Source organism: Engystomops pustulosus, chromosome 1 (assembly GCF_040894005.1).
Source record: "Engystomops pustulosus chromosome 1, aEngPut4.maternal, whole genome shotgun sequence".
In the NCBI taxonomy this organism is placed as follows: Eukaryota; Metazoa; Chordata; class Amphibia; order Anura; family Leptodactylidae; genus Engystomops; species Engystomops pustulosus.
Genome location: NC_092411.1, coordinates 145368675 through 145657032, shown reverse-complemented (window position 1 = coordinate 145657032; position 288358 = coordinate 145368675). Strand labels below are relative to the sequence as shown.

The window sequence follows — 288358 nt, the reverse complement described above, 5'->3', positions numbered from 1 at the left end:
GCAGAAGGGTAAGGTGGAGGGCTCTGCACTTTCAACAGAGGTTGAGCATGGCAAAGATAATCCCATGGAAGTTGAGGCACTGTATGCCATGTAATTGACCAATGCATGGCCTATTGGGGCCTACAAGTATATACTTTACACCCTGGTGCCTGCTTACACCAGAAGAAGTTTAAGCAGGCAGAGAAGGAACACATCCACTACCAGCACCTGGTCGATCACCACCAGCAGCAGCTCCACATCCATGTTCTTGTCCCTTAATTCCTGCTTTCCTCATTTGAAAGCACCTGTAGTACCATATGAGGATTCAGGTAAAATTACTAATAACAATGGGACTACAATGTAGTACTGTATAAGCATATAAATGATAATAGTACTATGACTAACGCTGTAATAAAGTATGATACAAAAAGTACAAAGTACATACTGTAAGGCAGTGGTGGCGAACCTATGGCACGGGTGCCAAAGGCGGCACTCAGAGGCCTTTCTGGGGGCACCCAGGCCATCACCCCAGCACACAAGACAGGACTCAAAGAATCTTCCTCCAGTTCTAAGAAACTTAAAATATGCTGCTTTCAGTCATATTTTGATACTGACTTTGCTACTTGGGACTGTAGGAAGAGGGAGAATGAGTAGACGAGGCCGAATTATCTTTAGAGGACCTCCTGCTGGCCCCACGATTCTCTGTGTACAGAGGGACACTGGAAAGAAGCTAAAATTATGAAAATTTTCCATCTTTCTACTGTGTTGCTGTCCTCAGGAGGCAAATATGGAGTCGTTGAACATGGAGCAATAAGTTACTGCTTTAATGTTTGGTTGGCACCTCGCTACAAATAAGGGGGGGGGGGTTTGGGTTCAGTTTGGGCACTCAGCCACTAAAAGGTTCGCCATCACTGCTGTAAGGCATTACTATATGATGCAAATGGCTCTAACACTGGTACTGTAAAATATTACTGTATGATTCTGTAAATATAAATAGTACTAGGACTGGCACGATAATGGAGCACTGTATGATGCAAATAGTACTAAGACTGGTACTGTAATGGAACTCTTTATGATGCTGTAAATTCAAATAGTTGTACGAGTGTTCTTGCAAGGTATTACTGTATGATGCTGTAAATGAAAATACTACCAAGACTGCCCCCCCACTAAAGCAACCAGTGAGTTGCAAAATACAGTTCTGCAGAGTGCCCTAAAAAGGGCAATTATTTCAGACTTCCTCCTATCCCTTAACAAAGATACCTTCTCTCTCAACCCAACTGCGCTGAAAAGGGCAATCAACCTAACTGCACTAAAAAGTCCCCTCCTGTCTGACTGACCCTATCTCTTATAAAGCAGGGTGACATGCCCCACTTGGCCAAACATGGCATGGCTGTGGTTGCTAAGGAGCTAAAAGCTGGTTGATTGGCTGCTATATCTGGTAGCAAATTTGCGGCCAGATATACGTCCCCCATACGTTCTTGTGAATGTACCCTTATACAGACATGTTTATACAATTACCCACATTTATATACATATACACACACATAAAGTTCTACACTCGTATACTTGCACCCATATATACACACAAGTATACACTTATACACACACATTTATGCACTCACATACATTTATAAACTAAGCGGGGGAGCTGGAGGTGGTGTTGAGCGGGGAGCGAGCGGAGCGGGGGGCGGGGAGCCGGAGGCGGTGTTGAGCCAGGAGTGAGCGGAGCAGGGAGCGAGTGGGGTTGCTTGTTTAGGCGGAGTGGCGGCTCCCCATGCAGCAGGATGAGTGGGCGGGCAGTTTATATAGGGGCTGGATCGCCGGGGAGGCGCTCACCTATGGAGGCGGCGGGCGGCGTTCGGCACATGAGGGGGGGCACGGGAGGTGTGATCCCTAGGGGGGCAAGCTCGAGCCCCGGGAGCCCCGCCTATAATCCGGCCCTGGCTCTTAAAGGAAATCTAGCATCAAAATCAAGTATGATAATACAGGAAGTGCAGGAGCACTTTCCCCTCTCACTATGTGCTGAAACTTCATCTGCTGCAGTGAGATTACATCAGGAACAGTGGAACAGCCTATGAATCTGGAAAATGGAGGGGCTTGTAATATTATAATTACATATATTTTTAGCTTCCGAGCGGTTATTCTGCTGTCCTTCATACTTTGTATTTCTGAAGAATGCATTAGAGTTAATTGTCTCACTTATATCTATTCTCTTCCATTACTGAAGAGGATCAATGTCATTTTTAAGCAGTACAAAAAGAAGCACATTTCCTTAGAGAATCTATTAGTGACTTCATTAAATATGTATGTAATTGTGTGGGATCCTTTTTATCGCACATAGTTCATGGTACTGGGAATCACTATGTGATATATATATAATATGTATGTGTGTATATATATATATATATTATAATTATAATTCATATCTTCACATTGTTGTGCAAGTCTTTCATAAGACTCATTCCCATTCTCATAAGTTCCCAGCACTCTATTAATTTCTGGTTGGTAAGGAACAATGACAGGACCGCCACTGATTCTGAGATTGATTTAGTGCTGCATCCATTTTGAAAGTGGTCCTTATATAACAGTGGTTCTCAACCTTTCTAATGCTGTGACCCCGCAATACAGTTCCTTATGTTGCGGTGACCCCAAACCATGTAAAAGACTATAACGACTATAATATTGCCCCATATGTACAGGAATATAATACTATAATGGTACAAAAAAGAAGGTTCCATCGGCACCAGGCAAAAGGTAAGTAAAAATGCAAAAATTTATTTAAACAGAAAACATGTTAAAATGTGATCACAGGAAGAAAAAAACGGTAACGCGTTTCAGACCCCCACATGGGTCCTTAGTCATACCGCGGTCCTGTCTCCAGTTTTGCCCCTTCTCCTGCCCCCAGTTTTGGTGCCCCCCCCTCCTGTCTCCAGTTTTGCCCCTTCTCCTTCCCCCAGTTCTGGTGATTCCCCTCCTGCTGCTTCAGGTTCTATTCACTGTGAGCAGAGCAGTCTGTTCCGCGGGAGTCTGTATAGAGGAGGAGCCAGAGGACCATATGATGATGACATCACCACAGGTCCTCAAGCTTCCCCTGTATACAGCAGGAAGGTCCTCAAGCAGTGAGTTATCACACGTTATACTCCGTTTTTGCCGCGAATCGCGGCAAAAAACGTAATAGGATCGCGACCCCTGTGTTTTGGTCGTTCGACCCCCTCTGGGGTCGCGACCCACAGGTTGAGAAACACTGTTATATAACATCACTCTTGGATTAGTAGCAGTACCAGAAGTTCCACCTCAATTATATGAAAATTGTGGCAGGGCCAAGAAATATGTTATAACTCTTCATAGGAATAACTTTTTTAAATGGTTCCCTGGTCAGTAAGCATTCCCAGGCCTCTGAATATTATATATTGTGAAATCCGTCACTCAACCCAGGACTACTGTAGTGTTTTGGCAAGTTCTGTTAGGCTATGTTCACATCATGATTTTCCTCCATTGTAAGAGGAATCCTGATGTACACGGAGGACTGCAATGTATGCCATTTTATGCTTCCACAGTGGGATCTGTCCGCTGGATCAGCTCAGTGTGAACCTGCTCTCATTGGTGTTGAATCTTCATCTGCATCTGTTACAGTCTGTCAGAGGCAAGAAGAAATAGATGAACATATATAATGGATGAGAGACCCCCTAAAGTTCAAACACCATGGGCAGCCTGAAAAAAATTAAATAAACTGAAGAAAATGTAAGTAAGGTAAACAAATATTGAAAAGAATAATGAGTAAAATCATTCCCCTTTCCATAAAGTGCATATATAAACAAATTAAATAAAAGAAATCATAAAAATGTTAGTTACCACCACATAACAATATGACCAATTTATCAAAATATAAAAATAATCATCCCATGCAGTAACAGACAAAAGTAGCTTTGTTACCATTTTGCCACCCATACAAATCTTAATCATAAGTAATCAAAAGGATGCAAAGTTAAATACCTTTTTTTTGAAAGGTAATCTAGAAATAAAATTATGAATTTGTTATATCCATGATAGTAGTGACCCAAAGAATAAAGAGGTGTCATTTGGATCACACAGTGACAGCAGTAAAAATTAAGTATGTCAGCACATTGCACAATTCCAACCCAATTACTGTAATATGTAATCTACTAGGAACTCCACCTGGATTATTTTTCCCAGCTTTCTGGTAGATTGCATACAACAGTAATTGGGTCCTCTAAAAAGTACCAATTGTCCTGCAGAAAGAAGTATTTATATGTTTCTGTAATTGGAAAAATAAAAAGCTATGACTTTTGAAAGAAATGCTAATGGAAAATGGAAGAATACTTTAAGGGTTAATTTCCAATTGGTTTATTTTTGATGTTGAACCACAAATGGACTGCAATATACTAACACAAAGTTTTATTCTCATTTACCTTGATCTTTTTTAAAGAAACTTTTTAAGCAATGTGTTTTGTCAGGCTGTGTTTCATGTTGTGATTATGCAACTTGTTAATTTTTATGATGATTGGAAACAATTCTGAGTGTTTACTTTAGGTTTCCCTTGAAACATTGATAGGTTTGACATTAGGAGGCCATATATTACTATGCTGACAACTAAAAAGGGCTGCTGTTTACTACCTGATTATCTTAATAGTTCCATTCTGACAACACAAATATTTAGAATGTCAGATTGATTTCAGAGATGGCAGAGATTATCCTCAATTAAAAATTATAACTCTGGGTCATTTACACGTAGCAATTATTGTAAGAGAATGTTGAAATTAATCAAATTACAAGTAAAAATACCAACCTGCAATGCAGTCTTTACTTCATAAAGTCTCTTGAAAAAAATCTCATAACAAACTTATAAGCTTACATTCATAGTTAAAGAGACTTTACAGACAGCACAAAGGGAAGCATCAGAGATTATGAATCAGTTGCTGAACATTCAGGGATTATTATTAAGGCAGTAAAGGCACAGAAACAATTTATGTAAAAGAGTTTCCAACCCCTTTAACTATTGTTTTTTCTAAAGAAAAAAACTATTTAACTTCATTTAAAATATAACCACATTACATGATTCACATGATAATGATTAATAATTATAACTGAGGGGGCGTAGTCTGGACGAGATTGTGAGTGGACGTGCGGTGCAGAGCTCCCGCTAACACATTTTGATTATCTTATCCTGAGCGGCAGTACGCTGCATTTTCAGCCCACAGTGTGTCCTCTGGGTGTGTTATACCTACCCCGGTGGTTCGTATGGTGTGTCGAGGACGTAATAAGAGCTGGGGCCCGAAGGAGGAGGAGCCAACAGACACCGCAGGTTCCAGCACTACAGCGCAGCCGACCTGAAGTGGCACCTCCGCAGACATCCCGGCGCGGGTCCTTTGCCAGAACAATGGCAACGGAGGATGCTGCACCAGAACAGGCTGCTGGACCAGACCGGGCTAAATGGGGAGGTATGGATGGGGAACCAGAGGAATGGCCGGCCTCCCAGGCTGCAGCCTCTATGGAGCTATGTGGAGACCTTGTGGAACCCCTCCCCCAAAGCGCATCTGTTGCTGCAGGGCCTGCTACCATTCCTGCTGCTCTGCCACCTAAATCTACGCTGGCAGATGTATTTAAAGCTGTACAGAGTTGCAGCTCTGCTTTTTTTATCCTCACAATTAGAGGAGGGCGAATCGATTCGAACTAAGTGGAATTCGATACGAATTTAACGGAAAATTAGATTTGTCACGAATCCGAAGTTTACGCTGATTTGTGGGAACAAAGGTTCCCCCCCCCCCACGCTTTTTTAGCTAAATGGTCACGAGCACAACGTGTTACATGAGGCAGAGAACTCTGGGAAGGAGAAAGGAACACCCTTGATGACATCTGCAGACATGTAAGCCAATCATTGACCGGCAGGCTCATGTGATCTCACACAGCCCTATAAAAACTGTCAGCCATTTGCAATCTTGGCATTTCACACTGCATGTGCTATCTGTAGCGTCCAGCTGCTTCTTCTGTACTGTGCTGTAGCGATTTCTGCTCCAATCCCAGGGTGTGCATTTAGGGGGATCTGTATACCCCAAATAGCAGTTCTTTTTTGTTACTGAAGCCACTAGGAAGGAATCTGTTTCATATCCACACATTTGCTGTAGGGATTTCTGCCCCTCTCCCAGGGTGTGCTTTTAGGGGGATCTGTATACCCCAAATACCCCATGGCTTTCCATGTTGCTGCCTCCTCCACACTGTCATCGTGCCACTCTGCGGCCTACTCATGCTGCTGCCAACTCACCGCTGTCTCCCTGGAACACCGCATGTGATTTCCATAATGCTGTTTTCACCCTCCACCGCTCTATGACGTTGCCACTATGTTTAGTTTTCCCCTTCATTTCATCTGTCAAAAGGAATAAATAGCCTCAGGATTGAAAGCCAAATGCAGGAGTGGATACAGAAAACAGAGGAAATGCAAATATCCCATTTACTGGTCATCACTATTTTGTATCCACTCCTGTTTGTTTTTGGCTTTAGCAATACTGATTATTGACCGATTGAATGTGAATACTGACAGATAAAATGAAGGACAAAATGATCAGAATGCAGAATTAATGCCGACACCCTCTGCACTCTTTTGGGGGGGTTTCTACATGTATGCACGTTTAACAGAAGAGGTTCTGTCATAAACTATGGAATCATCTGATGTCAGTGTAAAAAGAGTGCACTCTTTGATGTTATAGTGGGATCTTGGCCCTCAGCTATGTCCTTTCAAGCTGGCACAGATGTTACCTTGTGAGGCTGCGTTCCCGCTTTGCTTATTTGGTTAAGTTGGCCTTGGTAAGTGCACATGGAATTGAAGAGTGAATCGATTCTAAGAGCGGCGGCTGTCATGTGCGTGTCATACTAAAACACAGCATTGTTTGAAGACCAAACCACGCTCCCTATGCATATTTAAGCATGGCACAATGTTCTACAATACCCTACAGGCTCTCTGCAGCCAGGAAATATGTGTTTTTTTAACGTGATTCGTCATGATTACATTCGGGTCTAATCAAATGTTTTCAAAAGATTCAGCGAATCAGACATGACATATCATCAGACATGACATAAGAAAGGTCTCAGAGCAGGTGGGTACCCTGGAGGGCGATAGGAGACCCAGAAGACCAGTTTACTCTAGTCCAACGAAATATCTCTAAGCTGTAGGAGGATGTCACTGCTCTGAAAAGGCAGACGATATGAAGAACAGATTACACAGAAACAACTTGCGTCTGATTGGGGTGCCAGAGAGGGCAGAAGGCAAAAACCTGTGGCAATTTTTTGAAGAGTGGCTCCTACAGGCGTTTGGGAAAGAGACATTTACACCTTTATTTGCTATTGAGAGAGCACGTCGGGTTCCTACTAGGCCTCTCCCTCCTAGAAATGCACCTAGACCGGTTATCCTTAGAATCCTGCATTATAAGGCCAAGACATAATATTGCGCAAGGCGATAAAGAGAATCTCATTATTGGAAACAGTAAGATTTCTATATTCCCAGACTTTTCAGCTGAAGTATAGTGTAAAAGAGCGCAGTTTATAGCGGTCAAGAGAAGGCTCGGGGCCCTTGATCTACCATACTTTATGTTTTATCCAGCAAGGCTACGGGTGGTGGCCATGAACAGAACGAACTTCTTCAAGACATCGGAATCCGTGATGCACTGGTTGGATGCGAATGAAGGTCGGCTGCGTCGAGGAGATAGCTGATTCGGAAGTGGGGAATTTCCCCGCTTTATAGATTGGCTGTTGGAGCGAGGCTGCTCAGCAATTTCTGTTGCCTCACAGCATTAAGGGCTGTTCTTTAAGTTGTATCCTTCTATAGAATTCTCCTTGTTTCTCTTACAGGTTATTATGGCTGAGAGGACTGTGATTTGTGTGCTAACATGGTTTACAAACCTTCTGTGCAATATATATATATATATATATACCGTATATTCCGGCGTATAAGACAACTTTTGAAGACAGAAAAATCCCAGTCTTCTCTGGGGTCGTCTTATACGCCGGTAATCCCGACCGTCTGCCGTGTATTCACGGCGGCGGTTGAGTCGCGCTGCATGGAGAGTGCTCACGGTAAGCCGGTAGCCAGTAAGCCGGTAACACCCGCGATCGGTGCTAGCACTGATCGCGGGTGTATTCACAGCGTGGGCTGCCGGCAAAGGTGCCGGCAGCCTCAAAAAGATAGCGGCGCATGGGATCCATCTCCATGGTAGCCTCGGGTCTTCCGAAGAGCCGAGACTATTTGTTTTAACCCCTTCATTACAATGTGCTGATAGCACATTGTAATGCATGAGGAAAATCCCCGTATACTGCCATACTGTAGTATGGCCGTATATGGTAGGATCGATCAGACAACCTATGGTTAAAGTACCCTAAGGAGTCTGAAAAATAGTATAAATAAAAATTTAAAAGAGTAAAAAAAAAAATTATAATAAAAAAACCTAAAATTTCAAATCACCCCCCTTTCCCTAGAACTGACATAAATATAAATAAACAGTAAAAATCATAAACACATCAGGTATTGACGCGTCCGAAAATGCCTGATCTATCAAAATATGATAACGGTTTTTCAATGTGTTTAACCCCATAACGGAAAATAGCGCCCAAAGTCAAAAATGGCACTTTTTTGTTATTTTGAAAAACATAAAAAAATCTATAAAAAGTGATCAAAAGGTCGTACAGTCCTAAAAATGATATAATTGAAAATATTATCAAATTTCGCATAAAATGACACCACCCACAGCTCCGTACACCAAAGTATAAAAAAGTTATTAGCGCCAGAAGTTGGCAAAATCAAAAAAATAATTTTTGTACAGGAGGTTTTCATTTTTGTAAATGTATGAAAACATTATAAAACCTATACAAATTTGGTATCCCCTTAATCGTACCGACCCAAAGAATAAAGTAGACATGTCATTTGGGGCGCTCAGTGAAAGACGTAATATCCAAGCCCACAAGAAAATGGCGCAAATGCGTTTTTCACCATTTTAATTGCATTTGGTATTTTTTTCCCGCTTCTGAGTACATGGCATGGAATATTTAATAAAATAAAAATTTAAGGTACAATATGGTAACATTTACAGTAAAATGGACGATGGTAATGTTGTTGTTGTATGCCTTATGTTTATGAGTTTACAGTTTTCCTGCTATATACCTGCATGTCATAAGAATTTAAATTAAAAAAAGGACCATGTTAAATTCAAATCTGTTTTTTTTAAAATTTTTACCGGTGTTTTGTATGTGTTGGAAAAGGGGTAGTCTTATACGGCGAATATATCTTAAACTCTATATTTTAAACAGGAAAGTAGGGGGGTCGTCTTATACACCAGGTCGTCTTATACGCCAGAATATACGGTATATACTGTATATATATATATATATATATATATATATATATATGTTATAAGTTATATATCTAATATTATATAGACGTCAGTGGATGCATGAAGTTATTCTCCTGGAGCTAAGCGGGAGGTACAATGTCTGTTTGGGGAATGCGTTTATATTGTTTTGGGAGGGATCGTACAACACATTGGCAGAGAAAGAGTCAAGATCAAGAGGACATGGAGAGGTACATTAGTAAAAGCTGGGGTCCTGTACGATCACGTCAATATCTTATTAATCACTGGCCATGGCGACTCACTGGCACATAATAGCGTTATGCTGTTTTTAATGTCATTCAGCAATACCAACCCGCAGTTGTATGCTTGGTGGAGACCCATCTGGTTGCAGACTTCTTGCAGGGGCTTAGGAGAGTGTGGATTGGAGCTAAGTATTCAACAGATTCTAGGGGGGTCAGTGTACTTATCAACAGGCAGATTCTGTTTGAGTGTCTTGACACCCACATAGATACAGAGGGGCGGTATATATGCCTACACTGTCGGCTTCATGGTCAGGAACTTATGATGGCAGCAATATATATACCCCCGCCGTACTCAGGGGTGGTGCTAAAGAAGATTTTAAGTATTATTGCAGCTGCTCCTGGGCTCCCAGTCTTATAATGGGGGATTTCAACCAATGCCTTATTCCCAGCTTAGACAGGTTCTCACCAGGGAGCGGGACAACTGGGGGGACATCTACTGTGCTAGCACGACTCTTGCAGAAGGTAGGTTTATCTGATATGTAGAGGCTTCGATATCCGGATACCCAGCAATATTCCTGCACGTCCACCTCTTATAATTCCCTTTCTAGAATTGTTATGGCTATAGGTAATAACCTGGCAATACAGCAAGTTAGGGATGTGTTGGTTACGCTGGTTAGGGCTGCAGACATGGGGGGCATCTGTGGCGTCTCAACCCCTTCTCGTTACAAATACTTGATCTAACAGGTGAATTTGAGGAGGTTGTCAACGATTTCGTGAGGGACAACCAGGACACTGTAAATGCTCATTGGCTATGGGGTGCCTTAAAATCCTCCATCAGAGGATTATTCCATTGCAAAATTTGTGGACATAAAGCTAGGAAGCGGGACTACCTTGTAGCCCTGCAACAGAGAGTCATAGATGCAGAAAAAAGGTATGTGCTAGGTTTGACAGATATAAATATGGAGGAATGGATGGCAGCACAAGATCTCCCTAAGTCCCACTGCCAACAGACGGTGGAGGCCAAATGGTTCTTTACCCAACAAAAATATTTTATTGATGGAGAAGGTACAGGCTATCTGTTAGCAACGATTATAAGGACACAAAAAGGGTCAAAGCATATTGCAGCACTTCAGGACCAGGACCGTACAATAATCAATACGGATGAAGGGGTGGTAAGAGTAATGCAGCAATACTATATTGAAGATCCACGAGGTACTGTCCCGTTCTGGTAGGCACTGCTGCACTCAGTGAATGGGCATTGTTGGTGCACACCCGTGGATCCCCACATCAACGCACCCCATAACCTTGGAAGAACTTGAGCAGCCATTGAAGAGTTTTCAAAATGAGAAAGCCCCAGTAGTAGATGGTCTCCCCGCAGAGCTGTTTAAAAAGTATCAAGGGGTGCTATTGCCTAAACTTCTTGGGATGGCAGCTACTATTCATGACACGGGCAACCTCCCTGCTTCCATGCAGGAAGCCATTATAGTACTGATCACTTAACCCAACAAAAATCTGTTGCAACCGGAGTCCTACTGGCCCATATCGCTCCTATGTTCTGGACCTGGTGCATGGAGATCAAACTGGCTTCATGCAGGGTAAATCTACCGCTATTAATATTCGCGGTCTATTTATGCATTTGCAGATGTCCCCGGAGAATGCAACCTGCAGGGCTGTCCTCTTGCCCAATGGTGCCAAAGCTTTTGATACCGTCAAATGGGAATTTTTATGGGCTGTCATGCGGAGGATAGGATTTGGGCCATATTATCTGTGTTGGGTACAACTTTTATACTCAGAGCCAAAAGCCAGACTCGGTAAATGGAATCCTGACAAATCCATTTAAGTTGGGTAGGGGAACTCGACAGGGCTGCCCCTTATCTCCATTCCTGTTTGCCGTGGCGGTGAGGCCACTGACATGCATGGTTAGGGCCTCAAAGGAAATAGGAGGGTTCAAGTATGGACCACTAGAAGAACGCATAGCATTATATGCGAAACACATGTTATTATTTCTTGTTAATGTACAGAATTCCATATCTTTGTTCATGAACCTCATTCCTGATTATGGCGGGTATTCTGGTATTCAGATAAATTGGGGCAAATCGATGCTCCCCTTGGACTCCTTTAAATATCTTGGGGTGTGGGTGTCGTCTGACCCAAAGGACTATGTGGCCATGAACCTCCAGCCAATGATTATTAAGGCCCTAGACAAGGTAGATGTGTGGTGCAAGCTCCCCCTATCTGTGATTGGAAGGGCAAATTTGACTAAAATGGTATTGATGTCGCAGTTCCTTTACTTATTTCATAACTCACCAGTATGAATTCCAATGTCATATTTTTATCGTATACAAGGTATATCTCTGATCTGGCGGAAAAAGGTGCCCCGGTTTGTTTGGAGACATTACAAAGAGCAAAGGACAAAGGAAGGTTGGCAATCCGTATTTGCACTTCCTGGCAGCCCAATTACAGCAGTTAAAGGGATGGGGACAACCCAATAGCCCCTTAGTAGTGGAACGCCTCCTGTCATGTTGTAACGGAGGAAAGTCCCCTCTCTATCTTCTGGAGATAGGTGCCCAGATCCAACCTCCAGGTGCACTCCCTACGGTGAGATGCTGGGATTGGAAGGTTGCACAAAATTCACTCCATTATGAGGGAACTCAACACTTCCCGAGGTAGCCAAATTGCAGGAGGGCAGCTTATGGGTGGCCAAAGGGATTCACAGAGTCGCACAAATGGTGTCAGATGGTGCTGTAAAGAGCTTTGAGTAGTTGTGTGAGGAGTTTCAGTTGCCACATAACATGTTTTATCGTTACTTGCAACTAAGGCATGCTTTGAATGCACAGAGTCAGGACTTCCCATTGTCCATCAAACATGGAGAATATCATAAAAATTTCCCATTAACAGTTCTTTCTAGGTGGGAAGCAGATTTGGGACCCCTGACAGATGAACAATGGACATCTACTAGCTTGGACACCTGAATTGTCTCCTAGTGAGAAGCAGAGGCTTTCCAAATTATTCTTATGTCACAGAACTTATAGGACCCCTGTGTGGTTGCATAAGGTTGGAACAAGGAGTGATGACAATTGCCCTCGGTGTGGCTGTGAGGGGGAACATTTTCTACACATGATATAGAAATGTCCCCATCTGGAAACCTTTTGGAGGGAGGTGATGGAGCTGGTAAGGACAGTGTATTATGTGCAACTTCCTGCTACTCATAATATATGCGTTTTTGGACTGGTGGAGGAGGTGGTGTATGAGAGGGGAGCGAAGCTAGGGACAGCCTGGATGCTGTACCAGGCACGGAAATTAATTGCATATCACTGGATCCAGGCTACCTCTCCTAATATGCGGGAGTTAATCAATAAAATGAACAAGATAATAAGCCTAGAGAAGGGAGTATATCTAAAGAGGAAGGCAGAGAGACAGTTTGAGAAAATCGGTGGATAGTGGTTGGATCCACCTGGTTTACCGTCTGCATGTTTACGCAGAAACCCATTCCCCACACTGTAGGGGTATTAGATGCTTTTACGTTGTATCCACGGTGGTCACTCAGTAATTGCTTATGTATTATGCTTAGTGTACATCCTTGAGCAATGCCTACTGTACATTCACATCACAAATGGGGTGTTATATATTATCCTCTATATACCCTTGCGTAAATATGTTGTTGACTCAACATATGTTGTTGACTCTCTTGACTAATATATGTCATTTGCCATAATATCCAGATGTAAATGCCTATTTAAGCTGTACGACTCTCTGGTGAAGGGGGGGGGGGGGATTGTTTTGTTTTTGTTGTGTGATTGTAAAATTGAAAAATGTTCAGTAAAAAAGATTGGATTTAAAAAAATAATGTTAACTGAGACCCTATAATCCCAATACATAAAGCTGTAGCCAGGAGTGCACCATCTACTTTTAGGCAAAGTGTTTCTACTTTTAGGCAAATTCAGTAAAGGTAGACAAAATACACATAAACAGGTCTCACAAGGAAGGAAGGTACATAAAACAATAAACGCATTCAATCTGTGGGTGGGGGGTTGTTATGAAACTTGAGGGAAATAATAACATAACAAATGGTTGATGGCTCATAGTAAAGACACTAGTCTGTAAACCATGCTGTAGCTGCCAAAGGTATGGGAAGAAGGCTTCAGATGACAATAATCCAACAATATTTCAGAGCAGTGATGTAGCATAGATAACAAAATAATGAGACTGTCATGGAAAAATGTATATTAACCCCTTAATGACCGCCCTATCGGCTTTTTACGGCGGTCATTAAGGGTACTTCTTCTGACGCGTACGCCTTTCTATGGCGGCGCGTCAGAAGAAGTTTTCGGGACACCGGGTTATTATAGTGCCGGTGTCGGGCTGTGATATCACAGCCCAGACCCGGCACTAACACCCGGGATCGGAAAAACTCCGGGGAATCTGATCCCTCCTGCCTCAGCCCCGGGTTCCGACGAGTGACCCGGGGCTGTCGGCTCCTCTCTGTCCTGGGTTCCGCCTCCTGGCAGGACCCGGCTGTGTGTAACTGAGCATGCTCAGCATGCTCAGTTACTTACACTATACACTGCAATACAAGTGTATTGCAGTGTAAAGGCTTGAATAAGCGATCGGATGATCGCTTATTCAAGCCAAGAAGTAGAAAATGTAAAAAAAGTAAAAAAAAAAAATTAAATCTTTTTATAATATAAATAAATAAATAAATAAAATAAAAGTCCCATAATCTCCCCAGTAACACATAAAATGCAAATAAAGTAAATAAAACACAAAAACACGTACATATTTGGTATCACCGCGTCCGTATTAATCTGTACAATAAATCTAAATCAATATTGAACCCGTTCGTTGATCTACGTAAAAAAAAAACTCGAAAAACTTCCCATAATATACAATTTTCCATCAAACACCATCACAAAAAATGTTCTAAAAAGTGATCAAAAAAAGTTACGTAACCTAATATGATACGACTGAAAAGAACAACTGTTTTCGCAAAAAATAAGCCCTCAACCAGATCTGACAACAGAAAAATATAGAAGTTATGGCCCTGAAAAGTTGTCAATAGTAAAAACAATGCGATTTTCTCCAATATTGGTTTTGCTCAGGAAAATTAAGCAAAAATAAGAAAAACTATATAAATGAGGTAACACCGCAATCGTAGTGAACCAGAGAATAAAGATAAAATATTATTTTTACGTTACGGTGAGCGGGGGAAAAAAATGCTAACAATCCAAAATAAAAATTGATGATTTTGTTTGTGTCCCGCTTGAAATAGTTACTAAAATGTCATTAATAAGCTTTAGACTCCCAAAATAAATTATCTATACATTGTATCTCATCCCGTACATAATGAGCCCTCATATGTTCGCATTACCAAAAAAAAAATTATAGGTCGTACAATGTGACAATACAAATCTGCTGTGAATGGCGCCTCCATTCATTCAATACTCGGCCGTGCGCCCGTACAGCAGTTTACCACCACAACTCGGGAGGAATTGGGCATCAAGCGTTGCAGTGCGTTTCATCATTTAATTTATTCTGAAAATGTCAGTTTTGGCCTAAATGAATGTATTTTCCAAAAAAATTCTATAGTTTCTAAATTGCAGGTCCATATTTTTTTACCCATGTGAAACACTTAAAGGGTTAATAGACTTAATAGAAGTTGTTTTACATATGTTGAGGGGTGAACTTTCTATAGTGGGGTAATTTATGGGGTTTTACTATTATTTAGGCCTCTCAAAGTCACTTGAAAGCTGAGTTGTCCCTCAAAATGTGAGTTTTGGCAATTTTCATGAAAATAAGAAAAATCGCACCTAAAATTCTGCGCCTCATAACATCCTAGAAAAATTACCGGAAGCATAAAATATCACCCCAACATAAAGCAGATATTCTGTAAATGTTAATTATCAAACTTTTTGGGTAGTTTTACATCTTGTCTGGAAACCAGAACATTTCAAACTTGGAAAATGAAGAATTTTTACAAACTTTTGCCAAATTTTCACTTTTTTTCAGAACGAAACGCAAAACTTATCACTTAAATTTTATAACTAACATGAAGTACAATGTGTCACGAGAAAACATTCTCAAAATCACCAGGATATGTTAAAGCGTTCCGAAGTTATAACCAATTATCGTGAGACATGTCAGATTTGAAAAATCGAGTCTGGTCATTGAGCTGAAAACTAGTGTCGGTGATAAGGGGTTAAAGGGGTGTTCCCATTTCAGAAAATGAATATTATTGTTTGTATTATAAAAAGTAATATTATTTTCCAATATACTTTCAGTATCAATTCCTCGCAGTTTTCTAGATCTCTGCTTGCTGTCATTCTATAGAAAGCTTCTATGTTTACTACCAGTGGACAGAAATCTGACCATGGTCACACAGGTGCACGGCTCATTAGTATCACAGAGAGTAATCAGAGCTGTGTGTTGTAACAAGCCGTGCACCTGTGGAACCATGGTCAGATTTCTGTTCACAGCAAGACTGACAGCAAGCAGAGATCTAGAAAACCGTGAGGAATTGATACAGAAAGTATATTGGAAAATTGTATAACTTTTTATAATACAAACAATAACATTAATTTGCTGAAATGGGAACACCCCTTTTGTGTAGAATTGTTGAACTATGTGACAATTGGCATCTTTTGAAGTGTCCAGGCAGTTTTTTTTAATTTATTACAACTCTGATCTGAAGACTAGTCTTTGCAGACCTAAAAACACTTGGTCACCTTCCTCTCCTCCCCTCTCCTGCATCAGGACTTGGAAACAAACTGTTTAAATATTCCCCTTCATTAACACTTTGTCCAATCCTGAGAAACAATTTTAACTAATTAATCAATGGGAGGTTCTGAAACCTGAACAGGTGTAAGTTTCTGTTATTTTCTCCCTTTTTATTTTATAACTGTTTTGCCGTGTTGTGTGTCATTTTATTTTGTAATTCTTTTGTTTTAACATCTTTTGGAAGCACTGAACAAACTTTTTTATAATTAAAGCTTTTACTTTAATTTTAGACCCTGCATGCGCTGCCAACTCATAGCCTTGTAAAGTGTGTTTAGCTGTGTGGAGTGAGTGCTGACCATGCATATCTAGTGGTGTGACAAGGTATCTGCTCGAGAGCTGAGTGTGCATGTCTAGTGGTGTGACAAGGTGACTGCTTGAGAGGCAAGATTAGATGTAGAGTGGGATACTTATTGGTCCCAGTATAAATTCAAACCCTAATTGGAGTGCGGGACCTGAATGAGATGTGATTAGAGATGAGCGAGCACTAAAATGCTCGGGTACTCGTTATTCGAGACGAACTTTTCCCGATGCTCGAGTGCTCGTTTCGAGTAACGAGCCCCATTGAAGTCAATGGGAGACTCGAGCATTTTTCAAGGGGACCAAGGCTCTGCACAGGGAAGCTTGGCCAAACACCTGGGAACCTCAGAAAAGGATGGAAACACCACGGAAATGGACAGGAAACAGCAGGGGCAGCATGCATGGATGCCTCTGAGGCTGCTTAAATGCACCATTATGCCAAAATTATGGGCAACAGCATGGCCATGACAGAGTGACAGAATGAAGCTAGATAGCATCTAAAACATCCAATAATTGACCCTGACACTATAGGGGACGGCATGCAGAGGCAGCGGCAGCAGCGGAAGGCTAGAGAGTGGCATGGCGACATACCCTAAATGGACTCAGGCTTCAAACCAATGGGTAGCAGAGAGGAACCAAAGGAGGTGAGCAAGAAGCGCTCAAATAATATTGGTACATGATAAAAGTTTGCCAGTATATTTTGTGGATTACACAGCAGGGTGGCGACAAAGTTAACATGGAAGCCATGAAAACAATCCAAAATTCTGCCTGACACAGCTCGTTTGATAAGGGGACGATGTATGGAGGCAGTGAACTAGTAGTAGATTAAAGGTGCTGCAGTTAAAACTATGTTAGTTGGTTCTTGGCATGGAGCTGGCGCTCCGCTGCCAGGCGAGCTTTCGCCAATCCAAGCCCCTGTCTCTAGGCTACTCCCCAAACAGCACTTCTAAAAACCTTTCGGATAAGATCAAGTGTAGTAGCGTTCTTATAAGTTTGGGATATGGCGGGTGAGGGGAATGTAAACATCTGCGCAAGAAGCGCTGAAATAATATCCGTAAATGAAAAAAGTTTTCCAGTATATTTTGTGGCTTACACAGCAGGGTGGCGACAAAGTTAACAAGTTTGATGTGGAATGCCCTGCAATAGCTCTTGGGCGGTGTGCCTTTTATCACCTAGGCTCAGCAGTTTGAGCACCGCCTGCTGTCGCTTAGCAACGGCACTGCTGCTGTGCCTAGAGCTACCGACTGATGGCGCCATGCCCACGGATGGTAATTCGGAAGAGGAGGAGGTGGAGGAGGGGTGGGAGGATTTGTAGGTATAGTAGGCCTTTGAGACCTGGACCGAGGTAGGCCCCGCAATCCTCTGCGTCGGCAGTATATGACCAGCCCCAGGGTCAGACTCGGTCCCAGCCTGCACCAAGTTAAGTGTAGTAGCGTTCTTATAAGTTTGGGATATGGCGGGTGAGGGGAATGTAAACAGATGCGCAAGAAGCGCATGATGCGCATGGAGCTGGCGCTCCGCTGCTAGGCGAGCTTTCGTCAATCCAAGCCCCTGTCTCTAGGCTACTCCCCAAACAGCACTTCTAAGAACCTTTTGTATAAGATCAAGTGTAGTAGCGTTCTTATAAGTTTAGGATATGGCGGGTGAGGGGAATGTAAACAGATGCGCAAGAAGCGCATGATGCGCATGGAGCTGGCGCTCCGCTGCTAGGCGAGCTTTCGCCAATCCAAGCCCCTGTCTCTAGGCTACTCCCCAAACAGCACTTCTAAGAACCTTTTGTATAAGATCAAGTGTAGTAGCGTTCTTATAAGTTTAGGATATGGAGGGTGAGGGGAATGTAAACAGATGCGCAAGAAGCGCTGAAATAATATCCGTAAATGGTAAAAGTTTGCCAGTGTATTTTGTGGATAACACAGCAGGGTGGCGACAAAGTTAACAACTTTGATGTGGAATCCATGAAAACAACCCAAATTTTGGCCTGACAAACCTCGTTTGATAAAGGGACGATGTATGGAGGCAGCTATATGGACGACTTTTGGAGGTAGCAATGGAGACAACGTGTGGAGGCTGCTATGGAGACAATTCAATTTGGATAGTGCCTGTATGTGGCAGTCCAAAAAATTTTTCAAACCAGAGGAGCAGGTAGGTGGCCCTCCAGAAAAATGGAATAGATTGAGTGCCTGTATGTGGCAGTCCAAAAAATTTTTCAAACCAGAGGAGCAGGTAGGTGGCCCTCCAGAAAAATGGAATAGATTGAGTGCCTGTATGTGGCAGTCCAAAAAAGTTTTTAAACCAGAGGAGCAGGTAGGTGGCCCTCCAGAAAAATGGAATAGATTGAGTGCCTGTATGTGGCAGTCCAAAAAATTTTTCAAACCAGAGGAGCAGGTAGGTGGCCCTCCAGAAAAATGGAATAGATTGAGTGCCTGTATGTGGCAGTCCCAAAAAATTGTTTAAAACAGAGGACCGGAAAGGTGGCCCTCCAGAAAAATTGAATAGATTGAGTGCCTGTATGTGGCACTCCCAAAAATTGTTTAAAACAGAGGACCGTGTCGGTGGCCCTCCAGAAAAATTAAATGCATAAAGTACTATACCTAGAGCCAGTGGGCCCTGTCAAAAAACAGCCAGTTTCCTCTGCTTTACTGTAGAAAGAGGAGGAGAAGGAGGAAAATGAGGAGGAGGAGGAGTGGATAAATTATTCAGGTTGAGCTTCCTTCACCTGCTGGAGATTTGAAATTAGGAGAAATCCATGCTTTATTCATCTTGATAAGCGTCAGCCTGTCAGCGCTGTCAGTCGACAGGCGTGTACGCTTATCGGTGATGATGCCACCAGCTGCACTGAAAACCCGCTCTGACAAGACGCTAGCGGCAGGGCAGGCAAGAACCTCCAAGGCGTAGAGCGCCAGTTCGTGCCACATGTCCAGCTTTGAAACCCAGTAGTTGTAGGGAGCTGTGTGATCATTTAGGACGATGGTATGGTCAGCTACGTACTCCCTCACCATCTTTCTGTAAAGATCAGCCCTACTCTGCCGAGACTGGGGACAGGTGACAGTGTCTTGCTGGGGTGACATAAAGCTGGCAAAAGCCTTGTAAAGCGTACCCTTGCCAGTGCTGGACAAGCTGCCTGCTCGCCTACTCTCCCTCGCTACTTGTCCCGCAGAACTACGCACTCTGCCGCTAGCGCTGTCAGAAGGGAAATACTGTTTCAGCTTGTGCACCAGGGCCTGCTGGTATTCATGCATTCTCACACTCCTTTCCTCTCCAGGGATGAGAGTGGAAAGATTTTGCTTGTACCGTGGGTCCAGGAGAGTGAACACCCAGTAATCGGTGCTGGAATAAATTCTTTGAACGCGAGGGTCACGGGATAGGCAGCCTAGCATGAAATCTGCCATATGCGCCAGAGTACCAACGCGTAAGAATTCACTCCCCTCACTGGCCTGACTGTCCATTTCCTCCTCCTCCAACTCCTCCAACTCCTCTTCTTCTGCCCATACACGCTCAACAGTGTAGGACTCAACAATGGTCCCCTCTTGTGTCTCGCCAACATTCTCCTCCTCTTCCTCCTCATCCTCCTCCACCTCCACCTCCTCCGATATGCGCTGAGAAACAGACCTAAGGGTGCTTTGGCTATCAACAAGGGAATCTTCTTCCCCTGTCTCTTGTGAGGAGCGCAAAGCTTCCGACTTCATGCTGACCAGAGAGTTTTTCAACAGGCCAAGCAGCGGGATGGTGAGGCTGATGATGGCGGCATCGCCACTGACCATCTGTGTTGACTCCTCAAAGTTACTCAGCACCTGACAGATATCAGACATCCACGTCCACTCCTCATTGTAGACTTGAGGAAGCTGACTGACCTGACTACCAGTTCTGGTGGAAGTTGACATCTGGCAGTCTACAATCGCTCGGCACTGCTGGTAAACTCTGGATAACATGGTCAGTGTTGAATTCCACCTCGTGGGCACGTCGCACAACAGTCGGTGAGCGGGCAGTTGGAGGCGGCGCTGCGCTGCCCTGAGAGTGGCAGCATCTGTGCTGGACTTCCTGAAATGCGCACAGATGCGGCGCACCTTCGTGAGCAAATCAGACAGAATGGGGTATGTCTTGAGGAAACGCTGAACTATCAGATTTAACACATGGGCCAGGCATGGCACATGTGTCAGTCTGCCGAGTTGCAGAGCCGCCACCAGGTTACGGCCGTTGTCACACACAACCATGCCTGGCTTCAGGTTCAGCGGTGCCAGCCACAGATCAGTCTGCGCCGTGATGCCCTGTAATAGTTCTTGGGCGGTGTGCCTTTTATCGCCTAGGCTCAGCAGTTTGAGCACCGCCTGCTGTCGCTTAGCGACGGCACTGCTGCTGTGCCTAGAGCTACCGACTGATGGCGCCATGCCCACGGATGGTCGTTCGGAGGAGGAGGTGGAGGAGGGGTGGGAGGAGGAGGAGGCATAGTAGGCCTCAAACACCTGGACCGAGGTAGGCCCCGCAATCCTCGGCGTCGGCAGTATATGACCAGCCGCAGGGTCACACTCGGTCCCAGCCTCCACCAAGTTAACCCAATGTGCCGTCAGAGATATATAGTGGCCCTGCCCGGCAGCACTCGTCCACGTGTCCGTGGTCAGGTGGACCTTGTCAGAAACGGCGTTGGTCAGGGCACGGATTATGTTGTCTGACACGTGCTGGTGCAGGGCTGGGACGGCACATCGGGAAAAGTAGTGGCGGCTGGGGACCGAATACCGAGGGGCGGCCGCCGCCATGAGGCTGCGAAAGGCCTCGGTCTCTACTAGCCTATAGGGCAGCATCTCCAGGCTTAGCAATCTGGAAATGTGCACATTAAGGGCTTGGGCGTGCGGGTGGGTTGCACTATATTTGCGTTTCCGCTCCAGCGTCTGGGGTATGGAGAGCTGAACGCTGGTGGATGCTGTGGAGGATCGTGGAGGTGACGATGGGGTTTTTGTGGCAGGGTCCTGGGCAGGGGGCTGACTATCAGCTGACACAGGGGAAGGAGCAGTGGTGTGCACGGCCGGAGGTGAACGCGCTTGTTGCCACTGAGTGGGGTGTTTAGCATTCATATGCCTGCGCATACTGGTGGTAGTTAAGCTAGTAGTGGTGGAACCCCTGCTGATCCTGGTTTGGCAAATGTGGCACACCACAGTCCGTCGGTCATCCGGTGTTTCCTTAAAGAACCTCCAGACTTCTGAAAATCTAGCCCTCGCCGCAGGAGCCCTCGCCACGGGAGCTTCACTAGTTGACACATTTGGCGCTGATGCACCAGCTCTGGCCCTGCCTCTCCGTCTGGCCCCACCACTGCCTCTTCCAACCTGTTCTGGTCGAGGACTCTCCTCCGTCTCAGAAGCACTGTGTTCACCCGGCCTCTCAACCCAGCTTGGGTCTGTCACCTCATCATCCTCCGATCCCTCAGTCTGCTCCCCCCTCGGACTTCCTGCCCTGACAACAACTTCCCCACTGTCTGACAACCGTGTCTCCTCATCGTCGGACACCTCTTTACACACTTCTTCCACTACGTCAACAAGGTCATCATCACCCACAGACTGCGACTGGTGGAAAACCTGGGCATCGGAAAATTGCTCATCAGCAACCGGACAAGTGGTTTGTGACTGTGGGAAGGGTCCAGAAAACAGTTCCTCAGAGTATGCCGGTTCAAATGGCAAATTTTGCTGGGAGGGGGCAGACTGGGGGGGAGGAGGCTGAGGTGCAGGAGCTGGAGGAGTGCCGATTTCGGTGACATGGGTGGACTGCGTGGAAGACTGACTGGTGGACAAATTGCTCGAAGCATTGTCGGCAATCCACGACATCACCTGTTCGCACTGTTCTGGCCTCAACAGTGCTCTACCACGAGTCCCAGTAACTTCAGACATGAACCTAGGGAGTGTAGCTCTGCGGCGTTCCCCTGCTCCCTCATAAGCAGGTGGTGTCTCACCCCGCCCAGGACCACGGCCTCTGACCCCTGCAGTAGTTGGACGCCCACGTCCCCGCCCTCGTCCTCTACCCCTAGCCCTCGGGTTAAACATTTTGAAAATGAGAGTTATAACTTGTATTTTTTTTTTTACTTTTTTTTGTTTTTTTGTGTTTTTTAGTTTTTAAAACCAAACGATGCTATCCTATTGCTATGGCTATTTTCTAGCCAAGTATTACAGCACACTACTATGCCAGATGAGATGACGCTGAGTTATGAAAAAAATAAACGTAAAATAAAAAAGGAAATGGCAGACTGTGCCTAGTTGAAATACAACCCCGGGCCCTAATAAATTTTCCCACTTCGGTCTTTGCGATGGATATGTGCGTCACTAAAACACAGTGGTCGCAAGTCTGACTCCAAATTGCTCCCAATTTGATAGTAGATGCACTGCAGCAAGTACAGCCACCAGCAGATCAACCAGAAATCAAATATATCTAACGCTACTGTAGGCGTAATTAAGACGTTTGTATTCTCCTATGGCTATTTTCTAGCCAAGTATTACAGCACACTACTATGCCAGATGAGATGACGCTGAGTTATGAAAAAAATAAACGTAAAATAAAAAGAAACTGGCAGACTCTGCCTAATTGAAATACAACCCCGGGCCCTAATAAATTTTCCCACTTCGGTCTTTGCGATGGATATGTGCGTCACTAAAACACAGTGGTCGCAAGTCTGACTCCAAATTGCTCCCAATTTGATAGTAGATGCACTGCAGCAAGTACAGCCACCAGCAGATCAACCAGAAATCAAATATATCTAACGCTACTGTAGGCGTAATTAAGACGTTTGTATTCTCCTATGGCTATTTTCTAGCCAAGTATTACAGCACACTACTATGCCAGATGAGATGACGCTGAGTTATGAAAAAAATAAACGTAAAGTAAAAAGAAACTGGCAGACTGTGCCTAATTGAAATACAACCCCGGGCCCTAATAAATTTTCCCACTTCGGTCTTTGCGATGGATATGTGCGTCACTAAAACACAGTGGTCGCAAGTCTGACTCCAAATTGCTCCCAATTTGATAGTAGATGCACTGCAGCAAGTACAGCCACCAGCAGATCAACCAGAAATCAAATATATCTAACGCTACTGTAGGCGTAATTAAGACGTTTGTATTCTCCTATGGCTATTTTCTAGCCAAGTATTACAGCACACTACTATGCCAGATGAGATGACGCTGAGTTATGAAAAAAATAAACGTAAAATAAAAAGAAACTGGCAGACTCTGCCTAATTGAAATACAACCCCGGGCCCTAATAAATTTTCCCACTTCGGTCTTTGCGATGGATATGTGCGTCACTAAAACACAGTGGTCGCAAGTCTGACTCCAAATTGCTCCCAATTTGATAGTAGATGCACTGCAGCAAGTACAGCCACCAGCAGATCAACCAGAAATCAAATATATCTAACGCTACTGTAGGCGTAATTAAGACGTTTGTATTCTCCTATGGCTATTTTCTAGCCAAGTATTACAGCACACTACTATGCCAGATGAGATGACGCTGAGTTATGAAAAAAATAAACGTAAAATAAAAAGAAACTGGCAGACTCTGCCTAATTGAAATACAACCCCGGGCCCTAATAAATTTTCCCACTTCGGTCTTTGCGATGGATATGTGCGTCACTAAAACACAGTGGTCGCAAGTCTGACTCCAAATTGCTCCCAATTTGATAGTAGATGCACTGCAGCAAGTACAGCCACCAGCAGATCAACCAGAAATCAAATATATATAACGCTACTGTAGGCGTAATTAAGACGTTTGTATTCTCCTATGGCTATTTTCTAGCCAAGTATTACAGCACACTACTATGCCAGATGAGATGACGCTGAGTTATGAAAAAAATAAACGTAAAATAAAAAGAAACTGGCAGACTGTGCCTAATTGAAATACAACCCCGGGCCCTAATAAATTTTCCCACTTCGGTCTTTGCGATGGATATGTGCGTCACTAAAACACAGTGGTCGCAAGTCTGACTCCAAATTGCTCCCAATTTGATAGTAGATGCACTGCAGCAAGTACAGCCACCAGCAGATCAACCAGAAATCAAATATATATAACGCTACTGTAGGCGTAATTAAGACGTTTGTATTCTCCTATGGCTATTTTCTAGCCAAGTATTACAGCACACTACTATGCCAGATGAGATGACGCTGAGTTATGAAAAAAATAAACGTAAAATAAAAAGAAACTGGCAGACTGTGCCTAATTGAAATACAACCCCGGGCCCTAATAAATTTTCCCACTTCGGTCTTTGCGATGGATATGTGCGTCACTAAAACACAGTGGTCGCAAGTCTGACTCCAAATTGCTCCCAATTTGATAGTAGATGCACTGCAGCAAGTACAGCCACCAGCAGATCAACCAGAAATCAAATATATCTAACGCTACTGTAGGCGTAATTAAGACGTTTGTATTCTCCTATGGCTATTTTCTAGCCAAGTATTACAGCACACTACTATGCCAGATGAGATGACGCTGAGTTATGAAAAAAATAAACGTAAAATTAAAAGAAACTGGCAGACTCTGCCTAATTCTACTCAAACCCCTAATAAATTTTCCCACTTTGGTGTTTGAGGTGGATATGTGTGTCACTAAGAGCTAAACACAACGGTAGCAAGTCCCCCTGCTAATTCCTCACAATATGGTACTAGCTGCAAATAAAAAAAAAAAAAAGTATAACGTTATTGTAGCCCTAAGAAGGGCTGTTGGGTTCTTTAAGAATCACTCCTGCCTAACAGTAAGCTAATAGAACACCCTAACGCTTTCCCTGAGCAGCAGCAGCTCTCTCCCTAGCGGCATCCAGACAGAGAATGATCCGAGCAGCGCGGGCAGCGGCTAGTCTATCCCAGGGTCACCTGATCTGGCCAGCCAACCACTGCTATCTACGTGTAAGGGTACCACGTCATGCTGGGTGGAGTGCAGAGTCTCCTGGCTTGTGATTGGCTCTGTTTCTGGCCGCCAAAAAGCAAAACGGCGGGAGCTTCCATTTTCTCGAGCGGGCGAAATACTCGTCCGAGCAACGAGCAGTTATGAGTACGCTAATGCTCGATCGAGCATCAAGCTCGGACGAGTATGTTCGCTCATCTCTAGATGTGATTTATCCTCAATTTGTGTCCTCAGTGAAAGGTGAGCGCAAGTTTGAGTGGGTCGAATTAACACATGCAGTTGCACGACAAGTCACGTAACAAGGTAGCACATCATTGTCGTGACTGAGACTCAAATGTAACAAATGAAAGACACCAAAAAAGTGGGAAATAAACAAAAGGATAACAAACGAGGAACAGGGGAAATGCTAATAGGGACTGGGAATCTAGAAGACATGGCTGTCAAATTACAAAACGAGGATCATCTGGACAAAATAAGGTACCAAAATCATCTTTTGTCTATCGCAATGAGCTACTTCATTCCATGCCTAGATTGCGGAGTTCCTAAAACAGGTTTAAACGATATAGGAGTTAAGAGTAGAGGCTAAAGATAAGGACCATTATCCATTGTTTGGGCGATTCATGAGCAGATGGGGGATCCCGGACACCAACTGGACCCACAATTTTGGGGTTAAATTATGAAGATCCAACACACATGTGCTAACCACTATTTTATGATATAACTGAAAGTCTGGAAGACTGATACTCCCCCTTTAACTTGTGACGGTTAATAAATAGTAACTAATCCAGGGGCCCCTCCAAATGAATTGGATGCGTGAGCTTGCAAGGCAAATAGGCAGGGCTTGTAGTACATAGAGTATTTTGGAGGGTATCCATTTTAATGGTTATCATGCGCCTTAACCAAGACAGAAATAAAGGGTTTTATTCCAAAAACTCCCCTATCAAGGATGTCATAATTGGAAGAATACAGGTCGTCTGCATCAGCAGTCAAGTTAAACCCTAAATATTTAACAGACCCACCACAGTTTATAACACTGGTCTCCTTACTTGGGGAAGAGACAACTTATAGGCCTCCTATGGCTCCTAGGCCTAGATGTGTTGAAACCTTTTGTACTCCCTCATATGATGACTAGCCTAATTTATTGTCATAGGATGTTGATCTTTGACAGACCAAGGAATTAGAGATCTACAAGAAAGCCTGAAACTGTGTATTACTAAAGGGTCATATTTTTGTGTACTTGCTGCTTGGTGAGAGTAGTAATTCTGTCATTTCATAGCAATAATGTGGACATAAGCAATTCTTTGAAAGGGGACAAATACAAAGATTTAATTGTATTTTATGTTGTCAATTCATGGAGCTATTTTTCATGGAGGAAAGGTGAGAACTGATTTTATCATTGATGTTGGTATATAAACAATACTAATAAACAGCTAATCTGATTTTTTTAAATGTTGATGATTTATCATTGTCATAACATTGGTCTATAAAAGTTTTATAAATTCTTAAAATCCTTAGGATTAGGCTGGAACTGCATGAACATTTTAGGGGTTATTTAACAGAACTTCTACGCCAAAAAACTGGGGTAGAAGCCCTGGATTAATTGGAAATGCCTGGCGATCCACTTGCAATTATTTCCCTCTATATGCCAAATCCCCTTCAAGGGGACGTGTAGGAGCGTGAAGGGGGGGGGGGGGGCAATCCGGTGAGTGAGCTTTCGGACAAGCTCCCGCAAACTTTTAATAGTGAAATTTTGGATGCTGCAGAATATTCCTACGCCAAGTAGGACCTGACGTAGAAATACGCGCTGCAAAGAATAGGGTACAACAGAACCAGACACTGGCTCAAGAGTTTCTTTGTATGCCATATAACTTCCTTTCTGTTGTATGCAAACCTATTTATTTTATTGTACAAGTGCAAGTAAATTAAAGATAAAATCCCCTGCTGTTATACCTACCTTTGCAACTCCATGGCAACCAACAACAACCCAAGCCTATGTAGTCTGATCTAGCAGTCACACTCCCTTCCGTCTATACCTTACTTTTTCCCACCATGCATTTGTTAAGTTAAAATGATGTGAAGAATAGATGAGATGGGACACTTTTTGGAAAATGCAGCCAGATACTGTAACTATCATATTATGCTAAATGTTCTACTTGCAGATAGTAAGGGAACAGCTGCCTCAACAGAGATCTTTGAGAGAGAGGGATAAAACAATCCAAAAGAAAATGCTATCCGTAACCATTTTATCACCATGGTAACCAGCTTTGAAGTATTTTTTACTGTACTTAGATCTGCAGTAAAACTTATAAGTACCTTTAAAGAGGAGTATCCTCAGCTAAAAGTATATATTACATTTTTAATAAGAATTGAATTATTAATGACTTGTAAGTGAAGAACATTGGCACTCGTCAGAGACACACTATTGATCACATCTCTCTGAATTGAACAGCATTCAAAATGGACTGGGTTATACATCCTGGTTCTCAGATGAAATCCATTACTGCAATGGCAGCATTCTTCATTTTGCACAATGTGTCTTTGGAACCATCTTCCAAGAAGAGCTTAAAAATAAAGAAATGAAAACAATGCCATATCATAGGATGAATAAAACTATTTCAGCTTAGTAAATAATTCTGCTATACCCTACTATACTTTTCAAAAATACACTTGAAAAAATAAAAGCAATGCTTAAACAACACAATGTAACTCCAGGTAAACCACACTTCTGAGAATTCGACCTGTCCAGTTATGAATCACCACTAATTGTGAATCAAATTCTCCTGCTGTTGTGCAAATGGAACAGACGACAGGTAGAGATGATTGGAACTTAGCAAGACAAACCCTATAAAGGAGTGGTTCTGTATGTGGAGATCACAGACCATTTCTCTGTTCTCATCAATTTTTTTATGTTTTTTCAGTCAATTTTGCATTGTAATTTTTCTCAATGCTAGAGGTAGCATGAGGTGGTGTCTACAACCCACAGAAATTGTTCAGGTAGTGCAGCTCATCTAGGATGACAGATCAATGCGAGCTGTGGCAACACAATTAGCTATTTCTTTCAGTACAGTGTCCTGGGCATGGAGCAGCTACCCAGGAGATAGGCCAATACACCAATAGATGTGGAAGGCTGTGGGAGGGCATCTACATCCTCCTTTGTGCAAGGAGAAACGGAAGGAGAGCCCTGCAAAATGACCTCTAGCAGGCCACTAATATCCATGTGTCTGCTTAAACTGTCCGAAACAGACTCCGTGAGATTAGTATGAGAGATTTAAATTATAGAAAGTTAGTGTTGTGCTTACAGCCCAATAGTGTACACACAATTAATATTAATAATAATTCCTTTATTTATATTTTATTTATATAGCGCAGACAGATTACGCAGCACTGCACAGAGCTCGCCAAATCGATCCTTGTCCCCAATGGGCCTCACAATCTAATCAGCCTACCAGTATCTTTTGGAGCGTAGGAGGAAACCAGAGAACCTGGAGGAAACCCACGCAAACACAGAGAGAACATACAAACTCATTGCAGATGTTGACCCTGGGACTTGAACCCAGGTCCCCAGTGCTGCAAGGCTGTAATGCTAACCACTAAGCCAATGTGCTGCCCTTATTTATTTGCCAGAGAACCCCAAGATTGGCAGATTCAACATGAGCGCATGGTTGAGATCTGGTTTACAATGAGGACATTTGACATATGTTACCAGTGGCAAAACAAGACAACAGTGGGCCTCAGTGCAAACTTTGGATCAGGGCCCCATATATATATATATATACCTTATATATTGTAGCAGCAGTCCCTTATTAATTTACTATCAAGCAGCCTTCCCTCACTAATGAAATATCCAGCAGCCTTCCCTCATTAATGAAATATCCAGCATCATCCCCTGATTCAAGAAACGGCCAACAGCCTCTTTTTTTTAATGTAATGTCCAGCATCCCCACCATTAATCGAATGCCTAGCAGCCTTCTCCCGCTAATTAAATGCCCAGCAGCCTCCTCTCACTAATGAAATGTCCAGAAGCCTCCCCTCATTCATGAAATATGCCACAGCCTCCCCTTACTAATTAATTTTCCAGCAGCCTCCCCTCACTAATTAATACACAACTGGGCTACACGCGCACACATAATATACATGTTAGACACATGCGCACACACAGGCACACACACATACATTTAGCCATATGAACACACAGATACATGCAGCCATATGTAGCCATACGTATGAACATATACATGCTGGACATGTACATGCACAGTTACACACAGACATACATGCACCCATATGCATGCACATATACATGCAGCCATATGTAGCCATATGCATGCACATATACATGCCAGACACATACAAGCACATGCATGCATGCACAGACAACATGTCACAGCCATTCAGACAAATGCCAACACTTAATGTAAATTTATTCACACATTACTTACATTTCTCAGTAAGGTCGCATCTCCTGCAAACGTGATTGTCATGCCCATGGACATTAGAGAGTCACTGTGGAGAATGTACTGCTGCTTGCAACAACCTCCAGAATAACTGATTTATTTGGCAGTGGGCAAGTAATAGTGTGGGAAGGCATTTATTTGGGGATCTGACAGCACTCCATGTACTAGCCACCAAGCTAAGAACCATTGTAAAACCTTATACAGGTGCAGTGGGCCCTAGATTCCTTTTGACGCAATACAATGTTAGGTCTCATATGTCTGTAGTGTGTCAGCAGTTCCTGCATGACGAAGGCTTAAATGTTATGGACTGGGCCTGCCCGTTCGCCAAACCAAATTCAATCAAGCAATCTGGGACTTCATTTCTTATTCCATCCACCAACACTATGTTGCACCACACACTGTCCAGCCTGTTGTAGCATGTGGGAAGCCAGGCTCGGATGAGCCACTACATGCTCCTATGCCTGTGAAATGAACGCTCAGTTGCCTGCAATATCAACAGTGGCAATTACTGCATACCCATCCTGCTGAATCACCACTGTAAAGATAACATTACATCCTTGATTATACCACTACAGTGTGATAGAAAATGAAAGAATACAGGTGCACCTGGTGGAGGTATTGCTGACAGACATTTAGGGCTCAGTGGCAGCACTAAGCCAAGGAGAAGGATGAAGTCACTAGAGTAATAGGGGTAACAGCATCATATGGGAAGTTAGGGTTAACGTGGCCACAATGTGGATCATCGTGTTCAATTCTCCGCAACATCCAACAGTGCCACCATCGAATATGGCCTATAGTACCAGGAGACAGACTGTGAGTCACCTGTCAACTCACCTGTCATTCTAAGCTGAATATGACTCACATGTCATATCTAATGATCTCCTTGTAATGGGTTGCCTTCCCATTAAATTTTTAGGTTGATAAACTGGACGCATGGCCAGAGCTTGCCCTATATGATATGCTGGCCTACTCTGTGGAAAGTATCCTATCATAACCTGTGTTCAGCTCTACCAGGGGTTTCATAAACAACAGGAGGATCTGCCTTTACACAGCCAATGTGGGCATTCTTACATTCATTTAGATGAACCAGATCCTCCTCCTCTTGCTTATACACCGCTACATCAACCTCCAACTCCTCCTCCTCTCCCTGGATCTCTGAAGCTTGTATAAAATAATTATTTTTATTATTTATGTTTCACATTTTTCTTTTTTATTATATAAATTATTATTTTAAGAAGGACCTCTAATTTCTCATTGGCCTACATTTATCAAAAACAGTGCAGAGTACACTAGGTGTAGTTTGCCTGGGAAATGTGCAGGGTGTGCCAGATTCATGAACTGCGTCACACGTACCGCTTTAGAAGCAGAATCAAAACATACGGGGGCATGCTACGGCCACATTACATATGCATTTCTGTAGAAATGCATGCAATCACTAACCAGCACCCGGTGTCTTATATTGTTTAAATGCAAGACACTGGGTGCTTGTTACCGATCGTTACCAAAGAAACTCATATGTGATTGGGCCATTGCACGCCCCTGTGCACTTTGTGTCCGTTTTTAAATGGAGTCAAAGGTGTGAGTGTGACTGCACCCATAGCATTGTGTCCCAACACACTCTGACGGTGTCTAAATAGTGCTGTCAGTGTTAGGACCCAAATGGGGAATAGTTAGGTTCAGTCGTCAAGTAACAATAACTGCTGAAAAGAATTTTACATTTTTTATAGTGATATTTTATAATCTTATACTGAACATCTACAATATTTAAATATTATGAGGCAGTCATCTCAATATCAACATTGGTGTAAGAGTATGAGATTTCAATCAAATCATGGTGGAGGGGTTCTGGCAGGAGAAAATGTATTAACAAAATCATCACATTACATGTAACCAATCCTGTAGCATAACAGGATAATATCTATTCCTCTTCTCTTGCTTTGTGTGGGTGTCCACCTACATTTAATAAAAAAATACACTTAGATTAATTGGCCTCCTTTGCAAAACCTTCTTGGATGTATCCCTAAGAAAGGAAAATAGTGAGCTCCACTGTGAACAGGGAACATTGAGAGTGATTACTATCTGTGTACACTGCCGAAGGTGACACTATAAAAAATGATAAGATAAATAAAGTAATTCATAATGGCAACTGTTAACCATCTGAAGCTCATTGTTTTTCATTCAGTATTTATGAAGATACAAGTCTCAGGAATTAGAGTAGTTGTATTGTTAAAGCATTTATTTTCTACTTTGTATATTTCATCAGTAATGTACGACTGCAGAGTAGAGGATGGCTAATGCCCAAATACTGAAATGCTAGTGTAGACAGCACCATGGAGATGCTTATATGTAGGAGGATTCTTTATTCAATATCAGCAGATGAACAGGAAAAAATATGCCTGGACAATTGTCAAAATGATAATGCAGCCCTGTTATTATTTTCAACAATTTTGTAAATACTGGCATTTCAACTTCACTTCACTTGTTCTTTGCCCTTTTCTTCATATAGTTGTTTGCATGATATATAGTGGAAACAAGATGCTGAGGGTGGACTAAAGAGTCTGTGATCAGAACCTAGTGCCCTAAGCCATAGAGCCAGATGCATTTAGTGTATGATTTGCAAAAATACGATGGCTTATCAAGTTACTTCTGATACCTTAATGACAATAATAACTTCTCCTGCCCATGGTTTATCACTGCTGATACTGCTGCCAGATGTCTTCCGCTCCATACTGTGCCCCTTAAAATACCAAAGTCACTTTGAGTGTAATGTCACCTGGATAACAATGTCCCACACACATTGAGCTTTAACATTGGTAATAATTATTAACAAAGCAAAACACGTTACTTATTAAAAACCTAATATGTGTTTGCAATGTGTAGTCTTATTAATATATTGCATCCTCTAATTATTCTCCCCCCCCTTTTATTATTGAGCATCTCTCTACTGCATCTATCTGTTATCTGGCAAACGGCAGATACCAAGCTCCAGGCTTCTCTGCAGTCCCAGTATCTTGGGCTTTGTTTATAAGATGGCAGCTGATAACTGGTTCAAGTAGCAACATTTTTATTTATTAAATTATTTTTTCTATTATCTTATAAAGAATGACTGGCCCATTATACAAGCTCTTAAACCTTTTGTGTCACCCCCTCATCCTCATAAACTGTAAAATCGTGTGTCCCCTTCATCCTCATGGCTGAGACAGCACTGGATCCATACATAGGGGGTATCTGCTGCATCATGGAGCAAAGTCCAATGGTAACCACTGCGATTGGTGCTGGCACCGCTCCCAGTTGTTAAACATTTAAGTGCCATGGGCAAAGCCACCTGCGGCACTTATATGCAGGCTGCTATATTTGCTTGGATTGTTGCTCCCCATGGCCTCATCAGGGAAGATGTGATCCATTTATTTGACAGTTGGGAGACTCTTCAAGAATCCCAGGCCTTTCTTAGAGAAATGCCTTAAAATCTCAATATACTGCAGCTTCTAAATAAGTTAAAAAAAATTTACTTAAAAAAAATGTAAAACATGAAAGTTATTTTTCCAAGCACTATGTATGGGATATTAAATACTGACACTATGAAATACAATTTGTTACTCAGAAAATAAGCCCTCATATTGCTATATAAACTGATAAATAAAAAATTATCGTTTTTGAAAGGGGGAAAGCAAAAGGCAGTAATAGGAAAAAGGGCAGCAGAAAAAGGTTAAATTAAAACAGGTGGTCTCCTACTTAAGAAAACCCAACTTACAGACGACCCCTAGTTACAAACGGACCTCTGGATGTTGGTAATTTACTGTACTTTAGCCCTAGGCTACAATATACAGCTATACCAGTTATCAAAGGTGTCTGTAATGAAGCTTTATTGTTAATCCTGTTTCTTATGACAACTCAACATGTTTAAAATCCAGTTGTCACAGAGACCAAAAAATTTGGAGTTACAATTATAAAATAGAACAACAGAACAAACCTACAGAACTATCTTGTACGTAACCCGGGGACTGTCTGAATGTCCAAAAGAACCCATTGCCAATAAAGATACTTTTCACCCTGCTGAAAGTACTGACTTTGAAATCTGGAATTTTTTTTAAAAAAGGGAACAGAAATATAAGTAACTAACATGTACTGAATGTCTTATTTATGTTGGCTTCCCTTTTTAGGCATCCTCTAATTTTTCAGGATGTTAGGTGACATAACTTTATGAGTGGTTTTTCACATTTTAATGAAAATCGCAGAATCTTGCATTTTGAGGGACAAGCTCTGCTTTCAAGTGACTTTCACAGGCTTAAATAATAGAAAAACCTCCTACAAATGGTACCCTTCCATGTTTGTAAAACAACTTAAAGGAAGTTTGTCCATCCTTTAAATGTTTCATCATATTGTTTACCTAATTTTTTACCAAAAAATTACAGATTTACAATGGATTAAATGACAAATGGCACTGCAATGTTTGATACCCAATTTCTCCTTGTGACAATACCCTATATGTGGTAGTAAACTACTGTATGGGCGGCTGACAGGGCATCGATTGCACATGACAGCACCATTTCAGATTTACATTGTTACATTATACTGGTTATACCTTTATTATTTTGTTGGCAATATGGACATATTAGGTTTTTTTTCCACTTTTCAGGTGCATCATTTTGAGGAGTTTCGCTTATTGATGAGATTTTAGTAGCTCTTTCTGGGAGGAGGAAAAGAAAATAATCAATTTTTCTTTTTGATTACGAGCATTTTTTCCTTTTTTTCCAACAGTACCAAATATGTGTGTTTTTTTGTTTTTATATATATATATATATATATATATATATATATATATATATATATATATATGTGTGTGTGTAATGGTGTTGTTTTGGGGACTTTCTCTTTATTTATTTATATATTTTAATTAAAAACCCTTTTTTCATTTTTTTCACTTTTGAATTTTTTTTTACAGTTCAACTAAAACAATACTAATGTACACCGTAAGCGTGATGTACAATTTTACCAGGCATGGGCATTAAGTGGCTCAGGGGCTCTGATCAAGCAGGAGGAGGAGCAGGAAACCGCTTGACTGCAGTGTGTAAGGGGCTGATACTGATAGACATTGGTGGTCAGTTATCCTAATCAACCTATACACAATTCCACAATATATGGGTATTGTGTCATCAGGGGCCACTGACCACCAATGTCTATCAGTATCCGTTTTAGTACTGTTACTCGGCATAGTGCTATGACCTAAAATAAGATGAGAGTGTAGCACGTCAGTGAATGTATACTAGCACATTAGTTCAGCAATGTATGGGGTGAAATAAAAGAGAGTTCATTCTCTGTAAACCCTAGAGATGGTTGTGCGTGAAAATCCCAGTAGATCAGCAGTTTCTGATATACTCAGACCAGCCCTTCTGGCACCAACAACCATGCCACGTTCAAAGGCACTCAAATCACCTTTCTTCCCCATACTGATGCTAGGTTTGAACTGTAGGAGATTGTCTTGACCATGTCTACATGCCTAAATGCACTGAGTTGCCGCCATGTGATTGGCTGATTAGAAATTAAGTGTTAACGAGCAGTTGGACAGGTGTACCTAATAAAGTGGCCGGTGAGTGTATATACCATATCAAACATACAGTACATACATTATATATATAAACATATATACACATGTATACTATAAACACACTATATACACACATACATACAGTATATACACATACAAAAACATATATACCATACACCATATGCACACAAATACAGTATATGCACACACATATAGAGAATATAAATATGACATATACACACAGAGCATATACAGGTGATCCCCTACTTAAGGACACCAGACTTCCAGACAACCCATAGTTACAGAGAGACCCCTCTGACCTCTGGTGAAGCTCTCTGAATGCTTTACTATAGTCCCAGGCTGCAATAATTAGTTGTAAGGTGTCTGTAATGAAGCTTTATTGATAATCCTTGGTCCCATTACAGCAAAAAATGTTTAAACTCCAATTGTCACTGGGGCCAAAATTTATTTTGTCTCGATCTACAATTATAAAATATACAGTTTCAACTTACATACAAATTCAACTTAAGAACAAACCTCCGGACCCTATCTTGTACGTAACCTGGGGACTTCCTGTACACATCACATATACACATATACACATATAGAACATATACACATCCATACCTTTATACACATATATGTATGCTGCTGACCATGTGTGGGTAGTCCTGCCATTCTGCTGTCCACTCACCTGACATTTTTTTTTATCTGAGCTGCCATCTCAGATGTTTACTGTAGAAGATGTGCACTGTTATAAATATAATGTAGTACAATGTGCAGCATACTATGTATATAATGGTGCACATGCTCCATTCTTCGGTGTGTTAGGTCAGATGGCCAGACCCCCTGACAATCTGAGCCCCGTAGCAGCTGCTATGGCTGCTACCCCTGTAATTATTCCCCTGTGCTTAATTCACACTTGAAATTGTCCAATTCAGCGGGATTTATAATTGAAATGGTCAAATACCACAGAAGCAGGATTAACAAAGGAAGATGTAGCAGGCACAGATGTAACACTTGGACTCCATGCAGCACCAGCTCCATCCACAACAGCACCATGGCCACATTCCTGTCCCTTATTTGCTGCTTTCATTTTAACATACTAACAGTTCTTGTCACTGCGCTATAAGATGGAGAAGATTTTTCACAGGAAACTTGCCCTCTTATTTCCCCCATTTTGCAGCCATCTACTCCTTAAAGGGGTTTTCCCACAAAATAAACTTCTCACATTTCAGTCCCCTAGTGATGTTAGCACAATAAATAATTTTAACCCCTTACTTTACATTTATACTCAGTTTTATTGCTGTTTTAGCTCCTATCACTCCCAGTGCTAAATTCCAGGGTGTGGGTGTAGCCTCTCTTAGCAGACACTTCATGAGCCATCTTTTACATTGTTACACTGTGAGCTCTGCGACATCTCAAAGCTATGTGCCTGCATCCCCCTTCGCCCGGATCACTTATCTCCTTGTAGCTTGTAGTTTGCCTGGCAGAAAGTGATTAGTGAGAGTCTCTAAATTCCGTGCAGGGGGCTTGGCTACAACCAGACAGCAGAGACAGACAGAAATCTCATTTGCACGATCTCACACAGAAATCCAAGATAGCGGCCCAACCCTAAGTCAGGTCATGTCTACGGGCAACTGAAATTGTGTACACCATGACTGATAGAGATAGATATCTGCGAAATGCTGTATTTTTTGTTAATAACAGTGAAGTAGAGAATGTGTTATTTTGTTATCCTGAATACATTTGAGAAACTTGTCTTCGTGGGAATACCCCTTTAATAGTCTCATTTTACAGCCATCTTTAGGTCACAAAGTTTAGGTCTTTATTGATTTCAAAGGGGTTTAAGTCCCTCCCCAAATTGGACTTTTTTTTTTCAAAGTTCGTCTGAACTTTTACAGATCCGCTCACCACTTGTAATAAAATATTCAATTGTTGTACACATTAGAGAAGGTCACATTGGGGCTCATTTACTAACCCGGTCGCTGGAGTTCACATAAAGTGCATTGTTCGACTATGATCGTGTCCTGCATGTGTTGCTTCCCCGCTCAGGTCCGGCTATCTTTCCTCTTTTAAGCGGCCCATGTAAGTACATTAGCTTGCAACACAATTTGAAAGCCCCATTAAATTAACCTGTAAAGGTTAAAGTGCATTTTAGTTTCATCCCCAAAGTTCACCTGCAAACTTAATATGAGAGTATTGAGTAGTTTATATCTAATGTGAATAAATACACTATTAACAGGAAAATATTGTGATTAATAGCTAATAGGTCAAACCTAGGGATTTTTCACATTGGTGTTGTTTTTCATGTCCTCGGGTCAGTGATTTCCACAGATGCCTCACAAAGGCAATGATTTCTATGGATGTTTTCACATTGGTTTGTAGTTTCACTGATCTGTTGTCTGTGCAAAAAATTATGTTTCTTTTTATTATTATTAATTTCCACAGCTGCGGATCACGGAAAGCAATAGAAGTCTATGGGATTGCAAAAAACTGATGAAAGGCTAAAAAAACTGGTGTGATGTTTTCAATGTAATGTTAAACCTTCATGTTAAACAAAACAGAAGAAAAACGGAGACACAATGGAGACAAAACGCAACTGATGCACAACTGAAGCTGAACATCAACACTAATGTGAAAGAGCCCTAAGACATGGCAGAGACTGTGGATGTTGTATATCTCGACGTTTCCAGATGCATTTGTTTCTGTACCACATCAAAGGTTAAGGTCAAGGCAGAATGTAATAGAGCAGCAGAAAATAAACATATTTGTATATAGTTTTGCGGAAAAAGTTATAATAAAAATTGGTCATTTATTCAATGTCTTTGTTTATTTGTATATGTTTATGCAGAGATATCTATCCATGAAGGTAGTTCTTTTAACATGTGACACACTTATCAATATGCAGACTCATACTATCTGGAGGGCTATTACTTATCAATGTTAAAAATGTGAATCTTTATACCTATTCTCATGGAACTGCTTTCCATAACCTATCCTATCCACAATTCTTCTAATGAGTATACTTAATGAGCCAGTTCATGGATATCTGAATCAACCTGTTGTTTACATAATTGGACTAAATAAAAAAAATCTGGTCTTTAGTAGCTGTTAAAGGGCACCTGTCATCAGGTCTCTGTCACTATTTCTGTCACCTCTACCTGTTGGAGCAGCTCACAAGGATCCCATCCCAGCCTTTATCTAGTCAATTCATATATTAATCATTGTAAAATCATCTTTTTATTATGTAAATGTGGCTGGTGTTATGGTCAGAGGCAGTGATGTCACCCCTGTTACCCCCCCCCCCTCTTCTCCACCTGCTCATGTCTGTGTGTAATGTTTAGTAAAGCATTGCTGGTGTCTGTGCTTTATCTGCTGACATGCTCTCCCTCCTAATACACATGTGTGAGACACAGACATCAGCTACACATGTACCTGACATGTTCTGCAATAACAGGCTGCAGGGGGCACCAGCACCAGGAAGCACATGGAGGAGCCATTACACCATTATACCTCACACCATTACACAGGCTGTCAGTCAAGCACTGGGTGGTGTGGCTGTGCCTCCCACTCATGAATAAGCTGGACAGCTTGACTATGATAATGACTAGAGATGAGCGAACATACTCGTCCGAGCTTGATGCTCGTTCGAGCATTAGCGTACTCGAAACTGCTCGTTGCTCGGACGAATACTTCGCCCGCTCGAGAAAATGGCATCTCCCGCCATTTTGCTTTTTGTCGGCCAGAAACAGAGCCAATCACAAGCCAGGAGACTCTGCACTCCACCCAGCATGACGTGGTACCCTTACACGTCGATAGCAGTGGTTGGCTGGCCAGATCAGGTGACCCTGGAATAGACTAGCCCCTGCCTGCGCTGCTCGGATCATTCTGTGTCTGGATGTCGCTAGGGAGAGAGCTGCTGCTGGTCAGGGAAAGCGTTAGGGTGTTCTATTAGAATAGTGTTAGGCAGGAGTGATTCTACAAGAACCCAACAGCCCTTCTTAGGGCTACAATAACGTTATACTTTTTTTTTTTTTATTTGCAGCTAGTACCATATTGTGAGGAATTTGCAGGGGGACTTGCTACCGTTGTGTTTAGCTCTTAGTGACACACATATCCACCTCAAACACCAAAGTGGGAAAATTTATTAGGGGTTTGATTTCAATTAGGCACAGTCTGCCATTTACTTTTTATTTTACGTTTATTTTTTCATAACTCAGCGTCATCTCATCTGGCATAGCAGTGTGCTTTCATACTTGGCTAGAAAATAGCCATAGGAGAATCCAAACGGCTTACTTACGCCTACAATAGCGTTATATATTTTATTTCTGGTTGATCTGCTGGTGGCTGTCCTTGCTGCAGTGCATCTACTACCATATTGTGAGGAATTTGTAGTGAGACTTGCGACCGTTGTGTTTAGCGCTTAGTGACGCACATATCCATCGCAAAGACCGAAGTGGGAACATTTATTAGGGGTTGGATTTCAATTAGGCACAGTCTGCCATTTCCTTTTTATTTTACGTTTATTTTTTCATAACTCAGCGTCATCTCATCTGGCATAGCAGTGTGCTTTCATACTTGGCTAGAAAATAGCCATAGGAGAATCCAAACGGCTTACTTACGCCTACAATAGCGTTATATATATTTTATTTCTGGTTGATCTGCTGGTGGCTGTCCTTGCTGCAGTGCATCTACTACCAAATTGTGAGGAATTTGTAGTGAGACTTGCGACCTTTGTGTTTAGCGCTTAGTGACGCACATATCCATCGCAAAGACCGAAGTGGGAAAATTTATTAGGGGTTTGATTTCAATTAGGCACAGTCTGCCAGTTTCTTTTTATTTTACGTTTATTTTTTTAATAACTCAGCGTCATCTCATGTGGCATAGCAGTGTGCTTTCATACTTGGCTAGAAAATAGCCATAGGAGAATCCAAACGGCTTACTTACGCCTACAATAGCGTTATATATATTTTATTTCTGGTTGATCTGCTGGTGGCTGTCCTTGCTGCAGTGCATCTACTACCAAATTGTGAGGAATTTGTAGTGAGACTTGCGACCTTTGTGTTTAGCGCTTAGTGACGCACATATCCATCGCAAAGACCGAAGTGGGAAAATTTATTAGGGGTTTGATTTCAATTAGGCACAGTCTGCCATTTCCTTTTTATTTTACGTTTATTTTTTCATAACTCAGCGTCATCTCATCTGGCATAGCAGTGTGCTTTCATACTTGGCTAGAAAATAGCCATAGCAATAGGATAGCATCGTTTGGTTTTAAAAACTAAAAAACACAAAAAAAAAAAAAAAACACAAAAAAACACAAAAAAAAGTTAAAAAAAAATTAAAGTTATAACTTTCATTTTCAAAATGTTTAACCCGAGGGCTAGGGGTAGAGGACGAGGGCGGGGACGTGGGTGTCCAACTACTGCAGGGGTCAGAGGCCGTGGTCCTGGGCGGGGTGAGACACCACCTGCTGATGAGGGAGCAGGGGAACGCCGCAGAGCTACACTCCCTAGGTTCATGTCTGAAGTTACTGGGACTCGTGGTAGAGCACTGTTGAGGCCAGAACAGTGCGAACAGGTGATGTCGTGGATTGCCGACAATGCTTCGAGCAATTTGTCCACCAGTCAGTCTTCCACGCAGTCCACCCATGTCACCAAAATCGGCACTCCTCCAGCTCCTGCACCTCAGCCTCCTCCCCCCCAGTCTGCCTCCTCCCAGGAAAATTTGGCATTTGAACCGGCATACTCTGAGGAACTGTTTTCTGGACCCTTCCCACAGTCACAAACCACTTGTCCGGTTGCTGCTGAGCAATTTTCCGATGCCCAGGTTTTCCACCAGTCGCAGTCTGTGGGTGATGATGACCTTCTTGACGTAGTGGAAGAAGTGTGTAAAGAGGTGTCCGACGATGAGGAGACACGGTTGTCAGACAGTGGTGAAGTTGTTGTCAGGGCAGGAAGTCCGAGGGGGGAGCAGACTGAGGGATCGGAGGATGATGAGGTGACAGACCCTAGCTGGGTTGAGAGGCCGGGTGAACACAGTGCTTCTGAGACGGAGGAGAGTCCTCGACCAGAACAGGTTGGAAGAGGCAGTGGTGGGGCCAGACGGAGAGGCAGGGCCAGAGCAGGTGCATCAGCGCCAAATGTTGCCCGTAGTCAAGCTCCCGTGGCGAGGGCTAGATTTTCAGAAGTCTGGAGGTTCTTTAAAGAAACACCGGATGACCGACGGACTGTGGTGTGCAACCTTTGCCAAACCAGGATCAGCAGGGGTTCCACCACTACTAGCTTAACTACTACCAGTATGCGCAGGCATATGAATGCTAAACACCCCACTCAGTGGCACCAAGCCCGTTCACCTCCGGCCGTGCACACCACTGCTCCTTCCCCTGTGTCAGCTGATAGTCAGCCCCCTGCCCAGGACCCTGGCACAAAAACCCCATCGTCGCCTCCACGATCCTCCACAGCATCCACCAGCGTTCAGCTCTCCATACCCCAGATGCTGGAGCGGAAACGGAAATATAGTGCAACCCACCCGCACGCCCAAGCCCTTAATGTCCACATCTCCAGATTGCTTAGCCTGGAGATGCTGCCCTATAGGCTAGTAGAGACCGAGGCCTTTCGCAACCTCATGGCGGCGGCCGCCCCTCGGTATTCGGTCCCCAGCCGCCACTACTTTTCCCGATGTGCCCTCCCAGCCCTGCACCAGCACGTGTCAGACAACATCATCCGTGCCCTGACCAACGCCGTTTCTGACAAGGTCCACCTGACCACGGACACGTGAACGAGTGCTGCCGGGCAGGGCCACTATATATCCCTGACGGCACATTGGGTTAACTTGGTGGAGGCTGGGACCGAGTCTGACCCTGCGGCTGGTCATATACTGCCGACGCCGAGGATTGCGGGGCCTACCTCGGTCCAGGTCTTTCAGGCATACTATGCCTCCTCCTCCTCCCACCCCTCCTCCACCTCCTCCTCCGAACTACCATCCGTGGGCATGGCGCCATCAGTCGCTAGCTCTAGGCACAGCAGCAGTGCCGTCGCTAAGCGACAGCAGGCGGTGCTCAAACTGCTGAGCCTAGGCGATAAAAGGCACACCGCCCAAGAGCTATTACAGGGCATTCCACATCAAACTTGTTAACTTTGTCGCCACCCTGCTGTGTAATCCACAAAATATACTGGCAAACTTTTATCATTTACCGATATTATTTCAGCGCTTCTTGCGCATCTGTTTACATTCCCCTCACCCGCCGTATCCCAAACTTATAAGAACGCTACTACACTTGATCTTATACAAAAGGTTCTTAGAAGTGCTGTTTGGGGAGTAGCCTAGAGACAGGGGCTTGGATTGGCGAAAGCTCGCCTGGCAGCGGAGCGCCAGCTCCATGCCAAGATCCAACTAACATAGTTTTAACTGCAGCACCTTTAATCTACTACTAGTTCACTGCCTCCATAATAATAATAATAATAATCTTTATTTATATAGCGCCATCATATTCCGTAGCGCTTTACAAATCATAGGAAACAAATACAAATGTAATATAACAGAGCACAACATTTGTATGGAACAACAGGAGTGAGGTCCCTGCTCGCCAGAGCTTACGGTTTATGAAGATGATGGGGTAACACGAGGTAAAAGAATATTTAATGGTCAAGCCATTCTTCTTAGGGAATAGAACAAAATATAATAAATGGAATTGCTGTCGCTTGAACCACTCAGCCGTCATCTTATATACCAGGTCCACGGTGAATGGGACTGCAGAGAAGTCTGGTGCCTGTTGGTTGCTGGATAACAGATGGGAGGACGACACAGGACGGGTTAGTAGAAGAGTTAAAACTTCATGCAGTTAATGAGTGTTATAGGCTTGCCTAAAGAAATGGGTTTTAAGAGCACGTTTGAAACTTTGGAGGTTAGGTATTAGTCTGATAGTCCGGGGCAGAGCATTCCATAGAATTGGTGCAGCTCTAGAGAAGTCTTGGAGACGCGAGTGGGAGGTCCGCACTAGGGTAGAGGTTAATCTAAGATCACTGGCGGATCTAAGAGAACGGGTTGGGCGATAGACTGAGATAAGAGAGGAGAGGTAGGGGGGTGCAGCATTATACAGAGCTTTATGGATGAGGGTTATTATTTTAAACTGTATTCGAAAGGAGACTGGCAGCCAGTGCAGCGACTGGCATGAACTGTAGGCATACATGGTCCCCTTATCAAACGAGCTGTGTCAGGCAGAATTTTGGGTTGTTTTCATGGCTTCCACAACAAACTTGTTAACTTTGTCGCCACCCTGCTGTGTAATCCACAAAATATACTGGCAAACTTTTATCATTTACCAATATTATTTCAGCGCTTCTTGCGCATCTGTTTACATTCCCCTCACCCGCCATATCCTAAACTTATAAGAACGCTACTACACTTGATCTTATACAAAAGGTTCTTAGAAGTGCTGTTTGGGGAGTAGCCTAGAGACAGGGGCTTGGATTGGCGAAAGCTCGCCTGGCAGCGGAGCGCCAGCTCCATGCCAAGATCCAACTAACATAGTTTTAACTGCAGCACCTTTAATCTACTACTAGTTCACTGCCTCCATACATGGTCCCCTTATCAAACGAGCTGTGTCAGGCAGAATTTTGGGTTGTTTTCATGGCTTCCATGCTAACTTTGTCGCCACCCTGCTGTGTAATCCACAAAATATACTGGCAAACTTTTATCATGTACCGATATTATTTGAGCGCTTCTTGCTCACCTCCTTTGGTTCCTCTCTGCCACCCATTGGTTTGAAGCCTGAGTCCATTTAGGGTATGTCGCCATGCCACTCTCTAGCCTGCCGCTGCTGCCGCTGCCTCTGCATGCCGTCCCCTATAGTGTCAGGGTCAATTATTGGATGTTTTAGATGCTATCTAGCTTCATTCTGTCACTCTGTCATGGCCATGCTGTTGCCCATAATTTTGGCATAATGGTGCATTTAAGCAGCCTCAGAGGCATCCATGCATGCTGCCCCTGCTGTTTCCTGTCCATTTCCGTGGTGTTTCCATCCTTTTCTGAGGTTCCCAGGTGTTTGGCCAAGCTTCCCTGTGCAGAGCCTTGGTCCCCTTGAAAAATGCTCGAGTCTCCCATTGACTTCAATGGGGCTCGTTATTCGAGACGAGCACTCGAGCATCGGAAAAAGTTCGTCGCGAATAACGAGTACCCGAGCATTTTAGTGCTCGCTCATCTCTAATAATGACTCATTGGACATCTCACAGGTAATTTGTTTACAGGCATGTAGAGGGACAATGAAGGGATAGAGGCAATGCATTCTGATGGCAGTTTATGAAAATATATTTAGTTTAGGGGGTTAATTTGCCTGATGGGTTCTCTTTAAATAGTAAGGTAAGTAGGGTAAATATAAGAGATGCCATTATTTCTACCAAAACTAAGCCAAATGGAAAAGCTTCAAGTGGCAAATGTCGAAGAAGAAGGAATATATCACAAACTGAACTTGTGCTTTTTGTACTATATATTAAGGGAAACAACTGGACATACAAGAACACACTTTTCCCATTTTTCTTGGCTAACAATAGTAAAGATTTATAGTGCACAATGTGTAAGATCCTATGTAACTGGTTCTTTTGTGTTTTCTGTTAATTCTTTGTATCCTGAAATGAAAGCATCAAATGGAAGCCTGCTGTGTGATAGAAAGATACTGGTAAGTTTATGTGCCAAGAACTGGGCTAAAAATACAAGTAAAGCAGCATAAAAATCAATTCGCTGACAGAGAAATAGCTTACATTACCCACCACACATAATATAATGGAGGAACTAGAAGTAGAGGATTGATTTACTAAAGGACGGTGGATTCGTACAGGGCACAATATGGAAGACAACTTTTTACATGGTGACCAAATTTCTTTATAAAAACTCCATATTGACATTATACATTAAATGTTTGAACTTCATTAGGTGAGTTTATTAAATGCCAAGGAGTAACAGATAAAACATTCTCATTATAGTACTTGAGAGGGAGCTTGTGGATTTTGTGGTCCCTTCATTCTAGTGATTGGTGGAGGTCCTGGAGGCCTCTGGTCACTCTTTAGTGGCAGATCCTAAATTAAAAGAAAATTATTGATAACTTATACACACTGTATAAATATATAAATATAGTATTTACAGCATATGCTCAAATCCCATTTTGCACAGTAAAATTTGTGTCAAGGCTTAGAATATTCACACTGCATTATGAAGTGTAATATATAGTAATCAAATCAAATATTTGTTTACCAAAACCAAGAGTCGGTGATACAGAGATATGGTATGTAATTGAAAGATTTTTACATCTTTTGTGTTTTGGACCTACCGTATTTTTGGGACTATAAGACGCTTCTTACTATAGGATGCACCCCAGATTTAGGCTTCCAAAAATAGGAAAAATATATTTTACACCAATTAACAGCCCCACATCATCCATCCACATACACACTCAGCTGTGCATCATCCATCCACATACACACTCAGCTCTGCATCATCCATCCACATACACACTCAACCCTGCATCATCCATCCACATACACACTCAGCTCTGCATCATCCATCCACATACACACTCATCCCTGCATCATCCATCCACATACACACTCAGCCCTGCATCATCCATCCACATACACACTCAGCTCTGCATCATCCATCCACATACACAATCAGCCCTGCATCATCCATCTACATACACACTCAGCCCTGCATCATCCATCCAATACACACACAACTCAGCTATACACACTCAGCCCTATACACACACACACACTTCCCCCATTCCCCTTTTTCTTACCCTGTCCCAGGGCAGCATGGCAGTATCAGACCTGTGGTGATGTAAGAAGCATGTGATCAGTCACATGATTCTGACATCACCGCAGGTCCCGTACCTGTAGGACATTGGGGAGAGGGAGAGCAGTGCGGAGGCTCCTCTCTGGGAGATTGGGTGCAGATGTATATCAGGGCATCACCCGATCTCCCTTACAGTGGTTAGGAGGGTCTGCTAGTGCTGGACCCTCCTGACCTTCGGTCTATAAGACGCAGGGACTTTTTAGCAAGATTTTTTCTTGCTAAAAAAGTGCATCTTATAGTCCAGAAAATATGCTACTCCTGGTTTTGACTTCTAAATACTATTGCAAAATTCTGACCATAACATTGCTGGCTGAAATTGTCCTTAACCTCTTAACCCTTTAATGACCCGTGACGTAATAGAATTCGGCTGCGGGTGCATGGAGAGGACTCACAGGCTGAGCCCTCTTCATAGCCGGTAAGTCTTTGTGGCGGCTTTAAAAAAATGGTGCTTCCATTTGCTCCCTGTGACATCATCGGGGAGTGGCGGTCCGTCGACATGACTGCCTCGGGTCTTCCAAAGACTCAAGGCTGTCTTGCTTTAACCCGTTTATTACAAAGTGCGATCAGCACATTGTAATGAATGAGGAGGAAAATCCCCATATACTTCCATACTGTAGTACGGCAGTATATATGATACAATAAACAAATTAGGTATCGCCGCATCCGAAAATGCCCAATCTATCAAAATATAATAACGTTTTTTTCAATGTGTTTAACCATGTAACGGAAAATAGCGCCCACATTTGAATGCCACTTTTTTGCCATTTTGTAAAATATAAAAAATTCTATAAAAAGTGATCACAATGTCGTACATACGTAAAAATGGTAGCAATGAAAACTTCATCAAAAGTCGCAAAAATGACACCACCCAAAGCTCCTACACCAAAGTATGAAAAAGTTATTAGTGCCAGAAGATGTCAAAATCTAAAAAAAAATTTTTGTACATGTTTTAATTTTTGTAAATGTATGAAAACATAATAAAACCTATACAAATTTGTTATCCCCGTGATTGCAGCGACCAAAAGAATAAAGTAGACATGTAATTTGTGGCGCACAGTGAAAAATGTAAAATCCAGGCCCACAAGAAAACGGCGCAAATGCATTTTTTCACCAATTTCACTTTGGAATTTTTTTCCCACTTCCCAGTACATGGCATGGAATAATAAATGCCATCTCTATGAAGTGCAGTTTTTTTATGCAGAAAACAAGCCATCACAGACCTATTTACGTGTAAAAATAAAGAGTTATAGATTTTTGATTGTGGGGAGTGAAAAATGGAAATGAAAAAACAAAAAAAAGGCCAGGTCTTTAAATGGTTAATCTCCTTCCGTGCCCAACCTTGTTGAGATTACCACTCCCCGTGATGCCATCGGGGAGCAGTGATCAGTTGGTTGCCATGACAACCTCAGGTCTATGTAAGACCCAAAGCTATATGGCTTCATCAGATATGTTATAATGTGGCACTTTGGCACATTGTTATAAATCCTATGTAGAAATACCATATACTGCAATACAGTAGTATTACAGTATATGTTAGGAACGATAAGACAATCTAGGGTTGAAGGTCCCTAGAGGGTCTAAAAAAATAGTAAAAAAAAATTAGTACAAAAAGTAATAAAAAATAAACATCACCCCCCTTTCCCTAGAACTATCATCATAACAAAAAGATTTTTTGCTACTGTCACCTAAAATGAAATGTATATTCCCAGATTCCTTTAGTATATAACATAAAATTACATATACTTTCTGGTGTGGGGAATATCTGTTAATTTATAGAAAATTAGATGTTTACAGGCTGATTACAATACCTTTTTTTCTATGCCCCATATTTTCAGGCTACTTTTCTGTATACTGATGTTGGCTAACAGAGTCATTTAAAGCTTTTGTTTGAATAATGATACAGTTGTTAGAGAAGGTTTACAGTATTACAGCTCAGAGAATAATGAGATAAACTTTGTTTTCCCCAACATCCCCTTAGTATAATGAGAAAGACAAAAAACCTTGAAATGTTGGCAGAAACCATTTCTTGTTCTGCCTCTTGTCTTTGTTTATGGACGGTAGTAGCTGGGACTGCCAAAATAAGGGTGGAATCAAAACTTTTTCAGATTGTATTGGAAAATGTACAAAAGAACACTGTATTTAGCTTTATTAGATAGCAAATGCACTCTTATGTCATGCTGGCCCAAACAGTTGCAGCAAACAAAATTTTTTATAGATTCAAATGAAAATGTGTCTGTCTTTTAACCCCTTACCCGCGTGTGATCTATCTGTACATCACATGTCAGCTTCGGGTGTATGGAGAAGGCTCATGGGCTCAGTCCTCTCCACACAAGCTATCTTTACTAGCACCATACCATAGCATGGTAGTATATGCTAGGATCAATCAGACAACCTTGGGTTAAAGTAACGTTAAATAAACTTTATGTACCCTCTGTACATGGAGGTACTTATTATGAAAACTGTTGGCTGGCTGTTGACATTGAAGGTGGTTTCTAGTAATGACTTTTAACAAGCAGACTGCAATGAGTCATTCACTCCTGGAAAATTTATTAATAGCAGCACAATATATATCTATACCTACAATTCCCAGCTGGAAGGTGTGTGTCTCATAAACAGTAATCTTCAATTATTACCATCAAAATCTAAGATGGACCCAAGGCTATTTAGTTCATAGAACACGCTCAGGGTCCTTACATAATCATCCTCATGAACTTCTTCCAGTATTCCAATTCCCCAAGGCTAGTTTCAGCTCAAGCTTGTCTTTCCTTCTCCTATATCAGTGATGGCGAACCTTTTAGACAAAGAGTGCCCAAACTATAACCAAAACCTACTTTTATGTCGCAAAGTGCCAAGGTGACAATTTAAGCAGTAACCTATTGATCTCAACTGTATCATAAGTCTTAATCGTATTGGCGTTCTGAGGACACCAATACAATAGAAAGAAAATTTGGATTGGGCTCTGAGTGCCACCTAGGTTCCCCACCACTGTCCTATATCATTACCCTAAGATGAAAGGTTTGCACTCAATACCCTCAACTGCACATCTAAGATCTCCTTCCAATGGTTTGTCACCTGTACTCAGCTCTTCAGGTCTTACCTACTGAACGTAAACCCTAGAGAAAATAGTTTCTATATATACTTGAGTATAAGCCGACCCGAATATAAGCTGAGGGACCTTATTCTAACACAAAAAACTGGGAAAGCCTATTAACTCCGTTATAAGCTTAGGATGGGTAAATACATTGGTCACAGCCTTCTGACACTAATGAAATGCCCAGAGCTTCCCCCTCTAATAGAATGCTCAGCAGCCTCCCTCACGAATGAAATGCCCAGCAACAGCCACCCCTCTCTAATGAAGTTCCCAACATCCTCCGCTCACTAATGAAATGCCCAACAACTAAGTAAATACCCAGCAGCCTCCCCTCATTAATGAAATGACCAACAGCTTCCCTCACTAATAAAATGCTCCGCAGCCTCCTCTCACTAATGCAATGCCCGGCAAAAGCCTCCCCTCATTAATGAAATGCTCAGCAGTCTCCCATGACTATTGAAACGTCCAACAGCTAATGAAATGCCTAGCAGCCTCCCCTTACTAATGAAATGCCCAGCAGCAGCCTATCCTCACTAATGAAATGCCAACCATCAGCATATGCTCACTAATGAAAAGCCCAGCAGCAGCCTTCCCTCCCTAATGAAATTCCCTTTTTATTAATTTTATTTCATTCTATTAATTTCATTGTATTCATAGGTCCACCACTTTGGTGGGTCCCAGTGGCTGTATCCCCTGTGATCAGACATTTATAATTAATTTATTTGAACATAAATCCACTGTGAAAGTGAAGCATGCCTTTAGACATTTATAATGCTGTGATAATGTCCTGTTGGTGGCCCTGAAGCCCATCCAAAGTAATGGAGAGGAGATAATTTTTTCACTTGATATTAACTTGAGAAACTGTACAGACAGGCAGGGAAATAACCTCTGAAGGTAGATTTTATGTAACAATATAATGTGGTTTGGAAGCTACATTAAGCATGCTTGTTACGCAAGAAATGATGCAAATGTAGGTCACTTATTAGAGAATTAGTCAGGCATTGTGAGCTGAGTGCCACAAAGAAATATTTTGCTACATCTGACAAAAATGGGGAGATATACTGGTATTATGCTGGTTCTAAGAAGAAACTATTGACCTTTGATGTAAACTGTTATCCTATATTGCCTTTCACTCTTTGGACTTAGTGACTCATGATTAATTTCAATTTTCCCTTTTCATTTTCTTCACAGATTACATTAATAGATAAACTTGATTGTTATACCAGTTTTGTGGACTACTTCCTGCTTCTTTTACAATCTCCAATATCCATTAGTTATTAAGGAAAACAAGGAGGAGCCTGTGGGGGTTCTTTCCAGATGCACAGAGAATACAATATAAACTAAGTTTATCTCTGTCTATAATTAGATGTGTATATGGCTCTTCTATGGCCATAGATTATTTCCATATTGCACATTTTTTGCTCCAGTCCTTTCAAAATTCCTAACATTATTTAGATGTTTTGAAGGATTGTTTTATGCATAACAAAGTGTACATCTATATAACTTTCTCTGTACACTCTAAATGACCTCTCCCCTTTATTCTCTGGGTTAGTATGATCACAGAGATACCACATAATAAAGTGGTAATTTGGAATTTTTACAAAAAATGGAATCATAGAATAAGCAGGGGGTCACACAAAGGCAGTCAATAGAGGCAACATTATAGAGTGGGAATAGTATAGCTAGGAACCTTTGCTCAGGCGTGGGGAGCAGGGCATGCTGGGCTTTATGGCTGGATGTGATATACACTGATAGGCTGGAACAACATTGCTGGAATACACCCCGTTCCTTTATGAGGGAGAAAGAGACACTGAGCGCAACCCTAAGAAAGCTGGGATTCCTGACTGGACAAGGCGGCTGAAAATAAGCTTGACAGAGAACATGAGCAGGAGCTGAACCTGTCAATAGCGTTACAGTACCTCCCCATTACACCCCCTCTTCTTGGGAGAAGAACTAGATAGAAACCTCTTTGATAAGGGCCGGAGCATCAGGTTCCCACAACTTTTCTTCAGGACCAAATGCTTTCTTGTCCACAAAATAAACAGTTCTCCTTCCAATTTTCTTGCAGTCCAGAATCCCATCATTGTCACCACCAGGAGAGGAAGCAAAAATGGAATTTTTACAGTAGCAATTGAGAATCAGTAGTTTGAGAAGAGAAACATGTAAGCAGTTATGTACCCTGAGAATCCGAGGCAGACTGAGCTTGTTAGTCACAATTTGTTGAAGAACCTCAAATGGCCCAAGGAATATAGCAAACTTTTAGTTTAATGTTAACGAGAAAAACTGACCATTCTCAATTGAGAGCTGTAGGCAGAACAAAGGAATATTGAGTGGAGTTAAAGGGGGTGTCCATGTTTTATTTTTTTTTTAAATATATGGCTGGGGGGGGGGGCCTGAAAAATAATAACATGCATATACTTACCTCTCTCATGACTCCCATTCAGCTTCAATGCCAATGTCGTCACTGCCGGTCTCTGTTTGTTTACAGAGACCTGAAAGTGCAGGCCCAACCACTGTCACACTGGCGCTTCTGGCGCTAAGAACTTTTTCATATTTTGGTGTATGGAGCTGTGTGTGGTGTCATTTTTTTACTTTAACTTTAAATGACGTTTTCAATGCTACCACTTTGCAGCCTTTTTATTGAATTTTTAATATTTTGCAAAAAGGCAAAAAAGTGACATTTTCGTCTTTGGGCGCGGTTTCCGTTACGGGGTTAAACTCATGCAAATAGAAACTTATGCTTGACAAGAAATAAAGTTGGATGAAAAAGAAAGAGAATTAGTTCTCTCACCGTTGTAGATTTATGCCTCTTATTTGAATGAATGCAAAGCTAGAATTTATATATTTAATGAGTCTCTTGTGATTTCATGTCCCATGATTCTGTCGTCAGTATGTCATCAGAGGAACTAGCCAGTTCTATCAATAGTTCCATTTTGATGGCATCTTTTCTCACATTTGCCAGGTGGCTGCCAGCTTCCTGGATAATAACGATAATAAAATCTTATGACACCCTATTTTAATTAATAACAGGTATTAATAAGTCTCTTTCTTCTTTCTCCAACTTTATTTCTCGTAAGGCATAAGGTTTTATTTGCATGTTTAACGTAAAGGACTACAGTATCTTCCTATTGCTTAGATATATCTTTCTGTGTCATGGAAGCTTATTCCCATTTTAGGCATTTATGGTATAACAATAGGTATGGAAAGAGGTGTGCATGTCTGGATGTAGATAAAGTGGGATATGAAAAACTACAGCCACCCCTGACCCCTGATCTTCTGATTTGTGAGGTGTCTAAAGGTGGCCTCTTAAACAGTGGCTTACACAGCTTGATAAATGTGGTTTCTGGAGTAGATTTGTGACAAATCACAGGAGCCACTGGGGGACTTCAGTGAATGTGAGGCTAAATTTGTGACTTATAAATCATACACTTCATACATCTGTCATCACATCTGGATTTACATGATAAATTTGAATTAAGTTGCTTCAAGTGAAAAGTGAAGAGGAATAAAGCTGAATCAACCCATTCAATCCAGACTTTTGAAAACATTTCAAATTTAGGGGCAAATTCAATGGATCAGGAAAAACTTTGGAACTAATTCCAACTTTTTTTGCAATCAAATTTGCAAAGGAACTACGGTATTTTCTGGACTATAAGACGCACTTTTTAGCAAGAAACTACAGTATTTTCTGGACTATGAGACACACTTTTTAGCAAGAAAAAATCTTGCTTAAAAGTGCCTATATCTTATAGACCGGAGGTCAGGAGGATCCACCACTGCCAGACCCTCCTAACCGCTGTAATGGAGATTGGGTGATGCCCTCATATAGAGCTGCACCCGATCTCCCAGAGAGGAGAGCCTCCACACTGCTCTCCCCTCCGCCTACAGGTACAGGACCTGCGGTGATGTCAGAATCATGTGACTGATCACATGCTTCTTACATCACCACAGGTCTGATACTGCCATGCTGGGACAGGGTGAGAAGAAGGGGAATGGGGAAAGTATGTGTGTATGTGTGTGTGTGTGTGTTGGGGGGTGTTCTGTGTGTATAGTAGAGCTGAGTGTGTATCTGGATTGATCATACAGAGCTGAATGTGTATCTGGGTGGATGATGCAGGGCTGTGTGTGTAACTATATGGATGATGCAGGACTGTGTGTGTATCTGGATGGATGATGCAGTGCTGAGTGTGTATCTGGATGGATGATGCAGAGCTGAGTGTGTATCTGGATGGATGATGCAGAGCTGAGTGTGCATCTAGATCAGTGATGGGCAACCTTTTGAGCTTGGTGTGTCAAAATTTGCCAAAAAAAACGAGCATAACTCGGGTGGTGTGTCACCTAGACAAAAAAACATAATTTTATGATATTTATAGTTTAAATAACAAATATGTATAATTATTTAACTTCTAGGGTACTTTAACTGTAGGTTGTCTGATTGATCCAACCATGTACTGCCATACTATATTATGGGAGTATTCGGGATTTTCCACATCATCTGTTATTATATGCAATTTGCACATTGTAATAGATCGGTTACAATCAGACAGGTGTGGAAAAGATTAGTAACCTGCAAACTTTCAGTCATGAAAAATCACAGATTATAGTGAGGGTGCAGGCGCCGCTGTTCGCATCTCTCTCATGCCCTCTTGGCATGGAGAAGGCGTGAGGAGCAAAATAATCGCAATGTCTGGTGATTTGCAAGGCGTTGTGATTATTTCAGGGCTTGTACGTCACAAAACTGACACACAAGCCTTGATGACTGTCTTCTATCATACAGTCACTGACATTACTCACTGTATGATGGGAGTGGTTGTCCTCCCTGGTCCCTGTTGTGGAGCTGGTCAGTGTAGAGGTCCCTGCTGTGGAGCTGGTCAGTGTAGAGGTGGCAGAGGTACACTGACCTTACTTACTGTATGATGGGAGTGGTTGTCCTCCCTGGTCCCTGCTGTGGAGATGGTCATTGCAGAGGAGTCTCCCTGGTTTACGGCCGGGTCACCTCTCTTGCTGTGCCCCGTGCTGATACCTGTGCTGACTGGAGACACACATAGCTCACACATGGGGAGGGGCCGGCCCAGGGGAGGAGGAGTAGGGGGGAGTGCTGGGAGCTCAGTGCAATCTCTCAGCCTCCTGGCTACTGCACCTGGTCATTTAGCATGAAACTTAACTCTCAGGCAGCCGCGTGTCAGTGAAAATGGCTACGCGTGTCAGCAGTGACACACGTGTCATAGGTTAGCCATCACTGATCTAGAGGGATGATGCAGAGCTGAGTGTGCATCTAGATGGATGGTGCAGAGCTGAGTGTGCATCTGGATGGCTGATGCAGCGCTGTGTGTGTAACTGCATGGATGATGCAGAGCTGAGTGTGTAACTGGATGGATGATGCAGAGATGAGTGTGTATCTGGATGGATGATGCAGAGCTGAGTGTGTATCTGGATGGATGATGCAGAGATGAGTGTGTATCTGGATGGATGATGCAGAGCTGAGTGTGTATCTGGATGGATGATGCAGAGCTGAGTATGTAACCATGGATGATGCAGAGCTGAGTGTGTAACTATGGATGATGCAGAGCTGTCTGTGTAAATGTATGTCTGTGTGTGCTTTGCTTTAGTCCGACCAACAGGGATATTTTAATTGGTGTAAAATATATTTTTTTTGGAAGCCTAAATCTGTGGTGCATCCTATCGTAAGAAGCATCTTATAGTCCAAAAAATACGGTATCTAAGCCACTATAAGCCACGAATAGAGCTCCAAAGACACCCTAAAGTAATGATAACCAGTAATGGTAAATGTGCCCCAATGTATTTAATAGCTCTAGAGGTAAACTCTCCCGCAGATCCCCTATAAACATCTCAATTTCATTGAACATATTGACCTATGTTCCATCTCCTGGTAACAGGAAGTATCAGACTATTTGAAGCTCAGTGGCAAGAGTTGGAATTAGAGCATTTTTATCATTTTTAATATAAACATGAATTTTAAATGCACTATACAAAATTAACAGAATCATCAAGACAGCAAAATACTATCACCCGTGGAGGGACATCATTAAGAGGGTGTGGCTGCATATTGAAGGAGGACAGGGTTGGAATGGGGTACCTGGGGCTCACCAGTGAAATTAATTTTGGGGTCCCACCAACTACTACAAAGAAACATTCCAGGATAAGGGAATTTCTAAGCACTAGTGGGGGCCGTGAAACAAAGGATAAACTAATTCCCTTTTCCTTCACTCTCCACTAGTGCACATTTCTTGGTGAGTGTACAGGGGCTGCAGGGGTGACGTTATTGTTAGGTATTGATGTTAGGAATGATATAAGAGTTAACCCCGGTTTCCCAGGCTTTCTGCTGTTGACTGGGCTGTGGTTTGGGATGTAAGTGTTAGCACTCCACACCTACCTACCAATAAGAAAATTTTGAAAACCTTTACGAGAACTAATGACAATAAAGCCACACCCAGTCGTCCCCGCACCACGTAGATAAGTCACCTTTGACTCTCTGACCCTATAGATATCACAGCTGATATTAGAAATAAGCTGAGGACTATCTCACACTAGAAGGTTAGTCAATGAATACAATACTGATCTAACATAGGAAGAAGTAGGATCTAGTACCTCACAGGTGATATATCTTCGCCTTTGGGTCCAGAATCATCATAAAATCTGTTTTCAAAATTTTCCGCAGATGTGTTCACCACCCTCCCCCACTGCACCCCTAAAAATAACATAATCACCTACAGTATAATGTCACCTGGATAACACAATGTCCTACACTGTGCTTCTAAAGCATCTACATAACAAAACTACTGTGTCCCCAGCATATATCAAAAATTACATTGTTACCTCCAAATATATTACTTTACTACATTCCCTGAATAAATAATACTGTACCACTAAAAAAATCATGTGTGCCCCCCCCCCACATTAATTACATAATATATGGTTTCCCTGTTAATTATTTTATACATGGCACCCATTGATGTATTCATTTATTAATTTACCTATTTAATTTCCTTTCTAATTATTTCTATACACTGCCCCTACTTAAGAATGTGTTTACATACAGTGCTGCCTAATCAATAATTTTATACAAAATGTACTAATACATTCGTATACCATGTCCTATTTAATATTATACATATAATCATCTCCAAATTATTAATATGTGTATAACATTACTTAAATTATACATTTATTAATTTACACATAATTTCCGCATAACTACTTGCCACAGTTAAGCTCAGCGCCCCCCTCCATTGTGATCAATGTCTCTACTTGTATAATGTCCTGTATTTCTGTAGTGTTTGCATCTGCCCGGATTTCCTGATGATTCCGGCCTGTGGGGTGTCTGCTGGTTCCCGGGTGCCACTGCATGTTATGCATTCTAGTTGCAGTGTGTGAACCGTGCATGGGTACACACCAAAAAAATAGAGAAGTCAGTCACAATGGAGCGGGCACTGAGACTGACTTTGGCGTTCAGCTCCCTAACTATGTGATGCTCCTTAACTTTAATTTTTAATTTTAATTTTTTCAATAACGCAACAGTAAAAGTGGATCACACACTGCACACGGCACTGGTTACTGGGAAACTCCTTGCTTACACAGTTCCTATATGCTTTATCCATATAGAGAACATTGCACACACCTGAATACATTTTTATGATTTTAGTTCAGTGAATATTTCACATAGCAAAGCCTTCACTGTAGTATATAAACACAAGATATATGTTATAAAGAACAAAAATAGTTTACAACGTTTCCGTCATCTTGATCTTTGTCAAGTAATATCTGGCCTGAAAATAGAAGGCTATAGAGTCAAGATCAGGCTAAGAACAAGCACAAAATGAAAAAATACAATACTATTTACAGAAACTGTCTAGGTACATTGTGCATAAATTGTTAATATGGCTTATTGTGACAGTCACCTAATGGGAAAAGGGGGGACTGACAATATAGAAGTGTGCAGAACCAAAAACATATAGGGGCAGATTTATCAAGTGTCTGAAAGTCAGAATATTTCCAGTTGCCCATGGCAACCAATCACAGCTCAGCTTTCATTTCACCAGTGCTCATGAATATTTTAAAGGGGAGCTGTGATTGGTTGCCATGGGCAGTTAGAAATATTCAGACACTTGATAAATTTGCCCCATAGTCATGAATTACAGTATCCCACCTAGTAGTACCCATGAGTTGCATAAGTTAGAAAAGGCAAAAATAATGGAGCATATGGGAGAGATAAAGGTTAAATTATGTTAGGGCATAATTTGTATAAAGAATATAGTGTATAGGGGTGAACAGGGCTGATATACTCACTTTGAGAGAAATGTAGGGATATGGTGAGCAGCGTTTATCAGTAGCTGGGACCCGGCTTTAAATGGAGTCAGTGCATCCATGGCATGCACATGATGGTTTGCACATGACTGGAAGTTAGGTACAATAGTAGCTATGGATACATGACGCTACTGGGAGCCGCTAATACATGTATATGTATAGTGGTAGTATGCGTCCGGGACATATATAGCCTGTCAGCCCCTGCTCCAATATGTAGCCTGTCATCCCCTTCCCCAATATGTAGCCTGTCAGCCCCTGCCCAAGTATTTAGCCACCAGCCCCTTTGCCCTCTTAAAGAGCCGGATCCCTGGCCGGTTATGGAGCCGGATCCCCGGCCTGTTATGGAGCTGGATCCCCGGCCCGTTATGGAGCCGGATCCCCGGCCCGTTATGGAGCCGGATCCCTGGCCGGTTATGGAGATGGATCTCCGGCCCGTTATGGAGCCGGATTCCCGGCCCGTTATGGAGCTGGATCCCCGGCCCGTTATAGAGCCAGATCCCGGGACAGTTGATTAAAAAAAATTAAAAATCTAAACTCACCTTTCCGGCGGCCCGCACGAGTCTTCTATGCGATCCCTCTGGCTGCGGCGCCAGGTCCGTGCGGTGTGCAGCTCTGACGTCAGCCGCAGCCGCTGACATCACAGTCTAAAGAAGACTCGCGCGGCCGCCGGAAAGGTGAGTTTAGATTTTTTTTTTTAGTAAGCTTTTTGACTCGAGTATAAGCCGAGTTTGTGTTTTCAGCACATTTTTTGTGCTGAAAAACTGGGCTTATACTCGAGTTTATACGGTATGTAAATGTGGTGAAAAACATGAAGTAATAGCATGATATCGATGGTAAGAATAATAAATTGCAATGAAATAAAAAGTAGTGAATACATGAAAGGAAGGAAGAATAAGGATATATGAGAGGAAGGGAAGGTATTAGGAGAGGGAATATGAGGGATAAACCAGAGGCAGAGAATCGGTAGTGAAAATTGCATGACATATATTACTATGTTTAATTTTTACCATCATTTAAAATTGCATGACATATATCACTATGTGCAATTTTACCATCCCAAGAAGTATATGAAGTGAACACGATTCTGGTTCTATGATGTTATTTTTTTTTAAAGAGAAGGAAACAATGAAAGTTGAAATAAGGCATAACACAAGACATTATAAAACACAAGAATACACAATTAGGTGAAAGTCCAATCACAAGCTCTGTTGAGTCCAAGGGGTTCAATGGTGTGCAAAGTGTAAATCCAATATGACTCACAATTGCGTAGTAACACTATCCTGTTGCCACCTCTGTGGGGGGTTTCCACCTGTTCAATGACTTGGTAACGCTGTTGTGAAGGATGAGGATGATGACTAATAAAATGTGCCAGGACTGGTAGTAACGTTTTGTTTGTCCGTATCGTGAACTTGTGTTTACTTATTCTGTCTTTCACAGGGGAGTCATAGTTTCTCCCACGTATAAGAGTCCACAACGGCATTTCAAGAAATATACAACAAATTGGGAGTTACAGGTGAAGTATCCCTGGATTGGGTTTCTAGTTTACATTAGTTACAAATGACTTGTATGCACAGAAGAGTTTCTACTGTCATACCTAATAGTGTCATACTAAAATATACAAAGTTTAGTGTGAAATTATCATTTCACTAAAATCAATTGTGAATATTTCTTTTATTAAAAATCTTTCTGTGCCACCTAGGTTTATTAGTATATTTCTAAAGCAGTCATCTTTTCAAAAAACATTTGGGGTAATTTATATGTAAATCTGCATGATACCTTGGACATGAATAATGATCAACATATTTTGATACAATCAATACTTTTATTATTGAAATCACATGCAGTGTTGTGGGCAGCAATATGGTATATAATGCCAACTGATACAACTATTAACATAATAATGTAAAGCAATACCAGTTGTCCAGCAATATAGTATCATACCTGTTACCATGTTATAATAGTCTAGTTGTGTCACTTGTAAGTACAAAGATTCAAAAGTAAGATTCACTAGTAAGATACCAACAATAATTGTGCTAAATGCGTATTAAATCTACCGACCCGACATCACATCCTATGACCAGTCTCACATCTATCTCTGCCACTCCGTTGTGCATTTCGCATTGATGACTTCTGGAGCTGTGGCAATGGGGGTGGCAAGTGCCCCATCATACACTAATTTATGCCAATTTAGGTCACTGAATGAATCTTGAGCTATCCCTTCTAAACTTTTTACTACACTAGCCGGTGAGTGGAGATTCTTTTTAATGGGAGTTTATCAGAATATGCTATATATATACATAATACTATACTAAAACTAGCCTCAGCTTTACCCACACTTTCTCCTATTCACCTCCAGGTCACAGGCAGCGTGATGACATCATCAACCAGCCTGTGTCAAAGAGACAGCAAATCGCAGGGAAGGAATCCATGGTGCTCTCATAATAGTATCTGCAACTTAAAGATAAGGATGATATTGATTTTAGAATATATACCTAACTGTCTCACATTGCTTCAAATCTGAAATTGTCTAATGCATTCTTGTAAACAGTTGTCAGTAAATTATTTCAATTACTTACAATTTTATTTGACTTTGTTTGGGTAACATCTACTGTATAGAGCTTAATCTTACAGGTCACAAAAAGCTTAATTGGCAAAAATGAATTTATACCAGAATAACCTATTTATCACTTTCATCAATAAATTATAGATCTGATGGTAGGTTCCCACTTGCATTCTACAACCTAATCTAACTTTAGTTAATCCTAGACTCCTTTCTACACTAACCTACAGTTTATCTAACTAATATTCTAATTTCTCGAGAGGCTGAAGGGGAGTGGAGTAGCTTCTTCGGGCAGTGGGAGCAAAGGTTACTTACTCCACGTCCAGTAGTTTCTGCTGTGCCTGCCTACTTGCTCGTCCCCGGACCCTGCCTCCCTGATTCCAAGTCCTTGTCATTTTCAGTCACTGTTATGCGCGTGTGCTCTGCATAGATTCATATCTATGCAGAGCGCATGCACAGTCGCCCCATCTTTAGAGCTGACAGGGCACCTTTATGCCTGCAGGAGCCAAGGAGGCGGTATCAGGAAGGCAGTACCCGGGGGACCAGCAGGTAAGCAGGGACAGCAGAGGCTACTGAGGCATGGATGGAGTTGCCTTTGACCCTACTGTCCAGAAAGGTTACTCCACGTCCCAGTAGCCTCTGCCAGAAATTAGCATACTATTTAGATAAACTGTAGTTTAGTGTAGATAGTATTCTAGGATTGGCTTAAGGTAGATTAGGGTTTAAAATGTAAGTGGGAACCTACCATCAGATATACTTTAATAGGCACATTTCTGATGTTAGGTTTCATTTAAAATGTTACATAAAAATCTAGTGCGAAGTTACTTGCAGAGTTTACAGAATGTCAATTTATGCTGCAGATTTGGCAGGCAACTCTGTAGTGGAAAATGCTACAGTATGTCTTCGTTGACATTATGCAGAAGTTTGCTACAAGTGACCCTGGCTGCAGAATCCTGAAATCGATTTATCATTACTTACAGATTGTTGTTCCTGAAAACCTCTGACACATGTTTCTGAATGATGTGCCATGCATCTCAAAAATAGTTTGTGTAGCGTGATGCATTGTTCAGAAATCTCTGTTACAGTGCTGGTTCTGTTGTTCAGCCACTAACATATTTCTCTATGATATATGGACTCCCAAACACTGCACTGTGCTCGGTCTGTGGAATCTGACCAGCATATTGGTCAGTGTCTATGGACCAAGTACAATTATCAGCAGCCGGCCATAGATTGGGTCGATTCTAGCCTTTTTGTTGCCTGAAGCAAAAAAGTAAATGACACCCCTCCCCCTTTTCCCTGATCCTCTGCTTTATTTAGCCCACTGAATTAACTGATTACTATTCAGAACATGCTGATAATATCAACACATGGCCCCATTGGCTTACTGATGCCCTGTGACTGACACTACACAGAGTGATGCTGTCTCACACACTAGTAGTCAGTTAGTGACACAAACATTAGTGGCAACTAGTACCTTACAGGATACTATCATCAGGAAGAGGAGTTAATTACAACTTCTCCAGGCCATGACTTATCACTGTTGCATTCATTGCCAGTTGTATTTAGCTCTGTACAGCATCTCCACACTGCACCCACAAAATACCACAGTCACTTACAGTATAATGTCACTAGGATAACAACATTGTGCTTCTAAGTAATATATACCCCTAGCCTGTCCCCACAAATAAACCATTCTAAATATAATATATAGTCCCCTGAATAATGATAGTACATAAAGAACCCCCAGTTTATTAAATAAACCGGGCCCCTCTGAGCTGATTTCATATAGAAGTCCCAAATTAATAAAGAGCCACACAAAGGCTCGGTTCATATGATGCTTTTGTATTGTGTTTTGAAACCCAGTGCAAACGCATCACGAAAAGCATATACGTAAGGCATTTATATAATTAAAAACACATGTTTTGTCCTTTAACATTAATAATTTATAAACAATTTAAAACACATTTTTACTTACTAAACACGAATGCATTTGGTGATTGGCTTTCCTTCATGCGTTTGCAATGTATTTAAATTGAAAATGCAATGCATCATGTGAGCGCAGGGTCCTATAATTATTTTACACCACATGTTATTATTTACATACAGCACTTTCCTAATTGGAAACCACAACCATGATTTTATACACATCTCCTCTAATTTATTCATTTATCTACTGCCCTCTCTAATTTACATATTTACCACCCCTTTTAATTTATCTACAGCCCTCGACTAATCTATTTTTGAAAAGCCTGAAAATGCAGTCTTCTGTACACATAATCCCCATTAAATGATATAAAATACACTATATACCTCCATGTTTAAGTATAAAAAGCCCCCTATATTTAAAGTATATTCAGCCCCCGAAAAATGTGTTGTTTTACAGACCCCCCTTAGTTTTATTATATATAGCCCCTTATAGTGTTATTATATCTGGTGCCTCATATTTTTATTATGTATAATTTGATTATATGTTGTTTTATATAGTTTAAGGAGCAATAACTCCCCCATAATTAAGCCTCCCATTGTTTTATTATTATTCAACCTGCCATACTATTATTATACATTACCTTCATTTTAATAGATATAGCCTCCCAAAGTTTAATTATATTGAGTCCCCCTTATATATTAATATAAAACATGTGGCCAGTGAATAAATAATAAAACTTATATTCACCTCCGTTCAACCTTACAGAGACACAGTCCTGTGTCATAAGGAGAGACAGAGCCGAGCAGATGAACGTGTCTGCGCTGCTCTGCATGTCAGTTGCATCAGTGTCTACAAGACACCGAGGCAACTGATTTTCCAGCGTTTAGCAAGCCCGTACTTCAGGAAATCTGCCGCCCCTCTCTGGGGTTCGTCATCTACCGCCTGCGGCCGGAACTCCATCCCGCCTCATGGCAGATGCAGCCCTGTGTAAGGAAATACCCTTGTGACAAAGAGAACTGTAACACAGTTCACAATGTACTCACATATTTCTAAGAGGCATAACTGGGGAACAGCAAAGCTCTAAGAAAAGATGCTTGAGAACTGTTATTCCTTGCAAATATTTACCACAAAAAGCTTTCAAAATGTACAAGTCCCGGATATCTGTCCCCCAATGTGTGTAAGAATACTGTATACAGATTTAGTGTATACATACATTAACACTGACCAGTATGAGGAGTACATAATGCTTAAATAAATTTCTCCATACTTCAAGTGTTCCAGTCTATAAGAAGCACAAAAGAAGGAGAAACAATAATGCTCAGTACATTAAGAAGTGAAATAGACTATGAGGGATGGAGAATGCTAATGCAGCATAAAACCATCAGGGTAGAGTCCCTTGAGGTCCTGTGAATAGCTTCCAATACAGCTACAAAAGCACTCAACTCTAAAGTCATCTCCGAGTTTGTGTTTGAAATTATGAATAACTCTAATTCAATTCAGCTGTATTCCCCGTGCGTACAAAGGACTTATTAACCTGCCACAAAGGTTTATTGTCTCTAACACCTGTACTAGGAGCTTTGATCAAATATTAAGACCTTATGTAGCTGTGTTATCTTTGTATATGAGAGATTCTTGGGATCATTTAACAATGAATGTATAGACAATACACTGGCATTTAGAAAATATGAAATAAATAGAACAGAGAGATTAAATGTAAAAGATCAGGTTGTTTAAGGTTACAGGATTAAAATTAAAAAACGCAGAGTTCCTTTTTATCAGCCTTGCTAGTTTTTAATGTTGAACTGGCCATGTCACAAGCATTTTATGCAGCATTAAAGATGAAAATGCTGAATTTGCAGGTAAGATTTTTCTCTTTTGTTCTATGCTCCTTAAGAGAACATATGGACTTAAACTTATTATGCGCTGAAAAACACAGTGCTTGTCTTAATTGAAGTTGTTTTCCATAAAAAGTCATCTATGAATTGCTAAAGATTCTGAATTTCTTTATTTTCCATTCATACATGAAATTGCTTGTGTCAGATGCACCAAAAAGCACAGTAAAGATATATGCACCTGCTCTGGTATTCTTTAGCACCCGCTTTGGGGGTTTTGAGATGTTAAAACAAAACAAATATTTGAAGTTTTTTTTAATATATGAAGAACCTTCTTTTTCTTATTTTAATTATGTTATAGTTTTGAAATAATTTTTTTATTTAATTTTATTTGTACAATATTTAGCCTGCAATGTAATGTGTGTAATGAAGCCACAATGCTACTTTCTTTTGTCCCATTCTTTCATTGTGATGTCACAATCATTTATTTGCCATGGCTGGACCATTATACAAGCTCTTTTACCCCCTTCATCCTCATAGACTGTAAGCTCTTGTGAGCAGGGCCCTCACTCCTATTGTGTAGGAGTGAGGCCCCTGCATGACTGCCTTGTATGGCTGTTTGTACTCTGTAATGTAGTATTTTATTTGTCCCCTATGATTTATAAAGCCCTACAGAAAAATGATACATTAAAATTTTGAGTTTAAATTGCATTTGCGTTTTCTTCGCGTTTGTGTCTACATTGTATTAACCTCTTAAGGACGCAGCCATTTTACAGCTTGAGGGTGAAGACACACATGGCGTTTTTGGGCCGTTTTTGGGCCGTTTTTACTAAGTGCGTTTTCAGATCGTTAAAAATGCATGCGTTAAAAAACGCATCCGTTTTTTTAAAAACACATGCGTTTTTGTCCGTTTTTCATTGTGCAATTTCGGAAAAACGGACAAAAACGCATGCATTTTCAAAAAACGCATGCATTTTCAAAAAACGCATGCGTTTTTAAAAAACTAATGCGTTTTTTAACGCATGCGTTTTTAAGGATCTGAAAACGCACTTAGTAAAAACGGCCCAAAAACGGCCCAAAAACGCCATGTGTGTCTTCACCCTAAGGCTCAGTCCCATTTTTTAGATTCTGACCTGCGTCTCTTTATATGGTTATAACTTTTGAACACTGTTACTTATCAAAGCGATTCTGAGATTGTTTTTTCCCCACATGTTGTACTTCATTTTAGTGGTAAATTTTGGCTGATAAGTTTTGCGTTTATTTACAAAAAAAAGAAAAAAATGATGAATTTTTAGAATAATTTGCCATTTTCGAAATTCAAAATCCCCATGTTTTCAGGCAGATCGATTTACCACCTAAATAACTTGCAGAATAACATTTCCCATTTGTCTACTTTACATTTTCATAATTTTTGAAATGTCTGGATAATTTATTTTGATGTCACGCGGCTTACAAATCGAATAGCGATTTTCTGTATTTTCAGAATTGACTATTTTGGGGATAAATACTGTTTGAAATCAAATTTTACATATTTAGCAACAAAAACCCCCTATATAACCAACCCATTTTCAAATCTGCACCCCTCAAACTATCAGAAACAGCATTTACAATGATTGTTAACCCCTTGAGATCTTCATAGTAATTGAATCAAAATCGCGGTGAAATTTAGAATGGTCAAATTTTGTCGGTTATACGTTCATTTAGCCCTAAAATTTACACATTTCCAAAAGATAAAAAGAGAAAACTCACCATAGAATTTGTTCTACAATTTCTCCTGAGTGCAGCGACCCCCCACATGTGGCCGTTACTTGTGTTATGGGGGCACAGCGAGGCGCAGAAGGGAAGGAGCACCCTGCAGCTGCCAGGATTTTAGTTTTCTCGTTGCCCCCTTTTGAAGGCTATAAAATTTTTGCTTTTCTGTTATTTGGGCCATGTGACGGCATTTTTTTTGCGGGACGAGATGCTTTTTCCAGTGTTACCATTTTGGGGTTGGTATCACCTATTGTTGAAAATTTAGGAACTTTTTTTGAGGTCATGAGTAGAAAAGCATCAATTCTGTACTGGATTTTTTACTTTTTTTTTTTCCGTGTTCACCGTATAGCCTAATAATCATGTTATCTTTATTCTATGGGTCAATACGATTACGGGGATACCAGACATGAATATTTTTTCTTATGTTTTACTAAATTTGCCAAATAAAACCCTAATGTGGGGAAAAATCTATCATTTTTGCATCGCCGTCTTCCAAGTGGCATAACATTGTTACGTTTTTGGCTACAGAGCTGGTTGATGGCTTGTTTTTTGCGGGACATGTTGTTTTTTGCAAAGGTATCATTCTGGAGTACATATGTTTTGTTGATCACTTTTTATTGCATTTTTAGTGGGATATAATAGGTAAAAATCATAATTTTTGGCGGGTTTTTAACGTTTTGTTTTTACAGCGTTCATCATATGGGTTCAATAGTTATTTAGTTTTATTCTATGGATTGTTACGGACGCGGTGATACTATATATGTGGGGTATGTGTTATGATTTAGACTTTTTTGAGTGTTATATGTCTCTTTATATGTTTTGGGGCTTATGGGCATTTTTAGTGATTTATAAAGTAATTTTTTATTGAAAAACATTTTTTTTTTTACATTTTTTTACATGATCCACCATGGGATATGAACAAGCAATCATCTGATTGCTTGTTCTTGATAATACTCTGCAATACTAATGTATTGCAGGGTATTAGCAGTGCCAGCCTATGCAGATGCATAGGCTGACACTTTGCCTTTAAGATGACGTCACAGACGCCATCTTAAAGGCAATCCCTCCAGGCTTCTCTGAGGTCCCGATCGGCTAACGATGAAATCCCGCGGCTAACGATGCCGATTCGGCTGCTATACAGCGCTGAACCGGCATCGTCTCTGCGCAGTAGCTGTACTGTGCTGAGCGCTATTCGCGGGACTCAGCGCAGTACAGCTACGGCGCAGAGCGCTAAGGGGTTAATGTGACATTTGTGGAAACATCGCGGTTGCATGCCCTATGTTGACGGTGCGTCACAAAAAAGTTGGTGAACTCTGTTGGGCCAGTGCAGGTAAGCTCCTCATGATTTCTGGCTCACGTTTTTAATTAATCTGGCGCACCGAACAATATACACAGGCAGAGCACTTTTAGTGCAGTTTCTTACATTCTTAGTAAATTGGCCTCTTTGTTTATATGAACAAATTTTTTTACAGAAAATTAGCTGAATCGTAACGCAGTATGTGATTGCAGCATCTAGTTGAGCAAAGAGAGACTCCACAGTTTTGTATATACTGGATGCATGTATACATATCCTGTATATCTGTGTGTATGTTGTATATACTGAATGCATGTGTATATATGCAGTATATCTGTGTATGTTGTACATACTGGATGTGTGTGTATATATGCAGCATATCTGTGTGTATGTTGTGTACAGAGAGGAAATAGGTTGAAAAGCAGCTCACCTTCGCCTTCAGTTGTGCTCAAGGAGTACGTCTGGACCCCAACGTTCCATTGCAAAATGTAAGCTTTCAATCAATTTTTATTTACGATCGTGCCATGATTAAGGGTGCATGTAGCACCTGAAACGCGTAGGCCTTTGTCCGGCAATATGTAACAACTGGTGCTGCCATTGGGTCGTCATGCTTCGTGTTTTATTATTTAGAAGAAAATAAAGATTGAAAAATTTTAAACAAGCCACGTCGGTGCCGGAGTGATTCTGCTTACATTTTGTATGTTGTATATACTGGATGTGTGTGTATATATGTTGTATATACTGGATGTGTGTGTATATATGCTGTATATCTGTGTGTATGTTGTATGTACTGGATGTGTGTGTATATATGTTGTATATACTGGATGTGTGTGTATATATGCTGTATATCTGTGTGTATGTTGTATGTACTGGATGTGTGTGTATATATGTTGTATATACTGGATGTGTGTGTATATATGCTGTATATCTGTGTGTATGTTGTATATACTGGATGTGTGTGTATATATGTTGTATATACTGGATGTGTGTGTATATATGCTGTATATCTGTGTGTATGTTGTATGTACTGGATGCATGTGTATTGTGACAGGACCAGGGGAAAAATGTTAAATGGTGTGTATGTTTCCCCTAGGTTTCTGTCCCACACTTTCTTGGAAGCCAAAACCTGGTCTGGAAGACCTGGCTGCTGCAGTTTGGAGTGTAGGGCTTGGTCCCTACTCTGCTCAGCCACTCCAGGTGTTTGAGGTGATTGGGGCTAATCACCAGCAGCTCTGAGATGTTGCTTTAAAAGCCAGAAGCTGCACAAGAGGACCCACTCTCTCTGCTCCTGGGATAACCTTATATGTGAGTTGCCAATTGCTGTATGCTGTGGTTGGGAAGCTGTACAGTGGGTACAGTTTCTTGGTAGTGAGGAAACTACTGTATTGTATAGTTAGAGGACAGAAGGCCTAGGATTTTATTTCTGTATTGTTTTGCCATTTTTCCAGCTTCAAAGAAGTTAATAAAACTGGTTGCGGCCAGTTGCACCCAACTTGTCTGGAGTGGACTGTGACTGTGATGTGCCAAAAAGTGCTCGTATATCCCAGGAGACGGCGATCCCAGAACTAATCCCGTTATAGTATAAATGTTGTATATACTAGATGCACGTGTATATATTCTGTATATATGTTTGTATGCTATGTATTCTACATGTGTGTATTTAAGCTGTATATCTGTGTGTATGTTGTATATACTGGATGCAGGTGTATATATGCTGTATATCTGTGTATATGTTGTATATACTGGACATGTGTGCATAGGAGGACAGGAGGCCACAATATCAAGGGGGTTGGAGGACAGGAGGCCACAATATCAAGGGGGTTGGAGGACAGGAGGCCACAATTTCAAGGGGGTTGGAGGACAGGAGGCCACAATTTCAAGGGGGGTGGAGGACAGGAGGCCACAATTTCAAGGGGGGTGGAGGACAGGAGGCCACAATTTCAAGGGGAGTGGAGGACAGGAGGCCACAATTTCAAGGGGGGTGGAGGACAGGAGGCCACAATTTCAAGGGGGGTGGAGGACAGGAGGCCACAATTTCAAGGGGGGTGGAGGACAGGAGGCCACAATATGAGAAGAATGGAGGACAGGAGGCCACAATTTCAAGCGGGGTGGAGGACAGGAGGCCACAATTTCAAGGGGGGTGGAGGACAGGAGGTCACAATATGAGAAGAATGTAGGACAGGAGGTCACAATATGAGAGGAATGGAGGACAGGAGGCCACAATATGAGGAAGATGCAGGACAGGGGCCACAAAGTGAAGAATGAAGCCACAATATGGGAGGAATGGAGGACAGGAGGCCACAATATGGGAGGAATGGAGGACAGGGGCCATAATATGGAGAGGGATGGAGGACAGAAGACCACAATGTGTCGCATGAAGACTAGTGCAGCTAGGGTTGCGTGCCACACTTATATACCGGAACCAGGACGTGGGTGAGTTTCTCTGACTGGGTCCTCAACAATGCAATATTATTTCACAAAAAAGGCCTGGAGGTGGCCTCACAAAAGACCCATTGGTCAAGAGGTAGAGGGGGAATTCATTTGCCCCATTAAAACTTCAATCTTTATTTCATTTTATTAAAAGGGGATTGGTGACGATCACAAATAAAGATTAAAAATCTACAGACTATAGGGTTGATGTCTATAAGTATTATTAGGGAAGGAGTTGTGGCTACACGATTGTGTATTTTGTGTGACTGGCTAATGTTGGCTTAAGGCATCTGGGCTTACATACAAATTTGTCGTAGAGGGAATGCGTTCCCTCTTCGGCTGTCATTCAGACTAATGAGCCCTTACTTGTGCCTTATAATGCCATTATTATTAGTTGGGTGAAATGCCAATACAGGCAGTCCCCGGGTTACATACAAGATAGGGTCTGTAGGTTGAATTTGTATGTAAGTCAGAACTGTATATTTTATCATTGTAATCCCAGCCAGAACTTTTTTGGTCTCTGTGACAATTGGAACCAGGATTAACAATAAAGGTTCACTACAGACACCTGTGATAACTGTTATAGCTATTTATTGTAGCCTGGGGCTAAAGTACAATAAATTACTAATATCCAGTGGTCCGTTTGTAACTATGGGTCGTATGTAAGTCGAGTGTTCTTAAGTAGGGGACCGCCTGTATTGGTGTTTTCTTCAAAGGAACCACAGGGGTCCCTATTGTTGGGAAAACAGTGGGGGGCCAGTAGTGTCGCGTGCTACCAGACACTAGGTGTCACTATTGAGCAGTAAGGTTCTTACTTTAGATTAGTCAATGCTACTAAGTTGCAGCGTTATTAATTGACCTTAGTATTTATTATCGTCTATTGAATTCTGTCGCTTTGTGACTCCACTGTTTGTCTTGATCTTTCACAGTGCCGTTAGCACCAATATGCACACATATAGTATACCCACTCGTGCTACTATTTGTCACTCGTTCCATCTCATTCACACGTTTTTTTCTGCCACTGAACTAAATCTATCTCCAATTAATGTAATCAGCCCTTAGTCCGCTAAATAAAACTAACTAGACGTAGTAGTATCCGTGGCGTCCTCAGGGGTGCCGGGGCTAAGTGTGTGGTCAAACGGTCTGGAACTGCCATATAAGACCTTTGTTTGCGACATAATAGATGACGTCTTCCAGGCCATTACTTCAGGTGGATGCGGACCTCACTGAAGTAATGGGTAGTAGACCATCTATTACCTTCAGACGAGGTAAAAAGATACGAGAAAGACTGGTACACAGCCACTTTCGAATTAAGCCCCCAGAAGAAAAAAAGACCTGGCTTTCCACCCCAATATTGGGATCATACCCATGCGGTGATTGCAGTTTCTGCAGATATATGCTACGAATAAAACAATTCGAAATAAATGGAAAGGTTTTCTCCATTCAGAAATTTCTCAACTGCAGGAGCACTTGTGTCATTTACATAGCCCAATGCTCTTGCCCCAAAATATATGTTGGGAAAACCATTTAAGAATTTAGGAGATGGGTATCTTCCCATTTGAGCACGATCCGTACAGACAAGGAGACCTCATTGGCAAAACATGTAAAATTGTGCCATGAGGGTCGGATGGATCATTTAAGATTCTGGGCAATAGACTAGATAAAACCAGGACCCCGAAAGGAGAATATTGATAAAAAATTGTTGCAACTAGAAGCCCGCTGGATAGAGAGACTTGAATGCCTCAGCCCAAAAGGGCTAAACGAAGGTTTTACCTATGCTGCCTTTCTATAAATATGACCATTCTAAGACAATTCCCTCCCCTCCAACTATCCCTTCTTTCGGGGGTTCAGAAGAGATTGTTTGAAATATATAAAAATCCTTTTTTACCACGATACTAATTTCACTATAGAATACAGAAAAATATGACACCACGTTTACATATAGGTCTAACCTATTGGCTGTCCTATTCCGGACAGCCAATATAAATTAATAAATGCCATACAAAGAGGATACATTGTATAAGACTTAACTTCCATAAACTTCTTAAAGAATTACCATCTTTGGATGAAGGTAACCAATTTCAGCATAATAATGCGCTCAAAGTGAGATGACAACAATAGCACACCTAATCGGGACATAGGGATGATAGATAATTTAAATCCAAGCGCACGCGCAGGTCATCCTGACCGCCAATCAATATAAGAAATACACAAAGTTCTGGCGCATGCGCAACAGACCCCGCTCCCGAGACGGCTCCTTCTTTAACGATCGCCACGGACATACTTACCAGTAATAATTGTAAGTTCTTCCGCATGCGCGGACTCAGCTGACAGGGGCGACAACCAATAGGTAACATTCACTGGTAGTCATCCATTACATTGGACATCATCCATTACATTGCAAACAGAGGTCCTATATGGCAGTTCCGGACCGTTTGACCACACACTTAGCCCCGGCACCCCTGAGGACGCCACGGATATGGCGAAACATGTCGGGGGGGCTTTAGTGTCTAGTTAGTTTTATTTAGCAGACTAAGGGCTGATTACATTAATTGGAGATAGATTTAGTTCAGTGGCAGAAAAAAACGTGTGAATGAGATGGAACGAGTGACAAATAGTAGCACGAGTGGGTATACCATATGTGTGCATATTGGTGCTAACGGCACTGTGAAAGATCAAGACAAACACTGGAGTCACAAAGCGACAGAATTCAATAGACGATAATAAATACTAAGGTCAATTAATAACGCTGCAACTTAGTAGCATTGACTAATCTAAAGTAAGAACCTTACTGCTCAATAGTGACACCTAGTGTCTGGTAGCACGTCGACACTACATCTACCTGTAACACGGACACTGGCCCCCCACTGTTTTCCCAACAATAGGGACCCATGTGGTTCCTTTGAAGAAAACACCAATATTGGCATTTCACCCAACTAATAATAATGGCATTATAAGGCACAAGTAAGGGCTCATTAGTCTGAATGACAGCCGAAGAGGGAACGCATTCCCTCTACGACAAATTTGTATGTAAGCCCAGATGCCTTAAGCCAACATTAGCCAGTCACACAAAATACACAATCGTGTAGCCACAACTCCTTCCCTAATAATACTTATAGACATCAACCCTATAGTCTGTAGATTTTTAATCTTTATTTGTGTCACCAATCCCCTTTTAATAAAATGAAATAAAGATTGAAGTTTTAATGGGGCAAATGAATTCCCCCTCTACCTCTTGACCAATGGGTCTTTTGTGAGGCCACCTCAGGCCTTTTTAGTGAAATAACACTTATATACCTGTGCAAGCAGTATGCACCTAAAAGATCATGCAAAGTCTGACAGAAAATTGGCGCACACACCTTATGAAATGTGTCCCAATGTTTTTATAAGAATTCTTACTTGAGCAAAAATTTTGTTACCTGAACATGGATAGTAAAAGATGACTAAACCTGTCAACATCGATGCAATGATTTCATAGGAGTTATTCCTAAGGTTTCAAGAGAGCAGAGGTTAAATCAACCCCCTAATGTTGTTCCATTTTCTGTCAAGGCCTATTGTACCTACCATTGTGGTGTGGTAAAAATGGCTAAGCCACCAAAGTCAGGGCTTTGCCCTTCGTCTTATGTGCTGTGGCTAAGAAAATTGTTGAAAAATGTTTTGAATTCTTTTCCTAAGCTCTTGAGTCGTTTGCCTTACATAGACTAGTTCCCAGGGGCATAGACCATGTTTTGGGCTTTGCAATTCACATAATGGTTCAAATGATGGATATTACCACTTGAGCGCTGCACAAACTGCTCATCATCCAGCAAAAAGGGGCAAACGTTCCAATTACCACACAAATAAATTTCTTTAAGTTTAACACTGCAACTGATGTTGTATACCGATCTTTGGAAATGGCTTCTCACCAATTTATCCCTCGCAGTGGGTGCTTGTCTTGATATTTAGTGAGAATTGTCTTCAATGTGTCATTTAATCGGTGTTCATTTTGCAAAATCTACCAATGTGAATTCATAATTTTGTACAGGTCCAACCACTGATTATTATATCTAGTTATCAATCTTGAATTTATTATCCAGCTTTCTTTGTTTGGGTTTTAAAATATCATCCCGATTGGATTTCTTTGCATGTTCAAGACCCCGAGCTAAGGTTCCATTGTGATGGCACCATGTTCCAATGTGATGTCAGTGTTTCATTGCCTTTTCTTAAAGTTCCATTGTTATGTCATATTGTTTCATTGTGTGTTGCAATGCCCCATTTTGATGTCATAAAGTTCCATTGTGTTTTTATATTGTGTCATTTTGATGTCAGAGTGTTCTATATAAGGTTCAATTGGGATTTCACAACGTTTCATTATGATGTCACCATGTTCCATGGTGATGTCATACCATTCCAGTGTGATGTAACAATCTTTAAATCGTAAGGTTGCATTGTGATTGCATAAGGTTGCATGGTGATGTCACAATGTTCCAAACTGAGGTCATTCCACTTGAGGTTACATTGGAATGTCACAATGTTCCAATGTGGAGTTGCACAATTCCATTGTGATGTCACAAATTTTCATTATGTCATAATGTTCCAAAATGAAGGCATAAGGACCCATTGTGAGGTGATAAGGTCCCATTTAGATTTCACAAGGTTCCATTATTACGGCATAAGGTTCCATTTTGATGACACATTGTTCTGTTGCCTTTGCACACAAATAGCCTATATTATGTTATAATTGGCATTGCAATATTATAATAACGCATCGCCAGGGGTGTCCCCCTGCAGATTGCCTGCTAGGCAGCCAATCCGGCAATATGTTTGGGACAGGAGAAATATGCCCAAATACCGAACCTACACTTTGAGTCCACTAATTGTGATTTTATTAAAGGACATTGTGATATCACAATTGGGCTTTGTGATGTTGTAATGGGCATTGTGATATTACAGTGGGGCCTTGTCATTTCATATATGGTCATGTGATGGCATTAAGTGGATTTTTATATCATAATTATGATGTAATAATAGTGATACAATAAAGAACCATTGTTTTGAGTGGGCATTGTGATGTCATAATGGACATGCTGATATAAATGTGTATTGTGATGTCATATTAGGCACTGTGAGGTCATATTGGGACATTATGATGTCATACTAGGCATTGTGATGTCACCAGAATCAGACTGGCATGATAGGCCCACCCTCCATCAATATATTCCCCATATATTATCAGTAAGATTGAGTAAGTCATAATATTTTAAGTCAACCTAGAAGCAATAGACCACCGTGTCAAGTGATTGCTCTATTCACTTCTAAATGGGTTTGTCTTCTGATGGATCTTTAGGGATCATTGAGATCCTGAACCCACTCAGGGATTCTTTAGTATTCAGTCCATCTCAGATATAAAGATTTTGTATACCTTTTAAAAAAAAAATATATATATATATTTAGGATGTGTGTACCATAAATGTTTGAAGTCGGCCACTAGATGGCAAGAGTGAGCTCCATCACGCTGAAGGCTAATCACATGGAAAGATGAATAAAGTCACATTAATGCTGTTCACATGAAACTAAAAGGTGAGGTAATAAAAATAAAGCTCAGAGCAATGTCGTTTGTGTGCAGCTTCATTAAAATTTTATACAGTATCCTAATAAAATGTTTTTAATTATAATAGCTTGGCATGTGTACAAAATCAAAATCTTGATGCCTTCTTTACAACTTTGCCCGATAGAGAACTGAGTTCGTTGAGAGACGTGTGTGTGTGTGTATATATGTTATATATAACAGTGTAGTGTACAGAAAGATTTTTGTGCATTAATATACACTGACAGAGAAAAACCCAGAAATGTACATGTTTTTGCTAATTTGCTAAAATGTATTTATTAATTATTTATTTGCTAAAAGCTGAAATATCACATGATCATAAGTATCCAAACCCTTTGCTCAGTATTGAGTAGAAGCACCTTTTGAGCTAGTACAGGCAGTCTTCTGGCTTCTTGTAAATGTTGCAAGAAGTTTTTCACACCTGGATTTGGGGATCCTCTGCCATTCTTCATGCTCTTCAGTTCTGCCAGGTTGGATGTTGAACATGGCAGACAGCTATCTGGTTTCATCAGATCATAGAATCATATTTCTCATATCCTGGAGTCTTTCATGCGTTTTATTGTAAACTGACTTTTATATATCTTGCACTGAGGAGAGGCTTCCGTCTGCACACTCTGCCATAAAGCCCTGACTAGTTGGGGGCTTCAGTGATAGTTGACTCAGTGATCTTGGGGTTCTTATTTACCTCTCTGATCAAGGCACTTCTCCCATGATAGCTTAGTTTAGCTGGACGGCCAGGCCAAGGAAGAGTTGCACTCATCCCATCTTCCATTTAAGGATTATGGAGGCAACTATGCTCTTAGGAACCTTGAGTGCTGCAGAAATTCTTTTGTAACCTTTTCCAGATGTGTTCCTTGAAACAATGCTGTCTCTGAGCTCCTTGGGCAGTCCCTTAGACCTCATGATTCTCATGTGCTCTAACTTGCACTGTGAGCTGTGAGGTCTTATAAAGACAGGTATGTGCCTTTCCTAATCAAGTCCAATCAGTTTAATTAAACACAGGAAGGAGTAAAACCACCTAAAGGAGGTTCAGAAAGAAATGGACAACATGTGGGTTAAATTGTCACAGCAAAGGGTCTGAATTTCTAAGACCGTGTGATATTTCAGGTTTTCTTGTTCAATGAATACATTTCTTTTTTGTGACAATATGGAGAGCAGAGTGTACATTAATGAGCAAAAAAAATAACATAGCTAAATAAAATCCAGTAGTCCAGCAGTGTAGCCCCATGTAAAATGCTGCAAAACAGTAAAATAGAAACTGGTAAAGGCTAAATGCATGACAGACGTATTACTGCACACAGTTTGTATAGCTATGTAACCATTATAACACAAAGGGCAAGAGCAGAATAAGGAAACATGGTTATTTTCTTCTAGGAAAACAGCACTGCGTTTCAATATGTGTGTCTTTTATTAAAGATATACATGTAGACCACAGCACACACATTTTGATTTACAGTTGTGCATTAACATTTCTGGTGATATCCATCTTAAAAATAGTCATTAAGTATTTGAAAAACAGATCAATTTATCCGATGTTTTGGTCCATCTGTCAACCTTTTTCAAGCCAGATCTGTATAAAATAAGAACACAATAAGGAAATGTCTTGAAGGAGAATAAAAGAGAGAGAGCTTTGATGAGAGAGGAAGATAAGGTATGAGGCCGTCTGCAAACAAACATAATTGGTCCATGGAATTGGACCCTATGCTGTTCAGTAATCGCCCGAGCAAAGTGCAGTGGATAGAAGTCCAAATATGATGCAAGGACTCAACTGCAGTACCTGCACTGTAAGTTGTTATAGTGCCAGCACTGAGGCTCAAGGAGGGAGTCTTTGGCTTGGTCTCAGTCTAAGGCTACATTCAGATGATGTATGCCCCCGTACCATAGTACGGCGGGCATACATCGGTGCTGCGGCGAGGAGCAGGGGATGAGTGCAGCACATGTCCTATCTTTCTACAGGCTACGAAGTGCTACGGTGCCCCACGTGTGCAGCACCGTACCGCTCCCGTACAGGGTCGTGAGCCCATAGAAGTGTATGGGGGGCGTATATCGGCCGTATATACGTCGACCCTACGTCCCCCATACATGTGTGTGAATGTAACCTAAATGGAAGAAAATCATTTGGTTTTACATTTTCATCTTTTCAGAGGCATAACTTTTGTATTTTCTGGTTGAGGGCTCTGATTTTTCCACTTTTCAGTAGTACCATTTTGGGGCACATACCTTTTTTCAATCACTTTGTAGAACATTTTCTGCATGTGCAAACAGTTAGTCCAGCAGGATATGACATATGCTAGTATCAGGAAGCCCAGAGACCTTAACTGGATTTTACAAATGACAACACCCACTGAGTATGGTGCGGGCTTTAGGACGTCACTTCCTGCAGTTCACTATTATGTCCATATGCAAGGGTAACTAAACCTCTGAAGCAATTTTTTAGAAATGATTGGAGCAGGTGGCAGCTACTTGTATCTGCCTTCTTTCTGCTCTTTTTCCTGCACTTTCTCTTACCAAATTACTGGGAATGTGGTGAAATTGGTAGAAAAAACGCAGTTGTTTTTATAAGCTTTCTATTGATGGTAGATATTTCTTAATTAGAAGTCCTTAGGACTTCTTTTATTCCAATATGATTGTGGAAATATAGAGTTATAAAAGTGATGCAAATTACCATGGGGTGCTCAGGCTACGCCACACAAGGTAGGGCCCTTTTGGACCATCAGGCTCTAGATCATTAATTTAACATCATGGGTGCAACCTTCATAAATTGCACACATGATGCTAAAAATATCCAGCCTCCTCTGTCCCCTTACAGCTGGCCATATCCTCTCCAAAGCCTGCCTAAAGGTTCAAAAAATGTGATAACTGAAAAACTAAAAAAAAGCAGCACTCTTTCCCCCTGGCTTTAGGTCAAATGTTGTGATCCAGTGAAGAATGAATGACATCTGTCATTTCTGGACCACATTGCTGATGCAAGGAAAATCAATGGGCTTAAATATGGATTGAAGAATATATCTGCTTACCTTTAAACCATGTGATATCCCAGAACTCCTGACAGTCTGCCACGCGTCGGGAGGCGGGCCGTCAGACAAACCAACGGATTCAGACTACGCGCGGGATTTAACAAAGCAATTTGTGTCGCAAGCCATGCACTTACATTCACCCGGAGGAAGATGGTGAACTCCAGCAGACCTCATCGGGGAAGCGACACATGTAGGAACTCAGGTGCACGATCTTCATAAATCGCGGCAGATGTGGATTCCGGCGGACAACGCACCTCAGGGATCGCGCAGGGACCAGGTAAGTAAATGTGCCGCATGATGTTAAAAATATCCAGCCTCCTCCGTTCCCTTACAGCTGGACATATCCTTTCCAAAGAATATATCTGCCTACCTTTAAACCATGTGGTGTTCCAGAACTCCTGACAGTCTGCCACTGGTTCATCCAGAGCGCCCGAAGCCTTATCCCACGATCCAGTGGTTGCACAAAATGCCAGGATCCTCCGTGTCCATAAAAGGCCTGTCTTCCTTGGCAACCAAAGAGTCTTGCCAATTTTTTTTTCTAACAGATATGAACCGTTCCTTGAGAGCAAGGAAGTGGTATGCAATGCTAATACAAAAAGTCTCTGACCATGACACAAATGGTCACAAGAAGTAAAAATTTTGGACCATCATGCTTTAGATCATTAATTTAACATCATGTGTGCAAACTTCATAAATTGTGCACGTAGGGGCACATTTACTTACCTGGTTCCTGTGCGATCCCCGATCCGGACTGTCCGACGAGGATGAACTCTGCCGCAATTCATGAAGATCGTGTGCCCGATATCCTGCATGTGTCTCTTCCCTGATCAGGTCCGCCGGAGTTCACCTTCTTCTTCCTGGTGTATGTAAGTGCATGGCTTGCGACACAATTTTTAAGTTAAATCTCGCGGTTTATCCGAATCTGTCGGATCGTCCGACGGCCGTCCCCCCATTTGTGCTGCATGAAAGCCTGCGCAACTGCACCAAAATCCGATTGCGGGCGACAAAAACTCCTTTTAAATCCCTGCCCCAGTAGCGCAAAAAGGAAATCGTCGGGATGTCCGACGAAAGCGCAGTCTGTGGGGCCCTTAGTAAATGAGCCCCATGATGTTAAAAATATCCAGCCCCTTCCGTCCCCTTACAGCTGGACACATCCTCTCCAAAGCCTGCTTATTGGTTCAAAAAATTAGACAATTGAAAAACAAAAATAAAAAGCAGCACTCTTTCCCCCTGGCATCAGGTCAAATATTGTGATCCAGTCAAGAATAAATTACATCTGTCTTCCATTTCTGGACCACAATGCTGATGCAAGGGCAAACCAATGGGCTTAAAAATGGATTAAAGAATATATCTGCCTACCTTTAAACCATGTGATGTCCCAGAACTCCTGACAGTCTGCCACTGGTTCATCCAGAGCGCCCAAAGCCTCATTCCATGATCCAACGGTTGCACAAAACGCCAGGATCCTCCTTGTCCATAAAATGCTTCTTTCTTGGCAACCAAAGAGTCTTACCAATTTTCTATTTCCTAACAGATATGACCTGTTCCTTGTTCAAAGCGACAGCAAGAAATGATGTGCAACGCCTATACGAAAGTCTCTGTGGCCGTGACACAAAGGGTCACTAGTAGAAAATATTTTGGACCATCAGGCTTTAAGATCATTACCGTATATAATCGAGTATAAGCCGACCCGGGTATAAGCCGAGACCCCTAATTTTACCACAGAAAACTGGGAAAACCTATTGACTCGAGTATAAGCCGAGGGTGTAGTATACAGCCAGCCCCCATGTAGTATACAGTCTGCCCCCTTGCAGTATACAGCCTGCCCCCGTATAGAATACAGCCTGCCCCCTTGCAGCATACAGCCTGCCCCCTTGCAGCATACAGCCTGCCCCCGTGTAGCATACAGCCTGCCCCCGTGTAGCATACAGCCTTCCCCCTTGTAGCATACAGCCTGCCCCCGTGTAACATACAAAAAAAAAAAAAACTTAATACTCACCCTCCAGTGTCCCCGGAGACCCTAATTTTACCACAGAAAACTGGGAAAACCTATTGACTCCAGTATAAGCCGAGGGTGTAGTATACAGCCAGCCCCATGTAGCATACAGCCAGCCAGCACCCATGTAATATACAGCCTGCCCCCTTCCAGTATGCAGCCTGCCCCCTTGCAGAATACAACCTGCCACCTTGCAGTATACAGCCTGCCCCTGTGTAGCATACAGCCTGCCCCTTGTATCATACAGCCTGCCCCCATGTAGCATACAGCCTGCCCCCTTGCAGTATACAGCCTGCCCCCTTGCAGTATACAGCCTGCCCCCTTGCAGTATACAGCCTGCCCCCGTGTAGAATACAACCTGCCCCCTTGTAGAATACAGCCTGCCCCTGTGTAGAATACAACCTGCACCCGTGTAGCATACCGCCTGCCCCCGTGTAGCATACCGCCTGCCCCGTGTAGAGTACAGCCAGCCCCCGTGTAGAATACAGCCTGCCCCCGTGTAACATACAGATAAAAAAAATAAACTTAATACTCACCCTCCGGTGTCCCCGATGTTCGTTGCGGCTCCCGATCCCCGTCGCGGCTCCCGGCGGCTTCTTCACTCTTCTATCTTCTCTAGCCGGAAGAGTCGCGTCCATGCGATCTGCCGGCCGTTGCACACTGTGATGCACTTGCCCCTAGTCCCTGGTTGTGACTCCTTACTGTATTGTTCAGCACTTCCCCCAGTCCCTGGTTGTGACTCCTCACTGTAGTCTTCAGCACTTGCCCCCAGTCCCTGGTTGTGACTCCTCACTGTAGTGTTCAGCACTTGCCCCTAGTCACTGATTGTGACTCCTCACTGTAGTGTTCAGCACTTGCCCCTAGTCCCTGGTTGTGACTCCTTACTGTATTGTTCAGCACTTCCCCCAGTCCCTGGTTGTGACTACTCGCTGTAGTAATCAGCACTTGCCCCCAGTCCCTGGTTGTGACTCCTCGCTGTAGTGATCAGCACTTGCCCCCAGTCCCTGGTTGTGACTCCTCGCAGTAGTGATCAGCACTTGCCCCCAGTCCCTGGTTGTGACTCCTCGCTGTAGTGATCAGCACTTGCCCCCAGTCCCTGGTTGTGACTCCTCGCTGTAGTGATCAGCACTTGCCCCCAGTCCCTGGTTGTGACTTCTCGCTGTAGTGATCAGCACTTGCCCCCAGTCCCTGGTTGTGACTCCTCGCTGTAGTGATCAGCACTTGCCCCCAGTCCCTGGTTGTGACTCCTCGCTGTAGTGATCAGCACTTGCCCCCAGTCCCTGGTTGTGACTCCTCGCTGTAGTGATCAGCACTTGCCCCCAGTCCCTGGTTGTGACTCCTCGCTGTAGTGATCAGCACTTGCCCCCAGTCCCTGGTTGTGACTCCTCGCTGTAGTGATCAGCACTTGCCCCCAGTCCCTGGTTGTGACTCCTCGCTGTAGTGATCAGCACTTGCCCCCAGTCCCTGGTTGTGACTCCTCGCTGTAGTGATCAGCACTTGCCCCCAGTCCCTGGTTGTGACTCCTCGCTGTAGTGATCAGCACTTGCCCCCAGTCCCTGGTTGTGACTCCTCGCTGTAGTGATCAGCACTTGCCCCCAGTCCCTGGTTGTGACTCCTCGCTGTAGTGATCAGCACTTGCCCCCAGTCCCTGGTTGTGACTCCTCGCTGTAGTGATCAGCACTTGCCCCCAGTCCCTGGTTGTGACTCCTCGCTGTAGTGATCAGCACTTGCCCCCAGTCCCTGGTTGTGACTCCTCGCTGTAGTGATCAGCACTTGCCCCCAGTCCCTGGTTGTGACTCCTCGCTGTAGTGATCAGCACTTGCCCCCAGTCCCTGGTTGTGACTCCTCGCTGTAGTGTTCAGACAGTATGTCCCCAGTCCCCTGTCTGACCTAATGTGGTCACAATTATCTCCGGGACAGCTCCTTCCTTCTGGCTAGCTCTGGCAGCTTGTGCACCAGCAGCAGTTCTGCAGAGTGATAGCGCCTTAATTGCTCCCCAGGTACAGGGAAAAGTATATGCATCTGTAGACGCATCCGGCTTATTTGAAGAAGTAAAACTGCTGACATAGACAATAGTACAGGTGTTATTGGGATGTCTGACGGGATGCCAGTATAAGTTCTGCTTGTATTCCACTTTAAAACACAATGCAACAGGAGCGTTAAGGGGCTTGTGCTGATCGCATCTGCAATTCCACTGAAATACATAATGCATAATTAGCAAAACGTGTGGTGCATGCTTCCCATCATGAGCTTTTTAGTGGAAACATAGATATACACTCACCGGCCACTTTATTAGGTACACCTGTCCAACTGCTCGTTAACACTTAATTTCTAATCAGCCAATCACATGGCGGCAACTCAGTGCATTTAGGCATGTAGACATGGTCAAGACAATCCCCTGCAGTTCAAACCGAGCATCAGTATGGGGAAGAAAGGTGATTTGAGTGCCTTTGAACGTGGCATGGTTGTTGGTGCCAGAAGGGCTGGTCTGAGTATTTCAGAAACTGCTGACCTACTGGGATTTTCACGCACAACCATCTCGAGGGTTTACAGAGAATGGTCCGAAAAAGAAAAAACATCCAGTGAGCGGCAGTTCTGTGGACGGAAATGCCTTGTTGATGCCAGAGGTCAGAGGAGAATGGGCAGACTGGTTCGAGCTGATAGAAAGGCAACAGTCACTGAAATTGCCACCCGTTACAACCAAGGTAGGCAGAAGAGCATCTCTGAACGCACAGTACGTCGAACTTTGAGGCAGATGGGCTACAGCAGCAGAAGACCACACCGGGTGCCACTCCTTTCAGCTAAGAACAGGAAACTGAGGCTACAATTTGCACAAGCTCATCGAAATTGGACAGTAGAAGATTGGAAAAACGTTGCCTGGTCTAATGAGTCTCGATTTCTGCTGCGACATTCGGATGGTAGGGTCAGAATTTGGCGTCAACAACATGAAAGCATGGATCCATCCTGCCTTGTATCAACGGTTCAGGCTGGTGGTGTCATGGTGTAGGGAATATTTTCTTGGCACTCTTTGGGCCCCTTGGTACCAATTGAGCATCGTTGCAACGCCACAGCCTACCTGAGTATTGTTGCTGACCATGTCCATCCCTTTATGACCACAATGTACCCAACATCTGATGGCTACTTTCAGCAGGATAATGCGCCATGTCATAAAGCTGGAATCATCTCAGACTGGTTTCTTGAACATGACAATGAGTTCACTGTACTCAAATGGCCTCCACAGTCACCAGATCTCAATCCAATAGAGCATCTTTGGGATGTGGTGGAACGGGAGATTCGCATCATGGATGTGCAGCCGACAAATCTGCAGCAACTGTGTGATGCCATCATGTCAATCTCTGAGGAATGCTTCCAGCACCTTGTTGAATCTATGCCACGAAGAATTGAGGCAGTTCTGAAGGCAAAAGGGGGTCCAACCCGTTATTAGCATGGTGTACTTAATAAAGTGGCCGGTGAGTCACCCAACGGTAGGATGAATGTAGCCTAACTCAGTAAATGCACCCCACTTGCAAAGAACAATCGGGTGCAGAGCCTGTAGCAGGCAGTTCACACACCGCCTACAACGACAGCAGCGTAGAAGATTAAAGTGTTAAGCCACAACTAAAAATGCAATATCACGATAGTAATATGAAGTTAAATAGCCTCTCTAATGGGAAGTGTGCACGCTTAGACCTGCAGTGCGCAACATTGTTTCACTTGTCTCTGACCACACTAAGAACAGTAAACAGAGCTTTTAATTGCTTAAAATTAGTTTTCAACACATATTGTAAAAATAAAAAAAAAGTGGAAAGCATACCCTCCTACATCCCTTCAATTTATGGTAATACAAACAGAACACCTGCATGTAGGAGGATTATACTCCCAGCCTTTGTCCTATAAGTTTATAGATACATTTTATCATTTTGTGTACAATTTTTACCAATAATAACTATTAAAGTTATATTTTACTGCCATCTTGTTCCTTCTACTACCCCCCCCCTTCTTTCCCTATATAAAAGATTATGCCCATAGCAACCAATCACTGTGCCTCTTTAATACTACAAGTGAAAAATTCTAAGTTAGAACTAAACAAAATCATCAATCATCAATCGCATTGTTTTTACTATTGACAACTTTTCAGGGTCATAACTTCTGTATTTTTCTGTTGTCAGACCTCGTTGAGGGCTTATTTTTTGAGAAAACAGTTGTTCTTTTCAGTCGTATCATATTAGGGAACGTAACTTTTTTTGATCACTTTTTAGAACATTTTTTGTGATGGTGTTTGATGGAAAATTGAATATTATGGGAAGTTTTTCGAGTTTTTTTTTTACGTAGTTCACCGAGAGGTTTCAATATTGATTTAGATTTATTGTACAGATTAATACGGACGCGGTGATACCAAATATGTACGTGTTTTTGCGTTTTATTTACTTTATTTGCATTTTATGTGTTACTGGGGAGATTATGGGACTTTTATTTTATTTATTTATTTAATTATATTATAAAAAGATTAAATTTATTTTTTTAACTTTTTTTACACTTTCTACTTCTTGGCTTGGATAAGCGATCATCCGATCGCTTATTCAAGCCTTTACACTGCAATACACTTGTATTGCAGTGTATACAGTAAGTAACTGAGCAGGCGGAACCCGGCACAGAGAGGAGCTGACAGCCCCGGGTCACTCGTCGGAACCCGGGGCTGAGGCAGGAGGGATCGGATCCCCCGGTAAGCACATCGGGGGGGTCCGATCCACGGGGGACACACTTGTAAAGGGTTAAACACCCGGGATCGGAGGTTTTTCCGATCCCGGGTGTTAGTGCCGGGTCTGGGCTGTGATATCACAGCCCGACACCGGCACCAGCGAGACTCGGTGTCCCGAAAACTTCTTCTGACGCGCCGCCGTAGAAAGGCGTACGCGTCAGAAGAAGTACCCTTAATGACCGCCGTAAAAAGCCGATGGTTGCTAGGGGCAACAAAGACACATTTTTAAGTAGGTCCAAAAGAAAAAGTGTGTGTTGCCCATAGCAACCAGTGACTGCTTTCAATTAACCCCTTAATGACCGCCCTATCGGCTTTTTACGGCGGTCATTAAGGGTACTTCTTCTGACGCGTACGCCTTTCTACGGCGGCGCGTCAGAAGAAGTTTTCGGGACACCGAGTCTCGCTGGTGCCGGTGTCGGGCTGTGATATCACAGCCCAGACCCGGCACTAACACCCGGGATCGGAAAAACCTCCGATCCCGGGTGTTTAACCCTTTACAAGTGTGTCCCCCGTGGATCGGACCCCCCCGATGTGCTTACCGGGGGATCCGATCCCTCCTGCCTCAGCCCCGGGTTCCGACGAGTGACCCGGGGCTGTCAGCTCCTCTCTGTGCCGGGTTCCGCCTGCTCAGTTACTTACTGTATACACTGCAATACAAGTGTATTGCAGTGTAAAGGCTTGAATAAGCGATCGGATGATCGCTTATCCAAGCCAAGAAGTAGAAAGTGTAAAAAAAGTTAAAAAAAAAAATTAAATCTTTTTATAATATAATTAAATAAATAAATAAAATAAAAGTCCCATAATCTCCCCAGTAACACATAAAATGCAAATAAAGTAAATAAAACGCAAAAACACGTACATATTTGGTATCACCGCGTCCGTATTAATCTGTACAATAAATCTAAATCAATATTGAAACCTCTCGGTGAACTACGTAAAAAAAAAACTCGAAAAACTTCCCATAATATTCAATTTTCCATCAAACACCATCACAAAAAATGTTCTAAAAAGTGATCAAAAAAAGTTACGTTCCCTAATATGATACGACTGAAAAGAACAACTGTTTTCTCAAAAAATAAGCCCTCAACGAGGTCTGACAACAGAAAAATACAGAAGTTATGACCCTGAAAAGTTGTCAATAGTAAAAACAATGCGATTTTCTCCAATATTGGTTTTGCTCAGGAAAATTGAGCAAAGATAAGAAAAACTATATAAATGAGGTATCACCGCAATCGTAGTGAACCAGAGAATAAAGATAAAATATTATTTTTACGTTATGGTGAAGTTGTTTTACATATGTTGAGGGGTGAACTTTCTATAGTGGGGTCATTTATGGGGTTTTACTATTATTTAGGCCTCTCAAAGTCACTTGGAAGCTGAGTTGTCCCTCAAAATGTGAGTTTTGGCAATTTTCATGAAAATAAGAAAAATCGCACCTAAAGTTCTGCACCTCATAACATCCTAGAAAAATGACCGGAAACATGAAATATCATCCCAACATAAAGCAGATATTCTGTAAATGTTAATTATCAAACTTTTTGGGTAGTTTTACATCTTGTCTGGAAACCAGAACATTTCAAACTTGGAAAATGAAGAATTTTTACAAACTTTTGCCAAATTTTCACTTTTTTTCAGAACGAAACGCAAAACTTATCACTTAAATTTTATAACTAACATAAAGTACAATGTGTCACGAGAAAACATTCTCAAAATCACCTGGATATGTTAAAGCGTTCCGAAGTTATAACCAATTATCGTGAGACATGTCAGATTTGAAAAATCGAGTCTGGTCATTGAGCTGAAAACTAGTGTCGGTGATAAGGGGTTAAAGAGTTAAATTGTATGTTTACATCGCCCCTGTCAGATATTTGGGTTGGGATTTATTTACAAACTAAACATAATTCTGGCAAACATATTACAGCTGTGGGGGGAGCAGATAAATTCCTCAGCATACGGCTTCTTCAGCATACTACCTGATACAAGATCTTATTAACACCTCAATCACCGGGAGTCCTACACAACCATTGGAGAAGCCATAAAACTAGCAACCACTAGATGGAGCCTGCGCCTAAAAATATAATCTTCATACCTGCATTAGGAGTTTCTCTATTGTCGTGGCTGTCGAGTCCTCTCCTCCCGGCTGTAGCTGCTCCTCCGCGGTGGTTGGACCTCCCCTCCCCGCTGTAGCTCCTCCTCTTCTGCAACAAGACCTCGCCTCCCGGCTGTAACTCCTCCAGAGGAGGAGGAGGAGGATTGTCTGCAGTGGTTATCTTTTTGACAATAGCTCCTCTATAGGATTTGTTGCTGGTCGCTCACCTTGGTTTTTGGCCGTAGCTCCTCTTCAAATAATGGCTGCACATCTGTACATTCCGTTGGAGATGTCACAATGTACAGCGTGTGGGCGGGGTATCTGCATGGCGCCACGCGAGTGGCTAGAAACAACAACAGCTTATAGGCACCTGTGTATTGGCTGTAACAATACTGTATATATGCAGGGCAGGTGTTTGTGCCCAGGGGGCCCCATGGCCATCTGAGGTATGGGACTTAAGTCACTGGTTTGAAATGTGTGCTCTGCCACTACACTGCATGTTTTATTTATTCGTTTTTATTAGTTTTATTGCATTCTGTGTACATGTTACTGATCTACAAGGACTGTTATAGATCAGGCCACATGACAAGCCAGTCCTACAAGTCTGTGAGACGCCAGCCTCGTGACAACTAATCGGTGCGCTCTGATAATGGCAATGGGGGAAGAGGGGTTTGGAGAAGTTAACTAAACTTTCCAAGTAATTTTAGTTTTTAAAGTATGAGTCCTAATAATAAATGTAAATGTACTTTTAATAATAAATTCTTTTATTTATATAGCGCACACAGATTACACAGCGCTGCACAGAGCTTGTCAGATCAGTTCCTGTCCCCAATGGGATTCACAATCTAATCAACCTACCAGTATGTTTTGGAGTGTGGGAGGATACAGGAGGACCCAGAGGAAACTCATGCAAACATGAGGGAACATACAAACTCTTACTTTTATAATTTATTTTGTATTTTTCTGTTTTATGAAAGTATGTTTGATAAAAGTGCCTTTTCTGTCAATTTATTACTTGGCTGGTTTCTGTGGTTTTTAGGGTTCCTTTCACACAATGTATGCCAAGCCTGGGCCAGGATTGGAGAAGGGGTGGAGTGCAGCTCAGCCTTATGTATGGGAATCATAGAGCAAGCGCTATCTTTTTGACATCTAGGGTATGGTACAATGGGCATTAGGTCCATTTATATGAATGGACGTATTGCCAATTGGAATGAATGTGGCTCTGTGCTACCTGTACCGAAATGGTGCTTTACACCTTAAAAAATAATGCTGCATCAAAGCGGCCTAACCTAGATAGAGTACGGACAATGCTAACACTTGGGTGTGCACCTTGCTCCGACATCAAGCAAGGAGCAGGGCATTCTATCCCCTGCAAAGGATGATGGAGTGATTGTCACTATGGCGCACACTGGTAGTCAAAAGTGATTCGGAGAGTACTTCACAACAAATCTGTTTATTGGTGTCTCGGTAACACAACGTGTTTCGGAATCAGCGGCGATTCCTTTTTCAAGTGAGGAGAGACTAGAAGCTCAGGTCTTAAGTGTCTTCCCAGAGTTGCGAGCTTCTAGTCTCTCCTCACTTGAAAAAGGAATTGCCACTGATTCCGAAACGCGTTGTGTTACCCCATCATCCCATGCATCTGATCCAGACCGGTGTGGCTACTGCGCTCTGATGATCCCGTCAACAGGCAGCGCTTTTTGGTCTCTCCCGGTTCCCCTCTCCTATCCCCTGCAAAGGACAGGTCCCAGCCGGGACAAGAGAGAGACTCCTAATGCAGGTATGAAGATTATATTTTTAGGCGCAGGCTCCATCCAGTGGTTGCTAGTTTTATGGCTTCTCCAGCGGTTGTGTAGGGCTCCCGGGGATTGAGGTGTTAATAAGATCTTGTATCAGGTAGTATGCTGCAGAAGCCGTATGCTGAGGGATTATTCTGCTCCCCCCACAGCTGTAATATGTTTGCCAGAACTATGTTTAGTTTGTAAATAAATCCCAACACAAATATTTGACAGGGGAAGACTGTGCAGTAGCTGTGTGCAGGGGGAATTCTCCCTGAGGAGATGTGGGGCAGAGGAATGGGAGGGAATAGATGTGTCAGGCTCCCTGCTGAGCAGGACCCATGTCATGGGGAAAGTTAGTCGCCTGTCCATATCTCGTATTTCTACATCTCTAAAAGGGCTTTCTTTTTTATGTGTTGGGCAATCTGGGGGCTGGCTGGCTATATACGAAAGGGGGCAGGCTGACTGTAAACTACAGGGGGCTGGCTATATACTAAAGGGGACTGTCTGGCTGTATACTAAAGGGGGCTGGCTGACTGTATACTACAGGGGGCTGGCTATATACTAAAGGGGGCTGGCTTACTGAATACTAAAGGGGGCTGGCTGACTGAATACAAAAGGGGACTGGCTGGCTGTATACTAATGAGGGCTGGCTGTACACTAAAGGGGGCTTGCTGGCTATATACTAAAGGGGGCATTTAGGCCATATACTAAAGGGGGCTGGCTGTATACTAAAGGGGGCTGGCTGTATACTAAAGGGACTGTCTTTATACGAAAGGGGACTGACTGGCTTTATACGAAAGGGGGCTGGCTGTATGCTCCTGTGCTCAGTCAGAATCAGTTGGATCGTCCATTGGCATGCCCCCCAATTTGTGTCGCATAGAGGCCTGCGCAGCTATGCAAAAAAACATTCACGTGCGCCAAAATCCCAGTGCAGACACCTGTTAAATACCTGTCTCAGTTGTGTAATCCCCGAAAAGGTGCAAAGTCTGACGAAAGTGAGCAGGGCAACCCTTAGTAAATGAGCCCCAATGTTCTATCTTTTTAAGGGGTAGGGAGTGGTACATGTGCGGCACCGTACCCCTCCCGTTGGGCACCGTGCGCCCATTGCCGTCTATGGGGGACAAATATTGGCTGTATATACGTCGGCCGTACATATACGTCCCCCATACGGCAGTGTGAATGTAACCTTAGTCAGATTTGTTAGAGAACATCTGTAAGCAGCTAAATTTTACAATAAAATGTACACATACATATTTAAAAATCATTTCAAATGTGTTAAACCTAATGCCAGTACATCCTTAACCCCTTAGCGCTCTGCGCCGTAGCTGTACTGCGCTGAGTCCCGCGAATAGCGCTCAGCGCAGTACAGCTACTGCGCAGAGACGATGCCGGTTCAGTGCTGTATAGCAGCCGAACCGGCATCGTTAGCCGCGGGATTTCAACGGTAATCTACCGTTGACATCCCCGGCTAACACCCGCGGTAGGAGTGGGCTCCGATAGCGGGTGTTTAACCCGTTAAATGCCGCGGTCAATCGCTGTTTTGGCACCTCTGGGGTCTGATCGGGACCCCAGAGAAGCCTGGAGGGTTTACCTTTAAGATGGCGTCTGTGACGTCATCTTAAAGGCAAAGTGTCAGCCTATGCATCTGCATAGGCTGGCACTGATAATACCCTGCAATACATTAGTATTGCAGAGAATTATCAAGAACAAGCAATCAGATGATTGCTTGTTCATATCCCATGGTGGATCATGTAAAAAAAAAATGTTTTTCAATAAAAAATTACTTTATAAATCACTAAAAATGCCCATAAGCCCCAAAACATATAAAGAGACATATAACACTCAAAAAAGTCTAAATCATAACACAAACCCCACATATATAGTATCACCGTGTCCGTAACAATCCATAGAATAAAACTAAATAACTATTGAACCCATATGATGAACGCCGTAAAAAAAAAACGTTAAAAACCCGCCAAAAATTATGATTTTTACCTATTATATCCCACTAAAAATACAATAAAAAGTGATCAACAAAACATATGTACTCCAGAATGATATTGTTGCAAAGAACAACATGTCCCGCAAAAAACAAGCCATCAACCAGCTCTGTAGCCAAAAACGTAACAATGTTATGCCACTTGGAAGACAATGATGCAAAAATTATTTTTCCGCACATTAGGGTTTTATTTGGCAAATTTAGTAAAACATAAGAAAAAATATTCATGTCTGGTATCCCCGTAATCGTATCGACCCATAGAATAAAGATAACAGGATTATTAGGCTTTACGGTGAACACAAAAAAAAAAAAGTAAAAAATCCAGTACAGAATTGATGCTTTTCTACTCATGACCTCAAAAAAAGTTCCTAAATTTTCAACAATAGGTGATACCAACCCCAAAATGGTAACACTGGAAAAAGCATCTCGTCCCGCAAAAAAAATGCCATCACATGGCCCAAATAACGGAAAAGCGAAAATGTTATAGCCTTCAAAAGGGGGCAACCAGAAAACTAAAATCCTGGCAGCTGCAGGGTGCTCCTTCCCTTCTGCACCTCGCTGTGCCCCCATAACACAAGTAATGTCCACATGTGGGGGGTCTCTGCACTCAGGAGAAATTGTAGAACAAATTTTATGGTGAGTTTTCTCTTTTTATCTTTTGGAAATGTGTAAATTTTAGGGCTAAATGAACGTATAACCGACAAAATTTGACCATTCTAAATTTCACCGCCATTTTGATTCAATTACTATGAAGATCTCAAGGGGTTAACAATTTTTGTAAATGCTGTTTCTGATAGTTTGAGGGGTGCAGATTTGAAAATGGGTTGGTTATATAGGCGGTTTTGTTGCTAAATATGTAAAATTTGATTTCAAACAGTATTTATCCCCAAAATAGTCAATTCCGAAAATACGGAAAATCGCTATTCGATTTGTAGACCGCGTGACGTCAAAATAAATTATCCAAACATTTCAAAAATTATGAAAATGTAAAGTAGACAAATGGGAAATGTTATTCTGCAAGTTATTTAGGTGGTAAATTTATCTGCCTGAAAACGCGGTGATTTTGAATTTCGAAAATGGCAAATTTTTCTAAAAATTCATCATTTTTTTCTTTTTTTTGTAAATAAACGCAAAACTTATCAGCCAAAATTTACCACTAAAATGAAGTACAACATGTGGGGAAAAAACAATCTCAGAATCGCTTTGATAAGTAATAGTGTTCAAAAGTTATAACCATATAAAGAGACGCAGGTCAAATTAAAAAAAAAAGTTGCGAGCCTTAACCTGCAAACAGGCTGCGTCCTTAAGGGGTTAAAGGGGTATACCAATAATAACAATTGTCACCTATTCATTGGTGATAACTTCTAGATGATTAAGGTCCTGAACAATTGTACTCCCAGCAATCACCATAAGAGAGGCCAACAAGGGTCTCCAAGCCACAACAGGGCAAACAGGAGGAGTTAGATGAAGTAACAAAATTAATTTCAATCATTGTATATAGGAATGACAGGGGTTGCAAAGGACAGTTCTCACATATTTTTATCAGTGCCAATGCGTTTTACAGCAGCAGGGCACATGTACAACAAATGTTCCCTTCATCATTTGCTGAATTCATTTTTGAAACTTGAGAAAACAAGAACACAGGAACTCTGCTGGTAAGGCCCCTTACATAATAGCGAGTGTGATGTGTCCAACTCACATCGTACTTGGCTGTAACGACCCGAACGCTCACAACCTGAAATGAATTACATGCAGAGTTCAGTTCCGCTCAGCAGTTGGGCCGGATGTTCCAGTCAGCACACACTGCAAGTCACACTCTCTAGTGTGTAAGGGTCCTAACGGTGGATTCACATTGGCATATGTATGCTGTGTCTGTTATGCAACCATTGGGTTTTGTCTCGTATTTGCTTCCGTTTTGTCTTCGAGTCAAATAAAAACTGAAGGTTAAACATTGGATAGAACACACAATGCCTGGTTTCCCAATTTCACCAGTGAAAAAAAAAACAGGCTTGTCATTTTTTTTTTTTTTTTTGGCAGAACCACGTACTTTTATTGCCTTCCGTGATCCACATCAGTGAAAAAAAACTGACCCTTGAAAAAAAAAAGCCAATGTGAAAGCTCCCATTAAACACATTGGCATCCGTGAAAATCACTGAACCAAGGATGTGAGAAACGATGCTAGTTTTAACCCCTAGGGGACACAGCCTATTTTGGCCTTAAGGACGCGGTCCCATTTTTCAAATCTGACCTGTATCACTATAAGTGGTTATAGCTTTGGAACGCTATGAGATATCCAGGGGATTTTGAGATTGTTTTCTCGTGACACATTGTACTTCAAATTAGTTTAAAAATTTGGATGAAATCTTTTGCGTTTAGTTATGGAAAAAAACAAAATTTGGCAAAAATTTTGAAAAATTCTTTATTTTCAACGTTCTAAATTCTCTACTTTTGATGCAGACAGTCATAGCACCCAAATAAATTCATAACTTACATTTCCCAAATGTCTGCTTTATGTTGGCATGGTTTTTTAAGATTCCACATATTTTACTAGAATGTTATGAGGCTCAGAATTTGGGTGCCATTTTTCACATTTTTTGTAAAATCGCCAAAACCCGTACTTAGATGGACCTGATCAACTTCTAATTGACACTGAGAGGCCTAAATAATAGCAAGACTCGTAAATTACCCCATTGTGGAAACTACACACCTCAACGTATGAAAAACCACTTTTAAGAAGTTTGTTAACCCTTTACGTGTTTTATAGGGGTTAAAACAAAATGGAGGTGCAGTCTGCAAATTGTAATATTTTTTCACAATACACCCATTTTGGGTGGAAAATTAAACATTTAAAATGGATTAAATTAAAAAAGGTTCCACAAAGTTTGATACCCAATTTCTCCCGAGTACACGGATACCCTATATGTGGTGGTAACCTGCTGTATGGGCGCACGGCTGGGCATAGAAGGGAAGGAGGCGCCATGCAGATCAGATTTGCTATGTCACATTGTACAGGCTATAATTTTTTTCTTTTTTTTAATGTGGACCTATAGGGGCTTATTTCTTTTGCCACATGAGATGCACTTTTCTGGTATGTAATTTTGGGGCATCTATAGCTAATTGGTGAGATTTAATTAACTCTTTGTTGGTGGAGGAAATGAAAATCATCAATTTTTAGGAAAATTTTTATGTGTTTTTTATTTGGCCGTTAACCATACCATAAAAATAGTATATTATTTTTATTCTATGGGTCGCCACGATTATGAAAATACTTCATTTATATATATTTTTTATTTTTTACCATTTTTACTGAATAAAAAGTAATTTGGCAAAATTGTTGTTAATTTTAGCATCACCGTCTTTCATATGTATAACTTTTTTATTTTTCACCTCACAAATCTGTTTAAGGGCTTATTTTTTGCGAGAATGATTGCTCTTTTTAGTGGTCTTATTTTAGATTGCGTAACTTTTTAAAATCACTTTTTTTAGAGCATTTTTAAAGGGCATTAATAAAAAATCATCTTTTTCAGAGAGAGTTTTTTTAGGTTGTTTTTTACGGGGTTCACTTTGCGGATCTAATAACAATTCTGTTTTATTAGGCAGATTGTTACGGACGCAGGGATACCAAATATGTGGGGGTTTTGTGTATTTTATTCAATTGTACTGAATAAAAACTAATTTGGAGAAAATCTTATTCATTTTAGCATCACCATCTTTTCATATGCATAACTTTTTTATTTTTTGGCTGACAAATCTGGTTAGGGGCTTATTTTTTGCGAGAACAGTTGTTCTTTTTAGTGGGCTTATTTTAGAGTGCATAAAATTTTTAAAATCACTTTTTAGAGCATTTTTTATAGGGTATTAATTAAAAATTATCTTTTTTCGGAACGTTTTTTGCGTTTTTTTCCTCCGGCGTTTACCGTGCGGGTCCAGTAACAATTCTGTTTTATTATGCAGATTGTTACGGACGCGGCAATACCAAATATGCAGGTTTTTTTTGTGTTTTTATGTTTTTTATACTTTATTAAGTTTTTTATGGGAAAGTGACATTTTAGGGGCTTATATTTTATGTATTTATTTTTTATTTATTATAATGTGTAGTGTTAACTGTTTATGCATTTTTTTTTACTTATACATACTTGAACTTAAACCAGGGATGCTCTGATCACTGGTTTAAGTTCAATACACTGCTCTACAATACTATTTTATTGTAGAGCAGTGTAAACTGGCTGAGCAAGCTTGCGCATGCTCAGACAGTTTACAGCCAGACCCGGAAGGGGTCTGGCTGCCATGGAGACCGGGCAGCTCCGGGGCACATGCCAGTCCTCGGAGCTGCCCGGAAGAGGATCGGATCCCCCGGTAAGCGGCACGGGGGATCCGATCCACAGCAGGAACACCCTTACACGACGCGGTCATGCTTGACCGCGGCGTGTAAGGGGTTAACAGCCGGCTCCGATCGCGGGTGTTACAGCGCGGTGTCAGCTGTGATAGACAGCTGACAGCCGCTGCTTCTGGTACCGGCTCCGTTCGTGAGCCGGTCCCAGAAGCTAGACGTTATACTACGTCCCGGTGCGCTAAGCATCTAGCCCCGGGGACGTAGTATAACGTCGTGGTGCGCCTAGGGGTTAAAGAGCCCTGAGAGTTCTAGAAGTCAGACTTTTCCTGTACAATATTTAAGTTAAAGGAAACCTACCACTTGAAGTGGCAGGTTTCAGATGGAAATACCGAGCACCAGCTCAGGGTGAGCTGGTGCTGGAGCTTATTTTTGTTAGTGTTTTAAACCGCAGTATCGCAGTTTAAAACACTTTTTAAACTTTATAGCCAGCGCAGGGAGGTACGCGCTCGGCGCTTACCATGCGCGCGGCTCTCCTTCACTTCCTATGTAGCCGCGTGCACGGTCGCGCGCATGGTAAGCGCCGATCGTGTACCTCCCTGCACCGATTATAAAGTTTAAAAAGTGTTTTAAACCGCGATACCGCGGTTTAAAACACTAACAAGAATAAGCTCCGGCACCAGCTCTCCCTGAGCTGGTGCTCTGTATTTCCATCTGAAACCTGCCACTTCAAGTGGTAGGTTTCCTTTAACAACAGGTATCTAGAGGATTACTTAATATTATCATTAGTATTTACCTATAGATTATATTGTGTATGTTCTTCTGCTTACTGAATAATGATCAGTTGAACCGTAGGATATTCTTCGAATAGTAGGATCTAATACTGGCATAATATTGCACAGCATGAACTTCTATAGTCAATAGCACACCCCATGATCTGTTCAATTACTGTGCAAATATCTCAGGTAGGACGAGTGGCAACAAATGTATGTGCTAATAGATGATCAATTTACTTTAGACTAAGTAGATGGCCTTTTTAACACATCTTTAACAGGTTCATTATAAGGCAATCATTACCTTTTGTAAGGTTAAATGGAGAAGCTATTGAGAAGAGGAAATAACTTAATTAAATCATCTACTTACACGGATTTATACACCTCAACTTATTTCCTTCCACTTGGAATTGACGTTTTCCCAACTTTACAAGTGTAAGAGTTTAACTGAAAGTGTTGAGCATCACTGCTTCTCTAAGTGTAGACGTGATGTGGTTTGTAGCTCTTGTGTAAGAATGTTGTACAGGGCAGAATGATGTACACAATAAAAGTGCTAAAGGCAAACATTTTCAAATGATGTTCAAAATTAGAGAACAAACTATTTCCTAAATGTCAAGGTCATTGTGACTATATCCTAACATGAGTGAAACAGCAGTATTTAAGTTTATTTCATAAATTGTATATTTTGTAAAGAACAATAAAAATGTAAATGAGATAATTGCAAAAGAACACTGGTCAAAATTAGAGAACACTTTCAGATACCTGCAAGTTAATGGTGTTAATCTGGCACCTGGTTCTACTTTCCTTATTTATCTGGCAAACCCTATTTAATTGACAACCTAACTTTCCAGTTTTCAGTGACTTTGCAAAAATAGTGTGCCGTACCAAAGTGACCGAAACCCACTGGCATCAGGTTGTCCAGATGAAGTCCAAAGGGGTCACCCTATCAGCCATAAAAAAATGTTGGTTGTTCCAAGTCTGTGATTTCCAGAATATTGTATCTTTTACTACATCAGAAACTTATTCAGGTCCCCCATGAAGGCTGTCACCCTCAAAAGAAAAATGCAAGACAGGACAGGATAAAGCAGCAAATCTTCATGGGTATTGGTTTCAAACTAGAGCTGAAATTGCTAGCCAGTTTAACACTGAACAGGGTAAGGATCTGTCTCGTCATACAGTGTCTCGATGTTTGAAAGCATTTGGACTGAAAGCCCACTCTGCAATGACAAAACCTCTCTTTAGCATAAAGAATGAAAAGGCTAAACTCACTTTTACTGAGCAGCATGATGTGTGGATAGATAAGAAATGGTCCACAGTAAATTTTAGTGATGAAAACAAGTTTAATTTATTTGCATCTGTTGGGAAGGAAGAATTGTGATGGTTTAAAGAATGTTTTTTGAAACAGGAGTTAATCATAATTAATAATTCTTTATTTATATAGCGCACACAGATTATGCAGCGCTGCACAGAGCTTGCCAAATTGGTCCCTGTCCCCATGGGGCTCACAATCTAATCAACCTACCAGTATGTTTTGGAGTGTGGGACGAAACCATAGGACCCGGAGGAAACATAAGCATACATGGAGAGAACATACAAACTCTTTGTAGATGTTGGCCCTGGGACTTGTACCTCTACATGGCAAAATTAATGCAATTGTGTATCAGAACTTTCTTCAACAACATGTGATTCCTTTACTCAATCAGCAAGTCATTTTCATGCAGGACAATGCCCCTATCACATAGCAAAATGGGTAAAGCAGTTCCATGAAACAGAAACATTGAAACAATGGGACTTAAACCCAACAGAAAACTTCTGGAAAATCCTTGGTGACAAAGTTATGGCCAAGGAACCCACAACAGTCACAGAACGGTGGAAGAGACTGGAAGAAGAGTGGACCAAATCTCACCAGAAAAGTGTGAGAGACTAGTGATGTCCCATGGCCACAGATGTGCTGAATTCATGCAGAGCAAAGGCCTGTGCACTTCATACTGATTGGTGATTGTTGTAACATTCAGAAAATGTCATTATAATCTTTCTCTGTGCTACAGGCATTGCTGTTCTCTAATTGTGTACATAACATTTTTTGCAAAATAAAGGTTGATACACTTTGGTAATTTTGTAAAACACTGTTCTAGTGGCATGATAAAAAATGTTGATCAATTTCTGAAAAAATCAAGTGATCATACATTGTTCTTTAATTTTGATCTCCAGTGTATAAATATGCATATTGGTCATGATTTTTTTAAGCAAATAATGGGGGTTGATTTAAAGATTAATAAAATGATCAGGCTCTTAGGCTATGGCGGAATAGCAGGACATTAAAATCAATATGGCGGGAGCAGAGCTCCAGCAACTTGCAGTGCTATTTTTCTTTGCATGGGAGAATACATGTTTGGTGGGTATAATATTAGAGCACTCACAGCTTTTACAGGTTAAAAGTATATGAGAATTCTGTCCATTTTCTGTGATATGTATAGATGCCTTTTGTCTATTCAGTAGAAACCGCACTTTGTCATATTAAATTAGGAAAACACTTTCTTCTTTTGCTTCTCAGCTCTTATCAGGCACAGTCAATGGACACCTGTTTAGAATTGCCTACAATAACACAATAACCCCACTGCTGTGCTTCCTCACCTAGTGATTCCATCTTTCCTCCTTCCCTCTTATATAGATTGTAAGCTCTCACAGACAGGGGGCTCCTTCAGCTCGTGCCAGTTCAGTCAACCCCTTTTTCGAATGTATAGCACAATGAAATTAATGGTGCTCTATACTGTGAATACATAAATATTAAGAAACAAAGGAAAGTAAACCTACAGGGGTTGATGCATAAATACAGCCCAATGCACTTTGAAATGTACCTAAAAATTAGGTTAAAGGAACTGTCCAACTCTATGGCCTCTTCCTTATAGTGCGTATAGGGTGGTGTCGGAAATACTCATTGGTAGACAGGTATATCAAACCTATATCGAAGTATATAGCCTCCTTTAACTTAACCTGTAATTTGCATACCAAACAAATAAATTATTTTATCTAAAATAATTACTAATACCCCCTTTTAGTTTAGTTTTAGTTTAATGAATTCTTCATTTTGTAAAGAGCATTCCTGAAACTTGCCAATTGTCTACTTATGGAAAAGATCACATTACCCACGTATCTCCTTAGTGTTAACATCTATGATTTTTCTCTTCAGCACTTTTCATGAACATCAGTTTCAATACACTTCCTGCTGTTTAGCTATAATTTTCCATTTGTAGTCCATCTGGAATACTGAAGCTCCCACAAGCTGTAAACCTAGATATATATATATATTATGCCTACAGCAAATAATACTGAATAATAAATAACACAGTATCATCACTAGAGACAGACTATAAGAGCCTGGGGCCTAAAACTGTCCCTAGTGGTGTTAGTATGTATTTACAGGAGATTAAATCTGGTGCAAGGCCATCAAAGGTCAAAACACCTGGGGCACCAATCTGGGTGATCCTTTAAGGCATGTTTCTTAACTTCATGCCGTCTGAAGTAGCAGGACAGTCTATTCCTGTCTGGGAAGAGGATAAATCAACTATCGCAAAGTTTGTGGAAACATGAAAATGCAGTATGATAAAAATGTCCATGGCTTCTTCATCGTCCCACTGCATGAATTTCTGGCAATATTCCTAAAAATATTTCAGTTTTCACAACAAAGAAACAATGTCATTTTTTGAAGATCAATATTCATATACATTTTTTTTTGAATGTTGTATAAAGGGGCACATAAAATCAAAAATGTGCGAAAAACTCTTTGCTCCTTTAACATAATTAGTCTAAGAATCCGAATAAGAAACAAGAAAAATAAAAAGTCACAAAGAAAATGCAAACAATAATTTGAGATGCCACTTTAGCTCATAACACCCCTTCCCTGAACTGCTTATTTCTTATCCTCCTCGACCAGTTTAAGAAGTGGGGCCCTCTGCACTCAACTACCTCGTCTGAAGGACTTATTAATCCCGTCTCTGACCATCATCAGTCTCCTACACCGCGTTGCATAATAAAAAAAACATGTTCTATCCATCAGGCAGGACTGCAAATGGATCAAAAGATTCAAGAAATAGAACAGATCAACAAACACAAAGCATAAATACAAAGGTGTGTGATCTTTTTATTTTCTGCCTTCATAAGTCAGGATTTAGCCTAATCAGTTATCGAAATATATGAATACATCAGTGAATATATTGCACATGGCATATGAGACTTTATTAAAGTCTTTTCATCTGAATTCTACTGGAATATCTGACAGCAGTAGGATACCCTTCAGCTACTTCAACATACTTAAAGTTAGGTGTCTTATCTTTCCCTTGTAGCTAGTGGTAAGGTTTTAGGAAGAGAAAGGCATACGATGCAGGGTCGCTACTAGATTCCAAGGTGCTCCTTGTTCAGGCACACAATAAAGTCTTAGTAGATCACAAGCATGGGGTTAGAGACTTAAGGGGGGAGGAGAAGTACTCCTGAGGAGGGGACAATTGTATGAAAGCAAATTCAACAGAGGGGAGGACTAGGAGTGTTGTGCACCTCCCACAACTTTCTATTTCACACTGAGCTTGTGAATGTCCTTCCCCACACTTCTCCAAATATCAGTGCAGGATGGATGTGAGTGACACTTGATCAGATTATTATAATCATTGCACAATAAACAAATCTGTCTAGAGGTGGTAAACAAACCAGCATGGCACAAGTGGCAGGAACTGTTCTCATTGCCTCACATATTGAAGGCATCAACCACAGCTTCTTCAGCTTCTGTCCACTTTGAAGACTGGATGATGTTGGATTTTCTCCCCCACCTATGTATTTATTACGCACTTTGTCACTCACTGTTGCACGTCACTGCTAGGAAGGTTGCGTTTACCCACTGCTATTTTGGAGCACTGAAGCTATGATGGTAATCATTTGGAATGTATTTTTACAAGCATTTTTACTGGCACTGGTCAAAGCAAACCAGAGGAGCTCCAGGGACCCTGCCAACTGCAAGCTCAACAAGAAAGTAAGTAAAAAGTGCTCAGCACTCTGGGGGGAGACAAAGTATATTTATTGTTCTACGCAGTTTGAGGGGCTACATGTGTTATTGCAAGTACTATTTGGGATTCCATGTTTGTAGATATTAATTTTTGGGTTTCTCATATTACTATTATTATCTATCTATAGCTATTGTGTTATATTCTTATCACTCTTACGTTTATCATGTTAGCTTATTTTCACAAGTTTTAGACCTTGCTTACACTATTATGGATCTACTCTCGCAGCCCAGTTGAGTACAGTAGGCTGTGAGGAGTATAAGGGATCTGGCTTATCATATTTAGTATGTACCATTGCAGACAAAGTTTTGTATGGCAACTTGGCTGTGAATGACAGAAGCTCACGCCACAGGTTATATTCATCCCTTATTTCTAGTTAACTTTGTGGAAAATACCCAAAATACACTGAAATCCGCAATATTGTGTATGCCATTTCCCTAATACAGACAGTCCCCTATGACCTGACTTACAGACAACCCCTAGTTACAGATGGACCCCTCTGCCCACTGTGACCTCTGGTGAAGCACTCTGGATGTTACTATAGTCCCAGACTGCAATGATCATCTGTAAAGTGCCTGTAATGAAGCTTTATTGATAATCCTTGGTCCCAATACAGCGAAAAAATTTATACAATCCAATTGTCACTGGGAAATTTTTTGTCTGGAACTACAATTATTAAATATGCAGTTCCAACTTACATACAAATTCAACTTAAGTACAAACCCAAGGAACCTATCTTGTATGTAACCCGAGGACTGCCTGTATATACATTTTAGCAGAATTGTTATACTGTAAGCAGAGGTATTCTGGGTAGGAATTTTCCTTGATTCTCCCTTCTTATAAAGCTTTGCATCAGCCAGCTATATCAAAAGCAGAAGAGTTTTCCATGTCCACCACTATGCGAGCATATAATTATGAAAACGTATTATTTTCATTTGCTATATCAAGTGCTAGAGACAAATATGTAAAGTCAAAACTAAGTAAAACTTCATGGCACTTCTAGCAGTGACAAATCACATTTGGCTATTTATTTCACTGGACAATATAGGTGCAGGACAATCGCTGATAAATTAGAACTATATACACATTGGTAGACATTTGTGTGAGTCTGTTACATTGAAAATGTAAATACATGGTACACATGGTCATTTGCCACCCATAATCTTGCATCTTTTATGCAGAATATGAAGTAGCGCTATATATATTGGTATATATTTTTGTTTCTGTCTACTACATTGAAAATGTAACTACAAGGTGGAGGAATCATTGCCCCCTACAATGGTATTGATTATGGAAACGCCACTAATAATCTTGCATCTCTTATGTGGAATAAAAGATGCCATTGACCAAAGAAGGACCTCTTACTCAATTGTCAGCAGCACAAAATGGTTACAGCCAAATGGCAGCAACTGGTAGCAGCCAAACTCTTGACCCATTCAAGGCTCCTAATGACCATATGAATTTGCAGACCAAGCCCTCTTGCACATAATAGTGTTTTTGCCATGTGGTAGCTGTTTTTTTATGGCAACCACTTGGCCACAGTGTATTATATAGTATAATCCTCATGGCCAGTGTTTTCGCAGCCATGAGGATGAGCTGATTTTGCCATCAAAGGGTATGTAAATCATTGTATGCATTGTAAGTCCTTAGTCCTTAAGCAACAATATAAACATATAAATAACGATTAATGATGGTTAGAACTATCTATGATAGAAAATTAATATTTATGTGAAATTTAATTGTCACAATGAGTCAAAAATGTTTACTTTTCATGATGGGCTTAATGACTGTCATTACTGATCATCTTTACAGTTAGATTGTTCCACAGCCTATCCTAATGGAAGAAAGGTGAGTTCCACCAAAACACAAATTACTTTTTGCTGGCAGTATTTCCAGTTTGGTAATCGGTTTTAGTTTTGTGCATTGTAGTAAACAAAATTAGAAAATAGTTTTATGACGGCTGTTGACCATTGAGCTTTCATGCTAATGCACTATTGTAAGAGCCTTTCTCACAGTTTGATACCATATCTCTTCAGCAACTAAGACACAAAACTCCCTGCTGACAACTGTAAACATGATAGTGAAAAGCCATAAAGTACACAACTCCATAAGAAGGGATGACTACAGTGTAAATGAGCCAGGAATGGCAACAAGTATAAAGCAGTGCAGCTGTATCTCACACTCACCATGAAACTCTAGAGGAGGACCTGATATACTTAATTCTATAGGCACCCAAGGCGGTATTTCCAGTTGGTGCAGCCCAAGGCAGTGTGTGGAGAAACACCTCAAATTAACAATTGTGTCGACAACATGCTCATTCCACATCACCCAAAACTAGGTAATTAAAAGATAATAAACCGATAAATGAATAATAATATCATATATTTTATGGTAAATAGAACCCTATAGGTAACCCCTGCTAATCTTTAAATTCACATTACAATGTGTACCATGTGCGTTAAGACATACATTATTTTAGATTCTTTCCCCACACTATTTTTTGGTTTGGGGTGTTTATAAAGTGTGCTTGGTGCCTTACAAATTCTCAGAGTTGTTCAAAGATAGCATTGCATATTATCTAAAGGTCCAGAAAAGTTGGCCTAACTTTCCAATGTTGGTGGGACTAACCAACTAGATTATATGTTCAGGTATTTCTTAAGTGTAACTTTTCAAACTTTTCCTAATCCTTTCATTTTCCTTGGAAAACACATACATGCTTTGCATCATGAGCTTTTCTGTGCTTGAGGAGTGATGAGGAATAGTTGATGGATGAACAAGCAATTGGAGATGAGTAAACAGGGACACTTCAGCCATTGCTTACTTTAATTTAATAGTTTTTTTTACATATGCAATAGTGTAAATGACGAGCAATAATGCAGAATTCCTAAATCTATCCATTATATTTACTTACATTGGGATAAAATATAATAATTGTTCTTTCCCATACTGTTCAGTTTTGTCAGCCGTATATGCCATGCGGCATTTGTATGAGTAACATAAACCTTTACTATACAAGAAGTTATCAGCCTTAACAAAACTGTGTAAAATAATGAAACCATCACTTCCTCTCCTGATGTTGTCACATGGAAATTCAGTTTCTACTGATGAATGGAAGAAGTACACATACTGGTGAAACTCAATCTCCAGGCTGATTTAATGTTAGACAATGTTTACACGGTATAGTATGCACTGAGCTTCTTGGTCGCATTTGCACTTTTATACAGCAGTGTTGCACATGAAAAAGAATTCAGATGTTATGCTATGATTTGTGGCCAGGATGGCAAGATTTACACTATTCCAGCATAGATTGCAAGGGGGGCTGCCTCTCCTCACCTTTTTTTAAACCCTACTTTACTGTCCCCAGGGGCATTCAGGTCCATGACAGAAAGGGGTTTAAAGAAAATATATCCTCTCTCTCTAAGGCCACTTCCTCACTCATGTGTGAAAACAGCCATACATAACATGTACTGTTGCGGTACAAGTTGCATACGTTGTTGCGTTTTTCAATGGGCAATACGTCCATCCATTTTGATGGACATATTGCCCACCATGCGAGAAAAATAGAGCAGGCTCTGTCTCTCCACATAAGTACGGGCATGCCACACTTCTCTCTATGGAGAGGGGAGGGGTGAGCGGCACTCACAGCAATCCTCTCCATCGTGTTGCAGTGTGCTCACATCAGTGTGAAAGTAGCCTTAAAGGGAACCTGTCACTACATTTGCACATATACAGCCAGTGACGGGTTTCTATAGAGCTCTATTAACTGAATGACACCCTTCTTTTAGCCAAAAATTTTTCACTTACATACACATAAATCACCTTTTATCTTATATCACCTGGCATCAGAGGGGGGGGGTGTCCTTCTTGGCCGGCCCCACCCTTCTAATCCTCCCCATGCCTTCTGCCTCCTTACGGGTCTTAGTTGATGTCATGTGACCAGAGTGACATCATCTCAGGTCCTTTAGCTTCTTAACAATAGCAAACTGTACCCCATGCATGTATCTGACCACATGAAGTCACAGCAGCCTCCATGGACTTCTACTCTCCTCTATCATCCATAGAGACTTCTGTGATTTCATGTAATCACATACATGGTGTACAGTTTGCTATTCTTAGAAGGCTGAGAGACCATTCGATGATGTCACTGGTCACATGTCATGAATGTAACAGAAGGCACCATGTAAAAAGATTGACACAATATTTCCCATCTGTACATAGAGCTTTATATGTCTGTAGTTGAATATTAGCAGATGGTCCCTAAGTACAAGGAGGCAGAGCAGTGATTTGAAGAGACACAGAGCTGTCAGTTACAATAATGGGATGTGGTTCACTGCCAGCCTGAGAGAGAGAAGAGTCACAAACATCAGAAATGAGTCACAAAAGCTAATTTGCATATCAGAAAAATAGCTGTAATTAAGATACAGTGCCTCACTGGAAGCTAATTTCGGGTCATGTAGGGAGGACTTGTAACCCATTATCAGCAGGCATTGTTAGTCGGGGGGGGGGGTCAAAATCTGGTGACAGGTCCTCTTTAAGTATGTACTTTGAATCCTTACAAACTAGCTTAAGGTCACCCTCTTCAGAGCCAAACAGATATCCCCAGCTTAGTCATTTAGTACACCCCATTCTCAGGAACATCAACTTACCACACATCATCACACTTTGGGAAATATACTGTTAATTACCACATGCCAAGGGTCTTGTTTAATATATTTACTGGGGCCTGGTTCACTTTGCTTTCATATTTATCTTTTGTCCCAAAATGGAAAACAGACTGTTATTTTAAAGTTTTAATGCAGTCCTTATCAGGATAGCACATGTGGGGCAGGCTTCGCTGGGGCAGGTGACATGTTGGGGTTACAAGCTGTTTCCCCCTACCTCACAACAGGTCATTAACTTCTTTTTCTGGCTGCAAAACAGGCTATTGTTGATTCCTAGAGTAGGGTGGCATTGATTTTTCTGAAATTCAAAGGAACCTGTCACCAGGCTTTACCCTATTAAACTACTAGCACCCTCAGGTAGGGTATGAAATGTCCCTTGTCAGAATTCCCTCTTTTTACATATTAAAAAAAATCCCTTAAAGTTAGACAAATATGACTCTTCTCAACTCCAAATGAGATGAGTCAGGTTAAGAGATTGTAGGGATAGTGTAACTTCAGAAGCCCTTTTCTACCGTTCTATAGAACCTAGAAGCATGCTTATGGCTTTGTGAGTTTCCAGAGATAAAGACAGATGAAGGAATACTTACAAATGCCTATATGTCCAGGTCTGGAATTCACAGAACATTTGATAGATGAAATTCTTATCTTTAATATGAAGTAGCATGTTTCTTGCTACTATAGAACCAAAGATACAGGCTTCTGAAGAGACGCTAACCCTGCAACCAATAAACTTGACTCGTCTCACATAAAAATGTATGACACTTCTCATTAACTCTGACACTTCACATTTCATACTGAAGGAATTAGTAGTTTAGTGGGGTAAAACCTGATGGCAGATTCCCTTTAAAGGGGTATTCCCACAAAGACAAGTTTCTCAAATATACTCAGGATAACAAAATAACATATTAACAAAAATTGAGGATTTCACAGATATGATTTCAACCTGTCTCTATCAGTCCAGATAAGTTCTTTATCCAGGGAGAAGGAGGGAGGCACATCACATCTAACAGTGTTTGTGGCAGAACATATATGTAGCAGGGCTGAGCTGTAATATGCATGTCATGGATCTCATCATCTCTGAGCTGTCTCATCTCTCTGTGTGTCAGATATTAGTACAATTTTCAGAAGATAAATGAAAGTCTATATAAACCTTGTACCTGAAAATCTAACCCCACTGTCAGCTCACAGAACTAGATCGATCATGTTGTGTCTGTTTAGAGAGTCCCTGCCCACACTCTGTAATCTTACACTGACCATCACTGAGCAATAAAAGCTAAAACAGCAATAAAAACTAAGTAAAATTGTAAAGAAAGGGGTTTAAAATTATCTTTACTGTGTAAGCATCACTAGGGTTGGAAGTATTTGAGTATTTTCTTTTGTACAGCCTCTCTTTTCTCTCTCTCTCTCTAGGTATTATCGTCTGGCTCATGTGCATGGGAATACCTCTCTTCTTCCCTCTCTCTATTCTCTCCCACCTTTCTGCATTTTACTTATTTTTCTCTGTGGTTTGGCTATTATGGCAGCCTTTTATCCTGATTACTTTCTGACATTTTAATGATGCTTGTTTGTACCATAGTTTATATTGCTTATTGCATTCACTGTGGAGCTTTAAAGGGAACCTGTCACCAGGGACCTAATTTTCACTAAAGACAGGTTGCAGAAGCCCATTATAACTTCATTGCAAATAGGTCTTACAGTTTTCTCTAAGCATTTGCATTACAATATCATTTTGCGTTATAACTTACCTTGCACCTTGACAGAATTCATTATTTAGTCCTAGGGATTTGTTTTGGTTTGGATGCATTTCAAAAAATAACATGTGATTTGCATGTGCTGCAGACTGATAAGCCCTTGGCCCGCACCTTTGTTCTCCAGTACAGCTCCTCCCTCTTCCACTGATGTCAGCTCCCCAGGCTGTGCGCTCTGTGAAGGAGCAGGAGGGGGGGAGCTGTACAGGAGCACAGAGGTGGGGGCCAAGAGCTGAGCAGTCTGCAGCACTGACAAGGCACATGTTGTTTTTTGCGTCTCGTGCATGGTATCTTTACTGTACCACTGGTCCCTTATAAGTAGGCTTAGGTAGAATTATTATCAACCTAACAGAAGAAATCACAAAAAGGGCTCATGCACACAAATGCCACAAACTGGGCAGATCATAAGGACTGCACACTAAGCAGGACAGAAGTCCCTGCATTGTTCCTCTGCCAGCCAAACAACTGCTCCATTACTGTATTACCATATATACTCGAGTATAAGCCGAGTTTTCAGCACAAAAAATGTGCTGTAAAAAAAACTCTAACTTGGCTTATGCTTCAGTCAACCTTTACGATGCCCCTGCAGGTTATCTTCTGTCTTCATCACCTGGCTCCCAGCACAGCACAGTCCTGTCGCACACACCATGACGTCAGCCGCTTCCCGACATCTTAGTGTGCGCACCGCCATCGGCACTGGCTATATACTGTGGGCATGTGCTGGCAGGCTATATACTAGGCTTATACTCGAGTAAATAGGTTTCCCCAGTTTTTGTGGTAAAATTAAGTACCTCGGCTTATACTTGGGTCGGCTTATACTCGAATATACATGGTAACTATTACATTGCTGGTCAGCCTGCAGATGGCACGTTCTTGCATTATATTTCTATATAATGAAGGGACACTTGTCCACTGTACTGTGCACAGTGCCGGTGATTAGGCCCACACACGGGCCAGTTTCCACAGGCTTCACACATTTGTGTGCATGAGCTCAGATATTTATTTTATTTAGGGGTAATTCTCTCTGTATTCTGCACAAATGAGTTTCAGAAATCTGTCAAATGATGGCATTCATTCAAGCGATTAGTATAAGTAGAATTGGCATGATGTTATTTGCGATGTGTGGGAAGAGGACGGTTAATGAGATCCTGTGGGTGAGATAAAGTTATGTGGTATGTTTGCCTAGTCTCTTCCTCTTTACTAGGAACTGTTTATTTTAGTCAATTCTCATCTCCCCGCCAAGCACTTCATTCACTGGAACCTGAACCTCTTCCTCTGCAACCAATGATCAGAGGAGGCTGGAGTCTCTAGACATAACCATTACTGCTTCATTAGCTCCCTTTATTCCATCTCCTGTTCCCATTATGGCACTTTCCATTTGCATTTTAATGAACTGAGATTCACACTGTTAGCTCTACCTTTCTTATACAAATCACACAATTAAGGTTAAAGTTTATTCTTTAACATGCAGCACCTTTTACGTTGTATGTAAATTGTGAATAACTCCACTCTCACTGCTTGTATTACTACAATTGGGTGTCTCTTACAGTAGATTCAGTTTTCTATTCTTTTTTTTTTTTTACTTATTCAGACGTTTAGGAAACAGACATAAAAAATTTCTTTATTGTCCTTGTAAACCAATCTCAACACATTTTTCATTTTTCTAAAACACAATATGAAATTTAAGTTGTGCTTCAGGTGAACATGAAAACAAAACCACAGACTGAACGCAGTGCACAGGATGGGAGTCCTTGTATCATACAAAAATATGATGCCATGACTCACTGATCGAACTGTAGTCCTGCCGTTACAACCACCTGCTGGACTCATACATGCAAGACACTCGTGTGAAAAAGCCCTAATAAATATCTCATCCACGTGCTGAAAAAAAATGCAAAGGAAATTTAAAGGGATATTCTCATCTGGACATTCACATTTAATTTAATTCATCTACCATACATATACAATTCTTCAATTGGATGTTATTTTATGAAGATAATATCCCATAAATGTAGCCATATGGTCCCTTAGAAATGGTGAACAACTGTCCTTTGATACAACCACTGCTGCTATAGGAATTGTGAAAAAGCATATGAAATACTGGCAATTTACTGCATGTCCCACAACTGTACTGTGGGACATGCAATTGAAGAAATGTATATATGTGGCAGATTAATTTAATAATATAATATGAATGTCCAGGTGAGAATACTTTATTAAATCAGCTGCAGGTTAAGAATCTATAGGTTACTAATCATTGCTGCATGTTGCATTCAACCTTTCTAGTGTTGAGCTACACCCCTGCTGCAGCAAAGTTTTGGCTGACATTCCATAGCAATCGCCGCTCATTTGTCCCAGACTATAAGCAATTTTATAAATCTTCCCAATTATGCCCAAAAACATAATACATGCGTGACAATATAATTTTCTATGTGCTATGCATAGTTATTTAGAAATGCAGCAATTTGCCTTTCTTTTTACCTAAGGGGCTCTGTTAATGCTGGAGAATTGTCTTTCTTTCTTGTTTTGAGTTAACTTGTTTGGGGGTTTAAATCATAAAACTAGACAATTAAAGGGAGATATCGGGAATTAATATGTGGGGGATAAGTAAATCCAAAAAATTATTAGAACCCTAATGCAAACTGACATTAGTTTATGCATAAGTCATGATTAAACGAGGATAAATGTTCAGCAAAAATGACGAAAAAATTGTAATGAGATGTTTAAAGGGAACCCGTCACCACTATTTTCACAAATACAGGTAGTGACAGGTTCCTATAGAGCTCTAGTAACTATCTGACACCTTGCTTGTAGCTAAAAAATATTCCCCTGAGATTCCCATATATTCAACTTTATAGTTTTATCTGATAACTAAGCATGGCTACAGCGTGTCCAGGTGGGCGTGGCCTCCTCAGGCTAAATCCAGCAGCTCCTCCCCATCCTATCTCTCTATGCTGCTATAATGTCATGTGACCAGGGTGACATCATCACAGGTCCTATAGCTTTTGTTACATTAGGAACTGTACACTAAGCATATATGTCATGAAATCACAGCATATTTTATCACATGAAATCACAGCAGCCTGCATGGAGAGGAGTAGAAGTCCATGGAGGCTGCGGTGATTGTTTTATGTGGTCAGATATGTACATGGGGTATAGTTTTCATATTAAGTAGCTCAAGGACCTTTGATGATGTCACCCTGGTCACATGACATTAGGCCACGCCCCAGTGGACTCGCTCCAAAGCTGCATAGATACCCGGCAAGATTATAACTCTGATTTTATGGGGATCTGAGGGAAACTACTTTTAGCTACAAGCAGCGTGTCAGATAGTTACTAGAGCTCTATAGGAACCTGCCACTACCTGTATTTGTGAAAATAGTGGTGACGGGTTCCCTTTAAACCACCAACAATCTATCAATGCTTTCTGATATTTATCCTTCTGAGATTCTGAAGATTATAGTTCAGTTCTTAAAGCTGATGTGTTGGAAGATGAAAATATGAACAAACATAAGTGACTCAGTGACTTTGAACAATGTGTATCATAGTATCATAGTATGTAATTCTGGAAAAAGACATAGGTCCATCAAGTCCAATAAAAACAAATGTTTTATCCCCATAACCTGTGATAATTTTGCTCTCCAGAAAGGCTTCCAGGCCTCTCTTGAACATGTACATAGAGTCCGCCATAACAACCTCCTGCGGCAGAGAGTTCCATAGTCTCACTGCTCTTACAGTAAATAATCCCTGTCTATGGTGATGGTAGAATCGCCTCTCCTCTAGGCGTAGAGGATGCCCCCTTGTCCTGGCCACAGGCCTAGGTATAAAAAGATCTTTGGAGAGATCCTTGTACTGCCTGTTCAGGTATTTGTACATTGTAATGAGGTCTCCCCTCAGTCGTCTTTTTTCTAAGCTGAATAACCCCAAGCTATGTTGGCTAGATGACTATCCCTTCAATATGGTGCACACGTATGTGTTCAGCTTCAGTAAGCTACTCTGACTAATAAATGAAAAATCATGGCTGGATGGTGATCATACTGATTTTGTAAATTGCAAATTAACTGTTTTGTTCAAGATATTAATGTAACCAAAATTAATTATAAACATAGGAATTGATGAAATTTTTGTGATATGTTTTTTCTTTTGCTTGTACATTGCTCAAATACCATTACTACCCACTGCAAAATTTATTGGGCACAGATGGATACTGTGTCATATGTACCTTGCAGCAATATAAAAACCTACTTCTACGACAATTACAAAGAAAGATGGGAATAGCCCTCTTACTGTAACAGTGTAGCTGGCTTTTCACATGCATGGGATTATGTACTGTAGATGTGTATGGTGTGAAGGAAGTGCTGGCTTGTTCTGCTGTGTTTCCTAATTGGTTTGTTTGCATGCCAATAGACCACTGCTGTGCCTAGGGGCTGTGAACATAATGCAATCCAAGATGCTAAATTTCCTTTACTAAATCTGAATGTTTTCTATCTTTTCTGTGGGCAAAAATAACTCGAGAAGTTATATATTTTCTGTTAAGCGCGTAGAACTGATTTATTACTATCTAGGTTCTCCCATATACCATGTACATTTTGAATATAGCAACCCTAAATAATAATAATAATTTTATATATATATATATATATATATATACATATATATTTATATATATATAGATAGATATATTCTGCAGCTCTTTACAGATCATGAAGTACATATATAGGCAGTCCCGGGTTACAAAGAAGATAGGTTCCATGGGTTTGTTCTTAAGTTTTATAATTGTAGATCCAGACAAAAAATGTTACTACAATTGTAGTTTCCAAATTTTATGCTGTAATGGGACCAAGGATTATCAATAAAGCTTCATTACAGACAATTGACAGCTGATCATTGCAGTCTGGGACCATAGTAATGCATCCAGAGAGCTTCACCAGAGGTCACAGTGGGCAGAGGGGTCCGTCTTTAACTAGGGGTCATCTGTAAGTCAGGTGTGCATATATAACATATAGAGTAATATAACATAGTCAAATGAAACAATAGGAATGAGAGCCCCACTCATAAGACAACATGTAATTTTGGCTTTGTCAGACAACAGAGCCCACATCTTATATGAACAACACACAAACCACTACTATTCTCTATTTTATAAATTCTGTACTTCAAAGATTTTTATTTTTGATATTTGGGTTTATTTTGAGTTTACCTGTCTTGATGCGCTGATGGGGCGCTGTTGATATAAAACAAGTATTTGTTGATTTGTAACCATAGTGAGGTATAAATGCCCAAAGTGTCAATGACTTCAAATGTCAGTTTGGAATCTTTTTCATTGTTTGGCTACCTGAATTACCTGTACATGTGTATAAACATCTGCTAGGTTACAGCATTTGGATCCAATTATCCATGAGCGTTCACAGCTAATCCCTGCAGCTATTGTTGCGGAGATTACATATTTTCATAAAATTACTTTCAGCTTCCACTCTAAAACCTGTTTTTGCTCATTTCTCTAGTTGAACCTTGACCTGTACCCAGCCTGGATGGTGGAAAAGTTTATCTATGGCCTATTTAAGATAAACATGATTCTGATGCTAAAAATCCTGCAGGGTGAACTTTTTCTTTTGTGATTTTTTTTTGTCAGAATCTAAAATTCAAAAACATAGTCCACAACAGATTGTAAATGTGGTTGTGCATGTCACATTCTTGGTCCTTGATTTGAAGAAATTCACATTGGCTTTGGAGACTATTCAACTGATAAACTCCAATGGACCCCACTCTAACTCAATTGGATTCATCTGGCAACAATGGTATTGTACATTATGAATGGAAGACATTGGCTCACATTTATCAAAAACATTGCAAACTGCTCTATGTGTAGTTTGCCTGTGGAGTGTGCAGAGTGCGCCTGATTCATGAATTGTGGCGCACATTCTTCATGAATCTGGCACCTTCTGCACTGCTCTGGAAGTGTGCACCATTTTTTTTTCGGTGCACTTTGTTCATGCTGCAGAATTGTGGCGCAGACAGAATTGTGGCGCACATCGGACAGAGTTGTGGCGCGCAGTCTCACTGAGCAGTAACACACCCCTTTCGGTGCAAATTTTCTCTGTCTTGTCAGACACAGTGAAGCGCCAACACAAAATTGGCGCAGACACTTTATAAATACATGTGCAAGCATGTCACACAGGAAACTGGCACAAACACTTTAATAAATGTAATGTTAATGCAGAAAGAAGGAAGGAAGGAAGCCATGGATAACAAATATAAGAAGAAGTCTCAGGGCCTGGATCTATGAACAAGTGTCCCTGGTTTAACCATGTCAAATTTTGAAGGCAGATTTCCTTTAACAACTCTGAAGTGTAAATTGTCTCCACTGACAAACATATGAGTGGAAATGAAGGACCTTGTTATATAAAGCAGTTTGAGCCTTCTTTGAAATCTGAACTTTCATCTGACCCCTGCCACCACATTGTGAGTTGTCAGATTTGTATTTGGAATAAATTAAATTGAACTTGAGTTCAAAGACTTTAAAAGACAGAACATTTCAGACAAAGGCAATTAAGTTAATATAATCAGGGATTTCAGTTCTCACACAATAGCCACATGTTCATCATGGAAACCTGCATTTTTTAATCATCATACCGATTCTATTGATCTTTGATCTTCTTCATTAAGATAATTTAAAGCTACTATGTGATTTGTGCTGGCGATTAGGAGTTTTTGCCATGAAAAAATGGCCACACTCATGTTATCATTATAATGATTGAGGAGAAAGGCTGAAGCTTTGTAATGCTCTTTTTTTATTTTTCAGCAAAGCCATCTGAACTCCTTTCTCTGGACCATCAAACGAGATCCTCCTTCATACTTCTTTGGCACCATTCATGTCCCATACACAAGGGTGTGGGATTTTATCCCAGAAAACTCTAAGAAAGCTTTCCAGCAGAGCAATATTGTGTATTTTGAGTTGGATTTGACAGATCCCTACACAATCTCTGCACTCACCAGTTGCCAGATGCTGCCTCAGGGTGAGAATCTACAAAGTGTTCTTCCTAGGGATATTTATCGCAGACTCAAACGTCATTTGGAATATGTTAAACTCATGATGCCCTCTTGGATGACTCCAGATCAAAGAGGAAAAGGTCTTTATGCCGATTATTTATTCAATGCCATTGCTGGAAACTGGGAACGAAAAAGACCTGTATGGGTGATGCTCATGGTGAATTCCCTCACAGAGATTGACATTAAATCAAGGGGGGTCCCAGTATTGGATTTGTATCTTGCTCAGGAAGCGGAGCGTCTCAAAAAGAGAACTGGGGCAGTTGAGAAAGTAGAAGAACAATGTCACCCGCTTAATGGGTTGAATTTTTCACAGGTAAGGCTATTATTTCCATATTAAGAAATATTAACTATGCATAAATCTGCATGTAATTATTCAAAGTGCATCCTTCCTGGACATCTGCTCTGCATAGCTATGACAATTGCCACAAAAAATAAGAGATTATATTTTATTATTTTTGCCATGATCATTGATTATTTGATTATACAAAACAGAATTTACATGATTTACCTGATGACAGGTGGCCTCATTAGTGCAGAATCAGTTAATGGCAGGCGGCACAATAGTTTTCCCTGTACTGCCACTATTAGCTTAGTATACCCTCATAGTCTTTGTAATAAGGCTTTGTCCAGTGCAGTCATTATTGCTTTCCAAACATTCTTTGACTTTTATTAACATTTCTGAAAGTATGAGAGTTGCTGTTAATGCTTTCATGTATCATTAAGTAATATTGCATAGAATATGGAATAAAGAGATGTTCATACACAGAAACAGCTATGGCTATTTTAGAAAATGCACAACAATATAGTTTTGCTTATATTGTTCTATTGTCACTTCCAGTACAATATGGCGAACATTTGGATATGTTCCTTCAACAAGGTGCCATTACTGCAGAGGTGGTGGTGCAGCTTACCTCTAATATCCAAAAATGTTCCTTTTATTGTTAAAAGTTGATTGACATCTCTTATTGCTGGTATCTGACACCCTCCTACATTTTAAGACTGGACTGCAAATGAATGTTGTCCAACCCCCTACTTTTGTTTGATCAATTGGGTATGGAGATTGAGTAAAATAGATGAACATGTTGGATTTTAACATGTTCTCTTCACAGCTAAAACATTGGTGCCCTGTTCTTTGGAGGTACTGATATAAGGTTCCAGTTATGGCTTCAAGTTCTGGTAGCGTATGCTATATTTTCTTTTTTAATTTCATCTATGACCAAATAACTAAGCAGAAAAATTTTAGGCACTATATTCTCCAACATCTCTACCCATAATTCCAGTTAAATTTTAAATAAATAGAATAGTTATTCCGATTGCCTCTTTAATCCTTCATGAAGTTACTCCATTTGGAGCCAAAAGTGATTAATAAAACACTCTTATCACTTAAAGATGGAATTAGAATTACCAAGACTTTGTACACAATTTTATCTACAAAAGAAGGGCTAGCATTCACAGCCTTCTCACCTTCAACTCCTGAAGTTATCAGTGAGTTGAAATCACCAGAAGGTATCTTGTGAAAGGTGACAGCTGTAAAAATATTTAACTGTGAAAAGCCCATCCATTGAAACAGATAGGAGTCTATGAAGAGGAGGAAATGGGTGACAGAGGTAACAATAACATAGAACAGAAGGTGGATGATTGAGAAGACAATGGTCACATACTATCTAGGGAAAATGTTCATTCATAATAACATTAGTGTTAAGGAGAACTCCAGTTTCGGTGTTTTTCAAACTTCTTTTGTTGATTGCTTTGTGAATTTTAAGCTATTCTTCTAGTGTTTTAGGAAAATTCTGGTATTACCATGTTAGCCAAAATTACTCTTTTTCAGTGTTAAATACAAAATGTTTAAGGATTGATATCTGGCTAATATTGGCTAATCAGAAAAATTGACCTCTATTTCAGCAGTACCATGGCTGACTTGGGCATTATTGGCCATAAATTAAAGATAAACATAAGTAGGTTGGACATTTTTAGTTGAGGAGTTTTGTACAAATGACATGAACAATCAAGTATATTAAAACCTTTTTTGAGGACCAACTATCTCTGAAAGATATTTAGTTCTAATATTTATTATACCTACTACTAGAGATGGTAAATTATCTTAGATTCGATTCGTAGAAGCTCTGTTAAATTTTTCAAAAGATTTGGTTTGGGTCTGAATCAAATTGGTCTGAACTGATGTTGCTCCTTTTCTCCTTTAAATTGCTATATTACCCCATTAGCCCATTACCCCTATTATATTTAATAATATTAATTGTGCATTGGTTTTCATTTTCACCATACCCGTATTTGCAAACGTTCACACTATAAGTTCAGTGAAACTTGTAAAATTGACCAAGGATTGTCCAACTCCAAACACATTGCTGCCAAATTTCTAATGTGTTTGAGTAAATAAACAAAAAGCTTGACTTACCAGTCCATTCCCCCACAAGTCCATCCATAATCATTGCTGCAGCTCTGTTGGGTCTGTTGTCCTTTAAGGTGCCATCTGCGAGCGGGTCATCACTACATCAATCACTGACCTCAGTAGTGACATGGCACCTGATGTGACAACAGAACCATTAAAGTTGTATCGGCAATTACTAAGAGACCTTCAAGGGAACAGATAGGTGAGTAACACTATTTTTATTAACGCAAACACTTTGTTGCATTCAAGCAGCAGTGTGCTTAAAGGGAACCTGCCGGTAGTAACTGAGCTTATAAACCACAACCAGTATTTTGTGAAGCAGCTTAACAACTTCCAGATAATGTAGCTTTCATGGAGCCGCATGATGGAATCATCCAGATAATCAACTTTGAAGTAAGAAGTAAATTGATTGTATAAAGAATGTCAGAGAGTTTAGCATCGAAGTTAAGGTCTCCTCGCATCAGACCCCCCTCTGCGGTGATTGACATAATTCACCAGACTTTGAGAGAGCAAGTTATTATGTTCCTGGACTCAAGACCATCAATTATTGAGAAGGGGGATTTCGAGTCAAGAAAAACTTTCACTTCAAAGTTGATTTTATGGATGATGCCACCACATTGGGCCATGAAAGAAACATGATCTGGAAGCTGTTGATCTATCTAAAAACATACTTGTAGTGGTTTATTAGGCAAATTTCTGCCAACAGGTTCCCTTCAAGTTTAACATATAAAGACCAGTTTAGGACAGCCACAATGTAGCCACCATGGGAGCGCCTATGGTTCTACTGAATTGAACAGAAGGTATAAGCAAGGTCTTGACATTGTGGTATAGTTGCATTCGATGCACTGAAAGTGACCATAGAGATATCTATATTGTATCTTCTACTTTTCCATAAGAATCCAAACAGCATATTATGATTATATGGCACAGACCTAACATTACCATAAAGAATCAGCAATTTTATACTATATATTAATGCTGAATTCCTCAGTTGACTCCTCAGATACTCCCTATTGTATTTTGTAGTAAAGATATCCTTAGTCATTTATGGATGAATTGGTCTAATACACTTAAACAAGGTCAAATGGGCAATGCAGGGAAAATCTGCAAGTCATGATCTAATGGGTTACTGGATGACTGAGCTTTTAAAATCAATGCTACTCGAAATGTGGAGGAGCTGATGATAATTTAATGATTCCTGAATTGCAGTATAGGGATATCTACTGTAAAAGAGCACCATGCAAATGAATGCTTTTATGGCTAATCTACTCTATGAAGATAAACAAGCAATTAAGGCAGTAAGAAGTTTCTTTTATTGTGAAGATAGGTTAGATAAGATAAACTTGTGTTAACTGTATAATCCCATTTACTATGTTAAGTGAAGATGATCTTGTATATTTTGAAAAACATTCTTCAGTACCACAATATAGGTTTTTCTCTTGAAATCTACTTCTTTTATGGTGTTTTCATTAGTATTTTTGTAATTGTGTTATGTAAATGATTGGTACAATGGGCATGTCAGAGTATTAAAAGAGTTTTCCTGGAACAACCATACACCTTAGATAGCTAACACTAAAATGTTAACCATTGAAAAACATACTCAGTTGAGTATTTAACATTTGGAAGAGACATCACCATAAACATTTATGATCAGATAGGCCAAATTAAATTGGCAAATTTGACTGATTGTATTGTAATGCCACTGGCCGCTTTAAGATGTTGATGAGCAACTATTCAAGTATAAGTACCTTTTATACTGACTATTCAGGTTTCATACGGGTTGGATCGTAATAAAGATGAATAATGTTTTCTGGAAAACATCGTAAGGATGAGCAATTGAAATATATTTAAAAAACTACATGTTTCAGTTTAGTTTTTTTAAGACAATATATTCTGGAAACAATATAACTAAATACTCATTATTTTACTCATACAGTCCTAGGTTTTGCTTTAAAAAAACATAAAAATGTGCACATTATAAATTAGACCTATGATTTTTCAAAGAGAAAGAATCTTCCCTTTATTTTACAACTCTGGAACATGTTTTTAACCTCCCAAACCGGAGGACTCAATTGTTATCTTTTAGTATACAAAGAGTGGCTAACACTTCACAAAGAATCTTTTTCAAACGGAAAAGTAACTCTGTAACACAGTGATGGCAAACCTTTTGGAGACAGAGTGCCCAAACTACAACCAAAATCCACTTATCTACCGTGAAGTGCCAACATGGCATTTGAAGCAGTAACTTATTGCTACCTATTCTTCCACATCTTTCAATCGTATCGGCCCCCTGAGGCAAATTCAGACTATCATTGTAGCTTCTCTGCAGAGTCTCTCAGCACTTTTCCTGCAGTTCCAAACAGACAATGAAGTGTTGCTTTAAAATAGTGCTGAGAGCAGCATCTCTTCCTGGGACTGCAGAAAGTTTTGGTGGATTTGGTTCTATTTGGTGAACTCTGTCCTGGGCAATGGTCTGAGTGCTCACAGAAATTGCTCCCGTGCCATAGGTTCGCCACCACTGCTGTAACATCTTAAAAGACCACTGCAGATTTTATACTATAAATGTCACCACTAGAGGCCACTTTACCTGCTCCATTAGAGCGCGCTTTCAACAATTGTTCCCAGTATTTTGCTCTTCAACAGCTACATAAAGCTGAAATATGGTGAATTATTTAGCAAAGTTCCTACATTGAAGAACTGGTGGTAAAAAGAACTGGCTTTAGAATAGAAGTCACATGACTTTGATGGCTCTCAACATTTGACAGGAAGCATATACTGAAACACATTGCCATTCATCAAGAGCGGAGAATTGTCACAACAGTAGGGTAAAGGCTGTAAAAAGAGGGATGAACCACTGGAAAAATATCCTATGTGGCTGACAACACAGGTAGAACACCCTTAAAACTGAAGGTGGTTTTTAATAAGCTTGAGCCCATTTTTTGCAGGACCGAATAGAATAAAGCAGCTTCTGTGTAGAGCATATGAGACTTTCTATTCTACATCTCTCTTGTAGGGGCGTAACTACAGGGGTAGCAGCTATACTAGCTGCTGTGGGGCCCAGTGTGTCAGAGGGCCCTGGCATCTGGGGTATTGGATGTGAATATGCTGGATTTGTGATGTGTGTATGCTCTAAATATGTGTGCATGTCATGTGTATATGCTGTATGTCTATGTATGTGATGCACGGATGTATATGGTACTGTATGCATGTGGGTATATGCTGTATGTATGTATGTATATTTGGTGTATATATACTATTTGACCATGGTATAAGCTCTGTCATATCTTACTTTGTTTGTATATATACCATACGAGCTGTAGAATATGATGATGCTATATAAGGATTTATTATTTATTATGTACATTTCACGTTGTGTAATTTGGTGTGCCTGTTGTAATCCAAGTACAATCATCTATACCTGAATACAACATGTGACAACTATCTCCAGGATAAATATGACATGGTGATGAATAGACCCTGATGTCGTACCCTGGATGGCATAGTTCTGTTTCAGCTCTTATTTGCCTTCACTCTTTATGCATTATTGTTTTTTTTAAAGATTGTTGTAAGCAATAATTCTTCATGTTCACTGATCTCAAGGAATGTTGTCTCGAGCCTGCTTGTGCTTGTTTGTAATGTGTGCCTCAGAGGTTACACTCATTTTTTCTTGTCTGATATATGATAACATTAGACTCCAGGAAAAAAGGTCCTAGCAATTTCCTAGAGGCATTTGTCATTAAGTTAGTGGAGCAGCTGTGAGCTGTTGTCTGATGCAGCTATTATTAAGGAGCTAACCTGTTATACTCCTGTACACTTGTTGTATTCAATTGACATTTAATAAATTAGCAAAAGTCAATTATAAAAATGATAAGCTGCGCAGACCCGCATAGATAATCATTAGTCACATAGCTATTTCTCCTGACTCCCACATGCACACGCTGCATGTACATAACTAATAAATGGAAAGAGCAGTTAAATTGCCCTTATCCTTATCTCCAGGGAGGTGCGTAACATTAAATGTTTGGCTGAAATCGGCAAATTTAGATGATATTGGTTGCCGCTACTAACACTTGGTATTATTGATTCATGCTTTACGTTCAGATAGTTCAGTGTTTACTATAAGAAACATTCAAAATTTATAACTGCTTCTTCTTTAACATCCTTAACTATTATATTAACATTTAACACTCACTACTGGACTTCAGTACAGGCAGTCCCCAGGTTACATACAAGATAGGTTCTGTAGGTTTTTTCTTAAGTTGAATTTGTATGTAAGTCAGAACTGTATATTTTATCACTGTAATCCCCAACCAGAATTTTTTTGGGTCTCTGTAACAATTGGATTTTAAAAATGTTGGATTGTCATAAGAACCAGGATTAATAATAAAGCTTAATTACAGACACCTGTGATAACTGTTATAGCTGTTTATTGTAGCCCAGGGATCAAGTACAGTAATTTAACAATATCCAGAGGTCTGTTTGTAACTAGGGGACGTTTGTAAGTCGGATTGTCTTAAGTAGGGGACCGTCTGTACTGGATAGAAAGTTGAGTATTCTTAGTTTCTATGGCTGGTATCAGTCAACTCTGTGAAATGTGCATCAAGATATGGTTATAGAGATTTTAAAGGAAACCTACCACTTGTAGTGGCAGGTTTCCGATAGCAATACCGGGCACCAGCTCAGGGTGAGCTGGTGCCGGAGCTTATTTTAGTTAGTGTTTTAAACCGCGGTATCGCGGTTTAAAACACTTTTTAAACGTTATAGCCGGCGCAGGCAGGTACGCGCTCGGCGCTTACCGTGCACGCGGCTCTCATTCACTTCCTATGTAGCCGCGCGCACGGTAAGCGCCGAGCGCGTACCTGCCTGTGCCGGCTATAACGTTTAAAAAGTGTTTTAAACCGCGATACCGCGGTTTAAAACACTAACTAAAATAAGCTCCGGTACCAGCTCACCCTGAGCTGGTGCCCGGTATTTCCATCGGAAACCTGCCACTACAAGTGGTAGGTTTCCTTTAAGGAGCATTTCCATGGGCCTCTCTGTAACAAAGCAAGGGTACATTAACATTTAATAAAATGTATGAATAAATTAAGATTATAAACAAGCCAAAAAAACAACACATCCAAAAGAGCAAACGGAAAGAAAATCTTTTCAATATAAATTGTGAAGTGAAAAATGCAGCCTATAGCATGAAACTTTTACGCTCAAAATGTTGGCTTTATCTAAGGCTTATTTCACACTACAATTCCTTCCCTCCATTCCTTACCTCGATTAAAAAAGAAAAGAATGGAGGTTTAACGGAGGTTTAACGTATCACTTAAAAATACTTTTGACATCAATGTAAATTTTAACTCATCCTTTATTAAGGATCCATTATCCATGCATTTTTTGGACAGAAAAAGTTATGGAGGCTGCAGTACTTGCTTCCGTTTGGACAAAGCATCCATGCCAAACAGACTAAAACTGATGACATCAAATTTACATTGATGTCAATGGGATTTTTAACTAATATGTTAAACCTCTGTTCAACTTCCATTGTTCACTTTTTTAACGGAGGAAAGGATTGGTACGGTAAATTCAGCCTACCCTTTGGTCCTTAGCTCTGCTAAAAAAGTAAAGACCAGAGGTTTAACATATCAGTTATAAATCCCATTGACATCCCACAGTCATCTTTTATACATTTGTTTTTTTACAGAAAAAAATGACAGTGGCTGCAGTGCTTTTTTTCCGTATGAAAAAAACACATGCATAATAGATCTAATAATTTTTACACTGAAGTCAAAGGGAGGCTGATAGTTTTAGAAAGTGTCAGTTTTTCTATTAGTTATTTCATCAGTTTTTGTTAAATAGACAGAGGTAATCTATACATATATATATATATAGATAAATAGATGATAGACAGATGTGGGATAGATAGATAAATAGATGATAGACAGATGTGGGATAGATAGATAGATAGATAGATAGATAGATAGATAGATAGATAGTAGAGACCTAATCTCTAAGAAGAAGACTTTGTGTGAAGACTGCAGGCTACTCTTGCAGAACACTGATCAAATCTGTAGTATGTGAAGAAATATATACATAGTTATTTTGCCCTTTTTACAATGCAGCCATTTGGTTCCGTCTGTTCAGTTATGCTTATATTTTAACCCCTTTAGGATGCAGCCAGTCTGTACGTTGAAGGGATTGTCCCACGAAGCAAGTTAACTTGCTGATCAGTGTGGGTCTCTGTGATGGGAACCTCAAGGATTACAAGAATGGGTGTCCGATGTACCCCTATTGCACCCCGGGAAGACCAAAACAGCTGATCACACATCCATGGGCTAATACAGTGCTTGGCAATTTCCATCAGCTCCATAGAGATGAATGGGGCAGCCCACGAATGCGCGACCGGTGCTTCGGCCATCTTGAGGTGAGACGGGGGTACATCTGACCCCCATTCTCTTGATCCATGGGGGTCCCATCACTGAGAACCCCATTCATCAGCAAGTGGGACAACCTGCCAAATCCTCAGCCCTTTTTTAAAAAATGAAAGTGTCTTTTCCTGTGTTAATAACTTTTCAACACTTTAACTTATCCCCGTGATTTTGAAACTGTTTTCTCATAACACATTGTAGTTTATGTTACTTGTATAATTTTGCTGATCGCTTAGGTTTTTTGTGGTAAAAATTATGAAGAACGCACATTTCATTTTATTGCAGAAAACTTTTACTATTGGTCTTCTTTTTACTTCCATTTTTTTACAGATGTTACAAGGTCTTTAGTTTTAGTAGCAAGTTCTCAGATTTTCAAGAGATTTGAAAAAAAGCTATATTTTTGGTGACCAATTTACTTTGGAAGTGCCTTTTAAAGGCTTATGTACTATAAACCCCCTGAAAAAAAAACATTTTATGAACATAACATCTGAAACTATTCAAATCAATATTTGGGAAGTCTGATAACCCTTTAATTGTATCTCGGGAATCAAACAAAAATGAAGTGGAAAATTTTACATTGTAATTATTTTATAAGAATTTTCTCATTTAGCCCTAAAATGTACACATTCAGAGGGTATTAGAGGTTAAAAAAAATACACCCCAAAATGTTTGGGCTGTTTCATCTGAGTACAGCAATACCTCACATGTGGATGTCATCTGCTTTTTCAGTGCACAGCGATGTGCAGAAGGGAATTAGTGCTATTGGGTTTTTGTCAGGCCGATTTGGATACAAATGTTTCACAGGCTGGCAGGGATTAGAAGGGAAGAACTGGTATGTGGACCACAGACATTTTACATATTTTTTGGCAACATGAAGCATTTGTAGATGCCCTTTGAGACCAGTGCAGTAGAGACCCCTGAGGACCGACCCTATTTTGGAAACTACACTACTATGCTATGCTGCGATGGCATCTTGTGCCCATCTTAGTGATATTCATGGCCAACTTCTTGTACCAAACACTCGATTTCCGCCTGGCATCATATGGCTGAAGCACCTGGTCCTGCAAGTTGCTGCCTAGTGGCTCTCATGCCTTCTAAGTTTTGGTCAAGAGACGACTTCAGGAGACCTCTTTGATTTTATCTTACAGTGCCTTATGCCGCAGTATTTCTGGAAGCAAGGCACTTGCATGATGGAGTGGGTACACCAAATCCTAAACTACTTTTCCAGCAATTCCAGGAAAGGGCATTCAGGGGGGCTCTATTCTGGAGTCCTTCCCTTCATATACCCTGAAGTTGTATCTATACCCTGATGTACTCTTGTGCAGTGTGTCCTATGCCTTGCCCTCTTATCTGGCAGATACTGATAGAAATTAAGTCTCCCTCTAAAATGTACCACGGATTCCTCAATAGATAGGTACTTCTAGGTGGTATATGATGGTCTATGATTCGCTTGACCTTATATAAACGATTATCTGGGGTAATCTCTGGGTGGGCACTGTGTGCTATCAACATAATGTAAAATTTTATGGATGGCTTAAAAAGCGCATCCTTCTCTTCACCGTGCAGGACATCGCTATGTGGTACAAAATATCTGCTCCAATAGTCCCTGCTTGTGGGCTTTTTTACCAGTCCCAAAAGCAGTACTATGCCCCAATATTTCTCCATCTCTCCTGTAGTGAGAAGGTCCACCTGTGGGGTTGTGCATAAAAAGAAATAGGGTTTGGGGCAATATGTTGTGCAGCATAGAGATTTGTCTGGTATACTATCATACCAATTAATTCCTCACTAAAAAAATCTTTAAAAAGTCCACTGATCTGACCCCTGCCCTGTCTATGTGTATCTCAGCGACCTGAGGGGCATAGTTACTGGGGGTCACTCATGTGGGGTCAGAATTCCCAGGCACTTCTTCAGCAGAAATCATAAGGAGCCTGCTCAGGGGTTCTTCTGGGTCTCTAAGGGATGACAGGGATGACAAAAAAATGGATATTCATCCCCACTGGCAGATTCTGTATAGGAGGCAAGAAAACTGTATACCTCCAATGTATATGTTTTGTGGGACAGCATAACTCCTCTCTCCTCTTAACCCGGCGTGCACTACTCCCTTCTCCAAATACGGCGTGCACTTGTCCTACTCCTGCTCTCCTACTACAACTACCACTCCTACTCCTATAATCACAGAGTACTACTTACACGGCGCACTTAAAAGTGTGTCAAATGCAAGATAGTACTAAAACAGCGCACTTTAAAGTGCAGTTTGGGGAAAGGAAAAAACGGATGAATGGGGTGATAATAAACAAGATGATTGTGAACACACACATACATTGTGGGAATAAACAGAGAAGGGATAGTGGTGTTTTGTGATACAGTACATCACAGATCACAAAGTATCCTGCACTCCAACTCCAATAGCAGAATAGAGGCATTGTAGAGCGGTAGAATACTTACAGACATAGATCTCTGTTAATGGTTAGTCTGAATTCACCGGGCAATGACAGTGCCTTCACAGGACCATTCAGATCAGTCGTGTGATGTCAGAGGAGGGATGTCCCCTATCGATACCGACTGTGACATGACATGAAGTCATTTATGGGACCCTCGCCATTGACGGATATATCCGCTGCTGAGCGATAATTTACAGATCACAGCGGCAGATATATCCGTTGGTGAGCAGCAATGAGTTAAAAACTAAAAAAATTATTTTCTTCCTTTCTCTTCCATGAAATGTTTCCAAACAAAGGAATTCTTTTACCGTGACAGGCCTTTATAACTCGTGGCTTTAAAGGTTGCTAAATGAGGAATGTTTTAGGTGGCCTCAAGTATAGGAGGGCACAGCCAGCTGTCAGTTTCAATAGTATCACAGGACCTAAATCAAGGAAAGTGCATGTTATTCTTTGTCTTAAAGGCATTTATGGGGTGTATTAGCATGTCAAAGTAAGATTATTGACTTACATATCTATTGAGCACAAAGTTTAATCATCAGCATAGATGTTTCAGGTAGCAAATGGAAATCAGATATGTGTTCCTGTAAGCTGACCAATGTGACAGGGAGATTGTGAAATCAAATATGCAAGATCCCTGAGGGTTTTGTTCTGCACTGAGCCATTTACATGAGGTTCGCAATGTTTCCGAAATTATAAATAAAGAAGTTAAATGGCTTTAAACCCTTTTAGAAGAGAGAGCAGAGAAACAGAATATAGGGGCAAGAGTGTGAACAGATGTGAGAGTTTAGCTTTGCAGACTTCAATGTGGACAGGGTGGCGATTGGTTAATTTGAGTTGCTTAATACTATAAGCCTTTCATATGTAAAGTGCAGCTTTGATCCAAGTTGGATGAAAGTTCTGAAAAGTGGAGATGATGGCAGTGGCACTTTTGTCTTTGACAAAAAAAAGGCATCTGCTGTACTCTAAACTCTTTTTATCCCAGCCCCCCTCTATAGGTTAAGCACCCAACAATAAGTGCACAAAAAAGGGACCAACATATCCTTACAGCAAAAGAAAAGTGAAAGGCCTTGTACATGTATTAAAAGACATGGTACATTCACTTGAAAAACATTTTATTTACAAGATATTAGCTGAAGCCTCATTTTGTTCCCTAAATTCAATTATAACTGTTATATGCAGATGAATTTATGAGCAATTTATCACACTGTGTGCTACAGTATTCTTTCATGGAATGTCTCAAATGCTTTGCATTAAAGGGTTTTAGACAGTTTTTATATACTTTTCCTGCTGAACTAGAATTTAGGGTAGCCTCAAGCTTGCCTTGGTGCATGTAGTGCTGATCGATGGTGTTTGATAGATCTATGACATGCCTTTAACCCCTTAAGGACCTAGCCCTTTTTCGTTTTTTTGCATCTTTATTTTTCACCCCCCACCTTCAAAAATGTAAAACTTTTTTATTTTTTCATGTAAATAACTGTGTATGGGCTTGTTTTCGGCATATATTGATGGTATTTAATATTCTATGCCATATACTGGAAAGTGGAAAAAAAAATTCAGAATGCAGTGAAAACACATTTGCGCCATTTCTTGTGGGCTTGGATTTTACGGCTTTCATTGTGAGCCCAAAATGACATGTCTACTTCATTCATTGGGCCAGTACGATCATGGGGATACCAAATTTGTATAGGTTTTATAATGTTTTCATACATTTGCAAAAATGAAAACCTCCTGTACAAAAAAAATTCTTCATTTTGCCGTCTTCTGGCACTAAAAACTTTTTCATACTTTGGTGTACTAGCTGTAGGTGGTGTAATTTTTGATGAAGTTTTCAATGCTTCCATTTTTTTAGGACTATATGACCTTTTGATCACTTTTTATGGAATTTTTAATATTTTTCAAAATGGCAAAAAATACCTTTTTGGACTATTTTCCGTTACTGGGTTAAATGTAGTGAAAAAAAGTTATCGGGCACTCTCGGACGCGGCGATCCTTAATATGTTTATAATTTTTACTGTTTATTTATATTTATATGACTTCTAGGGAAAGGGGAGGTGATTTGAATTAGATAATGATAGTCTCAGATCTTTGTGTGACCCGAGGCTGTCATGGCAAAGGATCGCCGCTCCCCGATGACATCATGGCTCGTTAATGGCGCCGGCAGCTTTGCCGGCGACGATCAAAAGGTTAACACCTTTGACACCTTAACACCAAAGGGCTAGCACCAATCGTGGGTGTTAGCTACGGGCGTTGGCTTCATTTTGAAGCAAACGCCCAGTGAGTATGAAGAGGGTTCAGCCAGTGATCTGGTATAATTTTTTTAAAGAAACTTTTCATATGGATGAAAGATCTTTTGAGTGACTGTTGGAAGAAAATTTCAAACACGGCTTACTTTTTCTGATGATGATGTTGTGTTAAAACATTTATTTTGGTTAAATTTGCACCTTAACCCGTGATGTAAAAGCATGTGACGGGTCGGCTACGGGTGCATGGAGAAGGCTCACAGGATGAGCCCTCTCCATAGCCTGTAAGTGTTTGCCATAACACCTGCGTGGGCGCCGCCATCTTGTTGGAGATTGACGCTCCCCCGTGACGTCATCGGTGAGCGGCGATCGGTTGCCATGACAGCCTTGGGTCTTCCGAAGATGTATGTAATGTATGAGGATGAAAATCCCCATATACTGCCATACTGTAGTATGGCAGTATATGATTGGATCAAACAGACAACCTAGGGTTAAAGTACCCTAGGGATTCAGAAAAATAGAAAAAGTAAAAATAAAAAAAAAGTTAAAAAAAATATAATAAAAAACCATAAAAATTCAAATCATCCCCCCTTTCCCTAGAACTGATATAAATATAAATAAACAGTAAAAATCATAAACAGATTAGGTTTTGCCGCATCCAAAAATGACCTGATCTATCAAAATAAAATAATGGTTTTTCACTGCGTTTAACCCTGTAACGGAAAATAGCGCCCTAATTTAAAAATGACACTTTTTTGCCATTTTGAATGATATAAAAAATTCAATACAAAGTGATCAAAATGTCATACAGTCATAAAAATGCTAGCCTTGAAAACTTCATCAGAAGTTGCAAAAAATGATACCAGCCACAGCTCCTACAACAAAATATGAAAAAGTTATTAGTGCCAAAAATTTTGTACAGGAGGCTTTAATTTTTGTAAATGTATGAAAACTTTATAAAACCTATACAAATTTGCTAACCCCGTTCATTTGGGGAGCACAGTGAAAGCCGTTAAATCCAAGCCCACAAGAATACTGCACAAATGTGTTTTTTCACCAATTTCACTGCATTTGGAATTTTTTTTTTCGCTTCCGAGTACAAGGCATGGAAAAATAAATACCATCACTTTGAAGTGCAGTTTGTTACGCAGAAAACAAGCCGTCACACAGCTCTTTATGTGTAAAAAAAAAAAGTTATAGATTTTTTATTGTGGGGAGTGAAAAATAGAAATGAAAAAACAAAAAAGGGCCAGGTCCTTAAAGGGTTAATGGTAAAACTTTAGCAATTAAAGGGGTTCGCGCATGCGCTGGCTGTTCTATTTATCTCTATGGTGCTGATGGAGATTGCTGAGTATGGAGCTCAGCTATCTCCCTCACTGCCATGAAGATGTATGGAACAGCCGTTGCATGCATGACCGACTGCTTTTTTCATATTGGGGTACAGCGGGGATACAACGGACTCCTGTTCTCCTGTGGATAGGGCCTAATTTTCTTTGTCACTGGAGAACCCCTTTAAAGTTCTTTGAGCCATCTTATGTAGTGAAAGTGAAGTCCAAGCGATAGTATAAAATCCAAGCTAACACAACAGGTTATAATGTATCATGTAAGCCTTGACCTCTAGTACCTCTAGAGGCATATAGGCCTTAAAAGTCCTGGGAAACCAGACAGAACTCATGTAAATTTGAAGCAGCTAAAATACCCACAACTTCTCTGTTCTTTCACAGATGATTGTGTAGAATAATTCTCAGCCTACCTCCTTCTTCACCTTCTTAATGCCATATTTTTACTTGCATTGCTTTTATATACGGGGACAAATTGCACTTGTCAAAAATGACATTTACATCTGTTTTTTCTCATGCTGTAGTACACTACATTGATGCCGGTGGTAATACAAATGGCCAGTAATCACAGAATACTGTACATTTTCCTTGCAGAAAGAGAAATGTTATAGACATCTGTGACAGGTAAAGTGAATTTCATTATCTGCAAGGCTTTAGAAATCTTTTTAAAATGTTCAACTGTGCAGATATAAGAAAAGAACAATGACTAAGCACAAAATGGTTTACCACAAATGGTCTCTACTGATTATTTTTTAGGGAGGCTATCGGCTCAAAAATCCCCACACAAGTAAAACAACATTATGTAGGGGACATTTCAAGTTTTCTGGAAATACCTTTCCTATTTTGCAGCAACCTGTTATTTACAAGACATGTTATTTTTATGGCAATGAGATTCTTAGCGCAAAGGGGGAGGTTCTGTTTCTGCCAGTGCACCTGTTTTCTTCTATCTGTGCTGCCCTTTGCTTTACAGCACTGCTAATTACATGAGCATCTCTCATAGAAATAAGGTGTGAGAAATGCAAGTGCACAAGCAGACACAGGTCCCCCCTGGTTCACGGAAAGCTATTTTATATAAAAATTTTCTGTAAATTATAGCTTTGCCTGTAAAGCTTCCAAAGTACCAAATGCAATAATAAGAGGTAGGTTTGAAAGTTTGTAGACTGCTTGGGCATATTTTACTTCAGCACATAGGAGGACAAAACTGACCACAATGATCTGCAAATTAGTGCACTATCTGCAACAGATTGGGGCATTCCATTGGACATAGGGAACCAATCACAACACTGTTTTAATTTCCCATGCACAACATAAAAAAGCTTTGCAGTGATTGAATACCATGGACAATAAAGACATAAATCTATCCCCATTGTTTTTGTCTACAAAACAATCATGGTGCAGCAAAAAAAATGCAGAGAAGTTCAGTAAAAATGTATAAGTGTGGGGGTGGGATATTAGGTAACTTATTGGGGGTCATTTACTAAGGGCGGTTTCCCGACGTGTTACCCGAATATTTCAGTTTTTCCCTGTATTGACCCGGGTTTTTGGCGCACGCGATCGGATTGAGGCGCATCGGCGCCTGCATGCACGCAACAGAAATCGTGGGGCGTGGCCGAACAATAACCCGACGGATTCGGAGAAACCGCCGCATTTAAAAAAAAAAAAAGTGTTGCGGGACTTGCACTTGCTTTCACCAAGTATAGCATGGTGCGGACCTCGGGGAACTTCAGCGCAGCAGCGACATGTGGTGGACGTTGAAGGAACTGCCTTAGTGAATCGCCGGAAGACCCGAATCCACCACACAGAACGCGCCGCTGGATCGCAAATGGGCCAGGGAAGTAAATCTCCCCCATTATGTAAGAGCATTGCTGCTTCATCTCAAAGTGTATATAAAGTAAAAGAAAAAAAGCTAAAAAAGACAAACATTTTAAAATAAATAAATTAATTAATTAACCCCTAGGCCGGGGACTCAGCCTCTTTTGGCCTAAAGGACGTGGCCCCATTTTTCAAATCTGGCCTGTGTCACTATAAGTGGTTATAGCTTTGGAATGCTATGAGATATCCAGGGGATTTTGAGATTGTTTTCTCGTGACACATTGTACTTCAAATTAGTTTAAAAATATGGATGAAATCTTTTGGCAAAAATTTTGAAAAATTCTTTATTTTCAACGTTCTAAATTCTCTACTTTTGTTGCAGATAGTCATAGCACCCAAATAAATGCAGAACTTACATTTCCCAAATGTCTGCTTTATGTTGGATGGTTTTTTAAGATTCCACATATTTTACTAGAATGTTATGAGGCTCAGAATTTAGGTATCATTTTTCCAATTTTTTGTAAAATCACCAGAACCCGTATTTAGATGGACGTGCTCAACTTCTAATTGACACTGAGAGGCCTAAATAATAGCGAGACTGATAAATTACCCCATTGTGGAAACTACGCCCCTCAACGTATGAAAAAACACTTTTAAGAAGTTTGTTAACCCTTTACGTCTTTTAAAGGGGTTAAAACAAAATGGAGGTGCAGTCTGCAAATTGTAATATTTTTTCACAATACACTCATTTTGGGGTGGAAAATTAAACATTTACAATGGATTAAATGAAAAAAGGCTCCACAAAGTTTGATACCCAAATTCTCCCGAGTACACTGATACTCTATATGTGGTGGTGACCTGCTATATGGGCACACGGATGGGCATAGAAGGGAAGGAGGTGCCATCCAAATCAGATTTGCTATGTCACATTGTACAGGCAATAATTTTTTTCTTTTTTTTATTGAGGACCTATAGGGGCTTATTTCTTTTGCCACATGAGATGCACTTTTCTGGTACATAATTTTGGGGCATCTATAGCTAATTGGTGAGATTTAATTAACTCTTTGTTGGTGGAGGAAATGAAAATCATAAATTTTTAGGGAAATTTTTATGTGTTTTTATTTTGGCCATTAACCATACAATAATAATAGTTTATTATTTTTATTCTATGAGTCGCCACGATTACGAAAATACTTCATTTATATATTTTTTTTATTTTTTCCCATTTTTACTGAATAAAAAGTAATTTGGCAAAATTGTTGTTCATTTTAGCATCACCGTCTTTCATATGCATAACTTTTTTATTTTTCACCTCACAAATCTGTTTAAGGGTTTATTTTTTGCAAGAATGATTGTTCTTTTTAGTGGTCTTATTTTAGATTGCATCACTTTTTAAAATCACTTTTTAGAGCATTTTTTTAATAAAAAATCATCTTTTTTTCAGAGAGAGTTTTTTGAGGTTGTTTTTTACGAGGTTCACTTTGCGGATCTAATGACGATTCTGTTTTATTATGCAGATTGTTACGGACGCAGGGATACCAAATATGTGGGGGTTTTGTGTATTTTATTCAATTGTACTGAATAAAAACTAATTTGGAGAAAATCTTATTCATTTTAGCTTCACCATCTTTTCATATGCATAACTTTGTTATTTTTTTGGCTGACAAATCTGGTTAGGGGCTTATTTTTTGCGAGAACATTTGTTCTTTTTAGTGGGCTTATTTTAGAGTGCATAAAATTTTTTAAATCACTTTGTAGAGCATTTTTTATAGGGTATTAATTAAAAATTATCTTTTTTCGGAACGTTTTTTGCGATTTTTTCCTCCGGTGTTTACCGTGCGGGTCCACTGTTTTATTCTGCAGATTGTTACGGAAGCGGCAATACCAAATATGCAGGTTTTTTTTGTGTTTTTTATACTTTATTAAGTGTCTTTATGGGAAAGTGACTTTTTAGGGGCTTATATTTTTATGTATTTATTTTTTGTTTATTATAATGTGTAGTGTTAAGTGTTTTTGCATGTTTTTACTTATACATACTTGATCGCTTATACATACAATGCTCTGATCGCTGGTTCAAGTTCAATACACTGCTCTACAATACTATTTTATTGTAGAGCAGTGTAATCTGTCTGGCATGCTTGCGCATGCTCAGACAGTTTACAGTCAGACCCGAGAGGGGTCTGACTGGCAGGGAGAGCGGGCAGCTCCGGGGCACATGCCAGTCCTCGGAGTTGCCCAGAAGAGGATCGGATCCCCCGGTAAGACCCTTAGGTAAGGGAGTCGGCTCCGATCGCGGGTGTTACAGCGCGGTGTCAGCTGTACTAGACAGCTGACAGCCGCTGCTTCTGGGACCGGCTCCATTCGTGAGCCGGTGCCAGAAGCAGGACGTTATAGTGCGTCCTGGTGCGTTAAGTATCTAGCCACTGGGAGGTACTATAACGTCCTGGTGCGCCTAGGGGTTAATAAATAGCACATTCCTATTAAAAAAATAAATTATAAAAAACCCACAAATACACAAAAATGCCCCCACATATTTGGTATTGCTGAGTCTGTAACAATCTGTACAATAAAACTGATAAAACTCATAATTATTGGAAACATACAGTGAACAAAAATCTGACATTTTTTTCGAAAAAGATGATTTGTCAACAATACCCTTCACAAAAAATGTTACAAAAAGTGATCAAAAAATGTAAGCCTTTAACCAGTTTTTTCAACCGAAAAAGAGATAAGTTATTCCTCTGAAAAGATGGCGATTCTAGAATATACAAGATAAGCCAAAAAAAGCTAAAAGTCATAAACAAGAATTTATGATTTTCTTTTCCTACACCAAGAAAGAGTTACGAAAATCTCATCACTTAGCTATAGATTCCCCTAAATGTATAGCCTGGCACCATGCAAATCTACTCGGGATGGCAATCCTTCCATTCTTTACTCTGTTGTGTGCCCATGCAGCAGTTTACCGCCACATATGGGATATCGGGAGACATTGGGTATTAAAATTTTCATTCAATTGTAATAGTTTGCCATTTCTAAATCGCATCTCCACTTTATTTTAACCCCTGTGTAACATCTAAGCGGTTGACAAACTTCTTAAAAAGTGTTTTTTCATATGTTGAGGTATGTAATTTCTATAATAAATAAAAAATCTAAGCTTCCTAACATCCAAAAAAAATGAGAGGATGCTTAAAACCCATGCATATATAAAGAAGACATTTAAGAAATGTTAGTTATGGAGTTGTTTGGGTGTAAAAAATTGGTATGTGCCAACACTGGCAGGATGCAAATGAGGGGTCCCATGCATAGGTGTTAATTTCTTAAAAACAAGGGCAGAGAAAGCTTAAAGAAGAGCAGATCCTGCCAGATGGGCACACACCAGTATGTCAGTGTGCTTGTCTTACAATCCTTCATCCTGGAGGAAGATACCCTTCAAGGCCAAAACTGGCTACAGAGGCAAGTTTAATAGATGTATACAGGCAGTCCATGGGTTACGTACAAGATAGGTTCTTTAGATTTGTACTAAAGTTGAATTTGTATGTAATTCAGAACTGTATGTTTTATAATTGTGGCTCCAGACAAAAAAATTTTTGGCCCAGTGATAATTGGATTTTCAACATTTTTTGCTGTAATGGGACTATGGAGTATCAATAAAACTTCATTACAGAAGTTTTCAACTAGGGGTCTGTAAGTCTGGTGTCCTTAATGAGGGGACCGTTTGTATTGGTAAATAACCTAATTTCCTGCCCCCAACACTTACACACACATTAGAAGTGGGAATTAAATTCCAAATCCTGTGAAAAAGTGTTTCAGATCTCCTTTGTTCTTTGGGTAGGTACGATCATGAGGATACCAAGTTTTTCATACTTCAGTGTAAGGAGCTTTGTGATGTGTCAATTTTTTTGTGACTAGCTGCCGTTTTCTTTGCTACCATTTTGGCGACTTTTATGACTTTTTGATCACTTGTTATCACATTTTTTATATGTTGCAAAGTGGCATTTCGGACATTTGGGTGCTATTTTGCTTACGGGATTCAACATTGGGAAAAACCATTATTATAAATCAGTTCTAGGGAAAAGGGGGTGTTTTGAGCTTTTAGGTTTTTTAATTTTTTTTAACTTTTATTTTTCAGACCCCCTAGGGTACTTTAACCCGGGGTTGTCTGATCATACCATATACTGCCATACTACAGTACGGCAGTATATGGAGATTTTACACCTCATCTGTTACAATGTGTTTAATATTTCATGCACTGGGAAGCTGGAAACAAGTTCTAGAAGTGGTGCAATTGATAAAAAAAAATAGTGCCATGTTCTTATATGCCTTTATTCTTTGATCAGTGAAATACCAAATTGATATAGTTTTTATTATATTTTAACACCTTTTAAATGTATCTATATTCCCATAGTCTAACCGCCTTCTTATAATTCAGTGTACGTAGCTATGAAAGGTTTTTGCAGGATGAGATGATATTTTCATTGATACCATTTTTGGAACTCTACACCTCTTGATCACTTTTTAGGAAAATTCATGGGTGGGGAAATGGCAAAAAAACACCAAAGAGTATTTTGGATTTGGCGCTGGTGTATGGGATTTTATATCGAGAGTACTAATAGGTGATGTCGCTGGTAACAATAGATGGTGACCTGCACCCAATCTACAATATGGATCACTTATGGCAAAAAAACATTGATTTGGATTTCTTTTCCATTTGAAATACAGGACAATTATATGTATTTTTATTTTTTGATGGACTTGGCATTTATGATGAGAATTTTATGTGCATTCTAGTGTACTTTGATTCGAATTTTCAGATTTTTATATATTTCTTTTAACTTTCCATAAGCATTTGAACCCTAGGATCGGATCACTCATACTATATACTACAATACAATTACATTTACATTATACAGTAGAAACTAAAACATGACAAAAAAGTTTGCAGCCTTCTCAGAACTGCCCTGAGGTGTACATAACCCGCTAGTCTTAGGTACATTGGCTCAAACTCAGTTTAACATTTTTTTAATAACTTTGAAGCAGGGTGCACGCTGAGGGTAGAGAGCTGGATGAGCTGTTTGGAACACGTATTTGCATTGAGATCCAAATGCCAGAGATCGTTAACACTGATGAATATGCAATTAATCAACCAAGAAAAGTACCAAAGTACTATATATAATCCTTCATTCCACAAAAGCCTGATTTAGCTCTTCAACATAAAAAAAATTAAACCAATGCATTACACATAGCAGCATAGCAAAAAGCATGGACTGTCATGAATAGAACGGGACACTTTACTTTCTTATTAATGTGTCATCTTATTTTAATTCAGTAAAAACTATTTTTGAAGCCAAACTAAAATGGGGGTGATAATGTCAATGTCAGTGTCAATAATAATAGAGAAACAAGTGTATTCCTGGAATACTCCTTTAATTTTTCTATACCAGTTTGTCCCCTTGAATACAAACCATTATTATTCCAATAGCTTTAATGAGAAATGTGCATAATTGCTCATATAAGGTGTATTTTACACCACTTAAAAAAGATGTGGCCTGGAACTTCTAAGAGCATTCTCTGTACATTTCACATATTCTTGATTGTTACTTGGTATGTATTTTGCATGTATTTAAATAGAGACATAAGCCCGCTCTTTTGGAGCGCCACAATTCATGAATCTGGTGCACTCTGCACAGTTTTTAATAAATGTGGGCCATAGTATAGATTATCATAAAATCCTTTAAGAGCCATAGCTTGAAGCTGCTGGATCCCAATAAAAAATTTGCCCCAGACCATCGTCTACTACCAGTACTGGTCACTTTTCATGGGAAAGAAATACCTTACAAGTCCTCAAGACTCCTTGGCCCAGATATGGCTGTACTACTCTACACCCTCCCCCAAGTTTCACTGGTAGATCCTATGTTGTTCTAAATAACTAGTAAGGTTGCATTCACAGTACCGTATGGGGACGTATGTATGACCGCAAACTTGGTTTCCCAGTTTTTTGTGTTAAAATTAGGTGCCTCGGCTTATACTTGTATACGGTAATTTAAGCATGTAGAACCTTGCATTGAAAAAAAAAACTTTCATCGCCATATTCTGACACTCATTAAGTTTTCATATTTCAGTGTATGGAGATGTGGTTTGTGGATGGGATTACAGTTTATTGATACCATTTCTAAAACCTTTCAATCGTTTTTTATGAAAATTTTAATTTCAGGCAAAATGGCGAAAAAGTGGCAATTTGGACATCCAGGCATTTAAATTTAGATTTTAATAAACCGGATGTTTTGGGATGCACCAATATCTAATATGGTTATGATTTTACTTGCTTCTTTATCTTTTGTTCTAGGGAAAAGGGTGGGGGGTTATGTTGTTTTAGAGAAAGGGACGGGTTGAATTTATTTTTCTTTCCGTATTTTTAAAAACTTTTTTGGTCTGATCACTAATATATAGAACTGTATTGCATTATATTTTAAAGATACTGCTTCTAAATTACGCACTGTATTACACAGAAAGTAATATAAAAATCATAATGACAGCTGTGGGAGCTTTTAAAAGGTCACATGTCACTTCAATGATAAGCGCCCTCCGATGATGTCATGGTGGCCTCTTAGGTGTCGTGGTCGGGTGCAAACACGACACCTAACAGGTTATCTGCCACGATCAGTGACCATGCTGACAGGGTCACTGAAACTCAGCATGTCAGTTCATGTACTCATCACACCCTGAAGTGTGTAAGGGCCCTTACTCTGCTCTCATTTGCTATTTATTTGTACACCTGTGATTCCAAACAGATCTGAGAAACATACAGAGCACTTCTTGTCAACACACGTCATGGGAGATAGAAGCAGAATTCACACAATGGGTATTAAACACATTTCCACCGAGTAATGTGTGTAATCAATGCAAAAGATTTCAAAATGCATCTGTTTCAGAGGAAACGCATATGTGTTTTGGCCAAGCCCATCCCAGTTGCCTTTTTGCTGTGTTTTTAATCCACATGTGAACGCAGTCTTAGGCTACATGTAAACGAATGTGTGCTTTTCATGTGGTCCATTGTTTGTAGCTTGTGTCATGGGTGGGTAAGCTCCACTCATGTCTTGATGACAATAGAAGAGGACTCCCAGAGCTGCAAACATGGCTAATAATGACAGTTATAGGAGCTTTTAAAAGGCTCCCAGCTGTCAATGAAATGATCAATGCCCTCAAATTACATCATGGTGGGCGACAACTGGCATTTAAAGATGGCGGCGTCAAGCAGCAGAGGTTAACTGCCGTGATTGGTGCCAGAAATTACATAGAAATCATGAAACTATGCAGATTTTACCAATTCTCAACATTTTTCTTTATTTGGTCTTAAATCCAGTGCCAAGTCTAATTTTGATTTGAATGTCCGTGAGCCCTCTCCATACACAACTTCCTGACTGGCGATGTAAAGAGTCGTGATAGAGTAATGCCCCTTCCACACTTGCGTTGCAGATCACGTCAGAGTTTGATCAGTGTGCGATCAGGGTTTGGTCAGTGAAAAACGCACATTTTGCATCAGAGTGCAATCAGTTTTCAGTCAGAGTTTGTTCAGTGTTTTTCACGCGCGTTTTCAATGCAATTTCAATGCGTTTTTTACGGGCAGATAACGCGCGTGAAATGGACTCAGGGCTGAGCTCTATCTTTTCTATGGCAATTGATGTGTGAAAAACGCATTGCACTTGCATTGCACTTGCGTGTGTCTCAGAGTGCGATGCGTTTTTGATGCATCTCCATAGACTTGTATGGTGCGTTTTTCACACGCGTGACTTGCAAAAGTAAAGCATGTCGAGATTTAAACGCGCGTTAAAAGAAAACGTGCGTGAAAAACGCAAGTGTGAAAGGGACCTTAGAGTCAGCAGAATTTATGGGCCAACTATGATCAGCTTTGTTGCTTGGCCTTTAACTGTATCAAACACCTTTTCACTACTGAATATTTTGGGGGAAAAGTTTTTACCTCTATTCTGAGTGCAATACTGATATATTTCTCACTTACTCTAAGTGTACTGTGAAGGTAATCCGATGTGTATGAAGTGGTTCCTAGACCATTAACCATTATGACTTTTATACAATACCAGTTTGGTTAGTGCAGATTCATTCTTCAGTAACCTAATCTAATCCCAATAACCAATGAAGTTATATGGACATTAATCAAATTATTATCAAAGTCATTTGTACAAATATAAAATGCACTTAAATAAAATACTTTCTATTTCATGTGTGATTAAAAAGTCTTTTTTTTCAAGTTCATACAGATAACAATTCTTTATTTATATAGCCCCTACAGATTACACAGCACTGCACAAAGCATACCAAATTGGTCCACATATAGTTATATAGCAACAATGTAGCAGCAGAATAACTTTGGCAAGTAGGACATCGACCACCAGGATTGTAATCCAAACGCACTGATATACTGGTGTGTGCTCCATCTTTCAAAATTATGCATACAAGACTGAGGGGCTCCGGGCTCCACAGGTGTTAATGGAGCCTGAAGCCCCTCATACTCATTTGCATACTTTCTAAGGTTTTTTTTTTTTCTTAAAAACAACGGCATAAGAATCTTAAAGAAAAACAGATCAGAGGGTGCACACACCAATATGTAGATGGCTTGGATTATACTGTGGATATATGTGTGGATTTTTTAGGGGGCGTAGTGCTTATCTACCTTGCAGCGCTGGGGACCAGGGTTCTAGTCCCAGGTCAACATTGGCAAAGAGTTTGTATGTTCTCTCCGGTCCTCCGGTTTCCTCCCACACTCCAAATACATTGTTGTTTAGATTATGAGCCCCATTGGGGACAGGGACTGATTTGGCAAAACTCTGTGTAGCGCTGCGTAATCTGTGTGCGCTATATAAATAGGAATTATTATTAATTATATGGTGGATATATGTCCTCTTGAAGTACTTACCACAGCTATTCCACTGCTACTGTATGAACTTAAAAAAAAGGAAAAAAAAGACTTTTTGATGACACATGAAATAGAAAGTTCTTTTATTGATGTGCATTTTAAATTTGTACCAATGATTTTTTAGAATTTTGTGTTGAAAATAAATTTGAATTTTACTTTAGTTACCATTAACCATTTTGCAATGTGCCAGTGCTTGCCCAGTTGTAATCTGTTCAGAACATAATCTGAATTATAAAAAGTCTTAAAATGAGGCAAATACAATTTCAGATGAACAATTAAACAATAGGCCTGGTACTCTAGGTACACCCTCCCTGCATAGGAATAAAAAAGGTAGCTAGTAGCCATGTGCTGTTGATCAAATGCTCTTGATATACTGATCATCAGCAAGTGTGACCACCTTGATAAATACAGAAGCTTTTGTAGTTTGCTGATCTGGAGTATTGTGTATCGATACAATTTAAAAGCACCAAGAACAAATACTTCATACCAATTGTCAAGCATGGTAGCGATGGCATGATGGTTTGAACTTCTTTTGCAGCCGAGGGACTAGAGCACTTTGTAGCCACAGAGTCAACCATAAACCCCTCAATACACCAATGTATTCTGAAGTTAAATTTGAAGCCATGACGCTAACAGCTAAAGCTTGGTCAAACCAAGTCATGCAATAGAACAATGACCCCTAGCAGATCAGCATATCTTCAAAAAACATGAGAGAGAAAAAGTACTTAATTGAGGTGTTGCAAATGCTCGGTCCACACTTGAACCTAACAGAAATGCTGTGTTGGTACCTTAAGAGAGCTTTGCATAAACAAATCTCTACTAAACTCAATAGCCTGAAGCAATGTTGTAAAGAACATAGGGCCAACATTCTAACAAAATAATGTCAGAGGGGAGACTGATAAGTCATATAGTTCAAATGAGGTTGTATTCAACTAATATTAAACCTTAGGACAATAAGTTCTTTTTTATAGGGGCCTGATATAAAAATCTATCTAGGGTGTGTCACGGGTGCTCCTGCGACCCATATCCCGGGTCACACCCCTGTACCTCCGCGTGCCCCAATGTGACAATCACTTGCCCAGGCTCCAGCAGCGTTTGCCTTATGTTTCTGTACTACCCCTTGGCCATCACTGCGGAAAAAGTCGCGCCTGTGGAACGACCTGGTGATATCACGCCGCAACAAATACATCCTGCTTTGCGATGGGCTCTGGTGAAAACTGGATGCCACTTAGACTCGGTCCCAGTTGTCGGCTTACGTCATCGTCCTTGGTGGTACAGAGGATCCATTAAAAATAGTGCAACTAGGTAATCTGAGCTACATTGTCCACCGTCCTCCATTTATATATTACGTTAGCCATTGGAGCTTTTAGTTTTTTCTGATGTTTTGGGGTCCAGATATGACCAAAGTCTCTGCACCAACACTAGCTAGTCACACCCATTGGATGTCTCCACGAAATAATAGAGTTGGGTCTTTTCAGTACATTAAAGACTCAATCATTGGAAGTAAGAAAAAGAATGATCTAATCAGATAAAAGACATGGGTTACATTTTACTGGATATTACTCCTCGGACCAAGATTGTCAAGTATTGGCTTTTTGGCACTGCATTAGAATTACTCTTTTGTGTATCTGCAGAATTTCCTTGGACACATCTCTCCAGTTTTGAGACTATTAATTATTTGGCAAACAAATGAAATTATATGTAAATGTCAGCCAAATAAACACAGAAAGCTGGCACGGTGTTGTCTTGGACGATGCAACCTGATGAAAGCAATAAAATGATGCTAAATAACAAATTAAAGTGGGAGCTTTTATGCGTGAGATTTCAGGGACATCAACTTCATAAAATGGGAAACTTGCCTGTTTAAATATTACTCTATTTAGCATAGAAAAAAGAGGCTAGCTTACAAGTTGTTACACCGACTGAAATAAATAATAGATGATACAACACTTTGCAGCTCCATTCTGTCTGATACCATGCTGCACAAGAAAAACAAAAATAAAAATGGTAAAAAAAAAGTAAAACGAGCTTCACTACTGCAGTTTTGGACAGACCTGAAGTGGAGAGAACAGGAGTCACAATGTTTGAATTGAAATGTGTAAAGTTATATCTGGAAAAAGATAAGAAATTTGATTTTATGGAGAAGAATAGGACCAACGGGTAATTGATAAATGTTTGTCCAGGCCATGGAAGGCCAAGAAAAGCAAGGTTCCTTGACAGGATGTATTATACACCTGCTATGTAGCAGGGAAGAAGGGACTCCTTGCATCATGTATGACTATGAGTCATTTTTCTGCACTGTGGACGGTCTGTGAAGCCTAACCCCTCTGATTCTTTATTTTCCTTGGAGATAAGTGTTAAAATTAAAAGTCAACCAGCTCTTCCCAGTATCCCGTAGAAACACCTGTCCTCTTTCTCTTTTACTTTGGAATAGAATTATAAAGAAGAGAATAGAAGATAATATGAATATTAATTAAGTTTCTTTTAATATAAATACTGAGCATTATTTTATGGTAGCAATATGGTTGCATGCAATTTGTGACTTTTGTCAAAATATACAAACAGATTTAGACCTCAAGACAAACAAAATTGCATTCTCTGGCTGTATTTCTGCAGCTGTCACGTTCCTTCTGCAAAGACAGTTAGTGAACCTATATTAGCTCAAGAGGGTGGGAGAGGAACAGGGGTCCATCAGACATTTGATTCTTTTTTTAAGACAAAAGACCCCCTGCCTTGCCCTTTTATCCACATAGGATCAAAGAGTCCATCTGCATATGAAAGGCTTATGGTATTATGCAACTTAAATGAGCCAATCGCCACCCCGCCAGCTCTGAGACCCTCACAACAAAAACGCTCACATCTGTTCAATCAATTGCCCTATCTTCTCTGTTTGTCCATTCTCAACTTTGCTTGTCAAGTCAATCAGTTTATTAGATTATGCTTCAGAAAACCATGCTCACAGCTTTAGTTCTAAAACCAGGGTCATCACAAAAGAAAAATCTAATAATACATTGTTTAAACTTTGAAGAGTCTGCCGTCTTGCTGATTCTATTTAAGAACAGGCCCTGCCACGTCTGGTCTTGCAAAACTCTCTTCTGCTTCATAATATTAAAAATAATAAATTTTTTATAAGATATAAGATATAGAACTATGTATGACTGTTCCAAAAACAGTAAGTTCCACCTACACCTTCCATTAACATTGCAGTTCTAATGTTTTCAATGGTGCTGTTTAACCATCTGTTGTGTCTGGGGGTGTCCTGTGTTTCCCATAAGCAATTAGGCCTCATGCACACAACTGTTTTTTTTACCATGTAAAAACGGCCACTGTAATGTTATTTATACCTCCTAAAAATGTCCCAATTTATTTTAATGGGAAATATGGCGACCAATGTAAAATCATAGAAAGTGTTTTATGGTTTAAGTTTTATGTTTTTACTGTCCAATGGGGCTCATTTAATAATGGTTGCGCTGCTCAGTTTAGTTGGTCTGTGCATCTTTTTTGGGGAATACACAACTTGCACAGGTATTTAACTAGTGTCTGCCCTTGGATTTTGGCGCACGCTATCCTTTTTTGCACAGCTGAATTGGCTTCCATGCAACACAAAATGGGGGGGAGGCGTCAGACAATCCGCCTGATTCGGACTGAACGCGGGATTTGACTTTCAAATTGTGTCACAAGCCCAAGCACTTACATGCAACACTAAAAAGATGATGAACTATGTCAGACCTGAGTGGGGAAGCGACACGTGCAGGATATCGGACGCACGTGAATTGCGGCACAGTGCATTATTGTCGGACAATGCACTTTTAGTGAACTCCAGCGGATGGCTAAGTAAATGTGCCCCATTGTCTCTATAGAAGTCTATGGGACTGTAAAAAAAAATATATGGGCTGTATACGTGCCTTTTTTCAGTGGAGTTGTCCAGGAGACCCTCACTTATGGGATGAACTTTTTGGCAGGGGTTTGCAAATGTTTTCGCACATGTCAGTCCAGGAGCAGATCGTGAGCAGGATTGTATGCCATTGCAAGAGCAGGTATAAGCAAGAATCCACAGCAAGAAACAGCAATGGAGTCTAACCACACTCTCAGTAAAGAGAAAAGGGATTCTGGGCCAGTCAAGGGGCAATATTTGTGGTTGGACCAAGCTAGTAACATAATTTGCCAGCCCACTGTTTTTTTAAGGGATATGGCTCGCTTACGGTAACATAGGGTGAAATACGGGAAACTTCCATAAAAACTGGACAGAAAAATGCATACGGTCAGGTGTATGAGACCTTAAGAATCAGACATGTTATATACCTTATACTTTTAATAATTTTAATAAGCCAAATCACATTCATCTGACAATTTTATATTAACCTCTCCTTTTGGAAAATGTAAAAAATACCGTAGCCATTGACGGTGTATGGGCACATATATGTTGTATAAGCATGTTTCCTGTAGAAAAAAAAAATACTTATATGTCACAGATCATAATGACTTGCCTATGATTTATATTTTTGCAGGTAATATTTGCTTTAAATCAAACCCTTTTGCAGCAGGAAAGCCTACGTGCTGGAAGTCTCCAAGCTCCATACTCAACGGAGGACCTCATTAAACATTACAACTGTGGAGACCTGAACTCCATAATATTTAACCATGATTCTTCTCAAGTAAGTCTACAGATCTTCTTATTAACATTATCCATGTAGGAAATTGCAGTGCTCAAGAGGAGATAATATACTTATCTGCACTTTGCATCATAATTAGAACTTAGAACTATTGCTACACAACAAAGAAAAATCTGAAGCATTAGGTTTAGTACTAACTCCTACTACTAATTTGTAGAAAACTAAACCTAGCAGCTTTGGCAAATAAATGTGATGTTACAGTGATGTGACCTCAATATAACCCTGCATGCTACATTACTATTCTTTTTAAATGCAATTTGAGGTTCACAAGAGACAGAGCATGCAAGCTGCACAGATCTCAACAAATGGGTTGTGTGTGGCCACTTAAGCATATGCCAAAATCTACTTATGAATAATTCTGTATGTTGAACAGCATTGATATTTCATGGCAATAGACAACATTTTTGTATATATATATATATGATCCTTAGTAAAAGAGGCAGCACTCCATATAACGTGAAGTGGGGTGAATCTTTATTGCAATGTTTGAAAAAGGTGTGTGTTCACACAGAAACGTTGCACTGATGGAATAAAGATTCACCCCGCTTCACGTTATACGGGGTAGAGTGCTGCCTCTTTCCTAAGGATTATATTATGTGACCCTGGCCAAGGGATCTTTTGCACCCACTGTGGGTTGTGCTGCTCTGGATTTTTCAATTTTTATTTTTTGTATATATATATATACATACATACATTTCTAAAAGTTTTTTGTGGGATTATCCATTTTGCAGGAAATAGAATACGTTGGGCAGTATGTTTACACCTGTAAAGCCTAAATAGCTCAGGGAAGCAAAGATCTGAGGAAATAGGACAGCAGAACATTCAGGAGTCAATAGATAGGTGCCGGTAAAGCGAATGGAGGCTCACCTCGTTCAATCTTAAATGGGGCATATGTGTAATAGAGTCGCCTAGGAGTGCATAGAACAAAACACCATGATTAGTATCTGTGTGAACACGGAGGAAGAGATGCAGGTGAAGTAAACCCTCCCATGGACATAGCGCTGCTAAGAACGTTGTTTTATTCAATAAAATATGCACAATGCGTTTCGGATACTTACAGAAGCCTTCATCATGTGCAATGATTGGCACCGGAGGAAGGCTTCTCTATTAAGCAGAAACATGTTGGGGATATTTTAGTAAATGAAACAACATTCTCAGCAGCGGCATGTCCATCAGTCTTTTCTTCTCCTGCATCTCTTCCTTTTGCAGTAGAGGTAATTCTGATAATAATTGCATAATTTACAATCCCCAATATGAACTTACATCCCTCAACAATCATGATATAAAGGAATACTGGTAGTGAATACAATGGAGGCACTACATGTCTTGCCTTTTTCCTGGACCAGAAGTATCCCGAATTGAGTGGAACAAGTTGCCTAGCTATGATGGCCTTTTATACTACCACAGACCACAGTAATGTAAGGCTGACCCTGTTTATAAGCTATTCTGTGGCTGCCTCTATTTACACAATTGTATTATCTGTTTCAGGTGCCTAATTTTATAAATGCCACACTACCGCCACAGGAACAAATAACTGCACAAGAGATTGATCATTATTTTCGGCAAGAGTTAATTTACAAAAGAAACGAACGTATGGGGAAGAGAGTGAAGGATCTCCTGGAAGAGTTTCCAGAAAAGAGCTTTTTCTTTGCTTTTGGTGCAGGTAAGATACTACTACATTTACCCATGAACCCAAAGCAGGCAGTAACAGTGGCAGGATAAAAAAGGAAAATATGTACAATCTTTCATCAGATAGCATGGAGTGTAGGATAACTTATTATCCAAGTTCTACTGCAACCCAACGATGACCATTCTACCTAGGGCTGCATATGGAAATCAGTCTTTTTTGCCCAATGGGAAAGCCAGCCATAATTAAGGGTCATACTCTCTTCAGAGGATAATGCTATTACCCTTTAGTTTGCCCATACAAAGATTCTGTCTTAGAGTTCCATCAAGTTCTTACTACTAAGTCGAAAATTTGCATCTAGTGTGGTTTTAGGGGTGTTTTGTGATTAGTAGCATACTGTGGAAGGTATTTAACATTGATAGATGAGACAGAGAGAAAAAAAAAAGAGACATGAGATACATGAGATAGATGGATGAATGGACAAAGTGCTTTAATCCTCCAAGATGTCATCCTGCATTCTGCTGCAGCCTTTGTGCTATTACATTGATAGACAAATACATAGCCACTGGTTAGCAAGCCTTGTGTGAGAGCCACAAGATTCTGTTTACTTCTAGTGCCTAAGAAAGAAACTACGTAACACATTGCATGGAGCATCTAAGCAGGTTTTCGGCAGCTGCTCAGTCATTCAAGTGACAGGTGGAAGAGAAAAAAACTGACTTCATGAATTTTTATGGAACGGTTTCTAGAGCTGTCACAATTGAAAGTACATGTCAAAAATTGCCATTCAAAGATTCAAAACCACATTAAAAAAATCATGCAAAACAGTTATGTTTATCAATGCAGTGTGTAACTGGACTGGTGACCTTCTTGGGCTCTTTCAGACGGGCATGATCGCTGCACAAAAAAATAAAATATTCTGTGTCCATTGACTTCTATGGCCATCTATGGTTTGCATGTGAGAAAAAAATAGCCCATGCTGAAAAATTTTTTCGCACTGTCTGGAAACCCGTGAAAAAATGGACATGTGAACAGACCCAAAGGAATCAATGCGTCCATATGCAATCCATAAAACAATGGATAGCATACAGACTTCCAAAATGCCCGTCTTAATGAGCTCTTATCGAGGGCCCTGGTGGTTGTATTCTTGAAGTAGGTATATATCCTGGCACCTTTGGCATTTAGGGTTTATCTTCATGGGGATGTTTTGTATGGATACATATTTCTGCAGTTTTATATGCCAGCCATTCAAATAAACATTTATGAGAGCCAGTTCACCAGTGCAGAAGGCACATTTGGCACTCTGCTTTGGCTCTTAAATATCTTTTAGTAGATCCATAGGCTTTATGGGTAGTGGAGTAGCCTCTGTAAACTCCTGGAGTTAAGGCTAATCCATGCCCTGAGAAGCCCTGAAGAACCGCCTCCTTCTGCATCCATTCCGCTTGTGAATGCCTAAGGGCTACTGGTATGTCTCAGTTAAGTGAAATTGGCATAAGCAGAACTCCCCTCTTGCAAGGCTAGTAGGACCGTGGAGTAGCCTTAGCCACACGAGCTCACAGAGGCTACTCCACGCCTTGAGTAGCATCTGCAGACAATTTGCATATAAATAAAATAATGTTTAGAAACTTAAAGGCAGCTTCTGAAGTAATAGTAAAACATGTACTAGGATCAGGCAGACCTCAAGAATCTATCTCTGCGTCTACTGAGAAAAGTAGACTTCAGAAGGTAAATTTCCTTAATAGGTGAGGTCCTAAATTCAATATAGACAGGCACTGTGTTCATGAAACAGTTTTAAGTGACCAAATATATTAGCACAGAAACATTCCAAGATGCTGTATACAGCTCTGTAGCTAAACTTACAAAATACTTGGCAAAAAGATGTTGTGCAGATAACATTCATTACAATAGGGCCAAAGAGAAAAATACCCATGCTAAATTTTGTTGCCAAAGGATGACATAAAGCTCATCTGAGAGCTCCATAGAAAAGAGAGAGGAAGGATATCTCAAAAACTGATACATTGGGGCAAATTTATCATCTGTCAGATTGTGAAGTGTACAGGGTAAGCTAAATTAAGGAATTGTGGTACCAATTCCGCATGAATCTGACGCCCCCTGCACTGCACCCTAAACATTTGGAATGTGACACACTTATGATGGAATCTCCTTGTTAAATGTGGTGAGTGCTCCGACTATGCATTGGAACGCCCCTTTCAGTGCCGAAATTTTGGGTGCGTTGGGCATAGTGCAGCTGCGACACAAATGATTCGCGTGTCACACATATGTGTCACTGACACTTTTTAAGTACATGTGCAGCAGTTTGCACATAAAAGAATGTGCAAAGTCCGACAGAAAACTGGCACAAGGTCCTTAGGAAATGTGCCCCATTGAGTCCATTATTGAATTAACAATCACAAAGTCAAAAAATGAATGATTTGCATGGTTCCACTGATTATCAGAAATGAGGAATAACTTAAACAACGTGAGTCTATTTGATTGTCATTGATGTACAAGAAACCAGCAAAAATCTCAACTTTGTAAAATACAAAGCCAAGGGCACTGATTAATTCACCTATGACCTGCATCACTGCATTTATATTCATTCAACTCAAAACAATCCTGGGAACATATGGTTCCAATTTAACAATAGTTTCTCTGTATTAAGGTGAACAAACAACAGAAGGATAAACGGTGAAAACTAGGTCGGATTAGAAAAAAAAATTGAGCATATCACATGTCAGAACAAAGGTGTCTGTGAACTCCCATTCCATATGATGCTCAGCTAATTTACACTGCAAGTGATACCAAATATTTTTATTTAAAAAACACTTTGGAAGGAAACATTAACTTTTTACTTGGTATTATCCCGACATATAGCACTATATCTGATCAAAGTATTATATTTTTGTGTATACGTAATGTAATACACTATACCAGGTATTAAAGGACACCAAAACTGCAAACCAACTTTAAAGGGGTTTTCCCATAAAAGAAAATTCTCACATCTCAATCCCCTAGTGATGTTAACACAATAAAGATCATTTTAACCCCTTACATTACAATTTATTCAGTTTTATTGCTGTTTTAGCTCCTATCTCTCCCTCAGCTGCTAAGTGCAAAATTACAGGGTGTGGGTGGGGCCTCACTAAGCAAACATATTACTCTATTATCCATCTGGTTCTGTGGGATGACAATGTGGTTAGATTATCAGGGTGCAGGTGTTTATGCACTTTCATCTGGCTTCTGTACTAACACACTGACACAAAGAGAGAGAGATGAGACAGATCAGAGATACATGAGATGATTACACAGAGGCTGATAGACCATTACACTGTTACACTGTGAGCTGTTCTACATCTCACAGATATGTGCCTGCCTGCCCCTTCCCCCGAATCACCAGCCTCTATCTCTGCTCACCATGTGCAGGCAGATGTAGTCATTGAGTGTCTCTAAGCTCTGGGAAGAGGGAACGGGCTACAGCCACACAGCGTAGACAGAAATCCCATCTCTCACAAAAATCCAAGATGACCACCATCCGACCCTAAGTCAGTAGTTCTGTGTCGTGTCAAGGGGCAACTGTAATTGTGTACAGCAGGACTGATAGAGACAGGTTGTACTTATATCTCTAAAATTCTGCATTGTTGTTAATAACAGTGAATTAGAGAATGTGTTATTTTGTTATCGTGAGTCCATTTAAGAAACTAGTCTTCGTGGGTACACCTCTTTAATTTCTTTGGAAATTAACAGACTAATGAAACAAACATGCTGTCTGATACGAATCCAGTATGGAAACCAAACCAAAATGAAGGAGGATAAATGAAATGCATTCTTTTAACCATGTTGAAATTCATATTATTCTGATCTCTGTGCAGGCCATTTCATGGGAAATAATACTGTCATTGATGTTTTAAAACGATACGGCTATGATGTGCATCACACCCCTGCTGGAAAGTCAATTATGAGGTAGGTCATCAAGTTGTAGCACAGTATGTAAATTAAAGCCAGGTACACACTTGAGCTGTGTTAAAAGCTCTTTTGGCCAACATTCTGATTTTTCATGTACTTGAAAAGTAATTGTGTTAAAGCATAACTTAACCTTTAAAGCTATTTATTTTTTATTTCAGAAATGAACAATACAGTAACAATAGTAACATTTCAAACTTAATTTGAAGGAAATCTACCATTAAAATTAAGGATGATAAACCAGGAAGACTTACTCATAGATCCAGGCACTATGACTCTGGTAATCTACTTATATTTGTTATCCATGGGTTCCTTCCTTCTAAAATCAAATTTAAAATTGATTCTAATGAGCCAGAAGGGCTCTGGGGGTCATTGCCACAGCCTTTCCAGGATAAGAACTCCCCCTCCCTCTGCCTGCTGTAATCTCATGGCAGCAGTGGAAGTTTCAGCACACAATGGAAGGGGGGAAGTGCTGCTGCACAGTGGCGCAGGTGCAGCACGGAAGGCACTGGTAACACCCCCAGAACCCTTCTGACTCATTAGCATCACTTTAAAAGCTGATTTAAGAAGGAGGCCATGAATAACAAATATAATACGATTATAATATTGAAAGAAATGTATGAATGACACATAATAAACTTTATTGATATCCAGCATTAAAACACAATTAAAAGCCCAAAATGGGTATATATCACACAAACTCCCCAAGACACAGACTGAATATACGGCAATAAATTGAAAGTTGATCAATACACAATGCTGCAAGCAGACAGAAAGGGAGAAGAAATAAAGCAGCATTTTTATTTAGTAAAGTATGTTACAAAGTTTACTACTATCGTATACACTGTGCAGTTGGTTAAAAGTATAGTCATGCTTTAAGTGTACATGTGTTCTCACAGGGCATAATGGATAGCCCCAACCCTAATCTCCAGTGAGATGTATGAGTATCTTAGAATACCAATGCAAAGATAACCATGGGTGCAATGTTTATGATTTTGTGAATGATCCTTTATATAAATATGTTTCCATCTTCACTTAATAGGTTATTCCATGAAGGGTCCATCGACAAAAAGATCATTCTCAAATGTTTATGATAGGCAGCTATAATACAGATGTGAAAATATGTGAATAATTAATATTATGTCTGAGGCAGCTAAGTGAGTTTTACAATATTTGCAGATATAAAAAGTTTCTAATGCTTTTTCTGGTTTTGTTTCTTTCTGAAAGTGGCAAAAGTAAAAAGTCTCCCTCAAAGCTGTCACCTTCTCCAGCCCCAATGTCATCACCTCCCTGGACAGCCACTTCCAAATTAAGACATAAAATGAACCCACACAAAGAAAAAGAGACAATACCTAACCTGCTCATATCTGATAACGTAAATATAATGGAAAAAGATGACCGAAAGTACAAGAAAAAGAAGCCAAAAAAGGAAAAACACCGTCATTTCAGCGACCTCTGGGTTCGCATTCAAGAAAGGTAAAAATAAATGTTGGCTTTGATATTCATAAAAAATATATGGACAGATTAGTAAATGCTTTATTGAGGTGGCACATTTCTGAAGGTCTCACTGTTTAATACATTCAGCGGGGCACTGGACCCCTTTGTTATGTATGGATTCTGATCAGCTCTTTTTGGTGAGGAGAGCGACTGATGTACAGGCTCGCCAAAAGTAGACAATCAATACTGAATGGATATAAGAACAAAATAGAGGTCCAGAGTAAAAACATATTTCAGAGATCAACTTATAACCATTTTGTTTTGCATAGGTAATGAACAATATTTTGTATTAGTATAAACTTTTTTCATTTCTTATTTATCTCAGTGTCAGTTTTCTTTTCTGGGTTATAGCCTTTATTGTGATGATTTACCTATGGTTTATTTGTCTAGTACCTAAGCTTTATTTCTCCTATATGGAAACTTTTCCAGATCATTTTTATACTCCCAATATGTCCTTGCCATTTTAAAAATTTGTGCAATCATATAATCAAAAAGCCTATCTAAGGGTAGCAATGCCTTTTAAAACAAGATTTCATCTCTGTAACTTTGGTCACTTTAATAAGATGCAGCAATTAGTATAGAGGTTTGAAGCAGTGTAGTCCGATTCTAGGTAGAACTGCTAGAGTTTGGTGTTTACCAGATTACTGGATCGGTCGTGCTGAATTTATGAGGTTAGACATAGCCTTGAGCAATGGAATAATGGGAGTAGCAATTATACTGTACAGAACAGGTTATCTATTAATCTAGAGCCTGACCAATGTGATTGACCATTTATTATCAGTTTAATAAATAACTTTTTATTGAACTGTAATGAGCTCTGGAAAATCATGAAAGGAGGGAGGCAAACATAACAGAACATTGTTTTAAATTGAAGTATGGAAAGATTGCAGATACTATCTGCATTGGAAATCTAATATTTTTGGTTACAGTGTACATTTCTGTCTGCTTCACCCATGCTATTAATGATCTACAGCTGTGGAGGTCATACATTTTTGCATCACTATTGATCAAAAGTACAGTTGATTAGATGTCCATTTTATATACTGTTTCCTTATAAACTTTATGGTCAAAATGTGCCCCTGGTAAATTAAGGGTGTTTCTCGGCAATGTGCGACTTAGATGACAATGACCCTGTCTCCACCAGAAGGAGGTGATTGGAGTTGCACAAAGAGCCGTAACTCCTATAGAGGTGAATAGGAATTAAATAAACAGTGTAACAAAATTAACTATTCTGTTTCAGCTACCAGCATTACAGAAGCAATGTAGCTGGCTTTACAACACTATTTCTTTGACTGCAATGCAGCTTTATAGGAATTAAACTTATCTTTAAATAAACTGAGGTTTACAAATGGGAACTAATTGTAGTTGCTAATTTATCAGTCAAATTCTACCTGCATATGACAGTTGCAATTCTCAGGCTGCAGATAATGTGGGACCTGTTTGCTTGTGCTCCAATGACAGAAGAAAAAAAGATCTGCAAACTCACGGAGGAAGAGGACTTTGTCTTTTGCTGCTCAATGCATGGGGCTGTGGAATGATCCCATAGTAGTAAATGGAGGCATGTTCTAGTAACTGATACAGCACTCGTCCCCATTTCATGTTCATAAGTATGAGCACAAAGCCTGCAAAATGCACTTTATTTTAGTTATTTCTCCTCATTCCCCCATAAATATATCACTAGGGAAGAGTAAGCTGGTACCATCATTTTTTATGTGTTTGGCTAACCCTTAAGTAGTTTGTGAGATAAAGATCACACAGATTGCATGGGAATTTTATTAATAAAAATCGGATGTGTCATAGGTACATGTAAGAAGATGACATTGGTGAAGTATTTATTACCACCATATCCAGAATTCAGGAGCCTATCATGAACCTATCATCACAGTTGGTGAATGATTTGAAACTGAATTAAAATATGATCAGCTCACCAACCACAGGCGAACAGTCCACATTGCTCTGACTTTAGATGTTTGAGCACAGATTACCTCGAATGCAATTCAGAAAGCAGTCTCCAGCTAGATGCTAGGAGTTGGTAGTAAGTTACAAAATTCATATATTTATTTCTATGCTTAGTTTTAAATGGATGAAATAAATATATGAATTTTACTACCAACTCCTAACATCTAGCTGGAAACTTCTTTCCTGAATATCATCCAGTTCATCCAAGGTCACAAATTTCATCAATTTCTACGGGTTGTATTTTTTATACTACTTTAAGATATATTACTCTATAAACTCTATGGGTGGGTTTTATCAAAAGGGTCTGGAAGCAAAGCTGTTCTAGTTGCCCATGGCAACCAATCAGAGCTCAACTTTCCTTCTCTTAAAGCTGTTTTTAAAATTAAAGCTGCGCTCTGATTGGTTTCAATGGGCAACTGGAACAGTTTTACCTTAGACACGTCTGGTAAATCTCCCCCTATAAGTTTCTTTTGAGACAAACTCGTAGGCTATTATCTTTGTGGCATGCCCACATCATGCCTTTATCCCAGCGGTGGATACCGCTGATCTTTATGTTCTCGCTCTCCTGCCTCTCAATCCGTGTCTGAAGAAGATCTTTTATGGATCAAAACATTACACTTGTTGGATTGCCAAAATACTGAAAATAAAAATTCCTTGCTGCATTAAGCCCTATGCGGAGTGCTGAATTTTTCAATAGTCTTTTGAGACAAACGACCTGACCAATAAGACTGTCAATGTGAGGAAGAGATTTTACAAATTGCTAATGTCATGGCATGTTCATGTGAGAATTATATTGACTTCAGAGGACAAACACTAAAAAACAAACAAAAGATCTTTAGTATTAGGGTGTGAAATGCCTCACCCACTAACCTGCTAACTCTCTTATTGAATGTCTGTCTGGCTGTGTGTTTTTATGAATAAACCTGGAACTAACTGCAATTGTCCTTACAAACTGAAAGGGGCAGAGTACATCATTCTAGAATTATTTGCATGATATCATGCATATATCTTCCTATAACAACAACCTAATATGTTAGAATACACACAACAAAGATTCTACTTTTGGACATAGATTTCTTCAGCTGTCATGGCCTGGTGTTTAATAATTTGAAACCAAGGAATGGTAAATATGAGGGTGAAGTACTCCCACTGACAGCTGCAATACCAGTAAGGGGTGCTAGTCTGTAAAGTTACCAACTGATTGATTTTAACTTTATATTTCAACTTTCATGATGGTTTCCATTGGGAAACAACAATAAATGCACATTACTCCATTATGGGTTTTTAAAACAATTTACACCTATGCAAATAACTTCTGAAAGCAATTCTCCAAACACCCTGGATACAGTGGTGGGATTTTGACCATTCAACCCTAGGGAAGTCACCATTGGGTGATAAACCACGTGAGGTCTGCTCATCTTCCCCTCTCTATGCCTATACCTCCAGGGCCCCTTTTCTTCAAATGGACCCTATCTGATGGGTATTGCATTATGTGGTCATAGCTGTAGACAGTTTATCATTTGATTTATATGTCCAGAGTTCTGGAAGATTACTTTGATGTTTCTTACCGCCTCATGGCATTTAGCGCTTTAGGCAGATTGAAGAAGGGGTTAAGGGCCCATATACATCATTGGGTGTATTTTTAATTGTTTTTATATTGTCCCGTTTTTCTATTTGAGTGTAATTTTCATGTGTCAAATAAACTTGTGTGATATTAATTATCCCATGTATGCATTCGTCTGTTTCTGTGCTCAGTCATGTTCTCATGGGATGCAGGGACCATACTTTGTTGCATAACTATAGGTAGTGCCTGTCTTTTTCGTCTTGGCTGGAAGTGTAGGGATTTCCCTAATACAGCAGTACAGGCAGTCCCTGGGTTACATACAAGATAGGGTCCATAGGTTTGTTCTTAAGTAGAATTTGCATGTAAGTCGAAACTGTATTTTTTATAATTGTAGATACAGACAAATTTTTTTTTTGCCCCAGTGACTTTTGGAGTTTCAAAATGTTTTGCTGTAATTGGACTATGGATTATCAATAAAGCAGCCTGGGACTAAAGGAAAGCATCCAGAGAGCTTCAACAGAGGTCACAGTGGGCAGAGGGGTCCGTCTCTAACTATGGGTCATCTGTAAGTCGGGTGTCCTTAAGCAGGGGACCACCTATACTGGTATTAGCTGTAAAGCAAGAAATTGGACAAATCTTGCTATTTTAATTATTTATCTAAATCAAATCCCACCACAAGTAAGACCTTAGGGGGTTAGATATTTATAAATACACCATTGCGTTTGACTACCTTTAGATTAGAATAAAACCTGGTAAATATGTATTAATAAAAGTTTAGTATATAGTAAATGACTATATATTATGGCAAAATATCTTTCTATATTGTGCCGTTGAATCTTTTGCAGACTAACACTTTGGGGAAAAAAAATCTCAATATTCACCAAATACAAATTCCTCCTATCGTTATTAAATACCTATTCCTGTGCTGCAAGCGTTATTTTACCAAAAGTTTAATATTAATCAAAAATATTGTTAAAGTTACAAGTGTTAAACATCCTCAGTGGCTGGGCCACATAAGGGACTATGATCTTTATTTGGCAAAAACTCTGATAAAAAATGAAGGTCATAGTGATATCACCTATGTAACGATGGGGCTGCTGTGCTTTTGGAGCTGCCCCTTAAACTGATGTAGCTTGTGTGTCCTTTTCTACTATTGACTTCATTTTCTTATCTATTGCAGTGTCACCGACCCTCCACCACAAATCGGAATTATAAATGGGTATATCACAGTGGCACCACAACCAAGGACATATGAAAATGACCATTTTCTGCAGGCATCAAATAGCGGCTCTTCAGTTCCATCACTTTTTACTGCGCTATTACTGTTTGTTTGTCATTTACAGCAACTGTTAATACAATGCGGATCTGAATGGGGATTCATGTAAATGGACAAAAACGTGTTTGCCAGCACTAAAAAAGGGTCTATTGGCATACTAAGGTTTAATGACTTCTGCCTAAAGTGCTTTACCTTGTAATAGACCTTTATTATAATTTACAGATTAATATTGAACATATAATATACTTTTTTATTGGAAAAGTTATATTTTTCTTCTCTTGAGGAAGAATGGTTTCATGTTAATCCCATAATGCACTTGGGAAATGTACATTTTACTGTGATATAGATGTATTTTAGATTTATAAAATGAGACTAAAATTATTTTTATGTGAAAATTGTATTTTGTTAGGATTGTATGTCTGTTAAATGACCATTTGGAGAATAAATATATAATTATAAGAGAAAACAGCTGTTTTGGAGCAGAGTCTAAGTGGCCCCCGGTTTTCACCGAAGCCCACCGCAAAGCAGGTTGGACTTGTTGTGGCCCGCTACCACAAGGTCGACTTTGTCTGCAGTGGTTGCCAAGGCAAGGTACAGAGTCGTCAGACAGAATTGTGGTTGGGGACAGGCAGCTGTTTTAGACAGGAAGCACAGTATCGAGGTCAGGAACAAGGCAAAAGGTCAAGGCAGGCATCAGAGTAGCAAAGTTAGAGACAGAACCAGGGTCACAACAGGAATTCAACAAATAATCGCAGGGCATACCCTGTGTCCCCTAAAATAAGACATCCCCCGAAAATAAGACCTAGTACAATTTTGTTCAGGCTTAGAAATAGAAGGCCTCCCCTGAAAATAAGACCTAGCGACCGTCATCGCAGCAGCTCCCGCCATGTCGTACATTAGGATTAGTAAATCTTTTAGCTGCTGCTGAAGGTTGTGACATGGGGAAGAATTCATGGAAGTAAATCATCGGATGTTGTGTTGCAAATGTGATACCAGCAGCACCAGGATAAGAAGAGTCATTTATGGAAAGTGCTTCTACTAAACATGAGAGACTAGGGCCAATGATTCTAATAGAAATGGAGTCACAAGAAATACAGCATGAAATTCAGAGTTTGGAGAGTCATAAGGATTTTGGAGAAGTTGATTTTTGTTCAACGATAAATGTAAATACTTGTTCATGGAAAAATAAGACATCCCCTGAAAATAATACCTAGTGCCTCTTTAGGAGCAAAAATTAATATAAGACACTGTCTTATTTTCAGGGAAACAGGGTAGGAACAAGCTTTTCATTAAGGCACGAGGCAGAAAGATCCAGAAGGGGGCAGAGGAAGAGGCAGTCCATTTATTAGGGCAGGCAGTCAGCAGCACCAATTAGCCGTGCGCTGGCTCTTTAAATCTCTCCTAGCCGGAACGCGCACACCGGACCACGGGAGTCCCCCTGCCCGCGGGAGAGATGAGTGACCTTGATCTAGCCACCGTTAAACACCAAGTCTTCTATTATGAACAATGATGGAGCAGTACGTGCACTGCGAACACGGTGCATGGCCCGTTGCTTGTGGCCTGGAAATTGCACAAGGTAGGATTTAATTTAATATAAAACACACAGAGAAATGCTTTTCTATTGAATCGCACACAACTGTGGTTTCCATGGCCCTGTGTACAGGCCAACTACAGCTTGGGGAGTCTTTTCTGCTTTCATTGGCACATGAGTGGACCTCACACATCGGCCTGTTGTTTTTGGCCCAAGAATGCCACACACCAGTCTACTGCTTGAGTGCAGGTAGCCTAACAGAGGAACGGTACAGCCCAGAAGTCAATCAAATATGCCATTGAGTGCACTGTGATGGCCTAAATAATCACTACAGGATTCCAGTATTTACCCCAATTAAAGAACAAAACAAGGCCAACATAGATTCCACATACCCTTTCCCTATTCCTACTTGTGCCGACAGAATACTGAGATAAGAGATTCTTAATATGAGTATTACACACAGTAACCCATGTGTGGACAGACACAAGTTCCATTCAAATGATAACAGAGAACAATTAAATGGATTTAGCTCTTACATGTATTATAAAGGAGACAGCAACTGGGATTTATAGGGAATTCAATGACTGGCTCTGCATGGGCAATAACATTATTTTATGCTCAATCCTTATGGTGTGATTTGCTTATCAGATTGAAAAAAGCTTTCCTGGAATTCAGTACTCCTGATAATATTCTCTACATCATATACTCTGTATTGTTCTGGGGCCCCTATAACACACACTTCTTTTTCCAGAAACAGAGCAACGGTCTGTGTTTAGTATTGCACTTCATTAATTTTTAGGGCATGTACGCAACCTAAAAGTGAGTAAGTGCCATTCCTGCAGCTTTCAGCCTTTGCTTTGCTGATATAGATAACACTAAGAACTCTTATTTTAAGTTTTTTTTTTATTTCAAAAGAGAAAATTGGTCATGGGCTGTTATGCTACATGTAATTTACACAGAATAAGCCATATTTTAAACAATAATGTGCACCTAAAAAGAAAAAAACATAATACATTTTGATCTCTTTAATAGATAAAAATAGCAGCTAAGTGCATTGATATAAAATGAACAAGATTATGCATCAATCATCTTCCTACCAAGAAATAATACATTAAAATAAGACTAAGAAATCCAGGTGAAACATAAAAATGGATGAGAAAAGCAAACTTGTATATTCATATCTATTACATTCTCACAGGGCTGCTATGGTTATGATTGTTAAAGGGGTTAGCCACCTTGGCTTAAAAATAAAAAATATATGGGCCTTTGTTCTTAAAATCAGTACACCCCACCCCCTAATGGCAAATACAAGGTGAATTTACTTACCTGGTCCCTTCTTCTTGTCCCGTCACATCAGTTCACAGTGACGTGCTTCTGCTCATTGAGCGGAAACGCAATGGATGGTTGGATTATCACATGTTCCTCCTGTCTGTGGGCTGGCCAGGACGGACAGCAAGGAGAAGATGGAGATAATACTGTAGGATAGCCAATCAAGAACAGAGCAACACTGGAGAATTCATAATAAAGGTAAGTTACTAAAATGTTGATAATCTTGCCCTACCAAACCACCAATGCTTAAATTTTATATTAAAGTGGCCAACCCCTTTAAGTACTTATCACCAACAGCTGTATTAAGAAATTATGTTAGGAATAAACAAAGATCTTGCAGTCCTGCAGGGGGTGCAGCTGAACTGAAGCTGGTAGAAAGGTCAGTACAGGCTGTCCCCTGGTTACGTACAAGATAGGTTCTGCAGGTTTGTTCTTAAGTTGAAATTGTATGTAAGTCGGAACTGTGTACTTTATAATTGTAGCTCCAGACAAAATTTTTGGGGACTCTATGACTATTGGATTTCAAAAATGTTGGGTTGTCATAAGAACCAGGATTAACAATAAATCTTAATTACAGCCACCTTTGATAACTGCCCTCTCACCAAGGACGCGGATGTGCGCATGTGCATTACTCGGTCTGCGTTTGATCCCCGGCTACCTCTGGCGCATGCACCACCTGTCCCGGGCGTGCGCGGTTTGATCGCCTCTGTGCGCAGCCGCCGGCGTGACCTACTCAAGAGCTACCACAATCCTCATGTAAGTGTAACCTTCCGTAACCATCATCATTATTAATTTCATTCTAATACTTTACATTCCCAGATCCTTTCTGTTCTTATATTTACATTATTCTAATACTTTACATTTCCAGATCCTTTCTGTTCTTATATTTACATCATTTCTTTAAACTGGATTGGTTGTTCTCCAAACCACTCCCCTATTAACTTAATGAGTTTGGTCTTATATATCTGCTGATTTTTGATTGCTGTTACATGTCCATGTTTTAGTCAGAAGAAGGGAACCTTCCGGAAACGCGTCACTTTTTTGGACAAAAAGTATCTTTATTGTATTTTATGAATTTACTTCTGTAGCTGTTTTATTTTACTCTTAGTTTTATCCTCAATAAATGTCCATTGCCTGAAAAACTGCTGTGAGTAGATTCAGTCAATTATCTTCTGGTGTAGACACACCACCATTTAAGGCCGTCCAGCGCCCGATATCATTAGCCCCAATTTTTATTATTTTCTGAGTACTCTTCTGCCACCGGTCCATCCTTAATTGGATTTGGATTGTACACTGCATACCACCAAGTGGTAAACAGGTGAGCAGTATTGCTTACTCTACACTGTGACGGTATTACACGAGGCGCCGTCCTCCTCCTGTTCTCTTTTATCTCTATGTACACTTTTGATAACTGTTACAGCTGCTTAGTGTAGCCTAGAGCTAAAGTACAGTAAATTACCAAAATCCAGAGGTCCGTTTGTAACTAGGGATTGTCTGTAAGTCTGGTTTACTTAAGTAGGGGACCGCCTGTATATGCTCTTTATTATTTTTACAGCCCGCCACGGTCATATATTGAAAAAAAATTTAATTATTTGATTTTAAGCCAACATATTAATTTTAAAATTTGGGAGCTAAGGACAGGCGCCAGCACTGTGCATACCTGGACAAGTTTCAGGGCCCAGAGCTGCTGGGGAGCCCACATATGGCTTCCAAAAGAGGGAATATATTTATATAACAATTTATAAGTGCTTTATTTATTTTATTATTTATTATGGGGGCAAAAGAATATAATATCTACATATTTCCCCTCATAATAAATTATATTGGGATGGGGTTCCTTTTTTATAACATATTTCATTATGGGGGCATTAGTGGGTATAATCAATTATAGAGGCCCCCATAACAAATGGCTGTATAAATAGACCTGCTCATAATTAATTATAAAATATGCATAGAGCCATGCTCCCTCCATAATAAATGATTGGTCCCAATAATAGATTTGTATATAAGGGGTATATGTATATACACTTAAATTAGTGGGTACAGTATTTATTAGTATCAAACAAAAATAGAGAACAGAAAAAAAGGAATGGCACTCACCTTCTGTAGTCTTCTTAGTGTTGCATTTATTGTTGCATTTATACAGCGTCTGTTTCGTGCTGTATAAGCGTTATGCAGCGCGAAACGGACATTGTTTTGTCTTGATGGGAAGCCCTGCACTTTTGTTTTCTCCTCCCTCCTGGTTATGGCTTGTGCCTCTATAAAGTTTTTGTAAGTATTCACTAATAAATGCAACACTAAGAAGACGCCTGATAGTTCGTGCCATTCCTTTTCTCTGCTCTCCATTTTTGCTTGCAAGTTTCGAATTCTCCTGTATATTGGGAAAAAAACCACCACTTCCAGCTGCTGGAATTTATAGTCCACTCTCATAGTCCGCAAATGTACTCATGTATGTATACATATTATGTACACATTATGTACAGATTAGGTAGGAGCACAGTCTTGTTATGCAGTAAATGCACTATGGAGATTTGTGGGTCAAACTCTTTGGACCCCATGCAGAAGAGACATCATCTATAAGATGGCACACATTATGGTGACTGATCAGTACTACATTACTATTGACAAAACTTCTAGTGTGTGACACGACTCTCGGCTTAGTGTCACTCATCGGGCCTTAGTGAGCCAAGTCTTTGTAGTGTTTTTTGGTGTGTATGTGGAGCAAACAATATGCCTTAGGGCAGTGGTGGCGAACCTATGGCACGGGTGCCAGAGGTGGCACTCGGAGCCGTTTCTGTGGGCACTCAGACCATCACCCCAGGACAGAGTTCATCAAATAGGACTAAATCTTCCTACAGTCCCAGGCAACTTAAACGATACTTCTTTGGAACTGCGGGAAAAGTGAGAAGGCGTGGACTGAACTGCATTATCTTTGAAGCTCATCCTGCTGGACCCTCCATTCTTTCTCCACAGAGAGACCCTGGAGAGAAGCTACAATGATAGTCTGAATTTGGCCTCCTTCTTTCAACTGTATTGGTGGCCTCAGGGGGCCAATACAATTGATAGATCTGGAACAACCGGTAGCAATAGGTTACTGCTTAAAATGACATGTTGGCACGTCACAGTAAATATGTGGATTTTAGTTGTAGTTTGGGCACTCTGTCTCCAAAAGGTTTGCCATCACTGCCTTAGGGGCTTGTGGTTCTGATCCTGTAGGTGGGTTATTCTGCAGTGATTCCTTCTGGAATGCTGTCTCAAAGTAAGAATGTGAATTTTTAGTACATAGAAATTTTGATAATTAAAAAGAATCTAGCATCTCTGGGTTATAGTCAGCTATTATTGGCTTACAATAACTTAGGAGATAAATCTCTTTCTAGACATATGGCATTAACAATTGCAGCCCTAGGACTCTCTACATACATTACACATGCACTACTGTAATCTGTGTACTGTTAGATGGTTCAAAGATATGGACAATCCATTTCATGCTCATATGAAACATCAGGTAAAAGTGTTAAAGTGTGTAATAGTAAAGTGAAATTAAAGTGTATATCACATTGGTAACAAGAATTGGTACTACACACTGATAAACACATCACTCCACATATCTTATAGTAACACCCATAAACTTATGCAGTATTCTACACTGTTCAAAAAAATAAACACATCACATCGTATATCTGAATGAATGAAATATTCTCATTGAATACTTTGCTCTGCACAAAGTTGAATGTGGGGACAACAAAATCACCAAAGAAAATCAAATTTATTAACCAATTGTGGCCTGGATTTAAAGGCACCCACAAAATTAAAGCGGGAAAACACACTACAGGCTGATCCAACTTTGATGTTATGTCCTTAAAACAAGTCAAAACAAGACTCAGTATTGTGTGTGGCCTCCACGTCCCTGTATGACCTCCCTACAACGCCTCGGCATGCTCCTGATGCGGTTGCGGATGGTCTCCTGAGGGATCTCCTCCCTCAGAAGGACTAAAGAATCTGCCAACTCCTGGACAGTCTATAGTGCAAAATGACATTGGTGGATGGAGCAAGACATGATGTCCCAGATCTGATCAATCGGATTCAGGTCTGCGGAACGAGTGCGCCAGACTATAGCTTCAATGCCTTCATCTTGCAGGAGCTACTGTCACATCCAGGCACTGCATTAGGAGGAACTCAGGGCCACCCATACCAGCATATGGTTTCACAAGGGATCTGAGGATCTCATCTCGGTACCTAATGGAAGTCAGGCTTCCTCTGGCAAGTACATGAAGGGCTGTGAAGAGCTCCAAAGAAATGCCACCCCACACTAGAGGTGGAGGTAGCGGTCCTGCTAGATTGTTGCTCTCCTACGGCACCCACCACATCTCCAGCTGTACTGGCCTGTTTCCTGGTAATGCCTCCAGCCTCTGGACACTAACAAAAAGACACAACAAACATTCTTGCCACAGCTCACATTGATGTGCCATCCTGGGTGAACTGCACTACTTGAGTCACTTGTGTGGATCCATCTTATGCTACCACGTGTATGAAAGCACCACCAACATTCAAAATTGACCAACACATCAGCTAGAAAACATTGGTACTGAGAAGTCGTCTGTGGTTCCCACCTGCAGAACAACCTGTTGCGTTTCATGTGAAATTGATTGTCAATCAGTGTAGATTCCTAAGTGGACAGTTTGATATCACAAAAGTTCAATTTACTTGGCGTTATATTGTGTTGTTTAAATGTTCCCTTTAATTTTTTGAGCAGTGTATAATCCATAGATTTCACACGACACTTGAATCTATATCTAAAGTTATGAACTATCACTCAAAGCATTTTATAGTACCTCCCGTAAATTGACACCATGTTATATAATATTTAGGAATATTAAGTTGGGGAAAAGACAAAAGAGTATTTATTCAACTACTATTTACAGCTAGAAGAGTGATACTGAATCAATGGATAAAGCAAGATGTACTTTCAATTGAATAATGGAAAAGGGAAGTATATCATGTTTTATGGTTAGAAAAATCTTGGTTCTCTAGACAGGTTAGACAAACAATGACGGATAAAAAGTGAGAAACATGGTCTTCTGGAAAGAGATTTGTGAAGGAAAAAAGAGGTTATGCACTGCTTTCTTGATAAGTGAAGTGCTTTACTTTACATATCAAGAAAGTGGAGCAGAACTTTTAATAGATGTATATTGGTAAATTCCATAACATCCTACCCCCCACACTTACACACATTACAAAAAACATGAGGTAAAGTGGGCAACCCCTTTAAAGCACTTTGGTAAGGACTATGTATAAATAAATTATATAAAAAGTTTCATATGTAAATGTGAATTTTGATGTATTTTTCCATTGTAGTTAAGTGCAATAGAATACTAAGGATAAACATTGGCTTTCCCCATAAAACAGTAAGTTTTAAAACAGTTAGTTTTAGTTTTTTTAAGTTGTATAAATTAAATATATTTTAAATTGGTTCCTGTAAAAATAAATCTGTAAATAATATTTGTTTTCTGCCAAAAATGTGGCAAAAAACTTTAAAAAGATAATTGTACAGCGCCATCTACTGAGATTTAATGAAACCGTAAACCAGCATTTATTGTAGGATCCTATAAAAGCAAAACACAATAGCCATATTGTCCTCATTGCATTACCAATAGCTATTTGGTACCTCTTCTGGGGGCAGCTTGTGAACAAATACCAACAAGGAACACTGGATCATCTGCATTGTTTCTGCTGTGTCTCAAACTATTTTTTTTTAAATTTTTTATTTAAATCTTAGGACATTTGACTTTTAACCCGGTTTTGAACGATTAGACAACAATTTGTAAATGCAAATTATCTGCATTTTATGGGGATTATCTGTGTAATAAAGTCATGAACTAAAGAAAGTCATGTATACAAGACTATTACAATCTATGACATGCAATGACAGACTGGGAATTTAAAGTGGCCATCACAAGTAGGCATAGCCAACAATAAATAAGCCATAGCAAATGGTAGAATAAGGATAGGTGCAGATAAGCAAGGGATTACATTTCTAGATAGCTGGTACTTTAGAAGCAGCTGATGCAAATATTTTAATTTCCTTTTTTGAAAAGACTTATTGTAGATTGTGTCTATTGTAGATTTTGTCTCTTGCTAGAAAATTGTGCTCTTTGCTAGGTGCATAGACTATGTGTGCATACTATGGAGTGGTGATGAAGAATTATTGGATACGTTTGATACTTTTGCTTTGAAGAAATATTGAAATATGTTGCACTATTAAGATGTACTAGTAAAAAGGGATGTAAGATCCAATAAGTTTGTTACCTCATTATACACAAAGTCTTCTGATCGTAATACCATATATAGTCATGTATAAGCCGAGTTTTTCAGCACAGAAAATGTGCTGAAAAACCTCGCCTTGGCTTATACACGAGTCAATGATAAAAAAATAAAAATTAATCCTCACCCTCCGTTGTCCCCGATGTTTTTCGCATCTTCCGGTGGCTCACCTTCTGTCTTCTATCTTCTCTAGCCGTCAGAGTCGCGTCCATGTGATCTGCCGGCCGTCACACACTGTGATGCAGCGCTGTCTCCGCTGATGACGTCATCACAGTGTGCGACGGCCAGCCCGATCTCCCGGCCAGAGAAGACAGAAGTGTGAAGAAGCCACCGGGAGCCGCGACATCGGGGACACCGGAGGGCGAGTATTAAGTTTATTTTTTTTATTTGTATGCTACCAGGGGGCAGGCTGTAGGCTGCATGGGGGCAGGCTGTATGCTACATGGGGGCTGGCTGGCTGTATGCTACATGGGGGCTGGCTGGCTGTATACTACATGGGGGCTGGCTGGCTGTATACTACATGGGGGCTGGCTGGCTGTATACTACATGGGGGCTGGCTGTATACTACACCCTCAGCTTATACTCGAACCAATAGGTTTTCACAGTTTTCTGTGGTAAAATTAGGGGTCTCGGCTTATACTTGGGTCGGCTTATACTCGAGTATATACGGTAATACATTGGGGAGCATCTTCATACTTCAAATGTTTGGAGGGATAGTAAAGTGGCAGTTTGTGAGAACATGTCGGATTTGCAGTACCCATGAAGAATATAATAAACAAGCCTTAAAGAGGATTGAGAAGTTAGATGAAAGAGTGTACCCTACAGTCATGGCCATAAGTTTTGAGAATGACGCAAATATTATATTTTCACATGATCTGTCGCCCTCTGGTTTTTATGTGTGTTTGTCAGATGTTTTTATCACATACAGAAATACAAGTGCAATCATATTAGGAGTAACAAAAGACCCCATCGGACTCCCCCATTCTCGTGATCTGTAGGGGTCTCATCACTGAGACCCCACCGATCAGCAAGTTAGGCACTATTCTGTGGATAGGGCCAAACATGTATAGTGGGAAAACCCCTATAAGGTCTCGCAGACCTTGGTTGGCAGTGTATCCTTCCAAGTGCTAATGTAAGTGCACAAACAAAATTATACCAGAATTGAGCAAAAAGTGAAAACAAAAGGATTTTCTTCCTTGTAAGTACTTGTCAAACTCAAAATTACTGTACACTGACAAAATGTAAAAGTAAAGTCATTCTATTACCTCTGTCCTCTTTAAACAACCAACCTACTCCAAATCTGGTGGACTTGCAATTGCATTTAGGAGAATGTACTGTCAAGATGGCACCGCTGCATTTGGCTCTCTGTGCTTCGGCTCCCCCTGTGGCACTGACCCCATCACCCCATTTGAGCTTACAGATCACTGGCAGCAGGGTTACATGTGTATGACTTCGTCCAACAGAGCGCTGAAACTGGAACGTGGCAGCCAAGATCACCGGTTGTGGCGTCATCAGAGCTCCTGAAATGAAAGTGATCACAACCAGTGCCTTACGGAAAGTGAGGTGGAACGCTGTAACAAAGCTCCAGTGGTATCCACCAGGCGGCATAAGCAAAAGTGGAGGTACAGACAGTGTCTTCTGCCAAACCAACAGCACACTGTTTCACCACAATCACTGTTAGAGCCACACCAGCACCCCTACTGTAGAACTCCTATGAATGTCTGTCTACCCTGTGTCTATTTGTTATTATCACGAGTGAATTTTGTACTGTAATCATTTGCCCTTATGTAATGTAATGTGCTCATGTTAACCTGTACTGTGCTTCATCACAATGTCCTGTAACTATGTTTGTATGCAACTAAGGAACTAGCAACATGTAACAACGTGTATGTATGTAGTGTAGGTATGTAACTGTAACATTAAGCCTCTCTCCAACTCTGTCCAACAATTGCCAGGACACTATGTACAAAAGAATACCACCCTCCAATCACTACAAGGATTGGTGAAGGCCTAACTGAAGGAAGCGCAAAGACCTAGGGAGTAGAGGTCCTGTTTCTTTTAATTGATAAACGGACATGTCGAGCATGTGTAAAGCTGCTTCATTCAATGTCTACATCAAACATTCTGAATTATTTGCATATCAACATTTCAATTAAGATATTTAAAATAGCTCAATATAAACAGCATTTTCAAAACTCTCTGTAATTTCTGTCCACTGATCCTTTAGAGGAAAAGAACGTATATGCCATGATGATAGTTTTACCCTGCATTTTGAAGTATTTAACTTTCACACATTTTACAGGACAGATGTATCATTAACATCAAGAAGAAATGGAATCAATATCTTTTAAAATAGTTTATTTACAAGTTCCTTAACAAAAGTACACTTCTGGTTACAATGGAAGAATCGACTGAAAAATGTACATTTCATGTTCATAATGGTAATAAGCATTCATCCTATATACACAAGTCTTGTCACTAACGATTCCAACATGTCCTTCTATGTACCGCTGACCACAGATGTAGTTCTATGGGTATTCTACGGAAGTTTGTCATGCATTTTATGCAGTTGCAACTAAAGTACAAAGGAAATTATTGTTTGCTGGGTAAAGATAGTCCATCATGCTTGATTGACTATGGTACAACAACAACGGTCCACGTGGACGGAGGTTGCAACTCCTTTATAAAAAGTTTAGAATGTAGTTTGGCGGTTTTGATAAAATGGTGTCTGTGGCGTGATTATACTTCTAGGCCTGACATAGCTAAATCTTAAAAGCACCAATGTTATACCAACACCATCAGCACCAACCCGCCTGTGGTTAATGGATTCTTTGACTTTACAAACTAGTTATAGCTGAAATAAAAGGTACATTAAAGCTTGAATCTGTATCAGTATTAAAAAAAGGTCAATGTTATGTACTGTTCTGTATGAAGTAATACTGCAGTAAAAAGTTGCATTTTAATCTATACAATAAAAGAGGCAAAAAACTGGAGCTGAAGACTAGCAGGGTCTAAATACAAATATGTTCGTATAAATACATGTGTTAGTAGAAATACATGAATGTATGAGAACAGTTTATTTAAATAAAGGCTAAAGGCAGCAGTTATATGCAAATGTAGTCCATAGAAAAGATATTAGGAAATCAATACAATGTGGCAACGGCATACAATAAGTTGTAGAATATAATTTAAAATAAAATCTTATTTTAAAGGAAAAAAAAAAAAAACAAGAACATGAAAATGTAAACAAGTTATTTCTTAAACAGTCATATTCACAAAATGTACTTATTACATGTGGCAAGGGTCTATACAATGGAAAGTGTGCAACAAACTTGCTTATTATATGTATGCATCCGCCATTCTGGCGCACACAAGTGGTTAAACATGAGCTCTGTATTAAGAAGCTTAAAGACCGCATTACCTATACCCAATGTTGGCCTGCTCTACAATATCAGGTACAGTACGTCTGCACCATTTTATACCTATACACCCTTTTACTGAGCATGTAATAGCATTAAATGGTAGCTATGGACATTACACAAAAGGTGCCTGATGCATATCTGATGTTCTGAAAATACACAAAGAGAAAGCACAATACCTTGACGCCGTGCTGTGACAAAGGTACAAAGTGCTTCAAGTAGAAACAAATGGTAGGAAGCAAAGCATAGGTTAGACCACTGCCCCTAATGATGGTTAGTCTGCTGGTTAGGCCGTCCAAACATAAATTCTCATGCAAAATGTGACTGCGCATCATGCAAAGACATCACTGCAAATAAATAGCAAGGAGAAAATATTAATGGCATGAAGTTCAACATGAAGCCTTAACCCAATTCAAGCCATTCATATGAAACATTTTAAGAGAAACAAAAAGACAAGGATAGTGCACTGTAGACTTTACTTTGTAGAAATGGATGTATGTCTCCAGGTCAGGGTAGACAATAATAGTGGTTAAGTGTATGGTAAAAATGTACAAGTTTTAGCATTCAATGTTTCAACACCGCTTAGATAGCCTACTACAACAATGAAACGTCTTTGTCTACCTGTCTCTCCTTTTTTAGGGTAAACAGCCAGGCAAGATGACAGGTAAAAAGTGCAATTTTTGGTGGAATTGAATATATTTGTAGGGCTTAGTGATTTATCCTTATCCAGAGATATTCTACCCAATTCCAATCACACCTAATAGATTTTCATCTTTGTTTATGCTTCTTCCTTCACACTCCATGGTATGTATAAAAACCTAAATTTCATCCTAACCAATTGCTATGGTCAAAGTTGAAGCAACACTAGACAGTTTTTATTTTTTTACTGCAACTCTGATTACCCTTGTGCAGCAGTTTTTTTTATATCCTCCTCAGATTAGCATAATCTTGTAATAGCTGTTTCTCTGGACTGTGTTGATGACTTACAGGGTGAGCGGCTGCTCCCTCTGGAGAGAGAAGGCCGGAGGTCATGTGACAGTGCTCTCAGTGTATGGTTATGTGTGTTCAGTGCTGTGGAAGTCTCCTACACAGGAAAGTGAGGTACAAGATCTCTGCTGTCCCCCATCAGTCCCTCAATACCTCAAGCTGTGTCATACACTCTTCTGCAGCTACCCTCTCCCACTTTCTGTTCTATGGACACTTTCTGCATAGCAGGGAGATGTTAGCACAGGCTATGTATGTTATGTTACTATTTCACTACTAGTTTCTACTAATGATTACATTCTCCATGTGATGAAAGCTGCCAGGCTACACACTATATAAATCCTGTGCATACACTATCCAGTGTTCAGAGGATTTACTGCTAAATTACTTAATGAGAGAACATACAGCATCATGAGAACTGTGGGCAGTCTTAATTGGCTTCAGGGTAGATACCGGAAGAGGTTAGTCTCCACCCACTTCACTGCTGCTCAGAAGTATTTCAGAAGATTCAGAACAGAAAATGCCATAATTTAGGAAAGAAAGGGAAGCGCAGCACAATATGGGAATAGTTCAGTTTGTTTTTAAAAGGGGAATCACACATGACAATTTGGCAAAAATCATGATGACATCAGAGTTACGTTTTAAATCTTACTAACTCTGCATTTAGTCTCTTCCTTCTACCATGGTTATCAGTAGTAGGACAAAAGATTAGTAAGCCCCCATTAATCAGCCACCAAGCCTATGGCTGGAGCAAACTAACCTGGTGGTCCTGGTTATTTATTGGTCTTAAAAGATCAGTTATGATCAGTGGTGATGCAAAGTGTCTGACCCTCCAGGTCTAATAATAATGGCCGATCCTAAAGATCCTACCGAGGATTCTTGGAAAGCCAGAAATCCCCCTTTTATTTACATATGATGACTAAACCCTTCTTTAGTATGCTGGCTGGAGTTTTAGCTGATAAATAGTAGTTTTGGAGACGGTACCTTCTTAATGTGTCTCAACAAGCACAACTACCATGTTTGGAAAGCATGGAGCAAATTAAAGGGTAGAGTGCAATGCTCCATACTTAATTATCTTGCCATATAAACAGAAAACATGCAGTGAAAGTGATGTGTTGTTTGTACAAATTCTTGTATTGTTTTCCACCAATGCTGGTATCCATTGCATGTCAGCATATCTTCAGCCTATCATGCTTTCAGACAGGCCACAAAGGGAAAACACATTGAAACTGTCAAAGGCTTTTTTATTTTATTTTTTAGCTTGCCAGTTATATGATGTAAAGTAATGTTACTGTAATGTAAAATGCCAAGAAAGGTCTGTAAGCCAATACCATTGGTAAGAAACGATTTGAGTTAAAAAAAAAGAGTAGATTTTAATATTGGCAATAATATAAGTATATCTGTGCTCTAGTACTGGTATAATCAGAAGGAACAGAGCAACTATAAGTAACCACCCACATAAAATGCAAATGAACTATTAAAGTCAATCAAACATACTGCTGGATGTCAAACCTAAGCAGAAAATTCCACTGCCAATCTAAAAACAGGACAAACTGTTAACATCCTTGTCCTGTATTGTTTTATGACGATATCTGCTGCAGATGACAAAAGACCCAAATAAAACAATGTAAAAATCCTTTGGAACTCTAAATTCCAGCCCAAATCACTGCACAAACGGGACAATCTCTACAGATAGGAACAGGAAAGACTCCTGTGCATGACCATGTGTTTGACCTGTGAGCTAGCCTCACAAACTTCAGAAAAACTTGCAACCTCATTGCCTTCTACTGGGCATGAGACATATTAAGAAGGTGGCTCAACACAACAGCGAATGTGCCTACTGTCGGCACCACAAGAAATGGGATAGGTTCTATTCCCGCTTGTCTTTGCGGCAGGAGAAGTCACTACCTCAGTGGTGTACATTTGCCAATGTCAGAGGAGCCGCAAGCAAAGCGACATGTTCATGTGCATAAGACCTTATTCTGGTTACACTGTGCATAACATATTTGTTATTATCAATGAGGGGGTTGGTGATGGGCCGTACCACAGCCCCTATGTAGGTCTATTGGACCTGGTCACAGTAGCTGGGTAACTGTGCAACAAAATATAGGAAAGCTCAGCTTACAATGGAGAGGCGAGGGTTGAGGAGCGCGTACTCTCCCTCCCTTCTCCACCCATGTTGTGCATTAGGTTTGACCAGTGTACATGATTTCCCTTCTTCCCTGTGGAACAGAAGCAGCAAGGGACTCTTTACCTCATATATAACTATGATGCATGGAGTCCAGTCCTGGACACAGTGGATGGTCTGTGAAATCCAGCAAGTGTACGGTTTGAGATTCATGGACCAACCATGCTTACGTGTTCTTAACAACTCCATTCTGCATTGATCAAGCACAGTTACTCTGGCAATACCCCACTGGGTAATGCGAGTATGTAAGACCGGAGACAAAAAACTCAATGGCTAACTGCATTGATCTTGTACTGAAGCGATGAGCAACGTTTAGTTTTTTTAAAGCATGTGCTTCAACTTTTTTTGGGGGGGCGATCAATCGACTAGAAGTCAAGAAAAGTAACATGGTGTCAGATTGTTCTTAACTTACCAGTAAGGGTGAATTCACATGACTGTCGCGGAGACGTATATACAGCCGTAAGCTTTCGGCCGTATATACCTCCCCAGAGGCCGGCAATAGGCTCCCGGTGTCGGTACTGTGTCACTAATGTGGCACTGTACCAGTCCGTACAAGAGGAAATGATAGAACATATTCTCTCTCTCCTTGTGTGCACGGCTATGCGCCGTGCATCCAAATGAAGAGTGGAAGGGTGCGCAGAACGCGACCCTCCTCCTCTCTAGCCATATGATGTGTCAGCATAAGTTAGTGTCAATGCACCCTAAATATGTAGGCACTACATGAATGCAAAAATTTAGACACTTTAGAATGTATCTTATCAGAGCAAAGTGTATATCTTCTCTATTTTGCTATCATCTACGGTTCACTCAACTTTTTTCTAAAATGTCTTCTGAATTTACGACAAAAACTCACAAGACTGTCAGATTTTAATAGCTCTATGCATAAGAAAAATGTAGTGAGTCAAAGCAGCTAGGTCTCAAAGCAGAAGCAGCAGTAGAGACACAGCTGGAAATGACAAATATATAATGCAGAGGGGAAGGCATCTGGAAACTGTTCTCCCTCACACACTGGACTATGCACTTATGCAAAGTTTGTTGAAAGGTTAGGCGTGCTATAGGTCTGTATGCAGCGCATTTTATAGAGGTCCCATGGAAGCTTTACTCAGGCAGTGACTAACATATTAGAGCTATAGTCTGCTTCTTTCCTTACAGCCTTCAGGGTGAGAATACAGGACACTATAAATCATCCTATACGTTGATTAAACATGTATGTATTATACATTTAAGTCTTTTTTCTGAAGCGACCATCTAATAAAAAAAAGTAAAAAAACAACTCTGACGTAAAAATGTAAGCAAATCGTATACACATGCAAAACATTGGCTGGTTTTCAGTATTCAGCCTATTGATTTCAGTGAAATGGATTGAACAGGTTTGATCTTTCCGGGTTATATAAAAGATATACTCTTGGAAATGGCAACAGGCACAGGCATTGTTCCCCTCCCGTACTATAATGACATGACAGCTATTGTCTAATCTCTGAAAGATTTGTTTCTGAAATGATCAGATGTAACTATAGTGGATAGTTCTTTAACATTAACCAGTTTTCTGTAGTCCAATACGTAGCTCCAATTTACAAATAAAACAAACATTAAATAGTAAGACAAAATATAAAAGAACACATTTACAGATTAAAGTGCTACCTTTCTGTTCACAGGGTAAACTGCGTACACCTAAGCATTCATCGTGAAACAAATTATGTTCGTTTTATGTTGTGAATATCTTATTAAGGACACGCATTTGTCCATTTGAGAAAACTGTATATAAAAAGACATCTCTAACAAAGACAGAGGCCTTTAAATTAGGCACATACATGTGGTCTCAGAAAAGGTGTTAGGGGTTGCGTCAGCACCCAAGAGACATTACATGCTATTAACATATGATGTGTGCTTAGTTCTTTCAGTCTACTGCCACCCTGTGGTGTCTCACAGACCCACTTAACATAGGTGCCTTCATTTGTATAAGTCAGAATGATGAATAAATATATCAGACAGGTTGAATTTTTTTTTTTAACGTATAAAATTTTTTTATAAAGATAAAATCACATAAAAACCCAGTAAAAGAAAACAGGGTATTTGTGTGGTCAGACAGAACATTCCAATAAGTCACCGAGGCAATGTGCATCCCGTCAGCCTCGCCAATTGTAGCACCTAGTAGTTATTTACATATTCCTGAAAAATACATTTTAACATTCTGTGCATACAAATGGCTCCTTTCAGACAGTTGAATCCATCATCCTTGAACAAGACAAAAGATTAGTTCTATGAAATGTAACCACATGCTTGCAGGTCTGTACACTTAAAGAAGGCATGTGCAAAAGAACAATTTAAGACACAGCGTGCCAACAATGGCAAACGCTGTAGAAGCAAGCACAGTGCACAACCCAGCCAAAAACATTCAGTTTCCTCTTGTAATATAACATACTAAGACGTTTATGATCACTTCACACCTTGGCATACATACTGCTGCCCATGGTTGTTCTCTATGAAGTCTGGAAGTCCATGAAGCAACAGTACAGGCAGTCCCCGGGTTACATACAAGATAGGGTCTGTAGGTTTGTTCTTAAGTTGAGTTTGTATGTAAGTCGGAACTGTATATTTTATCATTGTAATCCCAGACAGAACTTTTTTGGTCTCTGTGACAATTGGATTTTAAAAATGTTGGGTTGTCATAATAATCAATATTAACAATAAAGTTTCATTACAGACACATTTGATAACTGTTTCAGCTGATTATTGTAGCCTGGGACTAAAGTACAATAAATTACCAATATCTGGAGGTCCGTTTGTAACTATGGGTCGTATGTAAGTCGAGTGTTCTTAAGTAGGGGACCGCCTGTAATTGCCCTGCTAGCCTTGTCGTTTTTTTCATCTATAACCACATAGCTGAACAATGTAATTGCAACCTAAATTGTGGAAATCATACAGAAGGTCAGACAGACCAGCCAGAAACATTTGGCTCTTAAAACTCACAAACGGGGGGTGGGAGGGGGAATCTTTATACTCCATTACCATGGAAAGCTTTTTGGCACATTTAAAATAAAAATGTTTAGGACCGCTAAGTAAAGAGAAAACATATTAAAGTAAAAGCACAATGGTGACATTTCCTGAAATGCAGCTATGTGCAGCACCAGGTTATGGTGCAGATTTCCAGACATAAGGGTCTTCTACCTCGCTGTGGCTGGTTGTACATGTCCGGGGTAAGACCTTCTGGAACTTGTCGCTTGCCTCTGTCTTGCAAGGAATGACTGCCCTGAACCTGTACTTGCCAATCTATCCTCTGCAGCTTTTTTATGCAAGGTCATACCCTGAGATGGAAAAAAACAAAACAAATTTACAGGAGAGCTGGTACAAAAAAAAAGCATTTTTCAGTTAACATTGATTGCTGTAGGACAACACAAAATTGACTATAACAGGGCATTCTCTTAACCGTTTCCCAACCGCCCACCATGTATTTACGGCACACGTCGGGTCCCAGTGCATGGAGAGGGCTCACTGGCTGAGCCCTCTGCATAGCAGGTAAGTCTTTGCTGCATATTGCAGCAAAGACTTACCGGTAACACCCACGATCGCCACCGGAGAGGCTGCTGGCGGCTTCCAAAAGATGGCGACGCATGGGCGCCACCATCTTGTCGACGATCGCCGCTCCCCGTGATGTCATCGGGGAGCAGCGACCCGTCGCCATGACAGCCTCAGGTCTTCTGTAGACCTGAGGCTATCTCGTTATCAGCACATTGTAATGAATGAGGAGAAAAATACCCATAAAATGCCATACTGTTGTATGGCAGTATATGATAGGATCGATCAGACAACCTAGGGTTAAAGTACCCTAGGAAGTCTGAAAAACAGTAAAAAATAGAAAAAAGTTAAAAAAAAATTATAAAAAAAACCCTGAAAATTCAAATCACCCCCCTTTCCCTATAACTGATATAAATAAACTATATCAAGTAAGAATCATAAACACAATAGGTATCGACACGTCCGAAAATGCCCAATCTATGAAAATATAGTAACGGGTTTTCACAGCATTTAACCTCGTAACGGAAAATAGCGCCCAAAGTCAAAGATGGTACTTTTTTGCCATTTTGAAAAATATAAAAAAACCTATAAAAAGTAGAAATGTAATTTGGGGCGCACAGTGAAAGCCGTAAAATCCAAGCCCTCAAGAAAATGGCGCAAATGCATTTTTTTCACCATTTTCACTGCATTTGGAATTTTTTTTCCGCTTCCCAGTACATGGCATGGAATACTCAATACCATCACTATGAAGTGCAATTTGTTACACAGAAAACAAGCCATCACACAAGTTATGTGTAAAAATAAAAAGTTAGATTTTTGAAGGGTGGGAGTGAAAAATGGAAATGAAAAAACAAAGGGCCTGGTCCTTAACTGGTTAAACCCGTAGACATCACAATCCAATGACATTGAGCAGCCTAATAAAACAGCCAGTCACATGGAGGCATAATCTGCCACATGTGAACGGTTTAGTAGTGGAATCTATGTTATAGAGCAGTGATGGCAAACCTTTTAGAGGTCGAGTGCCCAAACTACAACATAGACCCGCTTATTTATCGCAAAGTGCCAACACAGAAATTTAATTTGTGATTTATACTCCCTTCTCTGTCACAGTTTTCATTGATACCAGCACCTGAGGACACCAATAAAGCAGAAAATAGTCCCAGGTAGCACTTTAAAATAGCTCTGTGCACAGCAAGTCCTGGGCTGTCTGGGACTGCAAGAAGATACCTGGAGTCATCTCTGGTGATAGCCTGAGTGCCCACAGAAATGGCTCTGAGTGCCACCTCTGGCACCAGTGCCATAGGTTAGCCATCACTGTTATAGAGCAATAGGAGATGAGCAGATTGATATAACGTACTATAGGGCCAGATTTAGTATAAATTGTATTTTCTACCATAATATGTATGTTCTTTCTAAGCTGTGAAGTCAAAGGGGTAGTCCACTAAGTCGGAAGTCACCCAGTTCTGGGCCACGGGCAAAAACTTAAACTTGGAGGAAGGGGGGTCACAAGGTAATTGCCTCAGGCGCTCTTCCTCATCCCGCGGCTCCGACTTCATCTCTCATCGGGTCACAGGCAGTGCAGGCCGAGGCACATCGATGCCGTCTGCTGGTATGCACTGGCTAGGACACTGCCGTGTTGCTGGCTGATTTCATTATAAAGGCTGCACGCCCGCAGAGACGTGCCTCTGCTCATACTGCCCGGAACCTGAAGAGAGATGAAGTCCGAGCACCGGAGGTAAGTGTTGTCTTTATTATTTTTATGGGGTTTCCGCTGTAGACATTTCATAGGGGGGGGGGGGATTATTAGTTGGGGGGCGCTGATGGGGACATTTTTTGGGGCCTCCACTGTGGACATTTCATGGGGGGGGGCACTGCTTGGGACATAGTCATAGAAAGTAAGCAACTATACTTGAAGCAAGTATACATTACATTAGTAGGTACAATATTCTTACCATATTATACCAGGCACTGACAATCAACTTTTCTTCTTGATCTCTCTGCGTCTTTGTCTTCTCATACTCTTTCTAATAAACAAAAAAATTACAACAAAAATAAGAAGTTAGATTTTATTTTGGTATGGAATATTATAAGTTAGCATAAAAACCACCTCTTAATATTACAAAGTAGCAAACATTGCTTATCAGCTTCAAAGACTATATTTAAAGGGTCTGAAGTGCACGGAGTCTCACTTTATGATATCCTCAACACCCTCCTACCTGATATCAGCAGGTGCAGGGTAAATTTCAAGTTGGTTTCTGCTTACATGAAATGATCCCTGAGATGAGAGGAAGTTGTTCCATGGATTCTTGTGGCCAAGAGGCATAAACCTTATGTTTTAGTTTTTTTTGCATTAACACTATTGGAATATAGGTTGGACTTTAAGTCAAACTGTCACCAATAATTTCATTTTTAGCTGGTGACAGGTTCCAATAGTGTTTTCTATGCTGATTTTAAAAATGCCTTTGACATCATTCTTAATCATTTCAGTATTTTATAAACCTTTATTTCACATTACTTGGCTCCCTGCCAGCATTGCGTGGTGAGCCTTAGGGTTGGGGGTCATATATCTTAGTCCCCTTATGCATTCTTCCTCTACTGCTCACTCATCTTAGCTTTTGCCTTCTTCCTGTCATATGCATTTAGCAGGCAGGGGAAAAAGGGGGATGATGTGAAGTAGAGGAAAAATACATTGAGGAGACTGACATAGGCTGCAGCTGCCCCTCTTCCCCAGGACTCGCCTCACGCTGCTGGCAAGGAGCCAGGTAATTTAAAATGAAGTTTTATAAAGTACTGAAATGATTCAGAATGCTGACAAAGGCATTTTGGGTTTTTTTTCTTTATAAATTGTTTCATTGACACATGAATGAAACAGAACATCATCATAAAACATGAAACATCAGAAACATTCGCCATTCATGGAGAATTCTACATAAAAGCAACAACCTTAAAACTCCCTTCCCAACTTATACATATAACAATAACCACCCTGGTCGAGGGGTGTCAGACGAACAATACAATTAAAAGTAGAAACTAGGGTTAGGCAACACAGTACTCAGCCGTCTTTCCTCTGTAAATTGAGAAATCCCTCCTGCCAGCCATGTGCAGAGGGGTACAGGAAGGATGTCCGATACTCAGTAACCATTATATTGTATCAAGTTAAAAAGAATCATAGCGCACTCATTGAAAAGGGATGAGAGACTCTCTGGAACTTATCCGGGCAGCCAGTGTTTGTAAACTATATTCTCGTATGGTAGAGCCAATTTCTTCCACGGAGACTCTAGGAGAGCGATCAGCCATCCAGCGTATACCAATGGCCTTATGGGCATAAACCAGTGCTTCCTTCAGAAAAATAGTTTCATAATGGCAGACAAAGGCATTTTTAAAATCAGTATAGCCCAGGCTATCGGAACCAGTCACATTTCACAGCTTTACTTTAATGTACGTCTTTATTAATATTCACGTCTTTATTCAACCCATCTACTGTAAAACTACAATATCCCAAAACCACAAAAATACAGGCCTCCTGGTGTATTCCAGGCACCAGTCGGTTATCTATGCCTGTAATATACCAAATGTGTTGTCAAACATTCCCAGTAGGGTCTATTATATGTATTTACTCTGTTTTGATACAAAGGAAAGAAAATGACAGAAACAAAAAAGTCACAATAAGGCTCACCTCTAAAGAATGGAACATTTTATCTTTTTCTTGAAGCTGATTTTTTAAAGCTTGGATCTCTGGTCCTGTACCCTGATTCTGCTTGGGATCCAAAGTGCGAATAACCTAAGAAGGTAAAAAATTTTTTTAAAAAGTACTTGTAGGACAAAATCATATTTCACATAACTGAACTATACCAATTATTAACAAATTTATTACTAATGAATAAAAAGTGAAAAAATCTTACACTTTTTGCCTTTTCTAGATATTTTTTGTAACGTTCTTCCATTTGCTTCATCTCATCTTCTTTCTTCCGTAAAGCTTCTTGCAGTTCTTCAATTTTCATTGCTATATTGTAGGCAAAGTTTAACATTGAGTCTTTTAAGATTTCATAAAATTAACGCATTGTTTAGATACTTAATTTGGAGTAAGGGGCACCCTAGAATACGCCTTGAGACCCTGCAGACTAACATTGCCTGACTCTTGGATGTACTAAACTAGTGGCACAGGCCCAATATCTCAAGGGCTGGGGTGTTGCTGAAACAGCTGATATGACATGTTAAATATCATCCATATACTGAGAACCTTTTGCTGGCACAGGAGACAGGAAAAGTCCTTAGTCGTTACGTGTGGGGTAAGGTCAAGCAATTCCTGGGGAGGGGCGATGGGTCACACTGACTATACTCCCTTAAGGGACAATCGCATGCTAATGGAATGCCTGAATCTGGAATGTGCATCTTTTTGGGAAGGGATGGGACTGACCAAGGTTTCACAACTTGTTGCTAGTTCATCGTCAAGACTTCTTCCAAGATATCCAGCTAAAAACATGCTTTTGAGGCACAAGCAAAGGAGCATTCTATGGAGATGTCCTGATCCAGTAACTAGCCAAGGAGGGGGCATTCTGCTGGACTTCTATCACTACTATACCAGCTTCTTTTATGCAAATTCCTAGATGGTGCCTGAACAAAGTAGGAAAATAAGACCATTTTTGAGGCGTACCGGCAGTTTCCTTGGGGGAAGCAAGCAGTTTATCCCAATAATATATTGTTCACAAGGTCTATAGAACGTATATGTTCAGGGGCTACCTGTCCCAAATGCAGGGAAAAGCCGGCTTACATGGCTCATATGCTGTGGTCTTGTCCCAGTCTGCACACATTTTGAACTAGTACATTAGAACTCATTGACAATGTATATTCAGTAATGCTCCCTAGGTACATTATTACATGCATTTTGGGGTATAAACAGAAGATCCCACTTGACACTAGTAAAAATTGTGGTGGGTAGATTGATGTATATGGCATTTAAATCAATTGCAGCCAGGTGGATTCAACCAACTTAGAGAGACATAAAGAGAGTACCTCTAGAAAGCTGAGGTGACGTTGCTTAGTGAAAGAGCCGTGTTTCCCTTTCAGTGACCATCCTTTTCAGTGCCTGTGACCGTCTCCGACTGTCGCTATGTCTATGGGGAGATTTACCAGAAGTGCCTGAGAGTAGAACTGCTCTAGTTGCCTATGGCAACCAATCAGAACTCAGCTTTCATTTTTGCAAGGCTGTTTATAAAATTACAACTGATCTCTGATTGGTTTCCATGGGCAACTGGAACAGTTTTACCTCAGATATTTCTGATAAATCCCCCACATATCTCTGTATACCTATCCATATTACCTCACACATAAGTGTCTTATACTCATTGCCTATAGTAACCAATCAAAACTCAAAGCTCATACAGAAGCAGACAATGGCTCCTGTATTTGGTGGTTAATAAGTGGATTTTGGAAAGTGGGAGGTGAAAATTTCAGCTCGAAACCAAGTCTATGACATTCCCTGACATTCAGCTCTGCATAATTTGGCGATTATAAACACGATGGTGCAGATTCACTTAGTGGACATACGTACATACACACGCTTTAAATATTACATTACATAATGCAGGGACTCCTGTCCACTGCATTGTGTGCAACTTGTGGAATCAGGCCACCATATGGTACATTTTCACAGGCTGTACACGTTTGTGTGAAACAGCCCTAGCTGTGCACGGTCTTAACACTTGTGATAAATCTGCCCCCGTCTATCCAGCCAGAACTGGCTGACCAATAAAAGAAGTCTGTATCCCTGCACTGATCTGTCGGTACAGTGCAAGGCAGCAGAGGGGAGGGGAAAAAGTAAAGTCTTGTTTTCAACATGGAGAGGACTTTGTTAAACATAGTTCTCTTCTAGTTACAGGTCTATAAAAAGCCTTTAGTAGCACCGGAAGTAAGGCACTTCACAGTAAACCAGTGGATTTTGGTTGTTCTTTGGGCACTCGGTCTCTAAAAGGTTCACCATCACTGATCTAGGGCGTCTGAATGATCCTACCATATACTGCCATAATACAGCATAGAAATATATGTCGTTCTTGCACATGATCGGTTACAAACCCAATGTCAATGAATCGTTGCTTCCCAATGATGGTGAACTATGATCACAACCAAGATGGTGGCAGTTACATGCTAGTTTTGCCGACAGTGTGTGAAGGGTCAACATACGTGATCATTACGAGCACTGATCAAAGGTGTTGGTGCCGGGTATTTGCTGCAATATGCAGCAAACACGCGATCTGTATGGAGAGGCCTCAGCCCGTGAGTCCTCTCCATACACCCCTTGCCGCCCGCTGACGTACCATTACGTTTGTTTGTGGCAAGGGTTTTAATAACTAGTAATAACTGCTCATTCTTCATGTTCCATGTAAAAACTAAAAACAGATACATGGACTATGCATTTAGGAGAGATAGAAAAAGGAAAGTAAGCTTACAGCTATTGTTGTAACGTGGCTCCAAATCTTCAATTATTGCACGTTTTTTCTGTAATTCATTATTGGCTTCATGAAGCTTCTCTCTGCATTCAAACAAATAAATTGAAAAAACACAAATTATTTTCCAAACTGCTGCAAGACCCATTTACAGAAAGCAATTTCTCACACTACAAGTACTAAATCAGCTAATATTGCGTAATAATTAGACAGCCTAAAATTCAGAGCAGGAAGTCTAAGGATGCACTATATTTATTAACATGGCCAACGCTGGATGATACATTTGGAGTTTTATTAGGGAAGGTGCCTCAGCCTGATCGCATATGCATTTCCAGGGAAACACATGTGATTATAAACCAGATCCTGGTGTCTTGCTTTTAACCCCTTCCCACCGCAGCCCTTTATCGTTTTTGCATTTTTATTTTTCTCTCCCCACCTTCAAAACATTTTTATTTTTCCATGTACAAAGCTGTGTGACAGCTTGTTTTCTGCGTAACAAATTACACATCAAAATGGTGTTATTTAATATTCCATGCCGTGTACTGGAAAGCGGGAAAAAAATTCCAAATGCAGTGAAATTGTTGAAAAAACGCCTTTGCGTTTGGATTTTACGGATTTCACTGTACGCCCCAAATGACATGTCAACTTTAGTCTTTGGGTCGGTACGATTACGGGGATACCAAATTTGTATAGGTTTTATAATGTTTTCATACATTTACAAAAATTAAAACCTCCTGTACAAATTTTTTCATACTTCGGTGTACGGAGCTGTGGCTGGTGTCAATTTGTGCGACTTTTGATGATGTTTTCAATGCTTTCATTTTTAGGACTGTACAACCTTTTCATTACTTTTTATAGAATTTTTATATATTTTAAAATGGCAAAAAAGTACCATCTTCAACTTTGGTCATTATTTTCCGTTGCGGAGTTAAACGCAGTGAAAAAACATTATTAGGCTACATTCACACGATGTATGCCCGCTGTACCGTAGTACGGCGGGCATTCATCGGCGCTGCGGAGAGGAGCAGGGGATGAGCGCTGCTCACGCCCGTCCCTCTCCATAGGGAGATACAACGCACGGCGCAGTTTCACGGGAAGAGATAGGACATATCTTATCGTTTCCCGGGCTACGGAGCGGTATGGTGCCCCGTACAGGGCCGTGAGCCCTGGGGGACGTATATCGGCCGTATATACGTCGGCCGTATATACGTCCCCCATACATGTGTGTGAATGTAGCCTTATATTGTGATAAATCAGGCATTTTCACGGCGGCGATACCCAATGTGTTTATGATTTTTAAAGTTTATATTTATATCAGTTCTAGGGAAAGGGGGTGATTTGAATTTTTAGGGTTTTTTATTATAATTTTTTTGGCTCGCGCGCCACCATTTTTTGAAGTCGATTAGCGGGTTAACATTGGTGCCAGAAACAAATGCGGGTGCAATATGCAGCAAAGACTTAACGGCTATGGAGAAGGCTCAGCCCGTGAGCCCTCTCCATGCACCCGCACACGGCATGTGACGTACTATTACGTCACATGTCGGCAAGGGCTTAAACAATACAAGACACCGGGGTTACCAACCGCATACGTTTCCCTGGAAATGCATATGCGATCGGGCAGAGAACATGTGATAGCAGCCTTATTGACATGTTTTTTTCTGGCTCGTTTCATTGATTTTCCACTGATGCCTTACAGAACCACTTTTCAATTGGCTTTTTTCCCCAAATATGGTTTTTTCCAGTTTTGTCAGTTTAGAACCTGTTCTTTTTGGGTTCACTGACAACATTGGATCAGTGGGGAAAAAAAACTGGCTCTAAACTATCAAAACGGAACAGAACGAAAAAAAAAAAAAGTGTGAAAAAGCCCATTAAAAAGAATCTGTATGGGGGAAATTCATTCTGTGCTGCCGTATTATTGCGGCCACAACCCCCCTTGCAATGTCAGATACATCAAGAGGCTTAAGCCTGGCATAGTTTTGCATAAAAACCAGCGGCTGAATGTTCGCTGGTTTTTCAAAAGAAAGCAGGCACTACTTTGCCGGCCGCTGTGCCTCTCTACACCCACATGGCGTGGTGGTGGCGTAATTGCTAAAGGGGTATTCCAGGAATCAGCATAATTCATATACAAGTGGGCACTCAAAATATAAGCTAATGTGTAATTAGTTGTTATTTAAAATTTTGCTCCCCTTAAAAGAAAATGCTGGTGACATAGACTGTAATGAAGAATTAAAATGCTACTGGCCCTTTAATCAGTCCGTTAATTTCCTCCGCGCGGTCCGTCGCAGAAAAGAAGATGGCCGCTGGTCACATGTCCACATCACATGTCCTGTACCTGCCTGGGCAGGACATGTGATCACCACTATGTTTGGCTGTAGTAGGTTGGTTGCAGTGCATCCAGTATGATCAGTGTTGTGGTGATGGCAGTTACACATCATTACTATGGTAACAGAGCAAGAAAACCTGTTAAATAATCACTGTTAGAGCATAAGTGGAGGAGTTACTGAGAACTAAAGGATCATGGAACTTGTAGTTTCCAGTGGCGGTCATCTTAGTGATAACTCCACCTACTTTAGAGAGGCCATACATTTTGTAAATCATAAAATCATATTATTTTAGCTCCGTTTTGTGACTAATGACATTGAGTATTGTTACATTCATTTATTTATATCATCAAGGGTTTTTGTGTCAGACGTTCATATTCCCGGAATACCCCTTAATGTAATCGCAAATTCTGCCACTGTGCAAGAATTTGCCATTACTTCACTACTTCTAAATCAGAAAACTGGCAGTGATAAATCCCCCCATATATGTCCAAATGGGGTACAGAAAAAAAATCACTGAAAAATTCCAATGCAAGTCTACCCCCAACCTCGAAATGCCCAGGGGCTGATTTCTATCCACTGGTATTAAACCATGAATCTTTCTGTAGAAGGACAGCAAAGAGAAATCTAGAAACCATGAGGAATTGGTACAGAAAGTAGATTGGAAAACTTCATTATCCAAACCATACGACTTATTTGCTAAAATGGGAAGTCCGTCATTAAGTCCTTTAACCACTTATCACCACACCTGTTTTCCACGTTAATGACCCGGCTATTTTTCAAGTTTTGTTTTTCATCAATGCATTCTACCAGCTATAACTTTATTAGTTTTCTGTCATTATAGTTCTATGGGGTCTTATTTTATTTAGAATTTATTTTTTTGTTTTAATAGCACAATTTTGGGTTTCATATATCCCACTGTTGAGCTTTTATTTTTATGCACCTTTTTGTGCAGCATATTTAAAGAATGCAAATTTAACAGGTTTTTTTTTTTCTAATAAAAACTTTCAGCGTTTATCATCTAACATAAATCAAGTTTTTTTGTCAATTTGGCTGCTTTAAATTTATTTTGCAAAAAGACCTGATTTTATTTGTACACACCTGTACTTACCTCTGTCGCAGATGACGTCATGCCGTGTGTGCACGCAGGCAGAGGGTATGGAAGTGCCTTTTTTCCCGCATGCACACACATAATGGGATGACACACCGCGTCATAGTGTGTGCGTGCGGGAAGAGACTATAGACGTGCCTCTCCCAGCATTGCTGGGAAGCCGGAGCCGACCTGAGAAGGCGAGCTGGGGGAGAAGAGGACGCTGGGGGTGAGTGCCGGAGGCGAGTTCCGAGTTTACTATTATATTAAGGGCACTGCTAGACATTTCATTTTAAGGGAGGTGCTCTGTTGGATATTTTATTGATGAGGGGAGGCTGTCACTGAATACTTTATTAAAGTAGACTAGTTGCTGCATTTTTTACCTTCGGCTTATACTCGAGTCAATAAGTTTTTTCCCGGTTTTTAAGGCAAACATACGTACCTTGGCTTATACTCTAGTATATAGGTAATATCCTTGGTGAATGAGGGTTGTTGATGCCCGAATGTCAATTTTTTTTGGTTCTGCGCTTTTTTAAATAATGATATGTTTGGAAACACATTACATATCAAAACTATTTTACTTGTTTTTTTTCATGACATGTGAGACTTTAACCATAGGATACTACTAATTACATAGTTTGTTCTTTATTCAGTTCTACAATATCAGCTAATTCTATAAACTATTACCAAAATATGTTATAAATATGTACAGCATCATTACATCAGCCTTTCCCCAAGTTCAGCTACAAATGCAGAGGATGCATGTACTTCTGCAATTCTACAAACTGTAAGCTAAACAACTGCGTTTTTTGCACAAGTAGCCATTTAAGTACTTAGTATACTTACAAGTGTTCTTCTAGCTTCTTCTTTAAGAGAAGTGACTAATAAAAAAAAAAGAAAAAAAAAAGAAAAACAGGTCACCTTAATATTAATTTGAAAGCTCCGAAATATACTGCATAACATGTGTTCACAGCTGTCAACTGCGTAGAACCTGCCCATTGAACTCAAGACTACTGTATAATTAGAAGACTTATAACTAAAATGAATGACAAGTTATATTTCAACCTTTCCCCTAAAAATATAAATCAACCTGCTCCATAACCTTACAATGTATTTTTGGATCACATAAAGGCCCCATTTTAACAACATATGAGCTGATCATTACATCATTATGTTTGGCATAAATCAAAGGAGTAATATTTATGCCAATAAATATTAATAATAATAATTTCAAAATTGAAAAAAACACCTTTCATTAAAAAAAAAAAAATTTTAAAAATAATGTTTAATGCATTGAAATATAAATGTGAAACCTGTACTTACTATTGCCTTGTAAAAGTCCAATCAAGGGAAGCATTGCAAGAAAAACCAAGCAAAGGGTATGAATACAATTCAATGTGTACTTTTGTAGTATTTCACCAGTAGAGGGCATTACATGCACAAAAGCTGTTAACAGCGTGTTTTATGGAGGTGCTTCAATGCAATGACGGAGCTTTCCTGGCCAATGAGGCCATGTTTAATTGATGATCAATAAATACCAAAAATTCCAGAAAAATCCACCCATAAATACCAAAGCCCCAACTAGAAACATAAATATCTCCATATAGACTATGCATCAAGTATATGAAAGAATACCAAGAACGTAACATTACATTCCAAAATCATATTTTGATTAGTTCAAAAACAACAATAATAATGGTCACTGGGACATAAAAACGGTAGTGGCAAATAAGTAGTGTGGCACAGGGTCCTCTCAATATAATAGTAAATAATCCAATATACATTACACCATAAATAGGATATATATTGGTAAAATACTTATATAAAGTGACAGTGTTCCATCACCACAGAGCCCCGACGCGCGTTTCGCCGTCGCTTTTTCAAGGGCAGTCTGGGGCTTGGTAATGAGCTGGGCTATAAAGGAACATGAGGTGGAGCCAGAAATGAAATTAACCAATCAGCTGTATTGGTCCTCCTCCTAACAGGGAGGGGATACACTTACTACATTCCTATTATGTCGTCTCCCGCCACAGGAACTTAGTCCGGTGCATCTAGTACAGAGCGCCTACAGTAGTGTATTCGTTCATATACTTGATGCATAGTCTATATGTTGGTATTTATGTTTAACTGATGTCCCCACCAACATCTAGGCGATCATATCAGTGGGGGAGGAAAAGCTGCAAGTGCTAAATAAGCATTCAGTGGCATAAATCATCATCAACAACATGCTCTCATTGTGTAAGAAACGTAAAAGCACTGAATTGAGACATGATGTTACAAATACAAAGGAATGCATTTTGTGGGCCGCAAGCAACAGGCCACAGCTGTGCCTGATAGAAACCTATGGGGCCATGAGTGACCCGCTTTCTGTGTGGCTAGCTCACAGCAGAAGCACGCACCGTATGGTCCTTACTGTTCTGTATATACGGCTGTATTCTGCCTGTAACTATACAGGACATATTGCAACAGTATGTCAATATATTGCACTGTATCTGTACCATATCTGCATAAAATAAGGTGGCCTGGCAAATAATGGATGGATGACTATTGGCTGGCAGAAAGCACCTCCCGCTGGTTCTTGATACTGCACATGTATACGGCAGTATACGGTGTACAGCTGTATGCAGCACATATTTAGCCCGTATTTTATATGTTCCCATTGACTTCTATGGGGCGTTCGGAACTGAAATACGGTGGAAAATAGGACATGGTCTATATTTTTATACGGCTTGCTTACGATACGGTGGACAATACAGTCATGTACATGGATGGCTGTATTGCCCATTGGAATAGATGGGGCCGTATATACGGTCGTGCGTGTGGGGCCTAAGCCTTCGAGTACTTACATCTTCTGCTTTTGCTCCTTGTTCGTGTAAGGACTTCTGCAATTCTTCCACCTGTGACTGCACTTCTATCAGCCTCTGATTTACAAGCCTAGGGAAAAAGATAAAATGGTTTAGAGGGTATATCATATTTTCATCAATGAAACACAGACATACAATCAGACTTTTGTTAAAATCATGGTGGGAGTACAAATGACAGCAGGTCTAAAACTCAGCAAACTAGAAAATCCAGACAATAGGCACCAATAAGGCAGAATTTAAAGCTGGTAATTTTCAATGTTTCCAAAATCCCCCAGGTCATGCACATTACAACAATGACTATAGTGTTACCGACTAGACTGCTTCATATTGTTAAGTCTTGTTATCTTCATCTATATATAGATATTGCTCTCTATGCACTGAAATGTTTACATGCAAATAACAATTGTACTGGTTTCCTCATGCAATGCAGACAGTACATCAACTATGAGGGAAGGAAGAAAACATGCTGGCAAGAAAGCCTTTTTCTCAAAGAATCACCAAAGCGGCATATGGTTTTTCACACCTGTTCTCCGTCTCCAGCTCATTTTTCCGCGTGTTTGCATCATCAAGCAAGCTCTGTAACAGAGTAATTTTTTCATTGTCTGATCCTTCTTGATTAATTTTTAACATCTTATTTTCATGCTGAAGGCGAATCAGTTTCTCCCTTGAGAAAAAACACATTATGATTAGTTGCAGCCTCTTAATTTCCATGTGTCTGTGCAATTAAATTATATTCACTGCTGTACCACGTACGCAGCTTTCCAGACAATACCACAAGGACATTCATATGTGTGCACACAAAATCATTAAAATAGTAAAATTGTAATTTATTGCTATTGGTAAATCTTAAATCAAATTCTACTATAGAGAAAGGTCTCTTGACCACCCCAGTACTCTGACAGTAAGTGCTTTATATCCAAGCAGCGCCACCAGAGGTGAAATTGGTACTGTAATTTTTTTTTGTAGTTCTAAATGATTATGTCTATAATCCATAGAAGCCGTAGACTGCGCTGTACACTGCTCATGAGGGGGGCGGTCTGAGGCGCTGCTTAACCCCAGACCGCCCCTCCTACTCCATAGGCCGGTGGTGGCTGCCTAGCTTCATGCGGTAGTCACCACCCCAATCCCAATGAATACGCATAACCGCTTACAGCGCGGTCCGGAGTTTTCTATTGTACAGCGCAGCAGTCTTTGCTAGCGTTATCGGTGGTTTCTGATAACGCTAGCAGTGTAACACTGCGGCATCCGTTTTAGTACTAGGAGCTGCTTACTTTAGTATGCAGCTCCCAGAGCCGTTTTTACAGGTGACAGGTCCTCTTTAAATATTCTAAAAACTTACAATGTCCAGGATTAAAGAGAACATGTCACCACATTTTCACATATACAAGTAGTGACAGGTCTTCCCACAGAGCCTTATTACCAAACTGACACCCTCCTTTCAGCTGAAACAAGTTTTCCTTATGTCACCATAAATCAAGATGATTTTATATTACCTGGCATCAGAGGGGTCTTGTTTTACTCAGCCAACCCCTCCCATATACTCCTCCCCATGTCCCATGCCTCTTCTTAGCATGTCATGTAACCAGTTACGTTTGCAGTTACGTCAATCCCATGTATGTATCTGATCACATGAAATCACAGTAAGCCTCTATGGAGGATGGGGAGGAGTAAAAATGAAGGCATGCTGTGATTTCATGTGATCATATACATACATGCGGTGGACGTTCCAAATGCAACAGGATTTTAGATAACATCACCCTGGTCACATGACATGAAGTGCCCAATGATGTAACAGTGCTCTCCCTCAATGTTACACACAGCAGCATGTCCTAGCAGCGAGACCTGTCAATCAGGACTAAAGAGGCATAGCAGTGAACACTGCATATATCCCGGACCCTATTACCATTATTGGACTCCCATCAGGTGATTTGCATATAAGTTTACAAACTGATTTTTGTAACATTGGAAAGAAACCATTTAGTTTTTAATGAAGTATTTATTTTGGGTGGGTTAATTTTTATGGCAGGTTAACTTTAAGGATCACTTACTTTATTTCTGGTGTAATAATTTCTGCTGCTAAACTGTCTACTGCTTCTTGGTTACCTAATGGCATTAACCCTGTCAAAAAAAACAAAAAACAAAAGGATAGATGGATTAAAAAAAAAAAAAAAAAGAGAGTCTGTGAAACAAAAGATTATCAAAAATATAGAATGACCAACACAGATATGGCTTACTGATTTACCTGTTGTAGTAAGCTGTCCCTCTTGAGCCTGTACACATCTAAGTTCTTCAATGGTCTCCTTCAGAGAATCTCTTTCTGATCTTAGTCTCTGTGTTTTAAGAAAACAAAAATAGGATGTCAGGTCAAAGGGGTGAATGCACAATGTTTGAATATACGTGTCATAGGTGAACTGGAACTGCGAGTGTTAAACGTGAACATGTTGTATGTAGAAAAATGAATTACCATATATACCTGAGTATAAGCCTAGTTTTTCAGCACAAAAAATGTGCTGAGAACCCAAACTCGGCTTATACTTGAGTAAAAAAAATATAGGTTTTACAAGGTTTTTGTGGTAAAATTAGGGGCCTCGGCTTATACTTGGGTTGGCTTATAGTAGAGTATATACGGTAATTTTAACTACCAATTAATGTAGCAAATAATTACACCCCATTGGGAACGGAAATCTGTTCTTTAGGGGATTCCTTGCTTAACGTTTCTTTAGTCCATAACAAATGCTGGAATTTTTTACATGTAAAATAACTACCTGATTTAATTTTTTAGAAAAAAACAAGAGAATTCCATATTTACACAAACAAGAACTTTTCAACCTTCAATAAGGCTTTTTAAGCTCAAATGTTAAAACATTTGTGCTCAGTGCTCTACGACAACGATTGTTGTGCAATCCTCTGATGAGAATTATATGGGGCAGAGATGCAGATCTCTCACATCCCTAAATAATACTTACATCCTTCTCTTTTTGTAAACTGTCAATTTTTTCTTTTAATCTCTTGTATTCAAAATCCAGTTTGTCAGCTTTTTTAGATTCTTCAGACAGTCTATTTTGAAGCTCCACAGCCTGTGTTAAAACATATGGCAATATTTTATTAGAAGAGTCATTACAAAAATTATCTGTTAAAACTCTGGTGTAGATTTCCAAATAGACTAAATTGTCTTTATCAATATAAAGCAAATATAAAAAGAAAATATATAAATAAAATATGAAGGTTTACCTGTCTCTTGTAGGTCTCCAGCTGACTCCGAGCAGCATTTGCTTTCCTGAGCTCCTCTTCCAAGCTGACTGTATTTTGCATGTACATAGTGTTTTTTTCCTCTAGCAATTTCACCTGCCTTCGTAGGTCCCCCAGATCTTCTAACTTTTTTTTGTAAGACTCTACTTGACTCTCTAACTTTGCAACTTTATCTGACGAATGCCTAAAAGAACATCACACAACATGAATTACCGCATAATACTATTTTACATCGACCAAAGTTTCAAGACTTTAAAGATCACTAGTTGCTAGAGGTGGATTCTACCTTCCTGATTAAACCTACACTTAAGAACAAACATGGCAGACCAAGGGGTCTTTATGAAGCCCATGCATCCAATGGTTTCCATCAGTGCACGGAGATAATTGCATAAATGCCTATGAAAGTATTTCCTTCAGCATTTTACACATTACATTTTTGCCCAATCTTTTGTAACAAATACAAAAGTAAATGTATTCCTGACAATCTCAACAAAGCAGGACAAAGATGGTGATGCCCATCGGGTTCAAATGTGGCGTTTAAAAATTTAACATCTGCCATTGACTCCTATAATGCAACAGACTCTCGTCCTAGAGAGGGCTGGGTCCGCAAGTTAAAACATTAAAGGACATTTCATGCATTGTGAAGCAAACATACCTTGAGAATGCTGTAGCTACACTGATGCAGAATCATATCTTGGTTAATCCCTGAGCTTATTGGTTTTGCTGAAAAAAACAATTATAACATTCAGGACCTTGGGAAAGCTGGATTGCATTCAGCCTGCCACATTACACTGAGCTTCCTGAACTGTCCAGATAGGACTAATCAACCTGAGTTGGATCACTCATGGCACAACAAGGTGATTAAATTATTCTCTGGAGCAGTGCATACTTGATGTGAGAGGAGAAGCGGCGAGCCCAAGCACAGAAGCGACAGAGCTTCATTTTCAAAATTTTATAATAGTTTTTTCAGCAAAACCACTCAGCTCAGAGATTAAACAAGATATGTGCCTGCATCAGTGTAGCTACACCATTATCAATGTATGTTTGGTTCATAATGCATGAAATGGTAGATTTCCTTTAATTATGAATAAATATACTCTATATATTTTCAATTATAAGAGAGACTTCAGAGACTTAGAAATGCAACATACATGCATATGTATCAAAATATGATCATATATATAAACTGGCACGCCAAACATGAAATGTATTTAAAGGGGCATTCCAGGAATCAGCATAATTCATATACAAATGGGTCCTTAAAATATAAGCTAATATGTAATTCATTGTTTTGTTTAAAATTTTTCTCCCCGTAGCAGAAAAATGCTGTTGACATACACTATAATGAAGAATTAAAATGTTACTTGCTCTTTAATCAGTCTGTTGATTTCCTCCGCACAGAGAAGACACAGGACAGAAGATGGCCATCACATGGCCTGCACCTGCCTGGGCAGGTCATGTGATCACCACTAGTTTGGCTGTGTTGGGTTGGTTGCAGTGCATCCAGTACAGCCAGTGTTGTGGTGAGACACCATCTCACTGAGGCAATGTGCAGTGATGGCAGTTACACATCATTACTATGGTAACAGAGCAGAACAATCTGTTAGATCATCACTGGGAGCAGAGCATAAGAGGGAGGAGGAGTTACTGAGAACTAAAGGATCTTGGGACTTGTAGTTTCCAGTAGCGGCCATCTTGGTGATAACTCTACATACTTTAGAGAGGCCATAACATTTTGTGAATCATAAAATCAAACTACTTAAGCTCCATTTTGACTAATGACATGGGGTTTTGTTACAATCATTTATTTATAGCATTAAAGGTTTTTGTATCAGACGTTCATATTCCCAGAATACCCCTTTAATTTTTCAAGCTTATGGAGATGGGTATAAAACTACAATTCACTGGATGCCGGTACTGGATGAAAATGGATTGTTATCAGCCTGCTAAAAGCTGCAACATGATACATTAGTATACAAGACAACACAAATTAGTCTACGAATACAGGAAATATTAAATTTCCTAAATCCAACAACAACCTGTAGAGAGGATGTAAACATCCAAATACAAGACAAAATAAGAGATGTAACTATATATATGTGTTAAAGGGCACCTACCACCACGAATCTACCTATAAAGGTAGATCGGGTGGTAGGTGGATGTATGGGACGTGAGGATAGCCCTTTTTAGAGCTAATCCTCACGTCCCCGCTAGCCTAGCATAAACTTTATTGCCCTAATATGTTAATTTAATTAAGCGGCTACCGGGGCGTGGAGTAGCCGGACACGAGGCTACACGGCGCGGCTACTCCACGCCCCAGTAGCTGCTTTCCCCCGCCTACCCTGTGATCTTCGGCGCGCAGCTCCTGGCAGCTGCGCGCCCTCGTCCGAGAAGCCGGAGTTCTGCGCATGCGCAGTAACTCCGGCCAAGATGCGCGATCTCGGGAACGCAGAACTCCGGCTTCTCGGACGAGGGCGCGCAGCTGCCAGGAGCTGCGCGCCGAAGATCACAGGGTAGGCGGGGGAAAGCAGCTACTGGGGCGTGGAGTAGCCGCGCCGTGTAGCCTCGTGTCCGGCTACTCCACGCCCCGGTAGCCGCTTAATTAAATTAACATATTAGGGCAGTGGTGGCGAACCTATGGCACGGGTGCCAGAGGCGGCACTCAGAGCTCTTTCTGTGGGCACCCGGGTCATTACCCCAGCTCACCAGACAAGACTCAAAGAATCTTATTGAAGCTCCAAGCAACTTAACAGATGCTGCTTTTGGTCATATTTTCATACGTACTTCGCTACTTGGAACTGTAGGAAGAGGGAGAATTAGACAGGGTTTAATTATTTTTGGAGGACCTCTTGCAGGCCCCACGATTCTCTGTGTACAGAGGGACACTGGAAAGAAGCTAAAATGATGCAAATTTTCTATATTTCTACTGTGTTGCTGTCCTCAGAAGGCCAATATGATTGAAAGTTGTTGAACAGGGAGCAATAAGTTACGGCTTTAATTTTTGGTTGGCACCTCACGATAAATAAGCCGGGTTTTGGATTTCTTTTTGGGCACTCGGCTGCTAAAAAGGTTCGCCATCACTGTATTAGGGCAATAAAGTTTATGCTAGGCTAGCGGGGACGTGAGGATTAGCTCTAAAAAGGGCTATCCTCACGTCCCATACATCCACCTACCACCCGATCTACCTTTATAGGTAGATTCGTGGTGGTAGGTTCCCTTTAAAGTTCAAATAACCATGTCTTAACCAAAACCAGTTTGGGCCGATTCAGTAAATTTTGTTAACACTGCTGTGATCAGCCAAGGAAAATAGAGTAAACATACAGTTTGGTAGCAAACCAGAAATGAATAGAAAGCAGTGTAAAAAAAAAAAAAAATTAAAAATCAAGGTGAAAAAGTTAAAGGGGTATTCCAGGAATAAAGCATATTTCATATTCAAATGGGTCATTAAAATATAAGCTAATACGTAATTTATTTAAAAATGTTTCTCCCCTTAGCAGAAAAATGTTGTGGACACACTATAACGGAGAATTAAAATGATATTGGCCCCTTTAATTAGTACCGTGACTATGTCCCTGTGTAAGAGGCACAGGATAGAAGATGGCTACTGGTCACATGTCCACATCACATGTCCTGCACCTGCCGGGGTAGATCATGTGATCATCACCATGCTTGGCTTTATTCGGTTGGTTGCAATGCATCCACAATGGCCAGTGTTGAGGGGAGATGTCATCTTAGTGATGCAATATGCAGTGATGGTAGTTACATCACATCATCAGTGATTGCAGTTATCATTACTATTGATAGCAGGACAGTCTTAGTTCATCACTGGGCGAAAAGCATAAGAGGGAGAAGCCGTTACTGAGAGCTGAGAGATCATTGGACTAGTTGTAGTTGTAGATGGTGGCCATCTTGGAGATAGCTCTACCTACTTTACAAAGCTCATAAAATTTTGTGAATCATAAAAGCAAACTATTTAATCTCCATGTTGTGATTAATAACACAGCATTTTGTTGTGTTCATTATTATTATTTTTAATATTATGGGTTTTTGTATCAGATGTTCATATTCCCAAAATACCCCTAAGCAGAAAAGAGACTGCAATGAAAAAAAGTGCAGTATGTAAAAAAAATATGCAGTGTTGTAAATGTATTCTGGAGATCTATCATATAAAAATCTTTTTATGCATTTTAGGACACATCTCTCTCCCTACTTTTGTCCCATGGACAATAAAAAAAAAAATATATATGCAAAATGTTACAAAACTTCACTGTTACAGTAAGGCATTTCATATTCTGTTATTGCAGTTAACCACTGACTTCCATGCATTGAAATAAAAAACAAAACATTAAAAAGTAAAATAAAAAAGCACCAAAATATGGCAGAAAAAAATGCTACAGTTGTTTATTTTGTTTTGCCTATACAGTTTATATGAAACCACCCTAATATAAAAGCACATTGGTTGTTAAAATGGGTATGTTTACCTACCGGTACTTTAAAGTAGTTCTAAAATATAGTTCTAAAATGACAACAGTCGACATAGTAGCAGATTTGAAGATTTATAAAAATCTATAGATCTATGGACATACCTTAGCACATCCATTTCATCCTTCAATGACTGTGCTTCATCAGCTAATGTTGTTAAATCTTCATTCTGCTGCCTCAGTTCTGTGATCTCCTTCTCTAGCTCTTCACAGCGTATCCTGTAATCATCTTTGGATGCTTCCAGTCTAGAAAAGATGAAAGACATTTCTTAGAAAAACAATAAAAGAAGAACAGATGATATTTAGCAGAGCAGATGAAAAAAAAAAAAGAGGCAAATACAAGCCACTGTTTAAATTTACAAATAAAGTGACTGATGTGCTGGATTGCACTATATCTGTCCCCACTGGGGTTAAGTGCTGGCAGAAATACTGCTTTCACAGATAGCAAGGACAGCCTACACTTCAGTAGTATTCTAGACCACTCTTGTAAAGGATCTTTGAATGTAAATTATTGGCCTGAGACGGCCAACATACATACGGCCCCCATACATCCCAATGGCACGGCGATGTACGGGAGCAGTACGGTGCCGCACACGTGCGGTACGGTGCTGCACATAGTACATGTCCAATCTTTCAACGGAATACGGCGCCAGGCTATATGTTAGGCTTTGGAGAGTGTGGGGTAACGGCTCTCTCCCCCTCCTCCTCTCGCCAGCACTGCTGTGTGCCCGCCGTGCTACGGTACGGCGGGCAATGGTAGTGTGAATGTAGCCTTACCATGGTGTTTATTTAGATGGTTATTCAAGTTTAAAGTATACTGCTAATTCTGTGCCCAAACTGTGGTCCCCTGCAGCCCTGCAACAATGAAGTTGAGTTGAGAATATACGTGACCTCTGCACCCAATTCCCAACTTCATGCTAATGCCAAAAAAGTGCTACAGGCGCCACAAATCCTGAATGTGATACCATCAACTCAGAACTTTCTGAATAATCTTGGACAACTAAATATCTAAACATGAATATCTGCAGTCGTTTCAAGTCAATAACATGCCGAACCTTGAAGGTAGGTTCACATTACAAATCTTCAGGACGATGAGAACCCAAAATGGATCTAAAATTTCGTAAATAACGACACAGAAATCAACATTTGAAAATTAGAACCAAACTGCAAAATCTGTGTGCAAGGCTGCATGCACACGACTGTATGAGGGACGTATATACTTCCACAAGCTTGCAGCTGTACATATGTCCCCCATAGACGGCAATGGCCTCATGGTGTGATACGGTGCTGCACACGTGTGGCTCCGTACATGGGAAAAAGATAGCACATGTCCTAACTTTCCCTGTGTTACGGCCCATATGCCATGCATTGCTATGGAAAGGGGAAGGGGTCAACCCTCTCCTCCTCTCCATGGCGCCCAGCAGGCATATGTTCATGTGCATGGAGCCTTATAACTAATGGTTTGCATTTAGTGGAATGTAGAGGTTTATTACCTCTGATGGTTGTAGTGAGCTGTACACAAAAGAATACATAATATACCTAAAAGTTTCTTCTTGTAGTTGCTCTAGCTGTGTTTGGAGCTGTAGATGCCTTCTTCCAGCTGGGCTGTTAGGATCTTCTAAAGAATCTGACTGGTTTAATCGTTCCATGAGAACCTGATTTTCGGCAAGTAAACTGCTTTTCTCTTCTTGGAGCGCCGCAACCTTAAAAACAATACACCAATATAAATAACAGTTCATACAGTAAATCAATTTTTGTGCAACCCATGCCATCCATAAAAAGCAATCATGTCAGCCTTACAATGATATTACAATCCATATGGCATTAGGACAATTGCAGCGTTTAAGTTCAACCATATTCATTACAAAAACCTAAACATTAATTTCCAATGGCTTATATACAGTGCTGACATTAGTCTTTTTCATAAGAGATTTCAGGAAAACAAAAGTTCACCAATAAGAAGTTTTACATGCACGCTGGCAGTTTCAAAGCAACATATCGTGTCATATGAGGTCATTAACCCTTTTTATTTGCAAAATATACCCCATGTATGTATCTGATCACATGAAATCACAGCATGCCTCCACAGAGGATGGGGGGGGGGGGAGGGAGGAGTAGAAGTCCATGGAGGCATGCTGTGATTACATGTGATCAGATACACACATACATGGGTTACATTTTGCAAATGTAAAGAGAACTGAACATAGATGACACAAATTGATTTTATGGGGATGTGAAGGAAACAATTTTTAGTTAAAAGGGAGGCATTTAGACAACAGGACTCTATAGGAACCTGTCAACAGCTGTAATTGTGAATATATGTGCAAATGTAGTGACAGGTTCTCTTTAAGAGAAATAGCAAGACATTGGCTAAAAAGACAATCTAAATACAGAGCATCTGAGCCTATACCTGAAATGTTTTTTGCGTATCAGCTCTTTTGTGCACATTTTGTGAATAGGCTCCTACGGTCTGCATTTAGATTATGTATTTTTGCCCATGTCATGTCATTTCTCATATATTGTCATTGTTGACTTTGTCCATACATTTATTGATTATGTGTGTGAAATGTTCCATGCACAAGGTGTATTTTCTAAGATTTTTTATCCCCAGGCAGGATATATATATTTTTTAAACCATGACAGCCCCTTTGAGTAGCTCTTTTGCTGACCACTTTGCTACATGTTCATTATTAATGTTGACCTTAAGGTATACCTTCAGTCCTGTGTGTATGTTCTCCTATTTTTAAGTGTGTTTTTTTTTACACTTGCATAAAATGAATCTAAAAAGTCTTTATTGAATCAAGTATTTAGTCATTATTCTTTGGTTATGGTATTATAGTAACTAACAGCTGTCAACAGAGACATGAAATGCTGGGAATGTAGAGAACCTTGCTACGGGGAAACAAAACTAATATCACTGATTGTTTGTAACTGCTGAGAACCTAGTGAGGAATTCAGAGCTCCGTCTAGCTTGTCACAGCCAAATTATGGTATAAAGGTGCACCAGAAACCGGCTACTTTGGTCTGATTTCCGATGCTTGAGGGATGGCCTCAGAAATCAATGTTGGGGTAAATTCTGTAACCATTCTGCTAAGTGTACAGAAAGTCTAAGAACTAGAGGAAATAAATGGGCTAGCGCCTATTAAAGGATGCACATGGATTGGAGTTGATTGAGGTGCTGAAAGGCCCTTTAAGATCTTTGAGGTTTTTAAAGATGAAGGTAACATCAAGGAACCCATGGTTTAGAAAATGGCCATGCAATTAAGTTTGTGTGTATGACGGTCAAAACCCCAGGTCAGTGTCAATCTTTTTTTTTCCACACATGTTTTGCGCTAGTTTTTGATGTGCAAAACTCATATTGCACTATGTGCAGGTTTGTTTTTAATTGTGTTTTTGTGGATGCGGGTTGCGGGATTTTTTTTAACACGTGTGAAACTCTCAGCAAGTCATGTGCATTAAACACCCCATACCAATTTTTTTGAGATTCATCAAAATTGCACTTCACTCTACACATGGAAGTGCAATGTGTTTTTCACAGATATTTCACACAAGTATTATGCATATTGTGCATGAAAAACACAATGAAAACACATTAAAAATGCTAATAAAGCAGATAAACTGATGAACATTGCAGGCAAAAACATGAGTTTTCACACAATGCAGAGTGTAGAAGGGGCACAACACCACCATTACTCTGTTTGACACTAAAATCATTCATGGTAGCAGATCCTGATATGCGAGTCTCCTTTATCTCCTGCAGTTGTGGCCCATGTAAAATTCAGGAACACAAACTTATAATTTCCCAGCAATTACAATACACTCCAAGTCACCATTAAAAGTATTACAGATTGTGCTGTGAACTGCTCCTGTCATTTTACATTGGACAGTAGCTACAAGAAGACTCATTAGTACAATAAAGAAAAATAGAGAAATTGGAATAAAAGAAACTGCAAATTACTTCTTCTGCACTTATTTTATGAATAGGCAGGTACAGTCGGTAGAGGAGAGCAATAACCCCTGTAAAGGTGATTACCCAATGAAAATATAAAAAAAGAAATGCCCTAGACCATGAAACCATATTTCATCATGTCTATTATTCTGTGCAAAAACACAATCCATGCCACAACATTGAACAACTCTACTGAATTCTACGCAGGTTATATATTTTGGGAATGCAAATCTTGTTTAATACGTTTATAAGGGGAGGTGTAGACTACTAATGTTAGTATTTCTGAGCCAAAAACACAGTGCATATGCAGACCAAAGCATAATTGTGTTAGTAAGTGTTGGATGCTGGGAGGTGGGCATTCACAACTTTACCCTTTCTTCTAGCTCATTACATTCATATCTCAGTTTATCTCGTTCCTCTTGGATAGAAAACACCTTAATTAGCACAGAAAGCAAAATTAAAGAGTGGTTAACAGATTTCTCTGGATCTGACATTCTGTGTGTATTCAACAATACAGGTCCTGGAAATATTGCTCTGACTTACTAATATCATCTCAGACATTAGTGTAATGACAGTCAGGGCAGAGTCATTTTACGGCTCAAAAGGTCTTTCCATGAACACGAACACGCCGCTAGACATCACTGCAACATTCATTTTTATTATGTTAATAAATCCACATTGTGATAATCGTTTTGTTCTTTATTCTAATAAATATTTAAATAAATGTTGATAATAATATACTATGTATGCACAGAACTTTTTTCCATAGAAACCCAGTTGACAATTAATTCATAGATTTCCTGGGAGAATAATAGCAATAGTGTAATGTAAATCCATAGTAAAAGATTCTCTAGAATTGTTTGGAGAGCACAAAGAAAGTATTTACTAAGACAGACTGGTCAGGTTGATGACAGGTCCTCTTCAATCATAGTTGGAAATCCCTTTATGCTGTGTTTAAGCGTAATTAAACTTTTGACAAACTTGCATAAATGAATTGTGCAGATTATAATAGAAAACATAGTAACATACTTTAAAGAAATCTGTGCTTGTATTATTCTTCTCTTTCCATTACTACTCCTCTTTATTTAAACAGTTTGTTTAAATGGCTGGTTAGTCATCTATGGGAGATCAGAGCTCAGACACCAATGACAATTGAAAATGATTGCCTATCTTTTGTGTCTTGTGCAGTCAGATACATGGCCATTGTTAAAAAAAAAAAACGGCTATTACACATCCTAAATTCTACATTGTGTGCAGGAAGCCTTACTCCACTGACAGATGATCGATAACCCTGATAAAGTGTCTAATGACAGTCCATGGATAATCTAGAAGTAAGAGTTCTCCTTGGTGTGTGGAGTCTTATAGCCATGGATGCTCTACTAAGGGGATTCTGGGAAAATATGCAACATTTTCCAGGATGGGATAAGGAAAACCAAGCTTCTTTTAGCTACCTTGTAAGGCAGCTCCCTTGACACCAAGCAGGACCTACAAGAGGTCTTTTAACATGATGCAGGATTAATAGTGTAATCACCTCAGTGAGATGAAAAATTGGGTAAAATGTTCTATTAGGCATGGAAAGAGTTCATTAGCCTCCTTATATGTCTGAAATGGCCAGACGTCAGGAGGTTTTCACATATACTGCTCACTACAGGAGAATAACCAAAAAAAGGCAGAGAGAAGTTGCTTAAATTATTGAGTAATATTACAATGTTAATAATATCTCCCACACTATTCATTTGTGAAATAATAATACACATCTTCAACAGGTTCAGTTATTATATTATTATCTAAACTAAGTATATTTGCAAAGGAACAATTGCTCAGTCATGTGCAAGACTTGATTCACAATGTCACTGGTGCACAGTTGACAAATGTCTTGTTTGGCAACCAATAATGACCTGCCCTTAGGCTCCAATGGCCACATGGAATGGAAACATTGTACACAGTGCGAATTTATTTCAGACCTGGAACTATATCTACATAATTTGTCCAATTATGTATCTAAAGTGGCTGAAATCCATCTTGCCCAAGGCTCCGCCTACTGCTACTGTCCACTTTGCTTTACACTGCACCTCTAACTTTTTATAAATGTTTCTCTGTATATTGCAATTAATGCATGAAGATTTTAAGAATTGCATAGTAAAGTGTCACAAGATTAAGAAAAATAAGACACGTACATGGACAATCACTTTTAGGATATCATATAAATTTGATCAGCTGACCTTTAAGGCATCCATAAAATCTATTAGCAGGAAAGTGTAAAAAATACATTAAGGCTACATTCACACTGACGTTGCCTGCCCGTACCATAACGGGCAACGGCAGTGCAGGGGGAGAGGAGGAGGTGGTGAGTGCAGCTCACCCCCGCCCCTCTTCATAGGAAGTTATGGCGCACAGCGCCGTACTACGGACAAAGATAGGACATGTCCTATCTTTTTCCGGGGTATGGAGCGGTACGGTGCCACGCGTGTGCTGCACCGTACCGCTCCCGTAGGGCGCCGTGCGCCCATTGCCGTCTATGGGGGACGTATATCGGCCGTATATACGTCCCCCATACGTCAGTGTGAACGTAGCCTAACTTTGTATCCAGATACTGACCTGCATGTCTAGTTCGTGACATCTCTGGGCAATTTCTTCTTTTGCTGCCAATGCATCATTCAGTTCTTCTGTGGTTTTCTTAAACTATTTAAAGAGAAGTTTAAAAACAAAAATATTCGATTGGTTTTTACTTCAATTTAACTACTACAATTTAGTAACTACATTGAAAGGATTTTTAGTCTAGACTTTGTTACTGCATGATGCTAGAATAAGCCATGATTAATCTTAGGAGGCCCAAATGGGACCCCACTTTATACACAATGTTGGATGAGAATCTTGCAGTAGCTTCTCTGTTCACCACCATTTTGTAACAGGCAGAATCAACTGGAACTCAGTCCCAAGTGAAGATCACAAATTTGCGGAATTAAATTAATACTATAAAAATACTTGATATGGCTGCTGCAGTTACCAGGGCTGCAGCCATATCCTACCAGTTCAATGTCAATCAAAATCACAGCTGCACATGACAAGAATAATCAGATTTTAATGCTCTACGTTCATAATCTAAATACAAGTGCCCATTAAACCCTGTCACAAAAGTATCAGGTACCACTTAAAGGAAATCCAATACATGGAGGCAGTGCTTTAAAACCAAACACACTTAAATGCTGGTATGTACCTCCTAAAACAGGTCAGTTCTTATTTTTGCTCCTGATATCTTAGTTTTTGAGAAGACCAGCTATGCAAATAAGCCTTAGGGGCTCCTGGCTATGTCACAAAAGCCCCTTCTGTCATGTGCTAATTAATCACACCTCCATTCGTATTTCTGGATAAGAAGGGAGCAGACAGGCAGAAATAAGTAATTAGCAGACAACGGAGCCAGAAGGGCTCCTATGACGTAGTCAGGACCCCCTGAGGCTTTTTTTCATAATTTTAAAAGATGGTTTTCTCAAAAATTAAGCTATTAGAAGCAAGATGAAGTACAGATCCTGTTTCAGGAGGCTCATGCCAGCATGTTAGGGTTTAGAAGCACTGTATCCGTGTGGTAGATCCGCTTTAAGGGAGTTTGGTCCGAAGCTGACAAACTAGCTCTGTGCACCTGCAGGATTTGTCAGAAAGATCCTAGACTCAGAAAGTACATTAAGTGAATCTAAGAGCAGTCCAGTAAATACCGCAAATGTACGGAGCAAGTTTGTAGGATCAAATTTGCTCTTGGGAAAATAGGCTATGCAGGAACCTGTGAATTTTCTCATTAAAAAAAAAACAAAAAAAAAAACATATACATTCTTTAGAAGTAGCTATCCAAATAGTTTACTTGCAAAACATGCTAAATGACTTGGTAAGGCAAAAAAAAAAAAAAACTGCTAGGAGCTTCAATTCAGCTATTTCCTTGTTTCAAGTTGTACCCACACATTGAGAATGAAGTTAATTTTCTCATTCAACTACAATGAGTACAAATTATTAACTCTCCCCCCAGCATACTGAATACAGGATGGATGGGACGTCCATGCCTGGTCAGTTGTGCCCACTTTCAAAGAAATGGCATATAGGTATAAAAAACTGGAATTGCAAGTTTTTTCATGCCTCGTGTGCCAGAAAACTGACGAACAAGGCTTAAAGGGGTTATCCGGGTTTAAATTTTTTTTTTATGGCCGGGCTGGGGAGGGCTATTTAAACATAATAAACATGTACTTACCTCCGACGGTGCTGCCGATGTCCCGCGCCAAGGCCCGTCTTCTCCGTGCGCCGGTTTCAGTACAAGGGCGCACAGGGAGCTTCCGGCCGGCCGGATGCTCCCATGCGCACCATCTCCCAGCGCTTACAACGCTGAGAGATAGGGACGGATGGGAGGAGACGTTCACAACGCGGACCGGAAGCTCCCTGTGCGCGGCTTCCGTGCCCCTGTTTGTTTACAGGGGCACGGATCGAAGTGACCGCGGCGCGGGACATCGGCGGCGCCGGAGGAGGTAAGTCCATGTTTATTATGTCTAACTATCCCTCCCCAGCCCGGCCATAAAAAAAATTTTAAACCCGGATAACCCCTTTAATAAATGTTCCCTAAAGTTGCAAACTTCAGCATAATAATTCACACAGTTTTATGGGTAGCACCATGTATCCTTATACAACTTACCTGTTTGTCAAGTTCAGCAAAGGCATCTGTTCCAATGGAGACTGGGGTTTCCTTACTCATCAGCTACAAAGAGGCCGAATAAAAATAAGAGTAAAGAACATTTCCTTTCTTAACAGTACAAATGCAATTCATATTTGAATCCAATATACAGTAGAAGACCATAATGGCCCAATGGTGTAAAACTGGATGGTGGCCAGAGTATGCTTTTTTCCTCAGACAAAACCATAAAGAGGAAGCTTCAACAATTAAAGGGAACCAGTCAGCAGAAACTGAAGAAAACACTTCCAGTAAGTTGTCGAGAAGATAAACACCTTCCAGATCATGTTGCTTTCATGGGCCAACATTGTGGCAGTATCCAGAAAATCAACCTTCAAATGAGATCTAAATTGGTTGTATAAAGTCACAAAGGTGGAAAGTTTAGAACTAAAGTCATGCTCTAGTCCTGCATCCAGAAACATAATTTACCAGCTCTCCCGAAGTCTGGTGCATGATATAAATCACAGGAGAGGCAACATTTTGAGGCAGGGAGAGCTTGACTTCAGTGCTAAACACTCAGCCGCCTTGACTTCATACAACCATTTTACATCTCATGTCAAAGAAAATTTTCTGGATGATGCAACACAGTGGACCATGAAATAAACATGATCTGGAAGGTGTTAAGCTTCTTGACAACAGACTGGTAGTGGTTAATTTAGGCTAATTTCTACTTACAGGTTCTCTTTAGGTTATTTACTTGGTGAGGACACTTCAAAGTCTATTCTGCATAAACCATGGGATGAAAAACAATTATAATATAAATAATACTATTACTAAAAGGGTGAGGCAAAAAAATTCATGGAATCATGGAAATAGTCACACCAAGTAGAGATTATTTTACAAAGTTATGACATATCACAATGGAATATCACTAATTCATAATTTGTGTTGTCCAGTGTAAAGCAGTAACCCCTTCCAAGATTAAAGGGAGAAAAACGGTGAAATGGACACTAGGTCAGTTTGCATTGAACAACATTACAAAGTAAGAAAGCAATAAGTAAGCATAGCAATACCAGTGTGACAAATAAACTAATGGTGGCACCTCAAATAAAATAAAACAAAGTAAAGTGTTCTAATTAAGAAATAGCTTCGTTACTAGAACACCGATAACATTACTGTCTGAGATTTCGGAACATGTAAAGTATGTAAAGCTCACCTCCTGGATGGCAGTCATAACCACATGCTGTACAGACTCCTCCATCATCATAATGGTTTGTATGTACTCTGCAAACAGAATGCACATTGTTATACAGAAATACAATGACATCTACTATCAAAACAATTTAATTGAATTAAAACTAAATGACACACTGAAACACTAAATACAATAGGCTGACCGCTATGGGCTATAAAAAGATTTTTTATGGTATTTTTGTAGATTTAGATTTTTTTGCAGTTAGAAGAACATGATGTTTTGCCTGGATTTCACAAGCACCTTATAAGTAAATCTTTTCAGAAGTTGTAACAGATCCCCTTGGAAATCAATGGGTTAAACACCCATTAATTTATAATAGATACTAATAATCACCCAAATAATCTATAATAGATATGCTGAAGATATAAATGATTATTCAATAAAATCTAACCCTCCCCGACCCCAATAAAACATGAGACAGTTGGCCGGGCAAAAATTGGCGGAGATTGTTCAATGGAATAGGTGTAGAAATTCCAATGAAGAAATTAACATTGCAAATAGCAGGCTGAAATGTATTTGTTGGGATTAAAAGGGAGTCTTCCAATACACTCATCACCCTATATTGTGTAGGGTTCTTGTAGACGTTCAAGTAGACCAGTGATATGTAATGTTATGGAATATTTAGTTTTCACAAAAAACAAAACATCCAGTGCTTGACAGCAGGCCCGGCACCAGCACCCCGCCAACCCGGGCAAGTGCCGGGGCCCCGAGGTACTGGAGGGGCCCACTCGGGCCCCCGGATCAATTGTACCAGTGTCGCTATAAGACACTGGTACAATTGATCACCATCGGGATCGATCACTTTTCTGCCTCTATGCTGCGCTGGTCAGGAGCGCAGCACAGAGGCAGAATCTAAAACTCACCTGTCCCGGTTCCCACGATGCAGCGCTCCACAGGTTATGCGACGGCTCTGAAGCCGGCGCACATGATGACTTCATCGGATCACGTGTGCCGGATTCAGAGCCGGCGCGTACGGGAGGCCCAGGCCGAAGACAGAAGGCAGCTGCAGGCCCCGCTCTGGGAGAACCAGGAAAGGTGAATTCTTTTTTCTTTTCCGGAGGGGAGTCAGTGTGTCTGCGGGGGGCGGGGGGTTGGGTTAGTGTGTCAGCAGGGGTGGTCAGTGTGTCCACAGGGGGAGGGGGGGGGGATGGGTTCAGTGTGTCCGCAGGGGAGGGGGGGGGGGTTCAGTGTGTCCGCAGGGGGGGGGGGGGAAATCAGTGTGTCCCCGGGGGGGTGGGGGGATCAGTGTGTCCCTGGGGTCAGTGTGTCCGCAGGGGGAGGTTGGGGGGGTCATTGTGCCCGGAGGGGAAGGAGGGGTGGTCAGTGTGTCCGCAGGTGGAAGGGGGGTAGTCAGTGTGTCCGCAGGTGGAAGGGGGGTAGTCAGTGTGTCCGCAGGTGGAAGGGGGGTAGTCAGTGTGTCCGCAGGTGGAAGGGGGGTAGTCAGTGTGTCCGCAGGTGGAAGGGGGGTAGTCAGTGTGTCCGCAGGTGGAAGGGGGGTAGTCAGTGTGTCCGCAGGTGGAAGGGGGGTAGTCAGTGTGTCCGCAGGTGGAAGGGGGGTAGTCAGTGTGTCCGCAGGTGGAAGGGGGCGCAGTGTGGCCACTGGAGGGCGGCCCACGGAGGGGCCCACTAAAACCTGGAGCCGGCCCTGCTTGACAGCATCAGAAAAAGAAGACGGGTTCATCAGCAGACGTTGGCCAGCAACCAGTGCACCAGCACTGCACTTTCTGACCCGGACATGAAAAATCCATCATGGCCAATCAACAAGCACCTGTAAATGCCCATAAAGTCTGGTAACACACATAAAACAAGGAGGTTCAACTATTCTCATAAGTTCCAAAAAGTGAACAAAGAGCTTGCCATGTGTGGCTACCTTTGCATTTAGACTCATATCTCTTAAGTGAAAATGAATTAAGTACCCAGATTCTCAAGAGAAGGGACCTGCATCTATGAGACTTTTATGGCAATTTGGCGAGATTTCTAAGGTGGAAATATCCCTTAAAACTGGATTGTTCCAATATACAAAATAGGGGATTGCCAATTGCTAAGAATCTGGCTGTTTGAACCCTGACAGCACAAGAACAGGTAAACCGGTTGCCACTAATAAGTAGAACGGCGCCTTACCACTCCATTTATACTCTTTGGCAGTGCCAAACAAAAACAAATATCAGAGATAGTTAAAGTGGTGGTTCCATCTCATACATTGAGGAAAACGCATATTTAAAAAAGATAAAATGTATGTGGAAATTAGGACACAGATGAGGAAATCTTCAGAGACAGTTGAAGGGAACCTTGAAGTGATATGCAAATGAGTAGTTTGAAGTCACAGAGGCCCAGAGTTCAAGCTCTTTCCTTCTTAGCACATCTCCCCAAATGTGACGGATGTTGCTGTAACAGTGGACTTCTATAGCCAAGACACACAACGACAAACACAGAGCAGGGAGCATTCCGAGTCAGGGAGAGTTGAGCACTTCGTTTCGATGACTTTATACAACAAATTTTATCAACAAAAATATCATTTTAAAATTGATTTCAGGATGATGCCACCATCATAAAAAACATTATCTGGAAGGTGTTAAAAAGTACCCGAGGAAGCATATTAAAGGATTAATTTCTGCTGACAGGTTACCTATTACTTAAAAGAAACCTGTCACCTAATGTGTCCATGGCTTATCATGATTGATTTTGCTGGTAGAGTTACTTTAATGTGAATAAGTGTTTTATTTCCCACTGGAAAGCAGTTTACTCCACCGTAGAGTAAATTAGTGACAATGATAGGCAGCTTTAGATTTTGGTATATTTTTATACTGAATATATTTATAATTCTAGATGTGTATTACCTTGCTTCTGCTCGCATTTTACAGCGCAGCCTAAAATAAGTTGGAGCATTCTTCCTAGTTCAGATGCATCAGAGTGTTCTCCAACCAAAGTAACATCTGGAAGTGTAAAATCATTTATCTGGTGTCCCAAAATCTGAAAACATTGTACACATAACATGTTAGAAAAATATAATAAATTAAAAAAAAAAAGCATATAAATAACTTAGCTTTAATAAAACAGATACTAGTTACAGATACCAATTAAAGGGGTTGGTCACTTTTCAATGAATCCATTAGACAGGTCTCTGCATCTATGTACCTGTGTCTTTTGAAGGCTTCAGTCTTTCCCTTTTCTCACCATCCCTCTGCGTATATACCCAGCTTCTTCTCTCTCACTCCTCCAGCCCCTACTGAGCCTCACTCACATTCCCTCTCACTGACAGAAATGGGGAGGGGGAGAGCAGGGCAACTCATAATCTCCTGCTGCAGCCCCTCCTATTCATAAGTGCCTAGACATGTAAACAAAAATCCAGGGAGATTTGCAGACAGCACTAAAGTAAGTACCAAGACTGCAGAATCACCTGATGAAAATTCAGAGATTATCAACAAAGTAGTAAAGGCACATGGGTCTGCTTATGTAAAAAAAAAAATTAAGGGGGGGTGAGTGTCGTGGCCAGCTGAGCAAAGGGCGTGGTAGTGGGCAGACGCGGGGCGTTACAGTCCTCTCACCAGCGGACTCGCTGCTGCCGGTGACTTTCACATGCGTTTATTTCTACGCCAAGACAACTGAAAGGTTCCATACTCAATCACAGATTCAGTAGACACCGGGGCACATTTACTAAGGGCCGTGCGCCAATTTTCTGGCAGACTTTGCATGTTCTTTTAGGTGCAAACTGCTTGCACAGGTATATACACTGCCTTTAATGCAATTTGTACTACTCTTAGTAAATGTGTCCCACTGCAATTGAAACGTCACGTGTAAACATGTCTTGATGGGTAAGAGAAGAGCTTCTATCAACACGCAGGACACAGTGCCCAGTGTAGTCTTTCAGCAACCTATTACTATAACTGGTTACCAGTCTCTACATACTTGTAGCAAGGACAACCCACCATTACATGCATCAACATAATTTTTAGATTAATTACCTCATGATTGTAGTCCAAAATACCTTTTAAAATCTTCTTGAGATTGCTAATCTAAAAAAGAAAGAAAATTAATTGAACAATATAAATAATGTGACGTTCACTTTGATTTGAGCACTAAAGTAAAGAGCCACTACTCTAGACAATCATTATTGTACAAAGTTTTATTACAGAAGCGTATGTGCGTGATGCTTGAGACGACAAAAAGTTTGCAGAGCTCCGCTCCTCACCAGACCGCAAGCCTGACCCAAATTTGTCCTTGAAGGTTTATTTTGACACATGCTTAAGTAAAATGCATTACCTTTGTTGCCAATTTTTGTCAAACATTGTTAATTTATTGCACGTTAGAAGATTTAATGAAAATTATTGAAAACAAAGTTTAATTATACATTTTATGGCAACATGCTAATTCTGCATTCACTTGCATTTGTTAACGCATTATAATCGCAGTAAGATGGTGTTTACAATAAGTTTGCGTCGTGCTTTTACATTTTGCATTTACGTAAATGTGATGTTAACACACTGACAACACAATTTTAGCGCAGTGAAAACGCAGCCTCATACATTCAAAATTGTCTAGCAATATGTATGCCATACATAAATAAGTTAACGTATAGAAACAGGCAGGTTCAGATCATTGAGAACACACAATACTGTAACGAGTTTGGGAGGAGAGAAAAGGTTTGTCTGACCACCTATTATTCAATGATTCAGTGTAAATCATAATCATTGTATCAGGGAACCTCTGTCTAGGTTAAGATTCCCAATTCAAACCCTAAAGGACATAAAGGTCAACACCTGTTAGAGTGTGCAAAGTAAATCTTGTGCTAAACCTCAAGCACACAAGCAGCCAAGAAAAAAAGATTATTGCTAGGCTGGCTGAATCTCACTCGGCAGGTCAAACAAGAGAACATAAGATACAAGATAGTCTAAATAAACCAATATACATACACAGGAAAATTCTACATAGTGGTGGAGCCAAACATTTGCCAAATATAGTACCATGCTAAATTGAATTAATAATCTGACACTGCAGTGGGTGATGAAGTAGGGTAAGGCAGCTGTGGTCTGTACTAGCAAATTACATGCAAGTTGCCGGATAGATAAAGTGACCACAGCCAGTATGGTGGGTGCATGATATCACCAAGTTACCAAGCAAAATAAAAACTGTAAAGTTATTTAAAACTTTCAAGCCTCAAAATACCAGCACACTGCCATGTTACATTTTCCAGGAACAAGTTAAGAAATATTGTATGTGTAATGTCACCCTGTCATCGCTGGTAAACAGGAGAGAGGCAAGACAAGTGCACACAAAGTGGAAACAACATTCTCCAAAGAGCCGTGTGTACCTTGAGCCTCCAATTGTCTCCCACATCCGTTTTTATCCTGTTTAACCAGTTCTCATCGAAGTATGAAGGGTCACTGGAAAAGACAAAATAAACCATCACATTCCAAAAAAAGTTATAAGCCTAGTGTTACACAGTCACTTTTGCCATTATACTAAACAGTTGGATTTCATGTGACCAATGTGCCATAGTGAATTCAGCAATCACATTTTGGCCACATTCACACAAGACACCTATGGCACCTGGGTGCAGTACAGTGAGCACACCGTGTGATTACCGTACCGCGAGAGCTGGTGAGGGGAGAGCTGCCTTACTTTCAGTGTGATACGGCAATAACAAAGCCCTGATTTCTGATTGTAACATAAGGAGTGCCATCTCCAAGGGATAAAAGTATATTTTAACCCCTTGGTCAATTTGCACCTTCCTGACACGTGTCACTGTAAGTGGTTATAGCTTTGAAACTCTAAAATATCCAGGTGATTTTGAAATTGTACTTCATGTCGGTCAAATAAATTTGGGCAATATGTTTTGGGTTTATTTATGATTCTTGATTTTAGAAATTCTAAATTTTCAAATTAACATATACCAAATGTATGCTTTATGTTGATATTGTTTTTCATACATCCATGCGATTTTTCACATTTTCATTAAAAAAGCAAAATCATACTTTTGAGGGATCTGCTCAGATTTCAAGTCATTTTGAGAGGCCAAAAAAATAGTAAAACCCCATAAATTACAATATTTTAGAAACTACACCCCTCAACATATGTTAAACAATTTTTATAAAAGTTTGTTAATTGTTTTACAGGGGGTTAAAACAAAAATGAGTGCAATTTTGAAGGTAAAAAATGAACACATTCTCAGTGGATAAAATACCAAAACTCTCCACAAAGTTTGATATACAATTTGTCCAGAGTATAACAATACCCCATATGTGGGCACACACCAGGGCATTGAAGGGAAGCTGCGCCAATGTGAGCAGATTTGCATTGTCACTTTGTAAAGACTTTACAATCTTAATTTTTTTGGGCAATTTTGACATATAGGGGATTATTTTCTGCACATTACAAATACTTCATTTTAGTGGGTCTTTAGCGTATTGATGATTTTATTAACGCTTTAATGTATGGAGGAAAAGAAAATAATTCTGTTTTTTTGGAAAGGCTCATATTGAGCCGAAATGTCGCCAGTAGTCACTATGGAATAAAGACACCACCTTTTCATCTTACATCTACCTGCGTTGGAGTGCTGCTTTTAACATTGTACATATTTTGGAGGATCCGTTTCCCTGGCCCTGGTAGATTGCCCCCGCCATTTTTTTTGTGCTGCTGAGAACTTTCCTCGAGCAATTCTGGTTTCAGATTTTTATGGGCTGTTTACCATGATATAAAAATAATATGTTATCTTTATTCTATGGATAACTACGATTATGGTGATACATCATTTACCATATATACAAGAGAATAAGCCGAGGTACCTAATTTTCCCACAAAAAACTGGGAAAACGTATTGACTCGAGTATAAGCCTAGGGTTGGAAATTCCGCAACTACTCTTTAATAAAAAAAATGTCCATCAGCAGCCTCCCCTCATCAACAAAATGTCCAGAAGAGCCCCCCTTTAAAAAGATGTCTAGAAGATGCCTTTACAAAAAAATCTCCAGCAGAGACCACATCATGATAAAATAATACGCTTAGTACTCGCCTCCAGTGCGTGCATGCAAAGAGAGAGCATAGACGTGCCTCTGCCCGCATTGCCAGCAACGCTGAGCGTTGGAGACAAATCGGGAGAAAAGAGGATGCCGGGAGTGAGCACCAAGTGTAATTTTTTACACTCGAGTATAAGCCAATATTTGTGCTGAAAAACTTGGCTTATACTCGAGTATATATAGTATTTAGTTTTTTCAAAAATATATTTTAATAATTGTACAGAAGAAAAACTGATAAAGAAAATCTCTAATTTAGTATCGCAATCTTTTCAGAGACATAACTTTATTATTTTTCAGGTGGACAAAGATAATTAGGGGCTTATTTTTTGCATGATGAGGTGTTCTTTTCAGTGGTACCATTTTGGCACACAACTTTTTTTGATCACTTTTTATTGAAGAGAGTTGATTACATTTTTTTTTACATGTTTCTGATTTATTGTACAGATTGTTATAGATTTATTTTATTAAAGCTTTATTAATTGTTTTAATAAAATTGTACCACACTGTGCATGCTCAATGTGTTACATTGGGGCCCTGGGACAAGGCCTCTGACTACAGAGGACCAATCCATATCAGAAGCCCCTTAAGTGGTTAACACCAGCGATCAGAAGAATTCCGATAATACGGCCAAGACCTGCAGCTTCTGGCACTAGCTCCCAGTCGGGAAGTTACCTCGGCCTGTGCAGTACTATTAGGTCCAGCGGTCGGAAGGGGTTAAAGGAGAGAAAACTATTTCATCAGCAGGTCTGTGGAGTTGTGGCATCAAGTGACCATTTTGGTGTAGTTGTACCAATGAATGCTTCCACTATGGAAGTGCTCATCGGACAAAATTAGGGTAACAAGCACTTTTACAATATGGAAACTCCTTCTGGCTCCACCAGTAGTGTAAAAGAAATGTTCAATATGGGAGCTGGGTCCCACTTACACACTGATCAGCTATTTGGACAGGACATCAATAGCCTTCGGCTACAAAACCCCTAAAAAGTCTTACAGATATATATATATACATCAAAGAGTCTACTTACATTTTCTGGAGGACCATAGCCATTGCCACCCCACTGGTTAGGTCTTCAACGGTTTTACATGGTGCATCTACGTGAAATGTCTGTATCTAAAAAAAATATATACACAATATAAGTCCCAGTTTAGAAATTGTTAAGAAAAAAGTATACTGTTGTTTTAAATTTTAAAAAAAATAGAAACTTAAATTTCAAAAAGTAAAATGTAACACATTAAACATGTTCACAAATAGCTTCTTCGAATGCATCATGAGGCTTTCCTCAGCCCCTGAAAAACTGAGTTTTTTAATGAAACTGCACAATGTAGCAGAAACACAAGCTCAGACAGAACCCTTTGATGCATGTTGCATAGAAAAACGCTGTGAAATCCACTCGCAAAATAAAAAACCTCCATTGGAATAAATACATTACATCTTCAAAAACAATAAAACATGCTACAGATTTTTTACTATGCTTAAAACAAAAAACCTCCAAACTGATTTTTAGATGTTCCCTGCTTTCTCTTTCTCTCGCTCTTCTCTCAATCCCATGATGTCTAAGAGCATCACATGGCCATTTAGAAATAGAACTCTCTCTTCTATTTAGATGCACTCCATCTATAGAGTATCAGCAGTTTGCTGTCTGACTACCTGGAAATTCCAACAAATACTGAAATACAAATGACATATTCTGAATCAGCACCTTTTCAGCTACACACCCATTACAGTGGTTTGAGAAGGTGAAACATAGTGACCCATTTCCTCTAAGGCAGTGGTTCTCAACCTGTGGGTCGCGACCCCGGTGGGGGTCGAATGACCAAAACACAGGGGTCGCCTAAAGCCATCGGAGCCACGATTTCATAGCATTTTGTGGCACAAATACAATATTTTCGTACATGGTTTGGGGTCACCGCAACATGAGGAACTGTATTGCGGGGTCACAGCATTAAAAAGGTTGAGAACCACTGCTCTAAGGCAAAACATTTACTTAGAAATAGGGAAAATGCACTTAAAGTGCAATTTACGTGTATAATGACGTGTGCGGCCATTCACCAAGATTGTGCGCCAGAAATCACGAATCTGTCGCTTCTCCGCACTGGCCCGACAGAGTTCACCATCTTTTTTGTGGTGCACCTTTAACATAGGACGTGCAATACAACTTGTAAGTTAAATACAGCACTCGGCCCGGCCAATGACACTCTCCTAATTCGTGTCGCATGGAGGCTTACGCACCACAAAAGGGTCACGTACGTCACAATACCTGTACAGACACTTCTTAAATACCTGTGCAAGCCTTTTAGCCTAAAAGAAGGTGCACAGTCCGATGAAAGTGCAGGGCAGAGCCCTTAGTAAATGTGCCCCAGTATTACATGTGAGTGGTGTCACTTTCTGATTTTCCACTTTGTGGCCCAAAAGCTTTTGCTCAGTAGCAGATTATACACTTTATCTGCCAAAAGGATTGTTTCACATTTGTGGCAAAACAGTTAGGTCCCTTCTACACTCGCATCACATTCGCAACGCATGCTGCAGAGATCGCACGGCCCTAACGCAAACCAGAACTGAGCTGACATGCTGAGTTCAGTTCCGGTTTGCAGTGTTCTGGCCGTGTGATCCGAGCAGCACGCATTGCGAGTGTGATGAGAGTTCATCGCATCACACTCGTGAGTGTAGAAGGAGCCTTAGAGACCACAATTCAATTAGCAAGAAAGAATCCATACCTTCACTTTATGGAGATTGTACTGCTCACAGGTAAACCAATAATCCTAATATACTCCCCCACATACAACAGGATGAATGTATTTCAAGTCCCTTACTATGAGTTTAAGTTCAAGTGTACTGGCTGCCCCTCACTGTGAAACTTCACAAGGACGTCACTCATGTAATCTGCCAGCTACTAAATATCTGGGACACTCATCAGCTGGTCGGATGCCAGTACATGCCATGCCAAGATTGATGCCATCTACCTTCCAAAAGGCCGGCTCACTAACTGATGCTACAGCAAAACTTACCAAACATGAGTACTATGGCTTCTTTTCATTACTGATAAAATTTAGCTGGCTGCTGTCATGGACTGTATACAAGGGATATCAGATCCATCAACCATTTCAAGCACTTAAAACTAAGTTTTAATTTATTTTCATAAATTGTAAGTACTTGTTAAACATGAAACTTTGCAATATACTGTAGGAATAAGAAATCTTCTTCAATATCATCAAGATAAATTACAGAAAACATAGTTCCACTGAATGGCTAACAGGCTAATCGGGCCTACTTGCAGTAAGGGATGTGGCTCTCTGCCCCTCCATTTTCTCCTTCTCTCCCTTCTGTTGTGTGTCTTGTATATGTCCGTTTATGTGCCAGTTTCATTACTGGTCTTAGGTCCTGCACATCCCAGTGGCCTTAGTGTCCTTATTTGAAAACTTTCAAAAACAAAAAAATTTATATATACCGTATATATAAAAAAGAAATGTTCATTTCCTAAATTTGTTCCCTTGTTCTTCCCTTTCACTGCTTACACAGAAGATCTGTTCATCAATCAATGTTATGGAGAGGAGAGTGAGAGGAGGCTTGTTGCTGACCCGAGATACCGATCCCAGGATTGAGCATCTAGAGTTGAAACCACTGGCCCTGGGATGTGATAAAATTCTCTCAAGGGAGATTGTTATATCATGTCTCTCTTCAGGAGCCTCCTGCTCCCACTCCCCTCTCCATAGAGGGGAGTGGGAGCAGGAGCATAAATATACAAAAAAAAAATAGACAGGGAGTTATGTTCAAGATTAATGATTATTGATTAATTTAATCAAAGTGGAGGTGAAATTTAGTTGGATATACCTTCATTTAGCCCTAAAATTTACACATTTCCAAAAGATAAAAAAGATAAAACCCAATTTGTTATGCAATTTCTCCCGAGTACAGAGCCACATGTGGCAGTTACTTGTTTTACGGATGCACAGCGAGGCGCAGGAGAGAAGGAGCTCCCTGCCAGGATTTTAACTTTTTGTTATTGGGCCATGTGATGGTTATTATTTTTTGCAGGATGAGATGCTTTTTCCAGTGTTACCATTTTGGGGTTGGTATCTCCTATTGTTGAAAATTTCAGGAATAGAAAAGCATCAATTCTGTACTGGATTTTTTACTTTTTTATTTTTTTTTCCGTGTTCCCCTAATCATCATGTTATCTTTATTCTATGGGTCGTTACGATTACGGGGATACCAGACATGAATATTTTTTCTTACGTGTTACTAAATTTGCCAAATAAAACCCTAACGTGGGGAAAAATCTATAATTTGTGCATTTGGCTATGGAGCTGGTTGATTGCTTTTTTCCTGCAGGACATGTTGTACAGGTTTCATCCCTGAGCCGAGTGGTTGAAAAAAAAAAGAATTATAACATTCAGGACCTTGGAAAAGTTGAGTCAGGCTGGTTACCTATATAAACACATTACACAAGGAGCTTAGACATGGAGTTTAGTCAGGTAGAACTTATCAACCTGAGCTGGATCACTCATACACAGCAGCTGGGGGATGGTGCAGCAATTAATTATTGTGCCTTAAAGGGGTTATCCGGTTATAAAAATTTACTTAGGGCCGGGCTATTTAAAAATAATAAACGGTACTTACCTCCTGTGGCGCCGCCGATGTCCCACACCGCGGTCCCATTGATTAGAGGGGCACAGAAGCCGCGCACAGGGAGCTTCCGGCCGACGATTTGGCCGGCTGCTCCATCCGTCCCTATCCCTCAGCGTTGTAAGCGCTGAAAGGTGGTGTCTGATGGGAGCTTCCAGCCGATAGGAAGCTCCCTGTGCACCCTTGTAAACAAACCGGCGCACAGATGAGACGGACTGCGGCGCGGGACATCAACAGCGCCGGAGGAGGTAAGTACCTGTTTATTATTTTTAAATAGCTCGTCCTAGCCCGTCCCTAAGTAATTTTTTACAACCGGATAACCCCTTTAAGGCACAACCCAGGGATTACATCTTCCTGTGAACCAGTGAATACGTAATGTGCTAGTAGAAGCACTGAGCCAGCCACAGAAGCCAGGAAGCTTAAAGGGATATTCTCGTCTGGGCATTCACATTCAGTTTCACTAATCTTCCATATGTAAACATTTCTTCAATTAAGTGTTATTAAAAAAAAATGTTCCTGTGTGAAGATAATTTCTCATAAATGTAACCATGTTGTCCCTTAGAAACGAGATGGCTTCCTCGGATACGACCACGTCACACTCTGGCAGCGGTGGCCAGACTTGCGCTATAGAGTCCTGCCTGACCACCTGGATTCAGTGTCCATTACCACAGGAAGTCTGTGGGGCTTGCAGTAACTCCTGGACAGTGCATACACAAAACCTTTTTGTTTATTTGTGCAATCTCGCAGGCAGAGGTGGCCGTATCTGAGGAAGCTATCTCGTTTCTATGGGACCATATGACTACATTTATGAGAAATTATCTTCACACAGGAACATTTTTTTTAATAACATCTAGTTTTATCAGCAAAACTACTCAGCACAAAGATTAACCAAGATACAATTCTGCATCAGTGCAGCTACAGCTTTTTCAAGGTATGTTTGCTCCATAATGCATCAAATCAAACGGTAGGTTTTATTTAAAGTTTTTTTATTTCAATAACTTAAAAGTGTAATATAGAATGGGACTCCCCTCACTGCTTCATTTTAGAAAATACCATGAGCCTTCTAATCTCTACTGTCTAACGAACACAGGAAATTCCCAGGAGAAGCCCAATCTGGCAACCCCTAGCTGTGTGGGGTTACTGTGCGTCAAGAGGTGCAAGCAGAACCGGACACCATTTGCAATGTTGGGCACGGAGAAGCAAATACCAAATATTCTAAGCCCTTTTAAAATACTTCATTAATATTACAAAAAAGAAAAAAAATAGTGACGCCCAAAAAAATATATAAGGGCATCTTTTCCAAAAGAAAAGAACAAGACTAAGTGAGCCTACAATGCTAAAACGTGCCTGTGGATGCCACACAGAAAGACCAGTTTCCTAATACCTCATATTCTAGTACTGGCGGGTCCAGAAAACACATTTAATAGATCTTTCCTGATGCCATAGTCTGTATATTAAGATTAGGTGAACTCTGTGTTATCGTTTCCTCTCAGAATGGCTGCCAATACTTGAGGCTTGTAGCACTAAACAATGACCAAAAGGTTTGGCTTCCTGGAAAACAAATCAAGAAAAATAGTGTAGTGGCATTAAATGGAAAAATAACTGCCTAGAAGCTGAGCTTATTGCCATTTCTTATTTTATTTGTACTGGAACACAGAACTATACACATGAGCAGCAAACTTCATATGCAGAGCAAGGAGATCCCAGTCATTAGAAGGTAGAAAGACAGTCGGACAAATGTACATGGCCATATAACATATGCATCACTCAGGATTCATATCCGCAAAACTATTCCTCAAGTTTTATGGAGTTTTTTTTTTTTTTTTTTTACATCTTGCATGGAGTGCATGCAAATGTTCAAAATAAGTTGCTATGTAAGGGTCTGTGCACACACAGGATTTTGGATCTATGATAAAAACTGACTGCGGGTTAAAAACCCGCAATCGGAGCCAACCCCGACCATAGGTGTTACACTGGGGTGTCGGCTATTAGTTATAGCCGGCACCCATGTGTCCCGATGCCGGTTCGGCTCAGATCTTGAGCTGAACCAGCATCAGCGCTGCGTCCAATATATCGGACACTGAGCACCAAGAGGTTAATATAAGTTGCTAGGGAAAGTAGTTTTTTTAAAATGAAATATGGATGGGATTTTGCAGGAGAGAGAACAGTTGCAAAAGTGCACAAAAATTGTGCAAATATTGTGCTGAAAAAACCTAACTCGGCTTATACTCAAGTCTATAAAAAAAGATAAACACTGTACTCACCTTTCCGACGCCCCTCGCAGGTCCTCTTCTTGCTTCGGGTGTTTAGGCTCCTCTTGGGGTCCGTGTGCGATGATGGCGGCGCACAATGACATCGGCAAGCGGTTGATGTCATCGTGTGTGCCAGTCGCGTGGGGACTTGAAGATGGAGTCAGAGGAGCCGGAGCACCTGAAGCAAGAAGACGACCTGCGGAGGAGGGTTGTCGGAAAGGTGTTCATATACCAGCGGGTGGAGTGGGCCAGCCTGCTATATACCGGGGGTGGGTGTCGGCAGGCTAAATACTGGGGCTAATTTGCATGAGACCACACTCCCTTTGACAGAGGAGTCAGAAAACTGCCAAAAAATGGTCTAAAACATTTCAGTAATGTGTCAGAAGGCATTTTAGACTTGGTGGCATGGTGACCGGGCACCATAGATATCAATGATAAGCAGCCACAAATGGTGCAGGCTTCATATCGGTCCCCATTACGCTCGTGTGAATAAGCCCTAATATTGTACTCACATCCATTTATCAACTCTATATTAAGGAGAAGATTTATCAGGGTTTGTATACCAGTTTTCTTGGGGCTCATTAAAGCTTCAATGATAATCCTGCCCAGTCCATTCCTCCTTTAGTCTTGGGCAGCCAAGGACGTGTTGCAGGTCCTACACGTAAGGCATTCTGAGACTGCAGAATGCCTTTCTGTGCTGGGGTGACAGTCCCCGGGCCCACCTCTGTTGCCAGTGCTGTAGTTTCACCACCTCCACTTATCCGATTCCATACCTAAACAATATTTCCCTTTGTGATTCAGTTTAGCTTAATAATAATCTTTATTTATATAGCGCTATCATATTTAATATGGCAGGGCAATTGCTCATGGACAGATAGAGATCCCTCAACTTTTAGTGGTGAGGGGTGGCAGAAAGCAGATTTACACTTGCTTAAATAAGGCTACAACTTGTGCATGGTTTACTACTACACTATTCTTTTATACAAAGCCAATTCACTGGCCCTTAGTTAATAGTTCTCCTCCCAGCTGTAAATTCCATTCCCGATCTTAGTGAGCTGGCATGGCTTTTACATTTAATTCTCTTTTCTATGTTTTCCATGACATATGGGTAGCAGGACGGATCTTCTTTTCTACACTGTGAAAGCCAGTTCCTGCTATATGACTACGCACTGAAATGCTGTACAGTTTCTCACAGTTGTGTCCCATTTAACATCAACCTTACAGAATTGGGTAGTGACAGCTCCCTCCAATATATTCAGTGCTCCATTTACAAAGAGCCGGATCCATTATTCATTGCAGTCAAATGACAAGGTCACACTGCCAGCTGACTTTCAGCTAGGTGAACTAGGTACACGCAGGTTTTCTGCCACCGAATGAGAACACAGGGAGTTTTCAAGTAAACTGCTAACTAAGAAATGCTGGAAATTTTAAAATCAAGAGGGCATTATTTTGGGGGCGGGGGGAGGGACAATGTTTTTTCAGGTAGGTCAGTGATGGGGAACCTTTTAGAAACCGAGAGCCCAAACTACAACCAAAATCCACTTATTTGCCAACATGGCATTTAAAACAGTAACTTATTGCTACCTGTTCTTCCACATCTTTCAATCATATCAGCCCCCTGAGGCAACCAATACAGTTGAAAGAAGGAATTCAGTCTATCATTGTAGCTTTGTGTTGAAGATTACAATAAAGGGGTTTTACCAGGATTAACAGTTATCACCTATCCACTGGATAAGAGAACTATCTGATCGCTGAAGGTCCAACTGTTCAGACCCAAGTGATTTCAAGGAAGGGGCTCCTGTTCTCACCAATTAATGTGACGGGTTGATCATGCCTCTTGGCACTCCATTCACCGTCTATGGGATTTGCCATAAATTGCTGAGCAAAGTGCTTGTTTATCTCTGCCAATATTATAGTGAATGGAAGTGCTAAAGATATCCAAGTACTGTGCTATGCAATATCTGATGATCCCATAGTATTAAATGGAGCGGCAGGTCAGATGCTTAACCTACCTCTCCTTCAATTAATGAGAACAAGACTTCCATTCTCGTGATCGGTGGGGGTCACAGCAGATAGCCGACCACCAATCATATTGATATCCCCTGTCTCATGGACATGTCAGCCAAATCAAATAATTGGGAGCTGGCGTCTTTGTATATTGTTAGCTCTTGCAAACAGGATCCACATTACTATTGGACCATTATTTCCTGTAATGTCTTATTTTGTTTGAATATGTAACCCAAGATATGTAACCCAAGATTTATAGAATTTATGATGAAACCAGAAGCTCCCCCCCACACACACACACCAGAACCCCATTTTGCCAGTGGGGAATATAAAAACATTATACAGGTTTTCACATGTGATATGATAAGATCTTTGGCAATGCAGGTGTGTGGGCTTTCTGAGGTGGGCAGTATTAAAGACGCAAAATGGATTTGGTTATATACAGTTGTAATAATCGCCCCATGTAAATAGAAGTAAAGTAATTGGCCTGGGATATGCTATATTGTTCATCATTCTGAATAAAAGGCCTTAATTCACCTTACATGGGACTGACAGTATGATCACTATACATTGTATCTCAGGCACATTCAGCTCTGCTCCATCTGTGCACAGCAGTAACCGGCTATGTCTCCCATGAATGAATGGTAAGAAAAGCTCCAGGGCAAATATTCATGATATGATGATGTAATAATGGGAGACAGATCCAGACTGCTCCAAATCAGACAAAGAGGCTGTGACAAAGCTGACAAGCTGACGTCCTTCATCACATGGTGCATACAGTCACATGAACACTGGTACACTGATGGGACCAGAACAATATTTACATGACAACCAGATGACCAGGACCAGTGTGCCCATTATTGTATGCAAAAGAACCACCTTGATTCCTGCGCACACAAAGAACAGACACTAAAAAGGCAAGGACAAATTATAGATCAAAGGATGACCTCATGTGACCCTTCACTGACTGCACACGATCCTGGCTGAAGAGCTGGCAATCTGTAGATACTATAAATTGGATTTAGACCCCCAGAGCTAATCTGGTAAAATACTCAGAACAATCACTGACCAGTTGTATTGTTAGGATGTTCCTACACAAGGTAGTAAATTATAATATTGGATTTACATGTGATGTAGACCCCACAGCTATTCTGGTAAAATATTATGAGAAATCAGGACTGTTGGCTTTGTGTATACATTAGAATACATTTTTGGGATCATATTAAACTAATCGGGGTCAGATAAATCCCTCTATGCTCATATAAAGGCTTTCAGATAACGTGTGCGTATACAGACTTTACACAGCTAAATTGGCATCCTGACTGCAGGGCTCATAGCTGGACCTAGCAGCACCACAGGTCCTTAGTACATTACTAGTTCAGGTGGTCATAAAGGCATCTGCTTGCAATAATAATAAAGCTAATATAACAATTATGGCAACAACAGACCCCCAACATAAAACCCCAAATATTTATCCTCCAACATAAATCTATCTTGTCTGAACAGTCAAATATAAGAAACCCTGTGGTTCTAGTGGCCTGGCCGTGGATACAGGACACTATAGTTATCTGACTTACAGGAACCCAAGGTAAGGGTCGCTAAGCCCCCAAATACCGTCAGGTAGCTTGGGTTTAGAAACCTGAAGCAGGTAACATCAAAACCTGCTGGCTTCTATCACCTCTAGAAGATGGATATGTGGGGGTACAGCTCTTCTGTATTCCACACAATAAGAGGTGACTCAAGCAAGTTCTGCATTTCTCAGGACATAAGAAACGAATGGTTATGACACTATCAGGTTTGGGGCACTAAATCCCATTGTGATAAGACATGGCCCCATACCTGCTGACAGGTTCCATTTAGGCTTCTGATCCAAATCCACATACATTTGGTAAGTACACCCTACTGTCTCAGATATAACAATATAACTGGCCACAGACGTACTTTTAGGATACCAAAAATGGCCTCTTCAGTCACACTGCAACCCTATTACTGTGTATATTTCTGGCCTGTACTATGGAGTAATAGAGGGTGGAATATAGCCGGGCTCCAGCAGTGATGGGGGAAGGGGCAGAGCTCGCACACTCACCCACGTCAACAGACTCTCACAGAGATCCACCCGGTCCAGGCTCTCCACGTTTAACATCCTCCTTCCAATCCGCTGACAGAGGTCCCGTAGAGCGGTTATGTCCGATCACATGTACTGTGTGAATGGAGGCTGCGGTACTGGGTAGTAGTGACACACCGGCAGCGGATAGCGGTATGTGCGGTGTATGGCGCTGCTGTCCGGCGGCCGCTCCTTGTCTGGCTATGCTTGGAGGGTTCCGGTGGTGTCCCCCTGCTCCGGGCCCTGGCGCTCTGGCTGGGGGATGGGTGGTCGGTCTCCTCCTCTTCCCCCTGCTCGCAGTGTGGGTGATGCACAGCTGACACCCAGCGCTCACTGCGCACAATCACAGCAGCGGCAGCAGCAGGCCCGGCTCTCCCGTCATACAGCTGCTGTGTGGAGGGGAGGATAGCGGGACAGATGTGACCGGGCAGCCCCTCCCAGGAGAGTGCTGAGGTGGCTGCACTGCCCCAGCTCCTGGGGTTATACAATACCTGTATACGTATGTATTCCCTGTGCTGTAATCAGGGTGCCTGGGGCCCACCCTACTGCTACCCAGAAATATTCCCTATCTCACAGGAGTTCACAGTGGCTGCAATAGTTTTTATGCCAGGGTATTACTATTGGGGAGGCCAGGCTGTGGTTAGGGATATAAAGTATAATTGCTCAGCACTAACTTACAATAAGAACAATTAACACCACATACATTAGACTGGGCACTGACACTAGAAGTGGGATTCATTGAACAATATTTATATACCCTGTTTCCCCCAAAATAAGACATCCCCCGAAAGTAAGACCTAGTACAAGTTTGTTGAGGCTTAGAAATATAAGGCCTCCCCTGAAAATAAGACCTAGCAGCCGCCATTGCAGCGACTCCCCCCACGTCATACACTAGTATTAGGAAATCTTTTAGATGTTGCAGAAGGTTGTGACATGGGGATATGAAGGATAAGAAGGGTCATTTCCGGAAATAATTTTTACTAAATATGAGAGATTGGGGGCAATGATTCTAATAGAAATGGAGCCAAAAGAAATACAGCAGGAAATTCAGAGTTTGGAGAGTTATAAGGATGTAAGAGAAGTTGATTTTTTTTGTTCAACGATAAATGTAAATTCTTGTTCATGGAAAAATAAGACATCCCCTGAAAATAAGACCTAGTGCCTCTTTAGGAGCAAAATTTAATATAAGACACTGTCTTATTTTCGGGGAAACAGGGTAGTTGGGTCTATCAAACTGTAAGACACCCAGTACAATAGCTTGAATTAAAGAAGAAAAGCGGATGTCTATGAAATTTTTCAATGCAAAATAACAATTTTATTTAGTTATAGAAGACAAATACATTTAAAAACATTTAAAAAGCACAATTCTGTGCTGCACATGCCCCACTATCACAAATGGTAGATAAATCTGCTAGGGATATAGTAGGTAAATGGAGATATAGGTCATTGAGGCTGAAGTTAAAATGGACATAAGTAGAAATGAAAGACCAAAGTGAGCAACAGGCATATAGTCTATAGAAAGTCACAATTTACCTCAATGTCTAGATTCTCCAGCTTGGGGATAGAAGGGGCAGGAAACAGTCCCCACGCGCTCCGCCTGTCTGGGCAGGCTAGAAGTGGGATTCAGTAACTCACATGTCACACATCTTCTCCTTTGGGTGCTGAATTGCGCAACAACTTGTCCCTGTTTTCACTTATCACTGAAAAATTTTCCACCAGATATCAGCTTCAGCTTTGTGCAGCACATCTCCACACTGTGCAACTAAAAATATCAGTCTCCACAGTATAATGTCACCTGGATAACAATGTCCCACTCTGTGCTCCTAAATAATATTTACCCATCACAACACAACTGAACACACTGCTTCCCCCCCCCCACACAAATATCAAATATACCCCGTAATAAAACCATACTGTGCCCTCTCCATATGTCAAATATTACACTGCAACTCCTCAGTGTATTACAACACACACTATAGGTAAATAATACTAGACATCTAATAAATTTAATTGGACATCATTCCTTTTAATTAATTACATAATTTTAACTATACAGTCTAATTATTTTAATACAGTTTTCCTACTTATTAATTATGTTTTATATAATGCTCTCCTCAGTTGTTCTTCTTATATTTAGTGCCCCTCTTATCAAATATTTTATATAAAAGTCCTAATAAATTTTATACTCCTATTCTATATATATATGGACACAACACAGTACTACTCCTATCCTGTATATATTGGTAAACTACACTACTACTACTCCTATCTTGTACAGGCAGTAAAGTACAAGATGGGGTCTGTAGCTTTGATCTTAAGTTGAATTTGTATGCCAGTCGGAACTGTATAGTTTATAATTGTACCTCCAGCCAGAATTTTTCTGGCCTCTGTGACAATTAAGTTTTAAAAATGTTGATTTGTCATAAGAACCAGGATTAACAATAAAGCTTCCCTGCAGACACCTGCGATAATTTGTGACAATTTATATGTTATAGATGTTTATTTTAGCCTAAAGTTAAAGTACAGTAAATTACCAACATCCAGAGGTCGTCTGTAAGTTGGGTGTTCTTAAGTAGGGGACTGCCTGTATTTATGGGCACAGCACAGTACTATATCTATCTTGTATATATGGGCACACTACACTGCTTATACTACGATCCTGTATATATGGGCACAGCACAGTACTACTACTCCTATCCTGTATATATGTTCACAGCAGAGTACTTTTCCTATCCTCTATATATGGATACATTACACTACTACTACTCCTATCCTGTATATATGGGTACAGCATACTACTACCTCTCCTACCCTGTATATATAGGCATGGACAGTATTGCTACTTCTATCCTGTATATATGGGCATTGTACAGTACTACTACTCTTATTGTTTGGCTATTATATATAGCCTGCAATGGCCCCCTTATTATATATTGTCCTGAAGCTCCTGCATCCTCTTCCTCTCTTTTCCCCGCTACAGTGGGCTAACAGGAACAAGACACACAGCAGCATAAATACATAATCCCTCTGCCGCGCATCAGTGACCCGTTTCTGGGAAAGTTTAGTGCCATTGACCACTGTGTTACATCAGAGATCGTACTCTAGCAGCCTCATCAGGTACCAATGCTATCACTTGCAGGGGAGTAGAATAGGTATTGGAGGCCCTGACTGTAATATATAATAATAACATTTTTTAATAATAATAATCAAAGCGCTTTATAAATCATAGGGGAAATATACAAATATAATGATACACTACAGAGTACAAACATTCAAACAATAGGAGTTAGGGCCCTGCTCGCAAGAGCTTACAGTCTATGAGAATTAGGGGGTGAAACAAGAGGTAAAGAGGTTGTATAATGGTCCAGCCATTCTTTATAAGGAAACAATATAAAATAGTTTAAAGGAAACCTACCACTTCATTTTGATTTACCTCTCCGAGGTAGCTTCGGCGCTGCACGCCGCCATGCGCGCGTGACGCCTCCGGCACTCTGTATGGAGGCGCGCGCGCGCACGGCCGCGCGCAGCGCCGAAGCTACCTCGGAGAGGTAAATCAAAATTTGTTTAAACCGCAATATATAGTGGTTTAAAACACTCGCTAAGATAAGCTCCGGCACCAGCTCACCCTGAGCTGGTGCCCGGTGTTTACATCTCATACCTACCATCAGAAGTGGTAGGTTTCCTTTAATAAATAATTTAATAAATAAAAAGTCTTCTGCTTTAACCAGCCATCAGCCGCTATCTTATATACGGGGTCCAAGGTGAAAAAGACTGCAGAGAAGCCTGGAGCTTGGTATATATCTAGTGTATGTCAGATAACAGACGGGAGATAGGACATAAGATGGATTAGTAAAGGGAGAGTTGACATTTCATGCAGTGAGCAAGTAGGATAGGCTACCTAAAGAAATGGGTTTTAAGAACATGTTTGGGCATTCCAGAGAATTGGTGCAACCTGGGAGAAGTCCTGGAGACATGCATTAGAGAATCGAATTAAGGTAGAGAGATTAATGTAACATCACTGGCAGATCGAAGAGCATGGGTAGGGCGATAGACTGAGATGAGAGAAGAGAGATATGGAGGTGCACAGGGGCGGACCGACCATAAGACCGGGCCGATTGGTTTACGGCCGGTACGGGGCTGGTCTGGGACTGGAGGGCCGGTGAAAAAATAAAAACACATGAGCTCAACACTCTGACGCCCCGACAATGCTCCCCTGCTTGATCCCAGTCTGGCCACGGTTTCAGCTCCGTACAGGCCGGCGTCGCGCAGGCCATGACGTCAGCCGCTTGCCGACGTCATGGTCTGTGTGACGCCGGCGCGTAAGTTGCTGTCACTGCGCCAGGACTGGGATCAAGCAGGGGAGCAGCGTCGGGAAGTCAGAGTGGTGAGGGACAGGGGCTGTCTACTGGGGCTATGGGCTGCCTGGCTGTATACTGGGGCTATGGGCTGCCTGGCTGTATACTGGGGCTATGGGCTGCCTGGCTGTATACTGGGGCTGTGGGCTGCCTGGCTATATACTGGGGCTGTGGGCTGCCTGGCTGTATACTGGGGCTGTGGACTGCCTGGCTGTATACTGGGGCTATGGACTGCCTGGCTTTATACTGGGGCTATGGGCTGCCTGGCTGTATACTGGGGCTATGGGCTGCCTGGCTGTATACTGGGGCTATGGGCTGCCTGGCTGTATACTGGGGCAATGGGCTGCCTGGCTCTATACTGGGGCTATGGGCTGCCTGGCTGTATACTGGGGCTATGGGCTGCCTGGCTGTATACTGGGGCTATGGGCTGCCTGGCTATATACTGGGGCTAGGGCTGTCTGGCTATATACTGGGGCAGGGGCTGTCTGGCTATATACTGGGGCTATGGGCTGTCTGGTTATATACTGGAGCAGGGGCTGTCTGGCTATATACTGGGGCTATGGGCTGCCTGGCTATATACTGGGACAGGGGCTGTCTGGCTATATACTGGGGCTATGGGCTGCCTGGCTATATACTGGGGCTATGGGCTGCCTGGCTATATACTGGGGCTATGGGCTGCCTGGCTATATACTGGGGCTATGGGCTGTCTGGCTATATACCGGGGCTATGGGCTGTCTGGCTATATACTGGGGCTATGGGCTGCCTGGCTATATACTGGGGCTATGGGCTGTCTGGCTAGTTATATTGTTGTACATATGGGACAGTATTATAGTAGTTATATTGTTGTACATAGGGGGCTGTATTATAGTAGTTATATTGTTGTACATAGGGGGCAGTATTATAGTAGTTATATTCTTGTACATAGGGGGCAGTATTATAGTAGTTATATTCTTGTACATAGGGGGCAGTATTATAGTAGTTATATTCTTGTACATAGTGGGCAGTATTATAGTAGTTATATTCTTGTACATAGGGGGCAGTATTATAGTAGTTATATTCTTGAAATAGGGATCAGTATTATAGTAGTTATATTCTTGTACATAGGGGGCAGTATTATAGTAGTTATATTCTTGTACATAGGGGGCAGTATTATTGTAGTTATATTCTTGTACATAAGGGGCAGTATTATAGTAGTTATATTCTTGTACATAGGGGGCAGTATTATAGTAGTTATATTCTTGTACATAGGGGGCAGTATTATAGTAAGTATATTATTGTACATAGAGGACAGTATTATAGTAGTTATATTCTTGTACATGGGGGGCAGTATTATAGTAGTTATATTCTTGTACATAGGGGGCAGTATTATTGTAGTTATATTCTTGTACATAGGGGGCAGTATTATAGTAGTTATATTCTTGTACATAGGGGGCAGTGTTATAGTAGTTATATTCCTGTACATAGGGGGCAGTATTATAGTAGTTATATTCTTGTACATAGGGGCAGTATTATAGTAGTTATATTATTGTACATAGGGAGCAGTATTATAGTAGTTACATTCCTGTACATAGGGGCAGTATTATAGTAGTTATATTCTTGTACATAGGGAGCAGTATTATAGTAGTTATATTCTTGTACATAGGGGGCCGTATTATAGTACTTATATTCCTGTACCTAGGGGGCAGTATTATAGTAGTTATATTCCTGTACATAGGGGGCAGTATTATAGTAGTTATATTCTTGTACATAGGAGAAAGTATTATAGTAGTTATACTCTTGTACATAGGGGGGCAGTATTACAATATATTTTAGTTAGGGGCAGTAGTATTATACTAGTTACATTCTTGTTTATTGGAGAAGGTATTGTAGTATGTTTTTAGTGTACATATATGGCAGTATTAAGTTGTGTGCTCTTAAAATAGAAGTTTTATTCCTTTACAAGGAGGCAGTATGAGTCTCTTTCTCTGCGATGTACATGTTGATTTAGACCATCTATTAACAGTTTGTATGGAGTTTAATAACTTCACCCACATCACAAGGCCACGCCTACTTGTTTTGACCCCGCCCACAGAATGGGGCCACTTTTACAGTTTTTTCCAGGGCCACTTTAAATTCCCAGTCTGCCCCTGGAGGTGCAGCATTATTCAGAGCTTTGTGGATGAGGGTTATTATTTTAAAGTGAATTCGGAAGGAGACAGGCAGCCAACGCAGTGATTGCCACAAACTGGAGGCATCCGTGTAGTGTATGGTCTGAAAGACGAGCCTGGCTGCTGCATTAAGAATAGATTGTAGAGGAGAGAGTTTAGTGAGTAGAAAACCGATTAGTAGGGAGTTAGAAAAGTCTAGTCGAGAGTGAATAAATGCAACAATTAGCATTTTAGAAGTTTCATTTGTCAGAAACGGTCGGATTGTGGAGAGGTTTCTGAGATGTATCCGGCAAGAGCAAGCAAAAGATTGAATATATGGTGAAAAGGAGAGGTCAGAGTCCTTGAGACAGCGGGCCTGCTGCCTTGGTGCTACAGTGATCCCACAGACCATGATGGAGAAATCATTATTGGGTCGGTTAGTAGATGGTGGAAAGACAAGAAATTCAGTCTTAGAAAGATTACGTTTCAAGAAAAGAGAGGACATGATGTTTGAGACAGCAGAGAGACATTCTGGATCAAGGCAGGGGTGATGATCCTTCCCCCTATATCCTGAGGAGCCACAGGTCAAGTCACTGGTAGATAATTTAGGGATTTACAAGGTTCTCAATTTTGAGGTGCTATACTCCCATTTTGAAAACTAAACTCTTCAAGGAATTTATCACTTAGTAAAAATCATTGCTACAGAAAACACAAAATGGATTGTTACTTCCAAACAGGCTCAAATATCACAACTAGCCCTTACAGTGCGCAGAAACAGTAGATTTAGGGCAGTTGCCCAGGAATGGTTGCCAATTTGTACAATTTTGATCTGTGAAAAAAAAAAAATATATATATATATATATTGTCACAGTCTATGGGAATAGTCCCTTGGGACTAAAGTCTGTGGACTCCCTGGACCACCGCGGGGGATAAAGATGCTAGCCGCAACCTGGGAGCGGAGTCTAAGTGGACTCCTGGTCTTTTCCAGAGCCCGCTGCAAAGCAGGATGGTCTTGCTGCGGCGGGGAGCCACTCCACAGGTCTTGCTGCGGCGGGGGGTCACTCCACAGGTGCGACAAGGCCCGTGGTGTCAGCCAAGGTAGGGACACAGGGCAGGCAGGACCACGGGAAGGCAGGACCACGGGAAGGCAGGACCTTGGGATGGCAGGACCTCGGGATGGCAGGACCTCGGATGGACAGCTGGCCACAGAGGAAAAAGGGGGCACAGTCACGGGTGAAATGGGCAGGCAGCCGTGGATGAAAAGGTTGAGGTCAGCGACAGATGGGATGAGCGGACTGGGTGGTCACGGTTGAGATGGGCAGGCCCGACCACGGATAATGTGAGTGTCCGTGGATGAGATGGACAGACGGCCGTGGATGAGATAGGCAGCTTTTCACAAAATGTGGCCTGCATCAGATATGTTTAAGAGAGTTATGTGTTCAATCTGAAGAACACTCATGGTGTGCACCACCTCATGAAACTTATTTATACAAGGGAAGGTAGGGGTCCCCTCCTGTGATTTAACAAGGTCCCACCACGATCTGCGGTGAGAACAACAGAGCAGAAGGTTGTATGTCAGAGAAGTCCTTGGCAGCCACCTCCTCGAGGTTAAACGATCACGGAAGACATCAGTGGCGCTGCTATATATATCGCGGCGCAGCACTGTACATACACTGACTGTTGTTACTATAGAGGATCGCAGCAAGATCAGTGACGCACCGCATCTCCACCCACTGCAGCAGCACTGCTACTAGATCTCAGATCGCTTGCGTCCACGCGATTGAGACTGTTCTGACACGTGTTTCGCCCGGTCTACCCAGCTTCTTCTAGGGGCGGTTCGGGCGCCTTTTATGTGAAGGTCTGTGATTGACAACTTCATTGACCAATCCAAGTTCACTGTCAATTCTGTGTAATACTGCAGAATGATGAGAGTGTGTCTGTTGTAAGTAAATCTTGAAATTGTTTTTTTATTTGCACAAAAGTGCAGTTTATTTAATGAATTTTCTGATGAGATAATTTGTATCTCCATCATTCAGACTTTACCACAGTGTGAGCGGCTAGTAAACATAACAGTACTATTTTTCAGAGGTCAATAGAAATGTATTTTCCTTTATCTAGGTCGAAAATAACTGTAGTTTCATCCTTTTACTAACAAAGCGAAAGTAAACTAATGGAAAGCATCCGATTTCAATTCTTATCATAGTAAATTATATAAATCTCCTTGTTCTTCTAAAATGGAATTGTAGATGCATAAGATAACCTCTTGCATGTGGCTAAATACCATTAAACAGTGTTGCATCTGTTTTTAAACCATTTATAATTTGACCACCAAAATAACATCTGTTTATAATAAATGCATTTAAGCTAAACATAATTTATTTTTATATTCTGTTTCTGGTGAGTGAGTGAGAATATCATGTTTTTGTATATTTGTAATATGAATAGTTCAAATGTTTGATCTCTTTTGGTATAAGACTTCTTCAGTTAAATATCTGCCTCTTGCTGTGTAATGGGTGAGGAATGCTTGTCTTCTGCAATGTTACGTAACTAATTATGTCAAGACAGAAGCACTTATTGAGCCTTAGGTCAAGACAAGTCACTAGAGCGGGACACATTATCCTCAGTTCACAGTAGCAAAGCTAGGTATTGGCCTTTCAGTTAGTTTAACAACTACCATTATATTATTTCTGGAATTATCAATGTATCAAATTTTTTAGTGGCTGATGTTTTTCTAACGATTTTCACAGTTTTCTATATTGTGACATTGCATGTAATGATTCTCAATGTACTTGTGTCGCAAGAGTGTGACGTAATTAGGCCATGACAATCACGCCCCTGACAGAATTCAAATCTGTTGAGTCTGCATGAATTAATAAGGGGGCAGGCTTCTAAAACTGAATTAATTAAGTGGGAGTGGGTCTGCAAAAGTTTGGATGAATAAACTCCAGACTGATTGATAAAAGGAGGTGGGGTACTGAACTGTGTGTAAATTCAGAAAAGTCGCTATGCTCTATATTAATTACTGAGGGTTTTTTGGTGCAACATATTATTTAATGGATGTTCTACTATCTATGGTTCAACAACAAGTTTTAATGAATATTGCACATTAATAAAGCATTATACAAGAAATTATATAATTTAAGGTGCTCAAGTGTAAAAACATACAGGTGTTATATTAGCATTAGCTTTTAGATAAAACATACACATCTAGGCAAGCAAAATAAATAGTCAATTAACAGAACTATTGCCTACACGAACAGTAATGAACAGTGAATGTAAGGGGGATTTACCTAAAACAAGACAAGACAGGGTTCTACATTTTAATCAATGGGAGGTGCTGTGTGACATATTGATTCATGACATGTGGTACTGCTGTATTACATTTAATGAATGGGTGTGCTGTGCTATATTAAATTACCAAATTTATATTAAAATGTTAAAATGTTATGAAAAACCCAAACTCGGCTGACATCATAGTGTGCTGGGCCAGTGCGCACGTACATGCCGCTGGTGGAAGTAAGAATAGAACTTGCAGGGGGCCTCAGAAAGGTAAGTATTGGCTTTATTTTTTTATGTGCTGGGCATACTGGAGGCTGGCTAGCTATATACAGAGGCTGGCTAGCTATATACAGGGGTTGACTGGCTGTATACTGGGGTCTGGCTGGCTAAATACTGGGGCAGGGGCTATCTATCTGTAAACTGGGGGCAGGGGTCTGGCTAGCTATATACTCGGGGGCAGGCTAGCTATATACTGGGGGCAGGGACTGGCTATATACTGGGAGGCATGGACTGGATATTTGGGCTGTGTGGTAGGAGGCTGGCTAGTGATATACTGGGGGGTAGGGGGCTGGCTAGCTATATAATGGGGGCAGGTGGCTGGCTAGCTAGCTATATAATCGGGGAAGAAGGCTGGCTAGCTATATACTGGATGCAGGGAGCTGGCTAGCTATATACTTGTGGGCATGGGCTAGCACCAATGCATTTCCCACCCTAGGCTTATACTTGAGTCAGGAGGTTTTCCCAGTTTTTTTGTGGGAAAATTAAGTACCTTATCTTATATTTGGGTTGGCTTATACTCGAGTATATACGGTACTGAGTGGGTGTTGTATTACATATTATTTGATGATGTGCTGCTTTACCTTATAATGATGAAGAATGCTAACACTTTATATCAATTAATGAGGGAGTGCTGTTGCTGTACATGGAATTAATTAGGTATACTATACTGTAAGTGACTGTGCAGTATATTACAAGTCCTTAAAAGAACTATTCATTACAAATTGCAAAATTGCAATTGCAATTGCAAGGAAGCATTAGGGGGGAGGAGACAATTGAAAAGAATTGGAATCTCATATCTAATGACCCGATTTTAGGGAAGGTTGTTACAAGTAAACCCCAAGTGGTATTTAAAAAAGCGGCTGACATTCAAGACATGGTAACATCTACGGTAGCTATGTCAAATGGGAAGAGACAATGGCCCGCATTTATTTACACCAGTTTTCTGTCTGATTTTTAATTGTAAAGAATGTGCAAACTGCTTGCACATTTGTTTATAAATTGTCTGCGCCAGTTTTGTGACGCAGCTGCACTGTGTCCAACAAGACAGACAAAATGTGCACCTAAAGGGACATGTTAGTGCCTAGTCGGAGTTTGCTTTACATTTATTACTGACGCGCGCCAAAATTCTGTTCAATATGCGCAATAACTTTGCAGTATGAATAAAATGCACCAAAAACACATGGTGCACACTTTCAGAGTAGTGCAAGGGCCGCCAGATTAATGAAGACTGTGCCCCAGTTTTGATAAATCTGCACACTTCACAGGAAAACTACACATTGTACAGAGTGCATTAGTTTTGATAAATGTGGGTCAATGTGCAGGGATTTTACTCATGTAGAAAATGCAATAGTTGTAAAAGCAGAATTTGGGAGAATAGGGGAGTAGAGAATTTACAGGTAATAGAGACACTCAAACATATAAAATCAAGAATGATATAAATTGTGATACATACTCTGTTATTTACATGATCGTACTTCCTGGAGAACATGAAGGCAATTAAAGATCTGGATAGGAGAACATATAAGGAATATTAAGAAGTGAATTTTGACAAGTAGTTGATCTGCACATTTTAAAATGAAACATAATCATATTTCTTTGGTCTTGAAGTGGTTAAAGCTGTGGAAGGGGTGAGGATGTTAGTTAGAAATTGAATATTATAGAGGGTTTCTGGATTTACCAACTGAAAACCTTGAGGCCGTATGGTCTGAAATAAAAGGTTATTTGGGCAAGATGCCTGGCATTTTTACTATGACTAAATGCACAATTTTAATACTTGTTTGTGAGTATAACAATAAACAGTTTTTATCCCTACACCTTGAGAATCTATACAATTATCTCATCCTTTTTATGTAGGATCCTCTGCCGGCCTCAGACATGAAGGTGGATTAACACTTGCAGTGGATATTTCTTACAGGGATTGTAGATGCATAAAGGATCGCAAAGGGTATTCCATTGTTGACCACATGGAGTGAGGAGTTTGATCTTGGAAAAAGAGGAGACTGCTGTTTTCTACATCCTGGGCATTTGGGATAGAATGTTTTTTGTCAGTTGCTCCTCCGTTCAACCCCACACTCCAGGGACTACCATTTTAAAGTATTTATAAGTTACTAGATGGCTCTACCTGGCACACAGGGCCTATGGAACATGCCCCATGACTATATTTCTGTTTACAATGTGTCTGTAAGATATTTGTAGAACATAATTAGTAGGACACATTTATGAAGCTTTTGCAGCAAGCCTGAAGCACCGTCTATACGCAATTATTCTCTGCTATTACTGTTATTCATATAGTGTTACATAAGAATTATGGAAAAAGCGTAACATTAAAAGCTACCCTGTTAACTTCAGAAGTTTTGGAAACAACAAAGAACAACTGTGTTCCTGTGTCTCTGGATCTCAGCCACAAAAAGATGAGATGTTATGAGCCCGTTAAGTAATTTAGATGTCTAAGCATCAGATTTATTTTACACAGCTTTGTTTGTCACTGGATTTCTGTGAAACCACAAAACCAATTAAAATACCAGACATTTATTAAGTGTTTTATATTTCACGTTCAGAAACTACCGATTAATCTTAGGTCAAGTGGATTGTCATTCAGCATACATTACAAGATCTTGTCATCCTGCGAACAGATGTCCTTTGATCTTTATGTAATGCTTACAAAGCATGGGCAATGCAGGGCAAAGGAGACATCTTGGGTTTCAGAACTGGATTAACAAGGGAACTGAAGCACTGCAGCAGAAAAAATGGTATGTATTTTGTGATAAAACCTACATTTAGGTGTAATTTCTACTAAAACTAAAAAGAGTTGTTTTTAAGTATGTTATAGTAATACTTTCAGTAATGCATAGTAATAATAACGCAAAGTAAAAATGACATTTCACTCAACCCTTATACTGTTTGAAGTTCAGAGTCGGGTCTCTAGCATAAGTTTAAAAGTTGAGTTTAGAATGAAGGAGTCCAAGGATAACAAATAGATTTTTTTTATTAAGTAAAACATGGTACAATGACAAATAGGGAGATGGTAAGTCATGCTTATCAATTCAACTGTGCAAATTAACAGAGAATAATTGCTATTATACACATTGATGCATAAATTCAAAAGTTGAGTCTAGACAACAATCCGGAGCAATTTAGTCCACGAGAGTTGTACATATACGTCCAACTTATCAAGGGGGGTCAGCTGTACTGAAAGGTTGGAAGTCCCCTTGGTATGTGGATCCAAAGCTTGTAGAAAGCACAGCAATTGAAGTAGAGTTTAAAAATCAGAGGTTTATACAATAATACCATATAAAAAAACCCTAAAAAGTGACCTCTAGATCCAAAAGCATCTAGGCTTGTGAGAAGCCCAGACATCACCCACAGGCGGTGCAGAGTGGACTAGCTTACCACATTTGCCATGTCTATAATTTTTTTGTGTTATTATGTAGCAATGCCAAAATCCTTTTAAATGTACATGTAGAGTTAATTTCACTTATGATCTCATTAACAAATAGAAAATTACCACAGTCACAGTGCCTGGATCTATGAGTAAGTGTCTCTGGTTTATCTATGCTTGACTTTTGGTAGATGGTAGATTTCCTTTAAAGTAATCAAGCATGGATAAACCAGGGACTCTTACACATAGTTAAAGGCGCTGTGACTGCAGTAATCTTCTTATATTTTTATCATTAGTTTATTTAAAAATAACCCTATACATTATGCTAATGATTTATCCAAGACAACACTGATGTAGTCCACCTCTGAAATTGTCCTGTGCTATATGGCATCATTTGAGCATCATTACTTTATAAATGGAATGAGGGCAGTATTGGTGGTATTGCCACATGGGGCCAGGTCACATGGCTAAGGAAGGAGACCAGGTGCCACGTCCTCTCTATCCTTATCGAGTTAGTACTCAATGCGACCAGCAAAGGCCGCTCAAGCACTAGCACAAGTAGTCTGGCTAATCATAATTGTATAGGTTTCTGGGGTTTTGCCCTGTATACGCTGCCATGCACTTATACAAGGGATGTGATGACGTTCTGCCGCATATATAACATATATGCAGAATTCATATCAATAATAAAATACATTAAAAATTGTACTTGAAAACACTTAAATAAAAAATGCAGGAAGGGAATACAATGCATTAACCTTGAAATGGAATGGCATGTGATAATTGTTAGAAATTGTAGTGTTTGTATAGTCCAAGTGTATACTGCTTTTTTGTGATGTATATAACATTGTTTGCCAGAAAAAGACAGACAAAGTACAGACTGTAAAACTGTAAATGGGACTGGATTTAAAGATTTCTTTCTTTCTCAGAAGCTTTCCACCAACCTGACTTTTAACTTATCATTTACATGAAAGATAAACTAAATTGTGGTGGCAGGTTCCCTGTAATATGAAAACCAATAGTTGTACTTATAAAATGTGGAAAAGGAGGAAGCATAAAGGAATTCTGGACAATAACAAAAGTTTAGCAATATTATCAGCAGGTTGCTTTTGTATTCATGCTTGCTTAGTGCCACCTATTGACTGAAAACAAAATCTGACCATTTATAGGATACATATGAAAAGCTAAAATATTCATTGCACCATGGCTAACTAAAAAGGTGATGAAGAGACCTGAGTAGTCTTGAAAGCTTGCAATTGTTATCACAATTTTAGTTAGCCAGTAAGATCATCAACTAAGGACTCTCATCTTTCATCTGAGGATACATTGGGGAATTTGGCTTGGGGATGTCAGGTTCGCAGAGGAAAATGCTGGAACTTCTGGTGGTGCTAGCAGCGTTCTCCGACCTCCACCCCGTATCCGCGCAAACTCCACCTCTCGTCCGCTGCCAGCGGTCTCTGGCGAGTGCCCCGGGCAGCAGCTGCTAAGACCTCGCGCTGTTTAGGGGTTGTGCTCTGGACTGCTGGGAGTTGTGGTACCTCTGCATGGTGCCTGCGAATGTGCTTGCTTATTCTGCACCATGAGGGGTTGATTCCCAGAAGTTATCCAGCTCCTATCAGGTTCTGGAGGTGGGGTTCTGGCTGCATAAATTGCAGCTTCACTAGTCACCTGTGCCAGTGTTTGAAATCCCTTTCATCACTTGCTCTCCGCTATTGGTTTGACTTGTTCTGTTGTCTGAATTGTTGTGACCTCGGCTAGTTTTTTGACATTGACTCTTTGCTTACTGATTTTGCTCTTGATGTACCCTCTCGTTGTGACTCCGGCTAGTTTACCACTCTTTTGTGTTTTATGTTTGTCAGTCTGTTTGTGTTTCCCTTCCCACACTTATCCAGTGTATTTTGAGTCATCAAGTAGTCGCCCCACGGTTTAGCGTGGGGGGGGGGGGGGGCTATAGGAAGTGACAGAGGTTGGGGCAAGCACAGGGCACACTATCCCCTGTCTTCTGTGTTACCCAACCCTAACAGGGGACTTGTGTCAGTTGGATTTAGTGGTTCGGAACTTGATTCCTATTTCTTATCTTCTTTCATAGCTGAATTATCAATTGAAATTTTACTTAGGTATACAGGCATGTTGTTGCCTATTTAACAATAGGCAACAACATGCAAAAAATGATACCCGCTATAATGAAGAATTATAATATTTAAAATATTAATATATCTAAAAACAATTAAATTTAAAATGTTTAACTTTTATAGTCTTCTAGTCTACATTTTTAAATAAAAATTTAGCTAACTATGAATAAAATTGTTAACATACTTAACTGCACAGGCTAGTTATAGATCTATATGCTATCGTTTATAGACCAATATAGCCCATTTAACAACACAATACACAAATACTGTGTTAACTGCACAGATCCATAAGTTATTACACATAAAACACCAGAACCAAGTTAGATTAATAAATACAGCATCAGAACCAGTCCAAGTGCACAAATACAGTTGTAAATCTACTAATATAGTGATAGGCCACACAGTAGTAATAGAACCCCCATAAAAAAATAAAATAATAGTACTCACTTCTGCACTGCTAGTGCCTTCATCGCTTCCTTTGCTGCTTCTCACGCAGTGCCACAATAATGTTATCACCTGCATGGAGTCAGACTCATCAGAGGTCAAAGGATTATTTAGGCCTAAGGTGTCAGACTTAGATGTCATTCTCAGGTGTCAATGTCAGGTGCAGGGGCGTAACTAGAAGAGGCCGATTTGTGCATAGGGCCCCTGTAGACATATTTGTACACTCATAAATACACATTTTTACACACATACACATTTGTACACTCATATACACACATTTAAGCACTTATATATACATCTATACAATTATCCATACAGTATATACAAACATATACCGTGTATACACATAAATGTATACACACATTCAATATATATAAATCATATACACTCATAGTATATACAAATTTGCACACATACGTTATAATAGATATACATTATATATACACAGAGGGGATTTTTTAGACAGCATATATACAAACACATACAGAATATATACACATGTGAGGGAGAATTATCATATACCGGCACTCCTGCTCTCCCTGTTGCCCAACAAACATCAAGAGAATTTGGCAAATACACAGGCACGGGGCATTCTCACCCCATACCCGGCCACTCCACCGGCCATTGAGCCCCTCTACACCCACATGTAGTAGCCGCTATTGTTATTCTTCTACTTACACGGGGCAAGAATTTATGATTATTTTACTGCTTCGAAGCCAATAAACTGGAAGCAATGATAAATCTCCCCCAAGCATAAATACACAGACATTAACACCATAAATGCACATACAGCATCTACACACAGACATGCAGTATATAGACATTGTACACACATAAACACACACTATAAATCATATATATTCATACAGCATATACACGCATACACACCATAAACACACATACAGTGTATATATATATATATATATATATATATATATATGAATTATTCTCATTGAATCCTTTTTTCTGTACAAAGATGAATATGCTGACAACAAAATCACAAAAACATCATCAATGTAGGCTGATGCAACTTTGATCTAATGTCCTTAAAACAAGTCAAAATGAGCCTCAGTATTGTGTATAGCCTCCACGTGTCTGTATGACCTCCCTACAACATCTTGGCATGCTCCTTATGAGGTTGCAGATGGTCCAACTCCTGGACAGTCTATGGTGCAATGTGACATTGGTGGATTGAGCAAGACATGATGTCCAGGATGTGCTTAATCGGATTCAGGTCTTGGGAACGAGCGGGACAGTCCATAGCTTCAAAGCCTTCATGTTGCAGGAACTGCTGACACACTCCAGCAACATTAGGTCTAGCATTGTCCTGCATTAGGAGGAACCCAGGGCCAACCACACCAGCATATGGTGTCACAAGACGTCTGAGGATTTCATCTCGGTACCTAATGGCAGTCAGGCTGCCTCTGGCGAGCACATGGAGGTCTGTAAGGCCTTTCAAAGAAATGCCAAACCACACCATTATTGACCTCTGCGAGATCGCTCTCCATTGCATTTCCAGACTCTTTCAAGTCTGTCACATGTGCTCAATGTATCTGTGAAAAACACAGGGCACCAGTGGCAAATTATTCCAATCCTGGTGTTCTCTGGCAATTGCCAAGCATCCTGTGTAGTGTTGGTCTGGAGCCATCCCCATCTGTGGATGTCGGGCCCTCATATCATCCTCATGGAGTTGGTTTCTAACAATTTGTGTACATTTGTGGCCTCTTGGAGGTAATTTTGCAGGGCTCTGGTAGCGCTCCTCCTGTTCTTCCATGCACAAATGGCTTTTTGCCTTCCTGCAGCCACCGCCATGTCTCCTGGTGTACTGTCAGGTCTCCGAGTAGTGCCTCTAGCCTCTAGACACTACGCTGACAGACACAGCAAACCTTCTTGCTGCAGCTTGCATTGATGTGCCATCCTGGATGAGCTGCACTACCTGAGCCACTTGTGTGGGTTGTAGAGTCAATCTCATGCTATCACAAGTGTAAACGCACCACCAACATTCAAAATTGAACATCAGCCAGAAAGCATTGGCACTGTGGTCCCTTTATTGTGTCTTGCTAATTGCCTGTGAAATTGATTGTGAATCAGTGTTGCTTCCAAAGTGGACAATTTAATTCCACAGAGGTTTGATTCACTTGGAGTTATATTGTGTTGTTTAAGTGTTCCCTTTATTTTTTTTGAGCAGTATATATATGCACTCACCGGCCACTTTATTAGGTACACCATGCTAGTAACGGGTTGGACCCCCCTTTTGCCTTCAGAACTGCCTCAATTCTTCGTGGCATAGATTCAACAAGGTGCTGGAAGCATTCCTCAGAGATTTTGGTCCATATTGACATGATGGCATCACACAGTTACCGCAGATTTGTCGGCTGCACATCCATGTGAATCTCCCGTTCCACCACATCCCAAAGATGCTCTATTGGATTGAGATCTGGTGACTGTGGAGGCCATTTGAGTACAGTGAACTCATTGTCATGTTCAAGAAACCAGTCTGAGATGATTCCAGCTTTATGACATGGCGCATTATCCTGCTGAAAGTAGCCATCAGATGTTGGGTACATTGTGGTCATAAAGGGATGGACATGGTCAGCAACAATACTCAGGTAGGCTGTGGCATTTCAACGATGCTCAATTGGTACCAAGAGGCCCAAAGAGTGCCAAGAAAATATTCCCCACACCATGACACCACCACCACCAGCCTGAACCGTTGATACAAGGCAGGATGGATCGATGCTTTCATGTTGTTGACGCCAAATTCTGACCCTACCATCCAAATGTCGCAGCAGAAATCGAGACTTATCAGACCAGGCAACATTTTTCTTCTACTGTCCAATTTCGATGAGCTTGTGCAAATTGTAGCCTCAGTTTCCTGTTCTTAGCTGAAAGGAGTGGCACCCGGTGTGGTCTTCTGCTGCTGTAGCCCATCTGCCTCAAAGTTCGACGTACTGTGCGTTCAGAGATGCTCTTCTGCCTACCTTGGTTGTAACGGGTGGCAATTTGAGTGACTGTTGCCTTTCTATCAGCTCAAACCAGTCTGCCCATTCTCCTCTGACCTCTGGCATCAACAAGGCATTTCCGTCCACAGAACTGGATGTTTTTTCTTTTTCGGACCATTCTCTGTAAACCCTAGAGATGGTTGTGCGTGAAAATCCCAGTAGATCAGCAGTTTCTGAAATCCTCAGACCAGCCCTTCTGGCACCAACAACCATGCCACGTTCAAAGGCACTCAAATCACCTTTCTTCCCCATACTGATGCTCGGTTTGAACTGCAGGAGATTGTCTTGACCATGTCTACATGCCTAAATGCACTGAGTGTCCGCCATGTGATTGGCTGATTACAAATTAAGTGTTAACGAGCAGTTGGACAAGTGTACCTAATAAAGTGGCCGGTGATTGTACATATATACACACAGCGATACATTTAAAGATACATGTAACTATACATAGGTACGTATATCATTTTACTTACCTCCTGCAACGACGACATCACGTTACTTCAAAAGAGGAGGACGAAGATGGGTTGGCCAGGCCGCTGCTCAACAAGGACATAGAGGTACAGGCCCCGAGGGACGGCCGAATTATAATGTATTCTTGTCATGCCCTGGGCCCATTTCTCTTTGTCCCTGCTGCTGAGCGTAGCTGCCAACAGGACCGGAGGCACTGCTCTGCTCATGGACATAGAGGAACGGGCTTGGGGGCATGGCATGAGTACATTATAACCCGGCAGTGCCCCTGGGTCTGTTTCCTCAGTGAGTGATGGAATTAGCTGTTTCCATTTGTCAAGCAGCTGCAGCAGGGTGTGCTCCACACTTTGCGCACTCAGATGCAGGTACAGAGCTGAGATTAAGCCCTCCGGCCCTTGGGTTATATAGACTCCTATAAGGGGATATTTAGATATTGGCGGCGAGTTCGGGGAATCGGGCATCCATCCCGTGTCTGAGTTGTAGGTATCTATAGATACCTCTATAGGTATTAGAGAGAAATATAATCATGTCATCAACGTATAGGCCAATTCTGTCTTCTCAGTTTCCAATGGTAATCCCTGTGTATTCAGTGTCTGCTCTGAGCCTTATAACAAAGGTTTCTATAGCAAGTGCAAACAAAAGTAAGAATAGTGGGGGTGTCAGGAGTCAGGGGTAGTGGACCCACTGAACTACCACGGTCAATGGCGTAAGCCAAAACCTGGGACCAGAGTCTAAGTGTTACCCGGTTCTCACCAGAGCCTGCTGCAAAGCGGGTTGGACTTGCTGCGGCGAGGCACCACCAGGTCATTCCACAGGTGCGACTTTGTCCACGGTGGCGGCCACGGCGAGGTACAGTATCGGAAAGCAAACTCATGGGCAGGGACAGGCAGGAGGTCAGAACAGGCAGCACTGGATCACAGTCGGTGACATAGTGGAAAGTCAGAACAGGCAGCACAGGAGCGTAGTCAGGAACAGAATCGAGGTCACAACAAGAAATCCCTATAAACGCAGAGGACATAAGAACAAGCTTTCTCAATGGCAACGAGGCACAAAGATCCGGCAGAGGCCATAGAAAGAAACTGGCTATTTAACAGGTCAGTGGCTGGCAAGTACCAATTAGTAGCACAATGGCCCTTTCAATTTTACAGAGCCACGGAAGATGTCACTGGAACCCGGCACGGTGGGCAGAGGGGGACACGGGTGCGCCTGCAACCCCAGACATTGGTCACAGGGGCACCCGTGACATTGATATTATCGTTCCTGGATATATGTATATGCTCGCCGAATAGGGATGCTTGTCGGTTTTCTTCGACTGGTGAAATGCACTGGTGAAAAGTGGTGCGTGAAGTGCATATTACACTTCATGTATATTCTCTGTCCCGCGTGATCGTTACTGCTGTCTACTTCTGGTAGTTGGTACACACAGCCAGTGCTATTAAATATTGCATGAACAAGACTGGGTATCTATTGCCGCCTAATTTGTAGTCCTTATAAAATGTCTCTGACACTCCCCTCCTTTTATACAGAACAACTGAAGAAACATTCTCATCCCCACTGTCCACATGAGGTTGCGAACCAGCAATCCATGCGTCAGTAATATCACCAGGCTGTGGAGGTAGGGAAGCTGGAGGAGCATGCTGCTGGAAAGAAGAAAGTACAGAAGAGAGCGTGGCAAGGACAGCAAACAAGTTCTGCAGTAGCTCACCCACCAATGGACTGGCAGCCGCCGCAGGAAGACACACTGCTGGCGGCTCCACAGGGATGATAAGATCTGTCCCAGGCTGTGGGCAGCAAGATGGCCCTATATGACCCTCTGTAACTGTGCACGGGAACTTGATCCCGGGACCTTTGCAACTTTGCAGCAGGCACCTCCGGAGTAGGGAAAACATGGTCTTCTTCCACCGCATCCGCTGGGAAGAACGGTCTCTTGATGCTCGGCCCCCTTTAACCAGATAATATCAGGTTAAAAGTGGAGTGGTGCGGAACGCCTGACTGGCCTGCAGCCCCCTATTATATATTTAATAGGGAGTCTTCAGGAGCAGGCTCTTCTTAGTGAGCGGAGCCTAGTGAGCCAGCTCACTAAGAAGAGGCGGAATTCCCATCACTACTAGGGAACAAAACCTAATAAAATTGTAATGGAAGGGGTTAACTTTATTGTGTAAACATCACTAGACATGAGTAAAATGATGCGCTATATACACAGGATACAGAGATAATTAGATATGAGGGCTGTATTGCCCAGAGACATGGCTCCGTATGTGCATGTAGTTCCTCGCCTTTCTCCCCCCAGCACATCGCACACGTTACATGTTTACACTTCAGACGTACAGGTCCTTGCACAGTGTCCCGGCTCTGTCACTGCAGGCGCACAGCAGGAAGTGATGGATGTCGTGCTTCCTGCACAGGACCCTCCTCCAGGAAGAGTGTGTCCCAGTACATGACTGACAGGCTGAGAGCTGTGGACGCCGCTCATGTGAGGCAGCTGCCGTGTGCTTCCCGGGCTGACAGCGCTGCCCTCTAAGGCGGGGAGGACTGACAACTCCTGGAGGAGCCCGTGTCCATGAACCCTGTGCAGGTCTCTTCACATCCCCATACACATGACTATGGAGGATAAGGGGTTATTACAGCATACTGCTCTGTCTCTGGCTCACACTAGTTTCATGCTTTCAGAGTGTGTTTGTTTTGTTGTGAGAATGCAGACAATTCCCTATATATATCATATGCTGCCATAGTCTTATGGGTCATAAGGGCCATGGGAGACTGTGTCACTAGTGTGCTCCTAGTGACTAGAGACGACTGGACATGAACTCATGATGCTTGATGGTTTACATGCAGCTTAACGCCCCTAGCGCTAGGCATGGCTGGGATTGGCCAGGTGTGTCCACTCGGCCAATCACAGATGTAAAGTAGTGACATAGCGACTGTACAACGCTGCTGCAGTCATGGGATAATTGTCTCCATTATTTACTAAATATGTAAGTGTAGGAAATATGAGAGAGTAACACCAGCCCCTTGAATGCCTTCCATTCTATTCCCATCATTTGCAATCCTTGTGGACTCCATTCGTTATGCGGGCAGGAGTGGTGGCCCTACAATAGGGATCATGTAAAAGAAAAAACAGCCATATTCCTTTCAGAACGCACCTTATTACCGCACTGTAATGCTGCGTGCACACTGGCCATTTACATTGCAAAACACAATACAACAGCTGGGAAGAAGAGACTTGCCTAATTACTTTGTGTTAACATTTGCATTGACAAAACCCAAACATTAGGGAATGTAAATGCGTGCGTTAACATCGCATCAACATTACGTTTTGTAGCCGCAAATGTTAACAGCAATGTGATTAGGCAATTCTCTTCTCCTCAGCTGTTGTTTTACTTTTCCAAATGCAGTGTAAACGCCACGTGTCAATGAACCCAAGTAAGTACTTCTTTTCATTTCAACAATTGTCTTGTTGATCCTAAGAGGTAAGATATTGCCAAGTTGTGTCATAAGGAACTGGATAAAGTTCCTTGTTCAGTTATTTAAAACTAGATATACAAGAAAGTTGCCTGCAGCAAAGTTTCTGAAGAATCCTTAGTTTGTCTTTCCTCCATGTATACACCTTTCTTCTATCTGTTTGTTTGTTTTGTATTCTGCTTTAAACTGACAGTAACAACATTTTTAGATTATTTTTTTTTTCTGTTTATGATCTTTGCATGTACGATTGATAAACTGTGTGGTGTATCCTTATTTAGGAAAATGGCTTCTTTTTCTTTCTGTTCAACATCGCTTAATTCGTATCTAGAAGGCCATACAAAGAAAGATCACATTATTTTCAATACTGATTTATAGTGGTAAGCAGAGAATGGAACAGAAACCAGTTCTCATAAAAATCAGAACAATATTTTTGGTGGGAAATCACCCCTTTATGTGTGTATACATATATATTACATCAAAGAACCTTTTGTCAAAGAACAATAACAAACATAGACGTCCTTATGGGCAGCACGGTGGCTGAGTGGGTAGCACTTCTGCCTTGCAGTGCTGGGGTCCTGGGTTCAAGTCCCACTCAGGTCAACAACAGCAAAGGGTGAAGACACACATGGCGTTTTTGGGCCGTTTTTACTAAGTGCGTTTTCAGATCGTAAAAAACGCATCCGTTTTTAAAAACCGCATGCGGTTTTTGAAAACGCATGTGTTTTTGTCCGGTTTTCCGAATTCGCGCAATTAAAAACGGACAAAAACAGATGCGTTTTCAAAAAACGCATTCCTTATACAGTAGCTCCTCCTACAACATCTGAAGTTTTCTGTTTTTTTACATAAACTGTGGTAAAGTATAGCCGGGAACCTGTCACCAGAGTTTACTTATAAGCCTAACAACAGTTAGCACTGTACTAACTTGTGCCCTCACTGTGTTTAGTTTAAAAAAAAATGCATAGCTCCTATTCCCAGAAAATAAAGTTTTTAATCCTAGCTGGCCCTGCCAGAAGGAGCATGGTGTCCCAAGGGTGTCTGCTATTCATGCAAGGTAGTGTGTGTTTTCACCTCATATGTACTCTTCTCCCTTTCTAACAGACATGAGGTGAGAGAGACACTGCCTTGCATGAGTAGCACACGCCCTTGGGACACCCTGGTTCTTCAGGCAGGGTGCCAGGTAGGCTTACAAACTTAATTTTCTAAGGATAGGAACTATGGATTTTTTAGCTAAAAAGGTGTGAGCATAAGTTAGTATAGTGCTATGGGAACTTATTATTAGGTTTCTTAGTGAATCTTGTTAAAGGTTCCCTTTAAAGCAGTATGACAGAAACTGAAACTGACTGAAACTCTGTTACCTTATTAAAAGTTAAAGGGTTCACTCAGGTGCCATCCTGTGAGCGATCCTTCCCTGACTTGGATTACACTTTTCCATTCCTTTTCATTAGAAAAACAAATTGTTATATGTACATTTTCTGTTTTTCACACTTATGAAATTCTCCTGTCAAATCCATTATACATCTATGTACCTCATTTAGTTTCTCACCTAACATTTTTTTCATCTTCTTGTATTTTAGAAATTGATTCCTGTGTTCTGGGATGGCTGAAGATCAGCAAGATATTCTACACTTGCCGTTACTAGATGGGTCGTTTATTGAAGGTGTCAGCAACCAAGTGGTGGTTGCAGTAGTCATCAGTTTAGTCTTTATTGCTGCTCTTGCGTATTTAATGTTACGGTATGTTTCTATGTTTTTACATTTTTTAAATTGAAAATTGTAACATTTGTAAATAGACTGGCATTTTCATAAAAAAATCAACATGAGAGAGAGAGAGGTATTCCCATCTGGGACACATATGGGAGATCCACAAGGTATGCCATAAATGTGATGGATGTCGGATTCACCACTGGAAAATGAATCTATCTTATCCATATTAATATACATATATAATAAGTCCCCGATCCATTATGACTGCAGTGAGTGGAAAGGTGGTCATACACTTCATTTAGTTCTACAACATTGTAAGAATAGCCTAGCTGGGAGGCTTGGCTCTTTTCAGATGTACCATAGACATGAATAAAGCAACATATCTATGTAGAATGGAATGGGTAGAAGCAGCATTCGGGTACAATCACACACCCGTATGCCCCCAGTATACCCGGATTCCCGTGGTTAATCAAAGTAATTAATAGTTTTCATACTTTACAGATCTTTAACCCCATAGCGCAATAAGACGTACCCTTACGTCTTGCTGCGCATTGGGGAGTATGAAGAGGGCCCACGGGCTGAGCCCTCTTCATACTCACCGGGCATTTGCTTCATGATGAAGCAAATGCCCGTCGCTAACACCCGCGATCGGTGCTTGCACCGATCGCGGGTGTCAACCCTTTGATTGCCGCCGGCAAAGCTGCCGGCGGCATTAACGAGCCGCCGGCGCGTGGGCGCCGCCATCTTGGCTCCGATCGCCGCTCCCCGTGACGTCATCGGGGAGCGGCGATCCGTTGCCATGACAGCCTCGGATCACACAATGATCCGAGGCTATCATGTTTTAGGCCATCTATTACAATGTGCGATCTGCACATTGAAATAGATGGTGTGCAAAATCCCCATATACTGCCATACTGTAGTATGGCAGTATATGATAGGATCAATCAGACAACCTAGGGTTAAAGTACCCTAGGGAGTCTGAAAAATAGTAAAAAAAATAAAAATAAAAAAAAGTAAAAAAAAAAAAATTATATTAAAAAAACATAAAAATTCAAATCACCCCCTTTTCCCTAGAACTGATATAAATATAAACATATATAATATAAATTTTCCCTGTAGCGGAAAATAGCGCCCGAAGTCGCAAATTGCATTTTTTTGCCATTTTGAAAAATAGAAAAAATTCTATAAAAAGTGATCAAAAGGTCGCACAGTCCTAAAAATAAAAGCGTTGAAAACGTCATCAGAAGTCGCAAAAAATGACACCACCTACAGCTCTGAACTAAAGTATGAAAAAGTTATTAGCGCAAGAACACTGTAAAATGAAGAATTTTTTTTCTGTACAGGAGGTTTTAATTTTTGTAAATGTATGAAAACATTATAAAACCTATACAAATTTGGTATCGCCGCGGTCGTATTGACCCAATGAATGAAGTAGACATGTCATTTGGGGCGCACAGTGAAAGCTGTACCAACCAAGCCTACAAGAAATGGCGCAAATGTGTTTTTTTCCTCATTTTCACTGCATTTAGAATTTTTTTTCCGCTTCCCAGTACATGGCATGGAATATTTAATACCATCACTACGAAGTGCAATTTGTTACACAGAAAATAAGACATCACACAGCTCTGTACATGGAAAAATAAAAAAGTTATAGATTTTTGAAGGTGGGGAGTGAAAAATAAAAACGCAAAAACGAAAAAGGGCCTGGTCCTTAAGGGGTTAAGAACAACAGTTTTTATTGTTTGATCGGGATTGTTGGGATGCGGTGATAGATGACATGTTTTTATGTTTTTATTTTTATATCAGTGGGGGGTGATTTGGACTTTTATTTTTTTTTATTTTTTAACTTTTGTTTTTAAGCTCTGCATAAATGACAAGTATATAGACCAGGCTGTGATGGTTACAGATTGTCACTACCCGATCATGGGAAGTGACAATCTGAAACCATATGGTGGCACTCACGCACCTCCAGCACCAATCGCAGATGTTCGCCATAGGTGTATTTTGCAATATACACCCATGCTGTATGGAGAGCGCCCATGAGCCTTCTCCATAAACCCCTTGCTGCACAGCGACATACTATTATGATGGTTTGTGGCAGCGGGTTAAAATCTTTCATCAAAATCAAGCTTCATAAACCAGCTACACTTACTCATATATCCAGGCACTGTGACTGTGGTAATCTTCTTATTTGTTATCCATGGCCTCTTTCCTTCTAAAAACAACTTATTTAAATATGTTATTGAGTCTGAAGGGCTCTGTGCTACGCATTCACAGGCTGTTACACTGTGCAAGAGCACTCCCCTCCTCCCACTGTGTGCTGAAACGTCCTCTGCTGCTTTTAAATTACATCAGGCAGAAGTGGGTGGTGAGGTAGCAGAGTGGGTGACATTCTAACAGCTTGTGAAGCTACAGCATAGAGGGGCTCTGGTAGCATCCCCTTCCAGCTCATTAAAAAAAAAATCTACTTTTACAATTATGCTAAGTGGCTGGATATATGAGTAAGTGTAGCTGGTTTATCGTGCTTGATTTTGATGGTAGATTTCCTTTCCCTTTCCATTAGCAAAACAAAGTGGTTCATACTTGGTACAACTGATTTAGTCTAGTCTACTTCACCACCTTACCAAATAAGCTTCTCCACTGACATATGAAGAAAGAAGTCTTGAGACAACTTTATTCCTTCTCTAGATTATCTTGCCGAACCCCTACTTTCCCATTCTAGCCTACCACCTTATCCAATTGTTTGGCCTCTCCATGTCATTTTGAAAGGGTGTCAACCCCTAGTATTTTTCCTATGTTAAATAAACAATAGCCAATGCAGACAGCTACACATTCACAGCCACCTACCTCTCTGCTACAGCAAGACTTTTTGTGGCCCATTTTCACTTTTTGCCCCTTCTATCAGTATGTAGACTTCATTTAGTGTCTTTGAACAGTTCATTGAGCTGTTTCAAGCAAGCACCTGAAAAATAAGGATGAGCCTTAAGAAGTCCTTCGGAGGCACTGCTCACTACAATGTAAATTGCATTGTAAAGTGTCCCATTACCACCTTCACTATTCAATTCTTAAATTACAGAAAAAAATTAGCTTCAAAGGTGTATATATACGATTTTAATGGTACTTTTATAAATAACATTTACATTTTTTCCACAGAAATGAACAGCAAAACATTCACCCTGAAAATCAAGAAAGGGTAAGGGCCATAAGGGAGCAACTACAAAATGAACAGGTAAGGCACATTACATATGTAGTTCTTCATGTAGAACTAAGGAGTCAAAATCGGAAAATCAGAATAAAATGGACAGACTGTAAGCCAAGATTTTCAGCACAATTTTTGTGCTGAAAAAGACCCACTCTGCCTTTACTGGGGTACCATTTATACTCATGTAAAAAAAATGTGCTGGAAAAACCTTACCTCATATACACAAGTCAATTAAAAAAAATGTAAACTTGCATACTTCCGGCTCCCCGATACTCTGTCCAGCTCCTCTTCTTTTTTTCTTTCTGGTGAAACAGCCGGCACATACGCGTCCATGCACTCTGCCGGCCGACGCACACTATGATGTCACTATGTCACAGTATGCTGCCTGCTGGCAGATTGCATAGACGTGCATCTGTTGGCCTAGCAGGGAACCTAAAGAGCTGCTGTGGGGAGAAGAGGATGCCGGGGTTAGTGCTAACTTTATTTTTTAAAGGGGACGCTCTGCTGGGCAGTTTATTATTGAGGTGCAGGATGTTTTATTATTGGGGGTACGATGCTGAACATGATATTAATGGGGACACTTTGTTGGACATTTTACTGATGAAAGGAAACTACTAGACATTTTGTTAGAGAGTAACACTGAACAATCCTGCCTTCATCCAGTTTTCCTGATCACTCTAGCAGTACTGAGATAAGCGCATTCTTTCCTAGGGCACTTACTGCAGTGAACTGTTTGTACCAATTTATTATATATTTATGGAGTCTTGAGTCAGTCCATTTTATTCCGACTCCACAACACTGATCAAAAGTTTTATACCGTATACACTTGAGTATAAGATGAGGCACCTAATTTTACCGCAAGAAACTGGGAAAACATATTGACTGAAGTATAAGCCTAGAGTGGGAAATGCAGCTACTCTATAATAAAAGTCCACTAGACTCCCCTCATCAATAACAATGTCCACAGCAGAGTGCCTGATAAAAAAAAAATAAAGTTGCCCTCCGACACTGTCCCCTGGTGTCCTCTCCTCCCCGCAGCAGGTCTTCGGGTTCTTGGCCGAGTCGGCAGAGAAGACACAGGCAGTCGTTATAGTTCTGCGCCGGCAGATTGCATAGATGTGCATCTGCTTGCCCGGCCAGTAACCCGAAGACCTGCTGCAGGGAGAAGAGGACGCCAGGGGACAGGGTCGGAGGGTGAGTAATTACTGAAATTTGTGCTGAAAAACTTTGCTACAGAGTATATACAGTAAGCTTCAGACTTTTTGTGAAGTACTCCAGTTTTGAAAAGTAGATGTAAAATTAGGCATGTTTATCCTAGTGTGCTACTGTAAGGGAGATTCAGCAGGTGGGTGGCTGAAGTGTTTGACAAAATTTGGTGCAAATTATTTAAAAGTTAAATGTACTCATGTTATTTCTCTTCTGCCTTTAACAATCACTAGAAGGCGCTCTGGATTTTGCTGCACTTTGTTATACAGGTGTATAGTCAAAAATGTATTTGGTCCATAAAAAAAGTCATAATGTAAACATTTCAGAATTTTACTTGGATGATCTTTTGTATTGACAGGAAACAACTGTCCAACCTCGACATCAATTCTACTCCGATATGTCTTGCCCAGTCTGTTTGCAGCAGGCTACGTTTCCAGTGGAAACAAACTGTGGACATCTCTTTTGTGGTAAATTCTTAATGTTTCTAATAGATTTATCGCCACTTTGATTTATTTGTTTATCATGCAATATGAAATTATAAACAATAATTGTACCCTTTTATAGGTCCATGCATTGTTGCATATTGGAGATATGGGTCATGGCTCGGTGCTATCAGCTGTCCCATTTGTCGACAAACAGTAAGAACCAATATATTTTTTTTTTTTTGTAATTCCATATGTTATACATGGATGGCCAGGTATAGAACCAGATTTACAGGATTCCCTTTTAGGAAATTCCCTTTCTTCTACCAGATCTGTTCCCAACACTCAACATGGTCTTATCGACCTATATCATTAACATTTTAATAATGCAGTGTTCCCCAACCACCGATCCCTGGCTGATCTCAATGCTCGCTATCCCCATTGCCTTACAGCAGTCTTCTCTTCCGTTACTTCATTTCCACGTTAATGCACTGCTCTATTGCCGGTGCAAGTGATGATGTCATGACATTATGTCTCCTGACAATAGGCGCTTCTTCAGAAATTGGGATCAATATAACCTAATGGGGCATGCAAAAATACATTTTTGGCTATTAAACTATGACACCAGACTGCATCCCCCCACAAAATTAATGTTTACAAAATTTATGTTTACAGCTTGTCCCTGGGCAAAAAAGGTTGGGGACCACTGCCTTAAAGGAAATCTACCACCAGGATAAAGAATTATAAACCAAGCACACTGGCATACTGGTGTGTGCGTCCCTCTGGCAGGATCCACTATTGTTTTAGCTTCTTATGGCCTGGTTTTTAGGCTTTTAAAATTATTATTATATAAATGATTAAAAATTAACCTAAGAGACCATTCAGGATCATTTGCAAAATTTGTAAAGCCTTTTTTTCTTAAAAACAAGGTCATGGGAAACTAAATACTCGTGTAAAATCCTCACCTCTGCTTATGCACGAGTCAATGCAGAGCCCAGCACTTAAAAAAAAAAAAAAAAGTTATATACTCACCTTTCGGCGGCCCCGATGTCAGCGCGGCTCCACTTCTGGCTTCCTGCAGGGCGTGGACATTTTTTCTCCCGGCCGGGAGGAAACATAGTAGCACCCTGCAGGCTGTTACCGAAGAAAGAAGACAGGCGTGGAAGCCAGAAGAGGAGCTGCGCTGGCATCGGGGAGCCGCGCTGCGCATCAGGGCCGCCGGAGGGTGAGTATAGTGTTTTTTTTTTTTTTTGTTTAGTGCTGGGATGGCTGTATACTACAGGGGGGCCGGCTGGCTATATACTGGGGTGGTCTGTGACCAATGCATTTCCCACCCTCGGCTTATACTCGAGTCAGTAGGTTTTCCCAGTTTTGGTGGTAAAATTAGGGGTCTCGACTTATACTCTAGTATATACGGTAGTATGTTAAACTTTATCTGGCTCTCAGCCAGCTCACACATTGAAGTTCTGGGGGTTGCACTTTTTAAAAGGATAACGTCCGCCTGCTAGTTTGAATCCAGCATTGGCTCTGTACACTATAGTTTTAAGTAATTACCCCTATATACTTGAATATATACAGAGCTGGCCTTTACAGAAATGTCCAGCAGTGCCCCCTTGATCAAATAATAAAGGCAGTACTCGCCTCTGGCACTCACCCTCGACGTCCTCTTCTCCCCCGGCACGTCTTCTCTACTCCAGCTTCCTGGTGGTGCAGACAGAGGCACGTTTATGCTCTCTGCTCGCGCACACACACTGTGATGTGACGTGTCTCCGCCTGATGACATCACACCATATGACATCTGACCGCACTGCTTGGAAGTCTAAGGATTCGGGGAGAAGAGGACGCTTTGGGGGGGGGGGGATCAGCGAGTACAATTTATATATATATATATATATATATATATGTATAATATATACATACACTGTATATACTCGTGTATAAGCCGAGTTTTTCAGCAGAAAATGTTCGGCGCGGCTCCTCTTTCTTCTCTCTGCAGAGCCAGCAGAGACACATCCAGTGTGTGTGTGCAAGCAAAGAGCATATGAGAGTAGAGAGCGTATGGACGCATCTCTGCCGGCTTTTACAGCAGAGAGAAGAAAGAAGAGGCGCTGCGGGACGGGAGCACCGGGAAATTAGGGGCCTCAGCTTATACTCTAATATATACGGTATATATATATCTCCGGGTATAAGTCGAGTGGGGCTTTTTCAGCACAGATTGATATACGGTACATGTGTTAGCGTATCTAAATACAATGGAATTATGTTTTACTCCAAAAAATGAAAGGTATTGAATTATATAAATGTGGTATCTCTGATTGTAAGGGGCTGGATGAAGTTGTATCCCACTGTATGTCCTCCTGTCATATGTATTGGTCAGAAGCTTTCAGTTTTAAACTTCATTTGAAATAATGAATACCTAAGGATTATATAGCTTAAATCCCAGCACTTAATTTGGGCATGCTAAATGTGTGATCCACTCTTATCCAGTCAGCAGAAAGGAACACGCAGCTTAGTACATCAACAACAGTTGTGGGAGGCTGGGTAGTGGTTGTTGTGCCACACAGAAATCCGAGATTCCTTGTGGAGCATTTGCCATATACACTAGATGCACTTGGAGTATGCCAGGATCAGCAGTTAATTAGAAGTGTACAGGGGGGTCATGACAGTGCCTCAACATTTGCTGTTAAAGGGAACTCGTCACCACTATTTTCACAAATACAGGTAGTGGCAGGTTCCTATAGAGCTCTAGTAACTATCTGACACCCTGCTTTTAGCTAAAAATTGTTGTGGGGGGGGGGGGGCGGAGGGAGTCGTGGCCTAATGTCATGTGACCAGGGTGACATCATCAAAGGTCCTTGAGCTACTTAATATGAAAACTATACCCCATGTACATATCTGACCACATAAAACAATCACAGCAGCCTCCATGGACTTCTACTTCTCTCCATGCAGCCTGCTGTGATTTCATGTGATAAAATATGCTGTGATTTCATGACATATATGCTTAGTTTACAGTTCCTAATGCTACAAAAGCTATAGGACCTGCGATGATGTCACCCTGGTCACATGACATTATAGCAGCATACAGAGATAGGGATGGGGAGGAGCTGCTGGATTCAGCCCGAGGAGGCCACGCCCACCTGGACTCCATGTAGCCATGCTTAGTTACCAGGTAAAACTATAAAGTTGAATATATGGGAATCTCAGGGGCATAATTTTTAGCTACAAGCAGGGTGTCAGTTACTAGAGTTCTATAGGAACCTGTCACTACCTGCATTTGTGAAAATAGTGGTGACGGGTTCCCTTTAAAGGCTGTGGGTGCATTTTTGTAGAAATGGATAAACACCTATACATTTATGTAGTAAGGTAATGCACTCATTTGTTTTTTGCACTGATCATTTCTTGTCATGCATTCATAAATTGCAATTCCAAAATGCAGCTGCTTTAACATTGAGTTTGGGCAATGGGACTTTACCTAACACTGCTTTGGCAAATGAAATACAGACAGGAGATTACAGTGTACGCACTCTTCCACCCCCTATCTTCTTCATTCATAATACTTTCTGCCCTCTCTACTGTGTTCGACTTATATCCAGAGATTGAGAGAGATATTTATCACTGAATTATGTCTTTTATCTACTCACACTGCTAGACATGTGAGTGCAAAGACTAACCAGTGTGTGAGTGTTAAAAGCTGAAGGAGAGATGAGTGAGAGAAGAATGAGTGAGTGAGATGGGAGGGTTTTGGTAGACTGCAGATCTTACTTATTCACACTGAACTGTGTGCTTTGTGATAAGAGTGGGTTATCGGTGAGCTTCCTGGCATGCTTGATCTGATGCATGAATCTTAGATGGATCTTGGTGAACGAGGAAGCTCTGCTGTGTGTAGTCTTAGATGCAATTTGCCTGGCACTAGGGTAATAAATCCCTATGAATTAAAATGAATCTTAAAATATTTCTAAACTATTTTTTTTTTTAATAAAGAAAATGGATAGAAAAGTAAAGTTGCACATGTACGTGCCTTTAAGATGGCAACAGATCAGTCATGATGAATATAAAATGCGCAATCATCAAGGAGATAAAATGTATGTGGGGCCAGTCAGCTAAATACTGTGTATGACTTACTTGATGCCATGTTATAAAGCCCTTTCTATATGTTAGGAAATTTCTTTAATTGTATCATTTGTCTTTTACAGTAAATTGATAAATATATAAGTATTTTTTAATCCTAGGTGACATTATTATTTCCAGTGTTTCAAGTGGGTGAGCAGCAAGATGCCCAAGAAATATTTCAGGAAGTCAATAGTTATAATAGACGATTTTCTGGTCAGCCCAGATCTGTAAGTGGAATGAAATGACTCTTTTATTGTGATGCTTCTCTGTTATTGTCAGGCCAAAGTTCCTAGAAAAAGCTGGGTACCCAAGTTCCTAAACAGAAAATCCAATAGGTTTCTTGGTTGAATAGTTTTTCTTTTGATCTCCCCAATGTAGTGGTTTAAAAACCCTTTCTATGCCCATGCAAGAAAATGATCCGCAATCACCACCATTGACTGATCGAAAATGTTTGGAAGCCATCAAAATGTTAACAGCTTCCTTCTTTTTTGCATCTGAAATATGTCTTCTAATACGTATTTAAGGACACCGCTTGTACAGCCTACGTATTGAAGTTTGCACACTGCACATGTTATAACATGCACAACATGAGCAATGTTACAATGTTTGTACTGTTTTACATTATTATTGTTGTCTTGTATTAGTAGATTGAAAACTTTTAAAGGTAGAAGCATGATTGCAACAAATATGTTTCCCTTGGCCGCACTTGTACAACCCTTTTGGTAGATAACCAAGTATCTCTCTTATCATGAGATGAAAGAAATAAGCTAGGTGAGAGAATGCTTCCTAGCGTTGGTGCCTTTCTTGATACAAACCTTATATTATTTTTAAGGGAATTAGAAATGGAGTTGTCAGTATACAATAAAGGTAAGTATTTTTTAATGATATGGCCAATCTCATAGTATTGTGAACTATAGGCTGTCGAGAATGTTATAGGAAAGTCAGAATTATCCATAGAGGACTTGTGTTTTTAGAAATATTGTCACCCTTGGTAAGATTCTAGAAATATTATTCACAATATTGGAGCATCCACGTCAGATAATTTATTTTACATAACCCAATATGTGTTCTGATTTTAATTCTGAAATTCAATGGGATTTGAACAATTTCTTCGCCAACGGGTATATTTTTAATGACAAGAGTAGGATGGCATGAGGTGGCATCAAAAATCGAATTGGTTGTTGTAGGTTTAACATATGGTGTAATCTGTACCACCTCATCACTTTTTAAAGTGATGTCAAGAAAATTAACAACATTAGAATTGACGCCTGAGGTAGATGTAAGGTTCATATCAGTAGCAGGTTGTAATTGTAACTACCATACCACTTGAAATGGGAGAGGAATGGATTTTTGGGAGAGAATAAAAAATTCTCCCCCCACACAGCCATGTAAATATTGGCCATGGAGGGTGAACACTCCCCCCTCCCCATGGCTACCCCACACTTTAGTAGAAAAAAATTCCCATCAAATGAAAACTAGTTTTATGATGACAAGAATTCCATAGCCAAACAAATAAATTCTTTAACGGCAGGATCATAATTTCTGTAAAAAGTAAGAAGCTATGTGAGACATTTCAATGCTACATTGTGGATCAGTGAAGGCTACAAACTTACTACATCACATGTAAGTCAACAATATGTTTTTTTTTCCATGTAAATCCATCCAACAAAGATACCACGTGTTTTGTATCTCACAAATACCCCAAAAGTGGTCTACCCATACACGAAGTTCACGAGGATCCTATTCCTGCTACTATAGGTCTTGGAGGGGGTGAGAACTTGTTTCTGGATTTTTGGAATTTTTTTATGAATTGCTCCCATACTAACGCTCTCCCATAATAAACCTTTTAAATATTTTTGAAACATATGAGTAGGATCAGACATCAATTCTCTATCAGTTGTAGTATCCTCAAGTATATGTAATTTATTTTTCTATACAGACCAGCATCTAGAACAGTGATGGCTAACCTATGGCACTGGTGCCAGAGGTGGCACTCAGAGCCATTTCTGTGGGCACTCAGGCCATCACTAGAGATGACTCCAGGTATCTTCCTGCAGTCCCAGACAGCCCAGGACTTGCTGTGAAGAGGTATTTTAAAGTGACAGCTGTACCTGGGACTATTTTCTGCTTTACTGTTGTCCTCAGGTTGCTGGTATCAATGAAAGCTGTGACAGAGCAGGGAGTGTAAATCACAAATTAAATTTCTGTGTTGGCACTTTGCGATAAATAAGCGGGTCTTTGTTGTAGTTTGGGCACTCGGTCTCTAAAAGGTTTGCCATCACTGATCTAGAAGAACCACTGCTCCTCCATTATTTGGCCTAACTTATTATTAAATCTCTATTGTTTTTATTTTTGTTTTATCCAGAACTTTCTTATTTAACATAACAAGATCTTGCTCAACCTTATCCTGAAATATGTTCAACAAAGGTGGACATAATATAACTTATTCATATCAACTGTTTCCTCATTTCTTGTTTCTGTAGATAGATGTCTAAACATGGCAATAATGTAATTGATCCTGGAAAGAATTAGTTCTGCTGTTCAGAGCAAACGTGTTCTCATTATGTAAACCTTTTTTTTCAGAGTAATATTTCTGGAAAGTTTATTAACATCCAGCAGTTTATGAAATAAATTGAAGGATTTTGTAGGAAAGAATCCTGAACCTGTAGAACGAACCTCAATTTGATCCTAAATCTGATAATATATAAGTTGACAAATTAAAAAACGGATTGCCCCTTATTTTTGCTTGTCTCAGGACTTGCCGTTTTTGTTTTTTCGTCCTGCTGTTTTTTTGAAACTCTCTAGTCCCTTTTGTCTTTTCCTTTTGTTCTTTATTTTAGTAGAAGAGTTTACCGATTAATCGGATGCATCGTCGGAAGTAGTTGCAAAAGAAGTTTCTTGTTCTGTGTCCGAAAAACTTACTTTCTGTTCTTTTTTCATATTGTTTTTATTTTTTAAAATCTATTTAGTGCTTCCTCTTGAACCTAGAGTTATTTCCTTTCTTCAATCATACACTTGGTCTTATATGTAATCCTGTGTATCACAATGGAATTTTTATTTTTTTAATTTGTGGATTATGTGGGTTCTACAAGTGCGGCCATGGGAAATTGTGCTTCTACCTCTAAAAAATGTCAATATACTAGAACAGGACAACACTATAACATAGCTCATGTTGTGTATGTTATAATGTGCAATGTGTAAACTTTAATTTGTAGGCAGCACAGGCAGCGCCCTCAAGATGACTTCTTTCAGAAGCAAACAATAAGGAAGCTGTTAACATTTCAATGGCTTCCAAATATTTAAGATTAGTCCGTGGCGGTGAATGCAGATTGTTTTCTTGCATGGGCATAGAAATGGTTGTTGAACCAGTGGGGGAGATCAAAAGAAAAAAACTATTCAACAAGGAAACCTATTGGATTTTCTGTTTAGAAACTTGGGTACCCAGAGGGTTAAACAAAAGATTTGATGTTACATGTCAGTTCTAGCAATATGTGCGGATTAAGATTTATTTAGGAAGTCTTGAAATCTTTAATTATGTCGGTCCCGTGACTGCTAGAAGCTTGTTGGTTGAAAGGAGTCACATGATCTAATGCAACATAACTTTGGAGCCATTGCCTGGACTGCTGTGTTTGTCTAACTTACTAAGTTGGTAGAACCCCTTTAATTGTATGTGTAAATGAGTTACAAAATAAGTCAACATTTACTTCCAATGTTTTTGAACAGATTAAATACCTTTTGATTTATGCAGGGCTGTGGAGTCGATAAGCTATAACTATGAATCCTCAATTTCCCGAGTTTCAACAACAGCTCCACCAAAATGGTCACTGACTTTAACTCCACAGTCCTGTTTTCCTGATCACTGAAGCAGTGCTTGGAATAAATGCAGGTATTGCTTCCCAGTACCTCCTACCTCTATTCTGTAGCAGAAGAGTTTCACTAGTGAGCATGTACACAAAGTGCAGCTACATTAATCTCAAATAAAAGTGGGGGGACCAGTGGTGCACAAGCCACATATACCCTGTGAAGCCATGTGTTGCGTTCCACACCCTGCTGACAATGAGCATTTCCATAACTGATGTAACATAAGTGATGGAAGCGTTAGTTGGTGCAGGATGCCAAATAGCGGTGAGTACAGCTGAGAATTTCTCACTGCTCCCAGGTCCGCTCCCTGGTTGTATACATTGAGATCAGGACCCAGAGCAAAGCACCCACTGTGCTGTATTGCACCCAGGTCTTCTCCTGCTCCTGGTGCATTTCTGCACCCCAATCAGAGCAACACTTGGATAGAGAAGAAGCTGCAGGAGTGGAATTATTTATTTTTTGTATGCTACAGGGTCTCGAGTATTATTAAATTTATGCTGTAGTGATCTCCAGTTTTGTCTTCTCTGGGGTCTTATTATTAGTTTTTTGCTCTGGGGTCTCCAGTATTGGTATTTATTGTTGTACTGTGGCATTTATAATTTCGGGGGGTCATTTTCTGCTCTAGTGTGGTTGTTGGTGTATCTAGTGTGTTGGTTACTGATGCAGCTCATTACAGTTGAGCAGTATGGCTATATGGCTTTTGGACTAATAAATGTTGCTCACCCTGGACTAAATCCTTAGACCAGGGATAGAACAGACATTTAAAGGAAATTTTCTAATTTTTAGAATTTATTTGTGTTTGTGGAGTCTGCCCATTTTATCACTACTTCGACTCCACCAAAATTATCCTTACTCTGACTCCACAGCCCTTAATGCATGCATTATCAACTGATTTAAAGGGGTATTCTCGTCTGGGCACTCACATTCAGTTTCATTAATCTGCCATATATAAACATTTCTCCAACTGGATGTTATTAAAAAAAAATGTTCCTGTGTGAAGATAATTTCTCATAAATGTAGTCATGTTGTCCCTTAGAAACGAGATAGCTTCCTCGGATATGGCCACCTCTGCTGGAGTGATTGCACAAAGAAACAAAAGGTTTTTGTATATGAAATGTCCGGGAGTTATTATATGTCCCACATCCGTCCTGAGGTAATGATTGCTGAACCCAGGAGGTCAGGCAGAGCTCAATAGCACATGTCTGGCCACCGCTGCCAGAGTGTGAGGTGGTCGTATCCGAGGAAGCCAACTCGTTTTTAAGGGACAACATGGCTACATTTATGAGAAATTATCTTCACACAGGAACATTTTTTTTATTAACATCCAATTGAAGAAATGTTTATATTTATATGCCTAACATGTTTAGTAAGCGACACCAAATAGTGCTGCACTGATACCAGAATTTTGAGTGTATACTTGATAGAAACTCAATGCAAAATCTGGGGGTGGGGCTGAGCCCTAGCACATTTTTGTGCGCCCAATGAAACGCATACGATCAGTAACGAAGGACCAGCGTTTTGCAAGGAGAGCGTTTAGTTTCTTCGTTTAGTTTCCTTTGACAGTTTATTAATATGTATTATGAAGGTTGTCCTAGTAATGTTAATATAAAATATACAATGTATTTAGTGTCTTATACATTTTTATTCTATTTATTAATTTTGTTTAACTGTATTGATTATATGTTTGAATAAAAAAAATTATATTGTATTGTCTCTACATCTGTATAAAGTGAGATAAAATCTTCCCATTGATAACCAGTAAGTCTAGTGGATAGGGGCACTTTAGGGGTAGAGAGTGGAGGTTGTAAGTTCAAATCCCAGCTGGGCAAAAAAAAATTGTATTAAATAACATGAAATAATTTAGAGTCCCTGTGTCAGGGGAAGACCTGGGAGATGTAGAAACGCCTTATATGGACAGTACATGATATTTCACTGATGATGTGGTCCCCTGTTCTGAGTATGAAAGTATCGAACAAGTAAAGAGGTTTCAATACATTGTGCAGCCCTAACACCAAATATATTATGCTATTCGCACAATGTAATTCTTTTTGCACAATTAGTTTTTTTTGTTTTTTTTCACCCCCCAATTTGTTCTTTACACTATGGTTAAATATCTCCTAAAGTTTATTTTTAAGTGTGACATATGTTTGTAAGTGGCAACATAAGTAATGATGCTGTCATTTATCATTCTAGCTCATGGATAGAATTATGGACATACCAACATTGCTACGCCATGCCTTCCGTGAAATGTTTTCTGTGGGTGGCTTATTCCGAATGTTTCGAATAAGGATTGTACTCTGCCTGCTGGGAGCTTTGTTCTATCTGGTTTCACCCCTGGACATTATTCCCGAAGCTCTCTTTGGTATCCTAGGCTTCATGGATGACTTGTTTGTAATATTTCTACTACTTATTTACATATCTATCATGTATCGGGAAGTAGTGACTCAAAGATTATATAGGTGAAAAAAGATGTGATGAATTATGTGTTATAGGAGCCTCTAAATAACTATGCAGTTTTGAATTTATTGAATTACTGTCTAACTGGAATTTTTTTATATCTATATTTTCTCTACCAGAGTAGACATGCTTTGTTTTTCACATTGCCTCTCCTTAGAACGCCACCTTAACATTAAAAGTTATTGCACTTTGCATTATTTGCATCAGTTTTGACCATGTTAAACTGCAGATGGTGTTAGGTAGCAGTGGTGGAGATCTGTCTTACCATATCTTTGTGTATATTGTTAGTAACTGCAGAACTGTGAACGATGCAGTTATATTCAATGATTGTAGCTGGACTTGGAGCACTCGTGTCCAGTGAAGAGATGTCATACACCATTGCACACAACACAGACACTCCCTTTGAGTAACTGATGTCTTATTCAAACTAAAGCATTTACATTGGTGACACGTAGCTGAGAGGCGAGGTTGTGCTGTTTTCATTGAAATGATTTCCCACTTCAATGCAGCTACAATCCTGGAATATAAAAGCATTTCAATAGTCCAGCTGCTGCTACCAACACACACAAAGGTATGGTTAACTGCTCTCCAAGACTGCAACCTAACACTGTATGGATCTTTGGTCAAAACTACTTCCGGATTCCCTTGAAACAAGCAACCCGCACCTCCCTCCTTTTGAGTTTCTATTAAAATTGCCAGGGAGAATAGAATTTTCTCTGTTCATCCTTCCAATTTTAAAGCGATACCCTGGCAGTTTCATGTTTTAAAGGACTGTCCCTTTCAAGGGAAACAATGATCCAACAGTTTGCACTTGTAGTTGCCCTATCTTGCAGAAAAAAATGCACTATGTCTGGGAAGCTCTTTTGTGTGTGTATTTATTGGAGAACGCTGCAGTGTTGCGAGGCAGGCCCCATACCTTGAAGATAATCAGGCGATTTCCATCTATGTGTATGGAGCCTCAACTACAAACCTTGTTACCGAAATATGTAAGTCGTATTGGCTCCTCATTGGAACCTCATTAACAATTGTGCAAAGTTGGTCAGTGTAAAGTAGCCCTTTCGAGTTTTGGAAGTTTTCCTACCTGCAGTATTTAACGTGATTTATAAGATTTTACAGTATTCTGTTCATATCCTGGTAGTTTTTTAACCAATGGAGCATATTGAGAGGGAAAAACTGAATGCTATCATCAAAGGCTTTATTGTAAGATCTGTATGATGGCCACAAATCATGTAATGACCGTAGGTATGGTGGCATCATAGAACCTCTTCCATGCTGACATATAGTCAGGACAGGATTTGTAGCCATAATACAGAATATTTAAGAAAATCAACCTCCTAGATGAAAAAAAAAACCTAATACACACCCCACTCCTCTTGATCCTGGCACTGTCTGTCGCTAAGCTTAACACACCAGGATCACCTAGAAAAGAAAGTTTTATATAATTAGTAGCATGGAGCGCGGGGACAAAATTTCTGGCATTCCGGGCTACAAATTAGGCAACCCCCCCCCCCCCCAGGTTAATGTGGAGGGAGGTGACATCACTCGTGAGGCGTGTATTACATGCAAAGCTTATTTTTATGTTTGACTATAGTGCAAAACAAATTCTTGGATAGAATTACCACCAGTGTAAAGTCTAAATAATAATTTAGATGTTTCTTGTGATGACAGATGGGGTGTTGTCTTCCTAGAGTACTGTGTTGGCTTGTTCTCACAGACCTAGACCCACAGTGAGCAATTATTGATGGCCTATACTGACTCCTGGCACCTGCCATCCAACAGAAGGGGCTTTGGCACTAAACAAGGCTTTTTGGCTGTGCTTGGTAATACCACAGAGGGTTTTTGATTTGCTGCAACTGCTTCATTCAGAGAATTTAGTGTTGATGCCACAACTTGGGTCTTAGCCATTGAAGTACCTATGGCCTATCCTAAGGATAATATACCCAGTATGAAATTCTAGGAAACCTCCTCTAGCAAAAGTATCTTGCGTCACTGGTGATTGTGTCACCTGTTTAGCTCTAGACTAATAAAGGTAAAATCGTTTTTTACATCAATATTTGTGCAGAAATATGTAAGATATAATGTCCTTTTAAAAACTATTTCATATTGAGAATCTGATATTAACAGTATTATAAAACATTTTTATTAATTTTGTGGCTGGAAAACCTCTCCCCTATAAAGTAGGGGTTCAGCACCAGGCAACCGATTGTCCCCCACCTATCACTTATGGTAGGCTTTTTCTGCGTATAGACCCCTTTGAAATCCATAGCAAAAATGTAGCTTGTTGCGGCAGTATTGCTTGCAGTTTCCATGGGTTAAATCCCATAAAACCCTCTTCTGTGACAGGAATGTGTCACAACCACCATGCTGGGGACAGGAGTCTTGGCATCATATATCATTATGATCATCAAAGTCCTTATTTCCTAGCATCATATATGACTATGATGCACTCAGTCCTTCCCTCCATGAAAGTGGACACTGTTTGGTCTATGATTCACTTACCCGCTGAAGCTGCCCTGTTGGTCAGTTCAGTTTCTAGCAGCGTTTCTATTATTTACTACAAGTAAATGGCTACAGTATTGAACAATGGATCACAGCATCAGGACCATAGAAAACAGTGACTTAGTTTTAGACAGGAAATCCGTTTCTTTATTTCCTCCTGTGTGATTCACTACCATCATAGAAATTAATCAAAGTTTTTTTTTTATCTCGCATGTTGCAATTCAGGAGTGGATAAATCGCAAATCCAGCCCCTACTACTACTTGATAGTGTTACTTTACCATCTGACTTTTTATATAGCTCTATAGAAATAGGTTGTTCTACTGTCTGCAATGTGACTTTAAGGTTGCTGTCACATGCTGTGCTCTTGGACATTTTTAAACACACTGAAAACACATGTGTTTTTGCATGTTTGCTATGGGTTTGGCTGGATTGAATCTGTTTTTCTTAATTTCTGGAAGTGTAAGAAGCTGTGAAACCAGCCAAACGCATGGTAAACTTCAAGAACTTCAAGAACTTTAAGAATTGTCCAAGAACACACCGTGTGATAGCACCCTAAAGCTGCTAGTGGCAGAAGTCATGCCAAGGGTGCAGTCACATTAAAACTGCATTGCAATCAGCTTTGAGGCGGTTTTAGGTACAGTTTTTTGTTAATTTAACAGGTAAAAGACATTTGTGGAACAGGTTTCCCCTTCAAAATAAAATTCACCTACTTAGTTCATATCTTCCTAACAAAACTGCACCTAAAACCATCTAAAAACTGATTGTGAAGTAGTTGGAACTGCAACGTGTGACCGCACCCTTAAAATAAAGCTAATTACTCGTTAATACTCAGGAGCTATGTTTAGTATTTTACAAAACTAGCAGTGTCATTTATGTGTGAATATGTATACTTTTAGCTTTGTTGTTGCAAAACAATTCCAACAATCAGAATCTAGCATAAACATGAAAACCCATGAATTGCTGATTGACTGCATTCTCCCTGTATTTATGCAGAGGAAAAAGTGGTTACTTAGGTACAGGTTATTTGTGGTCGGGGGAGGGGTGCACTGACAGTGCTGGTACCATGTGAAACAATTAAATCCTTGCAGTCACACCTTGGTGTTTGCAGTGCGTTTTAGGGTGCAGGTATATGTGCCCCTAGTGTTGCTTTTACAAATGCAATTGCTCTGGGGCGGGCCTTAGACTGATCGCATATGTGTTCAAATGAAATGCACACCACCATGTTACCACACCCTCAAATATATTGCAGAAACGCATGGGTTTTTACATATTATCATGCATTTGGCTTGTTTTTATTCCTTGCTGGAAGTCTAAGTAGCTGTGTTAACATTTTTACAGCTGCTTACACTTCCAGCATTCCCTTCTGCAGTGCATTTAAAACGCATCACAAATTCTGCATGTGACTACACCCTCAAACTACATAGCAAAACACGTGGAACAACCTCAACATAGAGGACAAATTGCATAAGGTATTCCACCAGAGTATCACACTATTCTAAACTGGTACTTGAATTATACATCCTACACAAAAAAAGGCCAGACTTCAACCCTCAAACTATAGCACATTCACACATAAATGACATACTGCTGAAATGCGAAAGGATATGGACTTCAGTAGTTCCCTTAAAGGTATTATGTTTTATTAATAAATGAACATCTTCAGGAGACCCAGACAGAACTGCAGGGCTGCCCTGTTGGAAAGCTACCGACACAGCAACTAATATTTGGAGTCCAGAAATCCTGTGGATGCTGTAAAACTAGTCTCTGAACTGTAGAAGTACAATTACACTAAATGTTTTATAAGATTGGTATTTCAGTTTCTTATAATGGCAAGATGAAAGGAAAAAGTAGGGTTCTTTATCTGGAAAGAAATATATTGAATGAATCCCATTAATGTGTGTGGGAGGTACTTCTTATATATAACTGCGACAGCTCTTGTTTTCAGGACTGAGTAATTTCTGGGTGATCTGTGTTTTATTTTAAATTTAAGTATGTAAATTTTTGTCATCTCAAATTGGTTTTGACATGTTCAGCTGTCCAGTTAAGGGAATATGCATATCAACATGTTTACTTGTATATAAACTGACGAAAAAAGAATGTACATGCTGCGCCATGTAACATCTGATTTATATGTTTATGTATTGATCCGCTTATTCTGTATAAAAGGCTACCATGGCATTAAAATGACTTGTCATATTTTGTGTGTTGTTGTTAGAATTCCGGTTTTGTTAAAGGACATCTACTATCAGTTTACTGATGGTAGATGTGTCCTATTAAGCAGTTCCCATGGAACTATGCTCCTCATAGTTTTTTAATAACTCTATATGCTGCAATAGCACCTCAGTGCGACTTGTATTATAATTTATTCCCTACCCCATGAGGACCTGCTTAGTAGTACATATCCTCAATCAGTAAAACTAATAGTAGAGAAGTTTATTTTCTGGAGTATCTACGAGAATAACACACATGAGTTTACTGCTCGGGGCCTCTAAAGGAATCCTTTTAACAGGAATTTGCCTTATACACTACTACCAATACCTTATCAAAGCTGCGTTCACATTGGGTTTTGAAGCGCAATGCAACAGCTAAGGAGAGGAGATTTGCCTAATTGTATGGATGTAAAATGCAATTTTGACACAACTGTTGTGTTTTGTAAATGCAAGTGTTAACCGCAATGTAATTACGGAAATCTCTCCTCAGCTGCTGTATCAGATGTAAACATCACACCTACTGATCAGCAAATTTGGTTTATTAAAGGGCACCTACCACCACAAATCTACCTATAAAGGTAGATCGGGTGGTAGGTGGATCAATGGGACGTGAGGATAGCCCTTTTAAGGGCTAATCCTCACGTCCCCGCAATTTTTTGGTAACTTTTATCTAACGTTTATGCTAATTTTATTATGCGGCTACTGGGGCGTGGAATAGCCGCATCTGAGGTTACACGAGGCGGCTACTCCTACTTACCATCTTCGGCGCCCTCGTCCGACGATCCTGCAGTCTGCGCATGCGCAGAACAGCAGCCCCGCAAGTCGTGATGGCGCAGGCCTGCTGTTCTGCACATGCGCAGACTGCAGGATCGTCGGACGAGGGCACGCAGCTGCTCGTAGCTGCGCGCCCTCGTCCGACGATCCTGCAGTCTGCAGGAAGATGTTAAGTAGGAGGAGAAAAGAGGCTACCGGGGCGTGGAGTAGCCGCCTCGTGTAACCTCAGATGCGGCTACTCCACGCCCCAGTAGCCGCAAAATAAAATTGGCATAAACGTTAAATAAAAGTTACCAAAAAATTGCGGGGACGTGAGGATTAGCCCTTAAAAGGGCTATCCTCACGTCCCATTGATCCACCTACCACCCAATCTACCTTTTATAGGTAGATTTGTGGTGGTAGGTTCGCTTTAAGTGAGGAGGTCACAACAGAAATCTATCCCCATTGTGTAACACCCCTTCTGCTGTGCGTGATAACCTTACACCCCACTATCTGGAAGGTCTTTTTCTGCTCATATTTTAGCAAAGTTGACGGCCAACCATGGTTTCCTAGCTAGTGTTGTAGGGCCTTCACTAGCTTTTAAGGATCGGCATATGTATCCCTAACTTTGATAGCTTATTGCACTATTTGGAAATGTTTGTGAGGAAAACATTTGCATAAAGCACTTCATAAAAGGTGACAGGTTATATAAGCCTACAGAACTAGAGGTAAGGCTTTGCAACCCCCCCCCCCCTCCCCTTAGATTAACTGAGTGCTGCAATGTCTGCTTCCTCTGCATGTGATGACAAGTCGTGGAGACTGTAGTATAAATAAACTACAGACTCCTGGGAGGTGAGGGGCTGCTGCTCCCTCCTCACATAGGAGGAGGTCATGTGACAGAGCACTCTGTTTGTATGTAGCAGGGCTGGATGTGTTCCAAGACTGTGGATACAGATGTCTCCTTTGCAGAAAAGTGAGGTACAAGATCTCCCCTGTTACCTATCGGTCTCTCCATCCCAGTCTGTGATTCTACAGAACTTTATCTGTCTTTCTCTGCACCTCATGCCACTCCCCTATCTAGTCATTGGTATTTTGTGCACTGTGCAGATAAGCTTATTAACCCTTAGTGCTCACACTGCACAGACTATAGACTTTCTGTAACTGGTATACTTATGATTTCTTTCACTTATTACATGTTTCCTGCTCCTGAATGTGATGGAAGCTGCCAGCCTAGTCTTTATATGTGCACTAGCCAGTGTTCCGTGGATTTACCTGTGGGAAACTAAATGGATCTAATGCTTAATTACTTTGAGAGAGAACGCAAATGCGTTTTTTCATCATTTTCGCTGTATTCTGAATTTTTTTCCCGCTTCCCAGTATACGGCATGGAATAATAAATACCATCACTATGAAGTTCAATTTGTTACGCAGAAAACAAGCCCAAACAGAACTCTTTACATGGAAAAATAAAAAAGTTACAGATTTTTGAAGGTGGGGAGTGAAAAATGAAAATGCAAAAACTAAAAAGGGCCACGTCCCTAAGGGGTTAAAAAACTCAATGTCATTAGTTACAAAATGGAGCTTAAGTAGTTTGATTTTATGATTCATAAAATGTTATGGGCTTTCTAAAGTAAGTGGAGTTATTACTAACATTGACGATACTGAAAACTACAAGTCCCATGATCCTTTAGTTCTAGGTAACTCCTCCTCCCTATTATACTTTGCTCTCATTGATGATGTAACAGACTGTCCTGCTCTATTACCATAGTAATGATGTGTAACTGCCATCACTGCACATTATATCACTGAGATGACGTCTCACAACAACACTGGCCATACTGGATGCACTGTCCCAACGGACTACATCCAAACATAGTGATTATCACATAACCTGCCAGACAGGTGCTGGACATTTGACCAGCGGCCATGTTCTGTCCTGTGTCTGCTCCGCACTGAGAAAAATCAACAGACTTATTAAAGGGCCGGTAGCATTTTTCTGCTAAGGGGGTCAAAATTTTAAAAAACTAATTTTATATAAGCTTTTATTTTAATGACCCATTTGTATTTTGAATTCTGCTTACTCCTGGAATGTCCCTTTAAATATGAATCGCCTTTCCGAGGGCAAGTGGGTAATCAAGCCAGTGCTAACACCGACACTTTATGTAAATGTCCCCCAATGTACACCAAGTAGATTTAATTTGTTGAAAGGGGAGGTTTGCTTGAAAAAAATATCCAGACTGTACGATACCTACTGTACATACTGTACCTACAATAATATTACCATTTATTCTAACAGCGTAATACTAGCTTGTGTGCATAGTGCTGGAAAATGTTCTTGTTTTGTGACATCACAGGTTTGGTCCAATGAAGCTGGCAAAGGCAAACGCTGGGGAGTTCTATTCTGGAACACAAGTCTGTCCTGAGCAAACAGGTTGTAAATAGCTAAGCCAGCAAGAGAAGAAAATGAAGATGAAGACTCTGATCTCCTCCGTCTTGCTTCTCTGCATATTCACAGCAGGTATTGTCCTTATAGAGAGGATATTTATTACATTATTAATTTGTGTCTTTACTGGGTGCATGATGTATTTGCTGCTGTATTTCCAGGTTGACAGATATTTCAGATTCCATCATAGCTAAGCATAGATGCTGGGGTCAGTTAGTGTCATATATAATATGCATTAATTCACTTGTTTACAGAATATCTTCGTGTATATCTTATCTATATATTTTGTTACTAGTTAGGGTTACAAGCAGAAATTACAGCTAATATTCCTAACAATGTTATGAAAACCAGCTAAAGATATAGTAAATCTATGTTTTCTCTGGCATATTTACTTACATAATAAATACTCCTGCCTAACTGACTAATCACAAATATCCAACTATAAATATATTTAAATTTTTTTCACAACTGATTAATGGGGAAAAACTAGTCTCATATTCTAGTGGCGTAGAATGTGCATTCTCTGGAGCTACAGTATTTGGATTTATATACTGGATTGTTTTTACATAATTCTGTTCCCTAAAATAACATATAAAGGTTTACTACGGGTAAAAATAAATCTTATTTTGTCTTAGCACTCACATAACAGCTGCAATACCAAGTGGTTAAAATATCATGTATTGTATTGACATGTATTATATTGTATTTTTTATTATGTAGCATGTTTCATTGGATTTGCAGCACTGTGGCCACTTCCTGAAGCAGAAGGTGCAAGTGTGGTAAGCATAATATTGATGTTCTATTGGATTAAATAATTCTAATGTTTCTTAATTTCCTATTCAACAAAATATAATATTTAACAGCATCCCATAAATTAAAAAAACATCTACCACCAGGATGAAGGATTGTAAACCATGGACCCTGACATATTGGTATGTGCCCCCTCTGGCAGCATCTGCTCTTCTTTAAGTTTCCTATGCCCTTGTTTTTAAGAAAACAGGCTTTAAAAATTATGAAAATTAGCCTGAGTTGCTCTAGGCTCCATTAACACCTATGGAGCTTGGAGCCCCTCAGCCTCGTTTGCATAATTTAAAAACCAGGGCATAAGACGTTTAGAGAAGAGCAAATCCTGCAAGAGGGGGGCACATATCAGTATGTCAGTGTGCTTGGTTTACAATCATTGATCCTGGTGGTAGATGTTCTTTAAATGAAACCTACCACCAGGTTCAAGGTTTGTAAACCAAGTACACTTACATGCTGGTGCCTGCCACCCCTGGAAGGATCTCCTCTTCTTTTAGCTCCTTATGCTCTTGTTTTACAAAAAAGGCTTTAAAAATGATGCAAATGAGTCTGAGGGGCTCCAGGCTTCATTAACAGCTTTGGAGCCCGAAGCCCTTGTAAAGCCTTTGTTTGGCAAAACAAGTGTGTGAGAAACCAAAATGAAGAGTGGATCCTGCCAAAAGGGGTACACATCAGTATGTAAGTGTTCTTGGTGTACAATCCTTCATCCTGGTGGCAGATTTCCTTTAAGCATGTGTAAAAAATAAATGAATAAATAAAAAAGGCTGAAAGCTAGTCATGACACGGCCTTTTAATGGAGCTAAATGATTTATTGGTGTCAGTATCTGCAAGCTGTAATCCCATTCCAAGTGAAATGGAATGGAGTAGAAAGCCATTCGATCTATAGGGGTTGGGGCCACTGGGCAGTCCATCAATGACACAGTGTTCCCTTGTCCCCTGTAAAGAGCAGGTATAATATAGAATTACATATAATATACATTTTTTTTAGCATAGCAGTCCCCCTGCTGTGATTCAATAAATATTTCATTTGTATCAGTGTCTATGCCTCATTTGATAGCTTCATCCTTTCACTGTTCTCACTATGCAGAGTCTGCATACATTACAAAAGTAAATAGCAGGTTTGCTGAGTCACTTGACGAACATTCACAGATTATCCACAGTCACAAAAGATGTAAAGGCAATAACTGAGATTTATCTCAGTGTCTGATATCAGAACTGTTGTAGATGCCCATGGCATCAAAGCGCAGGTTTCTTTTTCCCATAACTGTTAATAAAATGAAAGCTGATCTCCATGGGCAACTACAACAGTTTTACCTAAAACACTTCTGATAAATCTTCCACAATATATGTAAAGGAGTCAACAACTCCTTTACCTATATTTGATACAACCAGTCACTAAAAATTTTGGTTTCAGTATGACCTTCCTCTGTGGTGTTTATATATGTGTGGTGCTCAAATCCTTACTGATACTCACACCACAATTTTTGGTGAGTGGTTGCTAAGCATTATAGATTTGCTTGGGATGAAAACTCAGATCAACTCCACAACTTTGTCTTTCTTCTCCTACATGCACATGGATGCATGGTCTGTTTTCTCAATCAGCGTGTAAACTGTTTCTGATCCATATGTTCACAGAAACAGTCTGTGTGTCATCCATATGTCAAATAATTTTTGCAAATCTGCAAGAAAAATAATGGAAGGCTACCAAATAATGTCACTAGCTTGTCCCGACCCTTTGAAGGGTCACATTATTGTGTTACCTAGAAACTGATTTGCAAATACAAATGGCACATGAACCCATGGTATCTGAATTCTTTTACACTCACTTTTTTGGGAAAAGTGGTGAGGGAACGTATGCTCTGCCAATACAGAGAAGAATATGACCTTTTTTTGTAGGATATTTTCCACAGGCTCCACAAGGATCCTTGAAAAAAGATGTTCACATGCATGGGTCTATTGAAATCGAGGTGTCTGTGTGCTATCTGTTAAAAAAAATAGCATAATTCTGTTGCCAGTAGTATTTTGGTGCTACAAAGAAGGGTATAGGACTGTGAAATGTATTTATTATTAGGATATATGAATTTGAGTTGCTCATCCTTTTTAAAGGGAACCTTTCACCATATTTTCTCTAATAAACCTTATGACTGGTTCCTATAGCACTATGCTAACTCTTGCCCACACTGTTTTTGGCTAATAGCATAGTTTCTATGCCCAGAAAATGAACTTTGCAAGCCTAGCTGGCACCCTGCCAAAAGGAGCATTGAGTCCCCAGGGCGTGCGCTATTCACGCAAGTCAGTAAGGGAAATGCCAGAGACATGAACTGAGAAACACACTGCCTTGCATGAATAACACATTCCTTGGGACTCGCTCCTTCTGGCAGGGTGCCAGGTAGGCTTACAAAGTTCATTTTCTGAGGATAGGAGCTATGCATTTTTTTTTTTTGGCTAAAAACAGCATAATGCTATGGGAACCTGTCATTAGGTTTATTAGTGAAATCTGGTGACAGGTTCCCTTTAATGATTTATCATATGGAAACATAAAATTACTAAAAGGAATAATTTTTTTTGTACTGCTAATTAAAGATCTATATCCCCACGATGACAAGAGAATGGTAGTGCTACAGTACCAAATACAGAACGTGGACATTGATGCCATGTGCTATCACTTGACCATGGCCAGTTACATATTGTTGGCCTGTATTTGTACAGAACTATTTAGGCAGAATCCTTTTAATTTCATTACTTCATTACCTAAAAAAATTTGTTTTTTATTGCTAGCATCCTGCATATTGCTAATGTCAAAAGGTTTAGAAGATATGTGCATTGTTGAATACATTTTCAGCTACATGTGGTTACATTAGAGCAAAGATCAGAGGTTTAACTAAAAACAGAAGGGGTCCAGAAAAAGATTCTAAAAAACGTCCTTTCATTCCCATAGTATTGTGTTCTGTGCTTGACTCTGTTGTGGGTTTTAGTTTTCTTTGTTAAGGCAGGGTGCACCTCATTCCCACACTGTTCTCACCTATTCTCTGACCTTTGTGGCTATTATGATGCAGCTATCTGAGAGCACCAGCTACTTTTACATCTCTTAGGTTGCAAGTGTATAGTCCTTCCAATTTGTAATCCCAGATGAGGTGGCATTCTTCATCTGTTTTCCTTGATACCAGAATTTAGCAGCATGCATGGTTTATTTTTGGCACTCATGCAATACCATGATCACAAGTTGAAAAGTAATGTTCACAACTTTTTAATATAAAAGTATTATAGAAAGAATGTGTAAGAAATGGCTGTATTCACCAAATGTCCCATTTATAACATTGGCAAGTAGTTCTCAGATTCATGTTTAAAAATATGATGTTTTGAAAAAAAAGTTATTGAATATCAAAAACAACAATAAAATTAATAAAAAGTTATTAATAGCCAAAACAAGTAGAACACACATGAGGGCTCATTCAGGCGGCCATTATGGGGGTCGTGATCTGATCATATGATTTGTGACTAGATCACGGCTTACCGCACCGCAAAATATAGGACTTATCTTATATTGCCTATGGAGCAAGGAGGGATGAAGAGAGCTCACCCCTCCTAACTTCTCCTCCCAACCCGGTGCTCCCCAAAATGGGGGGAAACTGTGGCAAAAGTTCTGAATTTTGGCAATCAAATGATGCACCCCCTGCATATTTTTCTCACTTCTCCTCTGCCAGTTTGGGGGATGGGGTACCACTTATTTTTTGTGACATGTTATGCACATCATTTATTATGTGTTTTGTACACTTTTCCTCAAGGAGATTTGGCGAGGCTGAAAATATAATGTAGGAATTGCATGGTTTAAATGGGATGGCAACTCCTTAACATAAGTTGTCCATGTGCCTTGTTCACAATCCTTAAATGTTTATCAGGTAATGAAGCAGTCCTGCTACTTACTTGTGTACCGTATGAGCTCTGCTGCATAGGGGGAGCTTCAGCAGCACAGTGTAATTCACCTTGCTGTCTTCCTCTACCTGTTTCTGTTAATATGGATGGAGCAGAAGACAGATAGACGTCACATGGACTCCCTGGAGCAGTAAAGGATACTGCCGCTGTATGTGTATACAGAGGCCAGCATGCTGAGGACAGGGAAAAGATGTAGTTTTTAAATGAGGCAAAAACGTTTGGGGTCACCCTGACAATTTTGTGTTCTCCGTGAAAACTCAGTTTAATTTACAAATGAGTTGAAAAATGAACACAAAATATAGTTCAGACATTGACAAGGTTTGAAATAGTTTTTATTTTTTAATTTAAAATAATAATTTACTACTTCAAACTTTCAGACCTTTGGCATTCTAGCTGTTAATTTGCTGAGGTAATCTGGAGAAATTTCACCCCATGCTCCCAGAAGCCCCTCCCACAAGTTGGATTGGCTTGATGGGCACTATTTGCGTACCATACGGTCAGGCTGCTCCCACAACAGCTCAATGGGGTTGAGATCTGGTGACTGGGCTGGCCACTTCATTACAGAGAGAACACCAGCTGCCCGATTATTCCCTAGGGTATGGCATGGCGTTGCAAAATGGAGTGATAGCCTTCCTTATTCAAAATCCCTTTGACTTTGTACAAATCTCCTACTTTACCAGTACCAAAGCAGCCCCAGATCATCACATTACCTCCACCATGCTTGTCAGATGGCGTCAGGCAACTTTCAGCATTTTTTCAGTTGTTCTGCTTCTCACATGTTTTCTGTGTAAACCAAACGCCTCAAACTTAGATTTGTCTGTCCATAACACTTTTTTCCAGTCTTCCTCTTTCCAATGTATGTGTTCTTTTGCCCATATTAAAGGTTATTTGTCACCAGGGACCTTATTTTCACTAAGACAGGTTGCAAAAGCCCATCAGACATGCAGTGCAAATATGCATTTCTGCCTTTTCTAAGCATTTGCATTACAATATAATTCTGTGTTATAACTTGCCTTGCACCCTGACAAAATTATCTGTTAAGTCACAGGGGTTGGCTTTGGTTTGGATGCATTTCAAAAAACATGTGACTTGTCTGTGCTGCAGACTCCTCAGCTCTTGGCCCGCACCTTTGTCCTCATAAACATCGTATCCCTCTCCCATTGATGTTAGCTCACTAGGCTGTGAGCTCTGTAAAGGAGCAGGAGGGAGGAGCTATACAAGAGCACAAAGGTGGGGGCCAAGAACTGAGCATTCTGCAGCACAGACAAGTCACATGTTGTTTTTGAAATGCATCCAAACCAAAGCCAAACCCTGTGACTTAACAGAGGATTTTGTCAGGGTGCAAGGTAAGTTATAACACACAATTATATTGCAATGGAAATGCAGGCGATTTTGCACTGCAGGTGTGATGGGCCTCTGCAACCTGTCTCTGGTGAAAATGAGGTCTCTGCTGACAGGTTCCCTTTAATCTTTTCCTTTTATTAGGCAGTCTCAGATATGTCTTTTTCTTTGCCACTCTCCCCTGAAGGCCAGCATCCTGGAGTTGCCTCTTCACTGTAGAGGTTGACTCTGGTGTTTGGTGGGTACTATTTAATGAAGCTTCCAGTTCAGGACCTGTGAGGCGTTGGTTTCTCAAACTAGAGACTTTAATGTAGGCATTAAAGTAAAAGAGGTTCTCCAGCTAGTCCATTAAAAACATTGAAACTTTATTCCATATAGAAGTAAAAACAAGGTAATGTGCAACAACACCATCCTTAGCCGTAACCAAATACAAACTAAATGCAACACATGTTTATACAAAAGAGGAAATGACGTAGGGAATATGTGTTGCATGTGTTTTCTTTAATGCCTTCATGATACTCACCTGAAGCAAGTCAGAACCTTCCCTCCGTGCGATGTCTTCTCTACCTTCAGCCCATGCATTTTTCCTTATTCTGTGAGCTGTGTCTATTTCTCTTTTTTTTATTTTGCCCTCAGACTTTAACCCCTTAATGACCGCCATATCGGGTTTTTACGGCGGTCATTAAGGGTACTTCTTCTGACGCGTACGCCTTTCTACGGCGGCGCGTCAGAAGAAGATTTCGGGACACCGGGTCTCGCTGGTGATATCACAGCCCAGACCCGGCACTAACACTCCGGCACAAAAACTCCGATCCCGGGTGTTTAACCCCTTACACGCCGCGGTCAAGCATGACCGCGGCATGTAAGTGTGTCCCCCGTGGATCGGACCCCCCCGGTGTGCTTACCGGGGGATCCGATCCCTCCTGCCGCGTGACGAGTCCCGACGAGTGACCCGGGGCTTCCTGCTTCTCTCCCCGCCGGGTTCTGCCTTCCTGGCAGGACCCGGCTGTAAGTAACTGAGCATGCGCGGCATGCTCAGTTACTTACACTATACACTGCAATACAAGTGTATTGCAGTGTAAAGGCTTGAATAAGCGATCAGATGATCGCTTATTCAAGCCAAGAAGTAGAAAATGTAAAAAAAGTAAAAAAAAAAATTAAATCTTTTTATAATATAATTAAATAAATAAATAAAATAAAAGTCCCATAATCTCCCCAGTAACACATAAAATGCAAATAAAGTAAATAAAACACAAAAACACGTACATATTTGGTATCACTGCGTCCGTATTAATCTGTACAATAAATCTAAATCAATATTGAACCCGCTCGGTGAAGTACGTAAAAAAAAAATCGAAAAACTTCCCATAATATACAATTTTTCATCAAACACCATCACAAAAAATGTTCTAAAAAGTGATCAAAAAAAGTTACGTTACCTAATATGATACGACTGAAAAGAACAACTGTTTTCGCAAAAAATAAGCCCTCAACCAGATCTGACAACAGAAAAATACAGAAGTTATGGCCCTGAAAAGTTGTCAATAGTAAAAACAATGCGATTTTCTCCAATATTGGTTTTGCTCAGGAAAATTGAGCAAAAATAAGAAAAATTATATAAATGAGGTAACACCGCAATCGTAGTGAACCAGAGAATAAAGATAAAATATTATTTTTACGTTACGGTGAGCGGGGGGAAAAAAATGCTAACAATCCAAAATAAAAATTGATGATTTTGTTTGTGTCCCCCTTGAAATAGTTAATAAAATCTCATGAATAAGCTTTAGACTCCCAAAATAAATTATTTATACATTGTATCTCATCCCATAAATAATAAGCCCTCATATGTTCGCATTACCAAAAAAAATAAAAATTTATAGGTTGTACAATGTGACAATACAAATCTGCTGTGAATGGCGCCTCCATTCATTCTATACTCGGCCGTGCATCCGTACAGCAGTTTACCACCACATATGGGGTATCAGTACACTCGGGAGGAATTGGGCATCAAGCGTTGCAGTGCGTTTAATCATTTAATTTATTCTGAAAATGTCAGTTTTGGCCTAAATGAATGTATTTCCAAAAAAATTCTATAGTTTCTAAATCTCAGGTCCATATTTTTTAACCCATGTGAAACACTTAAAGGGTTAATGGACTTAATAGAAGTTATTTTACATTTTACGTTGAGGGGTGAACTTTCTATAGTGGGGTAATTTATGGGGTTTTACTTTTACTATTATTTAGGCCTCTCAAAGTCACTTGAAAGCTGAGTTGTCCCTCAAAATGTGAGTTTTGGCAATTTTCATGAAAATAAGAAAAATCGCACCTAAAGTTCTGTACCTCATAACATCCTAGAAAAATGACCGGAAGCATAAAATATCATCCCAACATAAAGCAGACATTCTGTAAATGTTAATTATCAAACTTTTTGGGTAGTTTTATATCCTGTCTGGAAACCAGAACATTTCAAACTTGGAAAATGAAGAATTTTTACAAACTTTTGCCAAATTTTCACTTTTTTTCAGAACGAAACACAAAACTTATCACTTAAATTTTATAACTAACATGTGTCACGAGAAAACATTCTCAAAATCACCAGGATATGTTAAAGTGTTCCGAAGTTATAACCAATTATCGTGAGACATGTCAGATTTGAAAAATCGAGTCTGGTCATTGAGCTGAAAACTAGTGTCGGTGATAAGGGGTTAATGTACTTGTTTTGTTGCTTAGTTGTGTAGTGGGGCCTCCCACTTCTCTTTCTACTGTGGTTAGTGCCTGTTTGTGTTCTGTTTGTTTGGCAATCTGTTGCAATTTCGCCTTTATTTCTAAGAACAATAATAGACTGTCGAGTTTGACATGAAAGTTTTTTTTTTCCTGGCCATTGTGAGAGTTTCATAGAACAAACAAATGTGATGCTCCAGATATTACAACAAGTTCAAGGGAAGGTCAGTTTTATAGCTTCTCTAATCATCAACGGTTTTCAGCTGTGCTAAAATACTTGAACTAGGATTTTCTGAACATCCATTAGCTTTCTTACACAGTTAGCAAAGACAATGGGGCAGATTTACTTACCCGGTCCAGTCACGATCCAGCGGCACGTTCTCCGGCGCTGATTCGGGTTCTGCCAGGATTCACTAAGGTTGTCCGCCCAATGTCCGCTAGGTGTCACTGCTGCCTTGAAGTTCGCCGGAATTAACCTCCTCCGTCTCGGTGTATGTGAGTGCTATTTTTGCAACACAATTTTTTTTTTTAAATTCAGCGGTTTTTCCGAATCTGTCGGGTTTTCTGATGGCCACGTGAAAGCCAGTGCCGATGCGCCACAATCCGGTCGCGTGCACCAAAATCCCGGGGCAATTCGGAAAAATTCTGGAAACCTGGCGGAAAAACGCGATCCGGACCCTTAGTAAATATGCCCCAATGTGCCTTGGTGGTTGTTGGAAATGGGCCTACATACACCTATGTAGATATTGCATTAATAAACAGACATTTGCAGCTAGAATAGTCATTTACCACATTAACAATATATATACTGTATAAATGGTTAATTTAATCTGAGCTTCATTGAAAGAAAATGTGATTCCAAACTTTTGAGCGGTAGTGTATACTTTCTGAGACATGTCTAATAGAAGATATTTATTGAAAAGATAACAACCACTTTAAAAAAATACCAACATTTTATTTGGACAACTTTTGTGGAAAAGATGCTCCAAATTTATCATACATAATAAGCCATCATAATAAATGACATCTAGTCTATTTCAAAGTTATTTGATCAATTTTATCCATTGTTATATAATGGTATTAGTACATCTGCCAAATTTTGTATGGTCACATTAATATATATTTGGGACTTTTTATTGTTTGGGTATTGTGTAATCTGCTGTGATTGCATTGGAATTGTATTTTGTGCCATTAGATGTTTGAGCCATATTCTGCGGTGCAAAGAACTACATTCTCCTACGTAAATTATTTGGAAGACTATGCAGAATGTCATGTTATTTCATTGTGCCTATTCTGAGATATATTGTGACTGTCTGTACTGGAAGTACTCACCTTCTTTATGCATACATTTATGTTATGCCACAATTGATGCCTGGAAAATATACTGTTGATGTCTGTAAAATATCTATATTGTAAATCTAAATTTGGACAACAAATAAAATATTTATGGATAAAGCAAGTCATGGAACTGAAAATCTGCAGCACTTCATAAAATGGATACAGATTTTCAGTCCTATAATTACTGGAGGTCTAATGAAATTTGAGAATTCTGGTTATCCATAATTTGGTGTGAAATATGCAAAGCATAAAATCAGAATCTGAACATGCCTGTTTTCATGTTTTTTAGCTCAAATATACTGTAGTTTTCACAAAAGGAAAAGGTTAAATCTACTGGGAATTTCCATGCTTCAGATGTAAAATCCATACCTCATTTATGCATGGACATTTTTTTGCAGTGCATAGTTGAGAATTGTTAAAAATTGCTAGGCAATTACTTGCATAATAACTTGCTGAAAATGATTGCCAAACATAATTTGTGCATTGATATATTTTATATAGTACTCATGACAAACCAATTTTACATTGAGTTAGAATTTGAAGAAATTATTCTTTTTTGGACGCAAGCAGTTTTCCCAGCAGGTGGCGATAAAGACCCTAAAGACGTGCATGCCTGTTCATACCATATTAAGCCCATGCAGTTGAGGTTTGCATTGCTGAGGTTAAATTCCACCCTAGGCATCTGCAGCAGTAATTGACATTATTATTATTTATAGAGCATTTATTATTTATGGTGCTGTATGTTTGAAAAGGGTTCACATATATCAGGAAAATGTGCATAAATAGCTACAAATGCTACAAAACAGAATAAGAACCCATACAGTCCATCTTGGAGGGAAGATAGAAACACTAGACGAGGGAGCAAAGCAATGAGGTTATTGTGTGTTGTAGGTAATTCTTAACTGACATGTTTTCAGGTTACATTGAAGACTTACAAGGTCAGAGATTAAGGACGTCTACCACCGGGATCAAGGACTGTAATGCAAGCACACTGACATACTTGTGTGTTCCCCTTCTGGCAGGATCTGATCTTCTTTAGCTTTACATTAAGAAGAGGTGCAAAACTTTTAATAGATGTATATTGGTAAATTACCTGTCTCTACCACTTTAAAAATGTGCAAATGGCATAAACATAAGGTAATTGCTGTATTATACAGCAGACACCTTCCACTTTCACCAATGAATGGTGCTAACATGCATCCATGATCATGTTGACCCAAAGAATGAAGTGGCTGTACCATAACTGAAATGTGGAAGCCATAAAAAGTACAGCCTGTAAGAAAATGTTGCCACTCATACTGCATTAGCAATGTTGCTGATTAAATTTTTATTAAATGCCTCTTATTGTTGTCCATTTTAATCTGTTCTGTAATCTCATTTCAGCCAAAATGCCACCTATATGAAAAGATACCAGGATGCACAAGAGATTTCAACCCTGTTTGTGGAACAGATGGTAAAACATACTCAAATGAGTGCATGCTATGCACCTCAAACAGGTAATTCTTTATTCCTATTAAGCTAATTATTCTTTTCAATGGTTCTTCTGTTCAATGATTAGATGAGTGTGTGTAGAGACTCTAGGAACTTTACTCTGAAAACCTGTTCAGCATACTTGATAGGCTGCAAAACTTCAGGACAACTCCAACTTCAGGAAGTGCAAAGAGTACATTTCAGGGCCATAGCTTTAGAAAGCACAAAGTATAAATTCCCCACATAAGGTGACTAGTAATATTAATAATACATTACAGATTACAGATATTTCATTGGGGTTAAGAAGCTTCCAGATACACCACTTAGCTTCATTATTAACCAGAAACAGCAACCATTATCTATTGGGCATTTCTGGGTTTTTTTTTTTTCAAAATGTTTTAGCATGTCCCATACTGCGTATTACTCAGGTAAGGTCCCTGAAACATTGGCCCTCCCCCTGCCATTACTGCATCAGGCATAAAAATAATCTAGACGCAGCCATAATACTAAGGGTCCAGAGCCCCTCGCTATATTTGGCACAATGTACACAGCAGGGTTATATGTGTCAACTCTTGATAAATTATCCCCTATGTATGTACAAAGGCAGTATATAGAGAACATCCATATCTCCATCTCTACATAAATGCTATACAGTGCATTTGAATTGTTTTTATTGCAGTTTGGTGGCTTAAAAAATATTAAAATATGGCCAAAAATTTGTTTCTGGTCCTAAGGTAGTACTCCTCCTATGGATGTGCTGTAAAATAAACATGCTACTGCATGGAGGTCAAGTATCCTATTGTTTTCTAATTTCTATGAGGAATATTCACAGTTTTATAGAATATTGTGTGCCTTCTGTTCCTTTTTATTCTTCAGGAACATTGTAGATTCTATACAACTTTATTGTGTACTTTCTGTTCCAACTATCTCATTCTTGCTTTGATCTGTATTTTCAAAGCAAACATTGTACTGTATTGTTAGAACTATGCTACTTATTTAAAATGTTACCCTTAGATGCATTTAGAGTTATAAGGTTAATGCCAGCAGTATACGTAAACATATTAAGTGTTTGCCATTTTCTTTTCCCCCAATGGAAGTTTAAAAACTTTAGACAAAACTTTGTACCCTGAAATAGGGCCATTTTAGGAATAAAAAAATGACATGCATATACAGGCAGTCCCCGGGTTACGTACAAGATAGGGTCCGGAGGTTTGTTCTTAAGTTGAATTTGCATGTAAGTCAAAACTGTATATTTTATAACTGTAGATCCAGACAAAAAAAATTGGCCCCAGTGACAATTGGAGTTTAAACATTTTTTGCTGTAATGGGACCAAGGCTTATCAATAAAGCTTCATTACAGACACCTTACAGCTGATTATTGCAATCTGGGACTATAGTAACATCCAGAGAGCTTCACCAAAGGTCAGAGGGGTCTGTCTGTAACTATGGGTAACCGCTTGTATTAGTTATCCTCACACCTAAATCTGTCTGATTCCAATATGGTGAGCCCTATAACCGTAGAAACAAATGTTTTTGCCTTTTCACCATAACGTTATAAATTTAAACTGCATTTTTTTCGACAAAAAGACACCTTACTACAGCACCTACAACAGAGTAAAAAACATTTCAATGATTGAACTAACTCAAAGAATAACTGGGATGTATCTTTTGGACCACACAGCAAAAGCCTTAAAACAGGCCTGAAAGCCGGCAGTAACTGTATTTTTTTTTTTGGCCAATTGCACCATCTTGATTTTTTTTCCCCAGCTTCCCACTTCTTTACACTGAATAGCAAATGGTGCCTCTAGGAAGTGCAATTTGTCCTGCAAAATCATGCCCTAATACATCTCTGGGGAGTAAAAAAAAGGAAAAGGGCTTTGGCAGTAAGGTGGAAAAAATATGGCACTACAGCAGGTAGTACTTGGGAGCCTACAGCTCACTCTTGAGGACTCATTTTACTTTTGTAGTGTACCTGTAGCCTTGTCCTTTCCTATTTCTGTTATGCGGACCCTATCAGCATGCTGCTGACTGGCACTTGCCTTGGACTAGGGTCTTTGATGTCTAAGCCATGGATATATGTTAAAGCGAATTAGCATTGAGGGCCCCCGGAACTACATAAATTAGACAGGAGCCATTGAGGCCAACGCTGGATGGCCTTTCCAGTATGTGGATCCATTTTTATAGCCATGAACCGGGAGGCTCACTAAACAGTATACCCAATATAGGTTGGTTGAGTTTTGTATGCTTGTGTGTGTGTGTGTGTGTGTGTGTGTGCAGCAGTGTACTGTACCATGTATTAATTTAGGGGGCACAATGGGGGATTCACCTGTTCTTGTATGAGCCTGCTGCCATATTATATTATATTTTATCTAACTTTACTTTAGATACTTGCACTACTGCAGGATCTGTGCACATAGTTAAAACCACATCAAAGTACCAGAGGTATAATGAAAAATGTATTAGGAAAAGGTAACCGTGACTCTACATGTACCCAAACAATTACTTAGTGGTTGGTATGTAGTGACGGATTGCAGTCAAGTGGTCAGTGTTTCTATCCTTGGCAGTGCTTGGTAACCCTGTCAATATTTATGAGATCCCGAGTGCTTAATGACAAGTCAATATGATACTGGCACTACATGGATAACATTGTGAAACTTATTTGTTTTCTCCACAGAGACAATGGGCTGAAAGTTCAAGTCAAATGGAACGGCGCATGCTGATGTGCGCACATTAACTCTGGAAGAGCATCACAAGCCGACTTTTCTTTATCAGCAAAATATATGTCATGTAAAAATAAACACTGTGCAGACCCAATCTCATGTACAAATATCTTACAGCACAAAGATGGAAGTATTTATACATTGTGAATTCATCAAGATTTAGTGCTTCTATCGTAGTATGAGAAATAGCATTTTCTGATTTCTTGAAATAAGATATGATTGACCATTTTAGGGTGAGAGCAATTAAGAAAAATATCTGTATACAAGAAATATTGGTAAACACTTCACTGTTTCAGTAGTTTCCAAGTGAGAGTCCACAACATGAGTGTCTGCAGCCTTCGTATTGGCATACCATAGTAACTGCTTAGAAAGGTATTCCAAGTCTCCTGCTATTAGAAATGAATAAAATGTTATTGAGATCTTTATTCAAATGTCAGCAGATAACCCATATAGCTATTTGTACCGTATCTGTTCATGTATCAAATTTACCAAGTATGTAATGATCATATATATGGAAGTGATTACAATATTGGGGCCAAAAATAGGTTTATTGGGGAAACAGTACAATTGATAGGAGGCTCTAGTACCCTGTTTGTTGGGCATGGAGGCCTACAGGTTCCACATGGTATCCTGCGGCACATTTATCCACAAATATTGCAGCTGTAAGGAGCTGAAGCCGGTGCTCCAGCTGGTCCCATTAATGCTTGGTGACAAATCTGGCAACTGAGCAGAACCTTTCCTGGAAACGTTTGCTGTCTGAATGTGTGTATTATCCTGATGAAACATGCCGGTTAGTAGCCCTGCCATGCCATGTTTTTGTTCCTCCTTTCACTACTTTTTTGTAGAATTGCTTCACAAATCAGCAGGGCTGTCACAACAGCAGTCTATCAGCAGTATATCGCTCAACAGCAAATGCATGATTGAAGTACTCAAAATAATTTCACAGTATTTAATGGTGCCACCGGGAATATGTACAAAAGAAAATAAGCCCTAATATGGTTCTGTAAATTGAAAAATTAAAATGTTATGGCTTTCGCAAGGTGGAGAGTAAAGAACGGAAACACAAAACTTGTCAGCTACTTCAACATGCCCCCTCTGAGAGCAGCATGTCGCAGTGATATGCTCGATAAGTATGAAGCATACACAACTCAACATTGACACTCTTCTTGCTGTGTACGATGAGGCGATTTTCCATCCTAGAGCAGGTAATATGCAAATAGAATACAACATTGATTTTGCCAAAACACTTTAGCAGGGATTTGAGTCAGACATGTGTGAAAATCCCGGAACAACACTACATCATGGCATTGGTGGTTTAACCACAATAATCAGTAGCCTTTTAAAGATTAACCATTGCCATAGAAGAGTGAAAAAACCTGTGGATCAGAAGTGAAAAAGGTGTTCAGTCTGGTCCCTCTGCTGTTCTATAGCAGTTCTGCCGCTCTCCAAATCTGTTATGCCCCAGTCATTTTCTGAATGATGAATGCTCTACTTTATAGTTCATTATAATTTTATCTAATACGTACAGCACAACCAATGTATGCATGACAGCAGAGGGGGTGAGACAGTCCACCAACCTGTGAATCTCCAGAATGGGGGACCTCTGGGAACCACCCCAGTAGCCCTTCGGACTCATTAGCTTAAATGTAAAAGTTGATTTTAGAAGGAAGGAGGCCATGGGTAACAATTATAACAAGATTACCACAGTCACAGTGCCTGAATATATGAGTAAGTGCCCCTGGTTTATCATGCTGGATTTTGAAAATGTGTGTTCCCATGACAGCTTTGCTTTAAAGGGGTTTACCCATGAAAGAAAGTTCTCAAATTTTAATCACCTATCGATGTTTACACAATAAAGATCATTTTTAACCCCCTTACTTTATAATTTTACTCAGTTTTATTTGTTTTTTAGCTCCAATAACTCAGTGATGGTCAGTGTAAAATTCCAGAGTGTGGGTGGGGTTCTCCAATCAGACACTTATTGATCCCTCTGTGGTATGAGATGCTGTGTGCTGACAATGTGCTTAGATTATAAGGGTACAGGGTTAATCTACACTTTCAGCTTCTGAACATTCTAGTAGTATATGACACACAGAAAGAGAGATGTGAC

The 288358-nt window shown here is 40.3% G+C and overlaps 4 protein-coding genes and 2 long non-coding RNA genes across 10 annotated transcripts; 4 read left to right on the top strand and 2 right to left on the bottom strand.

The window, feature by feature from the left end:
• Positions 1 to 3475: 3475 nt before the first annotated feature.
• LOC140091519 (uncharacterized) lies at positions 3476 to 38295 on the top strand. The gene is made up of 2 exons (XR_011850068.1): positions 3476 to 3720; positions 37962 to 38295. It is a non-coding gene; the product is annotated as an uncharacterized lncRNA (long non-coding RNA).
• On the bottom strand, positions 34587 to 87167 carry LOC140091353 (uncharacterized). Of its 2 annotated transcripts, XR_011850067.1 has the most exons (4): positions 87018 to 87167; positions 60105 to 60228; positions 45494 to 45583; positions 34587 to 34652 (listed from the first exon to the last, which is right to left on the bottom strand). It is a non-coding gene; the product is annotated as an uncharacterized lncRNA (long non-coding RNA). The 2 variants fall into 2 exon arrangements; XR_011850066.1 differs by lacking the exon at positions 34587 to 34652 and having other exon boundaries at positions 45419 to 45583.
• A 13337-nt stretch (positions 87168 to 100504) lies between these two features.
• TRABD2A (TraB domain containing 2A) lies at positions 100505 to 157001 on the top strand. The gene is made up of 7 exons (XM_072126549.1): positions 100505 to 100917; positions 114160 to 114720; positions 144501 to 144647; positions 146154 to 146328; positions 150159 to 150249; positions 151477 to 151725; positions 156450 to 157001. The coding sequence occupies exons 1-7, from the start codon at positions 100810 to 100812 to the stop codon at positions 156652 to 156654; spliced, it is 1536 nt and encodes a 511-aa protein (XP_071982650.1). The 5' UTR covers positions 100505 to 100809; the 3' UTR covers positions 156655 to 157001.
• Positions 157002 to 168069: 11068 nt separating this feature from the next.
• LOC140134834 (protein Hook homolog 3) lies at positions 168070 to 224477 on the bottom strand. Of its 3 annotated transcripts, XM_072155544.1 has the most exons (24): positions 224111 to 224477; positions 214167 to 214252; positions 211439 to 211511; positions 210093 to 210143; positions 208968 to 209100; positions 206092 to 206159; positions 204900 to 204962; positions 202829 to 202912; positions 200602 to 200664; positions 197821 to 197984; positions 196387 to 196527; positions 191783 to 191984; positions 191518 to 191628; positions 190794 to 190881; positions 190600 to 190669; positions 189075 to 189215; positions 188534 to 188621; positions 186534 to 186568; positions 182280 to 182362; positions 179736 to 179836; positions 179510 to 179614; positions 177786 to 177857; positions 175486 to 175622; positions 168070 to 169492 (listed from the first exon to the last, which is right to left on the bottom strand). In XM_072155544.1, exons 1-24 carry the CDS (start codon positions 224165 to 224167, stop codon positions 169477 to 169479), a joined length of 2232 nt encoding a protein of 743 aa, XP_072011645.1. In that variant the 5' UTR covers positions 224168 to 224477; the 3' UTR covers positions 168070 to 169476. The 3 variants fall into 3 exon arrangements, with proteins under 3 accessions (XP_072011645.1, XP_072011656.1, XP_072011665.1); XM_072155555.1 differs by lacking the exon at positions 200602 to 200664; XM_072155564.1 differs by lacking the exons at positions 168070 to 169492; positions 200602 to 200664 and having other exon boundaries at positions 175159 to 175622.
• Positions 224478 to 245951: 21474 nt separating this feature from the next.
• RNF170 (ring finger protein 170) lies at positions 245952 to 268810 on the top strand. Of its 2 annotated transcripts, none has more exons than XM_072155518.1 (7): positions 245952 to 246167; positions 248629 to 248787; positions 251911 to 251986; positions 253524 to 253632; positions 253730 to 253803; positions 257820 to 257927; positions 263755 to 268810. In XM_072155518.1, exons 2-7 carry the CDS (start codon positions 248651 to 248653, stop codon positions 264022 to 264024), a joined length of 774 nt encoding a protein of 257 aa, XP_072011619.1. In that variant the 5' UTR covers positions 245952 to 246167; positions 248629 to 248650; the 3' UTR covers positions 264025 to 268810. The 2 variants fall into 2 exon arrangements, with proteins under 2 accessions (XP_072011619.1, XP_072011630.1); XM_072155529.1 differs by lacking the exon at positions 245952 to 246167 and adding an exon at positions 248166 to 248231.
• Positions 268811 to 271846: 3036 nt separating this feature from the next.
• Positions 271847 to 286342, top strand: SPINK2 (serine peptidase inhibitor Kazal type 2). The gene is made up of 4 exons (XM_072155503.1): positions 271847 to 271999; positions 272645 to 272703; positions 283442 to 283554; positions 286203 to 286342. Exons 1-4 carry the CDS (start codon positions 271945 to 271947, stop codon positions 286246 to 286248), a joined length of 273 nt encoding a protein of 90 aa, XP_072011604.1. The 5' UTR covers positions 271847 to 271944; the 3' UTR covers positions 286249 to 286342.
• Positions 286343 to 288358: the final 2016 nt, after the last annotated feature.

Coding starts and splice junctions, on each gene's coding strand:
- SPINK2 (XM_072155503.1), top strand. CDS start 271,945: ATGAAGATGAAGACTCTGATCTCCTCCGTCTTGCTTCTCTGCATATTC. Junction 272,000..272,644: donor TCTCTGCATATTCACAGCAG/GTATTGTCCTTA, acceptor TTTATTATGTAG/CATGTTTCATTGGATTTGCA. Junction 272,704..283,441: donor AAGCAGAAGGTGCAAGTGTG/GTAAGCATAATA, acceptor ATCTCATTTCAG/CCAAAATGCCACCTATATGA.
- LOC140134834 (XM_072155544.1), bottom strand. CDS start 224,167: ATGTTAAACGTGGAGAGCCTGGACCGGGTGGATCTCTGTGAGAGTCTG. Junction 211,512..214,166: donor GCTATGGTCCTCCAGAAAAT/GTAAGTAGACTC, acceptor TGTCTTTTCCAG/TGACCCTTCATACTTCGATG. Junction 210,144..211,438: donor GAGACAATTGGAGGCTCAAG/GTACACACGGCT, acceptor TTTCTTTTTTAG/ATTAGCAATCTCAAGAAGAT.
- RNF170 (XM_072155518.1), top strand. CDS start 248,651: ATGGCTGAAGATCAGCAAGATATTCTACACTTGCCGTTACTAGATGGG. Junction 248,788..251,910: donor CTTGCGTATTTAATGTTACG/GTATGTTTCTAT, acceptor TTTTTTCCACAG/AAATGAACAGCAAAACATTC. Junction 253,633..253,729: donor CTGTGGACATCTCTTTTGTG/GTAAATTCTTAA, acceptor ACCCTTTTATAG/GTCCATGCATTGTTGCATAT.
- TRABD2A (XM_072126549.1), top strand. CDS start 100,810: ATGATGGTAATCATTTGGAATGTATTTTTACAAGCATTTTTACTGGCA. Junction 114,721..144,500: donor ATGGGTTGAATTTTTCACAG/GTAAGGCTATTA, acceptor ATATTTTTGCAG/GTAATATTTGCTTTAAATCA. Junction 150,250..151,476: donor GCTGGAAAGTCAATTATGAG/GTAGGTCATCAA, acceptor TCTTTCTGAAAG/TGGCAAAAGTAAAAAGTCTC.